The 227726-nt window shown below is 38.5% G+C and overlaps 13 protein-coding genes, 1 long non-coding RNA gene, 1 other non-coding gene and 2 pseudogenes across 41 annotated transcripts; 5 read left to right on the plus strand and 12 right to left on the minus strand.

The window, feature by feature from the left end:
- The first annotated feature begins 1407 nt into the window (after positions 1–1407).
- Positions 1408–8418, plus strand: tyr (tyrosinase). Its single transcript, XM_039660364.2, has 5 exons — positions 1408–2262; positions 5131–5347; positions 5423–5570; positions 6061–6242; positions 7986–8418. Exons 1-5 carry the CDS (start codon positions 1408–1410, stop codon positions 8222–8224), a joined length of 1641 nt encoding a protein of 546 aa, XP_039516298.2. The 3' UTR covers positions 8225–8418.
- Positions 8419–9842: 1424 nt separating this feature from the next.
- Positions 9843–26645, minus strand: nox4 (NADPH oxidase 4). 2 transcript variants are annotated; one of them, XM_039660350.2, is made up of 18 exons: positions 25946–26645; positions 25704–25799; positions 24253–24363; positions 23423–23507; positions 21328–21425; positions 20144–20171; positions 19226–19298; positions 18861–18941; positions 18447–18618; positions 18152–18319; positions 16682–16744; positions 16053–16113; positions 14587–14665; positions 13380–13499; positions 12704–12812; positions 10390–10458; positions 10140–10240; positions 9843–10050 (listed from the first exon to the last, which is right to left on the minus strand). In XM_039660350.2, the coding sequence occupies exons 1-18, from the start codon at positions 26000–26002 to the stop codon at positions 9930–9932; spliced, it is 1692 nt and encodes a 563-aa protein (XP_039516284.2). In that variant the 5' UTR covers positions 26003–26645; the 3' UTR covers positions 9843–9929. The 2 variants fall into 2 exon arrangements, with proteins under 2 accessions (XP_039516284.2, XP_039516285.2); XM_039660351.2 differs by having other exon boundaries at positions 25884–26645.
- Positions 26646–28662: 2017 nt separating this feature from the next.
- naalad2 (N-acetylated alpha-linked acidic dipeptidase 2) lies at positions 28663–41208 on the plus strand. The gene is made up of 19 exons (XM_039660344.2): positions 28663–28987; positions 30003–30108; positions 30412–30598; positions 32245–32346; positions 32728–32853; positions 32951–33137; positions 33846–33939; positions 34754–34849; positions 35570–35655; positions 35766–35885; positions 35986–36068; positions 36572–36635; positions 36780–36847; positions 37119–37207; positions 37305–37395; positions 37470–37734; positions 40367–40448; positions 40606–40698; positions 41000–41208. Exons 1-19 carry the CDS (start codon positions 28678–28680, stop codon positions 41190–41192), a joined length of 2442 nt encoding a protein of 813 aa, XP_039516278.2. The 5' UTR covers positions 28663–28677; the 3' UTR covers positions 41193–41208.
- Positions 41209–43559: 2351 nt separating this feature from the next.
- Positions 43560–103096, minus strand: LOC120470830 (NLR family CARD domain-containing protein 3-like). 6 transcript variants are annotated; one of them, XM_089120681.1, is made up of 10 exons: positions 54124–54268; positions 53744–53827; positions 53464–53577; positions 53067–53180; positions 52675–52788; positions 50736–52598; positions 50000–50170; positions 46276–46446; positions 44602–44780; positions 43560–44203 (listed from the first exon to the last, which is right to left on the minus strand). In XM_089120681.1, coding segments are annotated over exons 2-10 (2778 nt in total). In that variant the 5' UTR covers positions 53794–53827; positions 54124–54268; the 3' UTR covers positions 43560–44201. The 6 variants fall into 6 exon arrangements, with proteins under 6 accessions (XP_088976807.1, XP_088976812.1, XP_088976808.1 ...); XM_089120686.1 differs by lacking the exons at positions 46276–46446; positions 54124–54268 and adding an exon at positions 103018–103096; XM_089120682.1 differs by lacking the exon at positions 50000–50170 and having other exon boundaries at positions 54124–54267.
- LOC148973385 (zinc finger MYM-type protein 1-like) lies at positions 59645–61300 on the plus strand (annotated as a pseudogene).
- On the minus strand, positions 64654–75985 carry LOC148973386 (NLR family CARD domain-containing protein 3-like). Of its 4 annotated transcripts, XM_089120677.1 has the most exons (11): positions 75825–75985; positions 75434–75529; positions 75151–75264; positions 74781–74894; positions 74378–74488; positions 74038–74115; positions 72123–73961; positions 71107–71277; positions 67716–67886; positions 65911–66089; positions 64654–65138 (listed from the first exon to the last, which is right to left on the minus strand). In XM_089120677.1, coding segments are annotated over exons 2-11 (2829 nt in total). In that variant the 5' UTR covers positions 75484–75529; positions 75825–75985; the 3' UTR covers positions 64654–65136. The 4 variants fall into 4 exon arrangements, with proteins under 4 accessions (XP_088976803.1, XP_088976804.1, XP_088976805.1 ...); XM_089120678.1 differs by lacking the exon at positions 75151–75264 and having other exon boundaries at positions 75825–75984; XM_089120679.1 differs by lacking the exons at positions 64654–65138; positions 65911–66089; positions 71107–71277 and having other exon boundaries at positions 67712–67886; positions 75825–75983.
- LOC120470709 (NACHT, LRR and PYD domains-containing protein 12) lies at positions 64654–106762 on the minus strand. 12 transcript variants are annotated; one of them, XM_089120665.1, is made up of 15 exons: positions 106665–106762; positions 102631–102726; positions 102349–102462; positions 101973–102086; positions 101543–101656; positions 101177–101254; positions 99238–101100; positions 98085–98255; positions 97211–97381; positions 95248–95418; positions 91877–92047; positions 91027–91197; positions 83185–83355; positions 82327–82505; positions 64654–65138 (listed from the first exon to the last, which is right to left on the minus strand). In XM_089120665.1, coding segments are annotated over exons 1-15 (3597 nt in total). In that variant the 5' UTR covers positions 106676–106762; the 3' UTR covers positions 64654–65136. The 12 variants fall into 12 exon arrangements, with proteins under 12 accessions (XP_088976791.1, XP_088976790.1, XP_088976792.1 ...); XM_089120664.1 differs by lacking the exon at positions 64654–65138 and adding an exon at positions 81180–81942; XM_089120666.1 differs by lacking the exons at positions 64654–65138; positions 106665–106762 and adding exons at positions 81180–81942; positions 103018–103111.
- A 124-nt stretch (positions 106763–106886) lies between these two features.
- Positions 106887–128398, minus strand: LOC120462959 (protein NLRC3-like). 3 transcript variants are annotated; one of them, XM_089120687.1, is made up of 7 exons: positions 128297–128398; positions 127898–128017; positions 125999–127825; positions 124766–124936; positions 115919–116089; positions 109052–109230; positions 106887–107940 (listed from the first exon to the last, which is right to left on the minus strand). In XM_089120687.1, coding segments are annotated over exons 1-7 (2538 nt in total). In that variant the 5' UTR covers positions 128365–128398; the 3' UTR covers positions 106887–107938. The 3 variants fall into 3 exon arrangements, with proteins under 3 accessions (XP_088976813.1, XP_088976814.1, XP_088976815.1); XM_089120688.1 differs by lacking the exon at positions 124766–124936 and having other exon boundaries at positions 128297–128397; XM_089120689.1 differs by lacking the exons at positions 106887–107940; positions 109052–109230; positions 115919–116089 and having other exon boundaries at positions 124762–124936; positions 128297–128396.
- A 306-nt stretch (positions 128399–128704) lies between these two features.
- Positions 128705–129548, minus strand: LOC148973387 (uncharacterized). Its single transcript, XR_016146750.1, has 3 exons — positions 129357–129548; positions 128972–129061; positions 128705–128792 (listed from the first exon to the last, which is right to left on the minus strand). It is a non-coding gene; the product is annotated as an uncharacterized LOC148973387 (long non-coding RNA).
- Positions 129549–143556: 14008 nt separating this feature from the next.
- Positions 143557–157579, minus strand: chordc1a (cysteine and histidine rich domain containing 1a). Its single transcript, XM_039660405.2, has 11 exons — positions 157144–157579; positions 156309–156358; positions 155976–156032; positions 146549–146709; positions 146356–146459; positions 146187–146245; positions 145963–146033; positions 145779–145881; positions 145583–145702; positions 145395–145457; positions 143557–144417 (listed from the first exon to the last, which is right to left on the minus strand). Exons 1-11 carry the CDS (start codon positions 157205–157207, stop codon positions 144250–144252), a joined length of 1020 nt encoding a protein of 339 aa, XP_039516339.2. The 5' UTR covers positions 157208–157579; the 3' UTR covers positions 143557–144249.
- A 974-nt stretch (positions 157580–158553) lies between these two features.
- nlrc3l (NLR family, CARD domain containing 3-like) lies at positions 158554–170323 on the minus strand. Its single transcript, XM_039660341.2, has 7 exons — positions 170149–170323; positions 169983–170046; positions 168829–168939; positions 167820–167960; positions 167462–167741; positions 165999–166245; positions 158554–161961 (listed from the first exon to the last, which is right to left on the minus strand). The coding sequence occupies exons 2-7, from the start codon at positions 170009–170011 to the stop codon at positions 160373–160375; spliced, it is 2397 nt and encodes a 798-aa protein (XP_039516275.2). The 5' UTR covers positions 170012–170046; positions 170149–170323; the 3' UTR covers positions 158554–160372.
- A 491-nt stretch (positions 170324–170814) lies between these two features.
- On the minus strand, positions 170815–183782 carry LOC120470692 (uncharacterized). The gene is made up of 19 exons (XM_039660274.2): positions 183694–183782; positions 182361–182410; positions 182192–182277; positions 181768–181847; positions 181164–181249; positions 180149–180217; positions 179981–180071; positions 178452–178596; positions 178255–178376; positions 178069–178180; positions 176070–176187; positions 175846–175986; positions 175634–175747; positions 173911–174693; positions 173744–173827; positions 172909–172956; positions 172735–172803; positions 171618–171800; positions 170815–170958 (listed from the first exon to the last, which is right to left on the minus strand). Exons 2-19 carry the CDS (start codon positions 182400–182402, stop codon positions 170854–170856), a joined length of 2478 nt encoding a protein of 825 aa, XP_039516208.2. The 5' UTR covers positions 182403–182410; positions 183694–183782; the 3' UTR covers positions 170815–170853.
- On the minus strand, positions 181307–181435 carry LOC120470855 (small Cajal body-specific RNA 14). The gene has a single exon (XR_005620661.2).
- A 1165-nt stretch (positions 183783–184947) lies between the features above and the next one.
- numa1 (nuclear mitotic apparatus protein 1) lies at positions 184948–205124 on the minus strand. Of its 3 annotated transcripts, XM_089121538.1 has the most exons (24): positions 204997–205124; positions 204498–204547; positions 203935–204020; positions 203772–203851; positions 203310–203395; positions 202004–202075; positions 201794–201884; positions 200981–201128; positions 200139–200275; positions 199953–200064; positions 198558–198675; positions 198334–198474; positions 198111–198224; positions 192725–197101; positions 192390–192599; positions 191176–191339; positions 190808–191093; positions 189542–189737; positions 188471–188607; positions 188053–188394; positions 187843–187929; positions 185806–186036; positions 185591–185630; positions 184948–185151 (listed from the first exon to the last, which is right to left on the minus strand). In XM_089121538.1, exons 2-23 carry the CDS (start codon positions 204537–204539, stop codon positions 185619–185621), a joined length of 7269 nt encoding a protein of 2422 aa, XP_088977664.1. In that variant the 5' UTR covers positions 204540–204547; positions 204997–205124; the 3' UTR covers positions 184948–185151; positions 185591–185618. The 3 variants fall into 3 exon arrangements, with proteins under 3 accessions (XP_088977664.1, XP_088977665.1, XP_039516391.2); XM_089121539.1 differs by lacking the exon at positions 185591–185630 and having other exon boundaries at positions 192725–196420; XM_039660457.2 differs by lacking the exon at positions 185591–185630.
- Positions 205125–205237: 113 nt separating this feature from the next.
- On the plus strand, positions 205238–209648 carry lrrc51 (leucine rich repeat containing 51). Its single transcript, XM_039660450.2, has 4 exons — positions 205238–205524; positions 206330–206535; positions 206639–206787; positions 209306–209648. Exons 1-4 carry the CDS (start codon positions 205473–205475, stop codon positions 209442–209444), a joined length of 546 nt encoding a protein of 181 aa, XP_039516384.2. The 5' UTR covers positions 205238–205472; the 3' UTR covers positions 209445–209648.
- Positions 209649–212170: 2522 nt separating this feature from the next.
- On the minus strand, positions 212171–218950 carry lamtor1 (late endosomal/lysosomal adaptor, MAPK and MTOR activator 1). Of its 2 annotated transcripts, none has more exons than XM_039660453.2 (5): positions 218752–218950; positions 216604–216749; positions 215987–216064; positions 215274–215397; positions 212171–212529 (listed from the first exon to the last, which is right to left on the minus strand). In XM_039660453.2, exons 1-5 carry the CDS (start codon positions 218791–218793, stop codon positions 212437–212439), a joined length of 483 nt encoding a protein of 160 aa, XP_039516387.2. In that variant the 5' UTR covers positions 218794–218950; the 3' UTR covers positions 212171–212436. The 2 variants fall into 2 exon arrangements, with proteins under 2 accessions (XP_039516387.2, XP_039516388.2); XM_039660454.2 differs by having other exon boundaries at positions 212173–212529; positions 216604–216746; positions 218752–218943.
- Positions 218951–220645: 1695 nt separating this feature from the next.
- LOC120470759 (uncharacterized) lies at positions 220646–226918 on the plus strand (annotated as a pseudogene). Its single transcript, XR_016146736.1, has 5 exons — positions 220646–220791; positions 223106–223210; positions 223558–223734; positions 224203–224484; positions 224898–226918. The product of XR_016146736.1 is annotated as an uncharacterized LOC120470759 (transcript).
- Positions 226919–227726: the final 808 nt, after the last annotated feature.

The raw sequence follows: 227726 nt of genomic DNA on the forward strand, positions 1-227726 counted from the left end.
GTATGTGTGCATATAATTAGCCTATGTTTGTCTTCTTATTTTCATAATCTGAATTAATGTATGTTACATCACGAGTGTATATGTATCTATATTACTTACACTAATACATGCTAGTGTTACTCTCTGTCAGACCCAAGATATAATAAAAAAAGACATTTATAATTTAAATTTCGGTCATACTTTACAATAAGGTTCATTATTTAACATCAGTTAATGTACAGTATGTTAACTAACATGAACTAACCATGAGCAATACATTTGTTACAGTATTTATTCATTTTTTTAATGTTAGTTAATAATAATCCAGCTGTTCATTCTTTGTTCATGTTAGTTTACAGTGCAGTAACTAATGTTAACAAATACAACTTTTGATTTTTATAACGTATTAGTAAATGTTGAAATTAATATTACTAATATATATATATATATATATATATATAATATATAACTAAGATTATAAATGCTGAATAAGTATTGTTCATTATTAGTTATATTATATTAGTTAGTGAACCTTATTGTAAAGTGTTACCAAATATGATCATCACAACTATTGTCAACATTGATAATAATCATAACTGTTTCTCAAGCATCAAATCATCATATTAGAGTGATTTCTGAAGGATCATGTGACGCTGAAAACTGGAGTAATGATTTGCTTTGATCACAGGAATAAATTACATGAAACATATATTCACAAAGAAAATCGTTATTTTAAACAGTAATAATAATAATTCACAGTTTTTACAGTATTTTTGATCAGATAAATGAAGCCTTGGTGAACAGAAGAGCCTTAAAATCTTACTGACCCCAAACGTTTGAATAGTAGTTTATGACAATTATTTACATTTATTCATTTAGCTGACGCTTTTATCCAAAGCGACTATATATGTCAGAGGTCACACGCCTCTGGAGCAACTAGGGGTTAAGTGTCTTGCTCAGGGACACATTAGTGTCTCACAGTGGATTCAAACCCGGGTCTCTCACACCAAAGGCATGTGTCTTATCCACTGCGCCATCACCACCCCATTTAATTATATAAGCAAAGTCAAATCCGCATTTAAACTCACTAACATGTGATGGTTATAATGCATAAAACGAGCGTAAGTGGTGATTTCCGACTCAATTACACACCGACAGGTTGTTGGCGTAAACACAAAGGCAAAACCTCATTAACCGCGTTGACTTTGCTCATTTCGTCTGGTAATCAAATTAAAATGGAAGATCTTTCATGAAATGATCTCACGCTCGACTCGAGCACAAGCATTCCTCAATCCCGAGACTAAACGCGAGCGGGGGTCATCGGTTTTATCCCAAGCATGTGATCCGGGGGTTGTAAGTGTGTGTGTGTGTGTGTGAAAGAGGGAGTGTGTAAAGAGAAAGAGAGCTGGAGGAAGATCTCCGTGTCTAATGTGTCTCACTCGCTTTATGAAGCTCACCATGTCCTCCTCTCTGCTTGTGTTCTTCTTCCTTCAGTTCTTCAGTCAGTCTCTCCAGCAGTTTCCTCGGGCTTGCACTTCACGGGACGTCCTGCTGAGCAAGCGTTGCTGTCCGGTTTGGCCGGGCGATGGTTCGGTGTGCGGATCCCTTTCGGGTCGAGGCTTCTGCCAGGACGTCACCGTGTCCGACCTCCCCAACGGGCCTCAGTACCCTCATTCGGACGTGGACGACCGTGAACGCTGGCCTCTGGTGTTCTACAACCAAACCTGCCGGTGCGCCGGCAACTACATGGGCATCGACTGCGGCGAGTGCAAGTTCGGCTTCTTCGGTGGGAATTGCGCGGAACGACGGGAGTCCATCCGCAGGAACGTCTTCCAGTTGTCCGTGACGGAAAGGCAGAGGTTCGTCTCGTACCTGAATCTGGCGAAGAACACCGTCAGCCCTGATTATGTGATCGCGACGGGCACGTACGCGCAGATGAACAACGGCTCGACCCCCATGTTTGGGAACATCAGCGTGTACGATTTGTTCGTGTGGATGCATTATTACGTGTCCCGTGACGCGCTGCTCGGGGGTCCCGGGAACGTGTGGGCCGATATTGACTTCGCGCACGAATCTGCCGCGTTCCTGCCCTGGCACCGGGTCTTCCTGCTGTTCTGGGAGCACGAGATCCGCAAGCTGACCGGGGACTTTAACTTCACCATCCCGTACTGGGACTGGCGTGACGCGCAGGACTGTCAGGTGTGTGTGGACGAGCTGATGGGGGCGCGCAGTCCTCTCAACCCGAACCTGATCAGCCCGTCCTCCGTGTTCTCCTCCTGGAAGGTAAAGTCAAGTCAATTAATCGCGATTAATCGCATCTAAAATACAAGTTTGTGTTAATGTGTGTGTGTGTGTGTGTAATTATTTTGTATGCATGCATGCATGCATGTATACATTTAGCATTTTATCACACACATATATATTATGTAAACACAAACTTTTACTTTGGATGCGATTAATCGCGATTAATCGTTGCAAGTCGCCTTCATTTACATAGCGCTTTTAACAATATAGATTGTTTCAAGGCAGATTTACGGTGATAAACAGAGATTGTTTTGGCTTTACATTAGTACGTTTTTGATTGATTCAATTCTGTTTTAAAAATCATTCTGTTGTAAATCACTCATCATCTATTCGCTTCACATTCTTACTCTTGAATACAGTATGTTTAGTCATTTATCTCTCTAGTAATGTTTGTTCTTGTCAAATTTGGTGAAAACAATTTCACAAATACTTGTTTTCTCTTGCTGACACACAAAACTGATCTAAAATCTCAATATCATCATGTTTTTATAGTAGCTCTTGAACAAATGAGTGAATGTATTAGGTAAGTATTACATTCAGACAAGGTAGAATTATGTAACTGAGGGTAGATAATAGTCTGTAATATTATTTTAAATGTATTTATGTCACTTTTTAGGATTGTGAAGCGTGAAGTGAACAGCGAAACATTTAAACAAAGTAAAGAAAAAAAGAATTTTTGTATTTAACAAAAATGATGATACAAATAAATGATTAATTTTGAATTTAAAATTAAAATTGCAATAAATCTGAAATAGATATTTAGGTTTCAAGACATTTTGACATAAATTAATAATTACCCAAATACAGTTTAGAAATTTCCTTCTTTATAAACAAATTAATAAAAAAAAATTATGATTTTGATTAATTACTATTATGAGTAAGTTCTTTGTTTAGTTTTATAGAAATGTACTTGTGTACGATGGATCACTTCAGGAAAAAAGCTGCAGAATTCCATTCAAATTGTGACATGCTGATTAATTGAAATAAAAAACAATTAAAATAAAAAATAAATAGATACATCTCAACTAAAAATAAATCTCTTTTCAACTAAAAAATGTAAATGATTATTGGAGTACGTTTGCAAATTGCAACACTTTTGTCAGTTTACAAGGAATTTTGCATAATAAACAAATAAAACATATACATATATTTATATAGAATAAAAATATATACACACATATATATATATATATATATATATATATATATATATATATATATATATATATAAATACATTAAATATATTCAATAAAGGATTTTAAAATATATCTTATTTATCTCTTATGTATCTTATATATCTCCACATGTTCAGGTCTATAGGAACAAGACACATGAAGAGTGTGACGCTGTGACGCTGTATCCGTGTGTAGTTCAGTCATGTGACTGGGCTTTGGTTTAATGAACCCATCTAGAGCGGGTGTGATGTCTCGCATGCGTTATAAAGGTGTGAGTGTGTGACGCCTGATGGTGAAGTAGCGGGTCACGAGTGTGTCTGGCCCCAAAAACATCCATTAACCTCAGTACTGACCCGCTCACAAGTGCCAAAGCGTCTCTATAGAGCCTTAAAGGCTTCTGTCAGGCTTTTAGTGGATCCTGGCAACCACCCGTAATCTACTAATATCATGCCAATGATTTGAAAACACTCATATTTTCTTCAGAGAGAGTAAAAATCCTGGTCATCTTCATCTGTGAGCGTACGCCTCTGAAACAGCATCCGATTAACATACGAGACACAGGCCGTATTAGTCATCGAGATTCACAGGGTTCCCTCGTGAACTTCCGGAAAACACATTCACAACTCCGAGTGTTTAGAGTAAAATAGCCACTGGTTTGATTTACATTATTGTAATTATGACAAAAATGAAATTGATCTTATCATTAAAATAACGTCACCGTGAAACTTTATTAGTCTTAAAAAATAGGGGTTTTTTTTATTTACTTTTTTATTTACTCAATAATGTTTTCATTATATTTATTGTTTTATCAAGGCTGCATTTATCACAAATACAGTAAAAACAGTGAAAAATTATTACAATTTAAAATAGTTGTGTATAGTATGAATATATTGTAAAGTGTAATTTATTCCGGTGATCAAAGCTGTATTTTCAGCATTACTCCAGTCTTCAGTGTCACATGATCCTTCAGAAATCACTCTAATATGATAATTTGATGCTCCAGAAACATTTTTGATTATTATCAATGTTGCTGCTTTATATTTCAGTGGAAATCATGATTTTTTTTTTTAAATGATTCTTTGATGAACAGAATTGATTTGAAATACAATATTTTGTAACATTATAAACAACTTTACTGTCACTTCTGATCAATTTAATGCATCCTTGCTGGATAAAACTATTATTTATTATTTTTCGTGTAAAATATCCATTATGTTCTTGCCAGGTTTCATGAGATTCACACGTTGAGCCCTTATACAGGTGAAACACGAAAAATTACAATATCATGCAAAAGTTCATTTATTTCAGTAATTCAACTAAAAAGGTGAAACTAATATATTATATAAACTCATTATATGCAAAATGAGATATTTCAAGCCTTTATTTGTTAGAATTTTAATGATTGTGGATTACAGCTTATAAAAACCTCAAATTCAATATTAGAATATTTTCATAGTTTTCATAACCTGTAAGCCATAATCATCAAAATTATAACAAATAAAGGCTTGGAATATCTCACTTTGCATGTAATGAGTCTATATAATATATTAGTTTCACCTTTTTAGTTAAATAACTGAAATAAATGAACTTTTGCACCATATTCTAATTTTCAAGTTTCGCCTGTAGTTTATGTGTAGTGGTGTTTAATAAGTGTCCACTGTACCTGTGCAGGTGATCTGTTCTCAACCCGACGACTACAACCTTCGAGAGGTCTTGTGTGACGGGTCGCCCGAGGGTCCGCTGCTCCGTAACCCTGGCAACCACGACCGGACGCGTGTCCCGCGGCTGCCCAGCTCCGCTGACGTGGAGGCGGTCCTGAGCCTGACGCAGTACGAGACGGGACAGATGGACCGACGGGCCAACATGAGCTTCAGGAACACGCTGGAGGGTGAGAGTGTGTGACGAGTGTGTGACGAGATGAACTCACCAGGCTGTAAGCGCTGAACGCATCTCTCCTGTGCAGGTTTCGCGAGTCCTGAGACGGGGTTGGCGGTCACAGGTCGAAGTTTGATGCACAACTCTTTACACGTCTTCATGAACGGGTCCATGTCTTCAGTGCAGGGCTCCGCCAACGACCCCATTTTTATTTTACATCATGCCTTTATTGATAGGTAAAATGCATCTGCACACACACACACACACACACACGTACACTCACACAAACAAGTACACTCGCATGCACACTCACACGCATACACACACACATACACTCACAAATATGTACACTCACACAAAAATGTACACTCGCATACACACACAAACGCACACTCACATGTGTACACACACATACACTCACAAACACGTACACAAACAAATAAACACTAGGATACACACTCACACACAAATGCACTCACATGTACACATACACACACACACTAACATGTACACTCACACACTTGCATACACACGCACACATATACGTACATACACACACTTGCATACACAAACATACACACACACATAAACTCACAAACTTGCATACACACACATATACTCACTCACTCACCCATAAAACTGTGCATTAGTTCTGAATGATGATACCTCAGATCATCGAAATTGTAAATATTATATATATTAATTCAGGGATTCGTTGTGTTTCAGCATCTTTGAGCAGTGGCTGAGGAGACACCAGCCCCCCCGCACACACTACCCGACCGCCAACGCCCCGATCGGACACAACGACGGATACTTCATGGTCCCCTTCATCCCTCTCTACAGAAACGGGGATTATTTCCTGTCCACTAAAGCCCTGGGATATGAATATGCATATTTACTGGACCCAGGTGAGTTATTAGTATTAGTCTGGGCATTAACACACATTTCACGATTCGATTCGAGTCACAAGTTTGCAGTTTGATTCAATTACAGTTCAGTTAGATTTGATATCAGTTCATTTGGATATATTTAAGGTTCATGTTAACTGTGGTGATGGCATAAACTGCTTAGACTAGTCTTACAAGTTAGTCATATCAGATTCTATATATAAAGAAGTCAGTTGCATAAAAAGCTAGATTGTTCTGAATTGAATCTGAATTGTAAACTAATTGAGACTACTTTATTTATGCAACTGATTTTGTATACAAACATTTAAATTGCACACAAGACGGTTTTTATAATTATAGATATAATAACTTTTGCACTACATGAGTTGACAACAACGATTCTATCTTGTCTACAAACAAACCACGAAAAATCACGCGATAAAACGAACCGGAAATTACGCAAAACAGCACGCACGCCAATACCCAGCAAAGAATACTGACCTCAACCCATGCCTTGCTCTGATTGGCTGTAGCTCATGACATCACTGAGGTTGAGTTGTGAGACAGCTTTGGATATCTAGCATGCTAGATATTTTTCTGGGCTCGGCGACTCGTCTGCGAGCGTCTTTAAATGCGTTGTTGGCTCTTTTCATACTAACAGACTGGCAAGCGTTCATTGCCCGCTAATCCCCCACGATAACACCCTGACCTGTCGGCGAACTCAACGATTTGCAAATCTGGCTAAAAATCATGTAGTGTGAACTAGGCTCAACACTCCTTTAAACACAAATGTGCTGCAGTTAGTTCCGCATTCATCACGCCATTTGATGTTGGGCAACGTTGTGGTGGTTGCGCCAGCGCGAATGCTAACAAAATATTGGTCGGCAGGAAAAATGGTCCAATGACTCGTTCGGTTTGAAATCCGTCCTCGAACCGAAAGCCTCGTACCAAACGGTTCAATATGAAAACGTGCATCGTTAACTTATGAAAAAAAAGTATAGGTTTTAGCCGTTTGTTTACGCAACAACGTCTTTCTAACTGGTTTTAAACTGGTTAAACTTAAACTTTTAAACTGGTTTCAAAGTGCAATTGTCTCCGTGTAAACAACAAAAACGCGAATCTCTGAAGATGATGTCATGCACATGCGTATTACATGTTCAGTCTATAGTGTTTCATCGCCATCTAATGGCCTGGCAGAGCAATACAGCGTTTTTTTTTTTTGTTGTTTTTTCACGGATCCGTGTGATTTGGGATCGTTTTGAAAACGGTGTCATCTGTACGTGGAAAACTTCTCCATTGTAAGGTTATCGTTGTCGTGTACACGTACCCTGAGTCTTTCCGCAGTTGAAATGCCGATTAAGCGATTACATGGGACATTTTAGTAAGTTGTGCGGTGTCTCTCAACATACCTTCCGATGTTCATTCATGTTTATTAGATGCTATAACTAGTAAAGAGTAAGAGATGAAGCAGCGGCTACAGCGATCGGTCACGACACATTAAAGAGCGTCAAAGGCAGCGATATTTATTGTTTGTATTTTGTTATAAAATTGACAGAATTTGCTAGCCTACAAAATAACGTTTAGTGAAGTTTCGTTCACACATCAACTGAAAGATCGATTCTTGGGATTTTAGAGTCGATATCAGTTGATAAAGAAATATTTTCTTGTATTACTGTATTGTTATTATTCCCAGCATTAATTAGCATTAGCATAAACCCAGGTACTTCCGTTAGCCTTGTCTTCATCGGCTTCATTCTGTGGCAGGTCAGCGGTTCATGCAGGAGTTCGTGACGCCGTATCTTCAGCAAGCGCAGCAGATCTGGGGCTGGCTCCTGGCGTCAGGGATCCTGGGGGCCGTCGTGGCGGGAATCATCGCTACGGTCATCAGCGTGTCGTGTCGCAGGAGGACAAAGAGGCGAAAGGCGTCGGGATACGGGGAGAGACAGCCGCTCCTGAACAGCAGCGAAGAAGAGGGTTCAGCTTCATACCAGACCACACTGTGAACCTGAGTGTGTGTCAGCGAGGACAGAGCCAAGGGGAAAACACACACAACTCGGGACAATCCACAACGCGTAACGTGAAAAACGTTAACGTGGCTTACGGTGTTATTAAAAGACTTCATACTAATAAAGTATATCACTGTACAGAGCACAGAATATGAACACCACATTTAATTACACATTAAATGTTGTATAATAGTTTTCTATAGGAGGAAAGCGCTTAAAGTGTAATTATATTCTCTGCTCTTTGATATTGGTATACTTTATTAGTATTTAGTCTTTTAATAACACTGTCTTAGTACATTAAGCCACATCAAGCGTTTTTCACGTTAAGCGTTTTATAATGTCTGGACAACAGGTCATGTGACACACGAGACCACTAAACCTCGAGTTTGCTTATGCAACAAGAGCTACGTTTACAATCACACAAGGCCGTACTAATCTTGCTATAGAGTATACAGAAGAAGAAAGAAGAAATAATACTTTTATTTAGCAAGAATGCTTTAAATCGATCAAAAGTGACAGAAAAAATATTTATAATGTCGCAAAAATTCTAATACTATTGTTTTTTTGAACATTGTATTTGGGGAACACTAAAGATCAGCTTTGATCACAGAAATAAATTACATTTCAAAATATATCTTCAAATATAAGAGATATTTTAAATTGTAATAATATTTCACAGTTTTTTATGTATTTTAAGATCAAATAAATGCATTAGTGAGCAGAAGAGACTAATTTCAAAAACAAATCTTAACAATTTGTAAAAAATGGTAAACACTACATTAGTCAAAATGAGCCGTATAAAACCAGAATAAACTAGTGCATCCCATAATGCAATGCGTGTCACTTGACTTCATTTCCAGTGCGATGAACAAACCCTGAAGCAATTTCTCCCAAACATTTCTCTCCTTTTCTTGTAGGTTTTTTGTTGTAAAACATTGGATTTAACTTGCAAAACGATACTTTCATTTCCGAGACGATTGCAAATGCACAATAGTGAGGTCAGATTACCATTTTCAAAATGCATATTGTTGCATAATGCAATAAATAAACGGTGAGCTTGTATTGGTCTCTCAATGATATTTATGGTGCTTCAACAGTCACTGTGACACTTACGTACTGTATCTTTATATTTAATATGCATACAAAATAACATTAAAAAGACTAATCAGTGATTAAATAAATTCTTTTGGCAGTGTTATTACAACACCGCAGTTCATTTGAACACTTTCATTAGCAAATAAATCTTAATAATAAAATATGAACAATTCAAATGTCGAAAAACTATAGTGCCGTACAAAATAAATATTTAAAACGAACGAGAATGTATGCTTTATGTGCAAGTTTGTGTTTGTAAAGGTATAAAATACACCGAAATAAAAGCCAATAAAACGTGTGAAATGACATGAGTGTGAGTAAATGATGTCACAATGTTCATCTTTGGGTGACCTGGTACTTTTTTAGGTACGAGTTTTAAAGGGTTCATGTAGACAAACTCCACATGCAGAATCACAAATATTCCTTGAATATGAGCAAAACTGCACATTTTCCCTCTTGCTACACGCTTTCCTGGCTCTCATTGTCCGAGGATTGGTTTTTAGACGAGGACGAATGTGCATTTTTCCTCATTCCTCGGGTGTATGGCATTAATCGATTGGTCGGTTGACCTTAGGTTTCTGGCATTAATCGATTGGTTAGCGCTCCCTCAGCTGAAGGACTCTTTGTTGTACTCAAAGGCAGTTCCCGAGTGTGGGTTTGAATTGCACAGAGTGTGTAACGCTTTCGAGATCCCTTTGGGTCCACAGCAGAAAACACCCACTCTTTTACTGCGGGACAAACACACACATTTTTCATTATTGCAACCATTAAAAAAGCCCGCATTAATACATTATTTCAAACTGCATTGATCACTCACAGCTGATTGGCTCTCCCTATTTCCTGGAAAAGGAGCCTCCACTTTGGTCGACCAATCCGAAGCCTGGAGCTCAAGAAACGGTAACGTTCCTCACCGATGCTCTTCAAAACACACAATGAGGTGAAGAAATGCAACTGATAATGAAGCTATGGATAATATAAAATAATATTTGACAGACCTTGCATCTAATACTCACAATTTAAGATAATATTAGTAACAAGCTGATAAGAACTGAGCTGAGAGTGCACACCTGTAATCCCTGAGTGTTACTGAGGTAGAGCTGAACATTCAGATAGTCTGGACGATTGTCCCGCCACAGCTACACACACACACAGAAGGATATTAACCCTGTAAAGCCTGAACGAAGCAACAGTCAGTGTTTCATATGGCTCAATTTTTACGGTAAAATACCGGCAGCTGACTTTACCATCAAAAATATGGTATCAACGTTATTGGTTTTACAGACTTAACTTAAAATTTACAGTAATTAACCGTATTTCATTATCTGATATAATGTTGATTTACCGACAAACTGAAGTATTAATATCCGTTTTGTACCATCGTAATACACTGACAACCACCAATCACAGCAGTGATGAGAGTCACATGATCAATCAAAGCTCATCCACAATAAAGTTAATACTAATATATAGAAGCTGCACAGTGTTATTCACACAAACATTAAACACCATCATTGTAACACACATGAAATTTTAAAAAATGCAAAAAACATTAATTTAACAACATTGCATGTAACATAAAACCCTATTATGTACATAACTGATTAGAAAAAAACAGTTAGTTCAACAAAAATACATCAAATGTGAAGTGTCACACAGGGAATTGTGGGAATGTCAATTTGCGTTTTTTTCACTGTAAATTATACGAGTTGTTCTTTTTCACTTTCAAAAACTGTAAATTTAACGGTATTTTACAGTAAAATTACATTAAATGTACCGTTAGATCTAGCACAGTTATTTACCGTATATAGTACGGAAACTTTCTGTTAACCGATTAACAGTTTTGCACCGTAGCATTTTTACAGACTTTTACTGTTAAAATCATGATCATTTTTTTACATGGCGCTCAAACAAGCTAAACTTTAATCAGATATTATGCTGATATTTATAATTCTAATGATTTCAATGTAAATGAATGAGATCTTTATAACAGTGTATAGTAGATTCTGACATAAAAATCGCTCCGTTAGTAATGTCTTAGTAAGATCATATTTAAATGCTTAGTATTATGATCAAAGCTCTGTAGTTTTAAAACATATAATGCAATACAGTGATGATTGAGAGATGAGCCTTCCTTAAAAGCCCGATGATCATATTTGAGACTCATGAATAAAAAAAAGAAAAATTGTCTGGATAATCAAGTAAAACTAATTTGCTTCCTAAGTGTTCATCTTGAAATATTACTGAGAATATATACGTTTATCTTACAAAAATCAGTAAAATCATTGTTATAAATCAGTTTAGCACGAGCTTAAGGTGGACGTTAGTACAATTATAATAAAAGGACCTTTAATAGCTTGTTTTCACGTGACGTCACGCCACTGCGTTGCCTTGGCGCGAAACGGAGATGGAGGGCAGGAAGTGATTTTCTATATTAGGAAGCACTATAACACACTCAAAATGCCTATCTTTTGCGTCGTTTATGGTTGCTCAAATCGATCAAAACACGAGGAGTTTCTTATCGTGTGCCAAAAGTTGTTGTTCATAAGGGGGGAAAATACAAGAAATTGACAGAAAAACACCGGGGAAAATGCCTTGCAAACGTACGTCTGCGGTCGGGAGCAACCGAATGGGAAAATGCCTGTGTGTGTGTGCTGTGATCACTTCGTCAAATGTGAGTATACATTATTTATGTGGCTGATAATTACATTATTCGGGTGTTTAAATACACTTATGTGGCTGTTTGTGTAACGTACCAGTTTCCGAATTTTGTAAAGTCAAAGTAAACTGTTATGTCTGTAAGACGAGTTGCTGATATCTAGCCTCGATGGCAGGTAAATCTCTCAATTCAGTTGAAAATCGGTCTTCTTCATAACGTAAGGATCACGTCCAACATATGTTTCGATTTTCTGTTTATATATTTCTCTTGTAATAGCGTCTAAAGTAGTACAGTACGGATTTTCCTCCATCTCGCCCATTGCGCTCTTCACTCCTTGCCCTCCATCTCCGTTCCGCGCGTCAACACAATCACGTGACTGCAAACCGCCTACAAAGTGTAAACTATCAATCAGACGAGAGTAGATTATGTGATATTTTGATCATGTTTATCACTTACTGGCCTCATATATGATACAGTAAGATTTATAGGGTTAAAGAGGATTTTTCAATAGTGTAAATATGAAGAATTACTGAAGTTACTGAATATCAGCCCACATTACACATTAACATATGCAGCCAGTAGGTGGCAGTGTAGCCATCAGTAACTCATGCATACTGCAGAAATGATATATATTTTGAATATAATTTTACAATGACATTCATACATTTTTGAGATTCCAAATCCATGTGTGTGTGTGTGTGTTTGTGTGTGTGTGTGTGTTTTACCCTCTCATGAAGGCCACACAGTAGATCAGCAAACCAATAGAAGGAAAGAAGGTCCCTGCAGACCCATATGAAGTACATCCTCCTCAACTTATACTGACGCCAGTCATCACTGCAACATACACACACACACACACACTTAGCTGTGGATTTTCATGCTTTCATGTGTTAAAAGTCAAAACACATGCCTAAACACATGTTTTTACATGCCTATACAATGAATGACGTACGACCATACTAACTATTTTTCATGTATGAAGTGCAGTGTCTTTTCTGTATGCATGGATACTGGGATGATCCATCCCACAATGCAATACATTCCACTGCGAGTTTCTATATACAGTGTGATGAATAATTTTTTTTTTTTACATCTCTACATTATTTGATCAGACAGACAAATTTGAGGCATATTGGTTTAAAATTGCATTAGAATTTACATCATCATCATCATCATCATGCATTTGTCAGATGCTTTTATCCAAAGTGACATATAATGCTTTCCCTGGGATTTGAACACATGACCTAGCCGTTGTTTCCGCCATTTGAGCTCCAGGAATGCAGTGTGTACGGGTGTGTGTAGTTTGTAGTAAGCTAGTGTTCCGTTTAGAACACAGCACCAGTGTTTAAGAATGTTCTGATGTCACAGTTAGGGTGATTGACAGGTCGTCTGACCACTCACAAGAGAGCTTGTAGAACACAGGCGAACGGCGTGACTCCGATCCCTCCCGCCACACACACGCTGACCTCGTAATTAAACACCTCCTCTGACGGACTGCCAAACGGACCATCCACGTGCAGCCTGGGGCGGGACAAGAGAGCAGAACCACCAATGAGATGAGAGATAACATGACAGATCAAATAATAAAGCACTTCCATACTATTTGTGCCATTTCTTCACAGTACGCATAAAGTGCATGCTCCGTATGCATGGAATATAAATGCAATTAGCTATAATTGAAACATAACTAATGGAATACTTGCATTCTAGTTTCTGTATGCTACACATTTAGCTAAATTATGTTCCAAGAACGTTTGTCTCCCATTAAGTTATGAAAGCATTATTTCTGAATGTGCCAAAAAATAAAAAAATATAAAAAATTATTTCTTGGTTTGGTCTAGGAAATATTAAATTTTATCACCTTGCAAACAAAGTTTTTTTCAAAAACACTCACATTTTTTTGTACATTTTTTAAATATTTTTTTCTTTTTTATGTTCTCTGAAGCAAATAGCAACATTTAAAAAAAACATCTAACAAAAATGTTTCAGAAAACAATGGATATTGTTAATGACCTGGCAGAAATATTTCAATGTTCTATTAATGTTATGGCATTCTTATTCAGAACTTTGAAAGTTTTATGTATTCCATGGAGAGAATTAGCATATTGTGCACAGTATGCATACTGAAACATTAGTACAAGTGGTATGCTATTCAAAATCAATCTGTCAATCATCCCATCAATAAGAAAATACTGCAACAGCCAGTGAGGGTTTCCCACTGATAAAACCAGAGTAGGAAGGAAAACAAGCACACAAACCAGAGTAACAAAAAACAAGCACACACACACAAATACACAGAGGATGAGGACGTGCAGTAATTTCCCACTGTACACACACACACACACACACACACACATACAGAGAATGGCTGAACTACTGCAAAAAAAAAAAAAAAAAAAAAAACGATTTTATGCGCGGAAAGGATGTTATGATTCTGATTGGACGATGAGTCTTGTCAAAGCCTGTCACCTGACACCCCGCCCACACAAAGCAGGAAAACTGCGGTTATCCCAGGAAATTACACTTTGCCTCCCAGTATACAGTGTTGTGAGAGATCATGACCTTTATGAACGCCACTGAAACGTTTCCCATAGCGCATCAGACTTACTTGGGATATCGCCTCTGTTGCATCATGGGAAGGATCTCTGAGCTGTTCGACTGTTGAAGCAGCAGAAGAGAAAATCTCGCTGAAATTTACAGACAAAAAGTAAATCAGTATACGCATGTACAAACAATTTATGTCAACTAGATTTTTAGAAAATGTGAGCGGTGTTCTGGGTGGTTGCTAGTATGTTGCTATGGGGTTCTAACTGTATTAGCACATTGCTATGTGGTTGCTACGGGGTTCAGGGTGGATGTTAGCATGTTGCTATGTGGTTTCTACGTGTTTTAGTATGTTGCTATGAAGTTGCTAAGGGTTCTAGGTGGGTGTTGACACATTCTGTGGTTGCTAAGGTGTTCTAAGTGTTTTTAGCACATCTCTATGAAGTTGCCAAGGGTTTCTGGGTGGTTGTTAGTGTGTTTCTATGTGGTTGCTAAGGGTTCTAGGTGGGTGTTGACATATTATGTGGTTGCTAAGTACGTTGCAATGAAGTTGCCAAGGGGTTCTGGGTAGTTGTTAGTGTGTTGCTATGTGGTTTCTACGTGTTTTAGTATGTTGCTATGAAGTTGCTAAGGGTTCTAGGTGGGTGTTAACACATTCTGTGGTTGCTAAGGTGTTCTAAGTGTTTTTAGCACATTTCTATGAAGTTGCCAAGGGTTTCTGGGTGGTTGTTAGTGTTTCTCTACGTGGTTGCTAAGGGTTCTAGGTGGGTGTTGACATATTATGCGGTTGCTAAGTACGTTTCTATGAAGTTGCCAAGGGGTTCTGGGTGGTTGTTAGTGCGTTGCTATGTGGTTTGTTGCTGTGGTTGCTATGGTGTTTGTGTTCTAAGTATTTTTACAGTAGAACCTTGCTATGAAGTTGCCAAGGGGTTCTGGGTGGTTGTTAGTGCGTTGCTATGTGGTTTGTTGCTGTGGTTGCTATGGTGTTTGTGTTCTAAGTATTTTTACAGTAGAACCTTGCTATGATGTTGCCATGGGGTTTTGGGTGGTATGTTGTATGTGGTTGCTAAGGCGTTATAAAGATTCTAGTTGTTGTTAAAAGGTTGCAAAGTGGTTGATAAAGTGTTCTGTGAGTTTTTTAAAGCCATTTCTATGCTATTTTGTGTGATTCCATGTGGTTTATAGCATGTTGCTATGCAGTTGCTAGGTCATTGCTAGGCAGTCGTTTGCTGGCTCTCTCTTATTTTTCTCCTGTTTTATCGCCCGCTAAGCATGTGTGTTTGCAGGGGGTATGTGGTATTTCTTTTGTTAGTGTGTTTTCCTTCCGGGAACTAGTATCTCTCAAGTATGACATAATGGAAAGAGTCTGGTACAAGACTGAGCCAACAAAAATGTGTGTTCAAGAGTGTTTTAATCCCAAACTCACACATTTCGACAGAAACCTTTGAACTAGATAATACAGATCACATGGTCTTCTATTTATTATGGATGTGTGTCATTGTGTGTGTGTGTGTGTGTGTGTGTACTCACAGGTCCAGTCTCCCAGCACTCTGAGATGAATGCCGAATGTTTCACTAGTCCCGGTCGGACACTGAGGAACACAGTCACACACACACACAGAGAGAGAGAGAGCAGGGGCTGTGAGGATCAGGTACAGTCATGCATTAAAGACCCCTGGGGGAAGGAAAACTCAAAGCAAAGTGTGTGTGAGAGGAACAAAGTTCTTGGCAGAGAACGCAAACTTTGTAAGTGTGTGAATGGAGAGATTTATTGGCAAATGTTGCATGTTTTAAAAATGAACATATGCTTTTTAATGCTTTTAACATTCCCTGGGCCATGATGAAATGTGTTGTTTCAGAGAGAGAGAGCTGATACTATAACAATCTTCAGCATTACATCATCGCCCTGTTCATGTTCATATGCTGGCTTATGCTTTTGGAAATCATAACTACAATGCAATGAGCATTAAAATGATATTGGTCAGAATATTTTTTTGCAAACATTTATATCTCACTTATAAAATGTCAAGATGCAATTAAAACATGATTATGACCAAAACAAATTAGCCATGATTCTTTCATTATGATATTGTGTTAGTGTTTATGTGCATTTATCTCATGACATCATGAACGCAGTAACACACACTTAAATGCACGTACGGTGGTGAGAGTGAAGGGATGGTTTTCAAATGACGACACACTCGGACAGTTCAGCAGGATGTACTGGAGGACGCATCACAAACACACACACATGAGTAACACACACTGAATAAATACAGGAAAAGCACATAAACAAGATTTTTTTTTTATGTTTTTAAAATGCTCACCAAAGCTGCATTTATTAGACCATAATTGCAGTAAAACCTGAAATATTATAAAATATATATAATATATAAATACACTTTAAAATAAGTGTTTTCTGTTTTAATATAATCTAGAATTGTAATTTATTCCAGTGATCAAAGCTGAATGTCACATGATCCTTCAGAAATCAGTCTAATGTGGTGATTTGGTGCTCAAACATTTATGAACACTTTGGAAGCTTGTTTCTGCCAAAGAATAAAACATTTAAAAAAGATAATTGCAACTTTTTAAAATCACAAAATTGCGAGTTTACATCTCGTAATTCTGACTTTATTTCTCACAATTGCGAGTTTATATCTAATAATTCAGACTTTGCGAGATGTAAACTTAAAATTGTGAGAAAGAAAGTCTGAATCGTGAGAAATGTTTTATTCAGTGGCGGAAGCACGCTTCCACAGAAAACAGTTCTGAAATATATGATGCATTATTTCTGTATTCTTTGATTCATAGGATGTTCAAAAGAACAACATTTATTTGTAACATTATAAAGGTCTTTACTGTCACTTTTGATTAATTTAAAGTGTCCTTGCTGATTAAAATTATTTTTTATTTACTGACCCCAAAATTTTGAACGGTATAGAGAGCCTAAGCCCCTCCCCTTCTGGTCGACCACCATGGAACCTTATTTCGGAAAAATATTGTATGGTAGTCAATGGCGAGAGACAAATATTTTGATCTCGTTTGAATTGTGCCCTGAATTACACATGTGATGTTTGTCAATTTAAAAGATTCATTTTAAAGTAAAAAAAAGTTGAGGTATAAGACTACGCCAGTCAGCATAAGGACTACAAACCCCAAAGGCGCACATTTTCTCTCAATGAATGAAGCTAACTTTGCTGAGGCTAATGTCTGTCATTGTATCTATAGTCTTACGTTATAATCGTAACGTTACGCCGTCATACCTGAGTGTTTTGTGCCAGACTGCACACACACGAGCAGTGGATCTCACTCGTTGTTTCGCTTCCTGGGAGATGTAGTTCATTGAGTGATTTTCACATAAAACTACATGTTACTCTTCTGTTACATCATATGTGTAATTCAGCACACAGTTCAGACGGAATAAAAAGAGATATTGTCACTCGCCATTGACTACCATACATATTTTTTCCCAAATAACATCCCATGAGCCGGAAGCGGAGGGGCGGGACTTAGGCTCTCTATGGTAGTTTTAAATGTTTTTTTTTTTTTAAAGAATAGCAATTTCCTCTTCAAAAGTTCTAAATTCTTCATCACTTTCTAATGTAACCGTGTGGAGGCGGGGCTTACCTGTCCAGGGCGGGGCTTAAAGCCTCTCTTCAGCATACGTAATTCTATGACATCACAGGGATGGCTAACGACAGAAACTATGGTAACAGGAGCAGCGCTGCTTCTTATGAAACGATACAAGCGTTCGGCACAGTACAGGCAGAGAGGACCCGACACCCACAACCACGTCTAAAACACACACACACACACACACACACACAACGACTGATAATCATTCACATACAGATATACACAAAGATATAATACAAACAACATGTCCAGATGCAATTATTTACTGTAAATCAGACAGACGGACCTGTGGGAAATGTGGTTGGAAACGGGCCTCTTCTTGACAAACCATCTGTGGTGAGAGCTCCTCCCCCTTCTCTCCTGCTGCTCTGTGATTGGTCCGTGAGCCTGAACTGAGATTGCTGTGCAAGCAGCCAGGAGGGTGGGCCTCCACGTTTGACTGATACTTTAAAGCTCCCCTATTGGATAGAGAGGCTCCAATCATATCGCATAAAGCGTACAGGAATAAACATCCCAATTTGCAGACTTTACAATGTGTTTTTGAGCATGAAAGAATGAAAATCTATTATTGTCGAGCCCAAAATCAAAAGCAAGACTTTGAAAAGGGACAAAATAAGTCTGTGTTGATGCACAAATTCTAATCTTGCATAGATATTTTAATCTCAATGTATGTGTGAAGGAAATGCCTTTATCAACTCACCCCACTACGTGGACCATCAGGATGATGTAGAAGACGATGTAGAGGTTGTGAGTGTACCAGAATATCTCATAGTTTGAGACTCTGAGAAAAAACACACAATTACACTCACACAAAACAGAAGAGCGAGATAAAAGAGCATCTAAAGCACAGTGCCCAGGTCTCTTCTCTTGAACGAGACGCTCCTGAAGTGTCCTGGAGTGAACTCAATTACAGCAGGACAATGGAGAGATCAATCACAGGGGACGGACCCCTCCAGGTAATGGTCTCGCTGATTATAGTGGAGTGTGTGTGTAAAGTCTGTCTAGGGAGAAGAGACTAGGGTCAGAGTTAGGGCAAATAACTCTTGAAGGTTTCCAGGTTCTCACCTAATAGAGTAAGACGACGCTGTGAACATCAGAAACAACACCAGCACCAGCAGGACGCCAGTGACTCCAGGAACTAAGAGGAGAGGTATTATATTAACACAACATAAATCAATAGAGCTGCACGATTAATCGTTAAAAGATCTCAAATACACACGTGATTTTACTTAAGAATGACAACGATCGACTGTGTCTATTAAACCTTTGACAAAACTCACAGTGGAAAATGAGATCTGCGTTCTGATCAGAGAGAGCGGTTATCATGTGTAGATATGAAACATCTTCACAAACAACCACACACTATCATTATTTCTGTCTAACAATCATTCAAATGATCACAGAAGTAATGGGATGAAAGTGTATAGACTATGGAAGCAAAGAAAAAAAAAGTAAAACAAATTTTGAAAATAATGTGGTGCTTACAATACGGATTTTATCTATTACATTGTTACACCAGTAGGGGGCGACAACTGACTTAAAACTGTATTTGTTATTGAATCATTCATTCAAGACATTCGTTCAAAAAAGTGAACGAATAGATTCGTTCAAAAAAGTTCAAACTAACATACAACTGAAATTAATGTAAAAATGTATTAAACAGTAATATTAAAAAAAACTAATACAATTCACAAAAAGCACATAGAATTACTATATATACATTTTTTCAAAATATTAATTAAAACTATAATAGCATTTAGCTATGTTAAAGTTACCGTAAGTTTAGTAACTTTAGCCATTAAGTTGTCTGAAATAACCTGATATATTAATTTCATTCAGTTAGAGAGAAATTTAAGCACCTCAGCTAGAAATCTAACATTAACCCAAAAATAAAAAGAGACAACGTTCACAAAGAGTCCACATCTTACATTAAATATCATAATTCGTGTTTCACTAAATGAATGATGTAGAAATGTGAGTCACCTGTGCTGATGATGAGAACTGTGGGATCCTGAAGAGATTAAACACACACACACACACAACAGCAAATCAAACAGTAACACCAACTATATCAAACTATAAATGTCACATTTAAAGGGGGTTTACTTTATTTATCGGTTTTATTTTAAGTTGAAATGTAGGATCCCACAAAAATACAACATTTAAACTGCTTTATTCAGTCAACCATGACTTATTTATTTATTAAAAGTGTCTAATAATGAGATTACTGAGATACATTGAGTAGAGTTTGGCTGATCATGTGGTCTGAACATTTAGTTTTTTAGGCTATTAAAAATAAAACATTTGTACTGCTTCATATTTTATGCCTCATATTTATGTGGAAACGGTGATAAAAAAGCAGGATTTTTTGATGAAAAGAACAGCATCAAGTTTAAATAGAATCTTTTGTAACATTATAAATGTCTTTACTGTCACTTTAAATCAATTTAATGCATTCATGCTGAATAAAACTTCATTTCTTTCCTTTTCAACCCATTTTTTTTAATCTTATGGACCTCAGACTTTTTGAATAGTGGTATATCACAATCTCCAAAAAATAATGAAGCAGCACTTTTTGCTGTTTTTAACACTCACAATAATCACAAATGTTCATATTTAACATCATCGTGATCATAATAATAAATCATCATATTAGAGTGATTTCTGAAGGATAATGTCACACTGAAGACTTGAGTAATGATGCTGGAAATACAGACCATTTCACAAGATGTAAACAACACTGGTCCAGAAGCACTTCCTGTTTCAGTTTTTTAACACTACATAAAAGCTGGGATAAAATACAACCAACAGAACATTTAAAACTGAATCAAAAAGGTAAACAACATCTTTAAGATGTTTTCTTTACATGTGAAATAAAGAAAACAGTTACAAACTGAAACAGGAAGTGTTTCTGGACCAGTGTTGTTTACATCTTGTGAAATGGTCTATAGGAATAAATTACACTTTACAACATATAAGAATATATATGAAATTATTATAATATTCCACAATTTCTCTGTTTTTACTGTATTTTTGATCACAAATCCAGGCTTGGTGAGCAGAAGACACTTTCCCTCAGAAACATGATTTATCAGTGGACATTTTTCTGAAGGATTATTCGTTTCCGTGTGTGTGAAATGCATTTAGGAATATTTTGTAATGTTTACCTGTCCTCGATACTGAGCGACATTGAGCGCAGGGAAATCCTCTGAATATCTCACTGAGAAACTGACCATGTTCACGAGGTGAGCGCACACATGCACCACTGCAGAGATAAACACACACACACCACATCAGAGACTCACACAAACACACTAGGAATGACAGCATAAGCCAAGCATGTGTGGAGACAATTTGTCTATTCAGCGTCTCTCTTTGTGTGTGTGTGTGTGTGTGTGTGTGTTGTAGTTGTCATGTTAACTGGATGCCTCAGAGCTCTGTAATTAGAACAAGACCACAATGCAACGAGACAGGAAATGGGAGGGGGTTTCAGACACAAGACAAAAAAACAGCTGGGAATCCCTCGGGATATTCCTGTGTTCTCTCTCTCTGTCTCACACACACACACACACAAAGTTTTAGGAAAAATCAGGTCCAATAGACTTCTTAGGCGCGCCGAAAGAAAAACACAGACACACAGTGTGATCACCATGAGAAAATCTCAGAGTAAAACTGGGAGTTGTGTAAAATATGATACACCGGTGTTTTGCCAGATGAGAAGTTTATCTGTGTATCATCTTTAATTCCTTTTATAACGTTTTTAATTTTCCTTGCTTTTGTTTTGTGATTATTTGAATGAATTTCTGTGTGAAGCACTTGCCACGGTACCATAGTGTATGAAATGTGCTATTTAAAGGGATACTCTTCCGTTGTTTCATATTAAACTATGTTATTCCCTTAACTAAGACTGGCGAGCGAGACACTTTGATCGCACTTAACTAGCCCAGTTCTTGCTGTGGTACTCCACCATACAATATATTTATCCACTTGACACGCTTAGACAAGCGCAACTTTTATTTTGTGTCACCGTCCTAGGTCGAGTTACTCTACTCATGTAACTGTATTTAAATAGGGAAACGTGGAGATGTTTGGGCGCTTCTCTGCTTGGCCCATATTGAATGAACTGAGCTAGTTAAGTGCGATCAAAGTGTCTCGAGCGATTGAGTGTACACACTGAGACGACAGAGGTGTGTATCAACTCATCTTAGTTAAGGGAATAATATAGTTTAATATGGAAAAACGGTGGAGTATCCCTTTAAATAAACTTGCCTTGCAGACACACACACACACACCTGTCAGCCGCTAAAACCTTCTAGTCTGGCACTGTAACATTAGACGACAGAGACATTTAACCAAGTCAAACTCTCAGACAGCAACACACACACAGACATTTTCAGACACACTAGTGACTCAACCTCAAATATCTGCTTCCTCCCCCTCTGCACTGTTCTGGAGTCAGTTTGACTCTCTGGTTCATAATGTACTAAAAATTATACAATCTTTAGCGAAATGATAAGCAGCATCTGATTGTTTGGCCTGACGAACAAAACAAATCAAGTTTCCAGGCTGTTATATGACACATCTGAGGGAGAAGTCACAGGATTTGACGAAGTTTGAAGGATCATTGAGTCAGATCGTGTTCTTGAGACACTTTATCGCCAGTATAATAGACATTTTGCAGCATAACGGTTCTGTTTCGCAGTTCTCGTTTAAAGCATATTTTGGAGAATAAAGCATTATAGGAAGTCAGCCTACTTTAGTATTTGTCCAATTAATTTCTCTTATAAGTCTTCATTAAAGCGTTATCAGCTACGAGGTGAATCATAACACTACAAACTTTGATTTGAAGCAAAAAAGTACTTGAAAATCAGACTGTGAACTTACGTATGTCTTAGGCCATCAATGTGTACTTACATTTACGAGTCATTAAATCATGTTTAATTTGGACTTCTCTGTGCATGCTCTTTGAGGTGGTGACCATAGACCTGCATTATATCTGACTGACAGACAAGAACGCTTTGACCTAAAAATATCAAAATTGATAATAAAGACACCTACATCTTGGATGCCCTTGAGGTAATCTAAAACATACCAAAAATTAATATCAAAGTGAACTATCCCTTTAAGCTTTGGTGAGGGAAAGAAAAGAACTACAATCCCATGATGCATTGCGAGCAGCGTAATGGAGTTAAGAAAAATAGAGAAATATAAAACGACTCGTTTACAAATGTCGAGTACATGTATAAAACAACATTTCCTCACCTGAGAAGACACATATAGAGACTCCACACGCCACATGAAACGTCTTACTCTTGTCCAGCAGCCGACGGACACGTCTACTGGTCACCTGAGGGGAGGAGTCACAGCAGACAAAGGCAGTTCTTTATTAACAATAATAGAGCAATAGAAATGAGCAATAAATGAAGCCTTTAAAAAGAGACCAGATTTAACTCTGTGCTCCAAAGCATTCAGGATTTGAAATTTAATTTCTTTGCTCAAAGAGTGGTTAACAGGAAATAAATGGATCATAACCATCACATAGTACCATAAAATCTGCTCAATATAATATATAAAAAAAAAAAAAAAAAAACATCAATCTAAAATACAGTACTTTCATTTTATTGAAATATAAAACAAAATCTGTCATTTTTGATCGCCATGCATGTATGCTTTTATACATGCAGAATTAATGCTGTGAATAATATGAAATTATAAATATAGAAAATGATTCAAAGCTGCTCAGTTTTATGCAGGTTCTGTATGATTTTAGTGCATGCTTATGCAGGATTTAAAGCCGGCCTGAACTGAACTGTGTGAAGATGCTTTTGAAAGTGGCGATGTGATGAAAGAACTGATACGAGAGAAACATCATCGGAAAATAATGTGTTTTTTTCCAACATTTATTGTTGTGATGGAGGCAGATCTGAATCTAGTGTGAGAAAGGGGCGGAGTTTAAGTGCACTAATGATTGACATGTGTCAAGTCTGTGGTTTTCACTTTTCACCAGAGGATCCGATTATAAATGAATGAAACATGCATGAGGAATCGTTCACTGAGATCTGGAGCATGCGTTTACAGTGTGTGTGTCTCACCCGCTGGGAGCCGCGCAGGAAGGTGAGCAGTAATCGGCACATCGGCAGCAGCACCAGACTACAGTTGAGGTTCAGGACAGAGGCCGACGCTCGACTGATGCAGAGGCCCAGCTACACACACACACACACATGGGTTACACTCTTCTCAATGAGCCCAGATATGATGCAGGCAGTAATATACTTTAAAACTCATTTACACTGTTTTAGAAAAAGAACAAAATAATTGGCATTCATGTAGTAAAAACATCAAGAAATTTTTTTTTTGAAGAAAAAAAAAATCAAAACTAATGAATAATTTTCACAAAAATAGTAAAAAGATAGTATTATACTTTTAAGAAATTGTAATTATATTTTGGTTAGCATATTATGTAAGAAATGGATATAATGTTATCTTAAATATTAATCCAAAATAATTATTAATCATTTTCACAAAAATATTAGCAAGATAATATTTGAATTTGAAGAAAATGGTATAATAATATTATCTTAGATATTATTCATTCAAAATAATAATTAATATTTTTTTCACAAAACATATTAAGATGTTTTGTATAATATTATGGTTAGATATGTTTATATTATTATCTTTAAAATTATTATTAATTCAAAAGAATAATTTTCTTTTAAAAAATGGTGAAAAGCAACTTTTTTGAATCAAGTAGAAAATCTCTGTGTGTATGTGAGACGGTGTGTGTGTGTGTGTGTGTGTGTGAGTGAGTGTACAGTATATGTGAGATAGTGTGTGTGTGTGTGTGTGTGTGTGTGTGTGTGTGTGTGTGTGTGTGTGTGTGTGTGTGTGTGTGTGTGTGTGTGTGTGTGTGTGATAATAGTTTCCAGTACAGAACAGAAGTGAGCATGCTGTTACATGCCTGTTCAGCTCTATACAGAAATACTGCCCTGCTGCATATGAGGGATCTCACACACACACACACACAGTATAAAACTGCTGGGATTGCCAATTCTGGCCAGGCCAAAAAGGTCTCTCTGTCTTAGTTCAGAAAGTTGTGTCTGTGAAGGATCTTTCCAGGACATAAACAACAACCTGTGACAACAATTACCCTGATACACACACGGGTGTGTAGAAGACAACAGCGACATCACACCAACACACACACCATAAGTACATACATACAAACACACATCTCATGCTGTAAAAGACAAACACACACCTGTCAAACTCTACACACATCTAAAACTCTCTAAACACACACAGACACCAAAGTCTAAAAAACACACAAAACTCCACAGTAAACACACACAATATAAACTCACTCCTGTCAAACTAAACGGTTACAAACAAAACAAACCTTTCAAACCCAATAAACCCCTCTCAAATGCTCAATCTCTACACACAAACACACTGTATCATGCATTGCAGTCAATAGACGCACACACTGACGCACACAACTGCACATCCCACACTTAAAAACACCGATGAAGTTCGCTCTTACCCCCAGCATCTGATGTAGATAGTAATACTGCGGGCCGCTGAAGTACAGCATGAATGATCTCCAGAACAGAAACACATTCACTGCAACCCAAACCATCTGCGCAAAAACAACACCCACACACACAGATAAAGCACAACTATCCGACTGACAACTTCTCATCTGCTCAGCAAGCACACACACCTCAGTGCACGCGCCTGTGTGGATCCAGTGACAGCATACGCATAAATCTCTCATGTTCTCACCATGATCAAGTGTTTCGGACCTTCATTGACCCTCCAGCTCTTCAGCGCGACGCTCATGATTCTCTCTTTCGCTCTCGTGCGCGCGCTCTTTACGCACCGCACCGCAAGTCTTCTTTTAACCGCACATCAGCGTCAAACAACACCGGTGCAGATGCTGTCCGATCGGCATCATGATGGTGGTGTGTGCATGCATGTTCTCACGCGCCTCCCACTACACGCCGGTTCTCTACAAACATCCTGTGTCGGGTGAACCCTGGGTAATAAATAATGAGGTTTTCCTACTACTAACTAATAATAACAATTTTTAACATGACATTTCATGAAAATAGCATGAACAATGTAAAAAAATATAGTAGACTAATTAAAACTATTCGTCATTGATAAACTGATAATTAGGCCTTTCTCCATTGAAAATGATAGCCATTACGAATAAAGTGGCAGTCACAAACTCCATTAGGCCAACACTTGTATTTAATTTGTTAAATACTTGTATTTCTTGTTTTTATTTATTATTATTATTTATTTGTTTTTATTATTGATTTATTTTTGCTATGCTATATAGGCCACAAATGTTCAGATGTTATGTAATTTTAATGCTTTGGCAATACAAAATATACATTTTGTCATGCCAACAAAGTTATAAAATAAAATATACAAAATAGGTCTAAAACTTGGTCCAAATTTCTTGTAGGGTTTTTTTTTTCGGGTTTTTTTTTTTTTTTTTTTTTTTAAACACACGCTATTTCAAACATGGGTCAACAGCGACATCTATTGCTGAACGAGAGCCATTTTCATTTTAAGAATACACACACACACACACACACACCATGACGACCCGCGTCTCTCCCTTCGCATTCCTCGCCTCCGAGCGCGTTCACGCTGCTGGTCCGAGGGGGCACGCCGGTTAACATACTGCAGCAGTCTTAATCTTAACGGCTAAAAATTAAGTCATTTTACGAAAACTTTCTCCTTACTTTTACTAACATCAACAGAAACTCTGTTTTATTTAAGGATCACTGCGTACGTGCCCGAACCCCATTTGTGCGCATGTTTGTGAACTACTGAACACTGAACCGATCGATGTCCGACTCATGCGAATCGTTCTTCAGAATCGCTTAATTTTTATGATTCGATTGAACCTAAACACATTTTGAGAGTACAATTAGCTGTGCATTTTGGAATAATACAAATAGTATAAAGAACCAATACAAATATGTAGGCCTATCTGAAAGAACCAATGTAACTGAATCGAATTAAGAGGAAAAAAATAGTCCCTAACAACCAGCCAAAAGTGTGCTGTCATCAACCATCAAACTGGCATCAAATCAGTGGCTCCTGTCATAAATTTAGGTAGGGTAGATTCCAGGTCTTATCGCTATGATAAACATTTTGTAAGCTCTAAATATTTTAATCGTTGAACACATCGGCCACACTTTTGGTAGAATTCTAATGTCCTTGCGCTATTCAGCCTGAAGGTGGCGCTCTAGTGATGTTTGACAGACTTTACGGTAATAGCCTACACTCGACGCATAGAAAGCCATAGAATTGCATCAGGTAGGCTATTTATTTGCGTCCGAATTCTGACATTTATTTTAGAATATTACAAGCTAGGAATTCCCAGTGAGAAAAACAAAGTCATGTCTTTTCTCAGAACAAAAATAAAACAAACACAACTGATATAAAAGCTATGCACATGAGCATGTTTAAAAACTAGGGTTTATACTTTCATTTATTTGATACGCTACTCCACACACATAGGAAGAACAGACATGCCAACTTACATGTTGAGCAGATTATATAGGCTATTATATATATATATATATATATATATATATATATATATATATATATATATAAATTGAAACACTTTGCAGTTTTCTTTTTTAAAAACACAATATTGTGTTTATGTATTGTTGAATTTTTCTACTTTTCTACTTAAAACAACATGGCTTATTACTCCAAATGTACATTTGTGAATAACACATTTAGCTAAAAGAAGTAGTGGAGTAACTAACCAATATTCCTTATGATAAGATTTGTCATAAGATAAAACAAAAAATAACACATTTTTAAAGCACAGTTTAAATACGGTCACGTGAAAATGAGAGCGCGGTGCAGTTCCATTATTCACCACAGATTTACATTGTAAATTTGTGGGGGCGCTGTTGAGCTATAGATGGCTCCATCTGCCCCGGTTTAGTATCATCCTTGCGCTACATCCTAATATATCCTGTTCACTTTACGTCTAGAAAATCCGAAAAATATTTGTTGCAGAATAAATGCTGAACAGATTTATAATTAATTATCAATTGGCTTTATGCACAGCTGCACTACTTCCTGAACTTCAGCCAGCTCCTTGTTTCCTGTCAGCCATTATTGGACAAATTGATTAATTCAGGTGTGCCTGACCTCAGTAGTCATGGCAACAATAATCAGACACACCTGAATTAATTAAGTTTGCCCAATAAAGGCAGACAGGAAACAAGGAGCTGGCTGAAGTTCAGGAAGTAGTGCAGCTGGACATAAAGCCAATTCAGTGCATATAGAGGTCTATGTTTTGATCAATATTTTGCCACACCTGTTACAAACGAGCCGCGCCACTTCAAATGGTCAGTGTGGTTTGATTTTGATGGGACTTTTTTATCTAGTCAGAGGTTGGGAGAACAAATCAGCTAGGTTTTAGGCTTATAATTAGGGTTAGTTGAAGTGGTTTATAATCAGCGTCAGCGGCGATGTTTAAACATTTGTCACTGCGAAGAGGAACGCGTAAAATTCTGCGCGAGGACTTCATGGATGAATCGAGCGAGTTGGTGAATCATTTTCACTCAAAGGAACCGATTCGCTGCAGTGAACTTTTGAACCCAAGCCAACCAAGACCCGCCCACATCTCCCTCCTCTGCTCTCCTACTCGCAGTTGTGGTTCTTCAACTTTCAACAAGTTATGTGCGCCGCTTGGTCAAATGGGATCTGAGGATAAACTAATCAGCTGGATCTGCCGGTTAACGGTTATTACAGCTTTCTTCTTGATCGGCTTTATTATTGGTGAGTTTCTCTTCCTTTAAATACGTAACGTTATTTTTTGATCATGTGCAATGAGCTCGCGAGACAGGTTGTTTTTGACTGTCATTTGTGCATCATTTCCCATATGTTGACACAAAGTTGCCAAATAGGGTTTTTTCGAAGTATCACCGCATATGTTTATTCATTTTTCATTGCTTATGGTGAAAATCTAATTGTGGTGTTTGACAGCTGTTGGTCTCACCTGTCCAGATCTCCTTCTGCATTCCTCACTTCTTGAATGTCTGGCTTTAGGACAGGTGTGACTATAGGCTACTGAGACCCTGAGATCTTTATTTTAAAACAGGTGTTTACATAACTGTATTTGGATAAATACGTTTACAGATAAACACAGTCTTGAAGAAATGTTTAAGGGTCCCACAACCTGGAAATATCAGAGATTTTTTTTTTTTTTTAAGATCTGGAAAACTCATGGAAATATAAATCAGCCTATATTTATTTTCCGAATGCATTTATTTTGTGTAATTATGTTAAGATCTAAATATTGCATTAGCTAGAATTTGCTCCCTATGAGTTAGATTCCTTCATAAACATGCTAAACCAAATCTGCATGGAAAAAAAGTCATGAAAATCCATTCGACAAATGTTTGAAATGATGTTTTGCTCACTTTGTTTATTGTTGCTTTCAATGATACATTACACTCAGTCTTAAAAATAAAGGTTCTGTATTGGAATTGGTGCTTCCATGAAGAATCTTTAACATTAATGGAACATTTCTATTGTACAAAACATTCTTCAAATGTTCCTTACACTCGTTTCTTTGAATAACTGTTCAGTCAAAGGTTCTTTGGGGAACCCAAACTGGTTCTTCTATGTCATTTCTGTGAAAAAAAAACCTTTAGTAACCTTTATTTTTAAGAGTGAGTGCATTAATGTTTAATTCTGAACACACCATCATCATCATGATCTAAACCGATGAATCGGGAATATGTCTCAGATCTGGTTTGGTGTAACAGGTGTGTGTTTCTCATCATCTTAGGCTGGTTTGCTCGACCTACAACTGTCAATCATGGACACGCATCGAAAAGCTTCCTGCGCGACTTTCTGGATGAGATGAAAGCAGAGAATATTAAACAGCATCTCAGGTGCCTTTAAATAAACCAGTCCTGATATTATTGAATATTAAGTGCATTTAAAACACACAGTAAGGTGGTGATACAACTGCATGTATTGTTGGCGGATTATAGGTAATATAAATGTAGGAGTTGCATCCTTTTTAGGTAATTTATGAACTTTTTATTTTCTTTATTATTTATGTTTAGTTTAGGGACGAATGTTTTATGTGGAGTGAATGATGGATGTTTTTGGGTTGGTTGATGTTGTTAGCCTGCTAGCCTAGCTGTGCTTCCCATTTCGAGATTGGCCAGTCTAGACTGTGTTTGTCATAGGAAGTTCACCAGGCTTCCACACCTGGCAGGAACGCAGCAGAATCTGGATCTGGCGGAGCAGATCGGAGCCGAGTGGAGGGAGTTTGGGTTGGACTCGGTAGAGCTGGTTCCCTACGACGTGTTGCTGTCATACCCAAATAAAACAACACCCAACTACATCTCAATAGTGGACCAGCTGGGCAATGAGGTTCATACTGACAACCAGAAACCCAACACACACACACACAAGGCTTCTTTTGAAGGAATCTAGTCATGACGCTCTTCCCTTTAGATATTGCAATCGATGTTGCACAATTATAAAATTGCAAAATGTTTTCCTGAAAGTTTCCTTGCACCCACATGCACTTCTTCAGACCAAACACATTTGCATTCTTTAAAATAGAAGAGAGTGCATTAGTGTCCGCCCGCTTTTCCAGCGGCGCTGGTTGAGGACAGTACAGGTGAAACTCGAAAAATTTGAATATCATGCAAAAGTTGCAAAACTTTTAGTAATTCAACTTAAAAGGTGAAACTAATATATTTTAGACTTGTTACATGCAAAGTGAGATATTTCAAGCCTTTATTTGTAATAATTGTGATGATTATGGCTTACAGATTATGAAAACCCCAAGTTCCAAATTAGAATATTGTTTTTCATAAACCAAAATCATTAAAATGATAACAAATAAAGGCTTGAAATATCTCACTTTGCATGTAATGAGTCTATATAATATATTAGTTTCACCTTTTTAGTTGAATTACTGAAATAAATAAACTTTTGCACAATATTCTTTCAATATTCAATATTAATTTTTTGAGTTTCACCTGTATTTTTTATTTATTATTTATTTTTATATTATATGAATGTATAAATTCGTTGTTAAAACGTTTTAAGCCATGAATCAAACCAATCAGTGTTGAGGTGAATCATAACACAAACTTTGATTTAAAGCAAAAAAGCTTTTGAAAATCGATCAGACAAAAATACAAAGGTAACGGCTTTAGTGAACTACAATAAAACTACTCATTTACAGATGTTGAGAATATGTATAAAAAAAAATATATTTTAGAGTTATTGCAAAATATGCATATATATACACACACAAACATTTCAATATTTTGAGTGTAGGGACATTGACTCGGCCCGTCATTCGCAGTGCTTGGCATATTTTGATATTTTGGCGCGAGTTGCTTTTTTCGACTCTGATTGGTGTAATCTTCAGTACAGCATCATGGGTAATGTTTTTCACCACGAATTCCACTGTTACACACAATTATTTTAAAACTAAGCTGAAATAATGCTGTCTAACGGCTTCAACACGAGCAAATACCATCGATCAACAACCCCATTGCTCACAGTTTATAATTTAACATTAAAAATCAATTCCTTTGAGTTTTTAATTTCTGGAACCCGACTGTTGCGCTCTATTCAGTCCACAATTCTATCTTTAAAACAGAATTTTTAGAACGAATCAGGCCTGATGATGTCATTTATATCCTCTAGCTCTTTAGAAAGACATTTATGCACTTTGTGTTTTTAAGAACCCAGATCAATGATCTGAAGAACGTAAAATGTGACTTTTTTTATACCCCCCAAAAAACAAACAGTCAAAAGAACATGTTCTGTTCTTTCTCTGTCATGACATCAGAAGCCTGATGAAGAGCAAGTGTGTGTTAAAGGCCTTTATCTGGTCACGAGTGAGGCTGTGAGCAGCGGCTGCAGGTTGTGATGGTGACAGATTAAAGTCCATGACTCTGTCGGAGGATGTTTTATACTGATTACAGTGCAGAATTCAATCAATGGCAGATGTCTCTCTCTCTCTCTCTCTCTTTCTCTCTCTCTCTCTCTCTCAGGTCTTTAAAACGTCTCTGGCTGAGCCGATCCCTGAAGGTTATGAACATGTTACTGATATCGTTCCTCCCTATAGTGCTTTCTCTGCGAAAGGTCAACCAGAGGTGATGCACACCACACATACAGCACAATTTAAAACTCAAAACTGACCCTGTTTATGTCTCATCTGTGCTAGATTAATCCAACTCAAAATGAAATAAAAGGCTTGTTCTCATAATGTTTCATCATTCAAAAATGATCAAACTTTAAGGATCATGTGACACTGAAGACTGGAGTAATGATGCTGAAAATTCAGTTTTGATCACTAGAATAAATGATTTTTACCATATATTCAAATAGAAATCAGTTATTGTAACTTTTAATATTGTTTCACAATATTACTGTTTTTACCAATGCAGGCTTGGTGAACATAACATTAAAACAAACTGTAACGGTAGTTTACTGTAAGTTTACAGAAGTTGTGACCTGATTTGTGTGTGTTGTAGGATGAGCTGGTGTATGTTAACTACGGACGGACGGAGGATTTCTTTAAGCTGGAGAGAGAGTTGGGAATAAACTGTACGGGAAAAATCGTCATTGCTAGATATGGAAAAATCTTCCGTGGGAACAAGGTAGCTTTGGATGTAATGTTCAATGAGTTATTTCATCTTTACATAAGAAAGATGGGTTTGGAGGGACAGCTAATCCTCTGTGTGTGTGTGTTTGCAGGTGAAGAATGCCATGTTAGCGGGGGCTAAAGGGATCGTGCTGTTCTCGGACCCTGCGGATTACTGTGCGGACGGCGTTGAGCCGTATCCCAAAGGCTGGAACCTGCCGGGAGGAGGCGCTCAGAGAGGGAACGTCCTGAACCTGAACGGGGCGGGAGACCCCCTCACACCGGGATACCCGGCCAAAGGTGCGACAGAGACTCTCCAGGACATTACAGACCAGTTAGGCTAGTCTTTCCTTCTCTATTGTGACATTGAAACGACTTCTCGAACAAGACTAAATTAGGGCGGGGCTTGATTTTCTCTGAGGGGAATTGATTGGATGGTTGTGGTTTGCTATTGGTCGATCTCATGTGATTGACAGGTTGCCCCGCCCTCATGCCAATAAACACATCATCAGAGAAGAGATGTCGCCGTGAGAGGGACGATATTTTGATTTAAGATTACGAGGCACATGAATTTAAAAAGGTAACACTTTACAATAAGGTTCATTAGTTCACATTAACAAACTAATGTAGTTATTAACTAGTATTAAATTAATTATTAAATTAGTATCTAGTATCTAAATTAGTAACTAGTATCTTTGTAAACATTAATTTCAACTTTTACTGATACTTTATTCAAATCTTGTTGACATTAGGTAATGCAATGTGAATTAATTAGGACAAACGATGAAAAGCTGGATTATTACTAACTAACGATAACAAAGACAGTAACAAATTAATTGCTCATGGATAGTTCATGTTCGTTAGTTCATTAACTAATGTTTAATAAAGCGACCTTATTGTAAAGTGTTACCACAAAAAAATAATGATGTACACAGATTAATATGCATTTATAGTAATACATAAATAAATAGTGAATCTTGATTTATGATGACTTTGAATGTGTTGTAGAATACACGTACCGGTCCAGCATGGAGGACGCCGTGGGGCTTCCCGGGATTCCAGTGCATCCCATTGGATATCATGATGCGGTTCTCCTGCTGCAGTGAGTCGGCCACTGCTCAAAACAATATGATGGGATAAAAATTATTTTTAAATACTTTTCATTTAACAGTACAATAGTACTAAGCTAATCACATACTGGTTTTATCAATTGCATAATATAGTTAAACATTACTTGTAATACAAGTACTCTTTTTTTTAGAGTACAATAGTATCATTCTAATAGTTTATAACTTAAATAATAAAACTTATTTAGAACTTAAATAATAATACAAAATAGTAGGGCTGTCAAACGATTAACTGTGATTAATCGCATCCAAAATAAAAGTTTGTGTTTACATAATATATGTGGGTGCACTGTGTATAATTATTATATATATATATATATATATATATATATATATATAAATACACACACATGCTTGTATATATTTAAGAAATATTTGTATGTATATAGTGTATATAGATTTATATATAATTTATATTATATATCAATATTTTATATATAAATATTTTTTTCTTAAATATACATGCAAGTGTAAGTATTTATATATACAAAATAATTATACACAGTGCACCCACATATATTATGTAAACACAAACTTTTATTTTGGATGCGATTAATCACGGTTAATCATTTGACAGCCCTACAAAATAGTAATAATAGTAATATTTAATCATTTAGTAATTATTATTTAATAGTCAAATTGAATAGGGAATCAGTTTTTTTGCTTGACCTGATCACATTTGTTTCATTGATTTAAATTTGCAATATCTTTTATATATATATATATATATATATATATATATATTTACCTCACCTGAAACGAGTCATTATATGATGTCACTTCCTGTAGGCATATGGGTGGGCCTCTTCCTCCGGATAACTGGAAGGGTTCACTCAACATCTCGTATCGACTTGGACCGGGATTCATGGACGGATTTAGCCAGAAGTACGAGACTTTCCTTCCTGTAAATCCACAATGAAACTCTATTTAATTACATAATGTCTAATTTGCATATTTAAGCATAACATTTCAGAAATTTGCATTACTTAATGGACAGTGCTGAGTGATATTAGTTCAAATCATGTCACCTGTGGTGTCTAGCTTTAAGATTTAAGTTTATATATGAAATTAATGCAGGAAATGAAATGTAGATTATGTTCAGTCAGACGGTTACTATTCTAAACCAAAGTCAAAACCTCAACCATTAAATCCCCGACTTTGAACCCCTCAACCTCTGATCCCGCTGATCTGAAGTGAGACTTCAACTTTACACAATCGTAATCAGCTGACACACACATATTCACACACTCCTGGTAATCGTTAACTGATCTGAATGCATGATGTCAGCAGTGGAGAGAGGTTTGTGCCCTCCGCGATCTCATGCAGGGGCAGAGGCCACACGTTTGCTTCTCACAATACACACACACACAGAAAGATTCACACACACTTCTGTGGATCTGTTGTTTTTCAGTAATGAATTCTGGAGGTCCGCCAGTTTACACAATGGCCTTGTCTTTGGCCAGCCCAAGTTACATAGACACACACACACTGTGCAAGAACCAATGCTACGCTGCATGTTTGAGCTCCTGCAAGAACCATATAAAAATTTTTTTTTTTTCTTAACTGAAATATAAAGGATTGTTTTTTGTCTTTGTGATATTTTAGTAAAGTACGTATGAACATCCACACCAACAATCAGGTGACCCGTATCTACAACGTGATTGGCTGGATCCGAGGAGCCGTGGAGCCAGGTGACATTACATTATCTGGCTTTATTTAGAGGGTGATTTTTCACAGTTGAGTTACTCCGTTCGAGAGTTTATTTTATACGATCTAGTCGAGTGTGTTTCTGTGTGTTCAGACAGGTACGTGATTCTGGGCGGCCATCGTGACGCTTGGGTTTTCGGAGGGATTGATCCCGTGTCAGGAGCCGCTGTGGTGCACGAGAACGTGAGAGCGGCTGGACAACTCATGAAGAGAGGTGTGTGTGTGTGTGTGTGTCTCACCCGTTTAAACAGGACACTTATTTTGTTCTCAGTTTTTTTTTGTAATGACCGTGTGTGTGTGTGTGTGTGTTTCAGGCTGGAGGCCGAGGAGAACGCTGATCTTTGCCAGTTGGGATGCAGAAGAGTTCGGTCTGCTGGGATCCACAGAATGGGCTGAGGTACGAGTAAATGAATGAAAGAAGGAACAAATGAGGGACTAGAAACATGAATCAATGTATTCTGATTGATTGAATGCGTAGAAAATGTAATTAATGATGAATATATATGAACGATTGATTGGTTTAATGAGAAAATGCCTGAATGAATCATTGAATATATGAAAAAATTGCAATGATGAATGAATAAACGTCATGTTAGAAGCGGCGCTTAAGTTAATAACGATCGTTGCAACAGAAGTGAATCAATCAAAACTAACTTTAGCTGGAAAATAACATTATTAAAGAGCCACTATAAAACCAAACCATTCTATTATCACTGCTTTGGAATAATCTATATTGGTAAAATCACTATAATTGAAGGTGACTTGACCGAATGAATGAATGACTGAACAGTTGAATGCAAAAATGAACCCTTGATTAAACAAAAGAATCGGGTAATACAGCGAATCATTGAATGAATGAAATGAATCTCAGTTTGCTGAAAGCTGCATGTGTGTTTGCAGGATAAAGCCCGAGTCCTGCAGGAGCGAGCCGTGGCCTACATCAACGCAGACTCTGCTATCGAGGGTAGTGACACACACACACACACACACACACACACACACACACAGAGTATCTGAACTAGAGACTAAAATTAACAGATGAGATTAACACTGCTTCTACAGACAGAGATATACTCATCATTTTGTGTGTGTGTGTGTGTGTGCGCAGGTATGTACACACTGAGGGTCGACTGCACCCCCTCCCTACACACTCTTGTTTATGACATCACCAAGAAGGTGAGAATCAGTTTAGAAAAGTTTATTTAGATCTGTCTATCTATTGTTCTGTTTTACTATCAATATTTCTCACTATATAAATGAAAGTGATGTTAATATGTGTAAATAAGTGTAAATAAGTGATGTTAATATGTGATAGCGTACATAAGTGATGTAAATATGTGTAAATAAGTGATGTTAATATGTGTAAATAAGTGTAAATAAGTGATGTTATTATGTGCTAGCGTAAATAAGTGATGTAAATATGTGTAAATAAGTGATGTTTGTGAAGGTTTTGAGTCCAGAGGATGGAGAGGAGGGCATGAGTCTGTACGAGAGCTGGCACAAGCGAGACAACTCCACAGACAGAGACGCGCCATGGTACTGACGGGATCATAATCATCTAGAAGACCATCTGATTGATTATAGATTTTGGAGATCCATCATATGCATTTTAAATGTGTGTGTTCTCCTGCAGGATCAGTAAACTGGGATCTGGAAGTGATTTTGAAGCGTATTTCATCAGATTAGGGATTGCGTCTGGAAGGGCGAGATACACCAAAAACCGGGTCAGTGTTTACATCTACGCAAAATAGACTTTTTTGCAGCATTTCAATAGTTTTGTACCACCTTTCCCCCCCAGAAAACCGAGCGCTACAGCAGTTACCCGGTTTACCACAGCGTGTACGAGACCTATGAGGTCGTGGAGCGCTTCTACGACCCGAGTTTCCGGCGGCTGGAGGCGGTGTCCCGTGTTCGAGGGGGACTGATCTTCAGTTTGGCTGATTCTCTGATCTTACCTCTGGACTGTACAGAATACGCCTCGTCTCTCAGCAAATACGCTAACAGCATTCACCAGCTAGCACTGAAGCATCCTGACGCCATGCAGCAGTTCGGCATCTCATTCGGTACACTAACTATGCAAGATTAGTATGTTCAAACTATGCACTGTAACCGCGTTTCCACCGGAATTAGCCATTATAATTTGTCCCAGGAACTTTTTTTTGTCCACCGTGGTCTAGAGTACCGTGAAGATCAGGCAAATTAGTTTGGTGACGTAGGACTGCTTGTGGTCCCGCGGTGTTTCATTGAGATTAAAGATGATCTAAGCATTGTTGCGCGTTTTTTAGGTCAAAATTTTTTTTGTCACATATAGCAAACATCCCCTCACTATCAGCTAGCTGACTGTCCCCTGAACACACTGGGAAAAAATGCGGTCTCTGTACAGTCCCTCGCGAAAAACGCGATTATGCGATGGCTGAATTCAATGCAAAATCAGCCAAAGTCCGCATATTCATTGGGGGGGCCGCATTTTTTCAAATATGTCGCACTTTCGCTGCATAAATTGCCGATTTCCGTGCAAAATATGCAGGGTTTACATTATTTTATAATTCTCGCATTTTCGTGGCAAAAAAAAAAAAAATATATCTAACGCCGCCTTCACACTGGCAGTTGAAATCAGCTCTGATGCAGCTGCGAAACGACCGGAAGTCATTCATTTCCTATGGAGATTCGCAGACCGCATGCGAATGGGTCCGAAAAGGGTCCGACCGAGTGCGGTGCGAAGAAAATCGTGTCCGTTGGTCATCCGGATGCAATCAAAAATTTGAACTCTTGCGAAAAGCTACGGACGGTTCCTATCCGACAATTCCAGCGGAAGTTGACCGTTGCTATGGTACTGATAAACAAACCTGAATTATTAACTTTTAATAAAATAAATAATGATTTTATAACGGTAAGTTGTCATGTCATTTTTTATTTTCATGACTTTCTAATGTTATTAGGGCAGTTAATACAATTAAATTGTAGGCAGACATTGAACTATTGACCACTATATCACATTTTTATTTGACCTGACGAGTCAACGTCCTGAGCAACTTTCCTCACGCAGCATAACCCTCATCAGAGAGATCATACAGAACTGACAGAGTCAACCTTTCTAATCTCTCCGCCATTTTTGTTCTACCCGCGTCCGAGTCTTTTCACTGTGTAGTACGACGTCCGTTGGGAATGTATTGCGTATTGCGGAGCTGATTTCAACTGCCAGTGTGAAGGCGGCGTTAGCAGAAAGTTGAAAAATGTTGCGTTTGCTTCACACAAGATTTTTGCAAGTGACAGTTTTTGCAAGTTCCCGCAATTCTTGCAAGTTCCCGCAATTTCTCTGCGTTTTTCTGGAAGGACTGTCTGCAGACTGCCCAGGCTCCACAAACAGCAACAAAAACAAACTGGGGCCAACCTGGATCGCGAAACATAACAAACAGTGTTAGAGCCAATAACCGACAAGAAGGATTTGGGGAGTTAGTGCACGGATGAGGAGGGAGGGTCGAGTTAGCGTCCGTTTTGTTTGACAATACTTCGAACGTCAACAAGATGTGAGGTCACCCAACATCACGTAGAGCACCTTTAATAAAGCCTGAACCTCGTCGTCGGTCCATCGGTTGTATTTTTAAAACTTCAGTGCTTAGCAAACAACAGTTACTGCACGCACTGCAACAGACTTTTAAAAATGGTGATTGAAATAAAATGGTGCGTGGAGTCAACCAATCAAAATGCGGCATGAACTCAACCAATACGCGTGTTCAGCGCCCAATACCAACCCCGAAATTTCCCGAAATTTGAAAGAGTACTACCTCACGAGCAGGGACTTTATGAGGGGGAAATATTTACCCAGAACTTTTAGACCCTGGTGGTTCCTGCAGTCGACACACACCGACTATCACCCAAAGTCCTCAGTTCCTGCGGCTTCTGAAAAATAAAGACTCTTTATTGGCATTGAGTTAAATGAAGTGCCTTTAACATCCATGTAATCTTTCCTTTACACAAAAGATTCTTTATAGTGGAAAACGTTTCTTCAGATGATTAAAATGTTATTCACAATCAAAAAAAAAAATGTAAAAAGGAAATATTAGGATTTTTTAGTGTGTGATGATCAGTGTCAGTGTTTCTGAACTCCCTGAAACGCCTCCATCGTAGTCTTGAGTTTCTTCCGGGAATGAACGCGTCATAATATTCCTCATTTAAATAATTCATACGCAGAATAAAGGGGTGGAGCTAGTTAGTAGTGTGTTGAAACTGGCAGTTATGGTAAGGGGCGGGACAATCACAACACACTGATCCAGTTGACCAATCAGGGCACAGTGTGCTTTTCAGAAGGAGGGGATTCACAGAGACAGGAACTAAACAGAGCATTACTGACAGACTGGGAAGAGAGGAGCGGCAACAATGGAGAATATGGGAAAAATAATGAACATTCACGCGTGAAAACTTACTTTAGTAAAAACACAACACCAAGAATGTGAAAAAGGACATAAAAGGTCCACTTTAAGATCTGATCACTGAAAGCTTCAATGAAGAACTAAAACTGGTTCTTCTGTGCCTTAGCTGCAAAAACACCCTATCTGAGACTGTAGCACGTTAAAAAATGTGTGCCTTAGAAACGAGTATAAAAATTTATACATGCAATAATTTCCATGTCAAATGCAAAACTCTTGAATTATCTTGCTTCCTGACAGTCATCCTCTTCTTTTATCATGTTTCTAGATTCTCTCTTCTCAGCCGTCGAGAACTTCACGGTCGCAGCGCGAGACTTTCATCAGCGCCTCGATCAGCTCGACACTTCTAAGTACGAATGACAAAACAACAGCACAGTCTTCAGCACTGAAATGCTAGGTTTGAGTTCACACACAGGTTAGGTGTTGTATTATAGAGTCTCATGGCCTGTCATATGATGTCACTCATGACACATTGCACCTGTTACCTTATCTTTATCTGTCTCTCAGTGCCCTGGATGTGCGGATGGTAAATGATCAGCTGATGTATTTAGAGAGAGCTTTCATTGATCCGTTGGGTTTGCCTGGAAGACCATTTTACAGGTAAAGCACAATCTATCATTACATAGTGAAGTTCATAACTCAAGTTTAACACTTAGGATTAGTGCTTCAAGTCTAAAAACACAAACAATCACACGTTTTGTAGTATTAGAGCTCTAAAGAACGGCTTTTTCTTACCCACAATGCACTGTCAAATACCAAATTTAGCATCACCTGTACTTCCATTAAGAAGGTAATAACCACTCAACAGTGTTTCTGGATCAGTTTAAGTATTACCTGTGTCTGAATAGATGTTTTTATGCACAAACAACATGTTTGTCTTTTTCTCTTTCGTTTCTTCCAGGCATATCATTTTTGCTCCCAGCAGTCACAATAAATACGCAGGCGAGTCTTTCCCAGGGATTTATGACGCTTTGTTCGACATTGAGAATGCGGCGAACCCGCAGAAGGCCTGGGACGAGGTCGAACGCCAAATCAGCATCTCTGCCTTCACCGTCAACGCAGCCGCCGGGACGCTAAAGCCGGTCGCCGGATAGACAGACTTCCTTTAAATCTGCTTTTCAAAACATGTTTTTGATGCACAAATACAACATGTACGCAGAATAGATAGTTCACATGTCAATGTTTTATCAAACGCAGAAACTATAAGGACCTGACATGCAGATCTGTGTCTCGAGCGAGCCGATAGATCGTCAATAATGAGCAGATTTCTTTCATCCAAAGAGATGATTTAATTTAGGACACAATCTTATTCAGTTAGGGTTGACTGTAATGTTACTGTCTGAATCCCTGATCTAGAACCAATAGGCAATCACTACCGACATATTTTACAGGTTTTATAGTGTTATATTTGATGAAGTGTACTGTACAATGTCATAAAGTTGAACTTTTCTATCGACTTACATTGTAAATTGTAAAAGCAATGTTTTTTGTGGCTTGTAAATCTTGCATAAATTGTGACATTTGAGAGAATTATTTGTAAAACTATTGTTACATACACTCACCGGCCACTTTATTAGGTACACCTGTCCAACTGCTCGTTAACACTTAATTTCTAAGCAGCCAATCACATGGCGGCAACTCAGTGCATTTAGGCATGTAGACATGGTCAAGACAATCTCCTGCAGTTCAAACCGAGCATCAGTATGGGGAAGAAATGTGATTTGAGTGACTTTGAACGTGGCATGATTGTTGGTGCCAGAAGGGCTGGTCTGAGTATTTCAGAAACTGCTAATCTACTGGGATTTTCACGCACAACCATCTCTAGGGTTTACAGAGAATGGTCCGAAAAAGAAAAAACATCCAGTGAGCGGCAGTTCTGTGGGTGGAAATGCCTTGTTGATGCCAGAGGTCAGAGGAGAATGGCCAGACTGGTTCGAGCTGATAGAAGGGCAACAGTGACTCAAATAACCACCCGTTACAACCAAGGTGGGCAGAAGAGCATCTCTGAACGCACAGTACGTCGAACTTTGAGGCAGATGGGCTACAGCAGCAGAAGACCACACCGGGTGCCACTCCTTTCAGCTAAGAACAGGAAACTGAGGCTACAATTTGCACAAGCTCATCGAAATTGGACAATAGAAGATTGGAAAAACGTTTCCTGGTCTGATGAGTCTCGATTTCTGCTGCGACATTCGGATGGTAGGGTCAGAATTTGGTGTCTACAACATGAAAGCATGGATCCATCCTGCCTTGTATCAACGGTTCAGGCTGGTGATGGTGGTGTCATGGTGTGGGGAATATTTTCTTGGCACTCTTTGGGCCCCTTGGTACCAATTGAGCATCGTTGCAACGCCACAGCCTACCTGAGTATTGTTGCTGACCATGTCCATCCCTTTATGACCACAATGTACCCAACTTCTGATGGCTACTTTCAGCAGGATAATGCGCCATGTCATAAAGCTGGAATCATCTCAGACTGGTTTCTTGAACATGACAATGAGTTCGCTGTACTCAAATGGCCTCCACAGTCACCAGATCTCAATCCAATAGAGCATCTTTGGGATAAGGTGGAACGGGAGATTCGCATCATGGATGTGCAGCCGACAAATCTGCGGCAACTGTGTGATGCCATCATGTCAATATGGACCAAACTCCCTGAGGAATGCTTCCAGCACCTTGTTGAATCTATGCCACGAAGAATTGAGGCAGTTCTGAAGGCAAAAGGGGGTCCAACCCGTTACTAGCATGGGGTACCTAATAAAGTGGCCGGTGAGTGTACACATCTAAAATGATAAAAATTGCGAATAGAACTTGTTTCTGACCTTGAATTCATTGTGAAATCAGACCCGATATGATCAGGTTCAACGCGACAAAATCAATCTCGAAGTCACAGCCAATCAGAAGAGCTTGTGGGCGGGGTCTCTGGAAACGAAATGGACAAATACTTCATCAAATCCATAAATATACCATTACTTTAACATTATTGAAAATACACACCGACTGAAACAATCTTTGACATGGAACAGACTTGTTTGATCACAGAGTTGACGTTCTTCTTAGTTTTATTTTCAGGATCTGAAGTGAATTATTACATTTACATTTATTTATTTGGCACACGCTTTTATCCAAAGTGACTTACATTGCATTTCAAGGTTCACATTTACATTCCTATCAGTTCTTCTGATTATCCATTCTTTTATCCAGCTGTCAGTGTGTGTATAAAGGTCACCCAAACTGATATTCACACACTCATTAGACACTTTTAACATTAAGTAAAGCACATAAACGATACCTGAGATATTTTCATTGTCATATATGTATGTGTATATACTATACATACATCACTTACCATATACATAAAACATGAATGTGACAATAGGATGGTTTTATAAACAATTTCCAGAGATGTTCCTCCTAATAAACCACTGTTTTACAAAAATAAAATATAGAGATGCATGTAATTTGAAAATTAGATTTAGTGAAATCTCCTGAAGAACATTTGAGAGTACAGTACAATAGTTTAATGTTTACAGTAACATGATAGAGTCTCAAACAGTAGATCCACATTAATATTTCATTCTAGTCTATTTCTATCTTCCAATCCATGACACAAGCAAACCTAATCCAAGCTAAACTGAGACTTAAACTTAAACTCGGCTGAGAGGAAGCGAATATGCATGAATATTAAGGCTGTAAATCATCAGAAACAACATGGAATGATAAAACAACAAAAAGGCAACAACGAGTGTGAACAAAGAGTCTCTTCTGTAGACAGACTCTTGATCAAACTTATAACACTTTTCCCAGCGCTGTCTGTATCGCACTATAAATCTATTGTCTAAGGCTTGTTTTCACTTTAACCGTTTGACACGTATTTTGAGTGTTTCTCCTTCTACATTGTAATCAATATCTAATAAAGTTGAAACAATTCAAAGCTGCTATTTTCAGCACTCATTTTCATGAGCCATTACTATAAAACAAGAAACTGGTGTGAAGTCACACACACACGTCAGTGTGATCGCTGTGTGTTTCTGTGTCTTCAGTCTCTTTATTCACCATCAGCTGATCCTGAGGAAACTGAACTGACGTCTAAACACTGAGAGTCCTACAATAAAACACACAGACACACACATATGAGTACGAGACATTACTGAGTCACATCACATCTGGAGATCATTTCAGGAAAACAGACAAAGATATTAGTATATTAGTTCACTTTATTTATCGTTCATGTAAACACGACGTTTGGATTCATCAGTCGAAATGAATTAATTCCAATTGAAACAAAAGTTGTGCATGTAAACATGTAAGAGATGAAAATATTAATATAGACCGAGCCTATTCATAGATCATATTCACATCACAGAATTAAACTCTTATTAAAAACAGTTTACAGAGAATAAAGTGGAGCTGAATTATTATCTTATATTCTCCAGTTTCACACATATGAGACCTGATACTGAGATTGGGTCAATATAAAGACTTGGAAAAAAATATACTCACAGTAGCGTAATGTCTTCAGTTTATAATGAGGATCATCCTTCAGTTTAGAGAGCAGCTTCTTTCCTGATTCTCTTATTTTATTCCCAGTCAGATCCAGATCTCTCAGGTGTTCAGGGTTTGAGCTCAGAGCTGAAGTCAGAGCAGCACAACCTTTATCTGTGACGCCACAATCACTCAACCTGTAGAGAACAACGACACACACTTCACTCTCTCAGTTCAGATCAGATCAGTTTAGCAGTGAATCCATTATTAAAGAGAAAGTTCAAACTTAAAGCACAAATTAATATGTGTTATAGAAATTTTAACATTCAAAGTTTAATTATGTTAACTAACCCTAAAGTTCTGATTTTATATTTCTAACATGTGATAAAACCTATCATACTTCCACTTCTTTGTCTCAAGGTGACTAAACTTTCTAATCTAGATCTAACAATAAAAAAAGATTAATCTTAGTTCCTTCTATTTAGGATGTAGCCATGAGACGAACTTTCAATATGAACTAACCATCAAACTACTTTTTGACTTAATGTAACCTTGTTCAAGATAGCTTTGAAGATGAATTGAACGTTCTGTTCTTTTACTATATTAGGACGTGATTTACTGAAATGTTAACCCCTTACTAACTGTTTTTGAGGATATAGGATATTTTGCTGACGTCACTAACAAAGGATGATGAGAGGATGGGGCTTGTTTTAAACAGTGTAACCTATCATATTGATAGAGTGTGACATTTACAGTCATAATGAAATAATTAGTCATGATGATTCTTTTTTTAATGTGTCTGGCATTATCATATAAAACATGTGTACTTCTTCTTTGAAGTTGAGATTCTCTGAGAATTGCTTGAGAACTCCCAGCTGAAATAAAGAGCATCTGAAGGACATTTGCTGAAGTCTGTCCGTCATTTATGCTGCGCAGCAAAGACAAGTAGGTTAGAATTATTAGCACCTGGCAGGACGTCGACGGTAGACACGTCAGGGTTATAGGATTAGTACCCAGCAGGTCGTCGACTGTAGACGCGCTGAGGTAAAAGTATAAGACTTGGTCAACTAGAGTGAGTATTATTGTAGAGTAGTCAGGTAGAAAAATCCATAACATATGTTTGAGGGATCATCAGATTGAGATCTAAAATGCCACAAAACATGATCATACAACATCTAAAGTATCATTCAATCAGGAAAAATAATCTCTTATTTGCACTATATTAAAATTCAGTCTAGAGCAAAATCTGCTTTTATAAATGACACTTTTCACTACATAGGTTAGTTTTACTGTTATGTACTAGATCGGTACTATATAATATACATGAAGTGTCAATTAGTGTGTGTGTGTGTTTTCATTTTACCAAATTAAAAACAATCCTCTAGAAAGAGTCACTGCAGAAAGATGAAGATAATTAACAGTAAGAATGAATCCAGCATGTTCTTCATTTCTCAGTTCTGACGGTGTTGAGCTCGAGTCTGTTTAAAGTCAAGAGACTGAAATGTTGATTGTGTGTGAAAGTGTGTATTTCAGTGTGACTCTCAGTCCTGCAGTTTCATGTTATTGAGGATCAGCTCGTGTGTTCAATCATTTCCAGCTCAATAATCTGAACTCACAGCAGCAGAAAGAGGCTGAACACTTCAAATATACTTTACATTGTGATTCATGTGTGAGAGTCAAATATGATCTTACCACAGTTTCTCCAGTTTACAGTGAGGATTCTGTAGTACATCACACAGCAGATTCACTGATTCTCCGATTTTATTCCATGACAGATCCAGATTTCTCAGGTGTTCAGGGTTTGATCTCAGAGCTGAAGTCAGAGCAGCAAAACCTTCATCTGTGACGCCACAATTCCACAACCTGTAGAGAACAACGACACACACTTCACTCTCTCAGTTCAGATCAGATCAGTTTAGCAGTGAATCCATTATTAAAGAGAAAGTTCAAACTTAAAGCACAAATTAATATGTTTGAGGGATCATTAGATTGAGATCTAAAATGTCTCAAAACATGATCATACAACATCTAAAGTATCATTCAATCAGGAAAAATAATCTCTTATTTAAACTTTAGCTGACGCTGGAAGGTCAGTTGTGGGTTATAATATTTTGCTGATTTCAACAGTTAATGTTTATTTTGACTTTATAGTTTATTTTTTGGACTTCATAGTTTAAATGTGTATTTTTGTATTGTTATAATTTCATAATTTTGGTTGCCGTTTGTATTTTATTATTATTCTGTGTGGAAGTTAAGTGTCATGTGACCCTGTACTGTACTGATTATTTCACCTGGACGTGTCAGTGTCAATGTAATGATGACATGTGAAACTAAGACCCCATATTAATGCTCCTGACTTAATCTACTGTTGGTTACCAGGCGAATAGGTAAAGGTTTTAATATTTTGTATATTATGTTGGTTTGTGTTTGTAGTGGTGTTGTGAGTAAAATTATGTTTTGGTTTTCCTTTGTGTCTTATTTTCACGGTGTCTCTGGAATAAATAAATAAAATGGACATCAGTACTCCGGAAGCGTGGACTGTTTTGTAACCAGCGAGTAGTTACATAAACTATATATAATTCAGTCTTGTGTAAAATCTGTCACAGTGTCTCGTTTGTGTTTCTCTGTGTTTCCACCAGAGGTCTTTTCCACAACGGTTTCCTTCACTCAGACTACATTTCCCATGATCCTGTTTGTCACTCATTGATTATTGCACACAGCTGTTTCCCGTCACCTTGTTAGTGTCTGTGTGATTATATGCCCTGTTTGTTTCTGTGATTGTCATCGAGTCCTTATTTTATGTGAACTGCACTTTGGAGTTGTTGTCTGGTTTGTTTCTTGATTTTGGACTGTGTTGTGTGGATTTTGACCCTTTGCCTGTCTGACGATTAGTGATGGCCAAATGAAGCGTTTCGAAGCATTATTGCTTTCTGATACAATTGTGTCGAAAATGGTTCATTACTCGAAGGTTAATTCAGAATTGCAGCACCATCTCCTGGTGAAGTAAATGTACTGCAACAAAGCTGACAACCATAAAATGCAAGTAGGCGTGTATATTAACGGCCCGTTTATGACGAGTTTACCGAAGCGATCAAAGCTGAAGTTCTGTGAAACTCATTTATAGGTGAATTGTACAGATACTGATGAATTTCATGTGTTCACTTTGACAATAAAACATTAAGCATGATGTGTGTGTGTGTGTGTGTGTGTGTAATTATTTCTTTAGACAAGGACAGAAGATCAGACCAGCTTAAAAAAAAGTTGGAAACATCACAGAAATTCTAATGGTTTCGATTAAAATACCAATAGGAACCATTTGCTTTTACCATTTAATCCACTACAGTAGAGACCCACAGAGACCACTATAATTCCCATGAAAACCATTAAATCCAGTAGAATTTCTGTAATGGTTTCCATGACTATAGAAACCATTACATTACTGCTTCTTTCCTGTGGGACCAGAACTCTATAACTTGTTTACTGGTGGACTGATTGAGAAAGATGTGCTTGTGTAACTGGTTGAACTTGAATAATGTAGCAGAGTTTTTTTGAAGTTTCTGTTTTTCTCCATATCATTCACTACATATGTAAAAATATTTGTATGCAGAAATGTCAAAGAACTAATATTATTCGGGAAAATAAGTTTAAAGTGTTCCCAAACTTGCGAACGACTTCACTTTCTCGATGGCTCCATCACAACACTAAAATAAACTCAATCACTCTCAATAATAACGCCAATCCAAACACCGACTACTAACCCGCGGTGTTGCCATGATTTGGCTTCACTTTTATGAGAAATACAGCCGACAGGTTTCAAACCAGTCAACACTGGATCGGGCTGTGAAAGCAGTCAGGCGGTTCACTAAAGGAGTGATCCAGTGTGTTTGCTTCAGACGTCATTTTCACGAGACTAGTGACGTAATGATACAAGCTCTGAAGCAGTGGTTCATTGCAAGGACCGTTCGAGTTTGAAGCGTCGGTGTCAGACGTAACATCACTACTGACGATGAGTATGGACATTAATAAGATAAACGACACTTTTCACTACATAGGTTAGTTTTACTGTTAAGCCGACTGCACACTGTGCGATTTTGGCCGTCTGAGACAAATTTAGCAAATCCTAAAAGTTTCCTCTGATCTGAGGCCGAACCTGAAGAGTTTGATGGTTAGTTTGATATTAGAGCTGCACGACTGATCGAAATGAAACCGCACGCGATCTGGTAAAGACTGAGATTATTTTATACAGTTTGTCAGTGAAGTACGGCTCTGTGATCAGTAGTAAATGCTGCTCCATCTGAAAGCCAGAGGCCGTCTCACATACACACTCTCTCTCTCTCACACACCAAATATGCTCCACAAACACTTATCATTCCAGGAAATCCCTATGGGCATCACACTATCTGTATCTGAATAAACAGAAGATTGAAACGCTTTGATTGATTTATTAAATGTCGTCTTTTGTTGGACAAAAGGTTCATAAAAGCTTCTCATGTTTGGAAAGATGTTTGATGTGTGTTGCTTTTTCAAATACACATTAAAAGCGACTCAAACTCGCAGTGCTTTCAGATGGAGCAGCGTTTACTGATCAGAGCCGTACGTCACTGACACACTGCACATCATAAATAATCACAGCTTTTGTGACTTCATAATAGTGATAAACAAAATCAGTTTAAGTGTGATTTCATGTTAATTGTGATTAATCTGCAGCTCTATTTGCAACATGACATCATGACTTTTGCGTAAACATATACGCCACTTTCGAGTCAGGTGGCGTGTTATCTCTACGCATTTTGAGCTATCCGCGTGTATCCGCGTGTATGCGTATATGTCTACGCCATTAACGTCCGCGTCATTCCGCGTGTCTGAACACGCAGTCAAATCTCCAGTCATAAATGCCATTAACCCCAGTGACGGTTAGGTTTAGGGACGGGGTTGAGGTAAGTCATATATTTATATAACGTTAAGTCAACGGCGTTCATAAACACGCTGAAAGGCGATTATGCGTCTTGATAGCACGCCAAAAATGGAAATACGAATTGGCGTGTCATACACACGCTACTTCATGAGATCAGTCTGCTATTTGATATGTTCACCGACAGCCGATTAATGACCGTTGCGTTCATATTTTACCTCGACGAGATTCTGCAGTGTCAGAAGATTTGACTCTCAGTCCTGCAGTGTGACTTCTCCTACGACAACCGTCACAATGTCTTTGTTTTTCAAGACGAGCCGAGACCAAAATAAACAGATTTCTTTGTAACGACCATTTCAATCTCTCGTGTAACGCAGCTCACATCACCAAACGTGTTCAATCATTTCCACTCAATAATCTGAACTCACAGCAGCAGAAAGAGGCTGAACACTTCAAATATACTTTACATTGTGATTCATGTGTGAGAGTCAAATATGATCTTACCTCAGTTTCTCCAGTTTACAGTGAGGATTCTGTAGTACATCACACAGCAGATTCACTGATTCTCCGATTTTATTCTCAGACAGACTCAGTTCTCTCAGGTGTTCAGGGTTTGATCTCAGAGCTGAAGTCAGAGCAGCAAAACCTTCATCTGTGACGCCACAATAACTCAACCTGTAGAGAGATGAAACTCAAATAGCAGAATATAAACACTATCAAACAGCTTTCCTACAAATTCCAATTCTTATCCAAAATTCAGTGCCGAGTTTTTCACACTCGCGAATCCTCTAATTAACTAAAACACAGATTATTAGCGAGTTATATTTTCTTTATACAGTGTATACTTTATAGTTTATAATGCATCTTTGTGAGATTGTGAACTGAGATGAGTGACAGATTTATAATGATTGTAAAGGGAGCGCTCTTCAGAGGTTATACATAATCCACTGAATAAATATTTAGTTTTTCTTGTTTTTCTTGTTTCTCCAGTTGTTTACTTGGTCTTAATTTCTTATCATTTACTTTAAATATTTAAATTCCTTCTTTATGAGCAAGAACATTCAACTACTAAACTAATTCATACACAAATTTGCCTGAAGGAATTTGACATTGTCACGGTTTAAGAAACACATCAAATCCTGACCACTGAACTCTACACAACATCTGCAGCACTGAAGATTGATGAACTTTTATTTTCTAATGTTTTAACAGTGAACTGATTGTTCTGATTGATACTTACTGAACTGATCTGGATTCTTTAATCACAGGAAGCAGCTTCTGAAGAACATTTCGTTTTTCAGTTTTATTGTCGCTTTCAACAAAATCATCAATATCAAACTTGTCCAGCTTCTCCTCTGATGTCATCAACACAAAGGCTACAGCTGACCACTGAGATGAAGAGAGTTTGGCTTCCTTTATTCTTCCAGATTTCAGATACTGTTGTATTTTCTCCACTAGTGAACGATCACCCAGTTCATTCAGACAGTGGAACAGATTGATGGATTTCTCTGGAGAGTTGATGGTCCTGATCTTCTCCTTGATGTACTCAACTGTTTCCTCATTGCTGTCAGATGTTCTCGTCTGTTTCATTAGTGTTTGTAGGAGAATCTGGAGAGACTTTACTGACAGACCCAGAAGAAACCGCAGGAAAAGATCCAGATGTCCATTTTTACTCTGTAGAGCCTCTTCCACAGCTCTCTGATGCAGCGCAGATAATGAAACATGTTCTGATGAATTTTGTGAAACTTCTTCTGTTGGAACATGTTTTGATGAATTGTTTTTAAACCAGTTCTTAACTTTAGACCACAAACTCTGTTTAGAGATTGGCCGGGAACTCTGTTTGGTGATTGGGTCAAACACATTTGTGTTGTTGATTGTACAGGAGAGATGCACATATAGAGCCGCTAGATGTTCCTGAACACTCAGATGAACAAAGCAGAAGACTTTCCCCTGATACCAGCCAAACTCCTCTCTGAAGATCTGAGTGCACAATCCTGAGTACACTGATGCTTCTGTCACATCAATGCCACACTCTCTCACGTCTTCCTCATAGAAGATCACATTGCCTTTCACAAGCTGCTGAAAAGCCAGTTTCCCCAGTTTGAGGATCAGGTCTTCATCGGTCACCTTCTTCTCATAGTCCTTCTCATGTTTGATGTTGGTCTGAAGGATCAGGAAGTGTGTGTACATCTGAGTGAGAGTCTTGGGAATCTCTCGTCTCTCTGCTTCGCTCATCATCTTCTCCAGAACAGCGGCTGAGATCCAGCAGAACACTGGGATGTGGCACATGATGTAGAGGCTCCTTGAGGACTTCAGGTGTGTGATGATTGTATTGGACAGACTCTGATCACTGACTCTCTTCCTGAAGTATTCCTCCTTCTGTGGATCATTGAAGCCTCGTACCTCTGTCACTCGATGGACACACTCAGACGGGACGAGATCGGCTGCTGCTGGTCTGGAGGTGATCCAGATGAGAGACGAGGGAAGCAGATTCCCCACAATGAGGTTCGTCAACAACACGTCCAGTGAGGCTGATTCACTCTCATCACACAACCTCACATCGCTCTGAAAATCCAGAGACAGACGACACTCGTCCAGACCATCAAAGATGAACAACACTTTATATTTGTCACTGGATATTTCTTTAGTTTCAGGGAAAAAGACATGAAGAAGCTCTGAAAGACTGAGTGTTTTGTCCTTCATCAGATTGATCTCTCTGAAAGGAAGTGGAAATATGAGCTGGACGTCCTGATTGTCTTTCTCTTCAGCCCAGTCCAGGATGAACTTCTGCACAGAGACTGTTTTTCCAATGCCAGCGACTCCCTTTGTCAGCACAGTTCTGACGGGTTTGTCTTGTCCAGGTAAAGGTCTAAAGATGTCATTGCATTTGATCGGTGTGTCCTCTGTTGCTGCTCTCCTGGATTGTGTCTCAATCTGTCTCACCTCATGTTCATTACTGATGTCTCCACTCTCAGTCTCTGTGATGTAGAGCTCTGTGTAGATCTCATTCAGGAGTGTTGGGTTTCTCTGCATTCCTGTTCCCTCATACAGACACTCAAACTTCTTCATCAGATTTGATCTAAACCTGTTGAGGACGTCATGGCTGTAAAGTTAAAATACCACAGTATTAATAAACACAATATCTTTTTTTAATCATATATTTTGTTGAAATGTAATACCTGAGATCATGTTGTGTATCTCCACTCTTAAAATGTACTGGCGGACTCATAGACACGTCACTCCTCATAGACACACAGCTGGGCTCTGGATCTGATCTCTTCTGATGAACTGAACTATAAAAGAGTTAAGTTAAACATATTTGTCATATCTATCAATAAAACAATCAATTTTCATGATTATTTAATTTACACTGTTATTAAAAAAAATTGCACACTGAAATTAGTTCTTTCACAAGTGTGTTTCTGTGTGAGCAACACTACTGTATGCATTAAAATATTACATTAAAACATTCTTCTTGTTCATTGTTTATATCTTGTAGAATATATTACAGATAATGTTCTGATAAAATAAAATGCCATACTATAATCATATTTTAATAGAAATGTAATACCTGAGATCATGTTGTGTATCTTCACTCTTAAAATGTACTGGCGGACTCATAGACGCGTCACTCCTCATAGACACACAGCTGGGCTCTGGATCTGATCTCTTCTGATGAACTGAACTATAACAGAAGATTAAAGTTAATACATTGAATTACTGTATTCAAAAATTACCTATTCATTTATCTTCGCAATGTTGATCAAACAACCTGTAAAAATAACTAAGTGCTCTCATACGTCTCTCATATGTGAGTAACACTATATACATTACATTAGCTACACATAAAAAATAACTGTAAGCAATGTCCAAAAATAATTTCTTATATCTTGTAGAATATATTACAGATAATGTTCGGATAATATAAAATTCCATACTATAATCATATTTTTATTGAAATATAATACCTGAGATCATGTTGTGTATCTTCACTCTTAAAATGTACTGGCGGACTCATAGACGCGTCACTCCTCATAGACACACAGCTGGACTCTGGTTCTGATCTCTTCTGATGAACTGAACTATAACAGAAAAAAATATATATTATTATTATTATTGGTGATAAAATAAAAGGTAAAACTGGCTGGTATAATTGTTTTAAATAAATTTTAAGTTTTTAACTTTAAATAAAAACATCTTCTTGCCAATAATTTAAAGATGATTTAATCTGTAGTTTATTCAAAATACCTGCATCCTGGATAAAAATCTTCATCTCTGGATGTTTGAGTCTCATCCATGATGAACAGTTGAATCTGATCTTCACCACTGACTCTGAATGGAAATGACAAACAAAAACAATAATTCACAATAATTCAGCAGAACGGATCCTGAGATTCAGAGGAACAGGATCATGAGACGCGGCGTTCACTCAAATACACACTGTTAGTCGTATATTCACACAAATGCTAAATAAACCACAGACAACACGACACAATGATGGCATGATTTGCTCTAAAATGAAAAATATCAAACACATATAATAACTAATATGTCCTTTAGGAGAAATAGGCTAATATTGGCCTAAATGCGGAAGTGAACTGTAAACGTCTCGAGACCTGAACACTCACCTTGATCAACGTTCATCACATTCAGATTCACAAAATCCACCGCCGTTTCTATCAAGTAGTTGCACGTAAATTCTTGTCTTAGCTTTTATGAAGATTTCCATGAAACGCTTTGCATTTGATAATCAGTATATTTTAATACTGTCGGTTTTGGCGAAACACCAACTCTGATTACTTTCACTTTTTGTTACGCGCAAAACAATGATGGCGTCACGTTACGCGCGCGCTCACAGTCTTGCACTGTTTGTTAAACCAAACTCGCAGTAGCAACTCAACAAAATATAGCCTACACTACTATATTCTGCTAAGTTGCTCCTGCGAGTGTGGTTTAAATTGTTTTAGAGGTTTTTTTTTAAAATACTGTATTAATTTATTAAAGTATTATTTCAAATTTGCACATGCGTTTTGAAGACGCGTGGACATCATTACACTGTATCATTACTAACTTAACGCAAATACGATGCATGCGCTTTCAGCGTGATATATGTATATTTTTTAGGATCAAATTAAAGTTTTTTTTTATTGAAGTGTAAAATTAACAACAATGTCTGGCTTAGTCAGAATTCACAAGAATATCAGTACTGACAGGAAACGGAGCACGTAAAATTACAAACAACTTTAGGGAAAGAAGAGTAAATTAAAGTAAAATAATACAAATTAAAATAATGAACAATGAAAACAAAGAAACAGTCATGGAACAATAGTTAGGGGCTTCAATTAATTTTAAGTGATAAACAAAATTAAGACTTTTTTTTGTTGTTTTCTTCTTTATGGACCACCGGGGATTTGTAGTTCAATGCAAATTGAAGACAGTAAATAGAGGCTCTGTTTTTAAACATTTACATTTGTGGATGAAAAATTTACCAATACATGTCCACACCAGAATGTGTTGCTGTAATAGAAGAAGAAAAACAAATGATCCGTGGTCTCTATGTTCTCACACAATACAGCTCTATAAGTTAAATCTAAGTGAGAGGTTTCAGTTTTTCAACCCCATTTCCTGTTTACCGTGCATGGCGTTGACGTCATTTCTGTGCCAATAACCAATGAGAAGCGTTATGGGCGGGACTGCACATACAGCCCCGCCCCAGGTGCGGCCCCGCCCCGATCTCCAGACTGCAGCCAGGTGTAGGCTACTTAGGACAGTTTGGTGTCTCATGAATCTCTTGACCATGTATGGATCATATGCTAAAGTCTCCGTGCCTGAATCTGGAGACGCCTCCCTTGATCACAAGATTGAAAATGATTTCGATGCATGTTCGTGCTACACCCAGCAAAAGTCCTCCAGGTAAAAAGAGCTGATAGTGTTGTATCGCTTACTGAGATATTCAACGCTATTCAGTCCCTGAACTTAAAGCAAGGCGTGGTTTTTCTCAAAAGATAACGAGACCTCCATGTGTTTGCTGGGAGGGGACGTCCCCCGGACTGTTCAAACGTCCCTTTAGGTCCGCATTACGTCAGCTTGCATTTAGTCCGCTTTGTAACGTTCGTTGACGGACATTCGGGGTCAGTTTGCGAAAGTCTCTATTTCTTCGTCCCTCACATGCGGCCGGGCGAGTGGCCACAAAGCTGGCACGGGTTGGCCTTTTAAAAAAATAATTAACGCAATTGAATAAATATAAAAAAAAACATGCAATTTTGCAGATGTAAAAGCTGACAGAACACTGATGAGGTTATTGCTTTAGAATAAATTATATTTATACCACCAAAAATCATTTTTCAATCATCAGGACAAGCACATGACAAGGCTTAATCAAAACATATAGAAGAACAAGAGGCGAAACTCTGATACTTTTTTGGTAACAGCCACTAGGTGGCGCTTCGGTAGCGCGGCCGCCATTTTGGGGGCGAAAATTCCAATGGGCAACAAGACAGACAACAGTTTTTTAGGTAGTTTTTTCATGCATTATTGAGTATTTTCATTTTATGCAACTTAACACATTTACTACTATTTAGTTACCAACCCCACTAGGCCTGAAATATATTTTGTACGTTTTAAACCCCTGAATCATGCAACAAACATGATGATCTTGTAGAAAATGATGCATTGCTGTGTCCATGTTATCCTATGATTGCCATTTTTGTACAGTGGCTGTGTTTATATATATATGACTGCCGAGTCGCTTTCACCCCAAAATGGCGGAAGCGTAGCACTGCTGCGGGGCTGGTGTTGCAATGGAACGTTTTATTGGCTTTCACTTCTTGTCAATATACGTTCTTTGGCTTAATGTAATAGTCAAGTCATCCTTAATGTGTTTTTATGTGACTGTTTCCTGTTTTGTGTGACAGAATATCCAAATGAAGAGGAAGGGAGACATATTTATGATAGATAGCTATTTTTTCCAAAAATCTAAGAAGGAAGCAGGAGAACAGGAGCTAAGAGAGGATGTAGAGGAGAGACAGAAAGGCACAGTGGAGGGAGGGAAGGATGTACTGGAAGAAGAAGATGATGTAGAAGAAGAGGAAGAACAAAGCAAAGACACTGAATGCAGCATTAGGAAGACAGAAACAGCTTCTGCATGTCCAGTAGGTCCTCAGGGTGTTGTCATAATCTTTCATTTAGGTTAGATCATATTTAAAGGGATAGTTAACCTAAACATTAAGATGATGTCATCATTTACACACTCTTATGTTGTTCTAATGTATTATGTAGTAGATTAGGGTTTAGAGTTGATTAGAGTCAGATCTATGTGTAGCCCTTCAGGAGAAGAGTGAGAAACCCTTTTGTAGAGGAATCAAACCAATGCTGATGTAACGAGTGCCCAGTCATTTTTAGTTATTAAAAACTATATATCTCATTCTTAGATATATCCAGATTCAGAGGTGAGGCCCACCCAGCCAAACTTGCAGACATTCCCTAAAACTTTTCAAGGAGCTGCAAAGAGAAGTTTTCACAGTGAGTGGAAGAAGGCATACACATGTCTGGAGTATTCACAGTCCAAGGATGCTGCACACACTGCTTCACTTGCAGACACTGTTCACTCCCTAATGCTGCCATTGGTGTGTTCCAAGGTTATTATAGTTTTGCATTTTTCATTAGTTTTTATTTTTATTTCGTTTTGAACTTTGGTTTTCAAATTCAGTTTAGTTTTAATTAGTTTTTAAAGTTGGTTTGCTAGTTTAGTTTAGTTTTTATTTTTTGAAAATGCTTAGTTTTAGTTTAGTTTTTATTAGTTTTAGTGTTAGTTTTAGTTTTTTAAATTTTTTTATTTAGGGTTATTTGTCAGGGGCAAGATTCAAATAGGTCAGAAAAAGAATTGTGTAATAATAAATCAACAAAAACATCATTCAATTTTAGAAATATCTATTCAATAAAAAAAAAACAGTACATAAAAAGTACATTTGGGCACAAATAACAGTATATATATATATATATAGGGCTTAACATTAACTTTTTTGCTCACTAGCCAATGTGGCTAGTGGTTTTCAAAAATTACTAGCCACGCAGCATTTTGACCAGCCACATTTTTGTTGTTGGAAAATTATGTTTTATTTGATTAAAGTTGACAATGGGGCTTAAAACGTACTAAAATGTACTAATATTATCATTAGCTCTGATAAGGTTGTAAAACTGCTTTTTTGATAACATGTTGTCTATTAAGATAAACACATAAAATAGCTTCTTATTGTATTGTATATAATAAAAGTGCTGCATAATTTTTTACAGCAGTAAATGTTGTAGCCTAAATCAGAGTAGAACAATTATCTGCATTAGAAACAACGAGCAAAGAATAATTTTTTTTAAAAGAAAAAATCCACAAACAAGGCAACAGGATTAAAACTTTTTTTTATAGGTCTATGACAGTTTTAGGGACTTTGGATTGTTTGTTTTGCATCAGCATTTCCTCAGAGCTCTGACATAATAATTATCATCATGAAGCTCTGGTACCTCTGAGTAATTGGAGAGATGTCCACCTGAAACAAGTATAGGCCTACAAGTCTTTATTTCCATATTATTCCCACAAACGCATCTCCTGCTTTCTTTCATGGCATGATTAATTTTATTAAAACATAGAATTAACTTTGGAAAGATAGTTGTGACATGCCATAAGGGCAGCCCTGCTAGTAGTTAGGCTACACCGTGTCCCTTAATCATGAAGATTATTTTTTTCTTTATATCAGTCACGCACACTCACGAACTGACTGAACGCTGTGTTGATGTGTGTGTGCATGCGACCAGTGCGATGCGACGTGTGATCGTTTTTTTTTTTTGGACAAAAGTCTGGATGTTATATTTGGCGCGCGCACCATCGCACAGCGGCACTGCAGGAGAGCGTGAGACGCGTCTGTGGTCTGGATTCTCCTGCTAATAAAAATATCGCTATATCATCACATTAAGTTGATAATTAAGGGCAGACGAAAACAGCCCTCAGTCCGACGGCCTGTCCGCAAGTTTAATCTCCGTATCTTCTTGTTTACAGTTGTCGTTCAAGAGGATTCGCGAATGGACCAATGAGCAAACACTAGACTATGTGCAGGTAGTACTCATGGGAGTTGTAGTTTAGTAGTGATAAATTTCAAATTCGTTTGTTATGTCAGATGTCTTTGACAAGACTACAATTTTTCAACACGCCAAAGTGGCTAGTGGGAGTGACTTTGTTACCCGCCACGCGTGAAATCCACCCGCATTTGTCTGGTTGGCGGGTGTTAATGTAAAGCTGCTATGTAATATATGATCACAGCTTAGTGTTTTGACACTGACAACCCGAGTGCATTTTACCTCAAATCTGTGACTAGTTAACTTTCTAAAGAAAGCGCAAGATTCTCGGGTCGACATTAACACACACTGACAAAATTGTATTCAGAATTTAAAAAATACACCTTTTAATGTGTGATTGTGAAGGTGTTCACGAGATACCAACCTTTAGCAAACTTGCTTGTCGAAAGCCCTCGTTTTTATGGAGACGCGGTGTGCACGGAGCGGAGGGGAGAGGGAGGGAGGGTGCTGTGTGTGTGCGCGGCTGCGCGCGCATGCATGTGACAGATGAGAGACGGAGGGAAATCACGAAATGCAGCTGAACGAATACACTGCGTGTTTTAAATAGCGTTAAAAATTAAGGACATTGACAAAGACGAAAACTAAGGACATTTACCCTATAATTTTATTTTATTTTAGTTAGTTTTGCAAACACACATTGTAGTTTTAGTTAGTTATCGTTTTTTTGTAATCCCTCGTTTTTATTTTTATTTCAGTTAACGACCATGTTTTTTCCCACCTAGTTTTCGTTTTTTCGTTAGTTTTCGTTAACGATTATAACCTTGGTGTGTTCACATCTTCAAATGGATTCTCAAACTGGAAGAAAGCCACATTTAAAGACAGTGGATTCAGTTTGCGTGTAAAGTCAGATGTCCATGTTAGTGCAATGAGAACTAAAGAATGGGGGAGAACAACTCGTCACTGTTTGCACTGATGGATCATGACCATAAAAAAGGTTACTGAACATCAGAATTATGAGAAAACCTCAGCTGAAGTTCTTCTCCTGACAGCTACACAGATCATCGCCCAGCGAGCCCACAATGAATCGGCTGCTTCATCAAACAGAGGGAAGTTTTTAGAGATTTTACACGTAATCGGCAACTGTGAACAAGCAAACATGCAAAAAATGAAAAATACACAAGCAACACAATTCAAAATGAAATCCTTGAATGTTTAGCAGGAATAGTGTGTGATGAAATTATTGAAGAGGTAAAGAAGAGTGAACACTTGCTGTTAAAGCTGATGAGACAAAGGACCTGATAAAAGCACAGACGGCACATGTGCTGAGCTACTCTTATAATGCCATCGTACATCGTACAGAAGCAGAGCAGTTCGATGCCGCAGGATTCACACAAATAATCATTGAAAGTTTAGAGAAATGTGGATTGAATACAGGAAAACTCTTGTTGGACAAGGGTACGATGAGCATCTGTCATGAGTGGTCAGCACACAGGAGTACAAGCAAGAATCAGAGAGATGGACAAACATGCATTCAGTCCATCGTAGATCACACTGTTTAAACCTTGTTCTTGTGGACTGTGTGAAGTCGGATCCGGATGCTGCACGTTTCTGTTCCTCACTGGAGAGGCTGTATGTTTTCTTCTCCAGTTCATGCGTTCACCACAAATGGCTAGAAGAGCAAAGTGAGTTGATCGAGGGAGAACCAAGAGAACTCCAGAGATCGAGTGATACAGGTGGGTTTGCAGGTATATAACTTGTCGAAATCTAATGGGTCGATTGTCGGCTGTCAAGAGTGCTTGAGGACATTTCAGAGGAAGTCTTCCTGATAGGGCTGTAGATGCGAGGGGGTTACTTGCTCAGATTGATTTAATTTCACAGGGCTTTTGTCAGTCTTCAAAACAGTTCTTGGTAGCACAACATTTTTATCAGACATGCTTCAGTCTCCCACGTTAGAGATGTAAAAAGCAGTAGATCTCATTGGAGCACTGAAACAAACCTTTAAAGAGGACCATAGTGAGACTTCCTTCAACAATCTCTGGGATGAGATTATCAAGACATGACAATTGCAGCATTTCCTCAGACATGACACTTCCTAAGCGAAACGACAGCTATCTTGAGCACTGCAGGGTTGTGTCAGAACATCTACAGTCGGACAGCATGTGGAGATGAACAGTAAGGAAGCCTTTAAATCATGTTTACTACCCAATCATTGACTGTATGACTGGAGAAATAGAGAGGCGTTTCACTAAATTAAACTGTGGGATCATGAAAGGAATTCAAGCACTTAACCCCTCAAACAGCAACTTTCTGGATGAAGAAAGCATTGCACTCTTAGCCAAGGCTTACGATGCAGATATGGAGGAGCTAAAACACGAGCTACATCAGACCAGACCAATTTTAAGCAGGAAAAAGTCTGATGGACAGATGATGATGAAATTCACCAGGTTTCTTGAACCTTTTAAAGAAATCTTCTTTGAGCTTTTCCGTCTTGCAAAAATCGCTGTTGTACCTGTAAGTAGTGCCTCATGTGAGCGCCGTTTCTCTACGCTGAAACTTGTAAAAACTCACTTGCACTCCACTGTGTCATATAGTAGACTAAACAATTTGTCAATACTTAGTATTGAGTCTGATCGTCCAAAGGCAATAGACATGGATGTTTTCATTAAACGGTTTTGTGCACAGCATGGTAACTCAGCTCTTCTGATATTTTGGGTTCTCATGTTTGACTGTTTGTCTGATTAGAGTAACTAGGTTCACATAATCAGTTACAGTAGTATATCTACTTCTCTATGTCATATTCAGATTTTTTTGTACAGTCGAGAACTTCACGGTCGCAGCGCGAGACTTTCATCAGCGCCTCGATCAGCTCGACACTTCTAAGTACGAATTGTTGTAATATAGTAATTTGCCAATAGGTGTCACTGTTGTATTAAGTGAGTCACCACAGTGATGTTATTTCTTCTTCGCTGTTTTTCTCTCTCTCGCTGGAGTTAATAAAAAGGACACGTGAACTTTCAACAGGTTATGGGCCCAGATCCTCGCTAAAGAAATAGACAGTGTACTGGAACTCACAATGGAGGATAAACTGTTTATTGAAAAGCTGAGTGGGCCAGAGAACTGGGCAACGTGGAAATTTCAAATGGAACATTTGCTGAAAGCTAAAGGACTATAGGGCATGGTGATGGAGACAGACAACGTGGCAGATGGAGCAAATGCACAGGCAAGAGCAGAATTTGAAAAACGGAAGGAAAAAGCATTTTCTGTGTTGGTGCTGAATGTAAGTACATCTCAGTTGTATCTGATAACAAGCTGTAAGACCCCTAAGGAAGCTTGGAACACACTAAAGGGACATTTTGAAAGAGACACTCTTGCAAACAAACTGTTTCTGAAGAAAAAATACTTTAGATGTGAAATGAAAGAAGGAGAAAATCTAACTGAACATTTGAAACGAATGAAGGAATTAACTGACCAGCTGGGGGCAATAGGCGCATTGATTGAAGAAGAGGATCAGATTGTAACACTGCTCGGTAGCTTACCACCAAGCTATGCTACAATTGTCACTGCACTGGAAACTAAGTTGGACAGTTTAACGCTGCAGTTTGTTCAGCAAGCATTAGTAAATGAAGAACAAAAACGAGTGTCTGCTGAGGGTAACTATAGTGGTGCTTTATCCGGTGGTGCGTCAGCGATGTCAATACAAGTTCGCAGTGATATCCAGGCTATCTCCAAGACAGTGAGAGATGACAGATCTAGTTCGTGGAGATGTTAAAAGTGTGGAAAAGAAGGACATATGTTACGACCTGTGATTTGGTTTGTTTTATTGCTTTGTTCTTTTTGTATTTTCTTTCTTTTCTACCCCTCTTTCTTTCTTGTTGCTTTAATTTCAAACAGGAAACAGGTGAACCAACTCGGGGTTGTAAGCCGCCATTGGTTGTCCAGCCGGGGCGTGGACTTTATAAGGACGCTGCTGGAATTGATCGGGGAGCTCATTGTTGGTTCGGCCGGACGCGGGTTGAGAGCTCCGGGATCCCTCCTCCGGCCGATGATCAAATGTTGTTTAAGAGATTTTAATTAGTCCATCTGAATCCTGTTCTTATGTTTAAAACAACTTAACAAAGTGGAGCGTGTAGGGGTGTCCTGCCTTGTTTATTTCGATCTTGTTTGACCTCTGTTTTTGAGCAGGGAGTTAGGTAAAATCAATGTATTTTTTTTGATATTGGAGGTTATTAATTTCCCCTCTTTTCTTTTATATTCGTTTTGTTTGTTATTTTGGCCTTTTGGACATCCTGAAGATTTGCTCTTTATTTCACTTGTTATTCCTTAATAAATTCTTTACATTTTGCTTAAGGTTTGTGTTTGAGGTTTTGATTCTCGACCGGAGTGATGCGTTCTGGGATTCCATTTCCACAACCCAATAATTTATTACGCCTCGTTGGTGACTTATATTCCCCTAGACGCAAGACGTAATAACATATCAAACGTGACTGTCCAAAAAAACAGACTAAAATTCACAAAGCAAAAAATGTAACATGTGACCATGATGAATGAATTCTCAGTCATCTGAGAATGCCTTTATTCCTAGAGAAAATCAGGATAAGACAACACAACAGGTCGAGTGGTTGATCGATTCTGGAGCTTCAAAGCACATGACGTGTCATAAAGAAATTCTTCAAGACTACCAGCAATTTCCTAAAGCACAGTCTGTGAAACTTGGTGATGGAAGAGTGGTTGACGCTCTAGGAGTTGGTAATGTTAAACTGAGAATGACATTAAAAATGAGTGATGTACAAAATGTCACAATGTTTGATGTGCTGTATGTTCCCAAGTTATCCGGGAATCTCTTCTCAGTGGGAGCTGCAGTAAAAAAAGGGAATACTGTGCAGTTCAAGAAGTCTCGCTGCTACATTCGTAACAAAAATGGAAATCTCAGAGGAATGGGAACACAAAGATCTGATGGATTGTATCAGCTGGATGTAGAGGGAAGTGTCCATTGTGCGTCAAGTGCACTAGCAGCAACCAGCTTGTGGCATCAGCGTCTGGGACACACCACTAAGTTGAAGGAACTGAAAAAAACTGGTAAATGGAGTAGACTTTCCTGAAGAGAAAGAAGTTCTTTTCTGTGAAGCATGTGTGGAAGGCAAGCTGTCAAGGAAGCCACATAAGCCAGTAGGAGAAATTCGTTCAAAACGTAAACTACAGTTAGTGCATAGTGACGTCTGTGGTCCAATGCAGACTGAGTCCATAGGTGGATCAAAGTACTTTGTGACTTTTATTGATGATTATTCTAGATGTTGCAAAGTATACTTCATGAAACAAAAGAGTGAAGTTCTTTCCAAATTCAAGGAATTTGAGAAAACATTATCCAATGAGTGCGGGCAGAAAATTGAGAAGACTGAGAACGGATAATGGTGGGGAATACACTTCAAAAGAATTTCAAGAATACTTGAAGGTTCAAGGTATCCATCATGAGACAACTGTACCTCACACACCACAGCAAAATGGGAAACAGGACATTAATTGAAGCAGCAAGAACCATGCTCTCTCATGCTAAATTAACAAAGTCGTACTGGGCAGAGGCTGTAGCGACTGCAGCTTACACACAGAACAGACTCCCCACATCTGTTCTGAAACAAGTGACGCCGTATCGGAGATGGTGCGACAAACAACCAAATGTGAGTCACATGAAAGTGTTTGGTTGTGTAGCTTATGCACATGTCCCAGACACAGAAAGAAGAAAACTGGACAAGAAGGCTGTGAAGCTTCGTTTCGTGGGATATGCCAACAATGCCAAGGGCTATCGTTTGTATGATGAAGAAAAAAAGAGGATTCTGATTCGTCGGGATGTGATCTTCAACGAGTCAGATTTTGACTTGAAACAGGAAGTGGACATTTCTTGTTCAGAGAACGAAGTGGTCATGAAAACTGACGAGAGAGCATCAGTTGATGGAACTGTCGATGAAACTACTAGAGTAGGTGGCAGAATCAGAAAGCCACCTAAGAGATTTGGTTATGACGAGTTTGCTGATCTGGTGACTATTGAACATTATGCTACTTTTTGTTGTGATGCAGAACCAAGTACACTGAAAGAGGCAATGATGAGTTAAATACTGACAGAATTTTCATTTTTGGGTGAACTAACCCTTTAATATATAAAAAAAACATTTGACAGAAATAAATGTTCAGTGAAATGATTTGCATAATCTTTGTCTTCCTCTGCTGGTATAATTTACAACATCTCTTCTGTAGACAGACTCTTGATCAAACTTATAACACTTTTCCCAGCGCTGTCTGTATCGCACAATAAATCTATTGTCTAAGGCTTGTTTTCACTTTAACCGTTTGACACGTATTTTGAGTGTTTCTCCTTCTACATTGTAATCAATATCTAATAAAGTTGAAACAATTCAAAGCTGCTATTTTCAGCACTCATTTTCATGAGCCATTACTATAAAACAAGAAACTGGTGTGAAGTCACACACACACGTCAGTGTGATCGCTGTGTGTTTCTGTGTCTTCAGTCTCTTTATTCACCATCAGCTGATCCTGAGGAAACTGAACTGACGTCTAAACACTGAGAGTCCTACAATAAAACACACAGACACACACACATATGAGTACGAGACATTACTGAGTCACATCACATCTGGAGATCATTTCAGGAAAATAGACAGAGATATTAATATATTCATATTACAGACAGAGATATTAATATATTCATATTACAGACAGATATTAATATATTCATATTACAGTCAGAGATATTAATATATTCATATTACAGAGATATTAATATTCATATTACAGTCAGAGATATTAATATATTCACATTACAGAGATATTAGTATATTCATATTAGAGACAGAGATATTAGTATATTCATATTACAAACTCGACTCCTAATTAGGACCTGACCCGTAATATATTAATATTAATTCTGCTGTTTAAAACAAACAAAGTAGGAGAAGAGTGTGTGCAAACAGTGGGAAATATTTGTGCAGTGTGTGCATGTCAAAAACTCAATTCTGATTTGAAGCTTGTGACATATAAACACACACATCAACCCGATCACTTTATTTATCGTTCATGTAAACACTACGTTTGGATTCATCAGTCGAAATGAATTAATTCCAATTGAAACAAAAGTTGTGCATGTAAACATGTGAGAGATGAAAATATTCATATAGACCGAGCCTATTCATAGATCATATTCACATCACAGAATTAAACTCTTATTAAAAACAGTTTACAGAGAATAAAGTGGAGCTGAATTATTATCTTATATCCTCCAGTTTTACACATATGAGACCTGTTACTGAGATTGGGTCAATATAAAGATTGGAAAATATACTCACAGTAGAATAATGTCTTCAGTTTATAATGTGGATCATCCTTCAGTTTAGAGAGCAACTTCACTCCTGAATATCCAATATTATTCCCAGTCAGATCCAGATATCTCAGGTGTTCAGGGTTTGATCTCAGAGCTGAAGTCAGAGCAGCAAAACCTTCATCTGTGACGCCACAATAACTCAACCTGTAGAGAACAGCGACACACACTTCACTTTCTCAGTTCAGATCAGATCAGTTTAGCAGTGAATCCATTATTAAAGAGAAAGTTCAAACTTAAAGCACAAATTAATATGTTTGAGGGATCATTAGATTGAGATCTAAAATGTCACAAAACATGATCATACAACATCTAAAGTATCAGGAAAAATAATCTCTTATTTGCACTATATTAAAATTCAGTCTTGTGCAAAATCTGCTTTAATAAATGACACTTTTCACTATAGTTTTACTGTTATTTACTAGATCTGTACTATGTAATATACATGGAGTGTCAATTAGTGTGTGTGTGTGTTTTAATTTTACCAAATGAAAAACAATCCTCTAGAAAGAGTCAATGCAGAAAGATGAAGATAATTAACAGTAAGAATGAATCCAGCATGTTCTTCATTTCTCAGTTCTGACGGTGTTGAGCTCGAGTCTGTTTAAAGTCAAGAGACCTTTTTCACAAAAACCGGAAATACGTAATCGTTGTGGAAACGGAGTTCCCGTCGACTGTCGACACATCAGAAAAACCTACTCTGGGAGGAGAAAATTGATCAGAGAGTCTTCAAAACTTCAAAAAAATGTAAACTTGTCATGGTCCAGTTGTTGATGACTTTGTAAAATGCTGTGGTGATGCTTGTCTGCAGCTGATCTAAGACCAACGATATTGATTTCAGAACTGAAGCTCATTCTTCCCAATATACGTTCATTAAAGGTAAGAAGGTGGAGTGTGTGGAAAGTTATTAATATTTAGGGAGTATTATTTACAATAAACTGCATTTTGATGTGAATACCAGAAAGAAGTCTGTCAGTTTTATTCAACAGTTATCCTCTAGGTAATGAATTTTTTGCACTGCTGTTGCTATAGAACGATCAAAGATGAAGAACAATTTATACAAATATTAATTTATCCCTTGTACACTCAGATTGTTAAATACTCAGAATGATATATTAATATTTTAAATTTATATGTAGCCCACTGTTGTGTGTTCTTATTTATCTTGTTTTATATTGTGGTGTATATTTTTATGTGCTTATTCCGCTGGATACAAATATCTTAATAAAGTTGAGCATGAACTAACGTTACTTCAAAATACACAAAACATAAAAAATAAACAAACAATGACGGCTTAGTGAATGGTGACATGAGAAGTACAGAAGATCACAGGATCAATAACATCCCGCCAGATTGCCTGAATCCATTTCCGTTGAACTTCATCGACAGGGAACTGACGAGGAAAGGAATGAAAACGACAGGTATGGCTGCTTTTGGGAATAACAAAAAAGATCTGTACGCAACAACTCTCACTAGTTGCCTGCGGCGCTATCTGTTATGAATGGAGCGGAAGAAGATTACCACGACAATTGCGTATTTCCGGTCCCAAATACGGAAGTTGTTAGAAAGGTCTAGAGACTGAAATGTTGATTGTGTGTGAAAGTGTGTATTTCAGTGTGACTCTCAGTCCTGCAGTTTCATGTTATTGAGGATCAGCTCGTGTGTTCAATCATTTACACTCAATAATCTGAACTCACAGCAGCAGAAAGAGGCTGAACACTTCAAATATACTTTACATTGTGATTCATGTGTGAGAGTCAAATATGATCTTACCACAGTTTCTCCAGTTTACAGTGAGGATTCTGTAGTACATCACACAGCAGATTCACTGATTCTCCCATTTTATTCCTAGACAGATCCAGATCTCTCAGGTGTTCAGGGTTTGATCTCAGAGCTGAAGTCAGAGCAGCAAAACCTTCATCTGTGACGCCACAATCCCTCAACCTGTAGAGAACAACGACACACACTTCACTCTCTCAGTTCAGATCAGATCAGTTTAGCAGTGAATCCATTTTTAAAGGGACTGTGTGTAACTTTTTATGTAATATATTATTTAAAATCAATATTCACAGAATATTCGAATCTCACGGAGTCGGAGAGAGTGAGTATTAGCTGTTCATGAGCAGCAGCAGGATCAACTTTATGACTCTCTATGGGCTTCTCCCTCGACTTTATCAGACTTTATGCCTCCACGTCCCCCGATTGCCTGTGAGCTTCTCCTCCTGTCTATACGGTAATTTCTCTATTGTGCGACGGAGAGTCGATTCGTTATGAAGCAAACGTTAGCCTATTTTAACAAAAACTGCTTCTACGGGGCAATAACGTAAGATACAAGGTAATGGAGTGATTGTTTAAAACCAAGGGGCTAATCCACCGGAAGTTGAAGCCTAGCGGGAGCCGCCATTGTAGCAGAACCTGCTGTTAGCATCCCATTGACTCCCATTCATTTTGGTGTCACTTTGACAGTGAATAACTTTACATCTGAGGCATCAAAAGACTTAATTTGTCCATTATTTATTTCAAAAGAAACACGACAACGTATAAAACCCTCCATTACCTTGTATCTTACGTTATTGCCCTGTAAAAGCAGTTTTTGTAAAAATAGGCTGTAGCAAGGTTCAGGGAAGAAGGAGGCAGGAACCGGATGACAAAAGAAAAATAAAACTTTATTTAAACAAATTACCCAAATTAAAACATAAATACCGGCCAGCAGCCCCTCGTGGACGACTGCTGGCTTACCAAAATAAAATATAAAACACAAACAAAAGCAGGCCTGTTCCTCTCTCGATCATCCACTCTGTCGCTCCCCCTTTATGGCTCTGCTCCTTCGTGAATGATGCGAGACCGGTGTGCTTCACAGGTGCTGCTCATTAGCACTCGCACCACCGGCCTCGCGACTTTCTTTCACGTCCCTCGGCCGTCCTGCTCACCACATAGGCGAATGATTGCCTCATTACGAATCAACTCTCCGTCGCACAGTAGAGAAATTACCGTATAGACAGGAGGAGAAGCTCACAAGCAATCGGGGGACGTGGAGGCATAAAGTCTGATAAAGTCGAGGGAGAAGCCCATAGAGAGTCATAAAGTTGATCCTGCTGCTGCTCATGAACAGCTAATACTCACTCTCTCTGACTCTGTGAGATTCGGAAGAGAATTATTCAGATTTCACTCGGTACAGCTACTAGAAGACGTACAGTTTGCTCACGCGACAGGCTCAGTTTGAGCAGTACGTCTGGCCATCAGCTTTTAACGGGCTTCAATTTTCTCGGTTGAAATCAATGGGGTCACTGTGTCCATTTTTAAAATACGCAGTTTATTCGTTCAGCTGCATTTCCTTTCCCTGCTCTCCCTATGTCTCTGTCACATGCACACGCGCGCGCGCGCGCGCGCGCACACACACACACACACACACACACACACACACACACACACACACACACACACACACACACACACAGCCCTTCCCTCCTTGCACACAGTCTCCATGATAACGAGGGTTCGAATTCGGCAAGTTTGTGAAAGGTTAGTATCTCGTGATCACCTTTACACAATCACTGTGATAATGTCGACCCGAGAAGCGATTATGCCTACTTTAGAAAGTTAACTAGTCGCAAATTGGAGGTAAAATGAAAGTTGTGATTCAAATATTAAAGGTTCTCTAAGCGATGCTGGGCCAAAACATTTTTTGTCACATACATCAAACGTCTCCTCACTATCGGCTAGCTGCCTGTCCCCTAAACACACTGTAAAAAAACGCGGTCTCTGTAGACACCACAGGCTCCACAAACGGCAACAAAAACAATCATGTCTCACCCGGACCACGAAACCTAACAAACAGTGTTCCAGCCAATCACTGGCAAGAAGTATTTGAGGGTGGGTCTGGGGGGTTAGTGCGCGTGCACATGAAGGGGGTGTGTGTGTGTGAAGGAGAGCAGCGAAGCATCAGAGGGAAGTTTGAAAAATTACCGACACACGACCAAAGAGACGTCGTTCTGAAGAACAAATTAAAAAGAAGAAGGAGTCGGATAAAGAATGTGCGAAGTTCCGAATTTACATCGGTAGCAAAGCTTTTGAACGATGGCGAGAACTCCGGCGGCAGAAGGGCTTCCAGTCCGACATTCAGGTTGCTCTGATTTTGCTGGACAGGTGGGTAACGTTAAATTGTTTTTTTTTCTTCTAAATTGACGCTTATGTTCGCCAAACCCACACAAGGATATAATTAGCTAGAACTATGCAGTCAGCGAAATGCACGTTCACAATTATTTCAGGAAGCACGGAAGGGAGGGGGAGAAGATGCGGAGGAGGGAGGGTCTAGCTCCGATTTGTTTGAAAATATTCGAACGTCAACACCCAGGATCGCTTTGAGAACCTTTAAACTATAAGCTGTGATTCAAATATTAAATATTGTCATTATTTTACCCTTACACTGAATTGTTGCTCGTTCAATCCAGATGGGTTGTATAGGGTAAATTTAGCATCAGGTGTGGAAATTGTACAGCTGTGGGATTTGTATAGGCTATGTTACATTTTATATAGAAGATGTGTAGATTTTTGGTACGGCGTGTGGATTTTGTAAGGTAAAGGAAGTTCACATTATAGGCTACACTATGTACTGGTTTAATTGTTGAATAGATATTTCTAAAATTGCATGATTTCTTTGTGAAGTTATTATTAAACACTTCTTTTCCTGACCTTTTTGAATCTTGCCCCTGACAAATAACCCAAACTACAAAAAAAGACTAAAACTAACAGGAAAAACTAATAAAACTAAACTAAAACTTAGCCTTTTCAAAAAAATAGAAACTAAACTAAACTAGCAAACCAACTTTAAAAACTAATTAAAACTAAATTGAATTTGAAAACAAACATTAAAAACTAAATAAAAATAAAAACTAATGAAAAATGCAAAACTATAAAAACCTTGCCAGTTCTGACGGTGTTGAGCTCGAGTCTGTTTAAAGTCAAGAGACTGAAATGTTGATTGTGTGTGAAAGTGTGTATTTCAGTGTGACTCTCAGTCCTGCAGTTTCATGTTATTGAGGATCAGCTCGTGTGTTCAATCATTTCCACTCAATAATCTGAACTCACAGCAGCAGAAAGAGGCTGAACACTTCAAATATACTTTACATTGTGATTCATGTGTGAGAGTAAAATATGATCTTACCACAGTTTCTCCAGTTTACAGTGAGGATTCTGTAGTACATCACACAGCAGATTCACTGATTCTCCCATTTTATTCCAAGACAGATCCAGATCTCTCAGGTGTTCAGGGTTTGATCTCAGAGCTGAAGTCAGAGCAGCAAAACCTTCATCTGTGACGCCACAATCCCACAACCTGTAGAGATGAAAAACAAATAGTATAATTTAAACACTATCAAATAGTTTTCCAACAAATTCGAATTCTTATCCAAGGTTCAGTGCCGAGTTTTTCATGCTCACAAATCCTCTAACAAAAAGAGAGGTTATTAGCAAGTTAGATTTTCTTTATGCAGCGTATACTTTATGGTTTATTTATAACTTTGTGAGATTGTGAACTGAGATGAGTGACAGATTTATAATGATTGTAAAGGGAGCGCTCTTCAGAGGTTATACATAATCCACTGAATAAAAGTTTAGTTTTTCTTGAGCTGAGAGGACCGATGGCCAATTATACACTGCAAAACCACATGTCAATATAGATACGCACAACAGATTAATAGATAAATAGAAAAATATTCATATCAATATATTTTTGAAATTCCATTCCCAATATTTGCAAAAGTAATGACTTGTAAATAATCTTAAATGTCTCATTGTACATTGCTATTCTTGTTCTGTAAGAGTCGTTGCTACACATTAAATCTGCACTTTACTAGAGAACCATCACTAATTTCACACACTCAGTGATTTGATTCTTAATTGTCAATCTCACAGTAAAATTAAAGTGTGAAGTTTTAGTAAACTTTAAGCTAAACGAAAGTTAAACTTTAATTGTCTAATAGTCAAATATAAATGTACGACTCTGCTGTAAACCAGACATCAAATGTTTTTAGGAGAAACCAGTTGTTTACTTGGTCTTAATTTCTTTTATCATTTATTGTAAATATTTAAATTCCTTCTTTATGTGCAAGAACTGAAGATTGATGAACTTTTATTTTCTAATGTTTTAACAGTGAACTGATTGTTCTGATTGATACTTACTGAACTGATCTGGATTCTTTAATCACAGGAAGCAGCTTCTGAAGGACATTTAGTTGTTCAGTTGTATTGTCTCTTCCAACAAAATCATCAATATCAAACTTGTCCAGCTTCTCCTCTGATGTCAACAACACAAAGACTACAGCTGACCACTGAGATGAAGAGAGTTTGGCTTCCTTTATTCCTCCAGATTTCAGATACTGTTGTATTTCCTTCACTAGTGAACGATCACCCAGTTCATTCAGACAGTGGAACAGATTGATGGATTTCTCTGGAGAGTCGATGGTCCTGATCTTCTTCTTGATGTACTCAACTGTTTCCTCATTGCTGTCAGATGTTCTCGTCTGTTTCATTAGTGTTTGTAGGAGAATCTGGAGAGACTTTACTGACAGACCCAGAAGAAACCGCAGGAAAAGATCCAGATGTCCATTTTTACTCTGTAGAGCCTCTTCCACAGCTCTCTGATGCAGCTCAGATAATGAAACATGTTCTGATGAATTTTGTGAAACTTCTTCTGTTGGAACATGTTTTGATGAATTGTTTTTAAACCAGTCCTTAACTTTAGACTGCAAACTCTGTTTGGTGATTGAGTCAAATACATTTCTGTTGTTGATTGTACAGGAGAGATGCACATATAGAGCCGCTAGATGTTCCTGAACACTCAGATGAACAAAGCAGAAGACTTTCCCCTGATACCAGCCAAACTCCTCTCTGAAGATCTGAGTGCACAATCCTGAGTACACTGATGCTTCTGTCACATCAATGCCACACTCTCTCACGTCTTCCTCATAGAAGATCACATTGCCTTTCACAAGCTGCTGAAAAGCCAGTTTCCCCAGTTTGAGGATCAGGTCTTCATCCGTCACCTTCTTCTCATAGTCCTTCTCATGTTTGATGTTGGTCTGAAGGATCAGGAAGTGTGTGTACATCTGAGTGAGAGTCTTGGGAATCTCTCGTCTCTCTGCTTCGCTCATCATCTTCTCCAGAACAGCGGCTGAGATCCAGCAGAACACTGGGATGTGGCACATGATGTAGAGGCTCCTTGAGGACTTCAGGTGTGTGATGATTGTATTGGCCAGACTCTGATCACTGACTCTCTTCCTGAAGTATTCCTCCTTCTGTGGATCATTGAAGCCTCGTACCTCTGTCACTCGATGGACACACTCAGTCGGGACGAGATCGGCTGCTGCTGGTCTGGAGGTGATCCAGATGAGAGACGAGGGAAGCAGATTCCCCACAATGAGGTTCGTCAACAACACGTCCAGTGATTTCTTTTTGTTTGCATCTCGTAAAGTCTCATTCTTTTTAAAATGTAAGCGAAGACGACACTCGTCCAGACCATCAAAGATGAACAACACTTTATATTTGTCACTGGATATTTCTTTAGTTTCAGGGAAAAAGACATGAAGAAGCTCTGAAAGACTGAGTGTTTTGTCCTTCATCAGATTGATCTCTCTGAAAGGAAGTGGAAATATGAGCTGGACGTCCTGATTGTCTTTCTCTTCAGCCCAGTCCAGGATGAACTTCTGCACAGAGACTGTTTTTCCAATGCCAGCGACTCCCTTTGTCAGCACAGTTCTGATGGGTTTGTCTTGTCCAGGTAAAGGTCTAAAGATGTCATTGCATTTGATCGGTGTGTCCTCTGTTGCTGCTCTCCTGGATTGTGTCTCAATCTGTCTCACCTCATGTTCATTACTGATGTCTCCACTCTCAGTCTCTGTGATGTAGAGCTCTGTGTAGATCTCATTCAGGAGTGTTGGGTTTCTCTGCATTCCTGTTCCCTCATACAGACACTCAAACTTCTTCATCAGATTTGATCTAAACCGGTTGAGGACTTCATGGCTGAAAAATTAAAATACCACAGTATTAATAATCACAATGTATTTTTTAAATCATACATTTTGTTGAAATGTAATACCTGAGATCAGTCTGTGTATCTCCACTCCTCATAGACACACAGCTGGACTCTGGTTCTGATCTCTTCTGATAAACTGAACTATAAAAGAATTTAAAATTAAACATATTTTCCATATTTATTATATTACATATCCATCTATCCATAAAACAATCACACTGTATAACAAAAAATTGTACACTGAAATGAGACACTGATGTGTCTGTGTGTGAGCAACACTATAAATTATTACATTAAAACATTCTACTTGTACATTGTTTATATCTTGTAGAACTTATTACAGATAATGTGCTGATAATATAAAATGCCATACTATAATCATATTTTTTTTTCAATGTAATACCTGATATAATGTTGTGTGTCTTCACTCTTAAAATGTACTGGATGATTCATAGACTCACTCCTCATAGACACACAGCTGGACTCTGGTTCTGATCTCTTCTGATGAACTGAACTATAAAATAAATAGATTAAAGTTAATATATTGTATTACTGTATTTAAAAATCACATATTAATTGATCCTTACCAATGTTGATAAAACAACCTGTAAAACGAACTAAGTGCTCTCATACATCTCTCAAGGGTGAGTAACACTACATACATTAAAATATTATCTACACATAAAAAAAATAACTGTAAGCAATGTCCAAAAATAATTTCTCATATCTTGTAGAATATATTACTGGTTATATTCTGATCATATAAAATGTCATTCTATAATCATATTTGTATTGAAATGTAATACCTGAGATCAGTCTGTGTATCTTCACTCTTAAAATGTACTATTTGATTCATAGACTTGTCACTCCTCATAGACACACAGCTGGGCTCTGGTTCTGATCTCTTCTGATGAACTGAACTATAAAATAGTTTAAAGTTAAACAAATTTGCCATATTCAGCATATTATATATTCATTTAACAATAATACAATCACACTGTATTACAAAAATCGTTCACTGAAATGAGTTCATTCACAGATCTGTGTGTGAGCAACAATTATTACATTAAAACATTCTTCTTGTACATTGTTTATATCTTGTAAAATTTATTACAGATAATGTGCTGATAATATAAAATGCCATACTATAATCATATTTGTATAGAAATGTAATACCTGAGATCATGTTGTGTATCTGCACTCTTAAAATCTATTAAATGATCCATAGACGCGTCACTCCTCATAGACACACAGCTGGGCTCTGGTCCTGATCTCTTCTGATGAACTGAACTATAACAGAAAAATAATAATTAATTAATGGTGATACAATTTTAAGTTCTTATTTAAAAGATATTTTAATTAAAATACTGGCTGGTCTAATTGTTTCGATGTAAAAAAACAAAAACATCTTCTTTCCTATAATTTAAAGATGATTTAATCTGTAGTTTATTCAAAATACCTGCATCCTGTATAAAAATCTCCATCTCTGGATGTTTGAGTCTCATCCATGATGAAGCTGAACGGTTGAAACTTTATCTGATCTTCACCACTGACTCTGAATGTAAATGACAAACAAATAATAATTCACAATAATTCAGCAGAACGGATCCTGAGATTCAGAGAAACAGGATCATGAGACGCGAGTTCACTCAAATACACACTGTTAGTCGTATTATATGAACACAATGCTAAATAAACCACAGCCAACACGACACAATGAAGGCATGATTTGCTCTAAAGTGAAAAATATCAAACACATAAAATAACTAATATGTCCTTTAGGGGAGATAGGCTAATATTGGCCTAAATGCGGAAGTCACCTGTAAACGTCTCGGGACCTGAACACTCACCTTGATCAACGTTCATCACATTCAGATTCACAAAATCCACCGCCGTTTCTATCAAGTAGTTAAACGTAAATTTGTGTCTTAGCTTTTGTGAAGGTTTCCATGAAATACTTTGGATTTGATACGCAGTAGAGAAATTATTCTGGATGTTCAATCGGCGAAACATCAACTCTGATAATGTACTTTCACCTGCACAAAACAATGATGGCGTCAATTTTATTACCCATTTATAGCTGTCAGAGTGTCTAAAGGTCACTCAAAATGATATCCACACACTCATTAGACGCTTTTAACATTGTAAAGAACATAAACACCTGAGATTTTCATTGTCATAAATTGATGTTCCAGAGCCGCGACTTTGCCGGATTAGAAACCGTTACAATTTAAAAAAGAATCGTCACGTGGTAACGGCTGGTTAGGACAAAACTATGATGCAACTCAAGCGGCAACCTCCCCGTCTCCCTCTTGAAGCCAATACGGAAGTGAATTAAACTGCAATTTATCGAGTGGCCGCTTGAGGCAGGCTGCAGAAGCGAGTCAAATCTGTATCTCCCCCATGTTAAAATGCCCAACTTTACAGCAGAAAAAAACATGTTTACAGCCTGGAGCAAAAAGTGGCTTTGGTCTATAGAGCTAATTTTTCCCTTCATGACAACTGTGAGGGGGGTGAATTTTTTTACAACTCATCTGTTTAAATTATATTTAAGCCTTAAAGTTCTGCATAATTAAGGGCGTGGCCACTTGAGTGACAGGTGGATTCATGCTGCCGCTTTCACTGCTAGTCGTTTGTCTGCTGTCTGTTAGCGTCACCCTCAGCTGTGTTTCTGCTTTTCCGGGATTATTTCATACAATTTAATACAATTATTATACCTTCGCCCGTGCACGCCGTTGGATTCCGTCGTGTTGAGTATGGAGAGATCGACCAGCGCCGTGTTTCCAGCTGTTTCCCTCGCATGCACTAATGGATGTCTGATGATTTCAGCGCGTTCTCTCCGTCCATGCAATAGATGCACACCCTTGAATGAGCGCGCATTTCTAGTTCATTTACTTGAAGTTCTGAGGTAATATTTGGTTTGACCCATCTGAGAGGCGGCCAAAATCGGATTGTAAAATGGACTGAATTAAAGCTCTTTACGAACTTGACGTGAGATGCCGACTGACATGTGTGCTTGCCTTGAATCACTGTCATGCACAAGCTTAGAGCAATATTGTAAGTAACAAATACATTTTAACTAGCAGAATAATAATGCATCACAATGCACATAGTTGACTGCTTGTATGTTGTGAGAAATGTGTGATCTGTGTTAATGTACTTGTATATATGCTCTTAACTAATTGCCCCTTGTGAGATTAATAAAGTTGATAAAAAAAGTAAAGTAGTCTCACTTTTAGTTACGTCTTAACTATTATAATATTTCGAAGGGCAAAACATGAACTTTAACCATTGGCTTTACTTTTTCAATCAGCTGTCAATTCAGCGGCAGTAGCATAGCATTAGCACCTCAGCTCCACCCGCGTCCCGCCTCTTTGCCCATTTTAATTTATCCGGTAGTGACGAGAGGTGACGCACTGCCAAGATGGCGAAGGTCGGCCCCGCCCACTTTAGGCCTTTAAAATCGCTCTTCAGAAACCTATGGGTGACGTCACGGACACTACGTCCATATTTTTTACAGTCTATGATGCAACTACATGATTTTTTTTTTTTAATCGTGTGTTGCAGCGTTTGTTTTTTTCGGTCTGTGGTTTGAACACGGTGTAAAAACTGTCAGTGTGTCAACGTAGAATGATTGTAAAAATGGTTAATAAAAAATGGTTATAAAAACAATTCCAGAAAAATTCTCCCAAATAAAGCACTATATTTTACAAAAATAAAATCTCTAGAGAATGCATCCTCAAATGATTTAACAAGTAAAATCTCCTGAAGTTAGACTGAAAGATATCAGAAAGATGAATTTGAGTACAATAATTTTATGTTTACAGTAACATTCAGATCCACATAAACACGTTTATATTTCATTCTAGTTTTCAGTGATTTACTGCAGTTTATTTCTAGAATGCCAAACCTGAGTAAGAGTCTAAAGGTGCTTCTTTCCTCCATCGACTACATTCATGACACAACATGAACGAAAGATCCCAATCCATGATAGGCTACAAACAAACCTAATCGAAGCTGAATTAACACTGTTAAACTCAGCTAAAACAGTTTAGGAAGCGAATGTGCATGAAAATAAAGGCGGCAAATCCTCAAAACAACATTTAATGATAAAACAACAAAAAGGCAACAAGTATGCTATAAGTGTTGACGGCACTAACATCATTTTAGAAAGACTTTAGATGCCATATTGAACCTGACACCAATGAAAACAAGGCTGTGAGAGATATTATGAAATTGATGCTGAAAGTGAAAAAAAAAGTGATGATGCATTGATGTCACGTTAAAATCACTGTATTATGAGTTCCTGATTAATAAAACCAACTAGTAAAATTTGTTATTACCCTGTAACCTGTCGACCGATGTGACATGACTGAAATTGCAGCAGCTCCAACAGTTAAAAATATTAGTTAAGTATCTAGTTTGATGTTGACTATATTTTGATAAAAATTGTATATTATTATGATATTAATATAAAGATGGTATAAATGTATTTCTACCCCTTAAAGCTTTGTTTTCATTCACATCTAAACTGATTAAAGTGTAAAGCAAGAACAGTCATGATGTGCTTTTCCTACACAATCAGATTTTTAAAATCAATACATCAATAATCTCACTGATTTGCCGAGATATATGCAGCTGCAGACCCGCTGCGCAACACCACCAGTTTCAGAACCCCAGCGCCAGAACCGGAATTATTATTATTGCATTATAGTTATTTTTGCAAGAATGTAAGGACATATTTTATATAAAAAAAATACCCATACTTTTTTATTATTATTTATTTTTTTTAAAAAATTTTTAAACAATCAAAATCATCTTACAAATCTTCTACATAGCTTTGTGGGAGCTCGAGCCTTTGCCAACGGGGCTGAACTGTTTTCAGATACCTGAAACGTCACACCTGTCAACAACTCAAGCTATTATATCCTAAATGCTTGACATTCACTGCGTGTATCTGTTCTGAGAAACACTATAAAAAAAGGGACACATTTTATAAGGGTTGTTGAACACTTAATAACAAGACAACTTCTATGTCATCCTGTTCAATTATTTGCAATGTTCTGGTGTTTCTATTGATTGCTAATAACTGATACTGTATAAGTTGCCATCTGAAAACTGAGGTGTTTCCTTAGTTTTCACTGGTTAACTAAGTTTCTTAACTAAGTTCACCTCATTTTTAGGTTAATTGGTGCAACTCCTGACAGTAAGGTTCAATTCTATAGTTTCATCAAAACTTTACTTTTTGCATTGTTCTATCCGTTGTTGTTAATACCTCTTTATCTATCATTACTCTCAATGCCAGGGGGATAAGGAATATTGTTAAGCGTAAGGCGTTATTTTTGTTCGTCAAGCCGCACAAATCTGATTTCTGTTTCATTCAAGAGTCACACTCAATTCCGGACGATAATAGATTATGGAGATCCCAATGGGGAAATGATCTGTGGCCGGCTCATGGGTCTGAACACTCTGCTGGTGTTGCGACTCTAAAATATAATTTTCCAGGGACTATTATTTTTATCTGTCAGTGATACATCAGGTCATTTTATTTTTCAACCATTCAACCATAAGCATTGAAAACTTTACTTTGATAGTTATTAACATAAATGGCTTTAATCATAACTATGAGATCAACATATTGCTTGAAACTTAGAGAACCATATACAAAATACCCTCAATAACTTTCCAAATTCCGGTATAATAGTAATGGGGGGGATTTTAACATGATTCTGGATCACAACATTGACGGTTGGCCTCCACGTGTTTCCACATGTAGATGTAGATTTAACAATCCTTACACAAATGCTTTTACTTGGAGTAATAGAAGTGCCACCAGACGTTCACGGCTAGACTATTGGTTAGTTTCTGATCATTTGGAAAATCATCACAACCCCATTAACAGATCGTAATGCAGTCTCCATCTTTATCCCTTTGCTTTCTGCCCCCGCCATAAGATGTAGAAATGCTTACTGGAAACTAAACAGCTCGCCTCTACAACGCGATGAGGTCAAATCAGACATAAAAAATCTAATATTGAAATTTTGGAATAAAGCTAAGTCCGAGGATGCTTTTGGTAGTAATTGGGAACTTCTGAAATTTAAAACTGGCCAATATTTGAGGAATTATTTATCCAAGAATCATAATTTGGAAGAAGAAAGAGTGGTCTCTAAAATAATTTCCTTATACCAGAAGGACCCTGCAGATATTTCAGAAGAGGAACTAACTTTAATTTTGGAACAATTTAAATTAAATGAGATTTATTCCAACAAAGCAAAAGGTGCCTTTAATGTCAAGAAAAAGGCCAACTGAAGAAGGAGGGCAGAACTCTGCCTATTTTTTGGCTTAGAAAGATATCATGGACAATGTAATTTAATCCAGCCACTTAATATTAACGATACTGTAACTGATAATCCGAAGAGCTGTTTTCTGTGCGGACTTCTATAGAAATTAACCCTGATCTAGAACCAATAGGCAATCACTACCGACATATTTTACAGGTTTAATAGTGTTATATTTGATGAAGGGTACTGTACAATGTAATAAAGTTGAACATTTCTATCGACTTACATTGTAAATTGTAAACGCAATGTTTTTTGTTGCTTGTAAATCTTGCATAAATTGTGACATTTGAGAGAATTATTTGTAAATCTATTCTTACATACACATCTAAAATGATAAAAAAATTGCGAATAGAACTTATTTCTGACCTTGAATTCATTGTGAAATCAGACCCGATACGATCAGGTTCAACGTGACAAAATCAATCTCGAAGTCACAGCCAATCAGAAGAGCTTGTGGGCGGAGTCTCTGCAAACTAAATGGACAAAAACTTCATCAAATTCATAAATATACCATTACTTTAACATTATTGAAAATACATACCGACTGAAACAATCTTTGACATGGAACAGACTTGTTTGATCACAGAGTTGACGTTCTTCATTTTATTTTCAGGATCTGAGGTGAATTATTACATTTACATTTATTTATTTGGCAGACGCTTTTATCCAAAGTGACTTACATTGCATTTCAAGGTTCACATTTACATTCTTATCAGTTCTTCTGATTATCCATTCTGTTATCCAGCGGTCAGTGTGTGTATAAAGGTCACCCAAACTGATATTCACACACTTATTAGACGCTTTTAACATTAAGTAAAGCACATAAATGATACCTGAGATATTTTCATTGTCATATACAGTATATTACTTACCATATACATAAAACATGAATGTGACAATAGGATGGTTTTATAAACAATTTCAAGAGAAGTTCCTCCTAATAAACCACTGTTTTACAGAAATAAAATATAGAGAATGCATGCATTTTGAAAATTAGATTTAGTGAAATCTCCTGAAGAACATTTGAGAGTACAGTTCAATAGTTTAATGTTTACAGTAACATGATAGAGTCTCAAACAGTAGATCCACAGTAATATTTCATTCTAGCCTATTTCTATCTTCCAATCCATGACACAAGCAAACCTAATCCAAGCTAAACTGAGACTTAAACTTAAACTCGGCTGAGAGGAAGCGAATGTGCATGAATATTAAGGCTGTAAATCATCAGAAACAACATGGAATGATAAAACAACAAAAAGGAAACAACGAGTGTGAACAACGAGTCTCTTCTGTAGACAGACTCTTGATCAAACTTATAACACTTTTCCCAGCGCTGTCTGTATCACAATAAATCTATTGTCTAAGGCTTGTTTTCACTTTAACCGTTTGACACGTATTTTGAGTGTTTCTCCTTCTACATTGTAATCAATATCTAATAAAGTTGAAACAATTCAAAGCTGCTATTTTCAGCGCTCATTTTCATGAGCCATTACTATAAAACAAGAAACTGGTGTGAAGTCACACACACACGTCAGTGTGATCGCTGTGTGTTTCTGTGTCTTCAGTCTCTTTATTCACCATCAGCTGATCCTGAGGAAATTGAACTGACGTCTAAACACTGAGAGTCCTACAATAAAACACACACACACACACACATGAGTACGAGACATTACTGAGTCACATCACATCTGGAGATCATTTCAGGAAAACAGAAAGATATTAGTATACTTTATTTATCGTTCATGTAAACACGACGTTTGGATTCATCAGTCGGAATGAATTAATTCCAATTGAAACAAAAGTTGTGCATGTAAACATGTGAGAGATGAAAATATTCATATAGACCGAGCCTATTCATAGATCATATTCACATCACAGAATTAAACTCTTATTAAAAACAGTTTACAGAGAATAAAGTGGAGCTGAATTATTATCTTATATTCTTCAGTTTCACACATATGAGACCTGTTACTGAGATTGGGTCAATATAAAGATTGGAAAAAATACTCACAGTAGAGTAATGTCTCCAGTTTATAATGTGGATCATCCTTCAGTTTAGAGAGCAGCTTCATTCCTGATTCTCCTATTTTATTCAGAGACAGATTCAGTTCTCTCAGGTGTTCAGGGTTTGATCTCAGAGCTGAAGTCAGAGCAAAACAACCTTCATCTGTGACATCACAATACCTCAACCTGTAGAGAACAACGACACACACTTCACTCTCTCAGTTCAGATCAGATCAGTTTAGCAGTGAATCCATTATTAAAGAGAAAGTTCAAACTTAAAGCACAAATTAATGTTTGAGGGATCATTAGATTGAGATCTAAAATGCTACAAAACATGATCATACAACATCTAAAGTATCATTCAATCAGGAAAAATAATCTCTTATTTGCACTATATTAAAATTCAGACTTGTACAAAATCTGCTTTAATAAATGACACTTTTCACTACAAAGGTTAGTTTTACTGTTACTTATTAGATCTGTACTATGTAATATACATGTAGTGTGAATTAGTGTGTGTTTGTGTGTGTGTTTTACTAAATTAAAAACAATCCTCTAGAAAGAGTCAGTGCAGAAAGATGAACATAATTAACAGTAAGAATGAATCCAGCATGTTCTTCATTTCTCAGTTCTGACGGTGTTGAGCTCGAGTCTGTTTAAAGTCAAGAGATTGAAATGTTGATTGTGTGTGAAAGTGTGTATTTCAGTGTGACTCTCAGTCCTGCAGTTTCATGTTATTGAGGATCAGCTCGTGTGTTCAATCATTTACACTCAATAATCTGAACTCACAGCAGCAGAAAGAGGCTGAACACTTCAAATATACTTTATATTGTGATTCATGTGTGAGAGTCAAATATGATCTTACCACAGTTTCTCCAGTTTACAGTGAGGATTCTGTAGTACATCACACAGCAGATTCACTGATTCTCCGATTTCATTCCCAGACAGATCCAGTTCTCTCAGGTGTTCAGGGTTTGATCTCAGAGCTGAAGTCAGAGCAGCAAAACCTTCATCTGTGACCCCACAATTCCTCAACCTGTAGAGAACAACGACACACACTTCACTCTCTCAGTTCAGATCAGATCAGTTTAGCAGTGAATCCATTATTAAAGAGAAAGTTCAAACTTAAAGCACAAATTTATATGTTTGAGGGATCATTAGATAGAGATCTAAAATGTCACAAAACATGATCGTACAACATCTAAAGTATCATTCAATCAGGAAAAATAATCTCTTATTTAAACTTTAGCTGACGCTGGAAGGTCAGTTGTGGGTTATAATATTTTGGTGATTTCAGCAGTTAATGTTTATTTTGACTTTATAGTTTATTTTTTGGACTTCATAGTTTAAATGTGTATTTTTGTATTGTGATAATTTCATAATTTTGGTTGCCGTTTGTATTTTATTATTATTCTGTGTGGAAGTTAAGTGTCATGTGACCCTGTGCTGATTATTTCACCTGGACGTGTCAGTGTCAATGTAATGATGACATGTGAAACTAAGACCCTGTGGAGTGCAAAAAGGAGTAGACGAGAGACGGGAATGCGTCGAGTCAGCTTTACTCTCCACTTTAATAATCAGAACTCAACACCGTGAAATCCACACAACAACATTACCCCGGAACTGCTAACCACTTCCCCCTCTCTTAAAGGTATATTCCCTAGGTGAATTAGTGAATGTCTCTCAGTGCTATTTGTGGGTCACCACACAGGCCCCCCCAGTATTCACCCATGAACAAGTCCAAAACTAACAGGCACCCGCCACAGAACATAGGGCGCTATTCACCAGTGCCAAACAGAACAGTCCAGGTCCTAACGGTCCTTAGAAAAGTCAACGTATAGGGGGGCGGACCGGGCGGCCATACCGGCTGCGCTTCACCAAAGAGGGGCTAGGGGCTAGGGGTGGAGCAGGCACCTGGTTCGAGGCCTCTGCAGGGGGGCGCCCCCGCCGTGGGGGCAGGGCCAACTGCAGGGGTTCGCCAATATCCACATGAGCAGGCTTGAGCCGGTCTATAGCCACCCGCTCAGGCCTACCTCCCATATCCACCACAAAGTTCTTAGACCCTCCTGTCAGGACACGGAAGGGCCCATCATAGGGGGGACGCAGTGGAGTACGATGTCCGTCGTGGCGGATGAACACATACTTGGCTGACGGTAAATCCTTGGGGACGTAGGTCTGGGGGAGGCCATGGTGCGACGTTGGGATAGGAACAAAAGCGTTGGCAATGTCCCGAGAAACGGTACGATGGGAGTCAACCGACCACGGGGCCGTGGCATCTGGAAGAAACTCCCCCGGGACGTGCAGAGGCTGGCCGTACACCAGCTCTGCCGATGAGGCTTGAAGATCCTCTTTGGGGGAAGAACGAAGGCCAAGCATAACCCATGGGAGGCGGTCAGCCCAGTCGCTACCCGTGAGGCTGGCCCTGAGCGCGGCCTTCATGTCCCGGTGAAACCGCTCGCAAAGTCCGTTGCTCTGCGGGTTATAGGCTGTGGTACGGTGGACCTTCACTCCCAGGACCTCGGCGACCGCAGTCCAAAGCTCCGATGTGAACTGTGGACCTCGGTCTGAAGAGAGGTCAGACGGCGTGCCGAAACGGGCCACCCAAGCCATAATGAACGCCCGTGCCACCTCAGCTGATGTAGTGGAGGCCAGGGGAACCACTTCCGGCCATCTGGTGGTCCTGTCCACCATGGTGAGGAGGTAGGAGTAACCACGGGAGGGGGGAAGTGGGCCCACCAGGTCCACATTCACATGATCAAAACGTCTCTCTGGCACTTTGAAGGGTGCCAAAGGGGCTTTGGTATGACGAGTCACTTTTGCGCGCTGGCACGCCACACAGGAAGCAGCCCAAGCCTTGACGTCCCTCCGCAGGCCTGGCCAGACGAACTTGGCCCCCACCAGCTTGGTCGAGGCCTTCACCCCCGGGTGGGAAAGACCGTGTATAGTGTCAAACACCTTACGTCTCCAGCCAGCAGGTACCATGGGACGCGGTTGTCCAGTGGAGACGTCGCAGAGGAGTGTAGAGTTGGCCGTGTCAAACACCACATCCTCCATGCGCAGCGCCGTGGGAGCCGTCCTGTAGGCTTGCACCTTAGAGTCCGCGGTTTGATCCTCAGCCATAGCTGCGTAGTCAAGGCCCAAGTGGACGGAACCAATGATCGCCCGGGAGAGACAGTCAGCCACAAAGTTTTCCTTGCCGGCCACATGTCGAATGTCGGTGGTATATTCAGATATGGCAGAGAGCTGACGCTGCTGGCGACCAGACCATGGCTCTGAAGACTTGGCCATAGCAAACGTCAGCGGCTTGTGGTCAACGAAAGCCGTGAACCTCCGGCCCTCCAACAGGAAACGAAAATGACGGGTGGTCGAGGAAAAGACCCAGGAGCTCCCTGTCGAAGGCGCTGTATTTCCTCTCGTTGTCCCGGAGCTTCCTGCTGAAAAAGGCCAGCGGCTGCCAGGCTCCGCCCACCCACTGCTCACACACAGCCCCAACGGCGTAGTCTGAGGCGTCCGTAGTCAGAGCCACTGGGGCGGTAGGAGATGGGTGCGCTAGCAGCGCAGCATTGGCCAGCGCAGTTTTGGCAGCATCAAAAGCACAAACCATCTCTGGGGACCAATCCAACACGTCCGCCGCCCGCCCACCACGCAAGGCATCGTACAATGGTCGCATGAGCTGAGCCGCATGGGGGAGGAAACGGTTGTAGAAGTTCACCATACCCAGAAACTCCTGCAGGGACTTTACCGTGCGTGGGCGTGGGAAATTGGCGACGGCATCCACCTTGGCCGGGAGGGGGACGGCCCCTTGCGGTGTGACGTGATGGCCGAGGAAGGTGATGGATGACCGGCCAAACTCACACTTGGCCGGGTTGATGATGAGACCATGCTCACTGAGCCTGCCGAACAACTGCCGGAGATGCGTCAGGTGGTCGTCTGCGGACGCGCTGGCCACGAGAATGTCGTCCAAATAGACAAACAGAAATGGCATGTCTCTCAGCACAGAGTCCATAAGCCGCTGAAACGTTTGCGCTGCCCCTTTAAGGCCGAAAGGCATCCGTAAAAATTCAAAAAGGCCAAAGGGTGTGATCACCGCTGTCTTGGGGACATCCTGCGGGTGGACCGGCACCTGATGGTAACCGCGCACCAGGTCTACCTTTGAGAATATGGTGGTGCCGGCTAGGTGGGCGGAGAAGTCCTGTATGTGCGGCACAGGGTACCGGTCGGGGGTTGTAGCATTGTTCAGGCGACGGAAATCACCACAGGGACACCAACTGCCATCGGACTTTGTCACCATGTACAGGGGGGAAGCCCACGGGCTGTTGGAGCGGCGCACAATGCCGAGGTGCTCCATAGTGGCAAACTCCTCCCTGGCGATCGCGAGCTTGGCAGAGTCGAGGCGCCGGGCTCGTGCATAGACTGGTGGGCCCACCGTGGTGATGTAGTGCTCCACGCCGTGTTTAGCCACCGCCGATGAAAACGTGGGAGTGGTGATGTCAGGGAACTCAGCGAGAAGACGTTGATACAGGTCCCCTGTGGCTAATGTGTTTGACAGACAAAGCGCCCCCGTCCCCCCCAGCGTACAGGGGTACGAAGCAAAAGAGAGGGCGTCGATCAGGCGGTGGTTTGTAACGTCCACCAACAGCCTGTAAGCACATAGGAAATCCGCCCCCAGGAGCGACGTAGACACGGCAGCCATGACGAAATCCCAGCCGAAACGCCGCCCGCCGAAACACACTTCCACATACCTTGTGCCATATGTACGAATGGGTGTGCCGTTGGCGGCATCCATCGGGGGGCCATGCCCACCAGCCATTGTGTCCACCAGCTTCGCTGGCAAGATGCTACGCTGAGCCCCCGAATCGACCAGCAGCCGCCGGCCAGACAATGTGTCAGTGATGAATAACAGCTTGCAGTCCCGGCCAGCGCCCATAGCTGCTAATGAGCGCCGGCCCTGGCTTTTCCCTGGGCTCCAAAACTGCAAGGCTGGCGACACTGTTTGGCCTTGGCCCCAAACCTTGAATGGTAATAGCACCACCCGTCTTCACGCTGTCGGCGGGCCGTCACCGCAGCCGCGGTGTCTGGGTCGTCCACTGCGGGTGTAAACGGAACAGCCGTGTGCGGGGGGGGAAGCAGTGCATGGACAAACTGTTGCCGGTTGGCGAGAAAAATCCTGTCTGCCTCCACAGCAAGCGCTCGGTAGTCTCTGGAGGAAGGGAGGGCGGAGCTGGCCAGTGCAGTGCGCACAGGTGCTGGAAGTTGCCGCAGGAATATGTGGGCGAAAAGGAACGCGGGATCCGCCGCGCCCAGCACCGCTAGCATCCTCTCCATTAACTCAGACGGCTTACTGTCACCAAGGCCGTTCAGGGACAGCAGGCGATCTGCTTTTTCCAACTCCGACAGTTCAAAGAGGTTCAACAGAAACGTTTTGAGCGCGTCGTATTTGCCGTCAGCTGGCGAAGCCTCTAATAGCGCCATAGCCCTGGCTGTTGTCGATGCATCTAAGGCCGCTACCACATGGAAATATTTTGTCACGTCCTGTGTGATTCCTCTCAGCTGGAACTGTGCCTCGATGTGTTGAAACCACGGCCGTGGATTGTGCTGCCAAAAGTCCGGTAACTTGATGGTGGCCGCGTATATAGCGCCGACATTAGCCGCGCCGCTAACAGCATCTGGCGCCGCAGCAGCAGCGTTTTCGCCACCGTCGTTGTGTGACATAATTCAGCCGTATCAAACTCGCGTCGGGGTCACCAATGTGGAGTGCAAAAAGGAGTAGACGAGAGACGGGAATGCGTCGAGTCAGCTTTACTCTCCACTTTAATAATCAGAACTCAACACCGTGAAATCCACACAACAACATTACCCCGGAACTGCTAACCACTTCCCCCTCTCTTAAAGGTATATTCCCTAGGTGAATTAGTGAATGTCTCTCAGTGCTATTTGTGGGTCACCACAACCCCATATTAATGCTCCTGACTTAATCTACTGTTGGTTACCAGGCGAATAGGTAAAGGTTTTAATATTTTGTATATTATGTTGGTTTGTGTTTGTAGTGGTGTTGTGAGTAAAATTATGTTTTGGTTTTCCTTTGTGTCTAATTTTCACGCTGTCTCTGGAATAAATAAATAAAATGGGCATCAGTACTTCGGAAGCGTGGACTGTTTTGTAACCAGCGAGTAGTTACATAAACTATATATAATTCAGTCTTGTGTGAAATCTGTCACAGTGTCTCGTTTGTGTTTCTCTGTGTTTCCACCAGAGGTCTTTTCCACCACGGTTTCCTTCACTCAGACTACATTTCCCATCATCCTGTTTGTCACTCATTGATTATTGCACACAGCTGTTTCCCGTCACCTTGTTAGTGTCTGTGTGATTATATGCCCTGTTTGTTTCTGTGATTGTCAGAGTCCTTATTTTATGTACTTTGGAGTTCTTGTCTGGTTTGTTTCTTGATTTTGGACTGTGTTGTGTGGATTTTGATCCTTTGCCTGGCTGACGATTAGTGATGGCCAAATGAAGCGTTTCGAAGCATTATTGCTTTCTGATACAATTGTGTCGAAAATGGTTCATTACTGGAAGCTTCATTCAGAATTGCAGCACCATCTCCTGGTGAAGTAAATGTACTGCAACAAAGCTGACAACCATAAAATGCAAGTAGGCGTGTATATTAACGCCCCGTTTATGACGAGTTTACCGAAGCGATCAAAGCTGAAGTTCTATGAAACTCATTTATAGGTGAATTTTACAGATACTGATGAATTTCATGTGTTCAATTTCACAATAAAACATTAAGCATGATGTGTGTGTGTAATTATTTCTTTAGACAAGGACAGAAGATCGGACCAGCTTTAAAAAAGTTGGAAACCATCACCGAAATTCTAATGGTTTTGATTAAAATACCAATAGGAACCATTTGCTTTTACCATTTCAACCACTACAGTAGAGACCCACAGAGACCACTATAATTCCCATGAAAACCATTAAATCCAATAGAATTTCTGTAATGGTTTCCATGACTTTAGAAACCATTATTACTGTTTCTTTCCTGTGGGACCAGAACTCTATAACTTGTTTACTGGTGGGACTGATGATTTTGTATGTTGAAAAAGATGTGCTTGTGTAACTGGTTGAACTTGAATAATGTAGCAGAGGTTTTTTTTTAAGTTTCTGTTTTTCTCCACATCATTCACTTCATATGTAAAAATATTTGTACGCAGAAATGTCAAAGAACTAATCTTATTCGGGAAAATAAGTTTCAAGTGTTCCCAAACTTGCGAACGACTTCTCTTTCTCGATGGCTCCATCACAACACTAAAATAAACTCAATCACTCTCAATAATAACGCCAATCCAAACACCGACTACTAACCCGCGGTGTTGCCATGATTTGGCTTCACTTTTATAATAAATACAGCCGACAGGTTTCAAACCAGTCGACACTGGATCGGGCTGTGAAAGCAGTCAGGCGGTTCACTACAGGAGTGATCCAGTGTGTTTGCTTCAGACGTCATTTTCACGTGACTAGTGACGTAATGATACAAGCTCCGAAGCAGTGGTTCATTGCAAGGACCGTTCGAGTTTGAAGCGTCGGTGTCAGACGTAACATCACTACTGACGATGAGTATGGAGGATTACCCTGAATAAACTCTGCATTTGGATCTTACATTTTTGTGTGCATTTCGTGACAAATCTGCTTTAATAAACGACACTTTCACTACATAGGTTAGTTTTACTGTTAAGCCGACTGCACACTGTGTGATTTTGGCCGTCTGAGACAAATTTTGCAAATACTTAAAGTTTCGTCTGATCTGAGGCCAAACCTGAAGAGTTTGATGGTTAGTTTGATATTAGAGCTGCACGACTGATCGAAATGAAACCGCACGCGATCTGGTAAAGACTGAGATTATTTTATACAGTTTGTCAGTGAAGTACGGCTCTGTGATCGGTAGTAAATGCTGCTCCATCTGAAAGCCAGAGGCCGTCACACACACACACTAAATATTCCCCGCCACAGAAGAACGAGAACACACATCATTCCAGGAAATCCCTATGGGCATCACACTATCTGTATCAGAATAAACAGAAGATTGAAACGCTTTGATTGATTTATTAAATGTTGTCTTTTGTTGGACAAAAGGTTCATAAAAGCTTCTCATGTTTGGAAAGATGTTTGATGTGTGTTGCTTTTTTAAATACACATTAAAAGCGACTCAAACTCGCAGTGCTTTCAGATGGAGCAGCGTTTACTGATCAGAGCCGTACGTCACTGACACACTGCACATCATAAATAATCACAGCTTTTGTGATTTCATAATAGTGATAAACAAAATCAGTTTAAGTGTGATTTCATGTTAATTGTGATTAATCTGCAGCTCTATTTGATATGTTCACCGACAGCCGATTAATGACCGTTGTGTTCATATTTGACCTCGATGAGATTCTGCAGTGTCAGAAGATTTGACTCTCAGTCCTGCAGTGTGACTTCTCCTACGACAACCGTCACAATGTCTCTGTTTTTCAAGACGAGCCGTGACCAAAATAAACAGATTTCTTTGTAGCGACCATTTCAATCTCTCGTGTAACGCAGCTCACATCACCAAACGTGTTCAATCATTTCCACTCAATAATCTGAACTCACAGCAGCAGAAAGAGGCTGAACACTTCAAATATACTTTACATTGTGATTCATGTGTGAGAGTCAAATATGATCTTACCACAGTTTCTCCAGTTTACAGTGAGGATTCTGTAGTACATCACACAGCAGATTCACTGATTCTCCGATTTTATTTCCAGACAGATTCAGATCTCTCAGGTGTTCAGGGTTTGATCTCAGAGCTGAAGTCAGAGCAGCAAAACCTTCATCTGTGACGCCACAAAACCTCAACCTGTAGAGAACAACGACACACACTTCACTCTCTCAGTTCAGATCAGATCAGTTTAGCAGTGAATCCATTATTAAAGAGAAAGTTCAAACTTAAAGCACAAATTAATATGTTTGAGGGATCATTAGATTGAGATCTAAAATGTCACAAAACATGATCATACAACATCTAAAGTATCATTCAATCAGGAAAAATAATCTCTTATTTGCACTATAATAAAATTCAGTCTTGTGCAAAATCTTCTTTAATAAATGACACTTTTCACTACATAGGTTAGTTTTACTGTTACTTATTAGACGTGTACTATGTAATATACATGAAGTGTGAATTAGTGTGTGTGTGTGTGTGTTTTACCAAATTAAAAACAATCCTCTAGAAAGAGTCACTGCAGAAAGATGAACATAATTAACAGTAAGAATGAATCCAGCATGTTCTTCATTTCTCAGTTCTGACGGTGTTGAGCTCGAGTCTGTTTAAAGTCAAGAGACTGAAATGTTGATTGTGTGTGAAAGTGTGTATTTCAGTGTGACTCTCAGTCCTGCAGTTTCATGTTATTGAGGATCAGCTCGTGTGTTCAATCATTTCCACTCAATAATCTGAACTCACAGCAGCAGAAAGAGGCTGAACACTTCAAATATACTTTACATTGTGATTCATGTGTGAGAGTCAAATATGATCTTACCACAGTTTCTCCAGTTTACAGTGAGGATTCTGTAGTACATCACACAGCAGATTCACCGATTCTCCGATTTTATTAAATGACAGATCCAGATCTCTCAGGTGTTCAGGGTTTGATCTCAGAGCTGAAGTCAGAGCAGCAAAACCTTCATCTGTGAGATCACAATAACTCAACCTGTAGAGAACAACGACACACACTTCACTCTCTCAGTTCAGATCAGATCAGTTTAGCAGTGAATCCATTATTAAAGAGAAAGTTCAAACTTAAAGCACAAATTAATATGTTTGAGGGATCATTAGATTGAGATCTAAAATAACACAAAACATGATCATACAACATCTAAAGTATCATTCAATCAGGAAAAATAATCTCTTATTTAAACTTTAGCTGACGCTGGAAGGTCAGTTGTGGGTTATAATATTTTGGTGATTTCAGCAGTTAATGTTTATTTTGACTTTATAGTTTATTTTTTGGACTTCACAGTTTAAATGTGTATTTTTGTATTGTGATAATTTCATAATTTTGGTTGCCGTTTGTATTTTATTATTATTCTGTGTGGAAGTTAAGTGTCATGTGACCCTGTACTGATTATTTCACCTGGACGTGTCAGTGTCAATGTAATGATGACATGTGAAACTAAGACCCCATATTAATGCTCCTGACTTAATCTACTGTTGGTTACCAGGCGAATAGGTAAAGGTTTTAATATTTTGTATATTATGTTGGTTTGTGTTTGTAGTGGTGTTGTGAGTAAAATTATGTTTTGGTTTTCCTTTGTGTCTAATTTTCACGGTGTCTCTGGAATAAATAAATAAAATGGACATCAGTACTTCGGAAGCGTGGACTGTTTTGTAACCAGCGAGTAGTTACATAAACTATATATAATTCAGTCTTGTGTAAAATCTGTCACAGTGTCTCGTTTGTGTTTCTCTGTGTTTCCACCAGAGGTCTTTTCCACCACGGTTTCCTTCACTCAGACTACATTTCCCATCATCCTGTTTGTCACTCATTGATTATTGCACACAGCTGTTTCCTGTCATCTTGTTAGTGTCTGTGTGATTATATGCCCTGTTTGTTTCTGTGATTGTCATCGAGTCCTTATTTTATGCACTTGGGAGTTGTTGTCTGGTTTGTTTCTTGATTTTGGACTGTGTTGTGTGGATTTTGACCCTTTGCCTGGCTGACGATTAGTGATGGCCAAATGAAGCGTTTCGAAGCATTATTGCTTTCTGATACAATTGTGTCGAAAATGGTTCATTACTCGAAGCTTCATTCAGAATTGCAGCACCATCTCCTGGTGAAGTAAATGTACTGCAACAAAGCTGACAACCATAAAATGCAAGTAGGCGTTTATATTAACGCCCCGTTTATGACGAGTTTACCGAAGCGATCAAAGCTGAAGTTCTGTGAAACTCATTTATAGGTGAATTTTACAGATACTGATGAATTTCATGTGTTCCCCTTGATAATAAAACATTAAGCATGATGTGTGTGTGTATATGTTTGTGTGTGTGTGTGTGTGTGTGTGTGATTATTTCTTTAGACAAGGACAGAAGATCAGACCAGCTTTAAAAAAGTTGAAAACCATCACAGAAATTCTAATGGTTTCGATTAAAATACCAATAGGAACCATTTGCTTTTACCATTTAATCCACTACAGTAGAGACCCACAGAGACCACTATAAATCCCATGAAAACCATTAAATCCAGTAGAATTTCTGTAACGGTTTCCATGACTATAGAAACCATTACATTACTGCTTCTTTCCTGTGGGACCAGAACTCTATAACTTGTTTACTGGTGGACTGATGATTCTGTATGTTGAACAAGATGTGCTTGTGTAACTGGTTGAACTTGAATAATGTAGCAGAGGTTTTTTTTTTGAAGTTTCTGTCTTTCTCCACATCATTCACTACATATGTACAAATATTTGTATGCAGAAATGTCAAAGAACTAATCTTATTCGGGAAAATAAGTTTAAAGTGTTGCCAGACTTGCGAACGACTTCTCTTTCTCGATGGCTCCCTCACAACACTAAAATAAACTCAATCACTCTCAATAATAACGTCAATCCAAACACCGACTACTAACCCGCGGTGTTGCAACGGTTTGGCTTCACTTTTATAAGAAATACAGCCGACAGGTTTGAAACCAGTCGACACTGGATCGGGCTGTGAAAGCAGTCAGGCGGTTCACTACAGGAGTGATCCAGTGTGTTTGCTTCAGACGTCATTTTCACGTGACTAGTGACGTAATGATACAAGCTCTGAAGCAGTGGTTCATTGCAAGGACCGTTCGAGTTTGAAGCGTCGGTGTCAGACGTAACATCACTACTGACGAGGAGTATGGACATTAATAAGATAAACGACACTTTTCACTACATAAGTTAGTTTTACTGTTAAGTCGACTGCACACTGTGTGATTTTGGCCGTCTGAGACAAATTTTGCTAATCCTTAAAGTTTCCTCTGATCTGAGGCCAAACCTGAAGAGTTTGATGGTCAGTTTGATATTAGAGCTGCACGACTGATCGAAATGAAACCGCACGCGATCTGGTAAAGACTGAGATTATTTTATGCAGTTTGTCAGTGAAGTACGGCTCTGTGATCAGTAGTAAATGCTGCTCGATCTGAAAGCCAGAGGGCGTCACACACACACACTAAATATGCCCCGCCACAGAAGAACGATAACACGCATCATTCCAGGAAATCCCTATGAGCATCACACTATCTGTATCTGAATAAACAGAAGATTGAAACGCTTTGATTGATTTATTAAATGTCTTTTGTTGGACAAAAGGTTCATAAAAGCTTCTCATGTTTGGAAAGATGTTTGATGTGTGTTGCTTTTTCAAATACACATTAAAAGCGACTCAAACTCGCAGTGCTTTCAGATGGAGCAGCGTTTACTGATCAGAGCCGTACGTCACTGACACACTGCACATCATAAATAATCACAGCTTTTGTGACTTCATAATAGTGATAAACAAAATCAGTTTAAGTGTGATTTCATGTTTATTGTGATTAATCTGCAGCTCTATTTGATATGTTCACCGACAGCCGATTAATGACCGTTGTGTTCATATTTGACCTCGACGAGATTCTGCAGTGTCTGAAGATTTGACTCTCAGTCCTGCAGTGTGACTTCTCCTACGACAACCGTCACAATGTCTTTGTGTTTCAAGACGAGCCGTGACCAAAATAAACAGATTTCTTTGTAGCGACCATTTCAATCTCTCGTGTAACGCAGCTCACATCACCAAACGTGTTCAATCATTTCCACTCAATAATCTGAACTCACAGCAGCAGAAAGAGGCTGAACACTTCAAATATACTTTACATTGTGATTCATGTGTGAGAGTCAAATATGATCTTACCACAGTTTCTCCAGTTTACAGTGAGGATTCTGTAGTACATCACACAGCAGATTCACTGATTCTCCGATTTTATTCCCAGACAGACCCAGTTCTCTCAGGTGTTCAGGGTTTGATCTCAGAGCTGAAGTCAGAGCAGCAAAACCTTCATCTGTGACGCCACAACCACTCAACCTGTAGAGAACAACGACACACACTTCACTCTCTCAGTTCAGATCAGATCAGTTTAGCAGTGAATCCATTATTAAAGAGAAAGTTCAAACTTAAAGCACAAATTAATATGTTTGAGGGATCATTAGATTGAGATCTAAAATGACACAAAACATGATCATACAACATCTAAAGTATCATTCAATCAGGAAAAATAATCTCTTATTTGCACTATATTAACAGGGTAGCAGCACACTTTTTAAAGTCAAATTTAAGGCTTTTTAAGTCCTGAAAAATCCAAATTAATACCGTATATTAGGGGTTGAGCAATATTGACAAATATATATATTGATATTTTCAAAGTTTTGTTGATAATAATTAGATGATATTTTACTGATTGTGTTTTTGTACTGGTACCATGGCTGGTTTAGGCCTTTTGTTGACAGCGGACTCAAAGATATTCATATTTTTCATATTCTATGCAGTGGTCAGTTCACAGCAGTGACGGAATATAATTTGTTTTATTAAGGGCCAATATTTGCCACTTTAAATTGATTTCCAGGGGCCTTTTCATCTATATATGTACACATTTCTACACATATTAGAGGTAGGTATGCATCACCTTTTATGTCAAAATCTAACATTTAAATTAAATTCTATTTTTTATTTCCTTTATTTTAACCAGGAGAGTCACATTGAGATATTACTATCTCTTCTACCAGAGAGACCTATTCTATATTAGAATAATAACACAGTCCAACTGTTACCAGTCAAATAAAATTATTAAATCAAAATCCATCTTTGCAGTGCAGAGGCGACACAGAAACTGCATCAAAACTGGCATTAATATATTTACATTCCATTTACAATTGCATTAATAAAGCTATGAGATTTTTATGAACTAATTAAATATGAAATCATTTATAATTTTACTTTAACATTTTAATTATAGGGTAGACTACTTTAAATGTGTAACTAAAACCGTCAGTAGGCGGCGGCGAGTGTCTGAACCGCTTAAGTGTCACTCCCCCTTTTTTAATATACATGAAAATGCACATTTCGAACTTAAATGGTTGTAATTCAAGAATGCTTTGGAATATTGACGTAAGATTGGTTTAAAGAAGACATTTGGCAGATTTTTATAGAAGTGAAACAAATTAAGAAAGTGAAACAGAAAAAAAGTTATGAAAGTTTGAGTTCATGAAAATGTACAATATAAAAAATATATATTATTCATATTTTTTTATAAAATGTCTATTTTCAAAACCTGGGCGACTCTAAAACTGAAAAAAAAATGAGAGCCAAAAATCTGAATAAGTTGTGTATCAAATTTTAGGGTTATATTTAAAAAAATGAGCTGTCATAAGATTTTGATTTCAAAGATTCACTTTTCACTACATAGGTTAGTTTTACTGTTACTTACTAGATGTGTACTATGTAATATACATGGAGTGTCAATTAGTGTGTGAGTGTGTGTTTTCATTTTACCAAATTAAAAACAATCCTCTAGAAAGAGTCACTGCAGAAAGATGAACATAATTTACAGTAAGAATGAATCCAGCATGTTCTTCATTTCTCAGTTCTGACGGTGTTGAGCTCGAGTCTGTTTAAAGTCAAGAGACTGAAATGTTGATTGTGTGTGAAAGTGTGTATTTCAGTGTGACTCTCAGTCCTGCAGTTTCATGTTATTGAGGATCAGCTCGTGTGTTCAATCATTTCCACTCAATAATCTGAACTCACAGCAGCAGAAAGAGGCTGAACACTTCAAATATACTTTACATTGTGATTCATGTGTGAGAGTCAAATATGATCTTACCACAGTTTCTCCAGTTTACAGTGAGGATTCTGTAGTACATCACACAGCAGATTCACTGATTCTCCCATTTTATTCTCTGACAGATTCAGTTCTCTCAGGTGTTCAGGGTTTGATCTCAGAGCTGAAGTCAGAGCAGCAAAACCTTCATCTGTGACGCCACAATCACTCAACCTGTAGAGAACAACGACACACACTTCACTCTCTCAGATCAGATCAGATCAGTTTAGCAGTGAATCCATTATTAAAGAGAAATTTCAAACTTAAAGCACAAATTAATATGTTTGAGGGATCATTAGATTGAGATCTAAAATGTCACAAAACATGATCATACAACATCTAAAGTATCATTCAATCAGGAAAAATAATCTCTTATTTGCACTATAATAAAATTCAGTCTAGAGCAAAATCTTCTTTCATAAATGACACTTTTCACAACATAGGTTAGTTTTACTGTTACTTATTAGATGTGTACTATGTAATATACATGGAGTGTCAATTAGTGTGTGTGTGTGTGTGTGTGTGTGTGTGTGTGTGTTTTCATTTTACCAAATTAAACACAATCCTTTAGAAAGAGTCAATGCAGAAAGATGAACATAATTAACAGTAAGAATGAATCCAGCATGTTCTTCATTTCTCAGTTCTGACGGTGTTGAGCTCGAGTCTGTTTAAAGTCAAGAGACTGAAATGTTGATTGTGTGTGAAAGTGTGTATTTCAGTGTGACTCTCAGTCCTGCAGTTTCATGTTATTGAGGATCAGCTCGTGTGTTCAATCATTTACACTCAATAATCTGAACTCACAGCAGCAGAAAGAGGCTGAACACTTCAAATATACTTTACATTGTGATTCATGTGTGAGAGTCAAATATGATCTTACCACAGTTTCTCCAGTTTACAGTGAGGATTCTGTAGTACATCACACAGCAGATTCACTGATTCTCCCATTTTATTCTCTGACAGATTCAGTTCTCTCAGGTGTTCAGGGTTTGATCTCAGAGCTGAAGTCAGAGCAGCAAAACCTTCATCTGTGACGCCACAATTCCTCAACCTGTAGAGAGATGAAAATCAAATAGCAGAATTGAAACACTATCAAATAGTTTTCCTACAAATTCCAATTCTTATCCAAGGTTCAGTGCCGAGTTCTTCACACTCGTGAATCCTCTAATTAACAAAAAGACAGATTATTAGCAAGTTAGATTTTCTTTATACAGCGTATACTTTATATTTTATAATGTATCTTTGTGAGATTGTGAACGGAGATGAGTGACAGATTTATAATGATTGTAAAGGGAGCGCTCTTCAGAGGTTATACATAATCCATTGAATAAAAGTTTAGTTTTTCTTGCTGCTGAGAGGACCGATGGCCAATTACACGCTGCAAAACGACACGTTAAAATAGATACGCACAACAGATTAATAGATAAATAGAAAAATATTCATATCAATATAGTTTTTAAATTCCATTCCAAATATTTGCAAAAGTAATGACTTGTAAATAATCTTAAATGTCTCATTGTACATTGCTATTCTTGTTCTGTAAGAGTCGTTGCTACACATTAAATCTGCACTTTACTAGAGAACCATCACTAATTTCACACTCAATAATTTGATTCTTAATTGTCAATCTCACAGTAAAATTAAAATGTGAAGTTTTAGTAAACTTTAATCTAAACATCAAGTTAATGTTTAATTGTCCATCTAATAGACAAATATAAATATATGACTCTGCTGTAAACCAGACATCAAATGTTTTTAGGAGACTCCAGTTGTTTACTTGGTCTTAAATTTCTTTTATCATTTATTTTAGATATTTAAATTCCTTCTTTATGTGCAAAACCAAGTAAATATTAATAGTTTTTTCATACAATGACTTTGCTTGAATGCCTGAAGGAATTTGACATTGTCACGGTTTAAGAAACACATCAAATCCTGACCACTGAACTCTACACAACATCTGCAGCACTGAAGATTGATGAACTTTTATTTTCTAATGTTTTAACAGTGAACTGATTGTTCTGATTGATACTTACTGAACTGATCTGGATTCTTTAATCACAGGAAGCAGCTTTAGAAGAACATTTAGTTGTTCAGTTTTATTGTTTCTTCCAACAAAATCATCAATATCAAACTTGTCCAGCTTCTCCTCTGATGTCATCAATACAAAGACTAAAGCTGACCACTGAGATGAAGAGAGTTTGGCTTCCTTTATTCCTCCAGATTTCAGATACTGTTGTATTTCCTCCACTAGTGAACGATCACCCAGTTCATTCAGACAGTGGAACAGATTGATGGATTTCTCTGGAGAGTCGATGGTCCTGATCTTCTTCTTGATGTACTCAACTGTTTCCTCATTGCTGTCAGATGTTCTCGTCTGTTTCATTAGTGTTTGTAGGAGAATCTGGAGAGACTTTACTGACAGACCCAGAAGAAACCGCAGGAAAAGATCCAGATGTCCATTTTTACTCTGTAGAGCCTCTTTCACAGCTCTCTGATGCAGCGCAGATAATGAAACATGTTCTGATGAATTTTGTGAAACTTCTTCTGTTGGAACATGTTTTGATGAATTGTTTTTAAACCAGTCCTTAACTTTAGACCACAAACTCTGTTTAGAGATTGGTCGGGAACTCTGTTTGGTGATTGAGTCAAACACATTTCTGCTGTTGATTGTAAAGGAGAGATGCACATATAGAGCCGCTAGATGTTCCTGAACACTCAGATGAACAAAGCAGAAGACTTTCCCCTGATACCAGCCAAACTCCTCTCTGAAGATCTGAGTGCACAATCCTGAGTACACTGATGCTTCTGTCACATCAATGCCACACTCTCTCAGGTCTTCCTCATAGAAGATCACATTGCCTTTCACAAGCTGCTGAAAAGCCAGTTTCCCCAGTTTGAGGATCAGGTCTTCATCCGTCACCTTCTTCTCATAGTCCTTCTCATGTTTGATGTTGGTCTGAAGGATCAGGAAGTGTGTGTACATCTGAGTGAGAGTCTTGGGAATCTCTCGTCTCTCTGCTTCGCTCATCATCTTCTCCAGAACAGCGGCTGAGATCCAGCAGAACACTGGGATGTGGCACATGATGTAGAGGCTCCTTGAGGACTTCAGGTGTGTGATGATTGTATTGGCCAGACTCTGATCACTGACTCTCTTCCTGAAGTATTCCTCCTTCTGTGGATCATTGAAGCCTCGTACCTCTGTCACTCGATGGACACACTCAGACGGGACGAGATCGGCTGCTGCTGGTCTGGAGGTGATCCAGATGAGAGACGAGGGAAGCAGATTCCCCACAATGAGGTTCGTCAACAACACGTCCAGTGAGGCTGATTCACTCTCATCACACAACCTCACATCGCTCTGAAAATCCAGAGACAGACGACACTCGTCCAGACCATCAAAGATGAACAACACTTTATATTTGTCACTGGATATTTCTTTAGTTTGAGGGAAAAAGACATGAAGAAGCTCTGAAAGACTGAGTGTTTTGTCCTTCATCAGATTGATCTCTCTGAAAGGAAGTGGAAATATGAGCTGGACGTCCTGATTGTCTTTCTCTTCAGCCCAGTCCAGGATGAACTTCTGCACAGAGACTGTTTTTCCAATGCCAGCGACTCCCTTTGTCAGCACAGTTCTGATGGGTTTGTCTTGTCCAGGTAAAGGTCTAAAGATGTCATTGCATTTGATCGGTGTGTCCTCTGTTGCTGCTCTCCTGGATTGTGTCTCAATCTGTCTCACCTCATGTTCATTACTGATGTCTCCACTCTCAGTCTCTGTGATGTAGAGCTCTGTGTAGATCTCATTCAGGAGTGTTGGGTTTCTCTGCATTCCTGTTCCCTCATACAGACACTCAAACTTCTTCATCAGATTTGATCTAAACCTGTTGAGGACTTCATGGCTGAAAAATTAAAATACCACAGTATTAATAAACACAATGTCTTTTTTTAATCATGTATGTTGTTGAAATGTAATACCTGAGATCAGTCTGTGCATCTCCACTCCTCATAGACACACAGCTGGACTCTGGTTCTGATCTCGTTTGATGAACTGAACTATAAAGTGTTTAAAATTAAACATATTTTCCATATTAATTATATTACATATCCATCTATCCATAAAACAACCACACTGTATTACAAAAAAATGTACACTGAAATGAGTTCATTCACAGATGTGTCTGTGTGTGAGCAACACTATAAATTATTACATTAAATCATTCTTCTTGTACATTGTTTATATCTTGTAGATTTTATTACAGATAATGTGGTGATAACATAAAATGCCATACTATAATGATATTATATTTATATATGATTATATATATTTTTTAAATGTAATACCTGAGATAATGTTGTGTGTCTTCACTCTTAAAATGTACTGGATGATTCATAGACGCGTCACTCCTCATAGACACACAGCTGGGCTCTGGTTCTGATCTCTTCTGATGAACTGAACTATAAAATAAATAGATTAAAGTTAATATATTGTATTACTGTATTTAAAAATCACATATTAATTGATCCTTATCAATGTTGATTAAACAACCTGTAAAACGAACTAAGTGCTCTCATACATCTTTCATGGGTGAGTAACACTACATACATTTTTGGACATTGCTTAGTTATTTTTTATGTGTAGATAATCTACACATAAAAAATAACTAAGTAATGTCCAAAAATAAATTCTCATATCTTGTAGAATATATTACTGGTTATATTCTGATCATATAAAATGTCATTCTATAATCATATTTGTATTGAAATGTAATACCTGAGATCAGTCTGTGTATCTTCACTCTTAAAATGTACTGGATGATTCATAGACGCGTCACTCCTCATAGACACACAGCTGGACTCTGGTCCTGATCTCTTCTGATGAACTGAACTATAAAATAGTTTAAAGTTAAACAAATTTGCCATATTCAGCATATTACATATTCATTTAACAATAATACAATCACACTGTATTACAAAAATCGTTCACTGAAATGAGTTCATTCACAGATATGTCTGTGAGCAACACTATAAATTATTACATTAAAAGATTCTTCTTGTACATTGTTTATATCTTGTAAAATTTATTACAGATAATGTGCTGATAATATAAAATGCCATACTATAATCATATTTGTATAGAAATGTAATACCTGAGATCATGTTGTGTATCTGCACTCTTAAAATGTATTAAATGATCCATAGACGCGTCACTCCTCATAGACACACAGCTGGGCTCTGGTTCTGATCTCTTCTGATGAACTGAACTGTAACAGAAAAATAATAATTAATTAATGGTTACAATTTTAAGTTCTTATTTAAAAGATATTTTAATTAAAATACTGGCTGGTCTAATTGTTTTGATGTAAAAAAAAACATAATCTTTCCTATAATTTAAAGATGATTTAATGTGTAGGCTAGTTTATTCAAAATACCTGCATCCTGGATAAAAATCTTCATCTCTGGATGTTTGAGTCTCATCCATGATGAAGCTGAACGGTTGAAACTTTATCTGATATTCACCACTGACTCTGAATGGAAATGACAAACAAATAATAATTCACAATAATTCAGCAGAACGGATCCTGAGATTCAGAGAAACAGGATCATGAGACGCGGCGTTCACTCAAATACACACTGTTAGTCGTATATGAACACAAATGCTAAATAAACCACAGACAACACGACACAATGAAGGCATGATTTGCTCTAAAGTGAAAAATATCAAGCACATAAAATAACTATGTCCTTTAGGGGAGATAGGCTAATATTGGCCTAAACGCGGAAGTCACCTGTAAACGTCTCGAGACCTGAACACTCACCTTGATCAACGTTCATCACATTCAGATTCACAAAATCCACCGCCGTTTCTATCAAGTAGTTACACGTAAATTCGTGTCTTAGCTTTTGTGAAGGTTTCCATGAAACGCTTTAGATTTGATACGCAGTAACGTTAGAGAAATGATTCTGGAGGTTCAATCGGCGAAACATTAACTCTGATAATGTACTTTCACCTGCACAAAACAATGATGGCGTCAATTTTATTACCCATTTGTAGCTGTCAGAGTGTCTAAAGGTCACAGAAAATGATATCCACACACTCATTAGACGCTTTTAACATTGTAAAGCACATAAACACCTGAGATTTCCATTGTCATAAGTTGATGTTCCAGCCGCGACTTTGCAGGATTAGAAACCAAACCGTTACAGTACAATTTAAAAAAGAATCGTCACGTGGTAACGGCTGGTTAGGACAAAACTATGATGCAACTACATGATTTTATTTTTTTAATCGTGTGTTGCAGCGTTTGTTTTTTTCGGTCTGTGGTTTGAACACGGTGTGAAAACTGTCAGTGTGTCAACGTAGAATGATTGTAAAAATGGTTAATAAAAAATGGTTATAAAAACAAATCCAGAAAAATTCTCCCAAATAAAGCACTATATTTTACAAAAATAAAAATCTCTAGAGAATGCATCCTCAAATGATTTAACAAGTAAAATCTCCTGAAGTTAGACTGAAAGATATCAGACAGAAAGATGAATTTGAGTACAATAATTTTATGTTTACACTACAGTAACATTCAGATCCACATAAACACGTTTATATTTCATTCTAGTTTTCAGTGATTTACTGCAGTTTATTTCTAGAATGCCAAACCTGAGTAAGAGTCTAAAGGTGCTTCTTTCCTCCATCGCTACATTCATGACACAACATGAACGAAAGATCCCAATCCATGATACAAGCAAACCTAATCGAAGCTGAATTAACACTGTTAAACTCAGCTAAGACAGTTCAGGAAGCGAATGTGCATGAAAATAAAGGCGGCAAATCCTCAAAACAACATTTAATGATAAACCAACAAAAAGGCAACAAGTATGCTATAAGTGTTGACAGCACTTAACATCATTTTAGAAAGACTTTAGATGCCATATTGAACCTGACACCAATGAAAACAAGGCTGTGAGAGATATTATGAAATTGATGCTGAAAGTGAAAAAAAAAGTGATGATGCATTGAGGTCACGTTAAAATCACTGTATTATGAGTTCCTGATTAATAAAACCAACTAGTAAAATTTGTTATTAGCCTGTAACCTGTCGACCGATGTGACATGACTGAAATTGCTGCAGCTCCAACAGTTAACTCCAAAATATTAGTTAAGTATCTAGTTTGATGTTGACTATATTTTGATAAAAATTGTATATTATTATGATATTAATATAAAGATGGTATAAATGTATTTCTACCCCTTAAAGCTTTGTTTTCATTCACATCTAAACTGATTAAAGTGTAAAGCAAGAACAGTCATGATGTGCTTTTCCTACACAATCAGATTTTTAAATCAATACATCAATAATCTCACTGATTTGCCGAGATATACGCAGCTGCAGACCCGCTGCGCAACACCATCAGTTTCAGAACCCCAGCGCCAGAACCGGAATTATTATTATTGCATTATAGTTATTTTTGCAAGAATGTAAGGACATATTTTATATAAAATAAATACCCATACTTTTTTATTATTATTTATTTTTTTTAAACAATCAAAATCATCTTACAAATCTTCTACAAAGCTTTGTGGGAGCTCGAGCCTTTGCCAACGGGGCTGAACTGTTTTCAGATACCTGAAACGTCACACCTGTCAACATGTGCCTTAACTCAAGCTATTATATCCTAAATGCTTGACATTCACTGCGTGTATCTGTTCTGAGAAACACTATATAAAAAGAGACGCATTTTATAAGGGTTGTTGAACTTAATAACAAGACAACTTCTATGATGTCTGTTCAATTATTTGCAATGTTCTGTAGGCTAGAATTGTGTGTCTATTGATTGCTAATAACTGATACTGTACAAGTTGCCATCTGAAAACTGAGGTGTTTCCTTAGTTTTCACTGGTTAACTAAGTTTCTTAACTAGTTCACCTCATTTTTAGGTTAATTGGTGCAACTCCTGACAGTATAAGGTTCAATTCTATAGTTTCATCAAAACTTTACTTTTTGCATTGTTCTATCCGTTGTTGTTAATACCTCTTTATCTATTACTCTCAATGCCAGGGGGATAAGGAATATTGTTAAGCGTAAGGCATTATTTTTTTTGTCAAGCCGCACAAATCTGATTTCTGTTTCATTCAAGAGTCACACTCAATTCCGGGCGATAATAGATTATGGAGATCCCAATGGGGAAATGATCTGTGGCCGGCTCATGGGTCTGAACACTCTGCTGGTGTTGCGACTCTAAAATATAATTTTCCAGGGACTATTATTTTTATCTGTCAGTGATACATCAGGTCATTTTATTTTTCAACCATTCAACCATAAGCATTGAAAACTTTACTTTGATAGTTATTAACATATATGGCTTTAATCATAACTATGAGATCAACATATTGCTTGAAACTTTAGAGAACCATATACAAAATACCCTCAATAACTTTCCAAATTCCGGTATAATAGTAATGGGGGGGATTTTAACATGATTCTGGATCACAACATTGACGGTTGGCCTCCACGTGTTTCCACATGTAGATGTAGATTTAACAATCCTTACACAAATGCTTTTACTTGGAGTAATAGAAGTGCCACCAGACGTTCACGGCTAGACTATTGGTTAGTTTCTGATCATTTGGAAAATCATCACAACCCCATTAACAGATCGTAATGCAGTCTCCATCTTTATCCCTTTGCTTTCTGCCCCCGCCATAAGATGTAGGAATGCTTCCTGGAAACTAAACAGCTCGCCTCTACAACGCGATGAGGTAAAATCAGACATAAAAAATCTAATATTGAAATTTTGGAATAAAGCTAAGTCCGAGGATGCTTTTGGTAGTAATTGGGAACTTCTAAAATTTAAAACTGGCCAATATTTGAGGAATTATTTATCCAAGAATCATAATTTGGAAGAAGAAAGAGTGGTCTCTAAAATAATTTCCTTATACCAGAAGGACCCTGCAGATATTTCAGAAGAGGAACTAACTTTAATTTTGGAACAACTTAAATTAAATGAGATTTATTCCAATAAAGCAAAAGGTGCCTTTAATGTCAAGAAAAAGGCGGACTGAAGAAGGAGGGCAGAACTCTGCCTATTTTTTGGCTTAGAAAGATATCATGGACAATGTAATTTAATCCAGCCACTTAATATTAACGATACTGTAACTTATAATCCGAAGAGTATAGCTGTTGACTGTGCGGACTTCTATAGAAATTAACCCTGACCTAGAACCAATAGGCAATCACTACCGACAAATTTTACAGGTTTTATAGTGTTATTATATCTGATGAAGTGTACTGTGTACAATGTCATAAAGTTGAACATTTTATCGACTTACATTGTAAATTGTAAAAGCAATGTTTTTTTGTTACTTGTAAATCTTGCATAAATTGTGACATTTGAGAGAATTATTTGTAAAACTATTCTTACATACACATCTAAAATGATAAAAAAATTGCAAATAGAACTTGTTTCTGACCTTGAATTCATTGTGAAATCAGACCCGATACGATCAGGTTCAACGCGACAAAATCAATCTCGAAGTCACAGCCAATCAGAAGAGCTTGTGGGCGGAGTCTCTGCAAACGAAATGGACAAATACTTCATCAAATTCATAAATATACCATTACTTTAACATTATTGAAAATACACACAGATTGAAACAATCTTTGACATAGAACAGACTTGTTTGATCACAGAGTTGACGTTCTTCTTCGTTTTATTTTCAGGATCTGAGGTGAATTATTACATTTACATTTATTTATTTGGCACACGCTTTTATCCAAAGCGACTTACATTGCATTTCAAGGTTCACATTTACATTCTTATCAGTTCTTCTGATTATCCATTCTGTTATCCAGCGGTCAGTGTGTGTATAAAGGCCACCCAAACTGATATTCACACACTCATTAGACGCTTTTAACATTAAGTAAAACACATAAACAATACCTGAGATATTTTCATTGTCATATATGTATGTGTATATACTATATACATCACTTACCATATACATAAAACATGAATGTGACAATAGGATGGTTTTATAAACAATTTCCAGAGAAGTTCCTCCTAATAAACCACTGTTTTACAAAAATAAAATATAGAGAATGCATGTATTTTGAAAATTAGATTTAGTAAAATCTCCTGAAGAACATTTGAAAGTACAGTACAATAGTTTAGTGTTTACAGTAACATGATAGAGTCTCAAACAGTAGATCCACATTAATATTTCATTCTAGTCTATTTCTAACAATCCATGACACAAGCAAACCTAATCCAAGCTAAACTGAGACTTAAACTTAAACTCGGCTGAGAGGAAGCGAATGTGCATGAATATTAAGGCTGTAAATCATCAGAAACAACATGGAATGATAAAACAACAAAAAGGAAACAACGAGTGTGAACAAAGAGTCTCTTCTGTAGACAGACTCTTGATCAAACTTATAACACTTTTCCCAGCGCTGTCTGTATCACAATAAATCTATTGTCTAAGGCTTGTTTTCACTTTAACCGTTTGACACGTATTTTGAGTGTTTCTCCTTCTACATTGTAATCAATATCTAATAAAGTTGAAACAATTCAAAGCTGCTATTTTCAGCACTCATTTTCATGAGCCATTACTATAAAACAAGAAACTGGTGTGAAGTCACACACACACGTCAGTGTGATCGCTGTGTGTTTCTGTGTCTTCAGTCTTTTTATTCACCATCAGCTGATCCTGAGGAAACTGAACTGACGTCTAAACACTGAGAGTCCTACAATAAAACACACAGACACACACATATGAGTACGAGACATTACTGAGTCACATCACATCTGGAGATCATTTCAGGAAAACAGACAGAGATATTAATATATTCATATTACAGACAGAGATATTAATATATTCATATTACAGACAGATATATTAGTATATTCATTACCAAAGATGAATTCATATAAATGAAAAACTAGAAAAGATTCAGCGAATGATGAACAACTCACTTTATCACTTACACACACACACACACACACACACAACCAAATAATCTGTTAGTAATCAGATTGACGCTCGGACTGAAAAGTCTTCATGTAAACTCCTTTAATTGAATGATCTCGATCTGAATGAAATGTCGATTGGATTGGGTGTTTTATTCCTCTTCTAATGCGATCGAGAGGACATGTAAACACTCGATCAGATTGAAAACCCAAACTGGAAAGTTGTGTGTGTGTGTAATGACGTAATGCCGTATGATGCGTACGAGCTGTTGTAGTCGTTGAATGAAGTGTCATGAATGATCAACACAATCTCACGGCTTCAGTCCTTCTCTCAGACTCTCATCCACAGGCTGTTTCGGCTGCAGGTACGGGTGTTTTTACTGACAGAGAAATATAAGCAGCGCCGCACAACGGTTCATGTGCTCATCGACTCCTAATTAGGACCTGACCCGTAATATATTAATATTAATTCTGCTGTTTAAAACAAAGTAGGAGAAGAGTGTGTGCAAACAGTGGGAAATATTTGTGCAGTGTGTGCATGTCAAAAACTCAATTCTGATTTGAAGCTTGTGACATATAAACACACACATCAACCCGATCACTTTATTTATCGTTCATGTAAACACGACGTTTGGATTCATCAGTCGAAATTAATTAATTCCAATTGAAACAAAAGTTGTGCATGTAAACATGTAAGAGATGAAAATATTCATATAGACCGAGCCTATTCATAGATCATATTCACATCACAGAATTAAACTCTTATTAAAAACAGTTTACAGAGAATAAAGTGGAGCTGAATTATTATCTTATATTCTCCAGTTTCACACATATGAGACCTGTTACTGAGATTGGCTCAATATAAAGACTTGGAAAAAATATACTCACAGTAGAGTAATGTCTCCAGTTTATAATGTGGATCATCCTTCAGTTTAGAGAGCAGCTTCCTTCCTGAATATCCAATATTATTCCCAGTCAGATTCAGATCTCTCAGGTGTTCAGGGTTTGATCTCAGAGCTGAAGTCAGAGCAGCAAAACCTTCATCTGTGACGCCACAATTCCTCAACCTGTAGAGAACAACGACACACACTTCACTCTCTCAGTTCAGATCAGATCAGTTTAGCAGTGAATCCATTATTAAAGAGAAAGTTCAAACCTAAAGCACAAATTAATATGTTTGAGGGATCATTAGATTGAGATCTAAAATGTCACAAAACATGATCATACAACATCTAAAGTATCATTCAATCAGGAAAAATAATCTCTTATTTGCACATATTAAAAATTAATTCTTATGCTTTCATAAATTACACTTTCACTACATAGGTTAGTTTTACTGTTAAGCCGACTGCACACTGTGTGATTTTGGCCGACTGAGACAAATTTAGCAAATCTTAAAAGTTTCCTTTGATCTGAGGCCAAACCTGAAGAGTTTGATGGTTAGTTTGATATTAGAGCTGCACGACTGATCGAAATGAAACCGCACGCGATCTGGTAAAGGCTGAGATTATTTTATGCACAGTTTGTCAATGAAGTATACAGCTCTGTGATCGGTAGTAATTAAGGCTGGGTATCGTAACAAAATGTTCGATACCGATTCCGATACCTTGATACTTCGATACTGGGTCCTGAACGATACTTTTTATGATACCAGTTTTAACAAATTAATATTACCTAATTTTGTTTTTATTTATTTTTTCAGTTTGTTGACGTTTTCACACTCATATTTTGAGTATGTAAAAAAGCACCAATGCTAAAGTTTTCTGTTTCCTAATCATTTAACAACATGTATTCTTACTTCAATGAGCTCATTGTTTCTGCCTTATCTTAATGCATTGTTTAACAATGAAATGAAATTTAAATGCATTACACTGTCACCTCTGATAACAGATCACTCTAAATTGTAATTTAGAAACATGCATTTTCTGTAAAGCTGCTTTGAAACGATATGTATTGTGAAAAATGCTAAAATTCAAATCAAATCAAAATTTCTTTATTCAGTCATGATGTTATTATAGACACAACAACAACAAAATAACAACATTCATTACTGAATAGGAGCATAAGGAAGACAGTCTTATAAATTAATGCCCCTTTTTTCAATAATCTAAGCTAGTACAGAACAGATGGCTCGCCGTTTATATATATATATATATATATATATATATATATATATATATATATATATATATATATATATATGTTATATTACTTCAGTATTACTTCACATCTAAATAGTTGACAATTACCAATTTGGTGAAACATTGTGTCTTATGCTTCACTTCCTTCGTATTTTTCAAGTACATATTTTTTATACATTTTCTTAACCATAAAACCGTATTCTGGACAAATGTGGGCAAAATAGTTTTGATTTATTAAAAAAAAAAAATACTTCCCTTGATCTGACTGGTACAAAACTTGGCTACTAAGTTTGCCTCCTGAACACACTTTTTTTTTACTCAATTTTACAATGTTAAGTGGGTGAAAAAACCCCTCCTTAATCTTGTATTTGGGTCAAAAATGGGCACCCATAGAAATGAATGGGAAAAACTGTAATTTACAGCATGTTAAAATAAGCCAAAATAAGACACCAGGTGGCAGCAAAGTCATTTCATCTTTAGGTTTTAGCTCTAAGAACTTATTGGAATGAAATTTTAATGTAGTTAAAAAAAATTAAAAAAATAAAACTACATAGTAATTCATTTACATAGAAATAATTTACAAAGAAAATATGGTACTTTTCGAAGTAAATAAATTCAAAAATACCCCCTAAAATAAAAAAATAAAAAAAACTCCATAAATGGATAGACAAAACTTTAAAGAAGACAGTGATATTACATTTATTATAAACAAAAATTAGGATCACACCTGAGTCCTCTGTGCCCATTTGTCCACAATTACAGGATTAAAGGCGCATTGCGCAACATTTCATGTTAAAAATAGCCGTTTTCTAACCCATACATGCTTTAAAAAAAAGGAATAAAAAATAAAAATCACCTGATGGGCTGAATGAGCCCTTCTCTGATCACTGCGATTGCCTCTAATCCTGTACAGTAAAGTAAATAAGAGGGATTCGGGCTCGAATCTGAGACTGGGTGTGACGTCATGCGCGTTCACGCCTTCCTGGCTATGTGCCTGTGTCTTGCAAGGGGGTAATCAATCGACCGGAAGTTGAAGCCTCGCGGGAGCTGACATCTTGTAGCAGAACTTCACTTGCGTTAGCATTCCCATTGACTCCCATTCATTTTGGGGTCAGTTTGACAGCGAATAACTTTACATCTGAGGCGTTTGAAGACCCCATTTGTCCTTTATTTATTTCTAAAGAATCACGACAATGTATAAAATGCTCCATTACCTTGTAGCTTATGTTATGGCCCCGTAAAAGCAGTTTTAGTGAAAGTAGGCTAACGATTGCGTCATACCAACGCGACTCTCTGTCGCACAGTAGAGAGATTACCGTATGGACATGAGAAGAAGCTCACGCTCAATCGGGGAAACGTGGAGGCAAAATGACAAAATAATTATATCAGAATACCTGGCAAAATTGTCTCCTGCTCCTAGCTCATGGACAGCTCCTATTCACACTCTCTGCCTCTGCATGTTTCGGAAGGGAATGATTCAGATTTCTCATGCCACAGCACTAAATGACAGACGGTTGCTCTCGTCACATCTACGTAGTCAAGCTCTGTTTGAGTCTGCGCGTCAGGGACGGAAGTGCTAAAAAAAAATCACCAAAAACAGGCTTCAATCGCCTCAATGGAGTTCCAATGAGATCGCTCTGTCCATTTCTTTTACTGTCTATTCGCCGCCATTCTCCGTATCAGAGAAGACAGCTCAAACGACACAACTTTAGTCAACTTTCCACAAAAGTAGAAGATAGAATCAAAGGGGCTGTTTACACCTGGTCACTTCATGCATTTTATGTGATCGGATAGCTATTCGATCGTGAAAAGACCAGGTTGCCCTCCGAAACGCATTCGAGACGGATTTGAATCCGAGCCACATTCCAGATGAAACATGACAAGTGTAAATGCATCTGGTTGTTTAAAGCAGGCTATATGTCATGTTGTTTTAGTCAGATATGACGACGCTACTGCGACACGCATGATCACCTCAGATGAGCAGCTGAGCGTCTATTCATCAAGCCAGCGCGCCGCAATCTATCGCAAATCAAAGTGAAAGTAATTCGCAGACGCTTAACATTACCATCTTCATTAAAAAGTAAAGAAATGATCTTACCAGGCAACCAGGGTTGTTGCCGCTCTCTCTTATTGTTGTCTTTGCTGATTTTGAAATTAGCCGATGATCAATAAAATGCAGCTCATATCTGTTGCTTTCGGTGACATGCACTCATTAAATCCGTATATAGTGCGGAAATTGAAGATCGGATTAATATCCGTTTTGCAAAAACATATTTTTGTGACCAGGTGTAAATGGAATCGTTTTGATAAATCAGATAGCTATCCGATCTGAGAAAACACATGAAGTGGCCAGGTGTAAACAGCCCCAAAGTGACCAAACCCCAATGCAAACTCCACGTAAGACAAAGAAAATTAAATTTCTGTCTGTCCAGTGCCAGGGGTTGGAATAAGACGAGAGTCGACATCGGGAAGGCTTTCAATAAACGGAGAGATCTCTGGGCGGTCTGCTCTAGGGCTCAAACGGGTCCTATACAAAGTAATAACTTATATTGTTCATGAACGTGTTTCCATAATAATACAATCATAAGTGGATACAGTAAGCACATAAACCAGTTCAACATGGAGATAGATGGAAACAAAAACCGAAATTTTCTACCTGTTTTCCCCTCACACACATAAGTGTGTAATTTACTTGAATGCCTTTCCTTTCATATATTTTAAATGACTTGCAGATTTATTACTGTAATTACCTCATTATGACTGTAACAAAAGATGTGTGCCGTACAGTGTGCGGCTGATGCTCCTTTGGTTATGAACAGCTCGTGCAAACGTGCGTGTGTATGTGTGTTTCGCTTGTCGCCAGAGGGGGCGTAGTTCTGCAAAAACTCAAACTAACAAGGCTCAAAATAGCCAGTACACAGTACAGTAACACAGAAACATAATGAGGCTCCATACATGCAAAACGAAGCATTGAGAACTTTGTAAGTGTACAGACCGTTTAATAAGAAGATACTTTATAAAGACAGTTCACTTCGCGTATACAGACAGGAGCCATCTTAAAAAATAGTCTCGATAAGTCAAACCACGAACGTCGTGCTGAGTGAGCTGAACTGTATGAAGTTCAACGAATTTCTGAACTGTATGAACGGCGTTCGGGGATCGACTTATCGAGACTATTTTTTAAGATGGCTCCTGCCTGTATACGTGAAGTGAACTGTCTTCATAAAGTATCTTCTTATTAAACGGTCTGTACACTTACAAAGTTCTCAATGCTTCGTTTTGCATGTATGGAGCCTCATTATGTTTCTGTGTTAGTGTGGGGCTATTTTGAGCCTTGTTAGTGGTATAAACTAGCGATTTATTTTTACTTAGTCAATGCCCCCATTACTAGCATTATACGCTAAACAGTTTTTAAGAGATAAAACTCTTTACATTCGATTATCATGAAAACAAAACTCAGAGAACGATTGACTAGGTACTGATGTTTTATTAGACCAAAGCTTCATTGTTCGCCAGAGTTCTCCTTTAAGCCAGTACATGTCCAGGCCCGTCTGAAGTTTGCCAGAGAGCATATGGATGATCCAGAAGAGGACTGGAAAAATATCATGTGGTCAAAATAGAACTTTTTGGTAAAAACTCAACTCGTCGTGTTTGGAGGAAGAAGAATGCAGAGTTGCATCCCAAGAACACCATAACTATTCCGAAGCAAGGGGGAGGAAACATCATGCTTTGGGGCTGTTTTTCTGCAACGGGGTTAGGAAAACTAATCCGTGTTGAGGGAAGAATGAACGGGGCCATGTATCGTGAGATTTTAAGCCAAAACCTCCTTCCATCAGTGAGAGCTTGGAAGATTAAACGTGGCTGGATCTTCCAGCATGACAATGATCCCAAATACACTGCCCGGCCAATGAAAGAGTGGCTCCGTAATAAGCATTTCAAGGTCCTGGAGTGGCCTAGCCAGTCTCCAGACCTCAACCCCATGGAAAATTTGTGGAGGGAGTTGAAAGTCTGTGTTGCCCTGCGACAGCCCCGAAACATCACTGCTCTAGAGGAGATCTGCATGGAGGAATGGGCCAAAACACCAGCTACAGTGTGTGCAAACCTGGGGAAGACTTACAGGAAACATTTGACCTCTGTCAATGCCAACAAAGGTTATGTTACAAAGTGTTGAGTTGAACTTTTGTTATTGACCAAATACTTATTTTCCACCATAATTTACAAATAAATTCTTTAAAAATCCTACAATGTGATTACCTGGATTTTTTTTTCATTTTGTCTCTCATAGTTGAAGTGTACATGATGAAAATTACAGACCTCTCTCATTATTCTAAGTAGGAGAACTTGCACAATCAGTGGATGACTAAATACTTTTTGGCCCCACTGTATAGCTTAATAGCTGGTTCAGATCTGGAGGATCATAACGACATCAAACAACACATAACAGGTACAGGATTACAGAATTACGTCTTGATGCATAATTACGGGCATTTAGAATTTCTTTATGCTTAGTAGAACATTTTATAACCCATTTGCAGGACATAGCCAACATACGTGTATCTCAAACTTTACAAATATATTTTAGTAAGGCCGTCATATAAAAGAAAACCCTCAAAGTTTGTGTGCGTATGTGTATTAGGTGTTTTTACACGTGTTTAGACATCTCTTTCTCTTCTCAGATAATGCCTTTTCGATGTTTCCCCAGAGAGATTGCGATATCACGCAAATCTCTGGCAAGGGTTGCAAAGCCTGTAAAAACTGTCAGAAAACCCATTTGCTCGGCAGACTGTTGGCGCTGGGTAGGTAATTTAGATACAAAGAGGTTAGGTCACTTAACCATGCGGGCACAGGAATGTGTGTAGTTAATGTTGTTATGTTAATAAAGAGAATTAATGATTTTTCGTTCAGTCTACACTTTTGTGATTTCATAATAGTGTAGTAAACCTTATCTTACTTTATTGCCTAACTACACCGATGAAGTCTCTCTATCTAGCTATCTTCGTTGCCAGACAAACCCTAATGGTCTCGAGCAACACAAAGCTTCCCCGTTTCCCTCCGAGTGTGAGAAGCCAATCACGTCCTCTCGCGAACCTCCCCTCTGCTCTCTTAAATGTCCTCCACTCCAGGTGAGATCAATTATCAATAAGAACATACTACAGAACGGTTCAGATGGGCGGAACCAAAGCCAAACAAAACAAAAAGATACACCCCCACTCCATTCATCATAATAGTGATAAGCAAAATCGATTTAAGTGTGATTTCATGTTAATTGTGATTAATCTGCAGCTCTATTTGATATGTTCACCGACAGCCGATTAATGACCGTTGTGTTCATATTTTACCTCGACGAGATTCTGCAGTGTCTGAAGATTTGACTCTCAGTCCTGCAGTGTGACTTCTCCTACGACAACCGTCACAATGTCTTTGTTTTTCAAGACACAAAATAAACAGATTTCTTAGTAGCGACCATTTCAATCTCTTATAACGCAGCTCACATCACCAAACGTGTTCAATCATTTACACTCAATAATCTGAACTCACAGCAGCAGAAAGAGGCTGAACACTTCAAATATACTTTACATTGTGATTCATGTGTGAGAGTCAAATATGATCTTACCACAGTTTCTCCAGTTTACAGTGAGGATTCTGTAGTACATCACACAGCAGATTCACTGATTCTCCCATTTTATTCCCGGACAGATCCAGATCTCTCAGGTGTTCAGGGTTTGATCTCAGAGCTGAAGTCAGAGCAGCAAAACCTTCATCTGTGACGCCACAATAACTCAACCTGTAGAGAACAACGACACACACTTCACTCTCTCAGTTCAGATCAGATCAGTTTAGTAGTGAATCCATTATTAAAGAGAAAGTTCAAACTTAAAGCACAAATTAATATATTTGAGGAATCATTAGATTGAGATCTAAAATGTCACAAAACATGATCATACAACATCTAAAGTATCATTCAATCAGCAAAAATAATCTCTTATTTGCACTATATTAAAAGGGTAGCAGCACACTTTTCAAAGTCATTTTTAAGTCCTGAAGAAATCAAAATAAATACCGTACATTAGGGGCTGTGCAATATTGACAAAAATATATATTGATATTTTCAAAGTGTTGTTGATAATAATTAGATGATATTTTACTGATTGTGTTTTGTACTCAGTTCAGTTCAGTTCAGTCAACTTTATTAATCCCACAAGGGGCAATTCATTTAGAGCAGCATGAATGAATACATAGAACAATCAGACACAATATTCACAACATACTGTCAGTCAGTTATGTGCACATTTAAAAAACCTCAAAAACCCTACCTAGAGTTTAAAAGTTTAATCGCACAAGGAATAAAAGATTTGGAGTAGCGGTTTGTCTTACATACGGGAAGCGCATAACGACGCCCTGAGGGCAACAGAGAAAATTCGCCTGCCACAGCGTGTCCCGGAGCGGCCAGGATACTCGCTGCCTTCCGAACTATTTGTTGGTTACAGAAAACAGTGAGGTCTCTCTGTTTCACACCAATGATTTTAGAGCAGATATTCACAATATAGTTCAGGCTACTTCTGTCTTTGACTGTCAGGTTGTGAAACCAACAAATAAAAGAAAAACTTACTGGTACCATGGCTGGTTTAGGCCTTTTGTTGACAGCGGACTCACAAAGATATTCATATTTTTTGTAAGGTATGGGTGAAGGGTGAATCATCTGAATAACTAAATGCATTCTTGCTAAAGTCCCAAAGCTTTCAGACCCTAAAAGCCTGAATGTAAATTAACACATACACACACAATCCCCCCACAAGTGAAGCCAGCTCTGACAGAGCTCGGTGTTCAGTTACAAGACTGATACATTTTACGACCCCATTGGAATTTCCAGAGAGTATGATTCTCGCTATGAAGAAAGGAACCCTTTTAACCCTATAGACCTTATGCACCAGAGAAACGTGGGCGCCGTCATCTTTAGAATATTGTCTTTGAACTTGCGTTCTTGCGGTTGCTCTGTATATTTCTATGGCATCGCTGTCGAGGAGTAATTAGCTGGTGAAGTGGATTTACTTATTGTAGAGTTAACAAAAGTTATCATGAGCATTGTAATGTTTATCATAAGCATTGTAAAGCAGATGTCTTAACAAATGTCGACCGGAAATTTTTTTACGAGCAGTTCATTCATACCTATGCAAGATCGCTGTGAAAATACAGAGCGGAAGTCAAAAGACAACGAGCGCAGCGCTGAAAAGGGGCGAGGCTACATAAGGTCTATATGAAGAGTTCAGATGCAAAAGCCTCTAAGTGCCATTTGAAATTTTCTTCTAAAATGATCATTTTTATCAAGCTTGTATATTTAAGTTCAGTAATTTCACTTAAATGGCAATAAAGATTACCTCTTAATTGTCATTTAAGTGAAATTACTGAACTTAAATGTACAAGCTTGATAAAAATTGTCATTTTAGAAGAAAATTTCAAATGGCATTTAGAGGCTTTTGCATCTGAACTCTTCATATATTCTATCTCTCTCGATCTCTAATATATATATATATATATATATATATATATACACACTGCTCAAAAAAATAAAGGGTACACTAAAATAACACATCCTAGATCGGAATGAATGAAATAATCTTATTAAATACTTTTATCTTTACATAGTTGAATGTGCTGCCAACAAAATCACAAAAATTATCAATGGAAATCAAATTTATCTACCCATGGAGGTCTGGATTTGGAGTCACACTCAAAATTAAAGTGGAAAACCACACTACAGACTGATCCAACTTTGATGTAATGTCCTTAAAACAAGTCAAACTGAGGCTCAGTAGTGTGTGTGGCCTCCACGTGCCTGTATGACCTCCCTACAACGCTTGGGCATGCTCCTGATGAGGTGGTGGATGGTCTCATGAGGGATCTCCTCCCAGACCTGGACTAAAGCATTCCCCAACTCCTGGACAGTCTGTGGTGCAACGTGGCATTCGAGGATGGAGCGAGACATGATGTGCTCAATTGGATACAGTTTTGGGGAAAGGGCAGGCCAGTCCATAGCATCAATGCTCTTGCAGGAACTGCTGACACACTCCAGCCACGTGAGGTCTAGCGTTGTCTTGCATTAGGAGGAACCCAGGGCCAACCGCACCAGCATATGGTCTCACAAGGGGTCTGAGGATCTCATCTTGGTACCTAATGGCAGTCAGGCTACCTCTGGCGAGCACATGGAGGGCTGTGCGGCCCCCCAAAGAAATAACACCCCACACCACTACTGACCCACCGCCAAACCGCTGGAGGATGCAGGCAGCAGAACGTTCTCCATGACATCTCCAGACTCTGTCACGTCTGTCACATGCTCAGTGTAAACCTGCTTTCATCTGTGAAGAGCACAGGACGCCAGTGCCAAATTTGCCAATCGTTCTCTGGCAAATGCCAAACGTCCTGCAGGGTGTTGGGCTGTAAGCACAACCCTCAACAGTGGACGTCGGGCCCTCATACCACCCTCATGGAGTTGGTTTCTGACCGTTTGAGCAGACACATGCACATTTGTGGCCTGATTGAGGTCATTTTGCAGGCTTCTGCCAATGCTCCTCCTGCTCCTCCTTGCACAAAGGCGGAGGTAGCGGTCCTGCTGCTGGGTTGTTGCCCTCCTACGGCCTCCTCCACGTCTCCTGATGTACTGGCCTGTCTCCTGGTAGCACCTCCATGCTCTGGAAACTACGCTGGCAGAAACAGCAAACCTTCTTGCCACAGCTCGCATTGATGTGCCATCCTGAATGAACTGCGCTACCTGAGCCACTTGTGTGGGTTGTAGACTCCTTCTCATGCTACCACTACAGTGAAAGCACCACCAGCATTCAAAAGTGACCAAAACATCAGCCAGGAAGCATAGGAACTGAGAAGTGGTCTGTGGTCACCACCTGCAGAACCACTCCTTTATTGGGGGTGTCTTGCTAATTGCCTATAATTTCCACCTCTTGTCTATTCTATTTGCACAACAGCATGGGAAATTGATTGTCAATCAGTGTTGCTTCCTAAATGGACAGTTTGATTTCACAGAAGTGTGATTGACTTGGAGTTACATTGTGTTGTTTAAGTGTTCCCTTTATTTTTTTGAGCAGTGTATACATATATATATATATATATATATATATATATATATATACCGGCACTGGCATGCATCATGTCAGCCAACTGTGGGCCAAGTGTGGCAATGATCACACTGCATGACGACACACAACATTTTGGGCCGATTAGGCATGGGAGGTGTGTGGCCCAGATCAGTTTATAGCGATTATGGGCCATACTCTGTGTACTGGACAATTATAAGCCTGCTATTGCTCCCCCTTCCCTGTTGCTTCCCTTTCCCTGTTACTCCCCCTTCCCCATCTGTTTGTTTGAGTGGATGTTATTTTATTTCTAAAGACAATAAGAAGATTAATCACATCACAAAAAAAAAAAAAAAAAAAAAAAACAGGAGAAGTGGCTAGTATAATCCTATGAAATGAAAGGGAATGTAATTATTATGGTTAAAATAATTAAATATAAAATATTTAGATGCAGATATAAATTGATTGATAAACAATGAAAATAAAGTTACTTAACAAGCTGCTACATGTTTAACATTTTATTCATTGTTAATTGCTAAAGTAAACTGCAGTTCCATAGTATTAAATTTGTTCCTGCAAAGATGAAGAAATCTCTTAGCATTACGACATTTTAATATTAAAATTCCCTGTTCAGAACGAGAATCTTCTTTTCAGAGGGACCAAAAGATTGGTGAAGCGATGCTCCTTCACTCAGCATAAGAAAGGCCTGATGTTATAATCGTTAGATTAACAACATCTCCTGGTTAAACATTGACTTAGCTACTCAATTGTGTATTTTGGGTGGGCCAGTGAAAATGTGAGTGGGCCAATAGTTTTTCATAGAAACAATTACTTCAATAATAAGTAACCTTAGAGAGTAGAAAAATTATTAGACAAACTTCAAAAACAGTTACCTTCATATTCGGCAAATCATCATGTTCAACCAACAGCTCAATAAAGGCTGGACTTGGACAAACCAGTGTGTAGGCAATAACTTGTCTCTTTTATTTAGGCTAGTCAGCAGTGCAAAGACAGTTCAGCAGTAAATAAAGTAAGCTAAATAATAATATCGCAGTTAGATCGGCAGGTAAATGCGTCAGACTGACCGAGAGAGAGGGAGAGAGAAGCGGCCACCGCCAGCACCGGACTAGCCTTCTTGTGGGTTAATGAGTCTGAAGAACTGGGCTGTGTGGACTCGGTAGATGAAGACAGTGGTGTGTCTTCTTCCTCAACTCTCGTTTTTTCCCAAATAGCACATTAAAGAAAGTTTTTTAGCCATTATTATGGCGCCGCCGAGAGTTTTCCTATCAGAACCCCCACAACCATAGCAACCAATAACATTCCGGAGGGAGGCTTTCTACAACTTGCTTCGACAGTTGCATTTTATTCGGCAAAACGAATTAAACACACACAGCAGTCAACAATAAATCAGGTATTATATTAATATATTTTCTTAAAGCCACAATATGTAATTTTTCTGCTTTAAAAATAGCAAAAATAACTGTATCTATGTTATATATTTCTATTAGATGTGTACTTACATTATCCCGACAGTTTCCACCAACTTTCAAATACAGAGAAATTTATAGTTTAATTCGAAGACACGGGACGTCTCTTTATTTCCGTTTCGTCGCCTGTGTATGGCGTCATATAACCTTTGACTCCTCTATTTTCTCTAACTTCCTTGCGGAACCCGGCGAAACCGCCAAACACAAAGGGGAACACTGGACGACCGCCAATAAAGCAAAGAAAATGACGAAGAAAAAAAAGTAGTACGTATTTTTATGTGTGTAAATCACGTGCCCGCTCACGAGCGCTCACTCTTAACAGACACACTGTCCCCGGTGCTGCTCGCGCATAAAGCGCTCCCCGTTCACAGTAACCGGGTCGTCTCATTCAAAACAGCCAACTGTTGCTGTTAGCGAGCCGCGCACATTGAATACTCATTATGAGTCAGGCTGCGAATATACGTGCCCGCTTCAGCGCGCTCATGCTTACTAAATAAACGCCTCACCTCCGGCGCCGCGCACTCGCTACATTCCCTTCAGCCTTTAGCACATAGTGGATGCATAATGCAAACCCAGTCAAACGTTTGACTGCAGTATCTTATGAGCTTTATAATCCAGTGCGCCCTATATATGAAAAATGTTCTAAAATAGGTCATTCATTGAAGGAGCGTAATATTAATATTTATATCCGTCTGTAATATTTATATTCGCTTTGCCTGCACGTTCTGCTGCTACAGCCAGCTCATTAGCTAAAGCTCAAACGTACGGGTGAAAAATATGACCCGAGAAGGGTTTGGGACAGGAGAAGCATGACACAGGTAAACATTGGCGTTGCATTTAAAGCTTCTTGACAAGCTAAATCTACAGAGAGATACCATATATCCGTATATTTTGTGAAACGATGATGTCATGTCATGAGCTGAGCTGGTTGTCATTGACAACGACAACAACTCCCGTGAGCCCACGCTCTTTCCCGACATCATCAAAGTACGTCTTTTGTTATTATTTTAAACGAGTGACCCCTGGTGGCCAAAAATCACATACTGTGCGTTTAAATACATTTGAATAACAAAAATAAACGAAAAAAATTATTTTTTATCAAACTTACCTGGGCGGGCCAGTAAGTAAGAAAGTCAAGAGACTGAAATGTTGATTGTGTGTGAAAGTGTGTATTTCAGTGTGACTCTCAGTCCTGCAGTTTCATGTTATTGAGGATCAGCTCGTGTGTTCAATCATTTACAGCTCAATAATCTGAACTCACAGCAGCAGAAAGAGGCTGAACACTTCAAATATACTTTACATTGTGATTCATGTGTGTTGTGGACATTTTTGATTTTCATAGATTTTCAGTGGACATTACAAAGGAATGGTTATATCATTTGCAGTCAGATGCGAGAAGGAAGAAATTCTCTGAAATGTGTGTTTATACACCTGAAGTGCAGGAGTGAGACACTCTAGAAGCAGATGGGCAAGGACCTCTGAGGGGGTTAAAGGGTCAGTTAGCGATAAATCAAAGCTAGCAGTAAAAGGCCTTTTGTCTGTAGAAAACTACTGCAAAGCTCTGCAGGGAAAAGGACCTTGAAGAGCAGTATACAGATTCCCCATTTCTTCCTGTCTGTGTCTCACTCACTCCACAGGGAAACTGCTGTGTGGTGACTGGGCCTATTCTTGACAGCATAAATACTTCTCTTTTAATAATTTGTTTCTGAGTTGTCTCTTACACAGTGATGATGAGGTCATCTGGAGGAGGGGGAAAGTGGTGCAACAGTGGCGACACGCAGAGGGTGTCTGGATTCCGAAGGAGGAGAACTCAAGTACCATCGAGCAGTTCAGAGTCATCTCACTCCTCAGTGTTGAGGGCAAAATTTTCTTTAGCATTCTTGCCCGACGCCTGACGGAGTTCCTTCTGAGGAACAAGTACATCGATACCTCGGTGCAGAAGGAAGTCCCAAAGATGCCAGTATCTATCGAGCATACAGGAGTTGTCACTCAGCTCTTACGCGAGGCACGTGAAGGCAAAGGGGATCTGGCAATCCTCTGGCTCGACCTCGCCAATGGGCCAATCCCTCATAGACTGGTAGAAGATTGACCGATACCACGTCCCAGACAAGACTAAGAACCTCATACTGGATTATTATAATTCCTTCAGTCTGAGAGTTACCTCTGGAGCGGAAACATCTGCATTTCATCGGCTCGAGAAGGGCATTACCACGGGATGTACTATTTCCGTGATATTGTTTGCTTTGGTGATAAATATACTAGTGAAGTCTGCAGAGGTAGAGTGCAGAGGCCCACTCACCAAGTCAGGCATATGGCAGCCCCCCCATCAGAGCATTTATGGATGATCTGACGGTGACCACAGCATCGGTTCCGGGGTGCAGATGGATTCTCCAAGGGCTCAAGCATCTCATCAAATGGGCTAGGATGGACTTTAAGCCAGCTAAGTCCAGGTCCCTGGTGGTAAAGAAAGGGAAGGTTACAGACCAGTTCCGCTTCTCTCTTGGAGACACCCAGATACCATCTGTCGAAGAAAAGCCAGTCAAGAGTCTGGGTAAGATCTACAACTGCACCCTGAAGGACACCGCAGCTCTCCAGGCAACAACTAACCAGCCCCGTCTGCTCTGGCCACTGCTGGTCTACGATGTGCCAATTACCACCGTTGAATGCTTTGAGAGGAAAGTCAGCTGTTTCCTTCGGAAGTGGCTAGGCCTACGACGAAACCTCAGTGACCTCGCCTTGTACGGGAGGACGAACAAGCTAAAATTGCCCTTCAGCAGTCTGAAGGAAGAATTTATGGTAACCTGATCAAGAGAGGTGCTACTGTATAGAGACTCCAGTGACATCAAGGTCTCTTCGGCAGGCATAGAAGTGGAAGGCCCAAGAGGCAGTAGATCAGGCTGAGTCACGGCTGCGACATAGTGAGCCGGTGGGGGCAGTACCATCTGGACGGGCAGGACTCGGGAACAATCCAAGACCTCGCTTTAACAAGGCCCAGGGAAAGGAAAGGAGACAGCTGATTCAAGAGGAGGTCCGAGCTGGGGTGGAAGAAACCCGCTGCGGCAGGTCAGTCGGGATGAGGCAGCAGGGAGCATGGACTCGATGGGAGCAGGCAGTAGACCGAAAAATATCGCGGACAGAATTGTGGAAGTCTGAGCCACACCGGATTAAATTCCTGGTTCAGTCTGTCTATGATGTCCTCCCCAGTCCATCCAATCTCTTCCCCTTGGGCGGAAGCCACATCAGCGCCTGAAGCAACCAGGGGAGGTTGCTGGCAACAGCACAGGACTGGCAGCTGAAGGTCGACCTTGGGAAACAGCTCAAATTCCCAGAAAACATCGCAGTGACCACTCTCAGGCCAGACATTGTCCTGGTGTCAGAAATAACAAGGCAAGTGGTCCTGCTGGAGTTGACTGTTCCCTGGGAGGACCGGATGGAGGAGGCTTTTGAGAGGAAGAGGGCCAAGTACGAGGAGCTGGCAGGCGAATGCCGAAGCAGGGGGTGGAGGACCCGATATAATCCCATCGAGGTCGGGTGCAGAGGATTCGTCGGCCAGTCACTGATTAGGGCCCTCAAGATGTTTGGAGTGGAGGGACTGCACATCAGTAAAGCCGTCAAGAACATCACAGACGCCGCCGAAAAGGCGCCAAGATGGCTGTGGATCAAGCGGGGCAATCCATGGATCATACAAGCTACTCAGACACAAGCCAGGGTCTGATCAAACCTAGCTGGGTCGCCTGGGCGAGGGTGTATGATGTTGTGAGACCCGAAAAACCCAATGAACCCAGGATACATCACTGATGATGTGTCTGAGTTGCACCAGAGGTGTATTTCAAGAATGTTTCACAGAATTTTTACCACAACATGTGTGAGAGTCAAATATGATCTTACCTCAATTTCTCCAGTTTACAGTGAGGATTCTGTAGTACATCACACAGCAGATTCACTGATTCTCCGATTTTATTCCCAGTCAGATCCAGATCTCTCAGGTGTTCAGGGTTTGATCTCAGAGCTGAAGTCAGAGCAGCAAAACCTTCATCTGTGAGATCACAATTGAACAACCTGTAGAGATGAAAATCAAATAGCATAATTTAAACATTATCAGATTTCCAACAAATTCCAATTCCAATATATTTTAACAATGTAAAATTATTATCCAAGGTTCATGGTCAAATGTTTCTATTTACGATGTGTTTTTGCAGCGGTAAGAAATGTAGCCAATCACAGACATGTTTGCTGATCTCTCTTTATTTCAGTGTCGAGTTCTTCACGCTCGCGAATCCTCTCATTAACAAAAAGACAGATTTTTTTTATAGTTTATAATGTATCTTTGTGAGATTGTGAACTGAGATGAGTGACAGATTTATAATGATTGTAAAGGAAGCGCTCTTCCGAGGTTATACATAATCCATTGAATAAAAGTTCAGTTTTTCTAGCTGCTGAGAGGACCGATGGACAATTACACACTGCAAAACGGCACGTCAAAATAGATAAGCACAACAGATTAATAGATAAATAGAAAAATATTAATTTCGATATATTTTTTAAATTCCATTCCAAACATTTGCTAAAGTAATGACTTGTAAATAATCTTAAATGTCTCATTGTACATTGCTATTCTTGTTCTGTAAGAGTCGTTGCTACACATTAAATCTGCACTTTACTAGAGAACCATCACTAATTTCACACACTCAGTGATTTGACTCTTAATTGTCAATCTCACAGTAAAAATAAAATGTGAAGTTTTAGTAAATTTTAATCTAATCATCAAGTTAATGTTTAATTGTCTAATAGTCAAATATAAATGTATGACTCTGCTGTAAACCAGACATCAAATGTTTTTATGAGACTGTTTTTTACTTGGTCTTAATTTCTTTTATCATTTATTTTAAATATTTTAAATATTTAAATAACTTCTTTATGTCCAAAACCAAGTAAACATGAATTGTTTTTAAATACACTGACTTTGTTTGAATGCCTGAAGGAATTCTACATTGTCACGGTTTAAGAAACACATCAAATCCTGACCACTGAACTCTACACAACATCTGCAGCACTGAAGATTGATGAACTTTTATTTTCTAATGTTTTAACAGTGAACTGATTGTTCTGATTGATACTTACTGAACTGATCTGGATTCTTTAATCACAGGACGCAGCTTCTGAAGAACATTTCGTTGTTCAGTTTTATTGTCGCTTCCAACAAAATCATTAATATCAAACTTGTCCAGCTTCTCCTCTGATGTCATCAACACAAAGACTAAAGCTGACCACTGAGATGAAGAGAGTTTGGCTTCCTTTATTCTTCCAGATTTCAGATACTGTTGTATTTCCTCCACTAGTGAACGATCACCCAGTTCATTCAGACAGTGGAACAGATTGATGGATTTCTCAGGAGAGTCGATGGTCTTGATCTTCTTCTTAATGTACTCAACTGTTTCCTCATTGCTGTCATATCTGCTTCTTGTATGTTTCATTAGTGTTTGTAGGAGAATCTGGTGAGAATTTACTGACAGACCCAGAAGAAACCGCAGGAAAAGATCCAGATGTCCATTTTTACTCCGTAGAGCCTCTTTCACAGCTCTCTGATGCAGCGCAGATAATGAAACATGTTCTGATGAATTTTGTCGAAACCAATCCTTAACTTTAGACTGTGAACTCTGTTTAGAGATTGGCCGGGAACTCAGTTTGATGATTGAGTCAAACACATTTCTGTTGTTGATTGTACAGGAGAGATGCACATATAGAGCCGCTAGATGTTCCTGAACACTCAGATGAACAAAGCAGAAGACTTTCCCCTGATACCAGCCAAACTCCTCTCTGAAGATCTGAGTGCACAATCCTGAGTACACTGATGCTTCTGTCACATCAATGCCACACTCTCTCACGTCTTCCTCATAGAAGATCACATTGCCTTTCACAAGCTGCTGAAAAGCCAGTTTCCCCAGTTTGAGGATCAGGTCTTCATCGGTCACCTTCTTCTCGTAGTCCTTCTCATGTTTGATGTTGGTCTGAAGGATCAGGAAGTGTGTGTACATCTGAGTGAGAGTCTTGGGAATCTCTCGTCTCTCTGCTTCGCTCATCATCTTCTCCAGAACAGCGGCTGAGATCCAGCAGAACACTGGGATGTGGCACATGATGTAGAGGCTCCTTGAGGACTTCAGGTGTGTGATGATTGTATTGGCCAGACTCTGATCACTGACTCTCTTCCTGAAGTATTCCTCCTTCTGTGGATCATTGAAGCCTCGTACCTCTGTCACTCGATGGACACACTCAGACGGGACGAGATCGGCTGCTGCTGGTCTGGAGGTGATCCAGATGAGAGACGAGGGAAGCAGATTCCCCACAATGAGGTTCGTCAACAACACGTCCAGTGAGGCTGATTCACTCTCATCACACAACCTCACATCGCTCTGAAAATCCAGAGACAGACGACACTCGTCCAGACCATCAAAGATGAACAACACTTTATATTTGTCACTGGATATTTCTTTAGTTTCAGGGAAAAAGACATGAAGAAGCTCTGAAAGACTGAGTGTTTTGTCCTTCATCAGATTGATCTCTCTGAAAGGAAGTGGAAATATGAGCTGGACGTCCTGATTGTCTTTCTCTTTAGCCCAGTCCAGGATGAACTTCTGCACAGAGACTGTTTTTCCAATGCCAGCGACTCCCTTTGTCAGCACAGTTCTGATGGGTTTGTCTTGTCCAGGTAAAGGTCTAAAGATGTCATTGCATTTGATCGGTGTGTCCTCTGTTGCTGCTCTCCTGGATTGTGTCTCAATCTGTCTCACCTCATGTTCATTACTGATGTCTCCACTCTCAGTCTCTGTGATGTAGAGCTCTGTGTAGATCTCATTCAGGAGTGTTGGGTTTCTCTGCATTCCTGTTCCCTCATACAGACACTCAAACGTCTTCATCAGATTTGATCTAAACCTGTTGAGGACTTCATGGCTGTAAAATTGAAACACCACAGTATTAATAAACACAGTATATTTTTTAAATCATATATGTTTATAGATATACCTGAGATCAGTCTGTTCATCTTCACTCTTAAAATGTACTGGCCAACTCATAGACGCGTCACTCCTCATAGACACACAGCTGGACTCTCTTGATCTCTGGGATCTTTTCTGATGAACCGAACTATAACAGAAATAGATTAAAGTTTATACACTGAATTACTGTATTCAAAAATCACATATTAATTTATCCTTTAAGAATATATTTTCACAATGTTGATTAAAAAAAAACTGTAAAATGAGCCAAGTGCTCTCATTTACATCTCTGATGTGAATATCACGACATACATTCAAATATTAGCTATATATAAATAAGAATTTCTCATATCTTTAAGAAAATATCACCAATATTATTCTGATAATAATAATTTTTTTAAAAATGCTATATTAGTCATATTTTCACCTAATATCACGTTGTGATACTTCACTCCTAAAATGTACTGGCCAACTCATAGACTCATCACTCCTCATAGACACACAGCTGGGTTCTGGTCCTGATCTCTTCTGATAAACTGAACTATAACAGAAATAGATTAAAGTTTATACACTGGATTACAGTTTTCAAAGATCACATATTAATTTATCCTTTAAGAATTTATTTTCACAATGTTGATAAAAAAAAACTGTAAAATGAGCCAAGTGCTCTCATTTACATCTCTCATGTGAATATCACGACATACATTCAAATATTAGCTATATATAAATAAGAATTTCTCATATCTTTAAGAAAATATCACCAATATTATTCTGATAATAAATAAAAATAATAATGCTAGTCATATTTTCAGCTAATATCATGTTGTGATACACTCTTAAAATGTACTGGCCCATCCATAGACGCTCCTATGTCACTGAAGTCACTCCTCATAGACACACAGCTGAATCTCTTCCGAACTGAACTATAACAAAAAAATAATAATTATAATGGTGGTGATAATATTTTAATATAAGTTCTTAAAAGGTATTTTATTTTAAATGGTATAATGGTTTTCAATAAAATTAAAGTTTTCAACTTAATAAAAAACATTTTCTTGTGTATAAATTAAAGATGATTTAATCTGTAGTTTTTTCAAAATACCTGTATCCTGGATGGAAATCTTCATCTCTGGATATTTGAGTCTCATCCATGATGAAGCTGAACAGTTGAAACAGAATCTGATCTTCAACACTGAATGGAAATGACAAACAAACACAATAATTCACAATAATTCAGCAGAACGGATCCTGAGATTCAGAGAAACAGGATCATGAGACGCGAGTTCACTCAAATACACACTGTTAGTCGTATATTAACACAAATGCTAAATAAACCACAGACAACACGACACAATGAAAGCATGATCTGCTCTAAAATGAAAAATATCAAACTCATAAAATAACTAATATGTCCTTTAGGGGAAAGAGGCTAATATTGGCCTAAATGCGGAAGTCACCTGTAAACGTCTCGAGACCTGAACACTCACCTTGATCAACGTTCATCACATTCAGATTCACAAAATCTACCGCAGTTTCTATCAAGTAAATTCGTGTCTTAGCTTTTATTAAGGTTTCTATGAAACGCTTTGCATTTGATAATCAGTATAGAATCGATTCCGGCGGTTTAAATGGCGAAACATCAACTCTGATCTTTTACTTTCACTTTTTGTTACGCACAAAACAATAACGTAACAACGTACGCGCGCGCTTACGGCCGCGACCCGAACCGCACCAGCATTAAATCAGTGGTGACAAAAAATAATTAATGTTCTTTCTTATGTAACACAATCACACCAACATTAGCCATTAATTTTTTGGTTAACTTGGTCGTTAATGTTGAATGGAGGATGTATATATATATATATATATATATATATATATATATATATATATATATATATATACATATAAAAAGAAGAAGCTGGAACCCACCTTTAAATGGGCTTTATGCACAGCTGCACTACTTCCTGTACTTCAGCCTGCTCCTTGTTTCCTGTCTGCCATTATTGGCCAAATTGATTAATGCAGGTGTGCTTGACCTCAGTACTCATGGCAACAATAATCAGACACACCTGAATTAATTAATTTGACCAATAATGGCAGACAGGAAACAAGGAGCTGGCTGAAGTTCAGGAAGTAGTGCAGCTGTGCATAAAGCCAATTTAATAGACTAAAAACGAGTTAATATGAACCTGCGTGTCTTGTGGAAATTGGACAGGTGTCGTCGTCTTATTCTTCTTCTTTGGTGTTTATTGGAGTAGGGGGAGGCTGCAGACCTGGAGCCGGCAGTTTTACGCCCCTGACAGTTTTAAAAATGGCGAAATAACGTAAAACGACGCTGGAAACAAACACATTAATAACCGTCTAGACTTTAACTAATTTTTATGTATTTGTTTATTTAAATAAACGTTATAGACAGTGGAGTTATCTGCACTATGATTAAAACATGTTCAGTTGGGATTCACTCTTCACTCAGCCTACAGAAGATTTGTTTTTGAAAATATTAGGCTAATACATAGTTGGATCAGATGGACAAAGTAATGATATTTGACCTAATGAAGAATTAATTGTTTTAAACTGTTTTATATACAGGAAACTGACTGATATATGTTGTTGTGAACTATATAAAGTTACATTTATGTACCATATTTAGCCTTGAGAAATGCAGTAGGCTACTTAATCATATGGATCCTTAATGAAATATCTGCTGAAATATTTACAATTGGTCGTCATACAGCTACAGAACAGTGTCCTACATAACATTTAATGAAGACAAACACAATTTAACCCTTTTCTAAAATTCCAAGGGCCATTTAAAAGAAAGAGACAATATCTTTGTTCACAAAAAATTTTATTTATTTACAAAAGAAGCTAAAGTTGAATAGTGGTTGAAACAAAATGGTTATAAAATAATGGCACAATGCCATGGTTGAACATTTTTTTTTTTGGGGGGGGGGGGGGGGGGTTCAAAAGATGGGTGTTTATAAAAGTTTAGAGACAGAGATTTTAATTTTCTTAAGTAGCTAAAGCAGACACACACCTTTAATGAGATACAAGTTAAAAAGAACTAAAGACAGAGTATGATAAAACACACATTAAGTGCACATACATTTTAAGCCAAATCAGTAAGCTATTTTAAGAAAACTGTATGATATACATTAGAAAATTAGATCGTCACATTTATAAAAAAAAAAAAAAAAAACTTAAACCAAAATGTACATTTAAACCATATTGTCTAGCGTTTATGTGACTGTGCGTTTTCCCCACACTTGAAAGAGATAGGTTCTTCTCACTATCTGAAGCTATAAACTGGATTCCACTCAATGATTAGGCCTTTTGAATTTTTTCCATCCATTTATTTACTTGTAGGTAAAAAACCTTTAAAGACAAACAACAAACAGTATTAATCACAAGAAAATCCAACAAAGTGCATTAGTTGGCAGATTTAACAGGTTTGCATTAAGTCACAAATACACCAGTACTTCAAGTTAATGAACCATTTAAACATGAACATTCCACCAAACCACATCGCACATTGGTTTTAGTTGGCAAGTATTAAACATTCAATTCAAGATGGTAAGTATTATACGGCTCAATAACAATAAATTACATTTAATTCTACATTTTAAAAGTACAAAATAAATGCATTTTTAGCTTCATTCGTAGCATGAAATAACATATACTTTTAACCATTTTAATAAATGAATTGCTATTAATAAATTAAACAAATCACTTAAGTTATTTTCTTTATTTCTGTCCAATGGCTTTAAGCAGTATTTCATGATTTAATATTAAATGATTAAAGCTGTTACAATTTCAAACACTGAGCTACTAGATTAAACCAAGCAAATTAGAAAACCTCTGCGATTCATTCAAATGTACAAACAGGCATATTTTAACACACTAAAGCAATAAACACCATATCAAAATAAGCTACTTAAGGACAACGACGGGATTTACAGAGAGCTTCACACTAATAGCAGCAACTAGCAAGCATAACACAGTTCAGAGTTACTTGCTTCAGCAGAGCTTCAATCTTACCGGCTGTCACTTCAGAGTTATTTTGGTAAGTACCCAGTCCCGCACAGTGTTCAAACAGACACCAAGCTCTACTTCTTGAGCCAGCGCTGCTGTCTGCCGTAGCATTAGTTCCCAGTGCACTCAAACAATAGAAGCGGCGTGTTGCCTTATCCAGCCTGTGCACGCGCAACTGATTTCAGATTAGCTTCACCTGGTACTAATGAGGGAATGCGGAGTGACGCGCCGTTTGCCGCAACACCTCCCACTCGATCTTTCATAGTTCTCTGTGAAGATCGCACAGCTAGGCAACAGCTTTGTTTGTAGCCTTTACTCTTTCTCCATCTGCTCTTCAATTGGGAGAAGAACAACAAGTCGTCTAACGTCCCTGTGCAGCACAGTACCCTGACAGACCCTCTTTCTATCAGAAGATGCAGATTCTTTGACAGTTGACCTCTGGACAGGGACACAATGGTTTGGAGAAACTCGAACATTCACATCCCTTACGATGCCCCTTGAATCAGAGTTTACACTAATGACCCTCCCGAGCTTGAACTGTCCCCTTAGTGCATTTTGATCGCATAGCCAGACGATGTCTCCAACAGCGACGTTCCTCTCTGCTGTATGCCACTTGTTCCGAACAAACAGATTTGGACCAGCAAGTTGGCTCCAAGATCTCCAAAAGTAATTGACTTGAGTTGTTATCTCTCGTAACCTCTTATAGGGATAGCTAGCAAAATCGAATGTCTTGGAGTCCCCTGTCTGTGTGGCTCGACCAAGCAAAAGTGTGTTTGGCGTAACATATTGTATGCAGCCCTCCCGGCTCTGAACTCTTGCATCAATGGGACGTTCATTTGCAAGATTTGCTGCAAGTTGAAGTGCTGTTAAAAACTCACTAAAAGTGAGGTCGGACCCTTTTCCAAGACTCTGGAGCGCTCTCTTTGTAATACGCACTGCAGCTTCCGCAGCTCCGTTCCGATGTGGTGAGTCGGCTGGATGACATTTCCAGACAAACTGTGTTCCATTCTTAACTGCATACTCTTCCAGGGTTCCTTTGTCTTGACTTTCCAGGAAGCCATACAGATCTTTCAGTACAGGTCTTGCACCAATGAAATTGGTTCCTGGATCTGACCAGACCTTTCGGGGGTGACCTCTGAGTGCAGTAAACCTCTGGTATGCCAATAGGAAGCTCTCTGTAGATAGCGTATTAGCCAGCTCTGTATGAATAGCTCTACTTGCCATACAGGAAAAGACAACTCCCCATACTTTCATTGATGCTCTTCTCTTGACATCGTCCTTTACTTGGTAAGGTCCAAACAGATCGATGGCAGTGAACTCAAATGGTGCACAAGGTCTCGTTCTCTCTTCAGGTAGCTTGCCCATTACTTGTTGACATGTTTTAACTCTTGCCTTTTTGCAGGAGACACATCGGTTAACGACTCTTTGAGCAACCCTTCTTCCTCTCAAAACCCATGCCCTTTTACCCATCCTCAGTAAGGTGCCCGCCACTCCATCATGCCCCTCATCATGAGCTTCACGAGCCAACAAGGTTGAAATCCAGGCATCAAAGGGTACGAGGGGAACAGCTTTGAGATCCTCCTGGAAGGCTTGAACTCTGCCACCACACACCAGAAGTCCAGTTGCCATGTCTCTGTACACAACCAGTCGATCCATTGTGGTGTTTGAGAAGGTCACACCTTCTTGAACTGCTAGGCAGAGGTCCCTAAATGCATCTCTTCTCTCTTGGAGAGTGATGATACCAACTGAAGATACCGCCTCCCACTTTAGTTTGTCCATTGTCTTGAATCGAAGGAACTTCTTTGCAGCTCTCCAGACCAATGCCACTGTCTTGATCAGCCGTGTTAGATTGCTGAATCTCTTCACATCAATTAACTTTTGAACTGTTATTCCACCAGGCGGTCTACTTGGCTCCATCCGGGTTGAACTCTGGTTTTCCACCGGCTCTTGTTTCTTCAGCTGAGCTCTGGTAAGCGCAGCAACAAACGATTTCTTTTGGATCTTGGTGAGGTTTTCTCTGGCTGCCGCAGCAACATCTTTAGCCGATCTAATTGGCCACTCATTTACTGGTCGACTGATGAACTTCGGACCTGACTGCCACTCAGAATCATTATCCAAATCTTTTGGGCCAGCCCCTCTCGTGATAATGTCTGCAATATTCATTTGCCCTGGAACCCACCACCAATCCTGCACGTTAGTGCTGCTTTGAATCTCTCCAATTCGATTCGCAAAAAAGGTTTGGTAACCATAACTTTCACGCTGTATTGCTCCCAAGATGGTCTGGCTATCAACAAGATGGTACCACTTCTCAACTTGAATCCTGCAATGCCTTTGGAAATATTTCTTTAACCGGGCAGCAAATACAGCTCCGCACACCTCCGCTTTTACGGCGTCACCCTTATGGTCAAGGGGGGTTAGTTTGGCCTTGGATTCGACGAGCCTCACAGTAACGTCTTGACTGCAGCTCCAACGCAAATACAATACTGCTCCATATGCATGTTCACTGCCATCAGAGAAGGTGATGCCAAAGGGTTCAGCGGCGGCATCTGGGGGTGTCAGGGATCTGACAAATTGTACTTGCCCAAGCTCAGAATACTCTTCCAGAAGCTTGATTGCATCCTCCCGGAGCCCTTCTGACAAAGCTGCATCCCAGGTATTTTCGCTTAGGCCATAGTTAACTTTTGCCTCTTGAAATGCTCTTCGCACCAGAATTGCACCTTTTTGCTTAGCAGGGGTCACCAAGCCTAGTGGATCATAGAGCCCTGAGACTTGACTTAGAAGTTCTCTTCTGGTGAGTGGATTTGGCGTTTGTGATCTTACCTCCTCCTTCAACAAATTTTGGCCAAGTCTCATCTTTTTCTTCTTCTTTGAGAAGTTTACAGCAATCATGACATGAAGCTTGTCATCTTTTACTGTGTATCCCAGGCCAAGGGCTTTATTGTCCTCTTCTGTCAGCTGATTTGGCAAGAACACAGTCTGTGGCTCAGTCTCTTTGTCTCTGGACTCTTTCCTCCCACTTTGATCGGAGTATACCCAGGGCTTGATGTGGAATCCACCAGTTTTTAAGATCTGCTCGACATTAGACGTGATGAGTTTCAGTTGATCCATGCTGTTGTGGGAAGTCAGGATGTCATCGACATAAACATCTTCTTGCAGCACACGTCGCTCTTCCTTGAAGTGACTGAATATGGGTAAGTTTGCGGTCTCCCGCATAGCCAGTTGAGCAATGCAGCCTGCCGGTTTGTCTCCAATATTTACCCTTGTTATAGCATATTCTTCAATCTCATCTCCTGCAGAATCACGCCAGAGAAATCGATGCAGATGGACTTCTCGTTCTTCCAGCCAGACAGAGTTATACATTTTCCGTATATCGCCCAAGGCAGCAAAGACTCCAGCACGGAACCTCAACAGAACAGCACGAATGGGGTTGAGCACGTCAGGACCTTTGAACAGCAGATCATTCAAGCTCAAACCTCTAAACTTTTGGCTGCTATTCCAGACAAGCCTTACTGGGGTTGTGACTGAGTGAGGATTTGGAGCGATTAGGTGACTGATGTACCAAACTGGCCCGGTCCAGCTCTTTAACACCTCATTTGACAACTTTACTGCAGCTTTGCGATGGACCATGTCATGCACTTGCGCTGCGTAGGCAACTTTCCATTCTGGTTCCTTTGCCAGCTGTTTTTCTGTCCTGAGGAATGTCGCTTCAACAGCCCCTCTGTTGTTTGGCAAGGAAACCGGATCCTCTCTCCATGGATATCTAACATGCCAGTGTGGTTCCTCACAGTGCTCATCTCCATTCATATACGTCAAGCCATTTTTAACCATTTCGGCCTCTCTTTCCTCAGCAAGTGTCATCTCTTTGCCCCCTGGCTGGCAATTCCCGCAGCGACAACCACCGCACTTGGGCTCGCAAGCGGCCCCAATGCTGTCCCACTTCCACCATTCCAGGATATCTCGCTTGAGGGCTGCAGTGCTAGAATGAGCAACAGAACACATGGGAGACTGATAATCAGCTGGACTTTTACAGGTGAATTCTTCGTACTTAACTGCTGCAGTCCTCATTGAGCGTGCAAAATGAGTTTTTGACATATGCGCAGTTACAGCAAGCTCTTCAAAAAGGTCAGGGTGACTACCTCCGATAGTTTTCCCCAGTGGGCCGTCCCAGAGGACAAGGTCTCCAACTGCACGAATCTTCTGGGGCACCAGCTGTCCTTCCCTATGACTTATCAGGAGTTGGATTTCTCTGGGTCTTACCAGCTCATGCAGTGGAACATCAGGGAATATTCTTTGCAGCTTCTTGGCCGTCACATGTCGATGGATCTCTGCAATACTGTCAAGTCCATAACACACTAACTGGTGTGACTTAAGAGTGCCTCGGGGAGTACTAACTCTGATCTTCAGCAGGTACCTCTTGGTTTTAACTGATACCTTCATACCACCGACTCCATGGACCACCAGAGTAACGTCTTCACTTCGAAGGTTCAATTTATTTGCTACTCTATGAGTTATGTAGTTTGTATCTGAGGCCAGATCAATCAAGGTTCCAACCTTTTGTCCAGCATTAGCCGTTACCTGCTGAAGCATCATGATAACTGGAAATTCTTGCAAACCACTTTCTGTTAGTAGCCCCTGCTCACGTGCCCCAGAGTTGAGGGTCCGGAATGCTGAATTGCAGAATGCATCTCGACACTGCTGAGCCAACTCAGGTGACAGCTTGGAGAGGAATTCCTCCTGAGACTCTGTGCACTTTCCACCTCCCACCGAACCAGTTTTTATTCTTCTTTGGGGTGTCCTTCTGGTTTCAACATATGGACACAGGTAATAATGATGCTCGGGGGTCTGCTGGTCTTTGCATTCCAGATTCCTGCACAAGTAAGTGGATTTGCAATATGCAGCTCCTTCATGGATTTCCAGACATCTTTTGCATGCTCTGAGCCTCCTCATCACATTCTCTTTCTCTGAAGGTTTCAGGGTCCTAAATTTCTTGCAGAAATACAGTTTCTTCTTGTGTTTGCTGTCTCCACAGACAATACAACCTGCTGGATCACTGCTCAATTCGGTGGCTCTTGTCCTGGCATGCCTTGGGTCAGACCTGGTCTCCTTCCTGCTGGGCTCATCTTCTCTTAAGTGTTCCAGCTGCTCATATATTGCCTCCTGGGTTTTGAGGAATTCGAGAAGTTTGTCGAAACGAGCTTGTTGTACACCAGCATTCTTCTCATCAGCAATATAAACCAACCATTCCTTCTTCAGTGACTCAGGGAGTTTGCTCTCAATTGATTTTGTCACCAAGGGGTTTTTCATGGCACCAGTGTCTCCAAGCTCACCTAGATCATAAAGGGCTTTTTCAATCATTTGAATCAATTCCACTATTTTCCTGGCTTGGTGACCTCTTACTGGTGGCATTGCTTGCAACTCTTCTACAATTTCCAAGGCAATGGTGGCTTTATTCCCAAAGCGATTCTCCAGGACACGGAATATTTCTTCTGCTGTATTATAAGCTGCAAGTCGAAACTCTCTGGCCACTTTATCATCGAGACTGTCCAGGAGCTGAAATTTCTTCACCTCTTTTGATCCAGTAGGTTCACCTTGCTTTTGCAGAGCTTCCCACTCCTTTCTCCAGCGATGAAAATCACGTTTACTTCCAGCAAACTTGGGAAGGGAAGTAGGCTTCAACTTGATGGCTGGCCTTGGAGAGCTATGGGCTGCACCAGCTCTCTCAGAATCCTGTTCGACTTTTGCCTGAATGAATTCAGCCTTTCTGGAAACCAGCTTTGGTAGACAAACCTCAAGCTCCCTCAGACGGCTTTTAAGGTCTTTTTGCTCAGCAGAAGGTGCCCAACGATTCCACCTGACATGTGCTTCTCTTGCAGCTTTAACCAATTCTCCCAAGTGGTTGAGCATGAAGTCATATGCTTCCAGGTTCACACAAGATTGAACAGAAAGGACTCGGTCACACTCCGTCTCTGCCACTTGAAAAGCCAGGGACGTTTGGGGATCCCCAAAACTAGCCCAGAGTGTTTTCAAAATTAGAGCTTTTCCCTCCCTCAGTCTCTGGTCACATTCACTTGCCGTCTTCTCTAGGTCAGCCTTTTGTTGCGGATTTAATGCTGGCTCATCCTCTTCATCCAGCTCAGCCTCTGCGATCAAAGCAGCCTCCATGTCCTCATTTGCTTCCATGACTTTAGTGGCCTGTAGTGAGAGATTTTTGAAACTTTCTTTGAGCTCCTCCTCACACATGTCCAAATGTGTCCTAGAAACAGAATTGGCAAGCCGAGAAAAGAGTCTTTTTGCACTGGTTCTTTCAGCTTTGAGCTGCTCCAACGACTTTGTCTCCGCCATATCCTTTGGCTGTATCGACAGAACAATAATGCACACTTTGGGATAATGCTACAGCAGTTTACTTTTCTTCTCCCAGGCCTCCAGGTGAGTTTCAAGGTCCTCCAATCCTGGCTGCGGTTTTTTACTGTCTAGCGTTTATGTGACTGTGCGTTTTCCCCACACTTGAAAGAGATAGGTTCTTCTCACTATCTGAAGCTATAAACTGGATTCCACTCAATGATTAGGCCTTTTGAATTTTTTCCATCCATTTATTTACTTGTAGGTAAAAAACCTTTAAAGACAAACAACAAACAGTATTAATCACAAGAAAATCCAACAAAGTGCATTAGTTGGCAGATTTAACAGGTTTGCATTAAGTCACAAATACACCAGTACTTCAAGTTAATGAACCATTTAAACATGAACATTCCACCAAACCACATCGCACATTGGTTTTAGTTGGCAAGTATTAAACATTCAATTCAAGATGGTAAGTATTATACGGCTCAATAACAATAAATTACATTTAATTCTACATTTTAAAAGTACAAAATAAATGCATTTTTAGCTTCATTCGTAGCATGAAATAACATATACTTTTAACCATTTTAATAAATGAATTGCTATTAATAAATTAAACAAATCACTTAAGTTATTTTCTTTATTTCTGTCCAATGGCTTTAAGCAGTATTTCATGATTTAATATTAAATGATTAAAGCTGTTACAATTTCAAACACTGAGCTACTAGATTAAACCAAGCAAATTAGAAAACCTCTGCGATTCATTCAAATGTACAAACAGGCATATTTTAACACACTAAAGCAATAAACACCATATCAAAATAAGCTACTTAAGGACAACGACGGGATTTACAGAGAGCTTCACACTAATAGCAGCAACTAGCAAGCATAACACAGTTCAGAGTTACTTGCTTCAGCAGAGCTTCAATCTTACCGGCTGTCACTTCAGAGTTATTTTGGTAAGTACCCAGTCCCGCACAGTGTTCAAACAGACACCAAGCTCTACTTCTTGAGCCAGCGCTGCTGTCTGCCGTAGCATTAGTTCCCAGTGCACTCAAACAATAGAAGCGGCGTGTTGCCTTATCCAGCCTGTGCACGCGCAACTGATTTCAGATTAGCTTCACCTGGTACTAATGAGGGAATGCGGAGTGACGCGCCGTTTGCCGCAACACATATGGGCCAAAGTTTTTAATGTAAACATAATGCATTACGTTTGTATGTATTGTAAGACAAAATATTAGAGTGAGTGTGCAGCTCGAATCTATACTTAGAGAGATTTTCATTCAAAAACATACATACATACATACATGCCTATTATAAATGTGTTTGTGTACACATCATAAACTGTAATTAACACATTTCCAATATCCACTGTGATGTTGCTCCAGAAACCACGTGGAGTAGGGTATGTTTAAATGCAAGGAGTAAACTGGGTCTCACCAGAAGATGCCATGTCACGCAAGGTAAAGAAAGACAAGATAAAAATAAAAATTAAATGAATTTTAAAAGTGAGTGAGACAGAGCAGGTAAAAAGAATACTATAGGGCAGCTTTTAATATGTGGTTAAGTTTGCTAAGTTTGAGCCAGACAGAACATCAACCTCACCATCAAGTAGCCAACTTTTATTGTCTCTCGAAATAATAGAGACTTTATTACAGTTTTTTATAATCTCTTTGTTACTATTTTCAGAACCTTGACGTAATTTTTCAAAACTCTAGACACAAAACTCACAACCAATGATCAAAATGCACATTTTAAAACTCTAACCCTTTTCTCAATTGCTTGGATACAATATACATAAAACTTAGATCATTTGTTCATTCAACAAAAATCTCCTGTTCAATATGACACAAGTTAACATCACAGTACTACTATTTCAAAAGGCAATTCACACATTACATTTCAAATGAGTGTCTATTCATTTCCTTACAATGATCTAACTATCAATTGATACAACTGCTCAAAATGATAAGTAACTGTTGTGTTACTCTTAATGTATGACACACAATCTTTACAGTAAATCATGAAAGCTTCAAGATAATGAGATTCAATAAACCTATGTTGTGATTGTAGTGTTTTGCATCAATATAACACACACTTTGTTGAATGATTCCACTGTGTGTATTCTCTCTACTACTGCAGTACTGCTTTACAGAGATGTGTTTACTGTACAAGTAGTGCCATAATGAAACCTGGATCACCTATTTTGTTCTACAACATTTACGTAATGATTGTACGAAAAATGACAGTGAAACTATCGGTTGCTTGTGTGTGGGTGAGCTATAGTTTTGTTTAGGCCTATTTCACAGTAAATTTGTTTTTTTAACCAATGATTGTGCAAGTGCAAGATTTCTTTAAAAATGCGAATGCACAATGCAATGTTTTAAACATTAGACAGCCTGTGTTACAACTGATAACCGTTTTGAGTTTTGTGTCTAGAGTTTTGAAAAATGACATCAAGGTTCTGAAAATAGTAGCAAAGTGATTGGAAAAAAACTGTAAATTATAGTCCCATCTTTTCAATTGACATCGAATCTTAGCTTATCGTTTAGAAATAATCATCATTACAATTCAATCAACAACAATAACTTTAGCAGATTATTTAAAATACCTCAATTCATGTCACTTCTAGAAGGCCTGATGCTATATATCTGTAAGTGTAGTCTCCCCCTACTGGATGCATCAGGAACGACAGGGGCTTAAAACTGTCAGGGGCGTAAAACTGCCGGCTCAGGGTCTGCAGCCTCCCCCTGCATTTCTGACTTTATAACACGCAACTGCGACTTTATATCTCGCAATTCTGACTTTATAACTCGTAATTCTGACTTTATATCTTGCAATTCTGACTTTATAACTCGCAATTCTGACTTCATATCTCGCAATTCTGACTTTATATCACGTAATTCTGACTTTATATCTCGCAATTCTGACTTTATATCACGCAATTCTGACTTTATATCTCGCAATTCTGACTTTATAACTCGCAATTGCGACTTTATATCACGCAATTCGGACTTTTTATTGTGAGATAAAAAGTCGCAATTATTTACTTTATTTTTTTATTCAGTGGCGGAAACAAGCTTCCATAGACTTAGCTAGATGGCGATCCCGGGCCGTCATACAACTGACGCTTTACCTTTAACGTCAGTTAAGTGACGGGTTAGGTTTAGGGTTAGGTTTAGGTCTGGGGTAGAGTTAGGATCCCATAACCTCATCTACCGACGTTTAAGGGGGCCCTAAAAAGGCGAATATTGACGTATGGTCAAAAGACGTCCCAAAACGTCAGTTATATGACTTTTTGGGGTGAGACTGCACTGTCAAGACCTGCAGTGTAAATGCAGCCTTAATGACTCGTAAATGTAAGTACACATTGATGGCCTAAGACACGAAACGAGCGGTTTGTGTGAGAAAACGAACAGTATATCGTTTCGTGGCTGTGGTTACAAGAGGTAAAAATGCACGGGCACGAATGCAATTTAAGCCCTCTAAATCAAGGAACATCTCGATAGTTTAAGGAAAGGTAGTAGATAAAACGTTCGGAAGAAGAATGGTAAGGCAATATCAACAGTTTCTGAGAAGCCAGTGAAGAGTCTTGGGAGATGGTACGATGGGGATCTAAAGGCCGCCCGTTCTCATCCCAAGACGTCAAATGACTGACACTTTTGACCATACGTCAACATCCAACGTTTTAGAGTACCCTTTAACGTCAGTTTGATGACGCTATCTAATCCTAACCCTACCCCTACCTAAACTTACCCGTGTCATCTAACTGATGCTAAAGGTAAAGCATCAGTTGGATGACGCCCTAGGATCATCATCTAACTGATATTAAAGGGTACCCTAAAACGTTGGATATTGACGTATGGTCAAAAGCGTCTGTTAGATGACGTCTTGGGATGAGAATGTGTTGCCAAAGGACACAGTTCGAGTGGGAGAAGTTAGACGACAAGCAGTGGAAGGGTTGAAGAGCATAAACAGTTGTGCTCTGCCTGGCAAACTAAAACTCTGGTGCTTTCAGTTTGGTCTACTGCCGAGGTTGAAGGATGGTTGGGAGTTTCACACCTCAGCAGAGTGGGACTTTATAGTAAAAGAATATTGCAGCGGCCAGTCTCTGCTTTAACCGAGGAGTTTAAATTTTCCATGGTAGAGTTGTGCAACAAATGTGTAAGGGAGGCAGCCCCTGTGTTAAAAACTGGTAGAAAGTGGTCAGCAAAGAAATCTGTAGTAGAGTTAAAGGCTGCCCTTCAAATTGGTGATATTGTGGAACAGGTACAGCATGGAAGAGGGGGTTTTGGGCTCAGTGTAGCTCCTGCTAAATGGCACAAGGCAGGCCCAGCTCAAAGGAGGAAGCTGGTAGTCAACGAGGTGCGAAAGCAGGAGGAGAGGATGAGGTGCATAAAGGCCATTTCCCAGGCCAAGCAGGGAGAGTGGATGAGATGAGAGAGTGTGGAACAACGCAAGATGGGCTGGCAAGACCTTTGGTCAATGGAAGAGAGTAGGATCAGTTTCCTTATCAGTATGATGTTCTCCCATCACTGCAGAACCTAAACCTCTGTGTAGGAGAGGATCCCTCTTGTCCTTTGTGTTCATCACCTGCCACATTAAAGCACATTCTGACAGGATGTAAGGTGGCTCTTCTTAGCCAAGATCGGTTTACTTGGCGCCATGACCAAGTTCTGCGATGTTTGGCTCTAGCATTGGAAGGCAAGTGTAGTATGACCAATATGTTGGCGCCTTGTCTAGCAAATTATTACACACAGAAGACAATATTTCTCCGCCCAGGCGTTTAACCAGAACAAAATCTCTAGAGAATGAACGCTATTTGAGCATTTGATTTAGCAGTAAAATCTTCTGAAGTCAGACTGAATGATCAGACAGAACGACACATTTGATACAGTAGAATAATTTAATGTTTACAGTAACATGAGTCTCAAACTCCATTAGATGCACATGAACACATTTATATTTCTTTCTAGTTTTCAGTGATTTACTGCAGTTTATTTCTAGAATTACAAACCGAGTAAGTGTCTGAAGGTGAATTATTTTCCTGTCGACTACTTTCATGACACAACATGAACGAAAGTTCCCACTCCATGACACAAGCAAACCTAATCCAAGCTGAATTAAGACTGTTCAACGTAAACTCAGCTGAGACTGTAGTTTAGGAAGCGAATGTGCATGAAAATAAAGGCTGGAAATCATCAAAACAAACAACAAAAAGGCAACAAGTGTATTTGCTTGTATAAATGTTGACAGCACTAACATGAGAGAGGAATTATTAACCAAAATATAAACAAGACATTTTTTAAAAAACATTTTGATGCACATTAATTGGACTCATCTTCCTCTCACTTCAACAGCAGGAAAGCTAGAATTACTGGACCAAATCTGTTTTAATGCCATATTGAAATTTTATAATTCAGTGAAATAATTTTAGAAAGACTTTAGATGCCATATTAAATCAGACACAATGAAAACAAGGCTGTGAGAGATATTAAACCAAATGTTCACCCAATGAAATTAGCATTTCCACAAATTAAGTGGAAAAATGGTGTGCAGGGGGACAAAAACAAAAGTGATGCTTCGTTGATGTTAAAAATTACTGTAATTACGAGTTCCTGAATAATAAAACCAAATAGTCAAATTTGTTATTACCTGTCAATTGTTGTGTTGTGATGTGAACATTACTGAAATTACAGCAGCTCCAAGAAATAAATATAGTTAGTTAGGTGTCTGTATTCATTACTTTGATATTTACTATATTTTGATAAAGATTTAATATTACTATATATTATATAAAGATTGTTTAAATGTACTTTCATCCCGGACCCTCACAGCTTTGTTTTCATTCACATCTAAACTGATTAAAGTGTAAAGCAAGAACAGTCATGATGTGCTCTTCCTACACAATCTATATGATCAGATTTTTAAATCAATAATCTCACTGATTTGCCAGGTTTAGTTGATCACTGCTGTCTGAGAGCCTGAGCGAGTCGGCGGGAGTCAGGCGGTCATTTTCTCTTTGTCTTGATTCTCTTTCTTCTCATTGGTCGGTTGAGGCTTTGGAGGGGGCGTGTCCAGCCGTGCCCAGGTTATAGGCTCCGCCTTCTTCATGACCACCTCCACTTTAGAGGCCATCATGTTAACAACACTCTTACTGACGTCAATCACCTGTCAAACACACAATCATATATCAACAAAACGACACAAATACACTGCAAAATCATGAACTTTGAATTCTTCTTTTGTCATTAATAAACAGGGACAAAACCATTCAATGGATCATGTCTAATAAACACAGGTATTGTGCTTTTGCTCTTATTTGTGCTGTAACGCTCATCTAATGGACGATATTCACACTATAAATCATTGACTTGAAAATGTTAAGTCTCTTCACATTAAAATGTCATATTTGAAAACAAGTTTGCATGTAGGCACAATTTATATTTGTCTCCCAGTGTTATTATAATATTATTTATATACTATTATAATATTATTTATATACTATTATAATATTTATTATTTTGAATTATTTTTTATTTTTAGCTTTCATTTTAACTTCACTTTTAGTATTTTTGCTGTGCTTTTTGCACTTTTATTTATTTTAAACTTTAATAAATTCAGCACTTCAACTTGAAATGATTTCTTTCCGTTCTTTTAACATCTCACGTTTGTTTTTACTTTTTATCTAATATTTAATTTTTATTTTAGCTTTATTTCAATAACACTGTTACCACAAAGTAATTCCATGCACTTAAGCATGAAACAAACGTTTTTTAATATCATAACAAAATAAAACTTTTCAAAACAAGTTTATCAAATTATCTGAACAAATAGTGTTATTATAGTTAATAAATTATTTTTTTATTTAGTGTTACTTTTAATAAAATAAAAACTGAAATAAAATGAAATATAAACATTATGAAATTGATTTAACTTGTTGTATTTAAGCCATTTGCCAAGGCAACATTTTTGTTTAGTAACTAAACAACTGAAATAAAAAGTAAACCAATACAGTGAAATAAAACTAACAAAAACATAACACAAAAATGCAAAATAAAGGCCAGTTCAAGATTTGCATAAATAATGTTATCTCAAAGACACTAAATGTATTTTAACGCAGATAATGGAGGGATCCTGAAACTCACCCCCCACAGGCTCATCTTCAGCTCAAACTCTTTTTCTCCCTCAAAGATCAGACGGATTTTCAGCTGCCGAAACAATCATTCATCAGACAACAAAAGTACAGACAATTAATAAATACCATCACCACACTGGACAATGGCAAAAACACATATATTGCACAGTATATCACTTTACAGTCAAACTCCCTTACCGAGATGCAGTTCGCCTCCACAGAACAAAGCTCAGGATTCGAGTTCTTTGCATAGATAGACATGGTCACATGACTTCCTGTCTGGTGCCAATCAAATCGACATGGAGCCACTTTGTTCCCCTGCAGACACAGAAAACACATGCGTTTGAGAATCATAGTATATCACGTGATATTGACCTGATGATGCAAAGCTCACCGTGTGTTTCCTCCACTGGTGTGATCCTTTATTACAGCCGTCCTGAGACAGGAATGAGTTAAAATCAGACGTCTTCCTCTTACAGCAGCTCCAGTACTTCATCCTGAAACCATGCATGCGCATAAAATACCATCTAAAAATATGAAATAATTGCTTTTCAACATCAGTTATAAATTGTCCTCACCCCTCGTGGAAGATGGGCACTCCGGGATGATATGAACACATTTCTGCATCAGTCTTTGGTCCGTTGTATGTCTGATAATCATAATAGGATAATATTATGTTATGCATTTAACAATGTTAAAGAGGCCATATTATGTCTTGATTATTATTTTTAATATTATTATTTTTTTAAAAATGAACAGGAGTTTATTGTAAAGTGACCATACAGAATAAAGGTTTTCTAACCTTCGAGCAGCCTCCATTTTTACACGCCGTCCCAACTTTGACCTCACTTCCTTCCTCTTCTGAAGGTCAAAAAGATGCACATTTCAGGTTTAGCATGAGATGGTCATGTGACTAAATAAAGCGAGAATGAATCTAGAACCTCCTCATGTTTATAATAACGTAACGTCACCTTTCTCTTGGAGCGGAGCGGCGTCAGCGAGTCTGAGTTTCTCGAGCGTCTGGTTCAGAGACGAGGAGACTTTTCTCTGCAGCTCCACCAGCGGCTCCTCAGCGCTGAAACAACATTTATAAAGCGCTTTATACAATACAGAGCAGCTTTAGCAGCCATTATAACAATGATGATGAAGATGAGGAAGAGTTACCTGGGTCTCTGGATGAACTCCAGTGGTTTGGGGGCCTGGATGATGTACTCATTAAACCTGGGTTTCAGATCCTCCAGCTCTTTCTTCTCTCCTGAGATCTTCACGTCTGGTTTCACGGGTTCAAGCGGCTTCTCGCTGTTATGAGGACCTTTAGTGCAGCCCTGACAGAGAACCAGCCACAAAACAGGAGACATTTGCATGCATTTGCTTTATCTTAGAGACACAACTCATGGATATCGAAGAGATAAAGGAATTTTACATGGTTGTGATATCGGTTAGTGTAACTGGTGAAAATTAACCTTTGGCTTGTTTTTTTATTGTATTATTTTTTTTCTGTATTTTACTGTTTAAGTTTTCCTATTTTTGTATTTAGAATGGCTTAATGAACCTCACAAAATTTTGTTCACATTATTGTTCATGAGTAAGAGAACATAACGTTAAAATAGCGGAACTTTTCCCTGAGTGTTTGTTTGGGGAGGGAGCGTCATCGGTGGAACACTTCCGGGGTTTCTCCTCGTGCGGTCTGTAATAGCCTCAGTCTACCTGAGCGAGAGGCTCGTGAGCGCACGCAATGTTGCTTCTCTCCATGAATGTTACTGGTATGATGATGTTTATTGTCTGAAGGCATAATTATTGCTCAATAATTGTGATTTGAGTGTGCTTAATCATTTGAGTGTGTTACTCGTGATGAATGTGTGTAGTAGTACGAGTTTATACAACTCATTATGGTGCTAACTGATTAGTATCTTATGCACAGAGTGTTACAAGAGAGAGAGAGAAGCTGAAGCCCCGTTGATCCACTGATGATCTCTCTGTTTACAGGTGTGTTGTTTAATTAGTTCTGTTTTGTGAAGGGAAAAGAGATCTGGTTGACTGTTAATAAATATGTACTGTATTAAGAGTGTTATCGGGGAATCGAATCAGATTCGTGCGTGACGCACGTGGTGCGGCCTGCATATGGTATGCTGCTAAATGTGCATTGAGCTTTTCTTTTGGATTTATGTTTACAAATTATATTATAATTTATTGATTGTTTATCATAGCATGTTATTTTATATAAATATCTGAATTGATGCATATAAATATCTGAATTAATGCTTATGGTAATGTAATTTAGTATAAAATTGATGTACTATACATTATTGTAGTGTATTGATAAGAGTATTAATGTGATATGTCACAAGGAAGATTATGAATGCGTAACATTTATTATTTTATTTACATGTTTTATTTATTTATTTTTCTTAAAAGAGCTGTAATAGCCTCAGTCTACCTGAGCGAGAGGCTCGTGAGCGCACGCAATGTTGCTTCTCTCCATGAATGTTACTGAGTGTTACAAGAGAGAGAGAGAAGCTGAAGCCCCGTTGATCCACTGATGATCTCTCTGTTTACAGATTAAAAAAGGAAAAACATTGGATCTCATCGCTGTGTGGTCGTGTGGTCATTTCCGTTAAAGAGTCCGTTCCAGACATGCTACATAATTTGGTGCCGTGACCCGGATGCACCAGATCTGCTGCAGCTGATCGCTGGGGTTCGACAACGCGGGATCACAACGCTTCTGAAATCGACAACCATAGAATCTTCATCGTTGACGTTTTGATGGTAGTGTCTGGACATTGATAGTACTGAACTCTCACTTCACACACCACGCACACCCTCGTTGGACTGTTGTTTATTTTACTTATTTATTTTCCTTGTTTTCTTCTTCGCTTGGAAAAGCGTACGATAATTGAAAAGTTAATTTTCATTTATGATTTTCATTGTTGTCATTCCCCATATCTAATATGGCTGAAGGGAGATGGAATGAAGACCTGGTAACACCACATATTGGCAGGGGTCGAGGATTCTTTGGGGTAGGTGTACCTAAAGTCGGTAAACCACGTGTGTTGGCCTATGATTCAGTGACTCTTCCAACTGCGCTTCCCAATAACGAGACGTGTAAACCAGAGACTTCCACTCCTGCCAATACTGGTTGTGACAATGTTACACAGCAGCTACGTGACCTTATTGGTGAGCTTGGAAGCCAGATAGGTGACTCCATTGCTACACGGTTGCTCGCAAACCAGAGTTCAGCATTACCTGGTTCCTCTCCATCTTCTGAGCAGCAACCCTCTAGGACAGTGCCTCCATCCCCCAATCTTGATCTGTCCAAATTAAATCTAGTAATCAAAGCTGATATTAAAGAACCGCAAATGTTCAGAGGGGATGGTAGCGATAAGTTCACCATCCTGGAATGGATTGAACAAATGGGGGTGTATCTGTCCAAAAAGGGTTGTGACAAAGCCGACAGTGTGGAAGAGATATTGAATCATCTCTGCGGCCGGGCAAAGAGCATTGTTAAGGTCAAGCTGAAAAGTAGCCCGGCTGCAGTACTCTGCCCAGAGGCTGTCTATGAGGTACTACGGCGTTACTTTAGCGAAAGCCCTGGCTCTTGCCAGCCGTTAGCTGACTTTTATGCGACACAGCCAAAGTCTAATGAGCACCCTGTTGATTATTGGGTCAGGTTGAATGAGGCAGCCGAGTTAGCCGATGCTCACTTGCAAAGATGTGGAGGAAAGATGGAGAATATGAGCTCAGAGATTTCAATGATGTTTATCAGAAACTGTCCCAATCCTGATCTTTCCAGCATTTTTAGGAGTAAGCCCATAAGCAAGTGGTCAGCTGAGGAGGTCCAAGAGGCTATAGATGAGCATGAGAGAGATTTCAAGTCTCAGAGACCAGTTCCATCTCTGCTTAAAGTTGCTGTGAATCAGGCTGTTGCTGCTGAAAAACCTGTTAACACTCAGGTAGCAATAGGAAACGAAACTATGTGCGTAACCTCTGCATCGCATGCAACAGTTCAGAACCCTAAACCAAGTGAATCCGCAGAATTGGGCACTTTAGAGCGAGTGCTGAAAATGCTAGAGAGGGTGCTGGAGCGCACGACCCTACCTGCTTCAGAACCACGTCCCCGAACATCACAGTGGTATCGATCCCCTTCGTGTGGGGTCTGTGGAGACAGATCTCACTCAACTCGCTCCCACTGTATGAGAGAGAAAAGATGTCTCGCTTGCCTAGAAATAGGACATCAACGTAGGGAGTGTCGCAATGTTGCTGGCCGAGCTTTGGCTCAGACTGGTGACGATCAGGGAAACTAGATCACTCACATTGGGGAGGGGGCAATGTGAGTGTTGAAAGTCAGCCTCTCATCAGTGAAGACGATCCAATGGTCGTCTACAGCAACCATTGTCAGGTTGAGTCAAGTGGCAGTATCATTTTGTTCCAGGACATTGCGAAGCTGGAAAAAGCTGACAGTTTGTTTTATACCGATGTGTTGGTGAATGATACGGTCACTTGCCAAGGCCTGTTAGACACTGGTTCTATGGCATGTACTATTAATGAGGAAACTGAGCGCAAGTTGTTGGATGCATGCGGGATCCTTGAGCCTGTTCAGCCCCCAACTGATGTCTTGCTTGTCGGTTGTGGTGGTGTTCGGGTCAAGCCCAAGTGCACCCATCAGCTAAAGTTGCATGTGTATGGACATTCAGTTAGTGTGCCTACCTTGGTTGTACCAGGGCAAAAAGACCAGTTAATTATTGGTACTAATGTGATCAAGTACGTTCTCAGTCAGCTTAAGCAATCCCAAAGCTATTGGCGTGTCATGAATCAGCCAAATTCTACAGGGGAACCAGAGATTCAGCGTTTTTTGAGCATGTTGTCTGGACATAACAGATGGGAGGGTGGTAGTATCCCAACCGTTGTTGGTACTGTTAAGCTCACTCAGGCCGTTACACTTTTACCTCAGCACGAGCACCTGGTGTGGGGCAGACTCCCAGCAAGTTCGACTCTTTCTGTGGGCAGTACTGTGTTAGTTGAGCCGTCTAAGGCACAAACTCATCAGAAAGGTGTTTTAGTCGGGCGTGTTATAGCCACATTACCTGGTGACAGATGGGTGCCGGTTAAGGTGATCAATCCATCCAGTAAGCCGATCACTTTGAGACGAAATGCTAAAATAGCCGATGTATCTCCTGTTTTAGCGGTCGAAGACCTGGATCTGCAACCTAAGGATGGTAATGGAGAGGCTGTGAGTGTTCAGGGCCAGTCTGTCTCCTCCAGTGAAGACATGGGTGGTTTTCCCTCTGATTTTCAAGACGCACTGCAGAAGCTCGGCCTTAGTGATCTTGATGTCGAGTCCTGCGAGGTGACTCCATACTGGAAAGACCAGCTTCTGCAGTTGATTCAGAGATATCAAGATGTGTTTTCTAAACATAAGCTAGATTGTGGTAGCGCCAAGGAGTTCGTCCATAGGATTCACCTGTCTGATAACCGCCCGTTCAGACTTCCATACCGGCGCGTTCCTCCAGCTCAATATCAGAAGCTGAGAAAAGTGCTCTCGGAGATGGAAGAGCAAGAAATTATTCGAAAGTCTTGTAGTGAGTGGGCGTCTCCGCTGGTCCTGGTCTGGAAGAAAAGCGGTGATCTTCGTGTTTGTGTTGATTATCGCTGGCTTAATGCCAGGACCATCAAAGACGCTCACCCGTTACCTCACCAAGCAGACTGTTTGGCGGCCTTAGGCGGAAACACAATCTTTAGCGTGATGGATCTCACCTCCGGCTTTTATAATATCGCAATGGCGGAGGAGGATAAGAAATTGACGGCCTTCACAACACCGATGGGCCTTTATGAGTTTAATCGCTTACCGCAAGGGTTATGTAATAGCCCCGCTAGCTTCATGCGCCTAATGACGAATATATTTGGCGATCAAAATTTCTTGACATTGCTTTGCTATCTGGACGACCTACTTGTGTATGCCACAGATGAGAGTGAGGCCATCAAGAGACTCGGAGTGGTGTTCAGTAGACTCAAAGAGCATGGGCTTAAGTTAGCTCCCAAAAAATGCCATTTCCTCCGGAAGAGCGTGCGTTTCTTAGGGCATGTCATTGACAGTTCAGGGGTGGCGACCGACCCAGACAAGGTCAGTGCAATCGGATTGATAACTGAGGCTGATTTGATGATGGAGGATGGGGTAACACCATCCCAGAGGAAGATTAAATCATTCCTTGGAATGGTGTTGTATTACCAGAGGTTCATCCAAAATTGCTCCACCATCGCAAAACCCCTGTTTTCTTTGACGGCCGCGCCAAGGGGCAAGAAGCCTCCCGAGAAAGGTGCTGCAGTGTTCAGGAAGTTGAGTTCTAGTGACTGGAAAGAGGAGCACAGCAGGGCCTTCCAGCAGCTAAAAGCCGCTCTGATTAATTCCGTTGTTCTGACACACCCAGATTTTAGTCGCCCATTTATTTTGTCCACTGACGCGTCCATGGATGGGCTGGGCGCTGTGTTGTCGCAGATCGCAGAGGGTGAGACTAGGGCTCGGCCAATTGCTTTCGCTAGCAAAGCCCTTTCGCGTGCTCAGGCAAGGTATCCTGCTCACCGCTTAGAGTTTTTGGCTTTGAAATGGTCTGTCTGTGACAAATTCAGCCATTGGCTGAAAGGGCATGAATTTGTTGTTTGGACAGACAACAATCCATTGACTTACATCCTCACAAAGCCTAAACTCGATGCGTGTGAGCAGAGATGGGTTTCCAAGTTGGCACCTTATCATTTCAGCATTAAGTACATACCTGGCAGCAAGAACGTAGTGGCCGATGCTTTAAGTCGTCAACCATTTGTCCATAACCGGGTCAGTCAGAGGCTGTTGAATGAGCCTTATGGTGCATTGCTTGGGGAAGCGGAGCAGTTTGAGAAAGACAAAGTACAGGATGCATTCAGGCTTAGTGCTGGTGCCCAGAGCGTCGAAGGTCCCCCTTGTGTAACTTCTTGGTGTTGTCCTCTCTCCAGTGCTGAGGTTACCGCAGTATTAGAGGGTCACAGTGACTGGGCAGCAGGAGTCGAATCGAGGGCAATTTCCTGGATCGCTCAAGGCGCTCAGCAGCTGTCTCCTCCTGGGCAATGCCCGTTACCAGTCTTCTCGTTAGATGAACTTCGAGACCGACAACAGAATGATCCTTGTCTGTCCAGGGTCCTGTTTTACGTCAATAGGGGCAAGAGGGCCTCACGTCGTGAGCGTTCTGGAGAGACGTATAAGGTGCTCAGAGTCTTAAAGCAATGGGACAAGTTGAAGGTGCTTGATGGCGTACTGTATCGCGTAAGTAAAGACAACCTTGCAGGAAAGAAACGGTTACAGTTCGTTGTTCCGTCCTCTTTAATTACGCAGGTGATGACAGGCGTCCACGATGAAGCAGGGCACCAGGGCCAAGGTAGAACTATGCACCTGGCAAGACAAAGGTTTTTTTGGGTTGGGTTGGAACGTGACGTCCGTAGGTATGTTAAGTGTTGCAAGCGCTGTGTTGTCAGTAAGACACTCGAACCTGAAGGTAGAGCCCCGTTAGAGAGCGTTAAAACGTCAAGCCCAATGGAGCTAGTATGTATCGATTTTTGGACCGCGGAAAGCTCCAAAGGCCGTAATGTGGACGTGTTGGTCGTAACTGATCATTTTTCCCGTATGGCACATGCCTTTCCATGTCGTGATCAGTCAGCAAAGCAGGTAGCCCGTCAGTTGTGGGACCGATATTTTTGTGTGTACGGCTTCCCTGACAGGATCCACTCGGATCAGGGGGCCAACTTTGAGAGCCAACTGATCCGAGAATTGCTGCAGGTTGCCGGAGTGAAAAAGTCAAGAACAACTGCTTACCATCCGATGGGCAATGGCGTCGTTGAACGGTTCAATAGAACTTTGGGTAACATGGTAAGAGCACTGCCGCCGAGGTCTAAAGAAAAGTGGTCACAGTTGCTTCAGACACTAACGTTCGCATACAATTGTACAGCGCACGAGTCCACTGGCTACGCTCCATTCTATTTAATGTTTGGTAGGATCCCGAAGCTACCCGTGGATGTGATGTTTAGCAATGTTGACAGAGACTGTGACGTTGTTGATTACGATAAGTATGTGAAAAGGTTGCAAGACAATTTGAAAGAGGCTATGACCGTCGCTCAGGGGAACATTGATGCCAGTCAGCAGCGTCAGACTGAGTTGTACAACCGGAAGACGAAGGGCTGTAACATTGAGTTGGGTGATCAAGTTCTCCTGGCCAACAAAGGTGAACGTGGGAAAAGAAAATTAGCAGACAGGTGGGAGTCCACACCCTATAGGGTAGTGGCGCTGAACCCCCAGTGCCACATTTATCGCATTCGTAACACCAAAACGGGCCAGGAGAAAACTGTTCATCGTAATTTGCTGTTGCAAGCCAACTTCTTGCCGCTCGAGTTGGGAGGTCCTGAATCACCTGGGGATAGTGGTGAATCTGTCCTTGGAAGCAGGAGTGCATCCTTGGATAATGTTAGTTCTGCAGCTGAGATGTGTTCTGTACCTGACCGAGTTGCCAGTTGGGTGGAAAGAACCACAATTTCTGAAGATCCTCAGCAGAGATTGTCCTACAGATCTGATAGTGCTGGTTCATTGGATGTAGTCCCCGAGTCATTGGTTCAGGAGCAATTGTCGTCAAAAGATGATTGTACCAAAGGAAACAGCAATGTAGTCATTCCAGATGAAGGACTGAGTAGTGATTCTTGCAGTTCGCTTTCTGAGGCAGTTCTCCATGATGACCGTTGCGTTTCACCTGCTAGAGTTGTTGAGCCACTTCCTAGTCAAGGAGAAGCGATAGTTCGAACCAGAGTGGGTAGGATGGTGAGACCTGTCAACAGGTTGATAGAGAATATGGCTCAATCTATCAGAACACTGAATCCAGTTGGTGGGGTTGTAAGATCTTTATTGAAATGAGAATGTATTGTATTAAACCATTACATTGTAATACAATATTGTTTTCTTTAAGTTTTAAGGTTAAGTCTCTGTGAGTCAGTGCATTTCAGCACATTTGTTGTTCCAGATCCAAGATTAAGTTGAGATGAATGGTGTTTAAGGCACCTTTTGCGGGTGATTGCAGTGGGCCTGATCAACCTTATGTACACACCTTCCCTGCGAGTGGGAAACATTTTGTTGCACCATGTTCTGGAAAACAGTTGGTCTAAATAGCTCCAGTGTATACAATCCCTGTATAAGACAAAATTTTGTGAAGTTCAGGGTGGAGAATGTAACTGGTGAAAATTAACCTTTGGCTTGTTTTTTTATTGTATTATTTTTTTTCTGTATTTTACTGTTTAAGTTTTCCTATTTTTGTATTTAGAATGGCTTAATGAACCTCACAAAATTTTGTTCACATTATTGTTCATGAGTAAGAGAACATAACGTTAAAATAGCGGAACTTTTCCCTGAGTGTTTGTTTGGGGAGGGAGCGTCATCGGTGGAACACTTCCGGGGTTTCTCCTCGTGCGGTCTGTAATAGCCTCAGTCTACCTGAGCGAGAGGCTCGTGAGCGCACGCAATGTTGCTTCTCTCCATGAATGTTACTGGTATGATGATGTTTATTGTCTGAAGGCATAATTATTGCTCAATAATTGTGATTTGAGTGTGCTTAATCATTTGAGTGTGTTACTCGTGATGAATGTGTGTAGTAGTACGAGTTTATACAACTCATTATGGTGCTAACTGATTAGTATCTTATGCACAGAGTGTTACAAGAGAGAGAGAGAAGCTGAAGCCCCGTTGATCCACTGATGATCTCTCTGTTTACAGGTGTGTTGTTTAATTAGTTCTGTTTTGTGAAGGGAAAAGAGATCTGGTTGACTGTTAATAAATATGTACTGTATTAAGAGTGTTATCGGGGAATCGAATCAGATTCGTGCGTGACGCACGTGGTGCGGCCTGCATATGGTATGCTGCTAAATGTGCATTGAGCTTTTCTTTTGGATTTATGTTTACAAATTATATTATAATTTATTGATTGTTTATCATAGCATGTTATTTTATATAAATATCTGAATTGATGCATATAAATATCTGAATTAATGCTTATGGTAATGTAATTTAGTATAAAATTGATGTACTATACATTATTGTAGTGTATTGATAAGAGTATTAATGTGATATGTCACAAGGAAGATTATGAATGCGTAACATTTATTATTTTATTTACATGTTTTATTTATTTATTTTTCTTAAAAGAGCTGTAATAGCCTCAGTCTACCTGAGCGAGAGGCTCGTGAGCGCACGCAATGTTGCTTCTCTCCATGAATGTTACTGAGTGTTACAAGAGAGAGAGAGAAGCTGAAGCCCCGTTGATCCACTGATGATCTCTCTGTTTACAGATTAAAAAAGGAAAAACATTGGATCTCATCGCTGTGTGGTCGTGTGGTCATTTCCGTTAAAGAGTCCGTTCCAGACATGCTACATTAGCAACTGACAGTTTGAGAATTAACAGAAAATAGTTGTCCTGTTTCTTTTCTTCTGAAGCAGCAGGCTGTATTTACACACCATCCAACACAAAAACACATTTATTTGTGTAAAGGATGTTCTGCTATAGAGATTTGAGATTGGCAGATCTTTCTCACTTACCACAATACTAAGAAAATCTGAGAAGTCTGTTGTGCGTCTCTTACAACACGACCAACCCTGCAGAAAGAAAGTGATAAAGAAAGAAAAGGGATTTGTTCTCTATGGGCGGGTTGAAAACATTCGGGATAGCCCCTACTATTGACTGTAGTCTTTACCTCTGGCCAAAAAATCCTCAGATCTGAGAAAAAATACATAAATCTCTCATTTCAGGGGGATATGAGGGAGGAAAGCATTGCTATTTGAAAATACTACTACAGGTTTCCTACAAATACAAAGCTTAATGCTAAATCCTGAAGTATCCCTTTAATATATCCACGATCTTCAGACACTCACCTTCAGAGCATCATGAAACACAGGAACTCCAGGATGGTACGTACATGCATCTGTAAAACACATCAGAGGATGCAGGCTGATTTACATGCAATCTACAAGCAATCACATCATTACTGCATGGCACATGACCTCTGATCCTGCAGCCAATGAGAACGCTTGCTCAACATTGAAATAGTCTGGATCAGTGTTTGCTGTAAGAGTTCCTCTGAACTTCCTATCCTCCCTGGTTACCCTTTATTGTTTGCTTCCCTATTTAATCTCCTTGTTTTCAGTCCTGTGCTGGTTTGTCAAGCAGTGTCAGTGTGGCATGTGATTACAAACATCAGCTTACTATATGGATAATTATAAAAAAAATAATAATAATAAAGATAAATGATATAAAATATAAAATGTGTAAGCTTATGCTTTAAGTATGTAATGTTTCAGGAAAATAATAATATAGCAAATATTAAGTTGTGTGGCATTTTCTCTTTACAAACTATTGATCTTTTATACAATTCATCATGTTTGGTGATGATTTATTCAAATGTAAGCCCTTGTTACGGATAGCACATAACTCATTTAGCTCTAGTAGTATGAAGTGGTGTCCGGTCCAGTTCACAATAACACACTTATATGCATTATATTATATGAAGCAAGCCTTATATTTCTAATAACACTGACATTAACACTGCATTTCTGACTCCAACAGAAACCAGAGCCATGCATTGCTCTCGTTCTCATTGAAACGTACGAGTATGAAGGTAAATAACAGATAACGCGGTATACAAAATAATAAGTAACACTTTCGATCATGAATAAACTTTGTAACTAGATTAGTGTAACAAACACTCACCCTCCGGGTTGATTTCTGGATCAAACCGCTGCCCGCAGCCTTTATTATAACATAGCACAGACATTACGGACGGTTCACGATACTGATGAAGTATTCACAACCCGTGATAACAATTTTTTTTTTAATCTGAAGGTTCGGATTTTGATGTCGGTCGACGCAGGTCGCGCGCGCGCGTGTATTTTGTCCCTCGCGCTGGATCCGGAAACTCGCGACGCGTTCGGGAAAATTCCGGAAAATTCGCGAACTTTTCTGACACTCGACCTCAGAAACGGAAATAAGTGGGTAGAGCGGCGGTCAGTCTCAGAGTTTACAGGTGGTAAATATGGTGGGTCTATTAACTATATTTATAAATTATGACGACCCACTGTCTGTTTTTAATTGAATGTTTTTTTATGGTTTCTCGCTGGCGTTATTTAATGTAAATAAACTATTGTCCTGAGCGCTGCAGAAGCAAGCGTTGTCACGTGGTAGCGGCTACTTTTCTCAGCGCTCGTCAAAATGAGCCAATCACAGTCGATTACGATTACTAGATGAGGCGTTTTATAAAATTAATTTTCTACATTTTCTATCACAGATACTAATTCTTGGAAATTAATTAAACCTTTTAAGCTGTCTATGTGTCTTCAATAAAGGAAATAAATGTAATGATATTTGAATGTTTGGATGGAGGATCCGCCTTTCTGAGCCATCAAACGCCCCCTGGAGGAAAATACTTTTATGCCCAACCAGAAAAAAAATATTACCTCGATAATTTTCCTCGACACACCCGAACCAGCACATGGCAGGGACTCGTGCAATATCGGCAAAAATCGGAAACACGGTCTCTAGATTTGCTTCAGGCTAGGTTTTTTTTAATCTATATCGAAAAAACCCGAATTTGCACTTAAATAAAATATACAATTATTGTATAAACAATGTATATGTATTGTATATGTATATTATACATTTATATATATATATTTACATAAAACATCGAATTATTGCTGCATTATATAATATTTTGAACACATCTCAATTAAGATATGCATTTGCTTTATATGTAATAAGATGGAAAAGCTCTTGTAAAATTATTTAAAAACTATTATGAATACATACATCACTATGTAATTAAATGCACCCTATCACTACAAAAAAGCTAATATGCTCATTTACATGTGATAAGTTAAAGCTCATTTTTAAAGTGCCTTTACATTTTTTGGAGCAACGAAAAGACATTTTGTCTAAAAAAAAAAAAAAAAAACAAAAAAAAAAAACACCTGCATTTATATATATTTCCCCCCCTCAAATGTTACCTTGTTATATCTTATATACACACATACATATGCCTAATGCTGTATAACATTACTTTAGATATTGACATCAGATATTTTGATAAATTTACCATGATAAGAAACAACACTAGTCCATCACTACAAGAAACATTTTTATTATACGTTACTCAGACACAATGGTAATAAAGGCACATAAATCAACAACCCTTGGCTTTCCAACCCAGATTTATTCACACTACCCTTTAAAAAAAAAAGCCAAATTAAATACTATAATTGTTGCTCAAATTCATGTCAGTGTATGCAAGCAGACTGGACTATTTGGACATATATTCTGGATCAGTAACTACATGGTTTCTTACCCAAGTCTAAAACTGAAGCATAAGTAAAATGATTATTTTGTGATTACAAACCTGAAAAAACCAAATGCTCATAACAGACACATGAATAAAAATATAAAAATAAGCAGCAGAACACAGTCTAGTCAAGATAAATTCTAGTTATGCATGTTACACACAGATGACTGAATAACGGGTTTACTAGAGTCTGCGTCGGGTCCTGGTGATTCAGTCCAGTTCCTCAGCCCCTTGAAAGCACTGTGTGCACTTTAATGACAGTAGTGCTATTATTACTAATGTTCTCAGCTCAGCACCTAAAAAGGAGTAACAGCTCACCCAACAAAAACAGGTTTAAGCACCCAAATTTGCAAATGTCATTCTAAAGGCCTGTTCACACCGTGACGAATTTCGCGCGAGTTATTCGCCGACGTCTAATGCCTCGTGACTAAACAATGGGCCAATGTGAGTTCACACCATAGACTGTAAGGTTCACACCGACGCGTAAAAGCGTAATTTAAAAAAAAAAAACGCCTCAGGTTCGTTTTTTTAGTTTGACACGCCGCGTCAAACTATCCCACCAATGAAATTGGCGCTTTTGCTCACGTGTTTGGAGCTTCTGAAGAGACCGTAAAACACAACTTGGGGGCGCTCAAACACAAAACGGTCTTGCCGAGCACACATATGCAACGGTGAAGAAGATATACGCGTCGCCGTCTACACCATAGATATGTATATAAAGGCTAGAAGTGTTATGGCGGAGTTTCTATCGTCATCACCGGCGGCCATCTTGTCACAGGCAAGCTGATGTAAGATGAGTGGTCAGCATAAACACAAATACTCTTATCTCGTTGAAATCTTGACGGATTTACAAACGGTTTGGTTTCTTACAAACGTTATTAACGTGGCTATAATTATCTGGATTATTATTTATTTATACACTTATTATTCATAACTATGCAGTGTCATCTCTGACGTTTATAACAAAACAAACCGTTTGAAAATCGGTAGAAAATTGAGCAAGTTATGGTTATTTAAATAGTACACGTACCATTAACACAATGTTACGAGTGAGCGAGCTGCCTGTGACAAGATGGCCGCCAGGTGCAGACGACGACGACTTCCATTGGCCAGCAGCGCTGACGACACATCTAGCCTTTATATTCATATCTATGGTCTACACAGCCAGGAAGAAATAAGATGAGGAAGATGCAAGGCAAGATGAATGTAGAGATGCTGTTCTCGTTGGTGATAGAACAAAAAACTATATGACAAACGCGACAGGGACTACAAACATCTTGATAAAAGATAACTCTGGAGTGGTATTGCATGGCAAATGGGCGCCATCTAATGTCAGGGAATGAATTTGCATGTTTTTTGAATTTGCACGAAAAACGCTGACGAATAACGCACGCTGACATTCGTCCCGGTGTGTACGGGCCTGAACCCCTCAGAAACAAAAAAGTGAAGTGCTTTATCGCGGTCATCCCATTTAACGAAGGCAACAGTGACGATCTGTACACAGATTTTGGGTGAACTATTGATTTGTGCGGGACGCTGCTGTTAGTTTAGTGTTCCACAGTCCCGCTCGACTCGAGAGATTAATCCACTTTCTAAAATATCCGCTCATCTTTCCTCTTTGCCTTCCTCCAGCTCCACCAGACACAACTCCAGGTTCCTGTGCCTATCCGGATGGATGTTTTCCCTCATCTTTTTGTTGATGTATTTGACCACTTCCTCCGTGCCTTTGGCTTTGGGATGATAGTGATTGAGCAGGTATCCACGGAGGTTATCCTCAGTTCCTGGAGTCACCAATCCGATCAAAAAGCGGAGAAACATGTCCAGGTGTCCGTTCGGAGAAGCCAGCATGCGGTCGATGGCGGGACGGTACATCTCGATCATGGGGCGATCCTTGCTCGCTGTACCTTGCAACCAAGACATTTGGCTCGATATAAACACGTTTTTTGCGTGTTTCCTAAACGCCACGTATACGTACATGGCGGCCATGTACTCTTGTATGGTAACGTGGACGAACTTGAAGACCCACGTCTCTACGTCTTCGCTCGCCCGCTTGACTTCGGTGGTTAACTCCTCCCGCGAGCGCAAATCCTCATAGGTCAGGTTAACGTTTTTCAAATCGGCGACTTTAAACCAATCCCGTCCCTCTAGAATCATGCGATACGCCATCTTCCCCATCATCTCTAGAAACGTCTTATCTACATCCCTCCACTTTTGATCCTCCACGTTACAGCCGCGAAACTTCTCGAACGCGCGGTTCATCTGGACGACGATGTACTGCGAATAAAACGCCGTGATGCCGGGTGGATGTCTGCCGTAATCGGGATCTCGAAACGCCCGTTCGAAGATAAACGCCACCATCCAGCTGAAGAGAGGAAGATGGCAGATGATTTCGAGAGCTTTGGAGCGCTTCATGTGGTTATAAACCTTAATACCGAGCTCGGGTTCGGTTGTTCTCTTGGTAAAGTACTCTTTCTTGGCTTCATCCGTGAATCCTCTCAACTCCACAAAGCGGTCGATTAAATTGGACGGGATTTTGTAGGCGGCGCTGACGTGGCTGGTGAGCCAAACACACGCGTTAGGAAGCAGCGTGCCTTTGATTAGGCTGGTGAGGATGGCATCAAGTGGTGCTTTCTGCCTGGCACTCGTTACGATTTCATTGTTTTCGAAGTCCAGTTTATGACGGCAAACTTCTATCCCGTCAATAATGAACAGACTCAAGCAATCTTCCTTCTCGAGGAATCCGATTTCTTCAGCTTCAGCGAAATAGTTTGAGAGCGTCTCTAGGAAGCTCAGATCTCCACCTTTCTCAAGGTGCAACTCCTTCGCCGGCATTGGGAACACTAATTGAAAATCCTGATTGTTTTTTTCCTCCATCCAATCAATGAGGAACTTATTCACGGCCACCGTTACACCGCAGGCAGGGATCCCCGTCATCATGACCGTACGGATTGGTTTATGGTCAGAGGGAAGCGGGCGGAAGATGTCGGTGGCCCTGATTGCCGTCTCCTCGATCGTGTACGGGATGCGCTGGACCTCGTTCTCAGGGTTGATGGGGTCTCTGCTGCCCCTGATGACGGTTACGGGTTCGACGTAGACGTCACTGATGTAGCGCTGCTGACCTGGACGGCATCGGCCCTCGTAAAGATTGTAATAGCGCCTGTCGTAGGCAATTTTCAGATCATATCGTAACAACGCTGCGAAGAAACAAAACAGGAATTATGCTTTTTTTTACATGCAAGGTTTATTCTATACCACATTATATACACCAACTAATTAGCCATGTTTAAAAATGAAAGGAACAGTTCACTCAAGTTATAAATTATTGTGAATTAACTACAATTTTTAACGATGAACTGATTACTCTTTTCTGTGCATATCAATATCGTGAGTTAGACGTCAAACAGTTTCACTACATGTCAAAAGTTGTCAGTATGATTTTTTTTTCCCCAAAGAAACAAACTATTATTCAGCAAGGATGCATTAAACTGATCAGAAGTGACAGTAAAGACATTTATTATGTTACAAAAGATTTCAAATAAATGCTGCTCTTTTGAACTTTCTAATCAATCCTAAAAATTTTTTTTATCAGTTTCCACTGCTTCAAAATTTTCAACATTGATGATGTTAATGTTTCTTAAGCAGCAAATCATCATCATATTAGACTGATTTCTGACACCTGGGGACTCCGAAAAGACATTTATAGTCCATATAATTCAGAAATTTATGAACATTAACTTTTTGGTCCCACTTTATATTAAGTGGCCCTAATACCTGTGAACTTACATGGTTACTAGATATGTACTTAGTATGCAAGTACACATTGGTACATAGTATTTACAGCTGTAATATGTGTGTAACTACACATATGTAATAACACACTTAAAGGTATGGGTAAGTACAATTGTGTAACAGGACATTAGTAACAACACTTTTTTCACTATAGTAAGTACACATGTGTAACAGGCATTATGTAACTACATTTTGTAACAACAATGTATTTACACACGTTCTTCCACTTCCACACAGTCTTCAATAGGCACTGAAACTCCATTGAAATCATGATGATTTCGTAAGTTGTGGCCGTTTTACACATTGTATCAAGTGCAGAGTTACTGAGGAGTTACCATGTAACACTGTTAATACAGTGTTGCACAGAGGTTTGTGTTTTTTTTTATATATTACTCGTTAAGTTGAAGCCGTTTTACACTGCATCAAGTGGACCATTCCTGAGGAGTTACAACGTGAGTAGACTGTTAATACAGTGTTGTACAGAGGTTTGGGTTTTGTATAATACACAGTAAGTTATGGCCGTTTTACACTTTGTATCAAGTGCAGAGTTACTGAGGAGTTACCATGTAACACTGTTAGAGTGTTGCACACAGCTTTGGGTTTTGTATATTACACAGTAAGTTATGGCCGTTTTACACTTTATATTAAGTAGACACTTCCCGAGGAGTTACCGTGTAAGTACACTGTTAATACAGTGTACAGAGTTTTGGTGTTTTTACTATACACAGTAAGTTATGGCCCTTTTACACTTTATGTTAAGTAGACACTTCCTGAGGAGTTACCATGTAAGTACACTGTTAATACAGAGTTGTACAGAGGTTTGGTTGTTTTTATTATACACAGTAAGTTATGATTGTTTAACACATTCTATCAAGTGCAGAGGAGTTACCGTGTAAGTACAGTACACTGATACCACAAGGGGAAACTTTAGCTGTAATTCAGCGCGAGTCCTGCTAGTCATACAATAAATACATGGTATACACATAGGAATTATCATGATTTCAGTGGAGTTTCAGTGCCTTCCAAACTAGTAACTACAGTATTGAAGACTGTGTGGAAGTAGAAGAACGTGTGTAAATACATTGTTGTTACAAAACGTAGTTACATAATGCCTGTTACACATGTGTACTTACTCTAGTGTAAAAAGTGTTGTTACTAATGTCCTGTTACACATTTGTACTTACCCATACCTTTAAGTGTGTTATTACATTTGTGTAGTTACACAAATATTACAGCTGTAAATACTATGTACCAATGTGTACTTACACTGTACTTACATACTTAGTACATATCTAGTAACCATGTATGTTCACAGGTATTAGGGCCACTTAATATAAAGTGGGACCAACTTTTTTTTTGCATGTGTACAGTGCAACAGCAAAGACCTTAATGTTAGATAAGTCATGTGTGATACAGAGCACAACCACAGGCCAAAAAAAACTCTAAACCTACCTCCTTAACCTGACTGCATAAATACCAACAGTATAAGAATCGATTCAGAATTACTAAAAACTCAGCAACACACACAAATCAAAAGTTTATCCTGAATGTGTGTGGCAGCAACGTACATGTATTGAGATTTGACTCTGCATAAACAATGTATATCAGTGTCGAGAATGCACAAACTGTTTGTATGCGCATTAATATAAAGGACTCGTGTGTGCTTCATAAACGACACTGCAATCATCTTTACCTTGATAACAATCCTCATCAAAACTTTACTAGCAAGATGCTGGATTGTTTTATTCCAGGAAGGAAACGTAAAATAATGGATTATTTCCTTCAGCAGAGACAATTAAGATGCGCACAGATCGCCATAAAGGTTTTGAATTGCTTGAAATTTAATTGTAATCAATTCAAAAAGGTTACATAAAATCATAATCAGGCTCTTTAATTATATAAATTTGGATTTAGGTGTATTGGCCAATATATTGGTTATCGGCTATCAAATATAAAGAATTATCGGTATCAGCCAAAACTCGTATTAGTGCATCCCTACTAACTGCGTGATATAAATTGTTAATGGTGAAATTTCATGTGCTTCAATAATTTATTTGTATTATATTAATGCATTAAGGATTTTGAATTGTGTTAACATTGACAGCCCTAAATTACTTACATACATATATATATATATATATATATATTAGGGGTGGCACGGTACATGAAAAAACACCCGAACCGTTCGGTTCGCTTGTCTCGGTTCGGAGCACGTGTGCGTCTCACGGTTCGACGCATGCGCAATGTAACCTCGTGCCCGTATGTGACGTGTGTTTTCTTTTCGCGCGACATAAACTTGTTCGACTTGGACCGGCGCTGCACAGAGCGATCGGTGAATAACATCAATCTAGCGCGAGTCGGCTCCATGCATTCATCACTTTCGCGGTATTTGATGTCATTACGGATCGCTCTGTGCAACGCCGGTTCAAGTTAATAAACAAGCCAGTAAAAGTGGAGTATGGAGCGCTGCAGGTCACGGCACGCGGAGAAATGGCAAGTGGGAGAGATGAGGGAGTTGGAGGATGCGCCAGCGTCGTATAAGTCTATGGTATAAGTCCGGTGTGTGGGAACATTTTGGATTTCATGTTATGATATTTTAATATAACGCTACAGTGGCACTTTATGTATAGATAAGAGCTTCAGTAATACGTTTCCAAACCCTGCACTTTAATTTTAAGTGGAAAAAAGTACCCTCACATTTTGGGAATAGAAGCATTGTTGATACTGTTTTTGTGTTGAGGTTGAACTTAAATTTCACTTAATGTTTATGGCCTTTGCTATTGCTATAGCTTAATTATCTATAGGCAATGAACTTTCATGTATATTGACATTTAAAAGACAGTGTTTTAAGAGTTCCTCTATTTCTCTTTTAAAAGATAGAATTTTGGTAAGAGCTACAAAAGTTAGCAGTTGATACATGAAAGTTAATTTCTTTGTGTAAATAAGATTTATGTGATAAAAATGCACAAGTTCTTGTAGAGATAGTGATACACATTCTCCTTTTTTTTGCCAAATAAACAAAAAGCATGTCAATTTCTTCTCTCTTGCTGTATCTAAATCTCACCTAGCTTTCCTCTGAGATAGTCCCAAAATGTGCTTAAAGTCAAAGAGTCAAATTCAGTTTGTGCATGATTGCATGAATATAATATATATTTTTTTAATACTGTATCCTAAAGTGTGGATAATTAAGCTATATATCACATGCTGAAGTACATTTCTGGAGTGTTAAAGATTAAAAGAAAAAATAACAAGAACCGTACAGAACCGAAAACCGTGACCCTAAAACCGTGATACAAACCGAACCGTGGGTTTTGTGAACCGTGCCACCCCTAATATATATATATATATATATATATATATATAAAATGATCAATGACAGTTTTCTTTTTAGGGGCAACTGTTCATTGGCCATCTATAAGGTGATGTGTTAAATCTGCGTTACCTCTTCTACAGGTCTTCCTCAGGGTTTTGGACAATTCGTTTCTTCCGATGCTTTGGAGGGTTCGTACAGTGAGATGCAGAGCCTCTCCCAGCTTACAGATCTCGATCATTTTATCAGCCACATCCAGCGGGTCAGTAAGGTCCGCGATCACCGGGGAGTTCTTCTTGAATTTGTAGTTACTGCTCAGACAACGCTTATAAAATGACATCTCTGATGGATGGAGCTGACTAAGACTTGTCACCATTGCCTGAATGAGACAAAGACAGAAACATCTGGAATATTTATCTAAATATAGTGAAAGATAAGTTGCATCAATTTAAAAAAAGTTACTCTGATGTCTTCAGAAAACTCATAAAAATGTAAAGCTTTGGAGCACAGACTTCAGTTTGATCTCATTTTAAAGGCCGAATTTAGTTTAGTAAAACAAAAATATAAAAAGTGAAACAAAGTTATAAATGTTGAAAAGTGGTTTTGTCCCTGTATATTAATGACAAGCCTGGAGAAAAATTATTTTGCAGTGTATTTGGATAGTTTGCTGAAAAAAAATTAAAAGAAAAAAAAAGAAAGGGAAAGGAGAATATGAATTAGGCTAGGCTTTGGAAAACAGGCTTGGCATGACAATTTTGCAAATGGAGATTGAGGCAAGTAGTTTTAAATTTTAGCGCCATGTTGAATTGATCAATAAACCATTTCATGTTGCATTTTTGATGTTTAGTCAGTAGACGAAGGTCGTAGCAGCAAACACACTGAGATCATGATAAATGACAAAACGATCGCAGGCCATTTTAATTGCAAGACTGGGAAAACAGCCATCTTTGAATCTCTCACTGAGCGACGTAGGACCACCGTTTAGGAGTAGAGCTGCACGATTAATCGCAATTTACATGTAATCGCACTTAAATCGAGTTGGCCTATCACGATTTTGAAATCGCAAAGGCTGCGATTATTTTTTATCTCTTTAACGCTGTTCAATCTGAAAGCACTGAGTTTGAGTCACTTACAATGAGCATTTGAAAAAGCAACAAGCGTCAAACATATTTCCAAACATAAGCATTTATGAACCTCCTGTCCAACAAAGACAACATTTAATAACATGCTTTTACTCCAAACTCACTTCATTACAACAGTTGAGCAAATCCTTCTGTGAGATGCGACACAGAATAAATAAGGCAGTCGTGTGTTTATCAGTCAGTTTTAATCAAAGCGTTTCAATCTTCTGTTTATTCAGCATATTTCCTGGAATGATGTGTGTTATCATTCTTCTGTGGCGGGGCACATTTAGTGTGTGTGTGTGTGTTTCAGATCGAGCAGCATTTAATACCGATCACAGAGCCGTACTTCACTGACAAGCAGCGCATAAAATAATCTCAGCCTTTACCAGATCGCGTGCGGTTTCATTGCGATTAATTGTACAGCCCTATTCAATAGGAAACAAAACAGCAGAATCAAACACAGCCACTGACCATTAGCACATGGCGCAGGGTGAGGGAGGTGTGAGTGTGCCGAAACTGCAGACCAGCGCCCTCTGGAGGCGGCGGCGGAGGATCCTTTGGTTCCTCATAATGTACAACAATTTCATCGAAATCATAAACCGGCTCCGTGCCCTGCTCCTCCATCGCAGGACTTTCACTGGGCTGATCCGGCAGGTTGGGCTCACGCATCTCTTGGTCTCCCGGATCTTCATTCAGCGCTCGGTCTGTCCATTCAGACTGCACCTCAGATTGCTCTAGGGTCATGGGCTCCCTGTTAATGACAATGTAGTGAGTGTTTTGAGCACAGGTAAATTATTCATTTAGATGCATGTGTTGTGGATGTAGTTACTCGTGTCTTGAATGAGAGGGTTCTTTGTGCACGATGGACTGCTGTCGCAGATACAATCCATCTTGGTAAACGCTGGACTGATTTGTGTGTGTTCGTCCAGTAATCGCAGTCTCTGGTGATCCTGAACGGTAAAGACTGACCCTGTACAACATATAAATGTGATTAAATACATAAATGGACTATGGAATGATTCACATGTGTCCACAACATTATAAGTACACTAAAATTAAACAACTAAAGAGTACTGCTCAAAAATCTGGAAACATTAATATTTTTGAAAGAACTCTGCATTTATTTAAATATATAAATAAAAAAAAATACAGTAAACACATTAATATTGTAAAATATTACTACAACTTAAAATAATGGTTTTCTATTTTAATATATTTCAAAATGCAATTTATTCCTGTGATCAAAGCTGAATTTTCAGCATCATTACTCCAGTCTGTCTTAAGTGTCACATGATCCTTCAGAAATCATTCTAATATGATGATTTGTCATGTTGTGCTCTTTGAATAAATAAAAGTATCACAGGTTATTAAAAATTATTATTCATCACGTGATACTTTTATTTTATTCATCAATGAATCCTGAAAAAAGAACAGCATTTATTCAAAATGGAAACCTTTTCGAACGATATAAACCTTTACTATCACTTATCAAGAAGGATCATGTGACACTGAAGACTGGAGAAATTATGCTGAAAATTTAGGATAATATCTCCCCATCTCACTCATTTACCTCAAAACAAGAATGAACCATCAATTTCAAATGTTAAAATAAAAATTTTTAAATAACATGTTTTCTTGTACCATGTTTAAAATCTGACAAGATCAAACCTTATTTAATATAAATAGCTTGTAGTTCTTATCAATTTTGACATGATTAAGCAAGCATTATAATCACTCCATAACAAACAACTTCTATTACTATTATTCATAGAAATCGTCAAAGATGTTTGTTTTGCTCAAAATGTTTTTTGTGATAGTTAAGTTGCATATTACTGTACTTTGTTTCTGCATGTTTGACCGGAGGTTCAAAGTCATCTTCATCCTCCTCCTCCTCATCATCATCACTATGCATGGAGCCATAACTGCTGGGCGGCCGGCCTGCCATGACCCTTAAAAACAAATGTTCATATCAACGTTAAAACAAACAATATGACAGCAGCTGAAACGGGCATATGAGAAGTCATTGTAAAAAGCTTCACAACAATTTTTCACCTGCATAACCGATACCTGTGATCCAGAGGCCAAAATTAAAAGCATATTAAAAAACACTAATGGCTGAACCTTTTCTGTAATTAAATGTACTTAAAAATCAAAGCAACTCAAGAGTGAAGTGAACCAACCTGACTGCCCACAAAATGTCTGAACCTGCAAAGACTGTACTTCTTGAAAAGCAGATTGTATTGCAAGCTGCTTCTTTTTTTTTTTTTTGGCTGACAGGTTTTCTTTCCAACTAAGTGGCTTGTTATTTGATCAGTCAGGTTAGGGGTCTAATACACATCCTGATGATCTTTGAACAGATAAACATCAGGTGAGAAAAAGTGTCTTCTCATATTTCCAATTCCAAACCATAACAAAAGTTTGCTTGTCAGTTTTAAATGGAAAAACACAATTTGCCCAAAAATGTCAAGGCATAAATATGAGAACACTTAAGAAAAGTTTGAATGAAGAAATACAGCAACTAGTAGATACCTAAAACAAAATCACATTTATCACAACTACTGACTCAGATTAAACTCACCTGTCCTGGTATGACATTAAAGATCTCTTCAGTTAATGCAATCCTAAACCATTACACCCCATTTACAGATGTATTTATTAATGTACAGTTTCACTTATCACCCTTATCATGCATAAACATACTGTAGCTGCTAACTTATGTATGTTAGGACATGGTCTCTTGTCATAACTAATATACCAACTAGGAGTTAGTCAACGTGAAATCACTTTAGACATAAAAAGTTAACCGGACAACACTAAATTTATGATTGTAGGTTATAATTCGTCCGTTAAATGTTCTGCCAATCAGGTCTGACCACTAACGTTAGAGTGAAATGTAACCAAACTGAAGCTTGTTTGGCAGAACTAAGAAACACAGGCCGGTAGAACCGGACTGAAATGAGGAAAGCTTAACATCTCTAAACATTTAACTTACCCTTCCACTTCAGAATCATATTCACTCATGATGGTCTTTATAAACGATTACAGCACAGCTCCTGCTTCAAAAACAGCACATGGAAATTCTTTTACAGGCGTAAAAGGAAATCATTCTTCGCCATATTTTGGAGTTATTTTGGACCAAATAAAGCGACAAAACTTACCAAAAACATCTATGAAGCGTCAAAAACGTACTCGAAACATTTAGGAAGAGATCGAGGTTAATCTGAAGTCATGTAGTCGATCATTTCGCTGTCAAAACGAGTTTGAAACTTCGACAGAAATGTCTTCCGTTTAAGACACGGCCTCGCGCATACCTTCCGCATTTGCTATCGGTGACGTCATTCACTTCGGGTTCCATGGTTTTCGCGTGAACGCGCTGTAATACACCGTATATATGCGCATCGACCGAGAGGAAAACAATAATGATGTGAACAGCTCATTTCTGCATAGTCTTTAAAGAGGATTTCTTTAACAATAACAACAAAAATTATATTTTAGTTATATGTATATTATAATAAAACTTTTTTAAAAAACTACTACTGCAATAGAGTGATCAACCTATCATAACATTGCAAAGAAATACCAACAAGCTTTTAAATAGCTGAAATTTAATTGCAACTTTCACTTATGCATGTAAAATGCAGGACACAGAAAGACAAAAATCAAAACAAACAAAAACAGACACGGAAAAACAGACAGACGGGCGGAAAAGAGGGACATGAAGACAAGTGTAGACAGAAAGATGGACAGACACGGAAAAAGACAGACGCTTTAAAACCCTTTTTAAAAAAATTAAAAACAAAAAAAAAACCCACTACAACATAAAATGTAATAAAAATACTTTATTTTTAACACATTGCATTATTTTAAACATTGCAAAATTCAAATCTATAAAGTGAACAGAAGACAAACAATAAAATCGCCAATACAAATAAATCGAGGATTTTTTCCCAAATGATCCTGGAGTTTACCTGTGGAGAGAGAAGTGGTTTCAGAAATTTCATCAAATACAATACAAAGTGTTACTGCCTCATAATAACAGCAGATACATACAGTCTTCAGGAAAGACGGTCGGCACAGTTACTTCTGTTTTGCGCTCCCTAAACACACAAAATATATTTCTTAACCTACACTTCATTATTGCACCTATTAACCATGCATTAGTCTAAGGGGCCGTTTACATGACACCGTTTTCAACCAAAAACGTGAAAAATTATGCTTTTTGGCCGTTTGGATACACGACATCTGCATTTTGGGGTGCCTGGATAAGCAAAGTTTTGAAAACGGGTTTCAAATTGCAAGTTTGATAAGTCAAAAAAAAACAGCAAAACCATGAATCTCTGAAAATGACTTCATGTGTATTATGCGTTCAGTTATAGCAGGGATCTCAAACCTTTTTTCATTTGAGAGCTACTTTTTAAAAACGAAAGAGGCCGAGAGCTACTCATGTAATACACTACTTAAATCTCTGATCTCATAACTCATTAACAACCATCCAAACAATGAAAACTTGTCTGAGCTTATTAAGCATATCTTTGTCGTGTCAACGTACCCTGATTCTAATACAACAAGAGCTCCCAGCTCAACTGAAGTCTCGTAAAAAAAATTTCCCAACTCTAGTGGTTTGTACCAGTTTGGCGTCGGAGGTTTTGGAAGGTTTGTTGAGAGGACGTTTTCTCAGGCCCCCACTGGCCCTTGGGGGGGTTTTGCAGGCGTCTTTATGGAGTCTGAGGCCTCGGCGAAGCAAACTACCTCCACCGTTGCTCTTCGGTGTATTAGGAATCATGAACACCACAGACTGCCTTTGCTTAGACTAGAGATGAATAGAGTTAGGTGCATGCGTGTGTGCACATCATATGTGACCCTGGACCACAAAAACAGTCACAAAATCTATGCTAAAAACGTACTTGTTTAAGTTGGCATTTAATCAATGAGGAAGTTGTATTGTATTGTGTTTTTCATTGCTTTTAAATTATAGTGTTCTTGCCTTGTTCTGTTACCATTGTGCAGCACATTGGTTGTGATTAATAGTGCTATAGAAATAAAATTATTGACATGCACGGGTACATTTGTGGCAATAGCCAACAATACATTGTATTTGTAAAAATGTATGGCAAAATCATTAGGATATCAAGTAAAAATCATGTTCAGTAAAGATATTTAGTACATTTCCTACCGTAAAAATATTTTTGTGAGTGGATACAGCACGACTTTAAAGGCGATTTTCCCAACATTTAGATTTTTTTGCACCCTCAGATTTTCAAGTAGTTTTATCTCGCCCAAAATATTGTCCCATCATAACATTTAGTCACTTAGCAGTCGCTTTTATGCAAAGCGACTTACAACGGAGGACTAAACCAAGCGACTCATCATGAAGAGGCAAAAACACCACAAGAAGTGCTCAAAATACAAAGTTCAAACATTGCTCGCAGCGAAGATTTAAAGGAAAGAATCTTATTTTTTTTTACGTCAAGTGCTCACAGAAGAGATGAGTTGTCAGTTGTCTTGAATGCTGTAAGGGATTCTGCATTGGTGGGCGGATATGAATTTATAGCTCTCTTTGATGGTACCACCAGCAATCAGAGATCATAGATCCATGGAAAGCTTATTTATTCAGCTTTCATACATCTCAATAAAAAAAATAAAAAACACGACCTTTGTGACTGGTTTTGTGGTCCAGGGTTACATATGTGTGCGTGTATATATATATATATATATATATATATATATATATATAACCACCTTACCTGAGAGTTTGAAAGTCTGTTGGCATGCCTGCTCTTACTCGTTGCTTTCCGAGAGATGCAGTTCGCCGACTTTAGCAGCAATAGAACATGGATTGCACATTAACACAATCAGAATAGATTTCATTAAAGCCTGACATTTGAACAATTCTAAATTCTATATTATTATTTTTTCACCTCAGGTGTGTCCGGGGCATGCAGATGAAATCCCGGCCTCTTCCGAACCTGTGGGAGCGACAGTTTTGTGATTCACGGAAGAGCAAAGCGGCACTGTAACCATTACATACTGGACGTTAGGGTTAACTATAACTATTCAAAAACCCAGTATTTATTAAAGAAGTTCACTTTAAAAAAAACCCAAAAAAAAAACAAAAAATTTTGCTGATAATTTACTCACCCCCATGTCATCCAAGATACCCATGTCTTTTTTTCTTCAGTCGAAAAGAAATTAAGGTTTTTGATGAAAACAATGCACTTCATTGGGAACCAAACGGTTCAAGGTCCAAGACAGTTTCAGCGCAAACTGTTCAAAGGGTTTTAAACGACACCAGACGATGAACAAGGATCTTATCAAGGACCCTTCGTGTCATGACTCGAAAAAAAGATTAGTTCATTTTGATGAACGAGTTCGAACAGGAGTCACGAACACGCATCACAGAACAGAGCAAGGCGAGCATTTGAGCTTATAAAACTTGAACTTAAATTTATTTTTTTAAATAAGCAATCATTTCGCTTGATAAGACCCTTATTCATCGTCTGGAATCGTTTAAAGCCCTTTGAACAGTTTGCACAGAAACTGTCTTTTAGACCTTGAACCGTTTGGTTCCCATTGAAGTCCATTATATGGAAAAAAATGCTGGAATGTTCATCAAAAACCTTCATTTCTTTTCGACTGAAGAAAGAAAGACATGGACATCTTTGATGACACGGGAAGAGCAAATAATCAGCAAACGTTTTTTTTTTAAACAAACTACTCCTTTTAGTATTGTGGCTTCATGTATATTATATTTACTTTAAGACTTTCTCTGCATCTCACGTCCTCATTGTCGTCGATCACCTTCCTCAACTCGTGCAGACGCTTCTCAGCAGCATCCACCTGAAACAAACAGCGTTGCAATGTTAAACCAAACTGAAAGGGACTCAAAACAGGATTCAGTGTAAACCTCACTAGATATTCACCTCAGCCTTGGCCTGGTCTCGTTCCATCTGAAGAGCCTGGATTTTACCGCTGCAACGCTTTAATTGTCTGAATACGATCTTCAGCTTGTCCAGGAGCTCCTCATTCTGCAGCTCCCATTGTCCAGCAAGATTTTTCAGAGCATTAATGGAGGTGTTTTGTTTCTCCAGCTTCAGCTCCAGTCGAGCTCTAAGCTGATCAGCTCTCAGCTCTCGGTCCTTCATCTCGGTTTTAAGAGCACTTATTTGAGCGTCCCTCTCCGAGGAAAGAGTTGAGATCTCAGCTTGAAGTTCCCTCACGATCTTCTCAAACTCCTGAGCTTTTTCTTGGAGGGTTTTTTGATGGCAAAGCTCATGTCGAAGCAAGTCCTTCGCCTCAGCCAGCTGGTTCAGAAAAGAGGTCAGGTTTTCCTGCAACACGTTGTGTTTGGTCTCTAAAACAGAGATTTCTTGTCGTTTCAGCTCTTCATTTTCACTGTAACGGCAGATCTGCTCTTTCAGAGAGGTTACCTCCGTTGACAGCACCAGCATTTCTTCTTGTTTTTCTGATGCGGCAGAAGAAGCCGAGTGAAGCTCTTGCTGAAGTTTTTTAACCTTCTCCTCATGCTCTTTGCGATTTGATTTGATCAATTGGTTTATTTCAATATTTTGTTCCTTCACAAGCTTCAGCTCGTGGTCAACAGAGTCGTACTCGTTCCTCAGATTTCTGATTTCTTCGTCCTTTAGGGATATCTGCTCGGACATTTCCAGAATGTGAGTTTGGAGGCTTTCGATTTTAGTCAAAACCTGACAAGAGACAAGACATTCATTATTTAATTATATTTTTTTAAATCATAGCATTTTATACAATAAACCCAATGAAGTCTGATTTACTCAGACTAGTAAAGAGCAAAAATTAAAATAAAAAAAGTATCATTTAAATTGAAGAGCAATCCAGCTCACAAATGGACTTTTTTTTAAATGTACATAATTCATTATTTAATGTTTATAGAACTAGATTTTAAAAATTGTGAATTAAATGTTCATTCATTTTAAATGTAATAAAACAAATGAATAAGTCACTTAAATTTACAGTTAATTTTAATCAAATAAAACAGATTAAAGCTTCGTTTTAAAATAAATATTTTTTTAAATAATTAATAAATAAAAATGTAAACTAAAAAAAAGTTTCATATTTATTTTTCAATTTAATAAGTCAAAACATTTTTAAAATGGGAAAATATATTTTTAACTTAATTCATGTTATAACGTTGTCAAGATAAGAAAACAATAATAAACAAAAACATTTTATTTAACTAGATTTAACAGCGTGAAAGGTAAATTTAATACTAATTTATTGTTTTATTAAATTGATACTTAACTTTATTTAATGGGTTTAAAAAAATATAATAGAAAATTAAATAAATTAAACATAAAAAGAAATTAATTAAATTAAACTTAATATAAAAAGAAAATTAAAACATGATTTTAAGTTTAAAAAAAATCCAATTTAATTAAAAAGAAAATCTAATAAATAGACATTTAAAACTGCTTATTTGATTCAGGTTTTAAAATGTAGTTTTATAATAGAAAACAATTGTTTAACAGTTTAAAGCATTAAACAGTTTAACTAAATGTTTTTCAATTCGTCCATTTATGAACGGATTTATTTCCATTTTTATGTCTGTTATTGACTATTAATTTGATAAACGACTCCTTTTATTTTTAAGCGTCACTCCATACTCGCCTCCATGATGGGTCCCAAAACCTCTCCTCTCTCCTGAGACTGAGCTTTCAGGAGTTCATCCTCCAGAACGGAGATCTTTCCCTGAAGGATCTGCACTTGCTCACTCTGACACTCCTGAACGAGGAAGAAAACAATACAGATGAACACATACCAGTCAGGTTGAGTCCAAAGCAAAGAAACACAACATGATTAACGTAATTGAAATGCTCTACCCTGTGTGTGACGGCCTCGTTCAACTCATGCTCGAGAAACTCCTTTCTGCTCCTCCACTCAGCCAGTGACGATTCATGAGCCGACGTGAGTTTAGTAACTTCCTCCTCGGCTCTCGCCAGCTGAGCGAAGGCGTTTCGCGCCTGATGATTTTAGTGTGAGAAAGAAATTCATTTTAAACAGGTTTGCAAGACAGAAAAGAAGAGGGAAAATAAAAGTATCTCACCTGAGCAGCGAAAGTTCGGTTCTCCTCTGTTAGTTTATAAATTCTCTTCTCTTTCTGATAATTTTCAGTTTTTATCTCTCGGCACTTCTCCAAGACCTCATGCACTCTGCGGAGAAGACTACAAGAACAAAAAAAAAAAACATTTTAAAATAAGGTGTCATTTGTTAACATTAAAGGGATACTCCACTTTTTTTTGGAAATAGGCTCATTTTACAACTCCCCCAGAGTTAATCAGTTGGGTTTTACCGTTTTCTAATCCATTCAGCCGATTTTCTGATATTTAGAAGAATATCAGTAACCAGACAGTTTCTGGTCTCATTGACTACCATAGTATATTTTTTTTCCTACTATGGAAGTCAATGACACCAGAAAATGTCTGGTTACTGATATTCTTCTAAATATCAGAAAATCAGCTGAATGGATTAGAAAACGGTAAAACCCAACTGATTAACTCTGGGGGAGTTGTAAAATTAGCCTATTTCCAAAAAAAAGTGGAGTATCCCTTTAAAGGATTGACTAACAAAGAGCACGATTTTTTTTCATAAGATTTATGTGTGTAAATCTTAATTCATAAGACTTTTAGTGTGTAATGTTGCTGTTTGAGCATGAAAAACTCCCCAGCAGGAGTTATTCTCAAATAAATAAATAAAATAAATTTCCCAAATTAAATTGCGTGTTAGAGTGCATTAATGTTTTGTTAAAAGACACTGACCTCTAACAGAAGCTAAACAGGAGTCCTCTCTCTAGCCCCTTTTCCACCAAAGCATTTTGAGAGCCGGTGCCTGCGCGCGAACCAGTTCTTTGTGTTTCGACAGCCAAAGAACCGGTTCTCGGCCGGGAAAACTGGTTCCAAAGCAACACCAACTCTTAGCTGGACTAGAACTGTTCTTTTACCACGTCATGCTTATGTTGGGGGCTGGGGCGGGTTTACATGTGTTAACATCTTTTCGGACCATAATATAAGATCGCAAAACCAAGAAAAACATTTGCGGAAACACGATGGAGTCCGCCTTTGTAATTGTTATGCTTGAAGTTAACGCAAGCGTTTCTATTTTTGTAATTTTTTTATTGAAGACATTATAAGCAAAGAAGAAAAGTCACAATGTACAGGGGTTGGACAATGAAACTGAAACACTGGCCAATGTTGGAGGTTTCACATCTATATGCCTGGCGGCCAATCTTCAGAGTGAAGCACGGGTGGATCAGTGATGGTTTGAGCTCCAATATCATGACAATCCTGATTGTATTTGATGGACACGACACTGCCGAGGACTACCAAACCCTTCTGGAGGATCATGAGCACCTGATGATCATGCACCAACACACACAGCAAGACTTGTGACAGAAGGGTTTGATGAAGATGAAAGTGACGTTGAACATGCACAGTCACCAGATCTGAATATTACTGAGGTGTTTGAGGAGCGAGTCCACCAGCATCATATAGTGACCTAGACACTGTTCTGGAAGAGGAACGGCTCATAATCCCTCTGGTCACTGTGAAGGACTTCTATCTGGCATTCCCAAGATGAATTGGTGCTGTATTTGGATGCAAAATGAGGCCCTCACCATACTAAGAAATTATTGTGTTGTAAAACCAGGTTTCAGTTTCATTGTCCAACCCCTGTATAACAAATAAATTACAGGGGTACATAACTTATCAGAAAAAAATACATATCAAACGAAAAGGTTAAAAGACCTACATATTTCAATTGTTTTAAAGCGTTCTTGGTACACAAGTTAGAGATAATCCCAAAGTAATGTTGTATTTGTAAGCGTTTCTAGCTAAGACGTATGGCGACGTACACAGTGACGTAACGACGTCGTTCCCTGGGTGCTCTAGTCAGTGGAAAAACAAATAGGTTCTGAAGCGGTTCGCAAGTTGAACCAACTCCAAACCAGCACCAGTTCCGAACCAGTTCTTTTTTTGGTGGAAAAGGGGTATCTGAGACCGACATTACTCCTCTCTGGTATAAAAGATTAACCCTTTCTTGTGCCTCGCCTCTCGTTCTTCTCCTGCAGCCCCAGAAGAGCAGCTTTATGACCTCTCTCCAGCTCTTGCTGTTCTCTCAGCATTCGGTCCACCCTGTGCTTCAGCTGGACTATCAGACCCTCTGTGTGCAAAAGAGAGAGACATTCAGCCAAATTCACACCAGAGTTAGTTCTCTCGAGGTAGAACAAATAAAACCTTTTTCTGAGATGACGTTGATCTGATTGGCCAGCTCGTCTCTCACATCTGCCCCATGTGCCAATTGGTTCCGGAGTCTCTTCAACAATTGTGGCGTGCTCACTTTATTCGGTACCGGAGAGCTGGAGATCAAGAACGCGAGTTAACGTGATAAAGCTAAACATGATGCAATGAAGCAGGAAGGACACCTCCTGTACCTGTCCGAGCCGCCGGCCACCGTGACCAGCTCTAGACACTGAGGTCTGGGTTTGTGGAAGTGGCTGGTGAAGGGAGACTCGTCGTTGCTGTATGAAGGCGAACCGCAGCTGCTCCCACTGCTGGAGGTGGAGAAGGTCATGACAGCTATAGAGACAGAGAGAAGGTGTAAGGATACAACAATCATTAACGCATGCAGAGTCGGCGCCAGAGCAGACAACCACTGATAAACATAATCGGTTTTAATGATGGGAAACAAAAATAGCTACGCGAGTGTAGATTAGAACCCAGAATCTCTTGCACGCCAGTCTAAAGTTCTGCCACTGGACCATTACAGCACTTAAGATGATAGGTCGGACTGAATACATCTATTTCTTCACAAGAAACTTCTTGGCACCAACACATATTAGATCCAATTAGACAACAAATTAAACACAATGTACTATTTAAATAGATTGCTGGACATTTGGTATTGTATAGCCTACATCTGATTTATTATTTAGCATTGTATTAGAAACTGCGGTAGGAGGGGCATCAATGAGCGCTGGGGGGGCACGGCCCTCGAATGCCCCACCATAGCGCCGACCCTGCTCAATTGTAGGATTGGGAATCAAATCTTGAGGACAGGAATCAGATACTTGTTAAAATTAATTGATTCCTTTGTGAGCATTTCAATATGACTATAAACCAATCAAGCACAAGATGACTTGCTCACTGTTTTGCAACAGTATATTGGATCCGCGCAGCTCTTAAAGAGACAGATTTTACATTTGATTAGTTTCGGTGCCTAAAATCTTACACTATTTTTGTCCAGTTGAATCCATTTGCTGTGATTGCTTTTTTATTTGTTCTTCTAATTAAGTTAAACCACGGCCAAATGTTCCTTGTGTAAGTGTTCTTTAGCCAATTGATTTTGTTTTATTCAACTACAATTAAATTTGCAATAAGACTTAATGTGAATAATAGAGCCCGACCGATAAAGGATTTTGAAGGCCGATACGATACAAATATTTTTTGGTTTTAAAATATGATATTCCGATATATCTTACGATATTTTATTTTATTTTTTTTACATTTATTTTATTTTATTTTTTTATGACATGGTTCAAGCGTGTTGTCCGTTTTTATTTTTGAAATATTGATTTATCGCAATTATAACTGCCGATACCGATAGTTTGGAAAATGCCTAATATCGGCCGATAATATCGACCTGCCGATATATCGGTCTAATACGTTAGATTTTTTTTTAACCTTATTAGAATCGAAATCGTTGAAATTAAAGTGATGCCCAAACCTACTGATTTGTTAATGCCACGCTAGCACCTAAAACCAAGTTCATGGTGACAAAAAGATTAAAACAAAGAGGGTTTAAAAATGTACATTTACATGGACTGATTAAAAACATTCAAAGGGTAGTGTATAAGCAGGAAAAAAAAAAAAAAAAAAAAAACACGTCTTCAAAAGATTAACATATTATAATTCCATAATCTGTACTTTCCCTTAGCAAATGTGATAATGTGGCTCTACTTACAGGCTTTGGTGAGGAATTTATTTAGGTCATCGACTAAACAAACACCATCAGCATCCTCTTCAACAAAATGAAACATGGATGAGATCATCAACTGATAAAAACAGAGCAAGAGGGGGAGTTCAGAAATACACAGACGTCACAAACTGTCGGTCAGTTTCAAACACTCACCCCTGTCTTGATGTCCAAAGGTACCATGTTGTGCCTTTTAAAACTGCAGTAACACAGCACAAGCACCACCTAAACACACACACACACAGCACATAATGGAAAAAAGCATTTTCAGTGTTTAGGTAAAAAAAAAACTCAGAGTTAATGGCTTTCATGTTTTTGAATAAAACACAATATGAATAAGAAAAGTTTTAATGTCAAGAACATCATAATTTTATTAAAGGTTTCCAAATAAAGGCAAAAGAATCTAACATCATGAGGATTTCTGGGGATTTTTAACCCCCTGGGGACCAAGGTGTATTTGGGGTCCTTGAGATTTGACATCTGTACTTTTTTCAGCTGCTTATAAACATATTAATGGCACTGGCAAAATTACACCGGCAAAATTACACCATATTTAGCACAAACAGGGCAACCATGTACATGTTTGTATTTGAGAGAACATTGTTTATTTTTTGCGGAGACAGAGTGAGCTCAAAGTTTATTTTACAAAAACACAAGGTTTTGATATTAATAAGAGTGTACACAAAAAAAGAAGACCCTCTACAGTTTATAATCATGTGTTGATTTTATTTACATGACCATTAATGGCGGAGTATTTTAAGTCAATGTTGCAGATATGTGAAAAAAACAAAACGATCAAAACGCTGGGACGCGTTTTTGGTCCTCAGAGGGTTAATATTTAAGACCGTTTCTGACTTTGCCACAGTTATGAGGTCAACTAAACGATTTACTGTGCTAGCAACACCAAGGTCACGAGTTCGATTCCAAGCACATGCATGAACTTATAACATATATACTTTGAATGCAATGCAAGAACAGAACATTTGATTTGCAAAGTAAAAAAAATAAATAAATAAAAAAAAATTCAGAAATGTTCATTTGTGAATTGCATTTAATGCATTATAATATTAAATGTATTATAAAGCATTATAAAAGTGACAAATCATTAAAAAAAGAATAGCAACTAAGAGTTTCTTATTCAGAGTAAAAACTAACAGAAACACACACACACCTTTGCGATCTGAAGCTCCAGCTCGACTCCCTGACTGATCTTCTGGAACATGAGGGATGCCTGTCTCGGGCTGAACTTAAAGTCGTCTGCATGTAGAAGGGAATAAAGGTAAGCAGTGGTTTATGCAAACACACGTGTGTGTTTGTGTGTGGAACCATCGCACAGGAAGCCCGATCGCTCGACAGGCCCTGTCGGCAGGAACCAGCATCTCTCTGTGTGGCGTCCCGGACTGCGGCACTGCTCGGCTCTGCAGACACACTGGGACAAACCACAGTTTGAAATCATGGTGACGGGACCTGGGATCGAACCTGCAACCTTCCCATACACAGTCCAACTCCTTATCCATTAAGCCACTGCTACTCTTACTCTAATTTAAATAATTCCCACCCAAGGCATATGTTAATTAAAGGGGCGGGGCCTGATTGAGTTAGTAGTGTGTTGAAACTGGCAGTTATGGTAAGGGGCGGGGCATTTCTGCAACTGTGGAATTATTTATTTTTTATTTTTTCCCCATTTAAGCATGAAATCCTGTTCTAGTAGACCTAAAGGGCATAATGTGTCCTCTAGCAAATCCAAACTTGTCAGTCCAGTCTTTTATACTCACTCTGCAGTACGCTGAAGAGCATTTCCATCACATCAGCAGCTGGGGACACCGATAAATCTTCACCGGACTCGTTCTCTCGTCTACAGAACAAGACGACACACATTAACCAATACGTTTATTCATTTAACAGATGCTTCTATCCAATCTGACTCACAGAACGAGAAACACCACAATTAATCTCATGTTTACAGCATTATTCACAGTATTAGGAAAACAAATTGACCAGTAAACAAGCTAATAAAGGAGTGACTAGTGATATTTAGATTCTCAACAGGCTTTTAAAACTGATATCATTTTGATTTGTGAAAATCCGATTTCATGTTTGTGGCATATTGCTTTTCAGAAAAACAGAATAAGAAATAATCAAAGAAAGTAACCAACTAAGTAACGAAAAGGCATTTGAATCGTAACCGTCACAGCTCACAATCTGTCGGCAAGCTCAAGGAGTCGATGGCCGTCCATCATCTGGGTGATTTTGTTAATGGGTTTCTTAGGACAGACACTGTTGATCTGTCAGAAGAACAGTAGTCGCTGTAAACATGTCTTCAAACGTCATGTGGTGCGACACATTAAATATGACGGAGTCAACTTACCCATGACAAAAGTGCTGCCTCCTTCACGCCATTCAACTCCATGATGGACACTACAAGTAGACAACTACCTTCATTACACAATGTGGATTTATGTGAATGAACGGTTAGACCTACGGTGGCCAATAGAGCTGACATGCACAAAGGATGACCTGAAATGGGTTTTTTTTTTCTTCTTTTGTTTATTTAAAAATCCTGTTCATATGTGCACTGGGAGTATTTGGATCATGTTTCTGTATTCGGTTGTGTTGCGAGTATTTTTGGCACACGTATTGTCAAACTGATGAAGATGTTTTCTTAATTTGCTGGTGTTTGTTTTTCAGTTGCAGCACGTTGAGCTCTCTCGGACACTGTATATCCACACACAACCAGTCAAAAGTTTTGGATCAGTAAGATTTTATAATATTTTTAAAAGTCTCTTCTGTTCACCAAAACTGCATTTATTTAAAATGCAATTTAAAACGACCGCTTTCTATTTCAATTTTTTTTTATGTAATTTATTCCTGAGATCAAAGCTTAATTTTCAGCATCATTGCTCCAGTCTTCAGTGTCATTTATATCATTAAAATATGTGATATATTTTGATATATCACATATTTGAATGAATATTGAATATTTGATGCTCTTAAAACATTTATTATTATTGAATATTGGATGCTCCCAAAACATTTATTATTATCAACATTGACAACAGTTGTGTAAAAACTAGAAAGTTCAAAAGAACAGCATTTTTTTTTTAAAATAGTGTGTTTTGTAATGTTATAAATGTCTATACTGTGACCTTTGATCAATTTAATACATGCGTGATGAATAAAATTATTGATTTTTATTATTTCTTTCCCCCAAAAATATAACAATAATTCTTACGGACCACAAACTTTTGAATGGTATCCTTTAATGTTACCAAAGCTTTATATTTTAGATAAATGCGTTTCTTTTGAACTTCATTAAAGAAGCCTAAAATAAAAACGTAAATACTAGTTGACAACATTAATTATAATGAGAAATGTTTATGCATATAATGAGCATCAAATCATCGTATTATATATTATCTCTCTGACTGTGTGTGTCTGTGTGAGTTTAATCAAATAAATCCTACCTTGGTGAGAAGAATATACATTTCAAAACATTTAAAAAAAAAAAAAAAACTTTTGCCTGGAAGTGTAACGTTAACGTAACGTTAACTTACACCCCTAACAAACACTCGATAAATTAAACTCGATCTCTTTTGTTACAAAACTAGTTTAGGCACATACACATACTTGAAAACAACACTTGTAACATTAAAAATGAAACTCCAAATGTTAAATATGTTAGGTATTTTAAAACGTTTTACCTCCTTAAAATGTGAAGCGAACTTCAAACAGACACGCGCAGACATACGTGTTGGCGTCTCCCTGATGTTTTTTACAATGCCAGAAAAAATGTAATTTTGAAATAATCAATACAGGTGGGAATAATTATTTGAATCAATCAATCAATCAATCAATCAATCAATCAATCAATCAATCAATCAATCAATCAACGAGAGATGTTTTACCGCATTTGTTCACTGAAACACGCGACCACAACTTTTTAACAAAACTAATAATAACGAAGCAGAACCAGGGCGAGGGCGTTCACTGCTAATTTAAATATATGATGACGCATTACTCCATTCTCTATGCTCATTGGCTATCACAAATTACGTAGCCAATGGAAACACTCCTTTTCCGAAACTGCACAAGTTGTCGTAATAATCAACGCAACTAAAGTTGATCTACTCATATTTAATTTGAAATGAACAAAAAAATTACAAACCAGACAAAGTAAGGAAAATAAAGAAACCTCAATTTAATTGTGATAACCTCAAATTTGGGACAACTTGGTTTGATATATTTTGAATTTCTAGCAATGTTAAAGTTCTGTACAACCCATTTATTAAGAGTTGCATAAAATGTTTCATGCATACACTTTTATGCTTAAATGTTTTAAGATTTAATTTCTTACACTATGTTGTTTCTGTTATAATCTTCCAAATAAAGTTGCATTCTTTAAAATAAAATCATCAAATAGCACATTTAAAACACCTGATGTACAGCTGACTTGTTCATATTCAAGGATTTGCATACTCTGAGAATCAAGAGCTTGCTTATTAAAACTTATAGAAGTTTGACATGTATTTTATCACACACGAAAACACATGCTGAAACTTTACATAAATTTAGATTGTGAATCCAGTCCTAGAGAAATACTTTTAACTGAAAATAGTGTTAATTAATTGTTTGAAGATTCAATGCAGTCAGAAATGTGTTATTTGTTTAATATATCTAATCTGGAACATTTCTGCAGTCATATACTTTTTCATTTACAAGCTGAGTTTAACATCCAAACAGTTTTAATACAAATATTGCATTTGTATTAAACATTGTACATTTCTGGAAGTTAATTTAGTCTTTATTAAAATCATTTCTTAACCACTGAACAACACAGGATTGTAAAATAACTCTCCAAACAGACTCTGCAAACACTCCTTGTATATATTGCCGTTCGACAGAGGCTTTGCCACATTCATACACTAATTACCAATGGCTGACAAAACAGTCAATGATTTGACAGAGATATTTTATTATAAAAGAAAAAGGAATACATTTAAATAAAATACACAAACAACCAATTAGACAAACAGGACAGTAATTACGATCACTGCATCCCAAAATAAAAAAATAACTTATTTACAAAGAGAAAAGATTAGAAAAGGGAATCATTGGCGTATGTTGAATCCTCAAATTTAGACTTTAATCCTGAACCTCATCTGTGGAGAGAGAGAGAAAGAGAGAGAGAGAGAGATGAGAAATCCATATGAGAGTACAATATATAATTTGCAATTGAAAATGACATTTTGAAAGTGAGACTCTAGTTGTCACTCTAGAACAGATCTGGACGGAGAGCAACTGAACACCACCAACATCAGGTGAAATGATCAGAAAAAACAGTGAGACACCACCACCAGAATTTGTTCAAAAGTAAAAAAAAAAAAACTAATACAATTTTTTTTAAAAATTAAATGTCATTAAAAACATATGTAAAGTTGTGCATTTACATTACGTAATTAACAAAAAAAATTGAATTACTATTTAAATCATTCTGCTAAATTTCATGACATAAAAGCCCATGACCAGCAGAGAGAGAGTGAAACGAGCACACACACACACACACACACACAGGAGAAACACCTGCACGACTACACGTACAGTTCAATACTTAGATCCACGCAGCGACTCACTGGATTCCCTAAACACAAATCAAATCAAACTTTTTTTAAAGTTCATCAACATGAATTTTAAGCAATAACCGTTCTCATCTTAGGACAACTTTTTTGATCCACTTTAAATGTTGACTACAGTACATGGTCTAGTGTTCACGTCTACAGAGAGAGGGTTTTCTTAAACAGAAGGGTTCATTGTACCTTTTTGGCGTTGGAGGATTTGGGGGACTTGTTTCTGGGAGACTTCCTGAGGGTGGAGTTGAGAGGAGATTTGGCGCTCACGGCTGAACGCAGGGCGCGACTGGCCGCGGCGGGAGACTTGCGGGCGCTGTTACGCAGCTTGTTGAGGCCGCGCTGAAGCCTGCTGTCCCCTCGACTGCTGTTCTTCGGGGTGTTTACGACAGTGAACACCACAGACTGCCTCCGCTCGGCCTACAGATGAAAGAGTGACATATTAATACTGTATAATCAAACCCCTTTACCTAGCCATCTAAATGAGGACATACAACATGCTTTCAAAGAGCAAAGTAGCATTTGTGAAGGACATGTTAGTTACATAATGAGTTTGTAGAATAGCACTACTGTAATATTTAAAAAAAAGGCATAATATTGCAACTTTATTTTCGTAAAAGGCGTATTATGAAATTATTTACATTATTGTTTTATTTATTTAGGCTCTAAAACGCTACTATTTGAGGTGTTGGGTCTTTATTATATACAGTAGCGGCCTACACTGTAAAAAATTTGGAGTAGGATTTACTTGAAAAAACCTTGCTAAACGATCTCACTCAGAAAATGCTAGTAAATTTACAAAGATTTGCCAAGTAAAAACCTAAACATATTTATCAGTAGCTTTAATTAGAAATCTTTAAGTTAAATTTACTTGGAATGTGGAATTAAGTAAACTTTACAAAAAATAAGTAATTTTAACTCGGCTTGTAAAAGGTTGATTAATACCGATTTCCTTTGCCTTTGTATTACACTTCACTAAAACAATTATCTTGAATTTTATTAGTCATTTATAGTATGTTCTTTACTTAGATCATCTAAGTAATTTATATATACATCATGTCAGACTTTAAGCCTTATGTGAATGCAAACACCTCAATGCTTGGTAGACAATACACAATGGTGGTAACATTTGATGGATCGTTTTTGTTTGAATGTGTCGTTTTAAGCAAAAAATTTACTCGAAATGTCACAAAATGGCAATTTACTAATACTGAAAACAAAAATCAATGATAAAACAGTGTAAATACAGCTGGAAACCAGTGAAAAATGAGCCTCATTAATTATTCAAGGTCCAGTGCATGATGGGAACCCCAGTATCAGAAAAGTTGAGTAATTTTTACTTAATTTTATTGAGTTGACATTACACTTTCATTTATACTCGCTTGAAATAAGTACTGATATGGAATTTACTTAGTTTTTTAAATTCTTGCCTGAACAAACTTTTTCAAGTAAATTACATAGGGTTTTTTCACTAGTATTTACTTAACCAAAAAATCATTTTTTACAGTGTAGGAAAATTGACTATCAAAATATTATTTATTTATTTTTATGCGTATATTGCGTAGTTCACTTTATATATTTGTGATAACGCAAACCAAATTGTGCTGATATTACTTTAAAAAAAAATATTAATAGCTGACTATTATATAGTAAGTGTATGTTTTTTCTATGCATTTCTTATTTGCATAGTCAAATAAAACCTCTAGCTGTGGATTTTTGCCAAATAAGTGTCAAGTTTAGTGTTTTGTTCTTCTCTCATATTTAAAAAAAATATTTTCCTCATATTTTGGTTTAATTGAACTTGTAGGGTAATTAAAAACAAATACACCCTTTTTAGGCCACTACTGTATAGATTTTAAATAAGGTCTGAAATATAGTATACTTCCTCATTTTGCTTTACAACACAAATTTAAAAAAAAAAAAAATTAAAAGTACATTAGACAAATGTTGTAGCCTTTATGCAGCAACGTGTTAGTTGCCGTTTTAAATACCCGTTTTAAGGCAAATTATCTTTCAAATTTGGCCTAAAATATTCGTATTATTTTAAAATAAAGCTGATTGTAATAACGCCAATCACAAACTCTAATCTAGTCTAAAACTCTTTAGCTGTTTTGAGTGTCCAAATAGCTAAATTCAGTTAAATTCTGGAGATATTTAACAGCAATTTTGTCCTCAAATAAAGTCTATGTTAGTAACAACCACATGTGTTAAACAAAAGTTGTTTACCGGAGAGTTTGGAGGTCTGTTTTGACTGTTTCCGAACCTGCCTTTCGGTGTCATTGGTCGTGGGAAGCAACTTGCCAATTTCTTAGCCTGTGGAAACAACAACATCAGTAACTAACAGTCTTGCATTTAAGTGATGTTTCTTATCCAAAGAAAATTCTTAAACATTAATCAAGTGGGATCAACATTTGCCCCTTCATATCGATCTCGTACCTCAGGTGTGTCTGGGCCTTGCAGTTGGGATCCAGGGCGTTTGGGAGCCAGCGGGCTGCGTTTATTTTCTGAAGCATGTAGCTGTGAGCTTGTTTTGGTGAGCTGAGACGCCCGGTGAGCCGCAGTGCTGGACCGGATCTGACCCGGCAACATGGTGGCGCGCTGAGGCTGGGAGACCGCAGGACCTTGGGTCGAACTCGCTCCGGGCGCAAGGGAGAAGCGGCGAGAGTTCAGCGTCTCTAGTATTTGACCCGGAGCCATGGAAGCACGTCGGATCGTCTCATCCGGGTCACCCATGCGCAGGTCATCGTCGGTTACGGTGAACGAGGGTCCCAGGCTGGGCTACGGAGGCAGAACAATACGTTTGATTCTAGTTTTATACAAACAACGCGGCTAAAGCTAACTATCACAAGCTTACCCTGGACTCCAATGGGTAGCTGCTCTTCAGGTGGGGCAGACAGACTTTGTTTCGTGCCTGCAATTCGGCGATTCGCATCCAGTCATCCGAAGCATGTTCGGGTTCATTCTCCGCTCCGATACAGAACGTACTGGTGGCTGCACAACACACACAATAAGTTAGTTTACTTATGCATCAGGCATGATTTGGTGGTGCAAATTGGTAGGTTCCCTGATAAGAAATGCTGACTGATTTAAAACGCAATAAATGCATTTAATTTTTGTTTACTATTTTTTAGAGCTGCAAAAATTGGCCAAAAATGTATTATATATCAATATGAGAATAAAAAAAATAATAATAACAATTGTATTGTACTGTATTATATATCATTAATAAGAAAAATGTATAAAAAAATACTATTTTTGTAACATTTCAGTGTAAACTTAATAAAAAAAATATTAGTATTTTACAGTACAGCAATTTTTATTCTAAAAGTTTTGCTTTAGAATGCAATTAAGAATATATAATTAATGATTCAAGAACAGAACAATATGTTAATGACTATAAAATATATGTTATTATTTTAATTTAGTTACAAAAAACCAAAATAAGAAATATTACTATTGTAATATTTCATCAGAAAATAAAAAGAGTACTTCACACAATATAATAGTAATTTTATTTTACTTTACAACTGCAAAATTACAGTATTAATATTTATAGCCATCTTACTTTTCAAACATTAAATCGAACCAGTTTATAAGCACTTTTCATTACAATGAGAAGATGGTTGGCGCATGTTGTGTTCCCAAATGCACGTTATAAGCGACTCAAACTCAAAGCAGATATGCAGAGATGAGTTTGTGTGGAGATACTTTTACTGTGAACCAAACTTCTCTGAGCCAGTGAGTGAAAATGTGTAAATGAACACAACTTAACTCTGAAACATGCAGCATGTACATTTCAATGCTATTTGATAATCTCACTACGCCATATCGCAAATTCTATTTTAATTTGATTAATCGTGCAGCCCTAATTTAAAGTATTGTGCAAAGTAACTATAAGCAATGAGGTCTAAGGACAAAATTTCACCTCTTGGTGGGGCGATGGTATGCACGGCACTTCTGCGATACCCAGGCAGATTTTGAAGGGTGTCTGTTTTTGATGAACTTTCCTCTGAGAGGTTCATGGAGATCGGTCGCGAGTGATGGACTGCCAAGTTGGGCTGAGATCGGGCAGAGTGCAGACTAGAAAACGACTCCTCACCTTCAGCGCTTCCTGGTGTTTTCTAAACAAGAAAGAATAAAACAAACTCTTTATAACCTTTGCAACCCAAGAAGCCATGAAGTCACCAGTCAATTATTACTAATTAATATTACTAGTCAATGTCTATGTAAAGGCAAATCAGCTGGCACTCTTGAGAAGCTATTTTCAGTCACGCAAGTACAGCTGTCTATTCTCTTGTATGTGGAAATAGCGAAATCTGCTTGAACTTACAACTAAATAACATTTAAAATCAGCAATAACATCTGACGTAAAACATCTCATAAATGCAGTTTCTTGCGCACAAATAGAATTAAAATAGAGGATATTTCAGCTTGGTCCAACCAATGCACAAGTAGCCATAATCGTAAGTAACAGCATTGCAGTAATGTGTGAAAATTAGGCTAAAAACTGTATGTACACTGTTAAAATGAATATGCTTTATCTAATCAAAAAAATTGTGGCAACAGATTACAAGCAATATTATTAATTCAATTTAGAATTGAGTAATAATTAAATCAAATTAATTCCTTAAAAGTTAACCATTTAAAATGAGTAAAACTTACAACAACAACCAAAAAAAAAACATAAACTGAAGTCACCATTATGGTGATCGGTGTTCGTTTTAGGTTTGTTTTAAAATTACGTTTTTCTCCTTCAGTGATTCTGCTTGTTAACATCAGGTGTCTTCAATGTTGGGAATATAAAATAAAAAGTTCTTAATTAATATTTGATGCCTGTCTGTTAGTGAGATATTTTTGTTAATTTTTTTGGTGTAAACTTTACTTATTTTAAATGGTTAACTTTTAAGGAATTAATTTGATTAATTATTATTCAATTCTAATTTTTTTAATTTAATTAATAATATTGCTTGTAATCTGTTGCCACAATTCTATTGATTAGACAAAGCATATTCATTTTTACAGTGTATGCATCATGTTGGTCCAGTCAAAGTTTTCTGTAAAGACCTGCCTGAATTTTACTGATTGGCTCTTTAATGTTGAAGGTGGAACTAACTTTACAATAGCCAACTCAAACTTCTTTTTTTAACCCAATGAAATGTAGAAGGCAAAAAGACATTTGTGCATTTCCAACCTTAGCAAGTGTGATGTTGATGACTTGTGTAGTACGTCGCCTGCGAGCCGAAGCGGTCAACTTCTTTGCAGAGTCAACCACAAGATCGCCAATGGAAGTGATGCTGGACTCCAGTTTGTGTTCAAAGGCATCGTTGTGATCTGCTTTACGCTTGTTGCCTTGTTGACCCATTGGCGTGAAGTAAAGAGTCTCCAGGGATTCGGCCCCCAAGGCACGGCGTTTAGCAGCCAAGCGCTCAGAACTGCGTACTAGCGGAGTGCTGGATTCACCCGGTACTGCTGAACGACTGGGAAAAGAGGACAATGACACTGCATGAGTTACCTGGAATACTATGCGAGAAACCTGTACAATGATGCTGGTTTAGCTACCTGTCAGGGTTGAGCGAATCATTCAGCTCAAACTCCAAGCTGTCGGTGCTGGTGTCCTGACGTTTCTCTGGGACTCGTACGTACTGACTTTCCCTATGTCTCATGTACTCAATGTCATCAGTCATCTTCGTATGGTCTCGCAGTTGCCTATCAGCAAAGTCGACCTGAGACCAACACACAATCAATCATGAAATTCAACAGGAAACTCAAACATTTCAAAACTTGTTTCGTTTTCACATTATTGAAACATTAAGGCCATGTGTCCACCAAAGCGTTTTTAGCTGAAGACGCCATGCTTTGATCGCTTGAGAGCGTTTTTTTTCCATTGAGACGTTTCGTTGCTATGACACAGAATATCCGCAGCACAGTTTGAATGTTGTGACAGTTTGTAAGTGTGGTTTAGTCCCGCCCCTCCTCCACTGTGATTGGACGGCCATGTTTCTATCGACACGTTTTTATCCGAATTAAGTGATATCGAATGAAAAATGCAGTTCAGCGACGGAACAGACTATTTTCTTTAGAAGCAATACTTGTTTTTAAATCAATAAACTCGTTTTTAAGTCAATATTTTGTGTCAAATTATTGATTTATTTATTTGGTTGATTTATATGTAATAAGCAGGATAATGTATAGCGAGATGGTTGTTGTAGCAAATACAACCCCTTCAGGCTAACGACCGCCTATATCCCATACATATGTCGCTATCAGCTGGCACATAAGCATTATTTAGGCTTCAACTTGTGAAATATTGATCATTTGTTGGTAGATGGCGCGATCCGTTTTGTCTAACAAAACTTTGTTCGCAAAAGTTTGCTTGAATGTTGTTCGATTCAGTGCGAAAATTAATGGAAACACCTTAAAATGTCCCAAATCAATTCGATCGCAAAACAGCATGTGACGTCATTACGTACAGGTTTTTATTCGCTTTAAAGCCGCTGGATGGAAACACACTTTCATCAGCTTTATTCGCATGTGTTTTTTTTTTTACCAAACTTCAGATAATTCGATTGACAAGTGGATGGAAACATGGCTAGTGATGAGCGCTGCGTATTATCCAAAGTTTAACTTTTTCCAACTCTCGGCGACCAGTAAAAAACGCTCAGCGCCTCGTTACGCTCATGGCGTTTAAAAAACGCGGCGCTCCCATTGAAAACAAACGCCAGACGTGTGGAAAAACGCTTTGATGGACACACGCCCTAAGAATGTAAACTAACTTGTGCCTCCAGGTTTTTCACTTTGGCCGCAAGCTTCTTCTCTTTGGCGTTTGCCTGGTCTAGCTCCATGCGTGCTAGCTTCAGTTCCACCTCAAGAGCTTTAACTTCCCTCTTACTGGCCTGAAGTGATTGCTCAAAATTTTTGTTCAGTTCCTGAGCCTCCACCAGCAGCTGTTTTTTACCGTTGTAGTGATTCATGGCTTTCTCCACCTGAGGAAGAACCATAAGACAGCCATTGAGTTTTAAATAAGGGCGGGTGATATCAAACTAGAGCAATTCAGTTGTGCAATAAAGATTCTTCATAGAAACAAAGCAAGATCTAACTCAACACGGACCTGTGATTTGTAGTGCTCTACTGCTTCTGACTTTGTCTTCAGCTGTTCCAGGAGTTCCTGATTCTGTTCCTCCCACTGTCGGGAAGCCTTTTTAAGAGCAAGGATTGAACCGTTTTTCTCCTCAATCTTCAACTCGAGCTCAGCTCGAATCTTCTGGGAGGCGTCACACTCCCTCTGGAGAGACTGGTTGAGAGAAGACAAATGGCTCCTTTCTTGCCTCAGCATCTCCAAATTCTGCTGGCAGCCATCCATTTGATGTTTGTTGGCATCAAGCTCAACAATCCTCTTCTCCAGTTCCTCCTTCGCCTGATGCATCTCAATGACGTCTTTTTCCTTTTGTTGGCACATCACTTCCGTCTGCCTCAGCTTTTGATCCAAAGACTCCAAAAGATGTTTTTTGTCAGTAACCTCACAATTGGCATTGTCTAGTTGTCTCTGTAGTGTTTCAACCTTCTCTTCAAGCGTTGTGCGGAGATCATCTTCAGACTGTTTGGCCCTTAATTGTTGATCATTCATTTCATTTCGAAGAGAACTTATTTGAGCTTCCCTTTCAGAGGCGAGAGCGGAGACCTCTTCTATTTTAGCCTGAAGTTCACATACGCCCTTCTCGAGGTCCTGAGCCTTTTTGCTAGACTCCTTTTGAAGCAACAGAAGCTCAGACTCCTTCTGAGAAGCTGCAGTTGTCAGCTCTGCCACTTGTGTCTTAAGAGCAGCCAAGTTCTCCATTAATGTGTTGTGTTTACCCTCTAAATCAGACATCTCCTGTTGCTTCTGGACTTCACTTTCCTGGTAACTGCGGATTTTATCATTGAGAGATGTTACTTCGGTTGACAGATGCTCTCTTTCTTTCTTCACCAACTCTAAATTCTGCTGGTGCCCTTCCAGTTGTTGTTTCACAACAACAAGCTCATCAATCCTCTTCTCGAAGTCCTCCTTTACCTGCTGCATATCGAGAACATCTTTCTCCTTTTGTTGGCACAACAGTTCCGACTGATTCAGCTTCTGATGCAAAGTCTGCAGGAGTTGGTCTTTGTCTGTGACTTCAAGAGTGGCTGTTTCCAATTGTCGCTGAAGGGTTTCTACTTTCTCCTCTAGCTGTGTGCGGAGATCATCTTCAGACTGTTTGGCCCTTAATTGTTGATCATTCATTTCATTTCGAAGAGAACTTATTTGAGCTTCCCTTTCAGAGGCGAGAGCGGAAACCTCTTGTATTTTAGCCTGAAGTTCACATACGTCCTTCTCGAGGTCCTGGGCCTTTTTGCTAGACTCATTTTGAAGCAACAGAAGCTCAGCCTCCTTCTGAGAAGCTGCAGTTGTCAGCTCTGCCACTTGCGTCTTAAGAGCAGCCAAGTTCTCCATTAATGTGTTGTGTTTACCCTCTAAATCAGACATCTCCTGTTGCTTCTGGACTTCACTTTCCTGGTAACTGCGGATTTTATCATTGAGAGATGTTACTTCGGTTGACAGATGCTCTCTTTCTTTCTTCACCAACTCTAAATTCTGCTGGTACCCCTCCAGTTGTTGTTTCACAACAACAAGCTCATCAATCCTCTTCTCGAAGTCCTCCTTTACCTGCTGCATATCGAGAACATCTTTCTCCTTTTGTTGGCACAACAGTTCTGACTGATTCAGCTTCTGATGCAAAGTCTGCAGGAGTTGGTCTTTGTCTGTGACTTCAAGAGTGGCTGTTTCCAATTGTCGCTGAAGGGTTTCTACTTTCTCCTCTAGCTGTGTGCGGAGATCTTGTAACTCGTTTTGAAGAGAAGCCTCTCTCTCAGAGGCAAGAGCGGAGACCTCAAGGATTTTAGCTTGAAGTTCACTCACTGTTCTCTCAAGTTCCTCACGCTTGGCAGTCTCAAGTTCCTGAGCCTTTCCTCTAATACGTTCTTGTTCATGAAGCTCATTTTGAAGCAAGAGAAGCTCCGAATTTTTCTGTGAGGCTGCAGTCGTCTCATCTAATAACTTCTTCTCAAGCCCAGCCATGTTTTCTTTTAACTGGTTGCATTCTACCTTTAAAACGGACATCTCTTGTTGCTTTTGCACTTCAGTGTCCTGGTAACTGAGTATCTTATCATTGAGAGAGTCTACTTCAGTTGACAGGTGATCTTTTTCCCTCCTTACCATCTCCAAATTCTGCTGGTACTCTTCCAGTTGTTGTTGTTTCTTAACAACAAGCTCACGAATCCTCTTCTCCAGATCCTCCTTTGCCTGATGCAATTCCAGGACATCTTTCTCCTTTTGAAGGGAAAGCCCTTCCATCTCCTTCAACTTTTGATCCAAAGACCCCAGCAGATTGTCTTTGTCTGCAGCACAACGATTGACCGCATCTAGTTCTCCTTGTAAGGTTTCTACCTTCTGCTCTAGCTGTGTGCGGAAATCATCTTCAGACTTTTTGGCCTTGAATTGATCCTCCAACTCATTTTGAAGAGAAGCCTCCCTCTCAGAGGCAAAAGTGGAGACTTGTTGGACTTTAGCTTGAAGTTCACTCACAGTTCTTTGAAGTTCCTCACGCTTGGCAGTCTCAAGCTCCTGAGCCTTTTCTCTAATGCGTTCTTGTTCGTGAAGCTCATTTTGAAGCAAGAGAAGCTCAGAATTTTTCTGTGAGGCTGTAGTCGTCTCCTCTAATAACTTCTTCTCAAGGTCAGCCATGTTTTCTTTTAACTGGTTGCATTCAACCACTAAAACAGACATCTCTTGTTGCTTTTGCACTTCAGTGTCCTGGTAAGTGCGTATCTTATCATTGAGAGAGTCTACTTCAGTTGACAGGTGATCTTTTTCCCTCCTTACCATCTCCAAATTCTGCTGGTACTCTTCCAGTTGTTGTTGTTTCTCAACAACAAGCTCACGAATCTTCTTCTCCAGATCCTCCTTTGCCTGATGCAATTCCAGGACATCTTTCTCCTTTTGAAGGGAAAGCCCTTCCATCTCCTTCAACTTTTGATCTAAAGACCCCAGCAGATTGTCTTTGTCTGCAGCACAACGATTGACCACATCTAGTTCTCCTTGAAGGGTTTCTACCTTCTCCTCTAGCTGTGTGCGGAGATCATCTGCAGACTGTTTGGCCTTCAATTGATCCTCCAACTCATTTTGAAGAGAAGCCTCCCTCTCAGAGGCAAAAGTGGAGACTTGTTGGACTTTAGCTTGAAGTTTACTTACTGTTCTCTCAAGTTCTTCACGCTTGGCAGTCTCAAGCTCCTGAGCCTTTTTTCGAAGGCTTTCTTGTTGGTGAAGCTCATTCTGAACCAAGAGAAGCTCAGCATCTTTATGTGAAGCTGTAGCTGTCGCCTCAGCCAGCTGGTTCATAAGAGAGGTCAGGTTTTCCTGCAACACGCTGTGTTTGGTCTCTAAAACAGAGATTTCTTGTCGTTTCAGCTCTTCATTTTCACTGTAACAGCAGATCTGCTCTTTCAGAGAGGTTACCTCCATTGACAGCACCAGCATTTCTTCTTGTTTTTCTGATGCGGCTGAAGAAGCCGAGTGAAGCTCTTGCTGAAGTTTTTTAACCGTCTCCTCATGCTCTTTGCGATTTGATTTGATCAATTGGTTTATTTCAATATTTTGTTCCTTCACAAGCTTCAGCTCGTGGTCAACAGAGTCGTACTCGTTCCTCACATTTCTGATTTCTTCGTCCTTTAGGGAAATCTGCTCGGACATTTCCAGAATGTGAGTTTGGAGGCTTTCGATTTTAGTCAAAGCCTGACTAACCTGGTTCTCTCCTTCAGTTTTCTCCTGTCTGAGAACATTTATTTGCCCCTGAAGGTCTCCAATGGCCTGCAGATGCTCATCAAGCTCCTGCTGCAATGTGCACGCCTCCTTTTTCAAAGAAACATTCTCTGCTACCACTTTTTGATGCTCTTCCAGCTTCTTCTCATATTCCTGAACTGTGTTCTTGGCGCTTTGCAACTCAATAATCAAGGCATTCAGGACGTCCTGTTGTGATGCTCTCTCCACTTCCAAACCCTGGATCTCAGCATGCAGAGCATGAACCATCTTGTCTAAAGAGACAACCTTCCCCTCCAGCTCTTCTCTCTGTTGGCGGAGGTCGGCAGAGGTTTTGATCTCCGCTGTCAGCTGCGCTTCCACTTGCTGCAGACGAGAAACATCACTTTCCAGAGCTGATATCTGCGCAGTGAGCATTTCTTTCTGACTCCGTAATGCCTCCTCTAGTGTTTCTCTCTCCAAACGGATGCTGTTGACTGACTGCTCCAGATCGAACACAACCATCTGTAGTCTTCTGGTTTCCTTTTCAAAAGAGGCTCTTTCCTCGGCCAACAAAGCCTCAACTTTCGTCTTCTCCTTCTCAAGACGGGAAATAGTGTCCTGAAGCTCAGCAAGTTTAAGAGTCAGATCTGCCAGCTCCTGTTTAAGCTTTTCCCACTGAGAAAAACAAAAAGAGATTAAAAACGTTAGTCAATATAGGCCACTTCTATTAAAGTTGTTTCTTCAATATTTCCTTTTAACAGTTAATGCATGTGCTGAAAGAACATGAAATGTGCTTTAGACACTAATTAACCCTGATTATTTTAGATTAAAGATAATGTTGTGCATCATCATGATAAATAATTGGATATCAATCTGCATATCATGCTAATATATAGTAGCTCCTTTGAAGTAGAGCCAGACCGATATTATCGGCCGATATTAGGCATTTTCCAAAATATCGATATCGGCAATCAATGGCCGATAAATGAATATTTTAAAAAATAAAAATAAAAACAGACGAAACACGCTTCAATCATCTCTCCTTGGCCTGTTATATTGAAAATGTATGTTTTACAATTTGCAGTATGATGCTATCTATTGCTAAATTATGGCTCATCATAGACTAGCTAACCACAAAGCTATATGCCACTATCATCAGTGGAAGACTGTTAACATTAATGAGCTTGGAAACAACAATGAACTTTTTGCCTAAATAAAGTAATGATTACTGTATTTATAACTAGCATATCTCTAGTTACAGTCCCTGCATTGTAAAATGTAAGTTATACTTGCGAGGAGTGAACATTTAGACGTAGAGAAAAAGTATCAAACGTATCTTGTGCAGAAAAGTTAGCTTTTCTTTTACACATATGTGAAATCCAACAATATTTAATAAAAAAAAAAAATAGCGGCCGATATATCGGAATATCGGATTTTAAAACCCAAAAATATTTGTATCAGTATCGGCCTTCAAAATCCTTTATCGGTCGGGCTCTAGTTTGAAGGCATCTTGAATAAAACAGCTAAATATTTAGCAAAGCCCATACAAATAAAGACCTGAACCAGAAGCCATGTTTGTTGAACATAACATTTTAGACATACTGACCAAATTATAAGATTCTTTCTATCAGAAAACAAAATATAACCCTGTGTAAACATTATTATGACAGAAAGACTATCTCACCTCCATGATGGGTCCCAAAACCTCTCCTCTCTCCTGAGACTGAGCTTTCAGGAGTTCATCCTCCAGAACGGAGATCTTTCCCTGAAGGATCTGCACTTGCTCACTCAGACACTCCTGAACGAGGAGAAGAGGAGAAAGAAAACAATACAGATGAATACATACCAGTCAGGTTGAGTACAAAGCAAAGAAACACACCATGATTAACGTAATTGAAATGCTCTACCCTGTGTGTGACGGCCTCGTTCAACTCGTGCTCGAGAAACTCCTTTCTGCTCCTCCACTCAGCCAGAGACGATTCATGAGCCAACGTGAGTTTTGTAACTTCCTCCTCGGCTCTCGCCAGCTGAGCGAAGGTGTTTCGCACCTGATGATTTTAGTGTGAGAAAGAAATTCATTTTAAACAGGTTTGCAGACAGAAAGGAAGAGGGAAAAATAAAAGTCTCTCACCTGAGCAGCGAAAGTTTGGTTCTCCTCGGTTAGTTTATCAATCTGTTTGTCCTTCTGAGAGTTTTCGGTTTTTAAGTCATGGCACTGCTTCACAACTTCGTGCACTCTGCGGAGAAGACTGTACAAGAAAAAACAGCTTTACAATAAGTCTCATTTCTTAGAATTAGCTAATGCATTAACGAACACGAACCAGCAATATATTTCATAGTATTTAATAACACTTTTCCATGCATTATTAATGTTTATCAAACAAAAAATAGAAAATCTCACTGCTCACTGAATCACTTAATTTCAATAAGAATAAATGCGTATTTTAATTTACACAGTGATTTGCAGTGTTCTCATACATTTGATTACTTTTCAATTTATTTAGTATTTCTTATTTCTAGTGCTTGAAGGTTTTCAGGTAGGCCTATTTCACTTGTGTCTTTGTTCGATCATAGATTGTTTTCCATTATGCTTGTAATTAGTTAGTTTTTTTTTTTTAAATCACCATTTACTTTTCTTTAGTAAGCTTGAAAGTTTTTTTTAAAGGCATTATAAAAGTATTTTATATAAGTATTAGTTTAAATAATATTGAAAATGGTGACAAGATAATGAAATTTCAATCATAAAAACCTTATTTAAAGCAAAAATAATTATATAGTGCATAATTGTGATCGTCAAATAAAATTACTCGTATCATGATCAATGATTTTGGTCCTTTCGGCCACCCCTATCTGGTATTAAGAAGCGTTTTTGTCGATCTGAACACAAATGGACAATGCCAAATACAGGTGTAAACGGGGTCTGAAATGTTTTGAGTTCATCCCCTTTCCACCACTTCCAGAGGTAGTTGAAAACACCTTCGCTTTCGTAGTGTAAACTGTAAACGCTCATGTGGTAAAAACAGCCACAAAAGTCTACTCTCCACCTTCTGACCTGACTCGGAAACATTACAGGAAGAACGCAAGCCAGACGGGGTTTAAACTTTGTCGACTGGAGACACAATTTGGTTTATAAACAAAAAACGTATCAAGCACAATGTTTTCTCCCCGTTCCTGATTTCTAACACACAAAAACACATAGCGTTTGGCGAAATCTTGCGTCTATCAGAGCAGAAACAAAAGCTGATGCTCTCTGTATGTTTTTCCGCCGTCTCCGGTGGCGTGTTCACGTGTAAATTGCGTGAGATAACATCATTCATTAGAACGAAAGATCTGAGAAAAGAAAAACATATTTACCCGCTTATAGACCCTCCCCTCTAATAAATCAGGACAGAAGTGGGCGAAAAAGGAAAAGAGACGGATTCAAACACCAGGTGTAAATGAGAATGCGTCTCCCTCGTCTACTTGTGATCCGATCGACCAAAACACATTTTAATACCAGGTCCACCTTCCCCTTCTTGTGCCTCACCTCTCGTTCTTCTCCTGCAGCTCCAGAAGAGCAGCTTTATGGTCTTTCTCCAGCTCTCGTTGCTCTCTCAGCATTCGGTCCACCCTGTGCTGCAGCTGGACTATCAGACCCTCTGTGTGCAAAAGAGAGAGACATTCAGACAAATTCACACCAGTTTAGATTAGAGTTATAGGATACAAACGAAACCTTTTTCTGAAATGATGTTGATCTGATCAGTCAGCTCTTTTTCCAGCTCATCTCTCACATCTCCCTCATGTGCCAATTCTTTCCGGAGTCGCTTCAACTGGAAATGTGGTGTGCTCATTAAATCCGGCACTGGAGAGCTGGAGATCAGGGATGCATGGTTATTATTTTGGGATTTATCACTCAGTAAATTATCATTTACAAATCTATAAATTTTCCAACATCAAGCTATATTTTAATGAAAGGGAAATCCTGTACAGTACATATTTGATGCTTAAAGACTTAATCCATTATTGAGTTAAGCTTAATCTACGACATTTGTAGTGTAATGTTTATTACCACAAAAAACAGTTTTGACTCGTCCCGCATTTTCTTAAAAAGGAAGGCACCTTTAATGGAAGCGAATGAACCCATTTTTGGAGGATTTAAAAATCAGAAAATTAATTTTTAAAATCACTTACATAAATTCTTCAGTTAAAAATGTGTGAATTCATTGAGCTGTAAAGTGCTTTTTATAGTCGTTTTTGGGTTTTGGGATTTATGGCATTGTGCTGTCGTGACGAAAAAGTTGTACAATTGTATAGAACTTTGCATAGATATGGTTAGTGAGCCATTTTTCACACAAAAAAATAAATAAAGCCACAAATGTGTTGATTATTTCATAAAACATTAACTTAATGGTTTTATTTTAAACAAAAAGTATTTTCAGTACGTGCTTGCTTACTTTTTAGTATCACTTATAATACAGTTATACATTTCTGAAGCTGTGACTTTAACATTTTAGATAGTTTAAGTCAAGAAGCCGCTTTGTCCTTCTCCACGGGATCAGCATATAACGCACTGACCTGTCTGAGCTGGACGCCACTGTGCAAAGCTCTTGAAACTGAACTCTGGGAGGCCGCTGGAACCGGCTGAAGAGCGGAGACTCGTCGTCAGTGTACGATAACGAGCTGCCGCTGCTCACGCCGCTCGAGTTCACAACCGTCGGAACCGCTAGAGACAGAGGGTTCATGAGCAAAGATTACATTTGGTGGAAATATTACAGATAGCACCATACTTTTCCAGTTGAATGATCAGTTTTTTCTATTACAGGTTACCAGAAATGTTCTGTTTAAGTATGCAAATTAGGGATTATCTAATTAGATGTACTCCAATTTTCATTATTTCCAGAACAGAAATCCAAACACTGGATAAAGCCAGGTTTAAAAGATTGACATAAAAAGGTAAAGGGTTTTACAGAGGGGATTTTGATCTTTTTTTAATCACTCAAATCAGAAAATACTGTCAACAGCCAGAGAGGGGGGAGAAGAAAAAAAAAATAGAAAAAAAATCACAATTTTAATTTTTAGGATTAAAATAAAATGAGGGTAATGATGATGTATGAATAAACCCCTCTGAAGAAATACAACTGTAAATTGGTGTATATAAAGCTCCTGAAGTGGAGATTTCTGACTCTGTAAATGAGGGAAAAGCCTTTAAAGATATGTACAGATACAAACAGATAAATTGAATCCACTAGTTTGAAACAAAATGTTATGAAAACCCAAATAGCCTTTGCCTTCACTTACTTATGCATTATCCATATTGCTTTTGAAAACACTGATACACACAGTCAGTAATGCACATGTGTTCAAACACTTAATCACATGACTACTTACAGTCTTGGTCTAGAAACTGATCCAAGCCTTCGTCTAACGACAAACCATCAAGATCAACTTTAACAAAACGAAACATGGATGTAATCTCCGGCTGACACAGAAAGAAACACAAAAGAACATTTGTTAAAGAGTGACAATTTCAAAATGAGATGTATCGAGTATCACTAGATATACAGAGAGCGAAGCATCTATCGGTCGTTATAGACTCACCAACTCAGTTCTTGAATCCAGGGGTAACAGGTTGCCCTTTTTAAAACTGCAGTAACAAAGCAGAAGCATCACCTGTGCACAGATAAATATACAACATTTAACCCGCATTTCATTAAAGGAACAATTCAACCCCAAATTATTTTACATGCCTTCCATCTATGATTTTCAGAAGGAGGGGCTTTGTATAAATCAGTGTGTTTCAGACTGACTGTGAATAGAGAAGCTGCTATAATGGACATTAAAACATGTTAATGTATTCTATTACACACAATATACAAAATAATGAACTTTTAAAATAACATCAAATGATCCCTCTATAACTTGATTTATTTTTTGTTATCCAAACCACTATGATATATTGATAAAATATTTCAACATTTTAGATGTTACAGACCACCAAATATGATCATTCTCATGAAAGGAGCCACATCCTAAATTTAAATTGGCTTAATATACACTAGTATAGAGACTATAGTTTCTATTAAAGTGTCCCTAATATCCTCTTTAATGCAGTGAATAACATAATTTGTGGATGCAAAATGTCTCTGCAAAGTTTTAAAGATAAAAGACAAAAAATCAAAAATATCGATTCTGAACTGCCCGAAACGAGTCATCCGTAACTTCAGTCTCACCTTCTGTTACAAACCCAAGTAGCAAATTTGCATAATTACGGCCAATGGTCTTCATTGGCTGCCTGTGAAAAATGGTTTAAAAATGCCTCAAATACTTTAGTTGTAGCTGAGACTTTCTTGTTGTCGACGCTGTTTTCTGCGCTGCAAATCCACTTCAAAAGACTCACTCGTGCACGAATTGATACAATCAAACCGACACCATCGTGACTGTAACGCTGTGTGTATTATAGGCTAAGTGCCGAGGAAGATTCGGAGCTAAAATTTTGATATTGTGACAACCGTTTCATTTTCCGACATTTGCTGCAAGCGGTAAACCAATCACAACAGACTGAGCTATCTGACCAATCAGAGCAGAGCAGGCCCTCAGATAGGAAGAGTTTTGAGTTTTGCAATATATATTATGAGAATATTTATGTTTTTTTACTTTTGATGCATGTATAGTAAATCTATTGAAATTAGGAGCCTTTAAAATAACATAATAGGGACATTTTATGTTACATTTTATTAGGTATTTTCTTCTACACACTATAGTACAATATTGTTAGATGTAGCATTTATCATAATCTAATAGTTTACATTAATTACATTTTATTAGATAATGTTTTAATCAGTTTCTAATATTTTATTATTTTTATTCATTTCGTTTGAAACCTCCTGATTTAGAGCACAAATACCTTGGCAAGCTGGAGCTCCAGGTCAATCCCATGACTGATTTTCTGTAAGATGAGGAAACTTTGTCTTTTGGTGAGGTGATATTTATCTGCATATGGAAAAGAGAAAGTTAAAAACAAGTTCTTCTTACATTAAATTCTAAATATAATCTAAAAATCATTTGTGCACACCAATCTGGCAAACATTATAGTTATGACCGATGTTGAGATTTCAAAATTTATATAGCCCAAGTTACTTTTAATGTAAGTGCCGTACCACAACCACATTTTTATAAATGAGTGACAAGTATTTTCATCGCTAACCAACATTTTGATCCAAATACTGGTAATAGAGCATAATGCCACTACTAATAAAGTAGTTTCTCATTAATTTCACAATGTCTACAACAAATTAACTAAAACTACAGATGTGGTACAAGCATGAAATTGTAGAAAGAAAGACACGAGCACAGATTTAAAACTCACCATGCAAATCATTGAAGATCATTTTCAATTTCTCATCCAGGGATAAAGTCTTTAAAACCTCAATGTTCTCCTCCCCGTTTCTACAGTGATGAATGAGGCATTAGTCAGAGGCAAATTATGTTGCAAGTCATTTCCATATGACCATGTCAAAATGACAACTCACAGTTTGCCGAAGATCTCCAGGAGTCGGACCCCATCTCTCAAATGAACGAACTCCCAGATCGGCTTCTCGGGAAACATGGCGTTCATCTGTCAAAAGGACAACCGTCAATATTAAGATCTCTTGAAACTTTATAGAGGAAATATTTTAGATGTTAAACCTATAAAACAGACAATAAAATGTTAAACATGACAATAGATTCAAATAACTACCCAGACAGCAACATAGTGTCGGCTCACATCAGGGGCCGGTTTCACAAAGATAGACTTTGACTATGTTTGTTGAGAAATCCAGATGTGGCCTGGATCTGGGTCAACACCATGTTACTATCTGTCATTACTCTCTTAATATTTTCTTAAGTAAAGAAATCAAAATCATATATGTAAGTTCTGTACATCTGTGGATGACACAGCAGATTTTAAGCAATACTTTGTGAGATTTTAATTTATTTACCCATCATATTCTTAAATCACTTTTAAACAAAATATTACTTATAATTCTGCATGAAATCCAAAAGGAACACATTTGTGTCAATACATTAAATTAAAATGAGAGAATTGTCTTACCCATATCAACAGTGGTCCCGCCTTGGTCCTATTGAACTTCATGGTGAACTCTATAAAACATTTTAAATCCGTTAGAATGAAACCAGCAAGATGTCACACAGATTTAAAGTGTGCGTGCTTTATGTTTACACTGTTGTTAATCTACTTCTGTATAACAGATACTGTAGCAGCACAAAGCAAACATTTCTTCAATGACATTGCATGACATTTGATTATTTTAATCATAATAAACAAAACTCAAACCTGTGACACATATCGGTAAACCTTAATGCACATTATTGCTTTAATATGACAGTGCAAAAAAAAACACGAATATAATTAGCATTACATTATTATGTTCAACCAGTACGTTTTTGCTTTGTTTGTTTACCCTGCAGCGTTTTGTCCGCTTACATTACCAATATTTAAACAACACATCGACCAAGGCAGAAATACTGTCCTCATAAAACAACCCAAAAGCTAACTATACTTATTTATTAATAAGAATTATGTCTTTTACCGTGATTTCGGGTTAAGTCGAAGCAAAGACGCACGTCGAATCCTTCACTCAAACATTTTCAAATTCAAAACTCACAACGACGAATTGAATCTGAACAGCTATTGGTCATCACGTGATGACGCAAATCAAAATAGCCAATGAGAGCGCAGCTTCGTCCGCAACGCCCTTGTAGGAAGGCTCCAGTTTAGAATGAAATACATCTCCCAGAATGCAATACTATACGCGTTGTTTTCTATGGTAACGTTGTTGCGGTCCGCCCATGCTGGCGTGACCTTAACTTGCTGATTAAAGAACATCTAAAATTACGACGACAATTTAGAAAATTATTCGTTCATCATAAACTTGCATAGTAACTTTATATAAATACATCTTTTTTTTGCTTTATGCACTTCGTTTCTTGACCAATCAGTGTTTGTACTCTTCCATCTGTTATTTGTAGTATTTAATCTTGTTTTCTGCAGTCTTGGGGTTTTAACATGTTTGGATCTCCAGTGGACTTTTCCTTTAAGGAGCTCAAAACAATTCCAGGTGTGTTTCCACGGTATATACTTTTATATTTGTTTGAAAGTTTGCTTAAATCGCACTTCTTAATTTTTTAGATTTTAAATTTGTCAGCATTAGGAACGTATTTTATTTCCAGAAATGAGTCACGATGTCGAGTGAAACAAAATAGAACAGAACAGAATCATAGAACGCTTTAACGAGTCCTTCCTTTGAGTCGGATCTTTCCAAGTGAATCGGTTCAACTGGTTCACGGAATTAAAGTAGATCACTTTTAAAATAAATTTCTGCTGATAATTTACTCACCCCTGTCATCCAAGATGTCCATGTCATTCTTTCTTCAGTCGAAAAGAAATTAAGTTTTTGGATGAAAATATTCCAGGATTTTCTCCATATAATGGACTTCATTGGGAATCAAATGGTTCAAGGTCCAAATGTGAATTTCAGTGCAGCTTCAAAGGGCTTTAAACGACACCAGACGATGAATAAGGGTCTTATCAAGCGAAACGATCGCTCATTTAAAACATAAATAAAAAAGTTAAAGTTTTATAAGCAGCACAAATGCTTGCCTTGCTCTCTTCTGTGATGATTGGGTGAGTTGAACAATTTTTATTATTTTTTTTTTTACAATAATTGAAATCAGAAATGTTACTTCATATAATATATATGTGTGGAAATTTGAAGAGGTTAAAATAATTTATTAGATTTCTCCCCAGAAAAAAAAGACAGAAAAAATATTATCAATCTGTATCTATATGTACAAATATTGATTGCAGTGCATTGCTTTTCCTCTAAAGCACTATTAACTTTCTTTCCATCCCTTTTTCTTCAGACATTCTTTCTGTTGTGCCGAATCCAGGCGCTCCTCGGCTAAAGCGCGACTCAGAGCAGAAGTTCCTCAGCCGGACGCTCAGACTCAACAACAACTTCATCTCAGGCTTGTCAGGTCTGACGGACACAGTCTCTGCTCTGTTTGCTGAGCCGACACGTCTGGCCTGGCTCGACCTCTCCTTCAACAACATAGAACACATCGACCCAGTACGCACTTCACCTGTGTCTAGCAGAACCGTTTGTGTGTAACTGAGGCGTGCAGATTGCGTAGGAGGATCTACATTCACGTGTCATTCTCTCTTTCTGTCAGGTCCTCAATCAACTTAAAGAGTTACGTCTGTTGTATCTCCATGGAAATCATATTTGTAAGTTGTCGGAAGTGGATAAACTTACTGTGCTGCCGTCCCTCCATACCATCACTCTGCACGGCAACCCCATAGTGACCGAGCCTGACTACAGGTATGGTTGAAGGTCAAAGGGCAGTTAGATGCACAATCAGGGCCTAAAACTAACTTTTTGCCACACTTGCCAAGAAAATATACCAGACATAAACATTTTTTTACCGGTCATAAAGTACTAGCCTTACTAAAATAAATGTAAAACATGATTAAAGACAGTCGGTAATAAAATAAGACAAATAATCATATTACAAGCAAAAGCACAAATAAATACAATGTAACAAAGATGTTGTAGGTCTAACAGTAGTTTTTAACTACAGAAATCTGATCAAGTAAGCAAATGTAAAATAACACTGCGTAGTCTTCACTGTATAAATGAAACATCCTTATTAATGAATGCTTATTAATGTTAGAAAGGTTATTAAGTCAAGAGCAGTGAGTGAGATTTTTTTCTTTGTCCAACATTAGGAATATTAGGGGGCTGTCACTTTAAGAGTGAATGCACTGATATGCATTCACTTTCTCAACTGTTAACATTCACTTAAAGGAGTTGTTCACTTTTCAAAAAAACTTTTGCTGATAATTTACTCACCCCCATGTCATCCAAGATATCCATGTCTTTCTTTCTTCAGTCGAAAAGAAATTAAGGTTTTTGATGAAAACATTCCAGGATTTTTCTCCATATAATGGACTTCAATGGTGTCCAAACAGTTCAAGGTCCAAAAGACACTTTCAGTGCACACTGCAAACTGTTCAAAGGGCTTTAAACGACACCAGAGTCGTTTATTGTTTTATTATCGCTCTATTTTATTATTATTATCATTTAATATAATGGTAATTATAATAAAATATTATTTTTACGATAATATATTATTTTTATTATCGGTATATTTATATTATCAATTTTTTATAATATATATATTTTTTATTATTATTATCGCTAAAAACAAGCTCTGTTATCAAAAATCATCTACAAAAGTTTAGGATACTTTCAAATTTTGTCCATCAAGATAATTATCACAGATGAACACAACTTTTATGCATTTTAAAGCTTAAATGCAGTCGGCTGAAGTAAAAAGGCTATAAACGAACACCACCATGATCCCACGAATTTGACCCCAAAATTAAGATTTTAACATTTTCATTACACTTGTTTTAATGACATTTTTCATGAATGAATGGAAGTACAACAAATAAATCCATGATGTATAAATATTTTTGTTTTTGCATTACAGGAATGTGAATTTCTGTGCTTAACGTTAAAACATACTTTCAATGCAAGGTGTATAAAATAGGCTTTGTTATATGGTCTAATTTCTTTCTATTTGATTGTGAGGTGAGACCAGACCTGGACATGTCCTTGATTATAGACCATGGGCTGGGAAATGTCTGAACACATGCCGTGTGTGTATCAAAACTATTTGTGATTACTGTTGCTGTGCACAGGACAGCAGAGGTTTGTAACTGGATCCTAACTGCATTTTAACACCTGTTGTACAGAGATCCATAGTGGAAAATCACAGAGTTCAGATACAGCAAGATGTGTTTACTGCATGAACGCTGTACTAAGCTCTTATCAACTCGCCATCATTCGTGTCATGCTGAACTCTTGAGTTGCACAGAACAAAATAAGTTAAACAGATTTGGAACGATTGGAGGGTGAAAAATGAGGACAGACTTTTTCATTTTTGTTTCTGCTCTCTGAATTGCAGAGGGCCTAAAATGAACACTCGCCAAATGCGAGTAAAAGACAGCCATTGACGATTATGAAACGTGTTTAAACGATTCCAGACGACGAATAAAGGTCTTATCAAGCGAAACGATCGCTCATTTAATAAATAAATAATAAAGTTTAAGTTTTATAAGCAGAATTGCTCGCCTTCCTCAGTTCTGTGAAGCGCTGTTCGTGACTCTCCTGTTCGAACTCGTTTATCAAAATGAACAAATCTTTTACCGAGTCAATTCGTTCATTTTGTTCGTTGAATCAACCAAATGACACGAAAAAAGATTCGTTCATTTTGATAAATGAGTTCGAAGAGGAGTCATGAACGCGCATAACAGAGCAAGGCGAGCATTTGTTCTTATAAATCTTAAACTTTGTTATTTATTTATTAAATGAGTGATCGTTTCGCTTGATAAGACCCTTATTCATCGTCTGGAATCGTTTAAAACCCTTATTTCATAGTTTGCACTGAAACTGTCTTTTGGACCTTGAACCGTTTGGTTCCCATTGAAGTCCATTATATGGAGAAAAATCCTGGAATGTTTTCATCAAAAACCTTAATTTCTTCTTGACTGAAGAAAGAAAGACATGGACATCTTGGGTGACATGGGGTGAGTAAATCATCAGCAAAAAATTTTTTAAAGTGAACTAATCCTTTAAGTCTTCAGTTCACTTAACACTATATAACACAAGTCGCTAATAACAAGGGCTTCTGAATTCTAGACACAGACCCTACAAACGGGACCTTATGGTAAAGTGTTATGAATGCTCAGTATTGTGTTTAAAATCACAGACAAACATTCAGTATTAGAGGTTTGATTATTCCACTTAGTTGCTTTTCTGCCTCTCTTCCCAGGGCACATTTGATCTCCACCCTTCCTCGTGTGAAGATGATTGATTTCAGTGCAGTGACCAAACAGGAACGAGAGTTGACTTCAGTTTGGCAAAAGAGCAGAAACACGCGCAAATCCTCGAGTCAAAGCAAAGTCTACTGAACCTTCCTCCCCTGACACCATGTTCTGTTACAGATGGCTTGCGTTTTTATGTCTAATGAACATCAATGTTTATTTGCAATGGTTTTATCTACCACAGTTAAAGGAGTAGTTCACTTTTGAAAAAACTTTTGCTGATAATTTACTCACCCCCATGTCATCCAAGATGTCCATGTCTTTCTTTCCTCAGTCGAAAAGAAATTAAGGTTTTTGATGAAAACATTCCAGGATTTTTCTCCATATAATGGACTTCAATGGGAATCAGACGGTTCAAGGTCCAAAAGACAGTTAATAACAGTTTCAGATTCAGCTTCAAATGTCTTTAAACGACACCAGACGATGAATAAGGGTCTTATCATGCGAAACGATCGGTTATTTCAAAGCTTATTCCAAAAATGTAACTTTTCTAAGGACAAATGCTAGCCTTGCTCTATTCTGTGAGGCGCGTTGTAATTACATTCAAAAGGTCACGGGCGACGTAGCCGGAAGTACAGAATCAAAATCGTCCGACATCGTTGTTTTACCTTTTAATTCGTTTTTTGTAAACGGCGTTTGAGTTCGTTTGCACGTTTAACCTATGCGTTCAACTTGTAAACACTGATTCTGTACTTCCGGCTACGTCGCCCGTGACCTTTTGAACGTAATTACGTATTACGTGACGTTACAAACGCGCCTCACAGAATAGAGCAAGGCTAGCATTTGTCCTTAGAAAAGTTACATTTTTGGAATAAGTTTTGAAATAACCGATCGTTTCGCATGATAAGACCGTTATTCATCGTCTGGTGTCGTTTAAAGACATTTGAAGCTGCATCTGAAACTGTTATTAACCGTCTTTTGGACCTTGAACCGTCTGGTTCCCATTGAAGTCCATTATATGGAGAAAAATCCTGGAATGTTTTCATCAAAAACCTTAATTTCTTTTCGACTGAGGAAAGAAAGACATGGACATCTTGGGTGACATGGGGGTGAGTAAATTATCTGCAAAAGATTTTTCAAAAGTGAACTAATCCTTTAAGTTGCCTTTACTATAACCTCATCCAAAACCGTATAATGGTTGCAGGGCTGGAGTTACTTTAGTCAACTAGAGTGTTTCTTCATTAGTTGATGATGAAGTCACACGGATAAGTGGTGAAACATCTGAAGCAACAGAGAAACGTCCACTAAAGCAATCTAGAAGTGTTGCATGCAAACAAAATATTCTCATGTATATCTGCACATTCAATAAAATAATACTTTACAGTTTTGATACAGTTTTGAAAGTCTTTAATGCATAATTTCATTCAACAAAACAGTATTAACAGAATATTGAGATTAAATTTTTGGTACTAGCCTAAGAAACGAGATCTCTGTAAATCAGGTAGTATTCCACATTTAGGATAACAAACAAACTTGAACACTTATTAGTTCACGGCAACAAAAAAACAAAAAACAAGCCATCTTGAGTCTTGCAGCGTATTTTATCCCTTTAAAAACCTAAAAGAATGAGAAATGTGCCGATCTAGAGCGCCAATGGTGCCACGCGGTCTGTGTGCGTGCAAAAATACATAAAATCAAAAATAAATAATTACACAAACATACCGTGTGGCATTTCAAACTCGGTCAAGAAGAATGGCAGTTCACTAGTGCTTTCCTCGATTATCGGCACAAAAAACCAAAACAAAATAGTTTGACTGTGTTAAAGCAACTGCATAATATACGTTTAATTGTTTTAATTACATTAAAAGTGGAACAGGCAAGGTAAAAGTGTCCCTGTTTGCTTAGCTAAAAACAAGCCACTGATCGAGAAGCCTTACAACTAAGGCATAATGCAGCCAGGGGGCGCCGTAGAGCCGTTTACGCTTCCCGCTAATCATTCTTCTTGAATCATTTTACACTTTGTACATTAAAGGCATTGACAAAAAAACGTAATTTACAAACTGCCGTCCCACCGCAACCGTTCAATCCCGCCGCCCCATCCAAAACTCTCTGATACGACAGTATGTTTATTTGTTAGACGGGCCTCGGTTTAACCAGCGGCCGCAGTTTCTGACAGTAAAAGAAACCCAGTCTCCTTTCCCTTCAGTCACAGAAGAGCCGCTTTAAAGGATTCAAAACCTCGCCGCAAATTAACCAGTGTTATTGATATGACATGCGGCACGTCACTTGTTCTGTTTTATTTACACTCCGCCAAGACTTGGCAAAATGGAGAAAAATGATGCTAACTAGTTAAAAATGCTAATTAACAAGGTGTAAAGTTGCAGGACATCCCATACTTTGTACTTTGAGTGGGTAACCGTAATAGACTCAAATTTTAACCAATCGGGGATCAATTTGATTGACTTTCAAGAAAATCATTCACATAAAACAAGAGCGTTCTGCTTCCAATGAAGAATTCAATTAAAAGGGTTACATGTGTTACTCTGGTTAGATAGACATGTTATTTATGCATGTTGCCCATATTCATCAGCATCCTTGACACAGTGCATACATTTATGGGATTTAATTAGGAATAATGAACTCTAAACCACAGTGATATCAGAACCCTGCAGACCAAGCACGTGTGTTAAGACGACCCAGCCGAACTGAGTAAAACTAGTCTAAGAATAATTGTGAAGCCTGGATGTGCTATTGGTTTAACAATGTCTGAAAAAGCAACAAGAAGAACAAATAAAACTAAAATATGCAATCTTAGCAGCTTGACACGACTGTCGAATTCTACATTTGTGTTGATTAATGCATGAACACACCTGAAGATCTACCGGTAACTGATCAAACCGCTGGGATCAGACGGTCTCGCCCTCTCGGATCTGTGCTGCGGCCCTGAAGGGTCTCGGGTGACGGATTTACACAAAGAGCTCTGGTTGGGGTGAATTGTGTTTATCTGCATGACATTCAGAGAACAAAGACATGGGCGTCTGCATTTCAGGAAGTTTGGAAGGAGAACAGAGGAGTGAAAAGGGCCAGAAAGAGGGACAGAAACAGAGAGTGTGGGGAGGTCAGGGTCCATTTTTTGGAATCATGGTATAGCAAACTGCACCACCAACTCTTCCTTGGCATCTACTTTGATTTGTGAGATGGCGCTGTAGGCGTACGCAGCGATCTTTGAGACCTGAGGAGGAAAGAGCACAGTAAATCACACAAAACACTGAAAAAAGTGCATTAATGTGCAATTAAAGAGATACTCCACCTCTGGAAAGATGAATGTGTGTTTAAAATCGGTCATTTATGTAGAAGAAATGTGAACTTATTTTTGAATTTGGAGCTTTCTAGACTGAGAAAAGCCAGAAAATGTATTTTTGGCTTATGTGGATGAAAGACAACAACTCCCAGAATGCACTTGCTTCGCTGCCCTAGGAGGCCACGCCTACCGGCAACACTGCAGTGGTTAAACAACAAGTCTAGGCTACTCCGCGATGAGTCTACCCGAAAATGTGTTTCGAGACCGCCCAAAATGTCCGGGATTCGGCTTTTGCGTTCTACAGTCGCCATTCATCATGTTTACTGTGGCCAGCGGGACGAGTGAGGGCCGCGGGAGATTACCGGTCTCGTATCTCTCACGGAGGAGCGGGGATTTTCTTAGCAATGTTAAAACACACATCAACCGATCATTTGTTTAGTGTTCATGTAAACACTACATTCAGATTCACCAATCGCAATGAATTCAGTTAGATTGAAACAAAAGCGGCGCATGTAAACAATGAATGGCGACTGCAGAACGCAAAAGCTGAATACCGGACATCGACGGTCGGACATGTTGGGAAAAAGAGGATGGTAACCCCTACTACTCAGCTTTCTCTACAGAACAAGAGCCTGCTAGCTTAGCTTCCAAACAAAGATGGCCGACACTGTGTTCATTCTGTGAGTGAAATCGCCCTCTATGGGCAGGTTGAGGACATGCGGGACATCGCCTACTACTGACTGTAGTCTTAAGCCTCTGGACAAAAAATACATAAATCTCTCGTCTCAGGGGGATATGAGGGTGGAAAGCATGGTAATTCGAAAATACTACAGGTTTCCTACTAATACGAAGCTTAATGCTAAATCCTGAAGCATCCCGTTAATGTTCTTTCTTCCATTCTTAATTTATATACACTACTGTGAATATAAATACAGTACTGTGACCCTGTATGGTCAGAAAGAGTTTTATTCAGCAAGGATGCATTACATTTATAAAAAGACATTTATAGTATTACAAAAGATTCCCATTTCATATAAGAGAATCCTGAATAAAAAATGTATCAACTATTCCACAAAAATATGAAGCAGCACAACTGTTATAAACACTGATAATAATCAGAAATGTTTCTTGAGCAGCAAATCAAGCATATTAGACTGATTTATGAAGGATCATGTGACACTGAAGTGCCTTCTAAAGAAGGTCTGTCAATGTTTGCATATAATATACTTGTAATATACTTGTTAAAGGGCATATTGCAGGTTAGAGGACCCAACGAGTCAATGCATAGAAAAACAATGTAGGAACTAGATTTTCTTTAAAATATACGTATAAACACGCTACAGAAGCTTCTGCAGTCGTTTTTGTGAGAGAATTTTACTTCCGTGTCTGAAAATGGGCGTGGCGGGCGTGACGCAATGAGCGGGAGAGCCGTCGATTCACACAACAGGAAAACAATGAATCGCATGACATTTCGGACGCTGAGGAAATACTCGTATGACGGATCAAGCCATAAAGTTATGAGCCTGCTATGCTAAAGAGATCAGGGACAGGCCAGGATAATGTCAGACAGAATGGTCAGAGAAAAATTGAGCTGTGATGTGAGGAGAACCAGTGGAGAACAGGACAGGTGCCTTTTAGGTGAGAGACGTGCTTATAGGCTATACACGTTCGCTAATGATATACACTGTGCTCACAATATTGTACAGATTATTATGATCCTATAACAGGCCAGCAGACATTAGTATGTTTAGGGTAGATTTATATACTATTAAATGTATAAAAACTTTACTTGAGTATATTTCTATACTAAAAGCATAGGCTATACTCGGGTAAATTTTTAATACATATTTTTCACCTAGGTTATAACATAAACAGAACATTAAAGATTTGAGTATTTAAACAACCAATTTTGTTTTTCAATTATAAGTTCTATTTAGGGCATGACATGACTAAGTTATATACCACTATTTGATGCCATTGGTAGTATACGACGATCAATATTCTTGCTTCGGCATACCATGATGTTGAACTCCATCATATCGCCGGGATGCTATAGTCATTTGATCTGAAGTGAACGCTACACACGACCACGTTTTCCGAGCCGATGCAGAAGAGAAATCCCGTCTCTTCACCTGCTCAAACCGCACCAGGAACGAAAGATAGGCTATATAGCACCGTCACTTTTATTGTAATGGAAACTTGTGGACTCGATCTTGAAGTCCTGACAGGCTGGAGTTTTTGCAATCTCCACAAACACAATAATTTACCATGACGATGATAAATTAAAATGCAAAAACTAACGAAAGCACACCGACTGAGGAGCGCTCTCACTGAACACCAGCCTGCTCTCCTCTGAGCCGAGGCTGCGGCTCCCTGATATGACGTCAAATGACGCGATGTTGAAAAAAAAGCCGTTTTTACTAGCAGTCCAAGAAACGCTCACTTTATCTTCTAAATTAGTGCCCTTATGTTGTTTTAAAACATTTTAAATCCTGCATTAACTTTTCATATGGTATTTTCATACAAGGTTATCTATAAATTTCAATTTTTTTTTTACCTGCAATATGCTCTTTAAGGCTAACCTTAACGGTTTATGCAACAGGAGGTTAAGCATCTAAGCATCAGTTGTTTTTATGTCATCATGTGATAGGGTGATGTGATGACGTAATTCTGACCTGCTGTACATCTGCGTTGGGCACCAGGTCAGCGGCGAGCACCTGATGAGGTTGGCTGGTCAATGACGGGAGAGGAACCGGCTTCTTCTGAGACAGCGTTCTGCTCAACACCTCCAGCTTTGTGCTTTAACATTAACACACACCATTCAGCTCAATACACTTACATTTACATGTTTGATTCGACATGAGTAATTAATGACAGAATTTTCATTTTTGGCTGAAGTAACTCAAATTAAAAGCAATTTAAATTTGAACCTAAAATACTGATGTTGTAAAGAAAGTTGGTTACACTTTATTTCGATAGCAACTACGTGTCAACTAACTCTCATTAGAGTATTCGTAGACTGTTGGGGTTTGAGTTAGTAGGATAAGTTGACGTGTACTTGCAAAGTTACTTCTAGTCAGAACTTAATCACTGGCAGTGTGTTGTGGCAGCAATACTAATACTCTAATGCCTGCATGTAGTTGCAAACACACTTATAGTTAGTAGAAGTGGACGTCTGAAATAAAGCTTTACCAAAAAAGATGTTCGACATCTAGCGTTGCAAGGTTATTTAGGTAACAAACAATCTTGAACTCTGTTTGTACATGGTAATAGAAAACAAATAGAAGCCATCTTGGGTATTTTATCCCTATAAAACCCTCAAAGAAGGAAAAATGTGACTTCCACTGATCTACAGTACATCAATGGCATTTGAGAAGAACTAACACACCTGTACTGTCTGGCTTTGTCCATGTATTCATGTTGCTCCATGCCTTGAGAATCCACAGCCGACACGTCAATTATGTTCCTACCAAAGAGAAAAAGAAAAGGTTTTCATCTACCAACAGCCCTCACTGCAGAAAACTCACCGCAAAACATGCTTTTCTTGCTTGTTTTCTAGGGAAATAAATAAAAATTAAGAGAGTTTTTGCTTAAAAAAAAAGCACATTTATCTGCCATTGGGGTAAGAAAAATAATATTTTCCCTAGGAAACGAGACATAATAGCCTTTTATTATTTTAGTAAATGCATCTTGATTTAAGAATTTTTAGATATCTGGACTGGAAACAAGTAGGGGTGTCACGATTCACCAAATCCTCGATTTGATTAAGTTTTCGATTCTAAGGTCACGATTCGATTCGATTCTCGATTAAAAAAAAAAATTAAAGCGCAGATTGCTATGCAATTTTTAGACTACACGTTTATGCATTATGCAATATAAATTTGTTCACAATGTACACTGTAACACCATTGCCAAATTTAAAATATAACAAGACAAAAATACTGAGTTAGAAAAGCGTGTTTCGCGGTGTGTGCTACATGAGACAGTGTGTAGTGTGTGTCGTACAGGGCTGTGCGCTGCAGGATGACCGTGAGCAAGGCCTGCTCATCTGTGCGGTTGGACGAGAGGCTGTCTGCGTTTCGCTCCGAGCCATTGGTGGGTTTTCGGTTCTGGCTTGGGTCAGGAATCAATGGCCTCACCTCGTCATTCTTCTGCACAAAAGGGTCAAGAGGTCAAAAGCATGATCATTTTCAAGAGGGCAACATGTCAGTGACCATATGTCTGCAGCTTTTGATTACATTAAACATTTCAATGATATTTATTAATCTTACTCCAAAACCTAAAAGCTGCAAGTTTTCAAAATAAAGGGATGCTCAATGACATCATATGTTTTGTAAAAATCGACAATAAGAAAATTAGAAACGCCCTCCCTTGAACCACATCACTATGATCGAGTGATAACATGTCACCCGTCAGCAAGTTTTTACATTTAGAAGTCAAACAAAATTGACTTGACTTTAATCCCAGGATGCTTCAGGTTTGACTGAACCTGTCATCCGTATAAGTTACTCTGGATAACAATATATAACCAAACCCAGACTCACATGATGTAACCAAACTCGGACCAGCCCAGAAATGATTGATTTATACAAAGAATACATTTCCAGTTTCCATTGCTTTTTCCAATTGTTAAGGAGGAATCACGTATAAAGACCAGAGGTGTAAAAAAGTACCTGAAAACCACTTTTAAAAAAGAACTGATACCTTACAGGAAAAATGACTCATTACAAGTCACCGATTTACACCTTTATTAAATGTCTTAAAGTACCTGATAAGTACTTAAATATTTTACCCGTAGTGAATGTAGGCTCAAAGATGCACTCGTCCTCAACACCTGAGAGACTTACCAGTGAAAAACAAGAAACTGTTGGTTTGTGAGGAGAGCAATCACATGTTTATTTTCTAAAATCAAAATAAAACCGAACACCTTGAAATCACAATAAATCAAGGTCGACACAACAGCCTTTTAAACGCCAACACACACTCAATCTCAGTTAAGATCAAGTGCTTAAAAAGGGCATAGAAATACAATGTCTCTTCGTCACGACAGATACATAAAACAATGAGTCGTCAGATTAAATGGTCAAAGCCTACTTGCACTGGAGAAGCTGGTTTCGGCCTCAGCTCATAGGCATATGTGTAAAACCAGTGATTCAGAAACTACCAAATAATGCACATGTAGTCGTGTAAACTATAAAGTTGCTTTGTTGATGAGTTTGGAAGGCGAAACAGACACGATCTCGTACCTTCAGTGGCCGGTAGAGTTCAACATCGCTTCTTATAGCAGAAATAAACTTCTGCAGAAAAAGTTTGGTGCCATGCAAAATATACCAAGTTAAACTGCATTACAAATGCAATTAAATAGAGAGTACACTTATGTAAAAATTAAATCAAGTAGAGAGTAAAAGTTGCTAATATCTTTGATACTCAGTAAAACTATAAAGTAGCCAAAAAGATACCTGCGTACAGTAACTAATTACATTTTTTCAAAGACTTTACACCTCTTATAAACATCACTTTTTATAGAGATTCTATGAAGCATTTTAAGGCTTAAAAACAAGTAGAACAAATACAGCGTGGTCCAAACGAACAAGTTATTTGTAAACAATGTGTTTTAATCGTTTGATATAATAATATTACAAAGAATTTAGAGAAATTTATATTGAGAATATTATCTATTTGGCATATGGTTCAAAATCATGAATCACATATTGTCAATATAACTTTACTCTATGACATTTGCTCAATAATTAGATATATTTCCTGGCCTGGATTTGAAATCCAACTGATATTAATATCACACTTTCCATGACATTGGGAACCCTGAATGCATAATTTCCTCGTACATGACCACATCACATGTCAGATCCACACACACTCTCAGTTTATGATATTTCCTATGTCTAATCATAATGGATTCAGCAGTGAAACCAATAACTCTGATTAGAAGAACAATCAAATGAGGCATTAGAGTAAGTTTGATGTTAGTTTTGAAACACACACACAGTATTGGCCTGTTTGTGTAGCCAGAACTACAAAAACACACCAGTAATACTAAATGTGTGCTGTATGTTGTTGCTGTAGGAATACAAACGGCACATTCAGCAGTGTTTTCCAGTTGTTATATGTGTGTTTTGATCAAAACTCCTCTACCTGCTCCGACGTTTCGCTATCGCTGCTGAAACAGCACCCCATGATACACGTCCAGCAGGTTCAGTCTCTCTTCTGTGGGAGTTTTTTCGTCTCCTGCGAGGTTTTAATTATTTTGTTTGTTGGCTGTGAGGAGCTTCGTTGCAAACGCAGGGACCATCACATGACAGCGCTCCTAGTCGCGTCACGTGACTTCCGTTTTGACACACAACTACCCTGGCACGTCATTTCCGCCCGTCGCGTGACCGCGCAGAGCCGTTATGTTCGTTGTAGACTGATAAAAAATAAATTACCGTCGCGTGACCGCGCAGAGCCGTTATGTTCGTTGTTGACTGATAAAAAATAAATCATCAATCAATACATTAATAAAAACGTCATAAGAGATTTCAGTGTTTTACTCTTATAAATTTCTACGCGATTGTTTCTAATTGGCTTAATTTCAGGTGATATCTTGTAAAACACCTTTTTAGGAAGAAAACATTTACAAATAACGTTATTAATAGTATATGAATCATTATAATGAACATATTGGCTTATAATAAGAATAAACATATTGTCTTCGTTAAAGTTTAGCGCTCTATCTAATTATTTTCTTGTATTAAAACATCGGTAGCAATGTTTCTACCAATTGTGAAAACTAAAAACGGTTGTGGGAAGATTATGGGATTAAAAAGTAACTTTAGCTAAATGACCATATTTCAAAATAAATAATTAAATGCTACACGATATAAAGTCACATTTCACTCATTGTTTAACTTAGATTATTGAATTAATGTCTATGCAAATTGTATTGGTGTGAACATACTATAAAAATACAGGATCATCTCTTTATGTGATAATTACTGATGTATTTTTTTTTATCCCTCGGGTTAAATACATGACAGAAAATAAACACAATCTTAATTTTGTCATTAGATGGAGATGGTTTTGTGTTTTGCTTAGGCTATGCAAATGTTGTTTCATGGATTATAGCTTTGTGTTAGCTTTTGTCTGTATCTGTAAGAATGTATTTCCAAACTTATAGGGTTTGGGTAATAAGCCTGTAAAATATAATTTCAAATGACTTTATTTCAAATAAAAAAATAAATAAATAAAGTCTCGGTTCTGAGGAGACTTTGGAGTGCAAAATATTTTCTTTTATCATTAATCTTAAAGGAATTGGGATGGCTTTGATAATCCTATTATAAATATTGACAATACACATGCCGTTGGAATTCCTCAAAAAAACTCTTTAAACAGTAACAAATATCAATTTTCAAGAAATAAGCAAACACACAAATCCCTTTGGATTTCCAATAGAGCAGCACATGATGATGAAAGTCTGAGAGTTTCACTGGTGAAGAGGACCATTCAAAGTTACAACATTAATACAAAAAAAAAAAAATCATTTTTTGGAAACAATGTTGTGTCGTTAGCAAACAGACTTATAATTATTTGCCTTTCCAACACTGTTAAAGCTTCAAAACCACTATTTTTAATCAATATAGATCTGCAACCATTAAAGATAACAATGGTGAGCTATGCTGGATGAATCCCCCTTTTCATGGAAAATCTTGTGCAGAGCTATGGAGCTATTGAAATAACATTTCAATAAATGTTATGAACCTTACTCCAAAACCAAAATGCTGCAAGATTTTTATAATAAAGGGAACAAATCACATGAAACCATATCGCTAATCGGGTAAATCTATACCAATCTAATATTATTATGGATTGAATAAAATTCTGAAACACTGATTATAGAAGAAAAAAAGAAGGAAATGTATGTATGTATATATATATATATATATATATATATATATAAGAAAGCTGGAGAATATAGTTTAGAATAGAACTGAAACACTCTATGAGCAGTGCGGCCCCTTTAAGAAAAATGACATCACACGCATGCGCAGAAGAGGAGGAGGGACGAGATTCACACACAAGACGAGAAGAGCGCTAAAACTTTCACCAGTTAAAGCTAAAAGTGACGCTGTTAACGATCGTGAATGAAGTATAAATGTGGAATATTTTCTTCGGATGTCGTATATTTCCAGTCTGGAGGTCAGAGATGTTATATTTATCATGTAATAATTGACGTTTGTGTTGCCTAAATTTACATTGTTCGTAGTGTAAAGTGCAGAGAATATAGTCATTAATTTTGATCAGCCACTTATTCAGTCTGTAGAAATTGTGTATAATTTCTGTTATCTTAGTTATATTTTTGTTTCATTTTAAGAATTTATCCTGTGACTTGTTTCATCCACATTATATCTGGAGTCACATGAAAATGAACAACCTTCCCTGATAGCACAAGTCTATTTGATGTAATGTTTATCTGGAAGACGTATTTTTAAGAGTGTTTGCTCATCTGCAATAGGACGTTTCCTGTCAGATGTCAAATAGACGTTCGTTTTCTCACACAAACGCTCGTTTCGTGTCTTAGGCCATTTACGAGTCTCTGTGCATGCTCTTTGAGGTGGTGACCATAGACCTGCATTATGTGACTGACAGACAAGAACGGTTTGACCTAAAAATTCCTAAATTGATAATACTGTGGAAACAAAGACCAGGGGCGCAACTACCCAGTTTCAGAGGGATATGCAGCAACAATTTTAGCGTGTTTCCCCCCCCCCCCAAAAAAAAAAAAAAGGAAAATAAATGTAATGTTAGTGTGCTGAGTAATAAGTGAGTAGGAAGAAATGAGAGCTAACATGAAAAAATAAGTGCAAAATTGTCGCTTATTAACACAATTAAACTATAGCTACTCCACCTTGATGATCCCCCCTAACAAAACTATAAGCTCCATTGTAACACCAATACCAGTGTTTCTCACAGGATTTTAGGTAAAACTGTGGTAGGTGGACCTCTGTTTCTCTAGGGGGGTTCGGGGGCATGCTCCCCCGTAAGAAAATTTTTTGTTCTGTAACGTTAAATTCAGCAGTCTGGTGCACTTTGAGAGTTCAAAATTAAAAGCTCCAACCCATAGTCAGGGTGCAAATTAAACAAAGAAAAATTTGAACCTCTTTTAGTTAGTGTCTGTCTACATTACACTACTACATAATAATATTTATAATATTAATTCCATGATAGTAATAGCCATAAAGACTATTGTAAAACAAATGCACAGAAAAATAAAGGAAACTTTCATAATTAGTTTTGCACTAATTTCTATACTTGATAAGCGCATAATGACATGTTTCATGGGCCAGTGTGTCAGAAAAAAAAAACTAAAGCTGACTTTTTTTGACCAATGCATTACACCAGCACAGCGCCGCCAATTAAGCAAAAAAAACAAAACAAAAACAAACAAATGTATGAGTTTTGTTGGCCGTTAAGACAAATAAATTAAAAAAGGATGAAATGTATTGGCTGAAAAGCACGTCGGCCCAGCGGGAATCTCCCGGTAGTCCCGATGGCCACCGAGATATAGATGGCCTACATGCCTGGATGTCACATTTTAAATCCTACCTGTTGGCTTTCAGCAATGCATGTAGTTATTTCAATTTACATGCCATCTCCTTTTCTCTCTTTCTTTTTCTATTTTTAGCCCCACAGCATTTTGTTTTATCCATCTTTTTCGACGACAACTAACTACTCGTACCTGCTCGCTCAGCGCTCACGGCGCCCCCGCCCGCTCGCGATATTACCCGCCCCCCTTCTCCATGAGGGCGCCTACTCTAGCCTGGCTGTTAGTCCTCTAAAATTTTATATAACATTGAAGGAATGCAGAAATGATTTAGAAACGCACAACGGCAGCTACATATAGAAATACAATATAGCATATATATAATTTTTTATTTTTTTTTTTACCATCGCTTTGGCGCCCCCCATTGTGCTTCGCCCCTATGCGCCGCATATAGCGCATACCCACTTTTTGCGCCACTGACAAAGACACCTACATATTTTCTGTCATGTGCCCTTGAGGTAAGCTAAAACATATCAAAAATTAAAGGGGGGGTTGATTGCGATTTCACTTTTTTCATTTTAAATAGTGTGTATAATGTTGCTGTTGGTCCATGAACAGTATCTGCACAGTTGCAGCGCGGAAAGTTCATTGTAAGCAGAGATATCGTCTTTTAAAAATCAGAAAGTTTAATGCCTACAAAAACGACTCGATTGGCTCTACAGCTGTGTTTTAGACGTCACTAACCCATACATTTAAATCAACCCTCCTTCCGGAATATGCAAAAAAGGGCATGGCCATATTTCTGCGGCTCGTCGAGTGTGTTATGTTCATCCAGCTGTCGGGTCTCCTGTGTTCGGGTTCCCAAGGACGTACATGTACTTCGTCAACCATGGATACAATTTATGTTTGATTATGTTCCTGAAAATGACGATCGTAATTTAACTCTCTGTGCTGCGCATTTTACGGAAGACAGCTTCCAGAATCTACACAAATTCAACACCGGATTCAACAAGAAGCTGTTGCTAAAACATGAAGCAGATCCAACTTTAGGCAGCAGTTGTTGAGCCACAACCTGTAAGTAGGCTAAGACTTCATCATTTTAAATGTATTTGCATGTATAATTTCAGACGTTATCAAATTCCAGAGCTGGCTTTATAGACACTTAGTTATGCTATTTCTTCGTGTCTACGACAAACGCGTACAAACACTTTGGACCTGAATTTATACATGTACTAATTTTGTATTTTTCATATATATATATACTTTATGACATTATTTTTTGATTTGATCAAGAACGTAAACCAGTGACAACGCTGTTTGTGTACATAGTAGTTAGTCAGTTCGATGCTATTTTGTGTAAGACAAACGTGTATAAAGTGTAAAAAAAATATAAGCAAATTACCATCATTTACATTTGACAGGAACACACATGGGCGTGAATTTTGTGGACAACGTGAGCTACAGTTTAGCCAATCAAAACACACCGGCCCAAACTAACCAATCTGAGCCCACTGCGTGTTTCTGAGGGAGTGTTTTCGTACAATCAGGAAGTCAACCGCTCGTTCATGGGACAGAGGAGAGCGCGGCTTACAATAAAGGTGAAATTTATGAAAAATAAGACTTTAAAAAAAAGAAAACCACGAATACGTGTTATATTGCACCCCATAAACACAATCATGCAAAGAAAAAAAGCAGTAAACCACCCCTTTAATTTAAAAGTGAACTATCCCTTTAACCATTTTTTAATATTGTTTTATTTGGAAACAAAGTTTTAAATTCTATATTGTTATTTTACAGTTTATAATGTTACCAGACATTGCCATTGATTCAAAACAACTTTGTGACCTAAACATGTTTGCTCTAATATCAGAACTTTTTAAAAATTATTTCACATTTTTTAGAACAATTGTTACTTACAAAAACGAGCAACTTTTTACTGTTTTTTACACTACTAATATGTAAATCAAAATGCTCTATATTTGAGCTAAATATATTTAAAGGACCATATGTGTTTACTGTTAAAGTATACCAGTATAAATTCAGTAACTTATCTCTGATTTTTCCAGATCTGGTCCTGTGGGCGTCAGTATCACACAGTGATCACAGTTCACACCTGCAGTGAAGCCCCTCCCACAACAATTCACCAATAAATACTGGGAATATTCCCATCATCCTACAAGAGAAGGACAAACTCCAGGAATAGCAGCTGAAATCTGTGTGACTGTTAAAGATGGAGTTCATTAAAGAGGAGATTAAAGAGGAGATGGAGTTTATTAAAGAGGAGATTGAAGACATGACTGATCCAGAACCATCCAGAATAAAACATGAAGATACTGAGGAACAAATAGGTTGGTGTCCATTCTTGATTCTTAATTGTGGACTGCTTTCGTAGCTCTGAAATAATAATTAGTATATGGATGACAAATGATTAGAGAATTGCATTTAAATAATCGTAACCCCGTTTTAATCGTATTATACAGACTCAGGAGATGACTTGAGACTTATTTTACATCTTGTAAAAAGTGCCATTATACCACTCCTTTAAAAAATACAACTTTTGATTTTAATAATGTATTAGTAAATGTTGAAATTACAACAACTAAGAAATGCAGCAGAAGTATTATTCATTGTTGAATAAGGAAGCCTTATTGTGAAGTGTCACTGATACACAGACAGATGTCTTGTTTTTTGCTGTGTGTTTTTAATTTTCACATTTAACCTCATTGAGCTGATTTTAATTGATTAATACATTTTATTTTAGTCCAGATGGAAGTGAAGGAGCAAAGACAGAAACTAAATGACGTGAAGAAACACTCTGACTTCAAAACTCTCGGAACAAATGTCAAAAAGCTGCACTCCTGCTCTCAGTGTGGAAAGAGTTTCACAAATAAAGGAAACCTTAACAAACACTTTGGAATTCACACTGGAGAGAAACCGTATACATGCACTCAGTGTGAGAAGATTTTCAGAGATGCATCAGGTTTAAAATATCATCTGCATGTTCACTCTGGAGAAAAACCATTCAAGTGTGATCAGTGCGGTAAAGGTTTTAATTCATCATCAAATCTAATACAACACCTGAAAGTTCATTCAGATGAGAAGCCATTCTTGTGTTCTTTCTGTGGAAAGAGTTTTTCACGGATGGACAGTTTTAAACTTCACCAGAAAATACACACCGGTGTGAGAGATTATGTGTGTTGTGACTGTGGAAAAAGCTTTACTGCATCCTGTGAACTGAAACGGCACCAAAGAATTCACACTGGAGAGAAACCGTATCCATGCACTCAGTGTGGAAAGAGTTTTTCTCAAGCATCAGGTCTCAGTGTTCATCTGCTCCGTCACTCTGGAAAAAAAACTTTTAGCTGCGTTCAGTGTGGAAAATATTTTGTTTTGTCATCAGATTTAAAAGATCACCTGAAAGTTCATTCAGATGAGAAGCCTTATGTGTGTTCTGTCTGTGGAAAGAGTTTTCCACGGATGAAGAGTTTTAAACAACACCAGAAAACACATGCTGAAGTGAAAGATCATGTGTGTTGTGAATGTGGGAAGAGATTTACTAGAGCTGATTGTCTGAAACGTCACCAACAAACTCATACTGGAGAAAAACCTTACAAGTGCTCATACTGTGACAAGAGTTTTGCTCGGTTGGGACGTCTAAAATCACATGAGCGAATTCATACTGGAGAGAAGCCGTATATCTGTACTGTGTGTAAGAAGAGTTTCAAAGATGCAACAGGTTTAAAAAAGCATATGTTTATTCACACTGGGGAAAAAACGATTTAACTGTGATCAGTGAGGTTATAATTTATCATCAAGTCTAAAACAACACCTTGTAGGAAACTCATGAGCGGAGACCAGGAGACTTGGTTGTAACTTTATCAGGATTCTTTTTTGAGAACAGGAGCTGTCAGTAGATGCAGTCATCAAGTCTAAGGCAGTGTTGTAGTTTATATACGTTTAGAGGGCAGAGGATCTGGGTGACGACCTTAAACATGCTTAGGAACCCACCATAGACTCTAGAGTGTTACCAATCCTTATCCAATCAGCAATCAGGGGCTCTGAGATCCATCAAAGACAAATGGTGAGAGTCTCAGTAATTGACTCATTTAACTTACGATAGAGAGAACAGGACTGGCAGGGTTCCCTTGCTGGAAACTTTGCAGCTGATATCATCATCAGATCCTCAAATGCTAAATTCAATGTACTCTACCTTAGTTATTCATGTTATGTTATGTAAGGTCATAAGATCAGCAGATCTTAAACAGATTCTTAAATTTGTAATTCTACAACCTGAAAGTTTGTGCAGATGAGAAGCCTTATGTGTGTTCTCTTTGTGGAAAGAGTTTTTCAAGGCTAAAGAGTTTTAAACTGCACCAGAAAACACATAGTCAAGTGAGAGATCATTTGTGTTGTGACTGTGGGAAGAGCTTTAGTACATCTAGGCTAATTGACAGGAACAGCTTCAGAGATTTCGTACTGGAGAAAGACCTTACAAGTGCTCATATTGCTCATAGTTTCTACATTGTAATCATTAACAACTTGTAGTAATTACTTTAGTGTGTAAATGTATTGATTCTGCGAAAGAATCAGAGTTGCTGCCTTAATACACTGTTAGCTAACTGCGTAATTTATATATGTACATTTCTGAAATGCATAACTTGGACACAGTCACCTCTGATAACAAGATCACTCCAGATTATAATCTAAACAAATGCATTGTCTGTAAAGCTGCTTTGAAATGGTATGTATTGTGAAATGCGCTATGCAAATAAATGTTAATTTAACTGACTTGTGACGAGTTTTACTAAGTCTGGAGCCCTGAAATCACATGAGCTACTTCATACTGGAGAGAAGCTGTACTGCTGTACTTGGTGTGAGAAGAGTTTTACACGTTTATCAAGCCTTCTCACTCATGCAAAAAAATATTGCAAGTGAGCAAAATTAGTTTTTTTAATGTCGTATAGTAAATACTGTGAGATAAAATATGGAACTGATCCCTTCGCTCCACCTTGGCCCGCCGACCTGGCTACTCGCACCCTCGGTTCTTCCAGAGACACCATAGACCCTCGTCTCTCAGGCTTTACCAGAGACTTTCATCCCTCCAACTCCACCAGAGACCCTTGTCCCTCCGGCTCGACCATAGACCCTCATCCCTCCGACTCAAGCAGAGACTTTCAACCCTCCAACTCCACCATAGACCCTCATCTTTCTGGCTTTACCAGAGACCTTCGTCCCTCTGACTCGACCATAGACCCTCATCCCTCCGACTCGACCATAGACCCTCATCACTCCGACTCAAGCACTTTCATCCCTCCAACTCCACCATAGACCCTCATCTCTCTGGCTTTACCAGAGACCTTCGTCCCTCCGACTCGACCATAGACCCTCATCCCTCCGGCTCGACAATAGACCCTCATCCCTCCGACTCAAGCAGAGACTTTCAACCCTCCAACTCCACCATAGACCCTCATCTTTCTGGCTTTACCAGAGACCTTCGTCCCTCTGACTCGACCATAGACCCTCATCCCTCCGGCTCGACCATAGACCCTCATCCCTCCGACTCAAGCAGAGACTTTCAACCCTCCAACTC

The sequence above is a fragment of the Pimephales promelas genome, chromosome 16 (assembly GCF_988280905.1).
Source record: "Pimephales promelas chromosome 16, fPimPro1.hap1.1, whole genome shotgun sequence".
In the NCBI taxonomy this organism is placed as follows: domain Eukaryota; kingdom Metazoa; phylum Chordata; class Actinopteri; order Cypriniformes; family Leuciscidae; genus Pimephales; species Pimephales promelas.

Coding starts and splice junctions, on each gene's coding strand:
- naalad2 (XM_039660344.2), top strand. CDS start 28,678: ATGTTTAAACATTTGTCACTGCGAAGAGGAACGCGTAAAATTCTGCGC. Junction 32,854..32,950: donor AAATCTTCCGTGGGAACAAG/GTAGCTTTGGAT, acceptor GTGTGTTTGCAG/GTGAAGAATGCCATGTTAGC. Junction 40,699..40,999: donor CCTGGAAGACCATTTTACAG/GTAAAGCACAAT, acceptor CGTTTCTTCCAG/GCATATCATTTTTGCTCCCA.
- nox4 (XM_039660350.2), bottom strand. CDS start 26,002: ATGAGCGTCGCGCTGAAGAGCTGGAGGGTCAATGAAGGTCCGAAACAC. Junction 16,114..16,681: donor ATCCCTTCACTCTCACCACC/GTACGTGCATTT, acceptor TGTGTTCCTCAG/TGTCCGACCGGGACTAGTGA. Junction 10,051..10,139: donor ATAGGGAGAGCCAATCAGCT/GTGAGTGATCAA, acceptor TTTGTCCCGCAG/TAAAAGAGTGGGTGTTTTCT.
- LOC120470830 (XM_089120681.1), bottom strand. CDS start 53,793: ATGGATGAGACTCAAACATCCAGAGATGAAGATTTTTATCCAGGATGC. Junction 52,599..52,674: donor GATACACAACATGATCTCAG/GTATTACATTTC, acceptor TTAACTTTACAG/CCATGACGTCCTCAACAGGT. Junction 44,781..46,275: donor TGTAAACTGGAGAAACTGTG/GTAAGATCATAT, acceptor TGTTCTCTACAG/GTTGAGTGATTGTGGCGTCA.
- LOC120470709 (XM_089120665.1), bottom strand. Junction 102,087..102,348: donor GATACACAACATGATCTCAG/GTATTACATTTC, acceptor ACTATTTTATAG/TTCAGTTCATCAGAAGAGAT. Junction 91,198..91,876: donor TGTAAACTGGAGAAACTGTG/GTAAGATCATAT, acceptor TGTTCTCTACAG/GTTGAGGTTTTGTGGCGTCA.
- LOC120462959 (XM_089120687.1), bottom strand. CDS start 128,364: ATGAGGAGTGATGAGTCTATGAGTTGGCCAGTACATTTTAGGAGTGAA. Junction 124,937..125,998: donor AAAGAATCCAGATCAGTTCA/GTAAGTATCAAT, acceptor TCATCTCTACAG/GTTGTTCAATTGTGATCTCA. Junction 109,231..115,918: donor TGTAAACTGGAGAAACTGTG/GTAAGATCATAT, acceptor TGTTCTCTACAG/GTTGAGGAATTGTGGCGTCA.
- numa1 (XM_039660457.2), bottom strand. CDS start 204,539: ATGAAGTTCAATAGGACCAAGGCGGGACCACTGTTGATATGG. Junction 201,129..201,793: donor TCAGTTTCTAGACCAAGACT/GTAAGTAGTCAT, acceptor CTCTGTCTCTAG/CGGTTCCGACGGTTGTGAAC. Junction 186,037..187,842: donor ACAGACCTCCAAACTCTCCG/GTAAACAACTTT, acceptor TTTCATCTGTAG/GCCGAGCGGAGGCAGTCTGT.
- LOC120470692 (XM_039660274.2), bottom strand. CDS start 182,402: ATGGAGTTGAATGGCGTGAAGGAGGCAGCACTTTTGTCATGG. Junction 175,987..176,069: donor ACCGAACTTTCGCTGCTCAG/GTGAGATACTTT, acceptor TAAAATCATCAG/GCGCGAAACGCCTTCGCTCA. Junction 173,828..173,910: donor GAGACCAGGCCAAGGCTGAG/GTGAATATCTAG, acceptor TGTTTGTTTCAG/GTGGATGCTGCTGAGAAGCG.
- lrrc51 (XM_039660450.2), top strand. CDS start 205,473: ATGTTTGGATCTCCAGTGGACTTTTCCTTTAAGGAGCTCAAAACAATT. Junction 205,525..206,329: donor GGAGCTCAAAACAATTCCAG/GTGTGTTTCCAC, acceptor CTTTTTCTTCAG/ACATTCTTTCTGTTGTGCCG. Junction 206,788..209,305: donor GTGACCGAGCCTGACTACAG/GTATGGTTGAAG, acceptor CTCTCTTCCCAG/GGCACATTTGATCTCCACCC.
- tyr (XM_039660364.2), top strand. CDS start 1,408: ATGTGTCTCACTCGCTTTATGAAGCTCACCATGTCCTCCTCTCTGCTT. Junction 2,263..5,130: donor CCGTGTTCTCCTCCTGGAAG/GTAAAGTCAAGT, acceptor GTACCTGTGCAG/GTGATCTGTTCTCAACCCGA. Junction 5,571..6,060: donor CATCATGCCTTTATTGATAG/GTAAAATGCATC, acceptor GTTGTGTTTCAG/CATCTTTGAGCAGTGGCTGA.
- chordc1a (XM_039660405.2), bottom strand. CDS start 157,207: ATGTCTGTGCTATGTTATAATAAAGGCTGCGGGCAGCGGTTTGATCCA. Junction 156,359..157,143: donor TCCAGAAATCAACCCGGAGG/GTGAGTGTTTGT, acceptor TGTGTTTTACAG/ATGCATGTACGTACCATCCT. Junction 146,246..146,355: donor CGCTCCGCTCCAAGAGAAAG/GTGACGTTACGT, acceptor TTTGACCTTCAG/AAGAGGAAGGAAGTGAGGTC.
- lamtor1 (XM_039660453.2), bottom strand. CDS start 218,793: ATGGGGTGCTGTTTCAGCAGCGATAGCGAAACGTCGGAGCAG. Junction 216,750..218,751: donor ATAGCGAAACGTCGGAGCAG/GTAGAGGAGTTT, acceptor CCTTTTGTGCAG/AAGAATGACGAGGTGAGGCC. Junction 215,398..215,986: donor GACAAAGCCAGACAGTACAG/GTGTGTTAGTTC, acceptor TTAATGTTAAAG/CACAAAGCTGGAGGTGTTGA.
- LOC148973386 (XM_089120677.1), bottom strand. CDS start 75,483: ATGGATGAGACTCAAACATCCAGAGATGGAGATTTTTATACAGGATGC. Junction 75,265..75,433: donor GATTTTTATACAGGATGCAG/GTATTTTGAATA, acceptor TTTCTGTTATAG/TTCAGTTCATCAGAAGAGAT. Junction 66,090..67,715: donor TGTAAACTGGAGAAACTGTG/GTAAGATCATAT, acceptor TGTTCTCTACAG/GTTGAGTTATTGTGGCGTCA.
- nlrc3l (XM_039660341.2), bottom strand. CDS start 170,011: ATGAGTGAATATGATTCTGAAGTGGAAGG. Junction 167,961..168,828: donor GTCAAACATGCAGAAACAAA/GTACAGTAATAT, acceptor TATGTTGTACAG/GGTCAGTCTTTACCGTTCAG. Junction 167,742..167,819: donor CCCTCTCATTCAAGACACGA/GTAACTACATCC, acceptor TGTCATTAACAG/GGAGCCCATGACCCTAGAGC.